This window comes from Pongo pygmaeus, chromosome 17 (assembly GCF_028885625.2).
Source record: "Pongo pygmaeus isolate AG05252 chromosome 17, NHGRI_mPonPyg2-v2.0_pri, whole genome shotgun sequence".
Lineage (NCBI taxonomy): Eukaryota > Metazoa > Chordata > Mammalia > Primates > Hominidae > Pongo > Pongo pygmaeus.
Window position 1 is genome coordinate 22,780,050 of NC_072390.2, and position 288,358 is coordinate 23,068,407.

A 288,358-nucleotide genomic window follows, 5' to 3' on the forward strand; every position below is an offset into this window, starting at 1 on the left:
TGCTGCGACAGCACCTGAGAGTGCAGACAGGAGGGGCCCACCCCCAACCCCCAACCCCCACCTGAGAGTACAGACAGGAGGGGCCCAGTCACCACCCGCACCTGAGAGTACAGACAGGAGGGGCCCTCACCACCCCCACCTGAGAGTACAGACAGGAGGGGCCCAGTCCCCACCCCCACCTGAGAGTGCAGACAGGAGGGGCCCAACCTCACCCCAACCTGAGAGTGTAGACAGGAGGGGCCCACCCCCAACCCCTGCCTGAGAGTGCAGACAGGAGGGGCCCAGTCCCCACCCCCACCTGACACCCAGTGTCAAGTGCCCTGGGGAGAGCTGCGCCCACAGACATCCTGCAGCACCAAAACCCAGTCTCTTCTTGCATTTTACTCTAAGCAGTCAGGAGAAACCAAGCCGATTCTCAAGAGACGATAACCAATAGAACCCAAGTGTTTGAGATTTGGTGTGGAAGAGGCAGAAAAAAGCAGGTCCCGAGGGAAAGATAATGTTTGAGAAGCAAAGCAAGAAAAGATGATGACAAACAGAACACTCAAAGGCCCTAGACATCATCACTTTTTTTACTGTCATGAACATTTAAACATAACACATTTTCTTTTTTTTTTCTAATTTCATCTCCCTCTTCCTTCCCTGGTCTCCGAAGCTGCAGGCCTGAGTGGACTGCTCCCGGGAAGCCACTTTCATGGCGTCCCCTCTCCAGGGTGCCCATCTACCTGGAGCGTCATCATCATCACTGCTGGAATCATGTCTCCTGTTGCCAATCCAAGCTCTGGAGACACAAGTACCACAAGAAAGGTGTTACCCAGAGGCACTCGCCCATCCTCCCTGCTGCAGGGGAGGCCACACCAGCTGCCACAGCAACTCCCTGCTCCGTCCTCTGCTTTCTCAGAACTTACCTGGGCTCTCTGGAATCAGAGGCCTTCAACAAGTCACTGCTCACATTTGCAAATGTTCACATCAAGAGAGGACCCCCTTTCCACCTGCCACTCCCCTCTCTTCCGGATCATTGCAGCTCTCCCCACCAGCCTTATCAATGTGGGGCTCCAACCCTACAGGTCAGTGATTCACAAACAGGCACTGTTCCAGGTTGGAGCCACTGCCACGAGCCTGTTCTGCACAGACCGGAATGTTCCCTCTGCCTTGTGAGCGCAGGGCTACCGGGTACTGGAAATACGCCTGGTGCAATGAGGGACTGGAGATTACATTTTAAAATTAATTTAAAATACAGATGCACCTGGTTAATGACTGTGGCACCAGGGAGCCCAGAACTGGGATTCAGAGATGAGGGAGACGTCACCTCCCCGTCCCTGGGTTTTCCTTCCAGCGTAGCCATCAATGGCCTAGTGTTATCTTTCATCCAGTACGTACTTCCTGGGCACAGGCATAAGTACCAGGTGCTCTGTGAGGCCCTAGGGGTGCTAAACACTGAGTCACATCCAGGTCCTAGAGGGGTTCACAGCTGGGGGTGGTGTGTAAACACAGTGAAGGGCATGGCCAGCAAATCCTGTGCTGGAAAATCTGGGCAGCTGGAGTGAGGGGAGGGGACACCCCACTGTCCCCAGGAGCCCACACACCCAGCTGAGTTTGGCTTTTAATTCACCTTTCTTGTGGTGTCTTTTGCTGAATTTGCTGTCATGATTGTCCCGATTAAAAGAGAGCAGTGTGTGTTCCCTCTATATCTGGAAGTGTGCATGCAAGATTGGAGTTACTTCTATTTAAAATATGTGATGGACTCAGAGGGGACAGTAAGGATGGAAGTTTGCATATGGAAAAATAGTTTGTATTACTTTGTTTTTATTTGATGGTTGCTTTACTTGTGGTACAGTGCACAGTATATTACATGTACAGATTGTTGCCTTCTGACAAATACTGTGTTACCACCACCCAGATATAAACACCCTGGCAGCCCCTCTTTGGCTAATTCCCAGGCAGTAACTTCCAAGAGACTCACTATTCTGGTCACGATCAACATATTTTAAATTTATTTTTAAACATTGTATAAATGGAAACCTACAGTATGTACTCTTTTGTGTCTGAATGAAAATTATACGTGAATATCATGTGAATTTAACCTACGTTCCATTGTGATGAAACATTCAGCATTTTGTACTGCTCAGTCCTGTCCATATATAACATCTACATTGTAGGAAGTTGGCACAATGAGTTTACACCCTCTATGTTTTACATTCACTCTGTTTATCATGATGGTTATAAGGGAGGAGACCACCCCTCATATTGTCTTATGCCCAATTTCTGCCTCCAAAGAAAGAAGTAAAAACTAAAAGGCAGAAATGAAATCCACAAGCAGACAGCCCAGCACCACACCCTGGGCCTGGTAGTTAAAGGTCGACCCCTGACCTAATCGGTTATGTTATCTATAGATTACAGAGATTGTATAGAAAAGCACTGTGAAAATCCCTGTCCTGTTCTGTTCCATTCCAATTACCGGTGCATGCAGCCCCCAGTCACGTACCCCCTGCTTGCTCAATTGATCATGACCCTCTTACGCAGACCCTCTTAGAGTTGTGAGCCCTTAAAAGGGACAGGAATTGCTCACTCGAGGAGCTCAGTTGTTGGAGACGTGAGTCTTGCTGAAGCTCCTGGCTGAATAAAGCCCTTCCTTCTTTAACTCGGTGTCTGAGGGGTTTTGTCTGTGGCTTGTCCTGCTACAGTTACATGAAGCGATGCTGCTATAAAGCCCCCCATGGGGACACCAATATCCTTGCCTCATACATGTATTTTGGACATAGGTAGCAGGAGTGGGACTGTAGGGTCACAGGTACCGATTACTCTAGTACACCCTAGAAAGTCATTTATCAAAGTGGTTGAAATTAAGTATGTTCCCAGAGTCACATGTGATAGCTCCAGTTCCTCCACAACCTCACCAACCCTCTGCATTTTTCTCTCTGATAACGTGTCTATTTTGGTGGGTGTAGAAGTGAGAAACTCTAGTTTGAATATGCATTCTTCTGATCATGCGTGATTGAATGCACTTTCATAGGCTTTACTATGCCAAACTTGCTGAGGTTTCTATGAATTTGACAGACGAAAGTGAGTACATGGTGTGTTATTCTGTCTGAGAAACCACATAACCTTATGAGTTCCTGCACGACTATTTAAGGTGTTTTGTTCAAAGAAGGATTTAATAGGTAAAATTGCACAGGGTATCAAACAATGGAAAGATATTTGCAAGGACTATCGAGAATTCTGAAAAAAAATAGAAAAGACAAATAAAATGGAAACCTAATTAAAAGTGGACAAATATTACAACAAAGCAATTACAGAAGGCAAATGTGGATGAATAAAAGTCATATGAACATAGGTTCAGATCCACCTGAGGCAAAAGGAGTAGCTGTGGAGAAGCCCAGCATGTCTCTGTGGGAGGCTCCCTCCACAAAGGGCAAAGGGAAAGCAAAGGGGCTTGGGGCGGAGCGCGATGGGAGTGACAGGAGCAGCCAGAGCTCCTTGGGCTGGAAGCAGGGAGAGGGATGGAGGTCCGCCAGCCAGCACGGCCTGGGCAAGCAAAACCCGTGGGTTCTCGTGGACACTCCAGAACTGCACACTTATTTCTCAGTCAGGCATGAAACCAATGAGTGCTGAGCAGACAACTAATGTTGCAATTAAAAAAAAAATCAAAATAAATTGCTAGTTAGGTTATGGAGAGTCAAACTCACTCACAACTGGGAGTATTTAGGAGGTCAAGCATCCTGAGGGATTTCCTCAGCACACAGGAACATGAAGAGTGCACCCTCCATGCACCAAGCCCTCTCTCGTTCAGAGGCAGGAAAGCTGCAGGAGGAGTCCTCACTGTAGGAGGTAGCTGGTATCAGCAGCAACCTGGCTGCTCGGCACAAGAGGGTTTCTAAGCAAAGTGTAGTTGACGCAGTGCTGACCACTTGGAAGTCACGGAAGAGCCTCACAGGCACACATGGATAAAATTAAATGTATGAGTTTAAATCTCAGAAAAAATAAAAAACCAGATGAGGCCTAAACGGGGAAAATAATTTAATGCAAAAATGCAAACACACTCTATGAATTCTTTAAGTATCTGTAGAGATTATTTGGAAGAGTGGTCCACATGATTTATACTTGGGTTGGTGACTCAGGGATGGATGGAAACATGATCTGAGTAAACTCTGTGCCTAACGCAAAGGTTTTAATATACTTAATATATAACAGGTCTCTAAAAATAGGGAAGAAAAGACTACCAACAAGCCCATGTAAGCATGTCAGAGACATAAACAGTTCAAAGAAAAACAAAAGAACAAATGGCTTTTAATCTCATTCAAAATGTGAAAAAGTTCACATTAAAACTATACTGAGAAACCACTTCAAGACAAAATTTTAGAAGTTTCGCATGTAACTATGTTAGTGTGGCTGTGCACACGTTGTTGTGAAGAAAGCCTGACTCAGCACCTGTGGAGAGGAGTTTGGCAACATTTAGCAAAGCTACATAAGCACTAACACTTTGACCCATCGTCCAACATCTCAAAATCTATCCCAAAGTAGACTTGCAAAATATGAAGACTCATGCACAAGAGCATTGGCTGCAATATGAGAAAATGTACGGCATAGTTCTAAACTCAACTCTGTAAGAATCACAATGAAATTAGATACTTACTAATAAATAATAAAAATTGCGCAAATTGAAAATTGGGAGATGCAGCAAAGAGCATTATGTGGGAGCAATCTATGAGATTAGTTATTGAGATTAGGAACTTGACACTTTTGGAGGCCAAGGTGGGAGGATCACTTGAGGTCAGGAGTTTGAGACCAGCCTGGCCCACATAGTGAAACCCTGTCCTATGTCTTTACTAAAAGTACAAAAATTAGCCAGATGTGGCAGTGCAGGCCTGTAGTCCCAGCTACTGGGGAGGCTGAAGCAGAAGAATCGCAGACTTCCCAGGAAACACCGACAGAGAGGAAATAGCACACATGCCCTGCTGCTACAGCTGGAAAGCAGGTGGCTGCGGCTCCTTTCAGGGAGAGGGACCTCCCCTCCACTGACAGCACCCTTGTTTACAGTTCCCAGATACCCTGGCCCCTCTCTGACACCATGAACAGCTTTAGAAAACTGCGGGCCTCACACTGAGATGCCCAGGTGTGTCAGGGAGGCAGAAAGGCTTTGGGGTCTGAGGGCAGTGGAGACAGTGGGGACACTCTTGAGATGTCCCCTCTCAGCTGGGAAACCCCTCAGGGCCTCCAGGGGAGTTCAGCCATCAGGGTGCCCACTGGATAGGTTTGGGTTGCAACGCGGACAGCAAGGACCCCCCTTCACCTACTGGGTCAGCTGTGAGAACCCAGGAGAGGGAGGCCCAGGGACAGACAGGTAACAGCTCTTATTTGCATGCAGTGGCTGTGCCCCCATGAAGGTTTTAGGATCTGTAAGGCAGCTTTGAAGGAGCCCAGGCTCCAAAGCAGTGTCAGGAAGTGGGAGTTGTGTCTGCACCACTCCCTGGGCTCCTGTCCTCACCCTGCTCACCCCCTAAATAGGGGAGGGGGAACCTCACCCCACTGTGCCTCACACACCTCTCTCCTCAGGGTGCTGTGATTCTGACCTACAGTCGTTCCTCTCTGTTTAGTCGTTCCTCTCTGTTTAGGGTAGCTGTGGCCCAGGCAGGGCCGGCGCGCGCGCGCGCACGCACACACACACACACCACACACACACACACACACACACACACCACACACACACACACACACACACACACTGAATAGGCAACTCACTGAAATAGAACTGGTCGATTAATTAAAGCACCTATGGGATTTTTCACAAACCAAATTAGTATTTTTATTAAAAAACTTTTAGTGCTATTGAGCCTACTTACGTAATTGGTAAGAGTGTGATCTGATTAACTCTGTGAAAAATAATGTCAGTATTTTTTAAAGTATAATTAAATTTGTCATAGCTCAATTATACCATTTTGAGAATCATATACTACATAAAAACAAAAAACAATAAAACAAAACAAAAACATTGGGGAGATCTATGTATATTGATGATTACTGGAAAGTCATTAGTGGTGGGAATTTTAAAAAATAAGCTTAATATCCATCTAACAGAGAAAAAATAAATCAGAACGTATCTATGAATTACTACACAACTGAAAAGAATACATTTAATCTACATTAGTTGGAACTAGTAATGTCTACCACGTGTTACAAAGGGAACAAGTAAATCACTATATAATGTAGGATTTGAGTATGGTCTTTAAAACAAAACAAATCAATAAAGCCCTAAAAGGATCAACTATTGAAAGCCTGTCACAAATCCAGAAATCATAAGGAAAATATTGAAAATCTGACTGTGTAAAAAGAAAAGCTTCTTCAAAACAAAAACAATATAAACAAAGTAAAAGTTATGACACAGACCTTAAGAAAAAAAAACTCAGTAATTATATGGAAATAATAAATGTGCAGAACATATAAAGAATATCACTAAATGAATTAGAAAACTAGGAAAACATATCACTATGAAAATCACAGGGAGAAATACAAATGGCCAACACACATACACAAATATGCACAATCTCCCTAAGTGGAGAAATCCAAATTAAAAGTAAAAATATTTTTAAATCATAAAATTGGCAAACATTGATAATTTCCTGTGCAATTAAGGGTGTGGGGAAATAGGAATTCTTATACACTGATGGTAGAAGTATAAACCATTGATTTCTTTTTGGAACACAGATTTTTAATTTTATGAAAATATTAAACATTAACATTTGCTGCAGTATTTTATTTTTAGAAATCAATCATAAAAGGAAAAAAACCACTTAACTAATGGGACAAAAAGGTGGATATACAGGGATGCCCAGTACAGCATTGGTAACAATAACAAATAACTGAAATTGACATAAAAATTCCTCAGTGAAAAAGTGACCAAATTATGGTAAAATACCCTATGGAATAATGATGTAATTATAAATAATAATGAGAGAGACCTATAGGTACTGATAAGCAATAATCACCAAATTAAATCTTATGTGGAAAAGCCAATCAGTGAACAATATGCAAAGCAAGATCGTGTCACGGAAACATATGTGCATGTTTAACTGTGTGTAGGTGAATGCAGATGAGGGGGTGGGCTGGGAGGTGGTGGGGATACATTTATTCTATAGACCTAAGCACTATGTGAATTTTTATAACAATAACACATATGTTTCTTATGTGAGTAATTAAAAACAATTTACTTTCTTTTTTTTTTTTTTTTCTTGAGATGGAGTTTTGTTCTTGTTGCCCAGGCTGGAGTGCAATGGTACGATCCCGGCTCACCACAACATCCGCCTCCTGGGTTCTAGTGATCCTCCTGCCTCAGCCTCCCGAGTAGCTGGGATTACAGGCATGTGCCACCAGGCCTGGCTAATTTTTTGTATTTTTAGTACAGACAGGGTTTCTCCATGTTGGTCAGGCTGGTCTTGAACTCCCAACCTCAGGTGATCCGCCCGCCTCGGCCTCCCAAAGTGCTGGGATTACAGGGATGAGCCACCACGCCTGGCCAATTTAATTTATTGAATTGTAAAAAGATATGTTTTAACCCTATATAAACGTATGACTATATGGAGATAATTATTATTCATCTGAATAAAAAACAGCAATATAAAGACACAAATAGGTAACAGTACAATATTAAATACTATAATATCTAATCCAATATTAAAATTATATATATACATGTAGATACAGGTAGGGCTGCCAACAAATGGTCTTCATGTCTAAAATTGTGGTAATTGTTGCAGAGACCTCTGTGACTATATTGGAAACCTTGGAACTGTACACTGTGTGGGGGTGAAATTTATGGCATTTTAATTATATCTCAAAGTTCTGTTAAAAAGTGAGTGGCTTAATATTCTATTAAATAAGGAATGGTTTTATTTAAAACATAAATTAATAATTTCCAGTGGATTCCCTTAAAAAGATCACAGCGGGGATTTCCAGATCACACCCACTCCCACCTCTAGAGTTTTTGGCTATTTTCTAAAGTCTTGAATTCAATGAGGTGAAGGAGGAAGAAAGTGTTTAGAAAGTCAGTGGGCTCCAGAAGAGCTGGTGCTGGGTGGGGCAGAGTGGGGAGAGACGCTCCTTTCAAATGGAAGGCTCTGGAACCCGCCAAAAGGGAGTGCAAGCTCGGGCAATCTTCCTGGAGAGCCACCAGAGAAAGGCTTCAGACCCCATGCTCCCGCTGACATCCACAGACAGGGGCATCTCACTGGCTTTTAAAATCATCAACTCTTTTTATATCGACACAAAGAAATAATGAAAAGAGGAATTCTGGTTTACAGTCATTTCATTAAATTATCCACAAACAACTTTTCAAACAAAAGTTATAAAAGTGAAACTCAAAATTATTCTCTGCTTAATAAATACTCTCAGTGGCTCAGATATAGTTCAGGCAAACTAGCCATGGATGCAGCCAAAGCCAGGGGGTGGAGGGGGTCCCGGCATGCTCCAGGAGGCCTCTCCGGTGGGTCCGGCCGCTGTTCCCTCGGCGCTGTAGCCCTATCTTTGCTCAGCTGGGGGCCTTTATTTTGCAAACCTCAGAATAAGTCATAAGCCCCGTGAAGACATCCAAGATATTCCTTAGGGTTATCTGAAACAAAGCAAGATCAATTCTTCTAAAACACGAGACAGAGAATTCCGATTTCAGCTGACACTGGCTGTTCCCTGTCAAAGCAGCACACGTTACTGAAGAAAGTGAACATCCCCTTGAAAGTGGTAGAAGAAACCCTGAGAATATCATTAAATTATAATTAAATTTTATTATATGAAAATAGAAAAATTTTGTATGACCTAAAGTTCAATAAAGTGCAAAAGATACATGGCAAACAGGAAAAACAAAACAAAACAGGCCTGGCATAACACAAAGGTGTTAATACCCTTAATATATAACAAGTCTCTAAAAATAGGGAAGAAAAGACTACCAACAAGCCCATGTAAGCATGTCAGAGACATGAACAAACAGTTCAAAGAAAAACAAAAGAACAAATGGCTTTTAATCTCATTCAAAATGTGAAAAAGTTCACATTAAAACTATACTGAGAAACCACTTCAGGACAAAATTTTCGAAGTTTCGCATGTAACTATGTTAGTGTGGCTGTGCACACATTGTTGTGAAGAAAGCCTGATTCAGCACCTGTGGAGAGGAGTTTGGCAACATCTAGCAAAGCTACATAAGCACTAACACTTTGACCCATCGTCCAACATCTCGAAATCTATCCCAAAGCAGACTTGCAAAATATGAAGACTCATGCACAAGAGCATTGGCTGCAATATGAGAAAATGTACAGCATAGTTCTAAACTCAAATCTCTGTAAGAATCACAATGAAATTAGATAATACTTACTAATAAATAATAAAAATTGCGCAAATTGAAAATTGGGAGATGCAGCAAAGAGCATTATGTGGGAGCAATCTATGAGATTAGTTATTGAGATTAGGAACTTGACACTTTTGGAGGCCAAGGTGGGAGGATCACTTGAGGTCAGGAGTTTGAGACCAGCCTGGCCCACACAGTGAAACCTCATCTCTATGTCTTTACTAAAAGTACAAAAATTAGCCAGATGTGGCAGTGCACACCTGTAGTCCCAGCTACTGGGGAGGCTGAGGCAGGAGAATAGCTTGAACCCAGGAGGCAAAGGGTGCCGTGACTCGAGATCCTGCCACTGCACTCCAGCCTTGGCAACAGAGCCTGACTCTGTCTCAAAAATAAATAGGAAAGAAAGGTAAAAATTAAGTATACAACTTAAGTTAGAAAAAAATAACATCAGAAGAACTCCAAATAATGTAATGGAAGGATAACAGATGAGAAGAGAAATTAATGAAAGAGAAAATAAGGACAATAGTGGGAAGGGGTAACAGAGCCAACAGTTGTTTTTGAGAAAAGTGTATTATCAAGAAAAAAAGAGAAATCACAAAAATTCATATCAGAACTTAATAAAAAGACATTAACTATAGAGGTAGCAGAGATTACAAAACAGACAATCAGTGGATATTATGAGGAAATTTATGCTGAGACATTTAAAATGTGTACAAAATAGATAAAATCCTAGAAGGTATAATTTTCTAAAATGAATTCATGAAGAAATAAAAATCCTAAATACTTCAATAGCCATTATATAAATTTAATTAGTAGTTAAGAAGTATCTTTCCTCATCTCCGTCTTTCTCTCCCTTTCTTTACCCCACCTCCACCTCCCACCTCCTCTCTCTCTCTCTCTCTCTCTCACACACACACACATCCCTAATAGTATTATTGGCTAAATAACAAAATTACAATGGAGTTGGCATTCAAATCTGATTGAAATATTTCCATGAAATTGATGAAAGGGGCTACTTACAATTAATTTGATGAAAACACTGTAATTTTAATACTAAACCAAAAAAAAAAGTATAAAAAGAAAAACGTGCACCAATCTTATTCAGGAGCACTGATATCAACTCTCCAAAGGAGTAGGAGGCAATGACCATGCCTCAAATGTGAAGAATCAATACAAACAATACAGTTAGTGTACAGCTCAAAACAGTATATCCTGAAACGCTCAACCTTATACCTAATATTTGAAAATATTTGGAACACACAGAACCATGGGAATGGCTTTTGGAGAAATGTTCATGAAGGAAGATTACAGCTAAGTTTAAAAATACTGTTACAGTTTTGTTTGTTTGCTTGTTTTGTCTTGAAGAGGAGGTAAAAGTTGGAGTAAAAACAGGGAGTTTGGGCCGGGCGCGGTGGCTCATGCCTGTAATCCCAGCACTTTGGAAGGCCGAGGTGGGCAGATCACGAGGTCAGAAGATTGAGACCATCCTGGCCAAGGTGGTGAAACCCTGTCTCTACTAAAAATACAAAACAAAATTAGCTGGCCGTGGTGGCGGGCACCTGTAGTCCCAGCTACTCGGGAGGCTGAGGCAGGAGAATGGCGTGAACCTGGGAGGTGGAGCTTGCAGTGAGTCGAGATCGCACCACTGTACTCCAGCCTGGGCGACACAGCGAGACTGTCTCAACAACAACAACAACAACAACAAACAAAAAACAGGGAGTTTGGTGTAAAGTGGGAAAAGCAAAGAAACCTGCATGGATGGGCTGAAGGGTGTGCTGGGAGAAGAGTGAGAAATACGTCTGGGGAAGAAATTGGAGATGGAAGTTTAATCCCAAGTGATCCAAAGGGATGTATTGAAGAATTAATGTGTGACTAGGAACAGGGAGGTTATGCAACTGATTGTCAACCCAACAGTGGGCACTCAGTTCCACTAATGAATGAGGACTGTGAGGACAGACAGACTGAGGGGCAGGCAGATGAAGGCGTGGGTTGTACATAAAACAGGTCCACTCGATTGTTGACAAGAAACTGTTTTCAAGTTCCGTTTTGCCATGCATGGAATAGCTTTTCATTAGCTGAATTTAGTGACATATAAAATCATTAAACTAAGGCAGACACCCAGAGTTCCCACATGAAAACCAAGTGTAAACCGCCTGTGACCCACTTCAACACCATCATTGGAAATCAGAAGCTGAGCCCTTTTCTGATGTTTAAAAACTGCATAATATTCAGTGTATTATTATTTGTGTATCTATTTCCTTTGTGATGGAAATTTGGTTTGTCCCAATTTTCTATTTTATTAAAACATTGCTACATAGAAAGTCCCCTTGCATATATTTCTCCTAATGGTAGAAATATTTTACATAAAAAACTCTAGAAATGGGATGAGATCCATGGGTTAGGAGAATTTTAAAACAGATAGGTCCTCCCAAATTGCCCTCTTACAAATCATACAAATTCATATGCTTCTAGCAGTTACAGAGAGTGGGTGTTACCTCCCATCCTCACCAACACTGAATGTTACACATGAGAGCTGAGTATCCCTTATCTAAAATGATTGGGACCAGAAGTCATTCCGATTTGGGTTTTTGCAGATTTCAGAATATTTACATTATATATACTTACTGATTGAGAATTCCAAATCCAAAAATTTGAAATCTGAAATGCTCCAGCGAGCACTTCCTTTGGGCATCATTTAGAAGCTGAAAATGTTTGGGGTTTTGGAGCATTTTGGATTTCAGATTTTTGGATTTGGGATGCTAACCTGTATTAAACATCTGTGACAACCTGAAAGACAAAAGCACACCTCAGTGTTTTATTTTGCTTCTTTCTGCTCACAGTTTCCATGAACTTTTTTTTTCTCTGTGCTGGTGCATGCTGCGTGTGAAATGCTACTCACCCACAAACAGGTCCAGCCCAGACAACAGCTCCGCTGTGAAGTCTTTCCCATTCTCATGGGGAACACTATTTACTTCCTGATATCCAAAAAGAATGCTGCAAATATTCCTCTCAATTGCATTGTGAGGTTTTCCTTTAAAAAAATTTTATGTGGAGCCCATTTTCTAATCCTTTATTCCTTATTTCACTGGATCCTTGCACAGATTAGGTGCAAATATTATTTGATTGGATGACTGAATGATACCACAAGTTCCTTCTAGCTCTGGGAATCTGTGTTGCCATGATTCCACTGGCCCGGGACCTGTACATGAGTAGCAGTTTTAAAAAGCAAAGCTCCTATCTTTAAATAAAACCATAAATTCCTTACTCATTACTCACACCTGTATCAGGAACAGGTTTGGATACAGGGGAAATTCCAAGGATGATGGGTATGGATCCGAAAAGACGGTGATGTCCAAGTACAGGCGGTGCACTCCACGGTCATCTTGGACAGTCACTGGAAGCCAGGCAAAGTCTGTGGTCTCATGGCCACAAGCCCAATGATTTGACCTCAGAGGGTATCCTGCATTAGAAGCAAGAACGAATCAGAGATTTGAGGAAATAGGAGAGGTCATAATTGTCACCATGCCTGCTTTCTCAACCTAAGGACTGACAAGCATCTAGCCTTGAGCCAAAAAGGCTGCAAATACATGTGTGTTTAGTAGTGGGCTGTTGCACTCCAGAGCTGGAACACAGCTTTGTACTTTCATTCTCCAGCCTCCAGGAGACTCATAAATCCTGCACTCCATGATCCAAAATGGTGAGTTTCCTTGAAAAATGTAATTAATATAATTAATTATACATAGATTTAAAAATATTCACTTTGTAGAATAAACAGAACTGACTTATACAATTTAGAAAGTTGATACTAGGTGGTTTTGACAGTTTCCTTAAAATTTTTGATAATTAAGAGCTTTTATTTACTTTCAAAATTTGGTGGTAATCCCCAGTCTTCCTGTGCAAGGAATTACATTTAAGAAAAACAGTATTGCATAAAGGCAAGCAGATGATTTTGAGAGATGAAGATAAAGACAAAGAGATATTAATGTTTCTGAACCTGACCAACACCTGAAAATAATAATAATAATGATAAGAGTACATCTAGTGCTCCAGGGCTTCATTAAAAAAAAATCTTAATCGTCTCAGGAACCTCAAAAATAAGGTACAATTATAATACTTTTACATAGATTCAAGGGATTTGCTCAAGATCACAATTCTATTCAGTATCAGAGTAAGGACTGGATCCAAGCATCCTGACTCCCACATCTGTGCTGCTGAGCACTGTGCTCTGTATAAATGTCACAGATCATAAGGAATAGAAATACCTGACTACAGGAACGCCCTCTGTATTTACACACTTTGGTGAGCATTAGGAAATGGGGCTACTGCAATGAAATTGAGATGAGCTTGGAAGGTCAAAAGGAAGCATTCTGCTACTCCAGTGAAATGAACATTGTGGTTTGCTCATTCTAACATGGAAAAAAATTTCTAATGTATCTACCCTTTAATTAACTCTTCCAAAAGAAGAAGCTGGAAGACAGATGCAATTAAAGGCTCAAATGGAATTATTTCTACCTAATGGAAGAGTGGCCCATTTTGTGAAACTGTGCTAGAAGGACCCAAACAATGCTGATGACAATTATTAGGATGATAAGTAACCTGGAAAAACAACGGAGTGATGTGAATCATAGACAAGTCATGATAGGCGCCTCCATCGTGCTTCAGTGCTTGCATTCATTCTTGTGCTATTTTATTATTTTTACCAAATAAAACATAGCTCCTTGACATCACATGAACCTATGCCTAATGAGAATCAGTTAGTAAAATGCCTGTGACTAGTAATCTTCACCTATGCAATTAAACATTCATTCATAAAATAGTTCAAATGTAAGCGATGAATGTGTTGAATGAAAAGTACATTAATACCTTAATTAGAAAAAACATTCTATTAAAAAGACATTATTTGTATGAGAAAAGAGATCACCATTTTTGTACTTTTTCACAAACTTACAGAAAACTAAGTCAGCTTACACAGGTGAATCTTAAAAACCTCTAACCCAGAATGTAAAGTACATTGGCCAAAAATGCTAACCTAACGCATTTCAATACTACAGGATTCATGTAGGTAGAACTAACCGAATAAAATACTGGTAGTCAGTATAATCCTATCTGTGGTTCCTGAGGTCCAGGGAGAATGAGTTTGTTACCTTCCCACCTCACATTAGCCAGTGTTTTTTCCGTGAATAATAAAAACAGCAGGATTTACTTGCCTGCCCAGAAAAGGTCATCACTTCTGTGTGCTCTCCTGAAACAGGCGGTGGCTGGGTGAAAAGGCGGACAGCATTAGGGCTGGAGATGGGGGCTCCAGCATCTTGGGTGAGCTTCTGAAACCTCTGCAACTTCCAGCCACTAAATGGAATGAGCCATGGAAAGCTTTAGCCCAATGCCCAGAACAAGGTCAGGGTTTAGTGCATGGCACTGCTCTCCTTGTAGTTCTGTCATCAGCCACCACACGTCCAACAGGAACACACATCCTGAGTTATTCTATTTATAATAAGCACAAACTAAAAGAGAGCAAACTCTAGCACACAAAGTTGTAGTGGCTAGCTTTGGAAAGGAGGAGATGCAAGGACAGTTTTGGGGTGCAGGTAACTTCTAGTTTTTGACCTGACTTGCAGTTACATGGGTGTTCATTTTGTGATAAATTACAGAGCTGTATATTTAGGTTTCATGCGTTTTCGGTATGTCCTGTGCCTCCCACCCACTGGACTCTGCTGTTCCCATGGCACGTGGAGCAGCCCCCAGAGGCTGGCCTCCAGCTGCCCTCGTGACTTGGCTTCCTCTCACTCTGCCACGGGCTCCTCACCAACCAGCCACGCTCCTGGGTGTCCTCAGACACACCATGTACTCAACTGTAGAAGGCATGCAGCCTCACTGCTCCTTCCCCAGGGTGCCACGGGGCTCACCGCCTCCAAAGGACCCCCATACACCTGGAGGAAGGGCCCTCCCTGCCCTCACCCTCCTCTATATTTTCGTAGTACCTTTCCTTCTGCTCAGTGCAGCATATGCTGATGAATCATCCATCTTCCCCACAAAGACAGGAATAACAAGAGCAGCAGAGAGTAGATACTCCATGATAGAAAAAATAGTCATTGGTTTATCATTTAAATTTATCAAATTTATCAACAATGAAAGAAAATGTATGCCAAAGGTCACATACTTCCTATGAGACCACTGCATCTTTGGCCTCCTGAATTTCAGTCCAGCATCTTCCACAGCAGCACGTCATCCTTCTTAGCACCATCCCTCTCTTATTGCCTTTGTGCAGAGCCAGGATCAGGGCCAGGTGAGGCCTTGGGACTGTCCCTCCCCAATTACCTGTGAAACAATCACGTCACCGACAAAGCACAGCCTTACCAATCGGTGGTCAGTCCCTCCCAACACCTCTGTCCCTGTAAAGGGGGCAGTGCCCCTCCAAGGTTGGTCTTCCCAGGCACTGCACCTCTAGGTGATGGAGCGTGTCCTTACCTTGAGGCCTGGGTGCCCAGTGTGTCCCCTCCAATGAGCGAGCTGTGGATAGCGGGGGACTCCAGGTTAAGGGGAGACTAGTGGGGCTCTTACTTCCATCCTGCCCCGTTGGGAAGGCTGTTAAAGAAACAGCAAGTGTGAAGCTGGGATGATAGAACATGTTTTCATTGTTTAAACCAATATACTCCACAGATTGGAACAACAAAAAGAAAAAATGGTACATCTGAACCATATAATTTTTATCACACTTAGCTAAAATGCCACTTTATCAATATGACCATTTTTAAAAGAGCCAAAATCCAATTGTTTTTCTGTTAGAATATTTTCCAACATCCTTTTCCACCCAATTTATTCAATCTTTAAAGAACTCAAAGTGAAAGATATATACTCTCCTAGCAATATATGTGACAGCAATGCATGTCCATGTGCACCAGGTAAATAGAGATGCTCAAGCCAAATGCCCATCAACAGCAGAGTGGATAAACCTAACACAGGATGACAGTGGAATGCTGTGTAGCAAGACAATGAATGAGCTACAGCTACACACAGCCACAGGGCTGAATGTTTCAAACTTATTATGAGCAAAAGCCTCTGGAAATCAAGGAACACACATCCTGAGTTATTCTATTTATAATAAGCGCAAACTAAAAGAGAGCGAACTCTAGCACACAAAGTTGTAGTGGGTAGCTTTGGAAAGGAGGAGATACAAGGGCAGTTTTGGGGTGCAGGTAACTTCTAGTTTTTGACCTGACTTGTAGTTACATGGGTGCTCATTTTGTGATAAATTACAGAGCTGTATATTTAGGTTTCATGTGTTTTCTGTATGTATGTTGTACTTTAGATTTTTAAATGTTTCACAAAATACTATGACAGTATATGCTCTATTGAAAATGTGGAAGGAGAAAAAGAAGACTCTGTGGTCCATTCTGTCATTTGCCAGCCCCTGGCTTCAGGCCCAGATGGCTCTAGGTGTCCTGGGTTGACTGAACTCTTGCAGCAGCCTCTTGGAATGAGCACCTTCCCCCACTCTGTCCCTTGGTAACATGGGCCCATCCTTAATGGCTGCATTTGATAAACTCATCTGTGTTAGTGTGTGGATGACTCATCTGTTACCTCCTTCATGTGATGTATATAGGGACATCTGGATGGTGCTTCACCTGTCAGAGCAGGTGAGAATTGCATCCCTCATGAAAAACATGAATAAAGTTTTGTGAATATGTGGTTGAACGTCGGGAGTGTCAGCAAAAGTCAGGTACAATTAGAGACACTTAAAAGGAAGAAAAGCAATTTCATTTAAAAATACGGCCTTAGTTTTTGCATGTGGAAAGAGATAAAATTAACCTAAATGTCTTCTCCTGTCTGTAGCACTCTAGCACTCTGTGATTAGTTTCACTGGAACCAACCACTGGAGCCTCTAATCCGCTTCTCCATCTGCACTTCTCCAAGAGCATTCTAGGCAGAGTCCAGGGGGCCCTCGGCAACTCCCTGTGAGGAGGAGCTCGGTCTCTCTCTCTTTCTCTGACACCTGCTTCTGGACCTTGGTGTGGAAGTCCATGGAGAAGGGGTGCTGCCACTACTGAGGCTGGAGGTCAGAGGCTCATCAGAGAGGCTACCCTGACCTCCTAGTCCTGGGGCCAGGAGAGGGTGCAAGCGCTGGCTAGTGGCTGGGTGCTATGACCCATGAGGCATACATAGAAACCAAGTCAGCATTTTGTTGATCTCCCAAGAAAGCTTCAATTTTCTTCACTATTCATAATAACGGCAGAAAACTCATTTTAGGAATATTTTCAATAATTATTGTCACCTGACGAGTAAATTAAACTACTACAAACAATCTGATTACAGAGCAGTGAAAGTCAATTCAGTTCTCCAGCTGTCTCAGGGGGACCAAGAAGTGGCAGTGCATATTCGAATACCTACTCAGGCAGAAATGTCACCAAATGCAGCCAGTGCATCTTATCCAATTCCCATTTACCTCATTCTACCTCAGCCTCCAGTACCCTCTTCCATACTGTATGGACTTCCTCCAGTCCAAGCCACTCACCAAAATGGACACCCAGACCCAAATGACTCCAAAAATCCAGCAGGGAGGTTGAAGAGTGAGGTGAGCAGAGCAGCAAACACACCAAATATCCCTGCCTCTGACCGCTGCACAAGCTGAATGTCCTGTGTACATGTCCCTCTGGTCTTCTGTTTTTACCTCCAGACATAATGGATTTCTAGTTTTTCATGTTTCTCTACACCTTAGAAACATTCCTCAGAATTCATACCCTGAAAGGGAAGTCCTCAGTTCACGGCTTGCCTGTGTACAGATCTTCCCTGGCCTCCCTGTGAGAAACATGGGCAGCAGCTTCAGGAACTCCTCCAGGATGCAGGCGGCCTTCATGTGAGACTCCTTCATGCCTCATAGGCAGTGCTGTACAATACCCTGCCAGGAACATACAACATACTCATGAAACCACCAACCACAGGAGATTTTAAAGGTGAGTGTCTCTACCAAGTGTTTACCAATACAGTAAGAAATGATGTCATGGCTGCTGGAAAACAATGGGCTTTGGCATAAAACATGGACTTAACTCCCTGGTCTTCTTAGGTGAGTGTTTCACCTCTAGAGTGTCAGATTTCTCATCTCTAAAGCAGGGTTGTCTCTTGCAATCCTAGAGGACAACCAGAGGCTAATCTTCCTCAGGAGCACAGATGCAATAAACAGAGTAGAAAGTACTGATCCTTAAGTCAATTTGAAGAACAAAAACCAAACCAAAGAAAACAAGGCAATCAGTGTATTGTGCAAGGTGACATGGCATATTGTGAAAACTTTTCAGTGGTTTTAAAATCTTAGGGGAAAAACTAGCTCTGGGAGTGGCTACTGGAGAAATTTTCATGAAAGATGTCATGCTAAAACAAAATATTACAGAATAGACAACTTTTTTTCCCTCTTGTACAGGTGGTGGAAATATTCTAGTAAGCTTGCTATGAAGTGCAGGAGCCTGCCTGCCTGATTGAGCTGGAGGGGGTGTTGGGGGATAGCAATCCACAGTGTTGGAGAAAGTGGGCTTGATGCTTATCACAATCAAGGTCAACTTATGAACACTTTAATATGTGACTAGAAAGAACAGGAGAGTCTGTAATGCATTATCACCTCAGGAGTTGGCACTGAGTTCCATGGTTGGATGATGGGTGGATGGACAGACAGATGGACAGGTGGATAAACAGGTAGACTTGACACGAGTCAAGTGTTCTTGGCTTCTGGGAAGAAAATTTTTTAAAGTTTCCATTTTCTACAAACCTAAACAGCTTCCTCTGAAGCTGAATTTAGTAGCATTTAAAAATCATTAAACCAAGACAGAGTTCCTACATATAAATCAAATGCAGGCCAGATATTACCTATATTGCACTACAGCAGAAGCAGGATTGGATCCTGGCCGTCTGACACAAACACCTGTGTTCTTCTGCACTGTGCCATGGGAGACAAAAACATTTCATAAGAAATATAGACTAGAATATGTATGTGCTACGTATTTATACACATTGATGACAATCAGGAATTAAGGCTAACCACGACTGGGCTTTGAGTCATATAAATACGTTGGGAAAGATGCATTTTACTACCCTATTGAAAGAAACCATTTATTTCTCACTCCAGCAGGGAAAATGTTTTTCAGTATTCACTTATCTGCTCATTGGCTCTTTTACTATAGACCAGGAGACGGATAGCAGGAAAATAGCCCCACTTGGAGGCCCAAGGTAATGAGCAATTGACTCAATGTAATGGAAGAGTGGAGCATTCGGAGATACCTGTACTAATGGGACCCACATGATGTGGGTGAGAACTATTAGGATGAGAAATAACCTGGGAATGCAATTAAATATTCAAATATTAAACAGAACACAATTGAAATCTCCACTGCGCTTTAGTTTTTGAAGTGATTCTTGCAGTCATCATTGCCTTTCCCAAACAAAGCAAGCTACTTGATATCACATGAACCTGTGCCATGAGGAACGATGATCAGTTTGTAAAATGCCAAAAAAGCAATTGTTTGCCTATATTAGTCACAATATTTTATCTATGCATTTCAATTTTTATCCAGGTATTTCAATTCAACATGTGTAAATACAGTTCAAATGTCAGAAATTATTATCTAGTACATATTTGTAATATATCAATGAACAATAACCACCACACTACTTCTCTTAAGAATTATTTGATGAAAAAAGCAGACTCCCATTCTTGGATTTTTCTCAGTTTGCATACATTACTTACTATGACAGCCGCATGTCCACCAGACATGTGCCCAGGAGAAGAACAAGAACTGTAAGCTTTTCTTATTAACTTAGATTTCTAAATGCATTACATATTTATGGTTAGAAATTATTCTAAATATCTGAAAGAGTTTGAAAGGAAGTTTCCCTTCCACTCTGAACTCCCAAACACCAAGTCAGCATTTTTGTTTGCATATCATCCCTGCACTGTATCTGCAAATACAAACAAGCACCAGGAACACATGCTTCTGCATGATTATATTTATACAGTCTTCTGTAGCTCTGCATATATCACCGGTCAATGCACCTTAGCTACCATTCTGCATTTCAAATGTAAATCCACTTCATTATTTAAGAGCTATAAAGTAATCTTGCTATTGAAACCATGCTGCAGTGAACAGCTTTTTCTGCATCGCTCCTGGCGCTCGTGCATGATTGTATCTGAAGCATTCCTGGAAGTAGGATGGCTAGAAAGTTACACTATCTTTCACCTTGGCAGAACCAAACTGCCTCCTGAAGAGGTCATGTGAGTCAACAACCCCCTGGCCATAATTTTGGCTTTGTGTTTCACTCTGAGTTTAATCCATGTGACATGAGTCCTAAAGGCACTGACAAATGAGTATTGCAGGATAAGGGGCACAGCTGAAATCATAATTTTACTACTTCACAAAATTTCAATAGTTTAGTTTCCTCTGTTTGTAAATGTTAAAAGGAAGCATTACAGAAAGATTACAATTCAAAATGATTGATATATTAATTTTTTTTTAAGAGACAGAATCTTGCTCTGTCACCCAGACTGGAGTGCAGTGGCATGATCTCGGCTCACTGCAACCTCCGCCTCCTGGGTTCAAGAATTCTCATGCCTCAGCCCCCTGGTAGCTGGAACCACAGGCATGTGCCCCCACATCCAGCAAATTTTTATATTTTTCTTTTTTTTTTCAGAAAATTATTTTAATAGTTACAAAACTTTTTTTTTTTTTTTTTTTTTTACAGAATCAGTATAAAATAGTTGATTTCTCCATAATTATCAGAATTTATACTTGAGGTCTTGGCTAAGTGGGGCTGAAATCAACAAAAGGTCTTGGACTGTTGGCTGAGAAGTCATCCTAGAAAGCCCGCCCTGTTGATATCTGTCATGCTTAGCTCTTACGAGATGACCCAGTCCTTAAAAAAAAAAAAAAAAAAAAAAGAATCTCTCTTTATTCATTCTTTGGAGGCTTGAAGTGAATTCAGCAGCGTTCATTAAACACCCTCCAGCTCCTGTCATTTACCACTTCTTCAACGTTCAGTTCTGACTGCATCCATTTCAACTTTGTCTGCTCTTTTCTAAGTTGCTTTAATAACGTTAAATCGTCCAAATTCTTTTCTCTCTCTTCTCGGAGGTTTTTTACTACTGCCGAAGTCTGGGCTATACAATTTTTTTTGACTCTGTCTCTACTGGCATGAGCTCCCATCAAAGACTCATAAAGTTGTTTACAGGTTTGGCTGGCATCAATTTTCCCTCCAAAGGAAGCTGCTGGAACTGTAGTGTTTAATTCATGTACTATTCTGTCATCGATAGGCCTCATCACCTTGAGTAATTCCTGGAAGTGTGCAAACTCCTTACAGTTCACACTGCCACTGGGTGCCGCCATATTGGACCTAATTTTTATATTTTTCATACAGATGGGGTTTTGCCATGTTGACCAGGCTGGTCTCAAACTCCTGGCCTCAAGTGATCTGCCTGCATCAGCCTCCCAAAGTGCTGGGATTACAGGCATCAGCCACTGTGCCCGGTCATATTAATGTTTGTAAATGGAAAACGTGTGCATTGCTCAGGAAAAAATAAGCTACCACAATTTATCTGTTCAAGATAGCCTGATGGTGTGCTTAACATAATTAGAATAAGATGAAGTTTCTTTTGTTACATTTTAAAAATAAAAGGCTATTCAAATGAAAGACTAACCAGAGTAATTCAACTCTTAATGAGAGATAAAACTAAAACTTGACAAGGATTTGGAGAAACGGCTACTTTCGTAGGCTGTTAAAGGAGCATAATTTAATGTAACCATTTAGGAAAAAGTTTGGCGTTATTAACGAAAATAAAAGACATGCACCCTTCTCACAATCTTCTCAACAGAAATGGGTGCCTGCATTATTCAAAAACACTGAAAAAATGCTCAAAGCAGCATTATTTGTGATAGCCAAAATTATTAAAAAATTCTCATGTCCATCAATAGTAGTGGATAAATTACAACATGTGACCGCAGTGGAATACTATACTGTGAGGAAACGAAAAGGGCTATGGTTATGCTTAACTACATGACTGAATCTCTAAAACAACGTGAGCAAAGAAGCCAGACACCAAGCAATACATACTGACTTCTTCTATGCATAATTATCCAAACCTGGAGAAGTCTAAACAGGGCATTAGAAGTCACAGCAGTCACCTTCAGAAGGGACCCAAAGGTGGCTAGTGGGTCTGGAATACTGACCTGACTAGGGATGCATGGGTGCTCATTTTGTGAGGAATCACTGAGCTGTACATTCGTGTTTTCCCTGCTTTCTATACGTGTGTTAAAATTTAATTTTCAGATGTTTTACAAATTCCTGTGACAACATAGGTCTATTTGAAAATTGTGAACGGAAAATGAGAAAATGTCAAACATCATTTTGGCTGCTGCCTTTCACCCCACTGCCCTCAGGGACCCTTGGCCTGACCTGACAAAGTACCCTCTTGAAATAAGTCCCTTATGAGTCTGTCCTTGTCCATCATGTCCAAACTCTTACTGAATGCCATTGGTAAACACTGTAGTAATGTGTTAATGGTTGGATACTGCTTTCATAGAATATGCATGAACTGTGTAGAAGCAACGCATTAACCCACAGAGAAGGTGCAAATTCCATTCTCTATGAAGACACTGATGGATGGTCCTGAGGACCCCATTTAAGGCAGAGAGCATAAGGACAGGAAGAAATAAGAGACAGTAAGGGGCCGGGTGCAGTGGCTCACACCTGTAATCCCAGCACTTTGGGTGGCTGAGGTGGGCTGATCTCGAGGTCAGGAGATCAACACCATCCTGGCCAACATGTTGAAACCCCATCTCTACTAAAATATAAAAAATTAGCCGGGCATGGTGGTATGTGCCTGTAGTCCCACCTACTTGGGAGGCTGAAGCAGGGAAATCGCTTGAACCTGGGAGGTGGAGGTTGCAGTGAGCCGAGACGAGATCACACCACTGCACTCCAGCCTGGGTGACAGAGCGAGACTCCGTCAAAAACAAAAAACAAAAAACAAAAAAACAGGGACATTTGTAATGATGAAGAAACTACTGTTTTTTAATTGGGGTTAAAGGTATAACCCCAGTTTTTGTATCTGGGAAGAGAAAAGGTTGAATTAAATGTTCTCTGCTATCCTTCCCCACTCTAAAACTCTGTGGATAATTCCAATGGAACCCCATTGAGGGGTTCCAATTCACTTTTGTCTGCACTTTTTGCAGAGAAATCGCAGGGAGAAAGCAGGGCTGTCTTACCCTCCACCTCTAAGGAGCTCTCTTCTGCTCTTTTACTCCAGTGTTGGCTCCAGGACCTTGGGTAGAGGGTGCTGGTGATATGAGGTAGTCCAGGAGCTCATGAGGAAAAGCAAATGATAAGCAGCATCAGAACTCAGAGTTCTGGGTCCAGTGGAGCCCTTGGGCTGCCTCAAGGGAGGCCACTTAGTTTTCTATTTCCCTATGTAAAATAAGACTCCTCCAAAAATAAAACTGTCACCTGTAGTACTAAGTTACGTGCTAGCACACACGAGATCACGTGGAACTTCCTGCGTATTTCTTGGTGATACGAGAAGTCTAGATTTTAAGTTCTAAATTCAACTTAGAGGACAACTACTGAAGCCGAATTTTGGAGGAGAGGAAAGAGTGCAGGACCATCTTTCTTTAGGGAGAAACTCTGGGCTTCCTGAGAAGTTAGAGAACTGGGGAAAATGAAACCACAGCCCAGAGCCTGCAATAGGGGTGGGGAGTGGAGGCTGGAGCTGTGCTCAAGGTCAGGCTTCTCCTCTCCCCTCCCAGGGCACTGGAGCTCCAGCAGTGAGCCCAGAGTGAATATTCCCTCTGTCATCCACCCTGGGAGATCCCTTTAAACCAGGAGTCAACAGCAAGGACAGAAACATGAACGTGCTTTTAAAAGTTCGGAGGATGATCGTCAAGGTTTCCTACAGCCCTGGGCAAACCCTAGGAGTACTTTGTCTCCAGGTTCAAGTATGTGCCTGTGAGAGGCTGTGGCCCTCACATTCCCTCCACCACAGGTTGAGGGAACCCTAAACCTCTTTTGCACAATATCAAGGAGTGCTGACTAATCCAACGCAGAGGCTGTGATGTCTGGCAGATGCAGAGGCAGAAAAGGTGTTTTGGGAAAGATCATCTTTAAATAACACAGCACCCTCACAGCCCATAGAGACAGTTCTCACCACTATGCCAATAAACTTGGAAAAGACCAAACCAAACTTTACACGTATTTCCTTTTTCTTTTTGATTCTATGCCCCCTCCCTCAGCCTCCCAAGCAGCAGGAATACCCTGAAGACCCCTGGGAACCCTCGCCCACTGAGTCCCACCTGGAAAGCAGTTCCCTACCTGGAGAGTCCTCCTCATCAGTTATGCTCTCCAGTGCCCACACTGGAGAAACACAAACATCAGGAGAAGTTATTTGAGACAGGCTACCCACTCCTACTCCCGCTGAAGCCCCACTGCCTCACACAGGATTCCCTGGTCTTTTCTCTGGGTTCACAGATATTCCTGCAGCCTCTCTGGCCATAGCTTTCTACTTGAAAGTCATTTGCTCTCACCAGGCCCATAATGCTCCTTCCCAAAGGAACCCAGAATCAGGTTTCTGTACACTAGATCCAGCAAGTTTGTTCCTCAGGAAGTGAGCTATTTCAAGGTAAATACTCCCCTCTGAGGTTGACGGCATCTGCAATTATAGAACACATTAGGAGGATTAGATGATGTCACGCATGTCACACATATCTGTTATTCTCTTGGCAACTTTAGAAAATTGGAAGTCTAGTGGTAGAGTCAAAGGTCAAAGTCCCCCAAAACTACACCTATAGAAAAGACACCTATAGAAAAGACAAGAACTTTTCCAACAGAATTTACCTTTAAGGTTTATTTAGACGGGCAGTTTCACAACTCTTTTTTTTTTTTCTTTTTTTTTTTTTAGACAGAGTCTCGCTGTCCAGGCTGGAGTGCAGTGGCTTGATCTCAGCTCACTGAAACCTCCACCTCCCGGGTTTAAGCGATTCTCCTTCTTCAGCCTCCCAAGTATCTGGATTACAGGCGCATGCCACCAAGCCCAGCTAACTTTTGTATTTTTAGTAGAGACAGGGTTTCATCATGTTTGCCAGGCTAGTTTTGAACTCCTGACCTCAGGTGATCCGCCTGTCTTGGCCTCCCAAAGTGCTGGGAATACAGGTGTGAGCCACTGGACCCAGCCAGTTTCATAACTCTTAATCCATGGGGAAAACTGCTGCTGAGGGAAAGGCCTCTGCATTGCAGTGGATAGGGAATGCTGCCATTTACAAGGCCCCAGTATGCCAGGTGTGGGTTGGTGAGAGGCTGCCAACCAGTACCACCCAGCAAGGGAACTGTGGACATCATAGATAATGCACACTGTCAGATTCCCATGTGTATATCTGACTGGAAAGGAAAGCAGCCAGGAAAGTAACATTTCTGTTTAAGACCAAGAAAAGTGTCTTACACTGCCAGCATCTTCTTTTTTGCAGATGTCTCCTACAGCACCCTCAGGAGGAGCTAGGAGAATACAGAGTAAAGGTCAGTGCCCTGGTGGTGGCAACTGTGTCACCCAGAGAGCTTTGCTTGGTGTGGTGCATGGAAGTGGCTGATCACAGCATGCGCCAACCTGATGCTGGGCCATGCTCCAGGCGGAAGGAGGAGGGCAAAAGAGAGCAGGAGGGAACTGAGACAAGGAGGCCTAGGCCTTGTCCTTGTCCTAAGGCATCATGAAGCAGCACAAAGGAGTAAACCCAAAATGGACCTAAAATGCACACCAAGGTTCAACAGAAGGGTCCCTTTATCACTCACATGATTTGAAACTCTTCTACACAAACAACGCTTTCTTAACATATTCAAGATTATTTCAGTGTACTAGAATCAAATTATGTTGGTACTGCATCTATTATCTATTTTACAGGATTTATCACTTGATTAAAAGCCAATTTTATTGGTGAAATAGATTCAATTTTAGGCAAATTATTCTATTTATCACAAATTCTTTTTCATACAGATAACCGAAACATTAAAAATACTGAAATACTACGGATTAGAAATAGTCATACTTTCCCCTTTTTAAGTCTTCTTCTTGAGCCATGGTGCACACACAGCACTCTTGGGCTGCTGTGATCAGGAGATCCAGGATCCTTTGTGCCACCCTCCCTGGAGACATTACCTAGAGGTCTCGCTTCAGGCAAAGAGGCCAAGCTCAGAGCCTGCTGGACCTGCTCTGGTGAAGCTAAGGGACATGACTCAGAACACGCTCTACAGTGGGAAGCGGTTTCCAGGTTCAGATATGCATCATCTACTGAAATGAGGAAGTAGAAAAAATAGAAATTGACAAGTTCATGAGAAACTGCCCATGAGTGCAGGTGTAATTATTTTTGTTAACTACCTTACATTCAGTATGTATTCAGACATATAAAAGGTATTTTTATAAAAGTTGCAATTTTTATTTTTTGTCAGTTATGTTAAATCTAACATCAGCTGTCAATATAAAGACTCTACCTCATTTTCTTTGTGGTTTCCAGAAAATCTAGCACATGGTAAGTAGAACACCAAAATATTTATTACATGAAAACACAGAGCAGGTGTTGGGGACAGGCAGGCACGCAGGCAGGCAGAGTTATATTTGATTACCTGGATGATAGTAAACTACACAAAACCTTAGTTAGATTAATACTAAAATTGCCTTCTGCTTGGGCTGTTTGCCCTTTTGGAAGAAGGACAACAATGAAGATGAACAGGAAAGAAATGAGAAATAGAGACCTTTGCTTACTAGCTAAAGGTAACATGAAATTGTCTACAAATGGTCTTCAACTCTGCATACTGTAATTCAGTGACAGAGTTCCCTAATTCCTCCTGTCTGGCTTCAAGTCCAGCTACATCGCCGCTGTCTTCTTCACAACTTGCAAGATGATGCTGCTACTGCACTTATCTGCTGTATGAGATTTACACTTGTTTTAAAGCAAAACTTTATTTCACGTAGGCTAATGGCCAGGCAGGCTACACTAGTCAGTCAACAGTGAGACAGTTCCTCATGGAGGAAAGGCTAGGTTGAGGCTGAGGGTCCTTAATCCAGATGTATAACAGAGTTGCCACGAGGCAACGGAAACCACACAGAGTGCTGCAGTGTTCTTATCTGTCTCTCTTCACCATTTTTAGCTGGCAGGATTTGAGCATTTTAGGGCTTGTGAACATTACTAAATCTACTGAAATATATCACTGATCCTTATAAGCTTTGGCCAGCTGTTGAGCAAAATAACTTCAGAACTGTTCTATATGGTCCCCCATGTCTTAGAACCTGTGAGCTGACCCAAAACATCCGGGGATCTTTGTGCTTTTGACACTGATGACTATGCTGGTCTGTAGGAAGATGTGCCTATAACTGCTCTGGGTTATGTGACCATGGAGGTCACTTTATGGTGATGGGCAGAGTCTGGGATCTCTCAGGCTCAGTGCTTTAGGGCTTGTACATGAATGCTGGACTCCCTGCATGGTGATGAACACCCTTGTGACTGAGGCATAAGTGCATGTCAGCATTGGGCCACACACCTGAGCTCATGTTTTGACTTTTTCATTCAGGAGCTCAAAAGCTGGGGCCACTCCCATTGGCCCTTCAGATTATCCACCTGAGCAGTGAGGGTAATAAAAGGTGGCTCTGGCATGGGTGAATGAGTCATGTATAGAGAGAGTAGAAGAGGGGTGGATTTTACTTTTTAGAAGTAGAGACTGGCAATTGTGCTGTGTAAATGGAAAATCTCTCCTGAGAAAACACACAGCCTCCCCTATACTAAAACACACACAATCATATCACACGATGCAGACTCATAAGACACCAGGCAAGCACACAGCCCAGTGCCCCCATAGGAGTGCAGCTGCTTCATCAGATGGAGACATTTGGTCATAATGTTTGCCTGGAGAACTTAAAAAAAAAAGTCCACTACCCTTATTCCTATCAGAATCCCAGAATCAGGGTGGCTCTTCACATTGAAGCCAGCAAGGATGTCACACCTTTCTTGGAATCCAGACTTTTCTTTCTCAGCAAGTAATTCCAGAGTACTTATTGGAGTCACACCTCAGAGGGGCCGCCTGCACGACCTGCAATACAGGAACAAAGCTGTATGAGGGGCATATTGAGCTGTGGATTGTTTGCACATGGCTCTGTTTCTCTCAAAGCGCATTAAAAACTGGATCAGAAACTGTAGTCAACTCCAAGGCCCCCAAAACAAGGGTACAATGCACACTGGAAAAGACATGAGCTTTTCCCAGAAGGTGTATCTCTTAGGTCTGTTTAGGTTGGCAAGTGCAAAATGCTTAATCCAAGAAGACATTGCTTCCAAGAACAAGGACCCCAGGGATACAGTCTATAACCTGAGGTCATCATATGTAAATGTCATTTTGGATTACATATCAGTTGCTAAGAATCTCTTCTTCCACCACCCCAGAAAACAGTATTTAATATCTATAATGCACATTGTTATTTTTTTCACATGTAAAGTTAATTGAAAAAGCAACCAAGAAAGGAACATGTCTATTTTAGGGAAAGCAAGGCAACCTCACCCTCACATCGATCGGCCTCTCTTCATCTCCTCTGCCCTCGTGAGCTGAAAACTCCTGAGAGGCTAGAAGGACACAGAGCAACTGTCGGTCATAGATGCTTCTGTTCGTGATTTATTCAGGGCGCTCCACTGAATGTAGACAATAGGACAGTGTGTGTGGATGTGTTCGGTTTAAAGCACAGCTTGGACTGCGCTAGAAAATTTTTCCTCATGAAAAGACAGGCAAGAAAGAGGAGTATGAAAGGAGTAAGAAACTGAGTCCCTGGCATTTTGCTAATGGCTACTTAAGGCAACAAGAATAAGTCAGTCTACAAACAGTACTGAAGTACATGCTGTAATTTGATGAGAATCCCATTACTCACACTGCTGGTTTTGAAACCCAGCTAAATGGTTTTCTAAACCCCGTAAAACGATACTAGCTTGTAAGATTTACGTCCCAAGACCAATTTTATGTCTACGGATCCACATTGGCTGTCACTGCAGTTATTATGTGTTTTAGGATTTTGCACTTGAATAAAAGCAAAGTTTAATAGACAGATTGGATTAAATTCCAGGCAAAACAGTCTTTTGTATTTATTCACTAATCCTTTTGTTATAACCAATGACAGAATTAGAAACACTGAAATTATATCCTTTAAAATAACCATTATTAATAACACTATTTTTTCATCCAGACCTCCTTTTGTCATGTATGCATATTAATTGAGTATGAAGAATATCTGTGCTTGTTCTGGCCAGCTAATGTTGGACAGTTTATTTCAGGAGAGGAGATGTGGGTTGAATACTGGTATGTTTTAACTCTGCAGTACAAACAGTTGCAACAAGTTTGGTGAACTAATCACCAAATGGCCCTTTGCTGCCTTGTCATTGTGCCTTCCTAGCTTGCAGGATTTGATCACTCCTAGGTCTTTTGGTGATAATACACTCTACTGTTTCAAAAATATTTCTTCAATCTTACCCGTTTGGGGCCAACTGCTGAGGAGTGTCCTCAGCACTGAAAGAAGTTCATGAAAGTCTCTCAGTGCTGCTTCCCAGTGGCCAGAACTTGTGACCTGGCCATGGCATGAGAAGTATCTGGGCCCTCTCTGTACTGCCCACACCAATGGCTATGCCCAGTGATACAGTTACATTCACTGATGTTTGCCCTAAGCTATGTGATTACTGTGGCCATCCTGTAATCACAGCCAGTGCCTGGGATGTCTGCAGACTCACAGAAATCTAGGACACACATGAGTGAAGGAGCCACCTATGGTTACAACTCATGGCAGGGTTGAGAGCCACTCTTCTCGGAGTGATAACTGCAGTTCAACGACTCACTGCATCAGCCTTGGGGCCACATGTCTAGGTTCACATCTTGTCTCCTTCACTTAGGAGCCTGCAAGTTTGGGCACATTCATTTAGCACCTCAGTTTCTCCATCTAAGGAGTCCGGACAGTAAACTACCACAGCTTAGGTGAAGTTTGTAGTGAGGGTTGAATGGGATACTAAAAGTAAAGTGTGTGTTGTGTATGGTCAGCAAGGTCAATTAGAGGTGAACTGACTTGCCTGAGGTCTCACAACTTAGCAAGATTCAGAGCTGCTTTCAAACCCAGGAGATAAGCTTCCAAGTCAGGGCTGATTCCATAACACAGATCTGTTTTGTCTAAAAATAACCACTACAGCTTAGCCCAAACTTGGTTTTGAAGGAATCAGATAGCTCTAGGTGTCAAAAATGCTTTTGGTCACATCCTGATTCCATGCAGTGGCTACTTCCAAAAAAAAATTTTTTTAAAGTGCGTGCTGTCTACAAAATGAACCAGTAACCTGACAAAAAATCCAGATACCTGGTCCAATGGGATGAACACCAGTTTACCTGGAGATGAGAATGATCTTCTATGTCATCTTGGTGTTCTAAACTCATGATATACTATTATCTCATATGACTTATTCCTCCCAAATGTAAGTGGCTCTGCCTGAGCCCACTGCCCGGCTACGGAGATGAGCACAGCCCAGCCTTGGAGCAGTGCTTGGGATGAAGTGACAGGAGAACCATTTTGGGCATCTCTTACCTCTGAGGAGGGCAATGGGTTGGGTGAAAGTATATTATTGATATGTCTGTAAGTAGAGAATTCTGGGTAATACACAAAAATACGTTTAGGAATCATGTTGTGGTAGATAAATGGACCCGGACACAGACATTGTCATTAGATATTTGGGAAAACTCATGATATGAGGAGAAGCTAAAGCGACAGGCTCTCACATGTCATGAGCTCAGTACACATTTCCATCTCGGGAAAAGAAGGAAGCCAAGTTAAAAGGAAGGTCAGGCTTCCTTCATTTGTGAAATGCTTCCCTGCACATTTCCTCCACTCCAGATTCACAGCAAATTTCTGATATTAGTAATTAAAAAGGTCATTAATGATGTTAAAGCAAAAACAAAATAGACATTGCCATATTCTTCCAGTTACTAGCTAACAGGGAGCCTTGGTGTGCAGAACAGAATGAGAAATACTACATATTACTAAAAGGAAAAAAACAAAGACATCATCATGAAGAAAGAACTAAAACTACAAATTGTGGAATAAGAAGACAAATTATTTTTTGAACAATCTAGGCCATTTGGAAGGACATCATTCAGTAGGGAGTATGAATTTAACTGTACAGTAGCAATATACATTTCATATCTTGAGAAAATAGATATGAAGCCAGTAACTTCTCTACCTTTTTATATATAGAAAATATGAAATAATCTATAAGAATGTATTAGTGTTAACAAGTTCAAAGTTGCATAGTATAAGGTTGACACTCAAATGGCAGCTATGTTAATACACACCAACAATGAGCAGTCCAATAAGAAAATTGCGTATGTAATTCCATTTATAATCACATGTAAAATGATTATGTACTTAGTAAGATAGCTAACCAAGGAAGCAAAGTACTTATACCTCAATAAGAACAGAACATTGCTGAAATAAAGTAAAGAGGATATAAATAAGTAGAAAGGCACCCTGTATTCATGGACAGGAAGACTAAACATTATTCAAGTGCAATACTATACAAAGTGATGTACATATGCACCACAATCCCTGTCAAACTGCTGACAACCATGTTTGCAAAAATGGATAAGAAAACCCTCAATTTTGAATGAATTTTCCAGGGGTCTCAAATATTCAATAATAACATTGTAAAAGAATAGTGTTGGAAGACACACATTTATGAGACTGAAATGTACAATACAGTTACATATACTCAAAAAGTATGGTCCTAGAATTAGGGCACCCATAAGGACCATTGGGATTGATAGAGAGCCCAGAATTAAACACATACATATACAGCCAAGTGATCTTCAACAAAGTGCCATAAATATACAATGGAAAATGGAAAGCCTCTTCAGCAAATGATGTTGGTAAAACTGCACATTCTCATTCAGATAAAAAAACTGAATGCTTACTTTACACCATATAAAAAATTAACTCAAAATGTGTCAGAGACCTAAATATAAGAGCTAAAATTATAAAACTCTCAGAAGAAAATATTGGGATAAGGTTTCATAGCAGTGAATTTAGCAACTTTTTAATGAATATGACACTAAAAATAAGGCAATGCTTAAAAAAATCAATTTTTATCCCAGAACTTAAAGTATAATAAATAAATAGAAAAAAATCAATTTTATACAAATTAAGGAAGTTTGTACATGTAAAGTTCTAAACAAAGGGAGAAATATTTGCAAATTATACATCTTGTAAGAAATTAAAAATTAGAATATATTCTAAAACTCCTAAAAATCTACAACAACAACAAACAAAAAAGACAAAAGACAGCTCTAAAAATGGGCAAAGTACCTGAATATATAAGTCTCTAAAGCAGGTATACCCAGCAGAGGAAAAGCTGCTCGGCATCATTAGTCATTAGGGAAATGCAAGTGAAAAGCACAAACAGGTGCCAATATACAAGTACTAGGATAATTTTCTTTTTTTTTTAGACGAAGTCTTGCTGTGTTGCCCAGGCTGGAGTGCAGTGGCTTGATCTTGGCTCACTGCAACCTCTGGCACCCAGGTTTAAGCGATTCTCCTGCCTCAGCCTCCGAAGTAGCTGGGATTACAGGTGCGTGCCACCATGCCCAGCTAATTTTTGTACATTTAGTAGAGACGGGGTTTCAGCATCTTGGCCAGGCTGGTCTTGAACTCCTGACCTTGTGATCCACCCACCTCAGCCTCCCAAACTGTTGGGATTACAGGTGTGAGCCACTGTGCCTAGCCTTAGGATAATTTTTTTTTGTTTTGTTTTGAGATGGAATCTTGCTTTATCGCCCAGGCTGGAGTGCAGTGGCACGATCTTGGCTTACTGCAAGCTCCGCCTCCTGGGTTCACGCCATTCTCCTTCCTCAGCCTCCCAAGTAGCTGGGACTACAGGCGCCCGCCACCATGCCTGGCTAATTTTTTTTCTATTTTTTAGTAGAGATGGGGTTTCACTGCGTTAGCCAGGACGGTCTCAATCTCCTGACCTTGTGTTCCACCTGCCTCGGCCTCCCAAAGTGCTGGGATTACAGGTGTGAGCCACCACGCCTGGCCGGGTAATTTTTTTTTTTAAAGGAAAATAGTTTAAAATAAGTGTTTAAAGGAAAACAAGAAAATGTAACTGTGATACATTGCTGGTAGAAATGTATAAAGTTGCAATCACTGTGAAAAACAGTTTGCAGTTGCTCCAAAGGTTAAACATAGAACTACCATTGGGCCCAGGAATTCTAATAGTAGGTATATACCAAAAAGAATGGCAAACAGAACTCAAACAGATATTTGTACACTAATGTTGATAGCATCACTATTCACAAGGGCCAAAAGATGGAAATAATCCAACTATCAGTGAACAAATGCATGTATAAAAACAAAGTGGTATATACATGCAATGGTACATCATCCATCTGTAAAAAACAATTTTGATATATGATACAATGCGGATGGATACTGAAAACATTGTGCCTAATGAAATAAGCCAGACACAAAAGGAATACTGTAGGATTCTACTAAAATCAAGTGCCTAGAATAATCAAGTGCATACACACAGAAGATAGGATAGAAATTACCATGGGCTGGTGCCAACCAGTCTTGTAAGGTGCAGTTGGAAACCAGGGACATGGCAGCACCCGGCGCAGTGCTCTGCCTTTTGGATGTTGATGGGACCCTGACCACCCCACAGCAGAAAATTACCAAAGAAATGGATGACTTCCTACAAAAATTGAGGCAGAAGATCAAAATCGGAGTGGTGGGCACGTTGGACTTTGAGGAAGCACAGGAGCAACTGGGAAATGATGTGGTTGAAAAATATGATTATGTGTTTCCAGAAAATGGCTTGGTAGCATACCAAGATGGGAAATGCTCGTGTAAATGGAATATTCAAAGTCACCTGGGTGAGGTCCTAATCCAAGATTTAATCAACTATTGTCTGAGCTGCAATGCAAAAATTAAACTCCTGAAGAAGAGGGGTACTTTCATTGAATTCTGAAATGGGATGTTAAACATGTCCCCTATTTGGAAGAAGCTGCAGCCAAGAAGAATGCATTGAGTTCTACGAATTCAATAAAAAAGAAAATATAAGAGAAAAAGTTGTAGCAGATCAAGGAAAGAGTTTGCAGGAAAAGGCCTCACGTTTTTCATAGGAGGCCAGATCAGCTTTGATGTCTTTCCTGATGGATGGGGCAAGAGGTATTGCCTGTGACATGTGAAAAACGACAGTTATAAGGCCATTTATTTCTTTGGAGACAAAATCATACCAGGTGGCAACGACCATGAGACCTTCACAGACTCCAGAACCGTGGGCTACTCCATGACGGTGCCTGAGGACACACGCAGGATCTGTGAAGAGCTTGCCTAATGTGTGAGTGGGAGAGGCAGGGGTGGTCCCGGCTGACTAGCCAGCAAGGGGCATTCGGTGGCCAAAGCCAAGGGTCCTCCCGCATATGCTCACCCACCCACAGCCCAGCCAATGCCCACCCACCCACAGCCCAGCCAATGCTCACCCACCCACAGCCCAGCCAATGCTCACCCACCCACAGCCCAGCCAAGCTCTGTGTACTGTGCCAAGTACATGTGGTCTTGACCTGCACCCCTGACATGCCATGCCTCCACCTCCCGTGCCAGAAGCTTCCAGAAGGGAGGAGAAAAGAGTTGTCAAGAATTGCTTAGAGGAATACCTCACATGAAAGATTTTCCCCACCCATCCGCGGCCCCCTAGTCTAATATACCCACCCCAATACGTGCAATCACAGTACACATGGTTTTTGGGGAAATTTCCCCATCACTCCAGGGTGATACAGAAAGAAAAAATGTGCCTGGACCCTCCCTCTTTGTGGGTCCTGTGAAAACGTCAGCGATTTTAACATCTGGATGCATCAGCACCAAAAACGGGGATTTGGTGATGAGAAAGCAAGGACAGGCCATCTGCAGTGGCCCACCCCAGGACCGAAGTTTACAGACACCTCCTGGAACCAAGCTCCCGCCTGCAGGTTGCCTCGATGCAGGTGGTGGCTGTGAGCGGGGGCAGTGTGACGCCCAGTGAGTAGATGCACTCCTTCTGTTTTCCTGTTTGTGAAGCTGAGGCCTGCTGGACAGATGGCTGGCGGAGTGACAGCAAACCCCATGGAGTCTGCACCTCAGCTGGCCCTGCCTCAGCCAGCTCTGTATTTACTACACTAGGAATAGCCTGGCTGCTTTTCTGTATCCATGATGGGAGGCAGTGGGAACCAACAGCCCAGCTGGAGAGTTGGCACTGGCAAAACAGTCCTTCCCTTGGGGGCCGGTTCTCACCCAGGTCCAGAGAAACTAATGTAGGATGTCAGACTTCACCAAAAGGCCCTTCTGGTTGGCCCTGGCTGGGCTTCCCGGAGGCGTTCCTCTCTAGTTCCTCAGGGACGTGTGAGAATCTGGCTAGGGAAGAGGAACAGGGGCTGCCCTCCTGTCAGCACCTACCCAGCCCCTCCCCCGGACTTTATGACTGAGGGGCCTGAGTGCAGCTGCAGCTGGGCCTGCGTCCCGCACTCTTTCCACCTTCTGCACATTCTTTGTGAAACTGGAAGGAGCTCACGGACCTCATCCAGAACACGGTGGAAGAGAACTTGCCTAGGAAACAGTTCATGTCTCACTTTTCAGGATGTGGAAATGCTGGGACCCACAGACCCTACATTGGTTGGTGCCGGGGCCATGTGGCCTCCGCTGGGCACTTGCTGATCTGAGTAAGGGGCCAGGGGAGCCCAGGCTGCCCTGCACTCCCACCTCCCAGCCCACAGCAAGGTGCTTTCATCACAGCTAAACCTGGTTCCCTCCAAACCTCCCAGCCACTCGGGCCTGTAGCTGTCTGAGCCCCAGATCAGGTTGGGTGAAAGCAAGCAGCACCTCATCTCAGTGACTCCCAGAACACGGCCATCCACAGGCATCTTTTCTTGTTGAGTTTTGCAAATGATACTGTAATGACTTCAAAATGAAAAGCAGCACATTAAAGTGATTTTATTGTTTCCTAAAAAAAAAGAAAAGAAAAGAAAAAGAAATTACCATGGGCTGGAAATAGGGGGAAAGGAAGTATATTGCTTACTGTCTTCAAGATTTTGTTAGAAATAATCAAAATCTCAGGTGTAGATAGTAGTGTTGGTTATGCAACACTGTGAATATATTGAATGCCACCGAGTGCACACATTGGTTAAAAGGTTAAAATAAATATTGTGTTATGTATATTTTCCCAGAATAGAAAACATGCACAGCCAAGCCCAGATGCCAATCTTGCTAGGTGCTTTCCTTTACCTTCAAGAGCTGGCCAAGGCTCATCCAATCCCTCAAGGCAGCTGGGAAGTCTAAGACTGAAGTCTGCACTGGAAGAGAAATTAATGGAGGGAGGAGAAAACTTAAGAGTCCATACTACTTGCTCCCCAGGGCCAAGAACTCTCTCTCCTGCACTTTATTGATCCAGCTCAGTATCTCCTGTGACCACCTCCTTTTTTCAACTGAAGACTTTGCACCTGAAGAGACTCCCAGGTCTTTTGCCTTGGCCCTTGTCAGGGCTGATCCTCTCAGCTACTGTCCATTTAACCTCCATTCATGTCCATGCCACATCAGGCTGTGTTGTCCAGGTGGAATGAATCCACTGTGAGACAGGAGCCATTGGTGCTACCCCAAATGTCCCTTTCTGGAGGAAGCCACCATTATGCTGTACCTCCAACATGTCCACACACACCAAGGCATCTCATTCACGCAAGGTGTGTGTCCTTCGACGAAGTTTTACACTCTAAACCCAGATAACTTTTGCAACTCAAGTTTTGTTGAGTCCCCTTACTTAAGTTGTTCATTTGTCTACAAAACACTGCCCCAATTAAACTGCCAAAAATGTCTTGCAGAATTTGTATGTTAATTCTGACATTGTTATTACAAGTGTTTTTCTCCCTGAAAATGTTATGTCTTTGTTACTGATAAAAGTATATAACTACTAATGCTGTTTTCAGCTATGTTGCCAAGCACATTTATATAAAAATATATTCTTAATTATTTTGAGAATCTGACAAAGACAACAACAATAATAATCTCATTTGCTTTATACTAATCTTCATATGTGTTACTTTATTCGTTTCTTACATGCTGGGGCTTACCATACAGTGTACTATGAAATTGGTACTATGCAGCACGGTAGGAATGTACACTGGCACAGCTCATTTAGAAGACAGCTTTCTTGTTTCTTAAAAAAAATTAAATTTGAACTTACCATTTGGTCCAGCAAATCCACACCCAGGAATGCTCCAAGTGAACTGAAAGCATATTGTCCAAAGTCATTTGTACAGACATGTGTCTCTTAATGACAGTGATGTGCTCTGAGAAATGCATCATTAAGTGATGTAGTAATTATGCAGACATCATAGAGTGCACTTACATAAACCTGGATGGCATAGCCCCCTATACACCTAGGCTGTATGATACAGCCAACTGCTCTGGGCTTCAAACTGTACAACATGTAACTGTACTGAATACTGCAGGCAAAGGTAACAAAACGGTAAGCATTTATATATCTAAAATCTAAATACAGAAAAGCTACAATAAAATATGGTATAAAATATAAAAATTAGTACATCTGTATAGGGCACTTTACCATGAACAGAGCTTATAGGACTGGATGTTGCTCTGGGTAATTCAGTGAGTGAATGGTGAGTGAATGTGAAGGCCTAGGACCTTACTGTACACTACTATAGACTTTATGAACATCATATCTTTAGACTACCCTAAATTTATAGAAATATATTTTTATTTATTCAACAATTAACCTTAGCCTACCGTAACATTTAAAATGTATAAACTTTAACAATTTTAAAAACAACTATTTTGTAATACCACTTACCTTAAAACATAAACATATTGTACAGCTGTGCAAATTTTTAAAATATTATTCTATATTTTTTCTATTTTAAAATTTAAGTTTTAAATTTTAAACTTTTTTTGTTAACAGCTGAGGCTCAGACACACACATCAGCCTAGACCTACACAGGATTAGGATCATCAATGTCACTGCCTTCCGACTCCACATCTTGTCCCACTGGAAGGGGCAGAAACACACATGGTGCTGTCATCTCTTATGATAACAACACCTTCTAGCATACATCCTCAAAGGCCTACTTGAGGCTGTTTTACAGGTAAGTGGTTTGTTTTAATATGCAGATAGAATATATTCTCAAATAATTATAGAAAGTATAGCACAGTAAATACATAAACCAGGAACACAGTCATTTATTTTCACTACCAAGTATTATATACTGCACATAGTTGTATGTTCTATACAGTACTTTAACATAACTGGAAAACCAGTAGATTCCTTTCCATCGGCATCATCACTGATGCCTGTGTAATGTGTTACACTACACACTTGTGACAGCTACAAGACACTAGGTGATAGGAATTTTTAAACTCTATCATAATTTTATGGGACTGCCATCATACATGCTATCCATCATTGACCAAAATGTTATTATACATTACATGATTGTATTATGAATGCTCAAAGCAGCATTATTCATAATACAAAAAACAGAAATAATTAAATGTCCATCAACTGATGAATGAATAAACACTGTTTATATATCCACACAATGGACTATGAAGCAATGAAAAGGAAAACACATGACCGGCACATGCTAAAGCATCAATTAACTTCAAAAATAGTATCTAAATGATTAAAGTCAGACCCCAATATAATATACTGTATGATTCCATTTCTATTACACAGATGGGAAATTTATACAGACAGAATATCAGAGCAGTATTGCTTAGGGCTGGAGATGGGAGTAGGGATTGACATGGGCAAGAGAGAACTTCAGTGAGAGAAACATTTTTAAGTTAGATCATGGTGATGGCTACACACAGTGTCAATTTAATAAATCATCAATTGTATACCTTTATAGTTGGGTGAACTTTATGATAGGTTCACACCCAATATGGTGTTATAAATAAATTTATGTTATGGAAATTCTTATCTGGTTTTTAACCAGCCAAGATACATGCTGTTTAAGCAACATTAATTCAGATGGTTGCGATAAGTCATTTAAAGTTTATAAGGTAGTTGTCCTGTAAATATATGGTGAATGTTATTCCATGAGTTTCTTGTATCTATTGCAATAATCATATTTTTTCTCTATTAACCTCTTATGGTGGCTAATTTTATTTATTGCATTTTCAATGTTAATCTACCACATCATATTTTGAAATCATATTTGTCAGAATTTATGGTATTTTTATTCATCACATACTTCAATTTACCTTATCTGATTTTAGTTTCAAAGCTATGCTGCCATTTTATTTAATTGCACAGTATAGAATTTTCTAATTTATAGAAAATTATTATGTCCTCCTTGAATTTTTTTTTAGAACTTAATTCTAGGAATTTATATGAGGTACAGTCCATAAAGAATTGTTTTACACCGCATGTTCTCACTCATAGGTGGGAATTGAACAATAAGAACACAAGGACACAGGAAGGGGAACATCACACACTGGGGCCTGTTGTGAGATGGGGGGAGGGGGGAGGGATAGCATTAGGAGATATACCTAATGTTAAATGACGAGTTAATGGGTGCAGCATACCAACATGGCACATGTATATGTATATGTATATGTATATGTATATGTATATGTATATGTAACAAACCTGCACGTTGTGCACATGTACACTAAAACTTAAAGTATAAAAAAAAAAGAACTGTTTTAATTTCTCATACATGTCTTCAGTGGGTATAGAATTGGTCATATTTTTCTGCTCAGATTTCAACAAGAAACTTACCTCTTACCCCCTTGGCAGGTAGGCAGACGTGACTTTTCCCATTTTCTAAATGGAGACTATGTGGGCAAATGCACGTAAGTTCTTGGGGTATGTGAAGGGACCTCTCTTGCTCTCAAAAAACAACCTAAGAAGAAGGGCAGGAGAACTGCTATCGATGCCACCTCAGCTAGATTCCATAACAGACATACACCTGTAGACAACTGAGGTGTAGGAAAACAGTGGAGCACCCAGCAGAGAAAGCAATGCCTGGGGACAGGGAGGCACTGATTGTAGCAAGGGGAAAAAACAGCTGCCAGAATGCTGTTCACACAAGGGTCTCAGGCTGCACAGACACCCACACCTGCTGAGGGGTTCTGGTTTTCATAAAGGATGTGGCTCAGCCAGGCCACCAACAAGCAATTAATAAACAGTAACATGACACTCTCCAAAGATCTTACATGAGTAACGTGGTGATCCTCACAAATTTCCTAACAGGATGGTAGTACAATTCCTCCTGAACAGGGTGAGGAAACTGACCACAAGGTCATGGAGCCTGCTTGTGGCCACGTGGGGTGGGTGCAAAGCTGGACGTTGAACCTTCCGCCGGGACTGAGTGCTGTCCTCTGAGCTCTGTCTACTGAGTGCCTCTGTCCTGTCTGCTGACCACAGGTCAGAGGTGCAGACTGCAACGGGGAGTAAAAATGTCACCTTCTCAATGTTGGGAAAACTCCCTGCCAGAACTGCCAATGGCCCTTTCTAAGCAGTGGGCAAGCTCAGACCAAAGGAGGAGGCAGACCATGTCAGGCTGGCAGACTGCCAAAGATTCATTCAAGGAGAACCCACATCCTGGGCCATCCTGGGTTGGTGGCAAGATAAGCTAGATCACTGCTTTTGCAACACATCCCTGTCCAGCCTTTTCTACCATGAAAAGAAAAGGGAACAGGGAAAAAAAGACACAAAAGTCACCGCTGGGTTCGCTAACTCATCTGGCTACTTTCTTAATCTATTTGCTTTCTGCTTGAAAAGGTTGTTTGGGTATCCTACAATCTGCTCGACATTTCTAAGGTAAGGACAGTGTTCCAGGCAGCAGCAGTTAGCTTGGTCCTCAGGTCACTGTTTTAGGCGAAGATTTGCAGGTGTATCTGCCACTGTAGTGAAGGACTGCTTTGGGTAGTGTCTGTGGAGAAATGTTTTAAAGGACATAGTTAAAACATTGTGCTACAAACCAACACTTGAACACCAATTGTTTTGTCCTACCCCTCTGTCACAGGAGACGGGGCTGTGCTCTTGGCAAAGGTCATCTCTCTGTCATGATTCTGGAGCTCCTTCTGTTCTCCTGATTATCTGTCACTCAGTTATCCCCACTCTCTCCCACAATTTTAACCTCGGCTTCTGTATCCTAGGAGACGCTTCTCTCAGGCTCAAGGCTCTCCCGCCCTCCACTGTTCCTCCCTCCACCCCATACACCCTTCCAGCATGTGTCCCAGCTGATCTATCCTTTAGCCAAACTTCCTCAGAAAGAGGCCTCACCCTGCTGTCCCTGCCCATCTCCTCTCTGATTCACTCCTCAACTCCATGTCTGATTGCCAGTTTCTTTTCCTTGCCTGTTGTGACTTCCTGTGGACGTGGCCAAAAACCACATAGTCCTCCTGTTGTGCAGCGTCCCCTCAATCTTGAGATGTCCTCTCCCGCGGTTCCTATGTCACCACACATGCCTGGCTTGACTCCGCCCTCTAGTTTTTCCTTCCCTGTCTCCTGTGGACTCCTTGTTGTCTGCTCTCGCCACTTCAGTGTTCTTACAGGGGCTTCCTTCCCTTCTCAGCTGACACCATCACCTGGGGGATCACACTCACCTGGCAGCCTGGGGCCTCTCTATCTCTATGCTGGTCATGCCCACGTCTGAGCTGCAGACCCAAAGCCATTTCCACTTGTGCATCCCATGCCCAGCACACACTTCTCCAGTCTCAAACACAGCTGTTTAGCCCCACCTCACCCCTTAGACAAGATCCCCCCTGTGGATCTTCTTTCTCATTGATTAGTACTGAGTTGTCCAAATCAGCAACCTGGAAGTGATCTAGACTCCTCACACATCCAGTCCATCACTCACCAAGTCTATTGATTCTGTCTGCTAAATATACCTCGATTATATTTACTTACATATATGCATATGTCTCCTTCTTCACTGCATTTCATATTGTGGGCCACATTTGCCCTTCAGGTAACAACAACACTGGCCATTCTTGCCCTTTCAGTCAGAAGTGCCAAAACAACTGTTCTAAGATGCAAATCTGATCACATTACTCCTCTGGTGAAACCTTGCAATGGCTTCCTGTTGATCTTAGAATACTGTCTGGCCTCTCGTGTTCAGAGGTCCCCATCACCAGCCCTCTGCAGACTTTTCACTCACACTCCATGCTCTGGTGGTGGGGATCACTTCAGTTCCTGGAGTTCCTCTTCTCTTTCCCACTGCTCCCCTCAATATGCTATCTGCCTTTCTTGGAACACCTGTCCCTCTTCCTTCCTCACCTCCCCAGGTAATTGGGTTTGTCTTTCAGGTCTTGCCTTACATGTCACTTTCTCCAGGAAGCTCTCCTGGCCTCTCAAATTTGGGTCAAAAATGTCCCCTGGATGGACTTTCACGCCCGTTCTAATGCTTCTTATGCTCTTCTTATGCTTCTTCTCATGCTTCTTATGTGGATCTTTCTATTGGCACATCTCTGTCTCACGATGCAGTGAAATTTCTGTGGCAGCAAGATCAGGCTTTCTTGTCTCTCATGAAAGCACATTCCTGCCTATATCCCCAGCACATACCAGTGTCTGGCTCCCAGGATGATCTCAATACATTTTGGTGGACAGAAGAAATGAAGGGATAGGGGGAAGAGAACAACCCACCAAAGTCTAAGAGCCTATGGCTGGGCTACAGCAAAGTCTTGGCGTGTCCTATAATGTATGTCGCCACATTTGTGGAAACACACAACTGCCTCTTCTGTTCAAAGATGACCCTACTTATGGGAAACAGATGGAATTTTCTCCCCATGTGCAGGTACAGACACAAACACTGATGTCATAGCTGCCACCCTCTCCTCTCACTGTTGCCCATGCCCAGCTGGTGCTGAAGGGACATCTTAAGCTGTTGTGACTCCATGGCCCCCAAAGCCGCGGAGCTCAGAGCTGCTCCTTGAGGAATGTCCTCCCCATTTCCTTCTCTCTGGCTCCTCTCCTTGCTGCTGTCCACTGGTGTCTCCTCCTGTGGCTTCTCGAACATCATCCTCTGTTCCTCACTGTTTCAAACTTTACTCTCCCCATAGAAGGTTCTTTTCCACATCTCTGTCACTGGATGCTCATGAGAAGGCTGATAGGGTCATTTTTTGTCAGGACAAATAAACTGTATAAAACCTACCTGAAGCACACTAGCACTTCTGAAATGAAGCTAAAATATTTTGTAGCCCTGTGGAGTCAGATTCATGGTAGGAATATGTACACGCATGTCCCATTTTTTGAGCTTTTTTCAGAAATTTAATGTCCCATATAAGCCAATGTTCTAGGTACCTGAGTTAAGCTCATAACGGCTGGACTCATTTTAACTATTTTGGTTAACATCCTTCAAAAATCTTTACATTGTTTTCCTACCTTCTTAGACCATATGAAAACCTAATTATATTTTTTCATGACAATGAAGAGTCATCATAATAGCTATTATTAGATCATGATATAAAGATGTCATGCTTTCAAAGTTTACAAAGGCAGGATAGACTCAATTATACAAGATCATTGTGCTTTTACAACCACAGGAAGATCATTCCTCACAGCACTATTTCTGCCCACTCTTCTCTAGATGGTCAAGTTTGTTTAAAATGTTGGTAAACACAAGAGTTATTGATTCACATGAATAAGTTGCAGTAGGCAAGGCCTTTTGCTCTCCTGACTCTGAAGTCAGAGGCTGTGTTAGCCACACCCTTCTGGGGGCTACTTCTCAACTACGCTCTTTGCAAGCTCTGGCTCAGAAAGTTGAACTTTACTGAACTTTCAAAAATGTAGCAACTATTTTTGCTATATTTTAAAGCTATAATTACAACTGAGTGTGCTCTGTTTTGTTTTTCAAAATTTCTGTGGGATAAAGTTGCATAGAGATTTTCAGGGTTCTATGTTTAATTTTAATTTTCAAACACAGATTTTAACTACTTTTTTGCAATTATGATTAGAATGCACTCTCAAACATGTTACAGAAAGTTTAGTCCATTGAGAGATCTCTTGGAGGTTTACTCAATTTGGGTGCATGCTCTGAAGGACACCTTGTCCTGCCATTTAGGTTTAATTTAAAATCCTGTTTAATTTTTTTTTCGTTTTTGAGAAGGAGTCTCGCTCTGTCACCCAGGCTAGAGTGCAGTAGCACAGTCTCAGCTCACTGCAACCTCTGCCTCCCATGTTCAAGTGATTCTTCTGCCTCAGTCTTCCAAGTAGCTGGGATTACAGGCATGCACCACCATGCCCGGCCAATTTTTCTATTTTTAGTAGAGACAGGGTTTCACCATGTTGGCCTGGCTGGTCTTGAACTCCTGACACCTCAAGTGATTCATCCACCTCGGCCTCCCAAAGTGCAGGGATTACAGGTGTGAGCCACCGTGCCTGGCCTAAAATCCTGTTTAATTTTTAATTAAACAGCACCCTGAGATTGAAAAGTGAACTATTGGGGGAGAATACAATTTGCAACTCCCTCACTATGTGTGCATAAGTTTCCTCCACGCAAGGCAAAAACAAATTCTATTTATATGCTAATGAACTTCACTTGCTGCCCATTCCACTAATTTTAAGTCATCATTTCAGGAAAATAAATTATTCTCACCATGTGACTTTACAATCTGAAAGTCCTGGGGCCCCAGCCTGGTCATGCCTGCTTGCAGGGCAGCCTTGGGTCATAGCTTCTGTGCTGGTGGACCCTGCCTGACTGGAAGAGGGCTCCAGCACAGGGAGGCATCCACGGCAAAGCACCAGCCCACATACTCCCTCCCCAAACTGTAGTTTCCCTTGGGCCCACAGCAACTCCCCACGTCGCTTGGCTGGAGCATGTCTGTGGGGATGGGTTTTGCTTTCCTTGTCCGACCCACATGCATGTGTGCATACACCCCACCCTGTCACTGCTGCAGCAAGAGTGCAGTCAGCCGCCCTCCCCCTGTGACCACCATTTAGAAAAAGCCTTGGTGGGCACACAGCCAGCGAGCTCCACTCTCACCACCAGTGCCCTGCCCTGCCCTTGCGCCAACACTGCCGTGGGAGTGAAACTAGGTACAGAGAACAGCAGATCCTCTCCTGCCCTGAGTGACCACTCCTGCTCATGCAATACAGAGAAGGCACAGACCTGAGCCCGCCAGTGCCCCCAAGGCAACACCATCACCAATGCAACCACATACACAGTCGCCAACAGCAGCCCCCTACCCTTCCATGAGCTGTGTTGCCTCTGCCACTGTGGTGAATGTCCACAGGGGGGCAGGCACGCCGGCACCCACTAGCACCCTGCTGCAGTTGATGAGTGTGCATCCCACTATGCTGCTGCCACTGCTGCTGCTGGCACATGCAAATGAGAATCCTGCTGTCACTGCACTATAAAACTCTTTGGCTGACACCACCCATTGGAGTGTAGTGACCAACATTCTGCGAGCACCTTACACCCCCCAGAGCAGTGAATTCTTAACCTCAAGGAGCCAGAGAACAGTCTAGGCCCAATACAAATTCCCCAGAGTTAGCACAGGTAGTTCAGGAGTTGGGAGCCGAACATTGGCCCCATAAAATCTTCCAGAAATGAAGCCAGTGGGCTGAAGCCACCTTATACCACACTCAAACCCTTAAGGTCATCAACTAGGATAAAAGAAGAAAATTCAAAGGTCAGCGGCCTCAAAGATTGAAGGAAAATAAGCCCACAAAGATGAGAAAGCACCAGTGAAAGAACCATGGCAACTCAAAAAGTCAGAGTGCCTTCTTTCCTCCAAATGACCTCATTACCTCTCCAACAAGAGTTCTGAACTAGGTTGAAATAGCTGAAATGACAGAAACAGAATTCAGACTATTGACAGAAATGAAAACCATTGAGCTACAGGAGTATGTTGAAACGTAATCCAAGGACTCTAGGGATCACAATAAAACAATGCACGAGCTGACAGACAAAATAGTCAGTATAGAAAAGAATGTAACTGACCTGATAGAGCTGAAAGGCACATTAAAAGAATTTCATAATGCAATCCCAAGTATTAATAGCAGAACAGAGCAAGTGGAGGAAAGTATCTCATAGCTTGAAGACTGGCTTTCTGAAATAAGACAGTCAGACAAGAACAGAAAAAAAAAAAAACAAGAATAAAAAGGAATGAACAAAACCTCTGAGAAATATGGGATTATGTAAAGAGACAAAATCTATGCCTCACTGGTGTCCCTGAAAGAGATGAAGAGAATGGAAGCAACTTGGAATACATATTTCAGGATATTATCCATGAGAACTTCCCCAACCTAGCTAGAGAGGCCAATATTCAAATACAGGAAATGTACAGAATGCCAGTAAGATACCCCATAGAGGAACACCCCGAAGACACATAATTATTAGATACTCTCCGAGGTCGAAATGAAAGCAAAAATGTTAAAGGCAGCTAGAGAGAAAGGTCAGCTCACCTACAAAGAGAAATCCATCAGACAGGCCTTTCAGCCAGAACCCCTACAAGCCAAAGAGATGTGAAGGCCAATATTCAACATTTTTAAAGAAAAGAATTTCCAACCCAGAATTTCATATCCAGCCAAACTAAGCTTCATAAATAAAGGAGAAATAAGTTCCTTTTCAGATAAGCAAATGCTGCGAGAATTTGTCACCACCAGACCTGCCTTGCAAGAGCTCCTGATAAGAGCACTCAATATGAAAAGATTGTTACCAGCCACTACAAAAACACACTGACATACACAGGCCAGTGGCATTATAAAGCAACCACATAAACAAGTCTGCAAAATAACCAGCTAACATCATGACGACAGGATTAAATTCACACATATTAATACTAACCTTGAATATAAATGGGCTAAATGCCCTAGTTAAAAGGCACAGAGTGGCAAGCTGGATAAAAACGCAAGACCCATTGGCATGCTGCCTTCAAGAGACAGATTTCACATGCAATGACACACATAGGCTCAAAATAAAGGGATGGAGAAAAATCGACCAAGCAAATGGAAAACAGAAAAAAGCAGGGGTTGCAATCTGAGTTTCAGACAAAACAGACTTTAAACCAACATAGCTCAAAAAGGACAAAAAGACATTGTTGGTGGGAGGTTCCAAGATGACCGAATAGGAACAGCTCCAGTCTACAGCTCCCAGCGTGAGCAACACAGAAGACAGGTGATTTTTGCATTTCCAACTGAGGTACCGGGTTCATCTCACTGGGGCTTGTCGGACAGTGGGTGCAGCCCACGGAGCATGAACCAAAGCAGGGTGGGGCATTGCGTCACCCAGGAAGCACAAGCAGTCAGAGAATTCTCTTTCCTAGCCAAGGGAAGCCGTGACAGATGGTAGTTGGAAAATTGGGACACTCCCACCCTAATACTGCGCTTTTCCAATGGTCTTAGCAAATGGCACACCAGGATATGATATCCCATGCCTGGCTCAGAGGGTCCCACGCCCATGGAGCCTCGCTCACTGCTAGCACAGCAGTCTGAGATCGAACTGCAAGGTGGCAGTGAGGCTGGGGGAGGGGCGTCTGCCATTGCTGAGGCTTGAGTGGGTAAACAAAGCCGCTGGGAAGCTTGACCTGGGTGGAGCCCACCGCAGCTCAAGGAGGCCTGCCTGCCTCTGTAGACTCCACCTCTGGGGACAGCGCATAGCTGAACAAAAGGCAGCAGGAACTTAAACATCGCTGTCTAACAGCTTTGAAGAGATCAGTGGTTCTCCCAGCACGGATCTGAGAACGGACAGACTGCCTCCTCAAGTGGGTCCCTGACCCCCGAGTAGCCTAACTGAGAGGCACCTCCCAGTAGGGGCCAACTGACACCTCATACGGCAGGGTGGCCCTCTGAGATGAAGCTTCCACAGGAAGGATCAGGAAGCAACATTGCTGTTCTGCAAGCCTCCACTGGTGATATCCAGGCAAACAAGGTCTGGAGTGGACCTCCAGCAAACTCCAAAAGACCTGCAGCTGAGGGACCTGACTGTTACAAGGAAAACTAACAAAAAGAAAGGACATCCACACCAAAACCCCATCTGTACTTCACCATCATCAAACACCAAAGGTAGATAAAACCACAAAGATGGGGAGAAACCAGAGCAGAAAAGCTGAAAATTCTAAAAATCAGAGTGCTTCTTCTCCTCCAAAGGAACACAGCTCCTCGCCAGCAAGGGAACAAACCTGGACGGAGAATGATTTTGATGAGTTGAGAGAAGAAGGCTTCAGATGATCAGTAATAACAAACTTTTCCGAGCTAAAGGAGGAGGTTCGAATCCATCGCAGAGAAGCTAAAAACCTTGAAAAAAGATTAGACGAATGGCTAACTAGAATAAACATCACAGAGAAGACCGTAAATGATCTGATGGAGCTGAAAACCATGGCATGAGAACCACGTGACACATACACAAGCTTCAGTGGCCAATTCGATCAAGGGGAAGAAAGGGTATCAGTGATTGAAGATCAAATTAATGAAATGAAGTGAGAAGTTTAGAGAAAAAAAGGGTAAAAAGAAACGAACAAAGCCCCTAAGAAATATGGGACTATGTGAAAAGACCAAATCTACATCTGAGTGGTGTACCTGAAAGTGACAGGAAGACTGGAACCAAGTTGGAAAACACTCTGCAGGATATTACCCAGGAGAACTTCCCCAACCTAGCAAGGTAGGCCAACATTCAAATTCAGGAAATACAGAAAACATCACAAAGATACTCCTCAAGAAGAGCAACCCCAAGACACATAATTGTCAGATTCACCAAGGTTGAAATGAAGGAAAAAAGGCTGAGAGCAGCCAGAGAGAAAGGTTGGGTTGACCCACAAAGGGAAGCCCATCATACTAACAGCAGATCTCTCAGCAGAAACCCTACAAGCCAGAAGAGAGTGGTGGCCAATATTCAACCTTCTTAAAGAAAAGAATTTTCAACCCAGAATTTCATATCCAGCCAAACTACGTTTCATAAGTGAAGGAGAAATAAAATCCTTTACAGACAAGCAAATGCTGAGAGATTTTGTCACCACCAGGCCTGCCTTACAAGAGCTCCTGAAGGAAGCACTAAACATGGAAAGGAACAACTGGTACCAGCCACTGCAAAAACACGCCAAAGTAAAAAGATCATCGATGCTAGGAAGAAACTGCATCAACCAATGGGCAAAATAAACAGCTAACATCATAATGGCAGGATCAAATTCACACATAACAATATTAACCTTAAATGTAAATGGGCTAAATGCTCCAATTAAAAGACACAGACTGGCAAATTGCATAAAGAGTGAAGACCCATCAGTGTGCTGTATTCAGAAGACCCATCTCACGTGCAGAGACACACATAGGCTCAAAATAAAGGGATGGAGGAAGATCTACCAAGGAAATAGAAAGCAAAAAAAAAAAAAAAAAGTAGGGGTTGCAATCCTACTCTCTGATAAAACAGACTTTAAACCCACAAAGATCAAAAGAGACAAAGAAGGCCATTACATAATGGTAAAGAGATCAATTCAACAAGAAGAGCTACCTATTCTAAATATATATGCACCCAATACAAGAGCACCCAGATTCGTAAGGCAAGTCCTTAGAGACCTATAAAGAGACTTAGACTCTCACACAATAATAATGGGAGACTTTAACACCCCACTGTCAACATTAGACAGATCAACGAGACAGAAGGTTAACAAGGATATCCAGGACTTGAACTCAGCTCTGCAACAAGGAGACCTAATAGACATCTACAGAACTCTCCACCCCAAATCAACAGAATATACATTCTTCTCAGCACCATATTGCACTTACTCCAAAATTGACCACATAGTTGGAAGTAAAACACTCCTCAGCAAATGTAAAAGCACAGAAATTACAACAAACTGTCTCTCAGACCACAGTGCAATAAAATTAGAACTCAGGATTAAGAAACTCACTCAAAACCACACAACTACATGGAAACTGAACAACCTGCTCCTGAATGACTACTGGGTACATAATGAAATGAAGGCAGAAATAAAGACGTTCTTTGAAACCAATGAGAACAAAGACACAACATACCAGAACCTCTGGGACACATTCAAAGCAGTGTGTAGAGGGAAATTTATAGCACTAAATGCCCACAAGAGAAAGCAGGAAACATCTAAAATTGACACCCTAACATCACAATTAAAAGAACTAGAGAAGCAAGAGCAAACACATTCAAAAGCTAGCAGAAGGCAAGAAATAACTAAGATCAGAGCAGAACTGAAGGACAGAGACACAAAAAACCCTTAAAAAATCAATGAATCCAGGAGCTGGTTTTTTGAAAAGATCAACAAAATTGATAGACCGCTAGCAAGACTAATAAAGAAGAAAAGAGAGAAGAATCAAATAGATGCAATAAAAAATGATAAAGGGGATATCACCACTGATCCCACAGAAATACAAACTACCATCAGAGAATACTATAAACACCTCTATGCAAATAAACTAGAAAATCTAGAAGAAATGGATAAATTCCTGGAAACATACACCCTCCCAAGACTAAACCAGGAAGAAGCTGAATTGCTGAATAGACCAATAACAGGCTCTGAAACCGAGGCAATAATAGCCTACCAACCAAAGAAAGTCCAGAACCAGACAGATTCACAGCCGAATTCTACCAGGGGTACAAAAAGGATCTGGTACCATTCCTTCTGAAACTACTCCTATCAATAGAAAAAGAGGGAATCCTCCCTAACTCATTTTATGAGACCAACATCATCCTGATACCAAAGCCTGGCAGAGACACAACAAAAAAAGAGAATTTTAGACCAATATCTCTGTTGAACATCTATGCAAAAATCCTCAATAAAATACTGGCAAACAGAAACCAGCAGCACATCAAAAAGCTTATCCACCAAGATCAAGTTGGCTTCATCCCTGGGATGCAAGGCTGGTTCAACATATGCAAATCAATAAATGTAATCCATCACATAAACAGAACCAAATACAAAAACCACATGATTATCTCAATAGATGCAGAAAAGGCCTTCAACAAAATTCAACAACCCTTCATGTTAAAAACTCTCAATAAACTAGGTATTGATGAAACGTATCTCAAAATAATAAGAGCTATCTATGACAAACCCACAGCCAATATCATACTGAAAGGGCAAAAACTGGAAACATTCCCTTTAAAAATGCACAAGACAGGGATGCCCTCTCTCACCATTCCTATTCAACATAGTGTTGGAAGTCCTGGCCAGGGAAATCAGGCAAGAGAAAGAAATAAAGGGTATTCAATTAGGAAAAGAGGAAGTCAAATTGTCCCTGTTTGCAGATGACATGATTGTATACTTAGAAAACCTCGTCGTCTCAGCCCAAAATCTCCTTAAGCTGATAAGCAACTTCAGCAAAGTCTCAGGATACAAAATCAATGTGCAAAAATCACAGGCATTCTTATACACCAATAACAGACAAACAGAGCCAAATCACGAGTGTACTTCCATTCACAGTTGCTTCAAAGAGAATAAAATACCTAGGAATCCAATTTACAAGGGATGTGAAGGACCTCTTCAAGGAGAACTACAAACAACTGCTCAACGAAATAAAAGAGGACACAAACAAATGGAAGAACTTCCCATGCTCATGGATAGGAAGAATCAATATCGTGAAAATGGCTATACTGCCCAAGGTAATTCATAGATTCAATGCCATCCCCATCAAGCTACCAATGACTTTCTTCACAGAATTGGAAAAAAACTACTTTAAAGTCCACATGGAATGAAAGAAGAGCCTACATTGCCAAGACAATCCTAAGCCAAAAGAACAAAGCTGAAGGCATCATGCTACCTGACTTCAAACTATACTACAAGGCTACAGTAATCAGAACAGTATGGTAATGGTACCAAAACAGAGATATAGACCAATGGAACAGAACAGCGGTCTCAGAAACAACACCACACATCTACAACCATCTGATCTTTGACAAACCTGACAAGAATAAGAAACGGGGAAAGGATTCTCTATCTAATAAATGGTGCTGAGAAAACTGGCTAGCCATATGTAGAAGGCTGAAACTGGATCCCTTCCTTACACCTTATACAAAAATTAATTCAAGATGGATTAAAGACTTAAATATTAGACCTAAAACCATAAAAACCCTAGAAGAAAACCTAGGCAATACCATTCAGGACATAGGCATGGACAAGGACTTCATGACTAAAACACCAAAAGCAATGGCAACAAAAGCCAAAATTGACAAATGGGATCTAATTAAACTAAAGAGCTTCTGCACAGCAAAAGAAACTACCATTAGAGTGAGCAGGCAACCTACAGAATGGGAGAAAATTTTTGCAATCTACCCATTGGACAAAGGGCTAACATCCAGAACCTACAAAGAACTCAAACAAATTTACAAGAAAAAAAATCAAACAACCCCATCAAAAAGTGGGCAAAGCATATGAATAGATAGTTCTCAAAAGAAGACATTTATGCAGCCAATAGACACATGAAAAAATGCTCATCATGACTGGCCATCAGAGAAATGCAAATCAAAACTACAATGAGATACCATCTCACACCAGTTAGAATGGCGATCCTTAAACAGATGCTGGAGAGGATATGGAGAAATAGGAATGCTTTTACACTTTTGGGAGTGTAAACTAGTTCAACCATTGTGGAAGACGGTGTGGCGATTCCTCAAGGACCTAGAACTAGAAATACCATTTGACCCAGTGATCCTATTACTGGGTATATACACAAAGGATTATAAATCATGCTCCTATAAAGACACATGCACACATATGTTTATTGCGGCACTATTCACAATAGCAAAGACTTGGAACCAACCCAAATGTCCATCAATGATAGACTGGATTAAGAAAATGTGGCACATATACACCATGGAATACTATGCAGCCATAAAAAAATGATGAGTTCATGTCCTTTGTAGTGACATGGATGAAGCCGGAAACCATCATTCTGAGCAAACTATCACAAGGACAGAAAACCAAACACCACATGTTCTCACTCATAGGTGGGAACTGAACAATGAGAACACTTGGACACAGGGCGGGGAACACACCAGGGCCTGTCATGGGGTGGGGGAATGGGGGAGGGATAGCATTAGGAGAAATACTTAATGTAAATGACGAGCTAATGGGTGCAGCAAACCAATACGGCACATGTATACATATGTAACAAACTTGCATATTGTGCACATGTACCCTAGAACTTAAAGTATAATAAAGAAAAAATAAAATAAAATAAAACTTAGTATAACCTAAGAAAATAATGTGGCACATGTACACCATGGAATGCTATGCAGCCATACAAAAGGATGAGTTCATGTCCTTTGTGGTGGCATGGATGAAGCTGGAAACCATCATTCTGAGCAAACTATCGCAAGGACAGAAAACCAAACACCACCTGTTCTCACTCATAGGTGGGAATTGAACAATGAGAACACTTGAACACAGGGCGGGGAACATCACACACTGGGGCCTGTCATGGGGTGGGAGTTGGGGGAGGGATAGCATTAAGAGAAATACCTAATGTAAATGATGAGTTAATGGATGCAGCAAACCAACACAGCACAGGTATACATATGTAACAAAACTGCACGTTGGGCACATGTACCCTAGAACTTAAAGTATAACAAATAAATAAATACTTAACTCTTCAATGCCCAAACAATGATAAACAGCTACAAGTATCAAGACCTTTTAGGAAAAAAATGACCTCACCAAGTGAACTAAATAAGGCACCAAGGACCAATCCTGGAAAAACAGAGATATGTGACTTTTCAGACTGAGAATTTAAAGTGGGTGTTTCGAGGAAACTAAAAAAAAATTCAAGGTAACACAGAGAAGCAATTCAGAATTTTATTAGATAAATTTAACAATGATATTAAAATTATTAAAAAGAAGGAGAAATTCTGGAGCTGAAAAATTGACATACTGAAGAACGTATAAGAGTCTCTTAATAACAGAACTGATAAAGCAGAAGAAAGAATCAGTGGGCTTCATGATAGGATGTTTGAAAATACAATCAGTTAAGTCAAAAAATTAAAAAGAATAAAGCACACATACAAGATACAGAAAATAGCCTCAAAAGGGCAAATCTAAGAGTTACTGGTCTTCAGTAGGAGGTAGAGAAACAGATAGGGTAGAAAGTTTATTCAAAAGAATAATATCAGAGAACTTCCCAAACCTGGGAAAAGATATCAACATCCAAGTACAGAAAGGTTATAGAACACCAAGCAGATTTAACCCAAAACAGACTACCTCCAGGCATTTAATAACCAAACTCTTGAAGGTCAAGAATAAAGAAAGGATCTTAAAAGCAACAAGAGAAAAGAAGCAAATAACATACAATGGAGCTACAATACATCTCACAGCAGACGGAAAGCTTTCAGTGGAAACCTTACAGGCCACGAGAGAATGGTATGACATATTTAGAGTACTGAAGAAAAACAACTTTTACTCTAGAATAGTATATCTGGCAAAAATATCCTTCAAGCATGAAGGAGAAACAAAAACTGAGGAATTTCATTAGCACCAGACCTGCCCTACAAAAAAAAGCTAAAGGGAGTTCTTCCATCTGAAAGGAAAGGACATCAATCAACAATAAGAAATCATCAGAAGGACCAAAACTCACTGCTAATAGTAAACACACAAAACCCCCCAGAATAGTGTAACACTGTAATTGTGGTGTGAAACTACTCTTATCTTAAGTAGAAAGACTAAATGACCAAACAAAATCAATAACCACAACTTTTCAAGACATACACAGTAAAATAAGACATAAAGAGAGGCAACAAAAAGTTAAGAACTTGGGAGATAATGTTACAGTGTAGAGTTTCTATTAGTTTTTTGTGTGTTTGTTTATGCAATTAGTGTTGTCATCAGTTTAAAATAATGGGTTTTAAGATAGTATCTGCAAACCTCATAATAACCTTGTATTGAAAAACACAATGGATACACAAAAAATAAAAGCAAGAAATTATACCACCAGAGAAAATCACTTTTACTAAAAGGAAGATAGGGAGGAAGAAAAGAAGACTTGAAAACAACTAGAAAACAAATAACAAAATGGTAGGTGTGTTTACCTATCAATAATAACATTGAATGGAAATGGACTAAATTCTCTAATAAAAAGACACAGAGTTGCCTAATGGATGAACAAGCAAGACCCAATGATCTGTTGCCTACAAGAAGCACACTTTATCTATAAAGATACACATAGGCCAAAAATAAATGAATGGAAAAAAATATTCCACGGCAAAGGAAACCAAAAAAGAGCAGGAATAGCCATACTTATATCAGACAAAATAGATTTCAAAACAAAAATTGTAAGAGAAAAAAGTCATTATATAATGATAAAGGGGTCAATTCAGCAAGAGGATACAATGGTTGTAAGTACATATGCACCCTCCACTGGAGCACCCAGATATATAAAGCAAATATTATTACAGTTAAAAAGATAGACCTAAATACAATAATAGCTGGGAACTTCAACATCCCACTTTCAGCATCGAACATACATCCCAGACAGAAAATTCACAAAGAAAAATCAGACCTAGTCTGGACTACAAAATAAATGGACCTAATAGATATTTACAAATGGAAATTAAACAATATGTTCCTGAAGAACCAGTGGGTCAATGAAGAAATTAAGAAGGAAACTGAAAAACTTCTAGAAACTTGTGATAATAAAAACATAACATATTACAACCTATGGGATACAGCAAAAGCAGTACTAGAGAGAAGTTTATAGCTATAAGTGCCTACATCAAGAAAGAAGAAAAACTTCAAATAAACAACACAACAATGCATCTTAAAGAACTGGAAAATCCAGAGCAAACCAAATTTGAAATTAGTGGAAGATATAAAAATGATCAGAACACACATTAATGAATTTGAAATAAGAATACAAAAGATTAAACAAAAAGTTCTTTTTCTGAAAGGATAAACAAAATTGACAACCTTTAGCTAGACTAACAAAGAGAAAAAGGGAGAAGACCCAGGGAAATAAAATCAGAGATGAACAAAAAGATATTACAACTAATACTACAGAAACTTAAAGATTGCTAGTGGCTACCATAAGCAACTATACGCTGCTAACTTGGAAAATGTAGGGGAGGTGGATAAATTCCTAAGCACATACAATCTACAAAGATTGAATCATGAAAAAATATCTACAACCTACCAATAACAAGTAATGGGATCAAAGCCATAATAAAAAGTCTCCCAGTAAAGAAAAGCCCAGGCCCAATGGCTTCACTGCTGAATTCTACTAAACATTCAAAGAATTAATACCAATCCTACTCAAACCATTTCAAATAATAGAGGAGGGAATACTTCCAAACTCATTCTAGAAGGCCAGTATTAAACTGATACAAAAAGCAAAGAGGTGTCAAAGAAAGAAAACTATAGGACAATACCTGTGATATACATTGATATAAAAAATTTAACAAACTATTAGAAACCAGAATTCGACAATATATTAAAAAAATCATTAATCATGACCAAGTGAAATTTATCCCAGGGATGCAAGGATGGTTCAACATATGCAAATCAATCAGTGTGATACATCATATCAACAGGATGAAGGACAAAAACCATATGTTCATTTCAATTGATGCTGAGAAAGCATCTGGTAAAGTTCCCTTCAGCATCCCTTCATGATAAAAACCCTCAAAAAACTGGGTATAAAAGGAACCCACATCAACATAATAAAAACCATGTATAGCAGACCCACAGCTAGTATCATACTAAATGAAGAAAAACTGAAAACCTTTCCTCTAAGATGTGGAACATGGCAGAGATGCCCACTTTCACAACAGTTATTCAAGATACTACTGGAAGTTCTGGCTAGAACAATCAGACGAAAGAAATAAAGTGCATGCAAATTGGAAAGGAAGAAGTCAAATTATCCTTATTTGTAGATGATATGATCTTGTCTTTGGAAAAACCTAAAGACTTCACACACAAACAAAAACCTATTAGAACTGACAAACAAATTGATTTAAGTTGCAGGGTGTAAAATCAATATACAAAACTCTGTAGCATTTCTATATGCTGACAGCAAACAATCTGAAAAAGAAACCAAAAAGGTAATCTCATTTTCAATAGCCACAAATAAAATTACATACCTAGGAGTTAACCACAGAAGTGAAAGATCTCTATAATGAAAACTATAAAACACTGATAAGAAGAGGACACAAAAAATGGAAACATATTTAATGTTCTCGAATTGGAAGAGTCAATGTTGTTAAAATGTCCGCACTACCCAAAGCAATCTACAGATTCAATGCAATCCCTCTCAAAATACCAATGACATTCTTCACCGTAAAAGAAAAAACAATTCTAAAATTTACATGGAGCCACAAAAGACCCAGAATAGCCAAAGCTATCCTAAGTAAACAGAACAAAACTGGAAGAATCACATTTCCTGACCTCAAACTATGCTACAGAGCTATAATAACCAAGAGAGAATGGTACTGGCATAAAAACAGACACATAGACCAATGCAACAGAGTAAAGACCCAGAAACAAATCTACGCACCTACAGTAAACTTATTTTCAACAAAGGTGCTAAGAACATACACCAAGGAAAAAGACAGTCTCTTCAATGAATGGTTTTGGGAAAACTAGATGTTGATATGCAGAAGCATGAAACTAGACCCCTGTCCCTTGCCATATACAAAAATCAAATCAAAATGGATCAGACATAAATCTAAGACCTCAAACTATGAAACTACTACAAGAACACAGGGAAACTCTCTAGGACATTGGATTGGGCAAAGATTTTTTTGAGCAATGCCCCAAAAGCACAGGGAACCAAAGCAACATGAACAAATGGGCTGGCATCAAGTCAAAAAGCTTCTGCACAACAAAGGAAACAACAAAGTGAACAGATAACTGACAGAATGGGAGAAAATATCTGCAAGCTACCCATCTGACAAGACATTAATAACCAGAGTATATACGGAGCTCAAAAAACACCATAGGAAAAAAATCTAATAATCCAACTTAAAAATAGGCAGAAGATTTGAACAGACATTTCCTCAAAAGAAGACATACAAATGCCAAACAGGCATACAAAGAAGTTCAACATCACTGATCATCAGAGAAATGCAATTCAAAACAACAGTGAGATATCATCTCACCCCAGTTAAAATGGCTTTCATCCAAAGGACAGGCAATAACAAATGCTGTTGAGTATATGGAGAAAAGGGAACCCTCTACACTGTTGGTGGAAACATAAATTAATAAAACTACCATGGAGCACAGTTTGGAGGTTCCTCAAAAAACTAGATCTACCATATGATCCAGCAATCCCATTGCTAGGTATATACCCCAAAGAAAAGACATTAGAATATCAGAGATGTCTGCATTCCCATGTTTGTTGCATCACTGTTCACAATAGCCAAGATGTGGAAGCAACCTAAGTGTCCATCAACAGATGAATGGATAAAAACATGTGGTACATATACACAACGGAGTTGTGTATATTCAGCCACAGAAGAGAGTGAGATCCTGTCATTTGCAAACAACACGGATGGAACTGGAGGTCATTATGTTAATTGGAATAGGCCAGGCAAAGAAAAACATTGATGTTCTCACTTATTTGTGGGATCTAAAAGTCAAAACGACTAAACTTGTGGAGATAGAGAGTAGAAGGATGGTTGCCAGAGGTTGGGAAGGGTAGTGGCAAGGAGGTGGAGATGGGAGTTGGTTAACGGGTACAAAAAATAGAAAGCATGAATAAGACCTAGTGTTTGGTAGCACAACAGGGTGACTATAGTCCATAATAACTGTACATTTTAAAAGGACTGTAAGACTATAATTGGATGGTTTGTAACACAAAAGATGAATGCTTGAGAAGATGGATACCCCATTCTCCATGCTGACTATTATGCATTGCATGCCTGTACCAAAATATGTCATGTACTCAATAAATATATATACCTACTATGTACTCACAAAATAAAAATTTATAAAAAGAACCGTTAAGGAAAATGGCGTATTATATGAGAGAATGAGATAAGCTGGAATTTTTTCCCTTGAATAAAAAAGGATGTTTAAAAATTTAAATAAAAATTTCCAAGAAATTTTGTAAGGTATTAACAATTTGCAAAAGTAATCCTATTTGCATTATCTTTTCAGGTGTGTAAAACTGTATAAATAAAAAAATACATCAAATGTTTTAAGACTCAGATGGTAACATGAGTGCATCAACAATTTTACACATTTTCACTGATTTCAGTTTGAGGACTGCCTGAGGAATCACTGTTTAATAGGTAGACACATTTTAAGATAGTACCTTTTTTACATGTTAGGGTAAATCTGGGTATTTTCTACCAAATAGAATCACTTAAGTAAAAACTTGTTAGTGTGTCATGAGCACTTTTCAGCATCAGCCACAGACATATCATAATTATAATTATCATGAGCCTGACATTCTTCCAGGATCTTCGGGTCTAACACGCTTCTTGAGCACATCTTCCTATGGCACTGAGGCATTGTCTATTCATGAATTTCCTTCCACCGCCATTTTTTGTTCTTAATTTTACCACTAATTTTCTTCCCTGTAGCACCTCCACAACTTACATATAATGCCTCTCTCTGGTTGCAAAACATCAATTTCATGATTAAAGAAATAAAGAAGGTGAATTACAGCAAGTAAATGGGGAATACCCTTCAGAAAGGAGCCTTATAAGAGCTGCTGATAGATAACATAAAAACAAAAAATGGATTATGATAATGTAGCCCTCTCATACATGAAATACAAGCCCCAGCTGAAAGGAGTTACAGAACCTCTAAAGGGCAGTCAGTAACCTGTCTAAAAACTTACCAAATTCTCTCTCTGGCTCGAAGGGTCAAACTACTTGCCCCCTGTTGATTTACTTCCTCAGCAGGACTCCATTGAAACTTCTCTCATATAAAAGGAGGCATTATCAAAGGCATTACATGGTAAACCTGACCTACCACACTATGAAATGCTTATCAGCTATTGGAACATGTCACCTAGATTTTGAATTATGGTATAAAAGGTGAGAAAGTAACACCCACCTACACATGTACATGCACACACACACATTGTTTAAGAAAAATATGAATATGAGCTTATGGTAAAGGCCTTACACTGTTGATGACACTGATCAAGGGAATATACAAACAAGGAAATGTGTGACATTGAGCAGCCCTATGATTTGTACCCCAGAACACCAAATGGCACTATTAATTACAGCCAAGAGGAACACAGGCAGATTTGGGACTCAAGTATCTAAGACATGATTATAGCCTGAAAAATATCAAAACTAAGTTTATAAGAAAACAGAATATTTGAAACACAAGAAAGATCACGTTCCATTCCTTTGTTAAAGGTACTAATAAATATTGTACCGATTAAAAATAATTAAAACCTAAAGAGTGGGTGAAAGCACAAAATAATTCCATTTCTTAAAAAATACCTACACAAAACTAAAAATGCAGTGTTTTATTCAGCTATATATTTTCCATAAAAACGTTATAGTCTCACAGATACACTTATGGTAAAAAATAATAAGCTAAATAAACTCTGAGAAACTAGTAACTAGTAATAATAATTATGAGAAACACCACCACCACTGGCATAATGATCTATGCTTAGCTCACGTGCTATCTAATGTGCTCAGGGCAGACAGTACTCATCACATTTCTCTGCAGAGTCCAGAAAAGATCCAACATTCTTCTCAACACAGATATCCAGGCAACTGCTACCAAACATCCTGAACCACAGGACAAATCTCTTTGTAACCTATACACTCTACTTATTGGACAATTCGCAGATTAGTTATTTCCTAACTTTCTGTACATAAAAGCAGTGTCAACTGCCAATCTAACTATTGGCCTCCACTATGGAATTAGAAAGCTATCCTTGGGGAGAGGGAGAAACTGTCTAATGCATGTCAATTTGTTAAGTACCAATTTTGTACATTAAATTCATTTAAATATGATTTTTCAGGATAGACAGAATGAGGGCAGGGGAGAAAATTACCCCCAAAGCAGCATCTTTTACACCAGTATGTGTTAAAGAAAATGAACTAAGTATCATGAACAATGTCACCTACTGTATCCCTGACTATTCTCCTCACCTCTTCCAAGCAATTCAAATCACTTTTCTTCCCTCGATACCCCAAAGCAGGGTCTAACTACAACATATATGCACTCTTTTTTAAATACACGTTTTCCTGGTCATTTATTATATAATTAAACTAAAACTCAATAGGTTGTTATACTTCTGCTGTGTTCAGTGTCTTGCATGAGGAGAAAGATGTCCAGCTTTAAACTTTTTCCATCACAGGTTAATAGCATAGGAAGAATTTTGTGGAAGGTCTCTGAACTAGGCCCCATATTTTTAAAAAAATACACTTATAACCTTTAAAATCATATATATTCACTTCCAACTCAAATGGCAAACGAAGCACTTCCCACTCAAAGCCCAACTGAAATATTTTTAAATGGGTGTTAAATAAAAATTTCTGGCCGGGCGCGGTGGCTCACGCCTGTAATCCCAGCACTTTGGGAGGCCGAGGCCGGCGGATCACGAGGACAGGAGATCGAGACCATGCTGGCTAACACGGTGAAACCCCATCTCTACTAAAAATACAAAAAAAAAAAAAAATTAGCCGGGCATGATGGCAGGTGCCTGTGATCCCAGCTACGGGAGGCTGAGGCAGGAGAACGGCGTGAACCTGGGAGGCGGAGCTTGTGGTGAGCCGAGATGGCACCACTGCACTCCAGCCAGGGTGACAGAGCGAGACTCTGTCTCAAAAAAAATAAAAAATAAAAAATTTCTAAAGCAATTTTGTAGGGTATTAACAATTTGCAAAAGTAATCCTATTTGCAATATCTTTTCAGATATTCACATACAGAGGAAGAGAGATTGTTTAAAATAATAAAAGCATTGATGGTAGAGACAAAAGAAGGAAGATACCTTAGCTGATAGTTAACAGACAGAAACACAATGATGAAAGAACACAACAGCCAAAAATACCAGACAGAAGGGGACTCTGGAAATGTCACCAAAGCCACAATGACCAGGCTATTCAAAGAGGTGTGATCAGCATCAGCTGGCTACTCAGGTCCCTTGCCTTCTCATTTACTACCTCTAAACAAAGCACGTTCCTCTGGCAGGAGAGGTATTTATACCCCAGCATGGACCTAGGCCTGTCTCTGAATAGAGTGAGCCACCTGCTTATGTGGGGACACACCTTGTCTTGTGGCCTGAGATGAGGAAGGCAGGCCTGGAGGTGACTTGTGGATCTCCAAACCTGACGCTGGAAGGGGGAGCCAACACTACCCAAGGGTAAGATGTTCTAAAGCTCATGACCCCCAGATACAGCCTCCCTGCTTTTGTTTGTTCCAAGAACATAAGGGGTTCACCCTAGCCACTCCCACCTACGCACCACAGGGAAGCTGGTCTGTTGACATCCCTGGCCACTGGCAGCACTTGTAGAAGCCCATAGTTGCCCATCCCAGCCAAGACCTTGAAGACCTGCTCAGGAATCAGACCTTTCCAGCTGCAGTGGAAACCCATTTGGCCACCTATACTATTCAGCCTCCTCCTTGTTCATAAAAATGAACAGACAGCCATTGACCACCCAGTCATTTAAGGAAATCCAACAGCAAGAAAGGAAAGGACAAAGATGTAAATAGAAAGCGAGGCAGAATCTGAGCCCAAGCGAACACACTAGCCCTGGGAGAAACAGATAATTCATGGATGAGAAACCTTCAAACAGATAATTCATCAACAAAAAACATTCAAAGGATATTACATCATATTATGTTAAATATTACAACACAGTCTAGTTCACCAAAGAACAAAAGTGGCAAGGCAAACAATGGAAATCAAAAATAATCAAAGACCTACTGAAGAAGTAAAAATAAAACCTGTTGAAATTAGTAATTTACATGGGCCAGGGGTGAGGATGGGGGCAGGTTCATCACAAAGGGGTCACTCTGAGTGATGAAATGTTCTACATTTTGATCATGGTCATGTTTACTTGACTACAGGGGTTTGTCAAAACTCATAGAACCATATTCTAGAAAGAATAAATTTTACTCTATAAAAAGTCTGAAAAGTGATTTTTAAAAATGCTTGTTGAAACAAATGCCCAGCAGAACAAGCAAAATATCTTTATCAGACATACCCTAGAGAGATTTCAGCATCCAAAAGTAGAACTTCAGAAAGCTTCTGGAGAGGGAGAAAAAAGTTTGCCTATAAAGTTATCTTGGGCTGGGCACAGTGGCTCTTGCCTTTAATCTCAGCACTTTGGGGGGCCGAGGCGAGCAGATTGCTTGCCTGGGTAACATAGTGAGATGCCGTCTCTTAAAAAAATGAGAGACAGCGAGCGAGAGAGGGCGAGAGAGTGAGAGAGGAAGTTATCATATATCTTATCAGCAAAACTATGCCTTTAAAATTTAGAGGAAAAATACTTTTCTACCCTATGAAGACAAAAATGTCACATTTTCAGTCAAGCAATGACTCAAAGTTACAACCCATGTACACCATATTTTTAAAAATTAATATAGGATATTTTCTATGAAAACAAAAATATTCAAGAGAGAACTAAATGGAATAGCAAATTCAGTGACAGCTAAAAATGCCCTAAAATGGTGTTTTTAAAACTCTGATTACAGCCAACAGTAAGAGATGCATCTCCTCACAGCTTAGGACACACACAGATGTGTATAAAATGCAAGCTTCAGAGTAATATCTAGACTTATATTATGTGATGCTCTATAAGTTTTCCCATTCTATTCTAGTATATTCCTTTTTAAAAAAAACTGTTCTTTACCCACTAAATCAACGTCCTGACTCAGTAGTGGATCCAATCCATAGATTAAAGAACAGATTTCACAGAAGCAAGCAAGCAGAAACAAAACCATGAAGAATATGAGGATCTACTAGTCCATGACATGTGGGATACTCCTTCTGACTGGGAGAGGTTTAATGGATTATGGAGTTGGAGAATATTTTTGAAATACCTATTGTGTTAGTTCTTCTCATGTTGCTACAGAAAAATGCCTGAGATTGGGTAATTTATAAAGAAAATAAATGGGGCCGGGCGCGGTGGCTTATGCCTGTAATCCCAGCACTTTGGGAGGCCGAGATGGGCGGATCACAAGGTCAGGAGATCGAGACCATCCTGGCTAACACGTGAAACCCCGTCTCTACTAAAAATACAGAAAATTAGCCGAGTGCGGTGGCGGGCGCCTGTAGTCCCAGCTACTCGGCAGGCTGAGGCAGGAGAATGGCGTGAACCCGGGAGGCGGAGCTTGCAGTGAGCCGAGATGGTGCCACTGCACTCCAGCCTGGGCGATAGAGCGAGAGACTCCGTCTCAAAAAAAAAAAAAAAAAAGAAAAGAAATGTATTTGGTTTATGGTTCTGCAAACTGCACCGGAGGCGTGGCACCAACATCTGCTTCTAGTCAGGCCTCAGGAAGCTTCCAATTATGTGGAAGGCAAAGGGGGAGCAGGCAGGTGTGTCACATGGTGAGAGAGGAGGGAAGGAGAGAAAGGGAGGGAGAGGGAGGGGGGAAGGAGAGAGAGAGAGAGAGAGAGAAAGAGAGAGAGAAGGTAGTGTCAGCTCCTTTAAACAATCAGCTCTGGCCTGAACTAACAGAGTGAGAACTCACTCATTACCACAGAAGGGCAAATCTCCAACACTGGTGATCACATTTCAACATGAAATTTAAAGGGGGCAAATATCTAAGCCATATCACCAATTGACTTTTTCTTCCTCCCACTATTTCCCCCTTTCTATCTCCCCAATGTCTCACTGAAGGAAGTACTCTTTCCAGGGTTCAGTCTTAGGAGGGATGACAGTGTAGAAAATGGAAGTGGCCAGCTAGGTTCTGCTTTGGTATTTCCTAACACCTAAAGACATTAGGTAGAATATACTAGGAGCTCCTTGTGGGGAAATCATTATAAAGAAAATGGCTCTAAGAGATTATCATTGAGATTAAGAGAGGAAGGGAATAAAGAGAATAAAGAAAGGGGAACTTTGTACACCTAGGCCTGGCTCAGATCCCCCAAGCCCAGGCAAATAGGTCATTGACAGCCTCAAGAACAGTGGCCCATGGGGACCGGGAAGCACATGTCCACAGGAACTTCATGTGTGCTCCATGGCAGGAGTCTAGAAACACAGGAGTCAGAAAACGAAAAAGGCAATGGAAACAGGAAGAAGGAATCTTTCACAATAAACTATGTAGGCTTGGGATTGAGAACCAGGCAATAAAGCCAAGATGTGGCCTCCTGCAAGGTCCTGGCACCATGCAAGTCCCCAGTGATTTAGCCACTATTTAAAGGAAAAGGATGTGGAGACTCACATTTACTCATATTAAATTTTCATAAAACAAACTTATGTTAAGTTTTCAAGCCAGAATAAGCACTAGAATAAAAATTGTTATGGGAAAATAAAATTACATTTCTGATACATCTTAGTCCAGGACTGAGAGTTACACTTCAGACAATTACATTTTCTTTTGTTGTTGTTAACATCTATTTTAGGTTCCAGGGTACATGTGAAAGTTTGTTACACAGGTAAACTTGTGTCACGGGGGTTTCTTGTACATATTTCATTACCCAGGTATTAAGCCTAGTACCTGATAGTTATCTTTTCTACTCCTCTCCCTCCTCCCACCTTCCACTCTCAAGCAGATCTTAGTGTCTGCTGTTCCCTTCTCTGCGTTCATGAGTTCTCATCATTAGGCTCTCACTTATAAGTGAGTACATGTGGTATTCAGTTTTCTGTTCCTGCATTAGTTTGTTAAGGATAATGGCCTCCAGCTTCATCCATATTCCCACAAAAGACATGACCTTATTCTTTTTTATGGTTGCATAGTATTCTGTGGTGTATATGTACCACATTTTCTTTGGTCAATCGGTCACTGCTGGGCATTTAGGTTGATTCCCTGTCTTTGCTATTGCTAATAGTGATGCAATGAACGTTCACATGCATGTGTCTTTATGGTAAAATGCTTTGTATTTCTCTGGGTATGTACACAGTAATGGGATTGCTTGGTGGAATGCTAGTTCTGCTTTTAGGGTGGAATGGTAGTTCTCTGCTTTTAGCTTTCTGGGGACTCACCATACAGCTTTCCACAATGGTGGAACTAATTAACACTCCCACCAACAGTGTATGTGTTCCCTTTTCTCCACAATCTTGCCAGCATCTGTTGTTTCCTGACTTTCTTATAACAGCCATTCTGACTGGTGGGAGATGGTATCTCACTGTGGATTTGATTTGCATTTCTCTGATCATCAGTGATACTGGGTTTTTCTTATATGCCTGTTGGCTGCATGTAGGTCTTCTTTTGGAAAGTGTCTGTTCATGTCCTTTGCCAACTTTTTAATGGGGTTGTTTTCTCTTGTAAATTTGTTTAAGCTCCTTATAGATGCTGGATATTAGAGCTTTGTCAGATTCATAGTTTGCAAATATTTTCTCCCATTTTGTAGGCAGTTTGTTCTGTTGATAGTTTCTCTTGCCATGCAGAAGCTCTTAATTTTAATTAGACCCCATTTGTCAATGTTTGATTTGACTGTCATTGCTTTTTGTCTTTCTCATAAAATCTTTGGCCATTCCAATGTCTGGGATGGTATTGCCTAGGTTATCTTCTGGGATTTTTATAGTTTTTGGTTTTACTTTTAAGAGTTTAATCCATCTTGAGTTGACTTTTATGTATGGTGTAAAAAAGGGTCCAGCTTCAATCTTTTGCATATGGCTAGCCAGTTAGTCAAGAGACATTTACTGAATAGGGAATCTTTCCCCCAGTGCTTGTTTCTGTTAGCTTTGTCAAAGAACAAATAGTTGAAGGTGTGTGAGCTTATTTTTGGGTTCTCTCTTCAGTTCCCTTAGTATATATGTCTGTTTTGGTTACTGTAGCCCTATAGTATAGTTTGAAGTAGGGTAACCTAATGCCTCCAGCTTTGTTCTTTTTGCTTAGGATTGCCTTGGTTATTCCAGCTTTTCTGATTCCATATGAACTTTAAAATCGTTTTTTCCTTTCTTTTTTTTTTTTTTTTTTCCAGACAGAGTCTCGCTCTGTTACCCAGGCTGGAGTGCAGTGATGTGATCTTGGCTCACTGAAACCTCAGCCTCACAGGTTCAAGCGATTCTCTTGCTTCAGCCTCCTGAGTAGCTGGGGTTACAGGTGTGCACCACCACATCCAGCTAATTTTTATATTTTTAGTAGAGATGGGATTTCACTGTGTTGGCCAGGCTGGTCTTGAACTCCTGACCTTAAGTGATTCACCCCGCTTGGCCTCCCAAAGTGCTGGGATTACAGGCATGAGCCACCATGCCTGGCCCGTTTTTTCTAGTTCTGCAAAGAATATCATTAGTAGTTAAACATAAATAGCATTGAGTGTACAAATTGCTTTGGGCAGTATGGCCATTTTAATGATACTGCTTCTTCCTATCCATGAGCATGAAAGTTTTTTAGCTTTTACATTTGTTTTGTCATCTCTGATTTCTTTAAGCAGCGGTTTGTAGTTCTCCTTATAGAGCTCTTTCGCCTCCCTTGTTAGCTATATTCCTAAATATTTATTTGTGTGGGCATGGTGAATGGGATTGAATTTCTGATTTGGTTCTCATCTTGACTGTTGTTGGTGTATGAGTGCTAGTTATTTTTGTACACTGATTTTGTGTACTCGGACTGCTATAGTTGTTTATCAGCTTAAGGAGATTTTTGGCTGAGACTATGGGGTTTTCTTTTCTTTGGAAATGGAGTCTTGCTCTGTCACCCAGCTTGGCGGGCAATGGCACGATCTCGGCTTCAACTATGGGGTTTTCTAAATATAGAATAATGCTGTCTGCAAACAGGGATAGTTTGGCTTCCTCTCTTCCTGTTTGGATGCCCTTTATTTATTTCTGTTTGATTGCTCTGGTGAGGGCTTCCAATACTGTGTTGAATAGGAGTGGTGAGAGAGGGCATCCTTGTCTTGTGCTGGTTTTTGAGGGGAATGCCCCCAGCTTTTGCCCATTCAGTATGATCTTGGCTGCAGATTTGTCATGAATGGCTCTTATTATTTCAAGACATGTTCCTTCAACATCAGTTCATTGAGAGTTTTTAACATGAAGGGTGTGGAATTTTGTGGAAAGCCTTTTCTGCAAATATTGAGATACTTGTGGTTTTTGTCTTTGGTTCTGTTTATGTGATTAATCACATTTATTGATTTGCATAGGTTAAACCAACTTTGCATCCCAGGGATGAAGCCTACTTGATTGTGGTGGATTAGCTTTTTGATGTGCTAATGGATTCAGTTTTCAAGGATTTTGTTGAGGATTTATGCATTGAAGTTAATCAAGGATAACAGCCTGAAGCTTTATTTTCTGGTTGTGTTTCTGCAGGTTTTGGTATCAGGAGAATGCTGGCCTCATAGAATGTGTTTGGGAGGAGTCCCTCCTCCTCAGTTTTTTTTTGGAAGCATTTCAGCAGAAATGGTATCAGCTCTTTTTTGTGCATCTGGTCAAATCTGGCTGTGAATCCATCACGTCCTGGGCATTTTTTTTTTTTTTTTTGGTAGCTTATTTACTCCTATTCAACTTTGGAGCTCATCATTGGTCTGTTAAAACATTCAATTAGTTCTTGATTCAGTCTTGGGAGGGTGTACATGTAGAAAAATTTATCTATCTCTTCTAAGAAGGTTTTCTAGTTTGTGTGCACAGAAGCATTTAGTAGTTACTCATGTTACTTGTATTTCTGTGGGATCAGTGGTCACATTGCCTTCATCATTTCTAATGGTGTTTATTTGGATTGTCTCTCTTCTCTATTAGTCTAGCTAGTGGTCTATCTATCTTATTAAATTTTTCAAAAAATCAACCCCTGGATTTGTTGAACTTTTGGATAATTTTCTGAGTCTCAATTTCCTTCTTCAGTTAAGCTCTGACGTTGGTTATTTCTTGTCTTCTGCGAGCTGTGAGGTTGATTTATTCTTGCTTCTCTAATTCTTTCAATTGTGATGTTAGGTCGTTAATTTGATATCTAACACTAATTTTTATTGCGTTGTGGTTCAACAGTATGTTTGGTATGATTTCAGTTCTTTTCATTAGCTAAGGATTGTTTTATATCCAATTATGGGGTTGATTTCAGAGCATGTGGCATGTGGTGATGAGAGAATGCATATTCTGTTGTTTTCAGGGACAGAATTATGTAGAGGTCTATCAGACCCACTTGGTCCAGTGTTGACTTCAGGTCCCATATATCTTTGTTAATTTTCTTCCTCAGTGATCTAACGTCAATGGAGTGTTAAAGTCTCCCACTATTATTTTGTGGGAGTCTATGTCTCTTTGTAGATCTCTAAGAACTCACTTTATGAACCTAGGTGCTCATGTGCTGGATGCATACATATTCAGAATAGTTAGGTCTTCTTGTTGAATTCAACACTTTACCATTCTTTAATGCCCTTCTTTGTCTTTTTTGATCTTTGTTGGTGTGAAATCTGTTTTGTCTGAAATTAGGATCGCAAGCCCTGCTTTTTTCTGTTTTCCATTTGCTTGGTAGATTTTCCTCCATCCCTTTATTTTGAGCCTATGGCTGTCATTATGTGTTAGACATGTCTCTTGAAGACAGCATATGATTGGTTCTTGTTTTATATCCACCTTGCCACACTGTGCCTTTTTAGTGAAGGGTATTTCACTCATTTACATATAAAGTTAGTGTTGATATTTGTGGATTTGATTCTGATGTTGTGTTGTTAGCCAACTGTTATGCTGGCTTGCTTTATAGTGTCAGTGGTCTGTGTATTTAAGTGCATTTTTGTACTAGCTGGTGGTGGTCTTTCTATATTTAGTGCTCCTTTCAAGATCTCTTGTAAGGCAGGTCTGGTGATAACAAACTCCCTCAACTTTTGCTTGTCTGAAAAGGATCTTATTTCTCCTTCAGTTAGGAAGTTTACTTTGGCTGGATATGAAATTCTTGGTTAAAGGATTTTTTTCTTTAAGAATGTCAAATATAGGCCCCCAATCTCTTCTGGCTTGCAGGGTTTCAGCTAAGAGGTCTACTGTTAGCCTGATGGGGTTCCCTTTGTAGGTGACCTGCCCTTTCTCTCTTGCTGCCTTTAACATTCTTTCTTTCATTTGGACCTTTGAAAATCTGATGATTTTATGTCTTGGGGGATGGTATTCTTGTGTAAAATCTTGCAGGAGTTCTCTGTATTTCCTGAATTTGTTTGATTCTCTAGCAAGTTTGGGGAAGTTTTCATGGACAATATGCTGAAATACGTTTTCCAAGTTGTTGGCTTTCTCTCCGTCCCTTTCAGGAATGCCAATGATAAATAGACTTGGCCTCTTTATATAGTCCCATACTTTTCAGAGGTTTCGTTCATATCTTTTGGTTGTTTTTATAATTTTTTGTCTGACTGCCTCATTTCAGAGAGCCAGTCTTCAAAAGCTCTGAAATTCCTTTCTCAGCTAGATTTATTCTCCTGTTAATACTTGCAATTGCATTGTGAAATTCTTGTATTGTGTTACTCAACTCCGTCAGGCCTCTTAGTGGTGGTGTTTTTTTTTTTGTATGGTGGCCATTTCATCCTTCAGCTCCTGTATTATTCTATTGTGATTCTCGGTTTCCTTGCATTAGGTTTTGCCAGCTTCCTGAATCTCAACGGTCCTCATTCCTGCCCACAGTCTGAATTCTATTTCTATCATGTCAGCCAGCTCAGCCTGGGTAAGAACTCTTCTTGGAGAACTGTTGTGGTCATTTGGAGGGCGTATGACACTCTGGCCACTTGAGTTACCAGAGTTCTTGCATTGGTTCTTTCTCATCTCTGCATGTGGGTGTTCCTTTAACTTCAGTGTAGACTGAGTACAGTCAATAGACTTCTTTTCTGGATGTTTTCACAGAACTGACACTTTATTCGGGTCTTGATTTGAAGCTGACTTCTGATCTTTGGTTTCAGAGGGGAGTATGTTAGCAAGGTACTTTTGGTGTTGAGGTTCTAGGGTGTGATCCAGTAGGTGGCGCTTAGGAATATTGGTCAGTTGGTAAACTCTTGCTCGCTTGTGTGGCCCCTCTATGTTGAACCACACTTGCAGCCCTGTTCCTTCCCAGTACTCTGAAAGCATGTGTTCCTCTCCCCCTTGAGTGCTGGCTGTAGATTGTGGCTTGGCACTCCTGGGCTGCCCACCGCAGCTCTGGGGCGATCTCAGTGTTTATGTTCCTTCCCCAACTTGGAGGCACAGAGAAAGGGACCTTAGCAGTGGTTGTGGCCAAGGGTCTTTCGCATTGTCTCCCGGGGGCTCCACCCAGAGAGAGGCAGGTCAGCATTCACTCAGCGCAATCAGCCCAGGTTGGAGGGTCTGTGCTGTGGGACCAAGCCGGGGGTTCCCTGTCTGGTAGTGAGCAGAGGGGAGCGTGTGGGGCCCATGGGAGATGGACTGGCCTCCTCTCCTTGGGTCAACTGCAGCTTATTGGAGGTGTGGATCAAGGACATAGGGTCTTTGCTCCTTCACTAGTCCAAGGGTAGCAAAGGCAGTTCCACTGCAGAGGCAGTGGCAGAGAGGCTTTCAGTTGCCCCTGGAGGCTGCGTCAAGGGAGTTGCCGAGCTGCCACTGGCTCCATAGGTCTGGCGAGGGGTGGCTAGAGGTCCAGGCCTGAAGGACCTGCCAGGTGAGGAGTTTCGGGAATGGACATCCATGTAACAGTGTGGCCACTTTCTGTAGGGCTGCTGCAGTATGCTGGGGGCCTGCTCCAGTCCCTAGTCACCTTGGATTTTTCAGCACCTGGAGGTATGAAGTTTACAAAACCAAAGATGGTGGCCTGCCCCTCCCACTGGGAGCTCTGTCCCAGGGAGGTATGAAGCTGTTGACGGCCTGAATGCATCTGTAGGAGGTAGCTGGAGAGACCTCGGTTGACAGGTCCCGCTGAGTGAGGAGAAGCAGTATTGGGGCCACTTTTCTTTTTTCCTTTTTTTTGAGACAGAGTCTCACTCTGCCACCCAGGCTGGAGTGCAGTGGCACAATCTGGGCTCACTGCAACCTCTGCCTCCTGGGTTCAAGCTGTTCTCCTGCCTCAGCCTCCCGAGTAGCTGGGACTACAGGTGCACGCCACCACGCCTGGCTAACTTTTTGTACTTTTAGTCAAGAGGCCGTTTCACCATGCTGGCCAGGCTGATCTCCACCTGCTGACCTCATGATCTGCCCACCTCAGCCTCCCAAAGTGCTGGGATTACAGGCGTAAGCAATTGTGCCTGTTTTTAGAAAACAGCACTACGTTTTTTTCAAAAACCAGTCTGTGCATCGTTCTGTTGAGAAGCTGCGCTGTGCGCTGCACTGCGCTGTGCTGTGCTGTGCTGTGCTGTGCTGGGGGTCTGCTTCCATCCCCGATCTCCTTGTTCACTCCTGAGCCCGAAGGCTGGAAGGGCTAAGTTGCCCAAATAGAAGAGATGGTGGCCTGCCGCACTCCCTGGGAGCTCCATCTCAAGGAGGTTTGGGACTTCTGTCAGCCAGAGAACACTGGCAAGGGTGGCTGGACACCCCAGTTGAAAGCTCCCACCCAGTGAAGAGGAACGGGATCAGGGACCCACTTGAAAAAGCAGTCTGGCCACATTTTCGTAGAGCAGCCCCCAGCTGACCCTTTTAAGCGGGTCCCTGATCCCGGTGTTTTCCACCTGACAGAGATCTGAAACCTCCCCAGGATGAACCTCCAAGAAGGAGAGGCGGGCCACCATCTTTGCTGTTGGGGCAACTTAGCCATTGCATCCTGCAGGCTTTAGAGGGTTCAAGCCGATCGGGGGTGGCAGCGCCAGCCTAGCCCAGCCACACGCCATCCTCACTGAGCGGGACCTCCCAACTGGAGTCTCCAGGCACTCTTGCCAGTGCTCTCCAGCTGACAGAGGTTTGAGGCCTCCCTGCGACAGAGCTCCTAGTGGGAGGGGCAACCTGCCATCTTTGCAGTTTTGGTGGCTTGGCGGATCCAGCTTTCTGGCTTGGAAGTGAACCCCGTGACCAGGAATGGGAGCGTACCCCCAGCACAGCACAGCTGCTCGATGAAAATATGGCCAGACTGCCTATTTTTTTTTTAAGCATTGAGAGATGGACTGGCCTCCTCTTTTTGGGTCAACTGCAGCCCGCTGGAGGTGTGGATAAGGCAGGTAGGGTCTTTGCTGCTTCATTAGTCCAAAGGTAGCAAGGGTAGTTCCACTGTAGAGGCAGTGGCAGAGAGGCTTTCAGTTGCTCCTGGAGGCTCTGTTCAGGGCGTTGCAGGGCTGCTACTGGCTTGGTATCTCTGGTGGGAGATTGCTGGAAGCCCAGGCCCAGAGGACCAGCCCCCTGAAAAGATACGGTAACGGGCATCCACGTAACACTCTGGAGACTTTCCTGTAGGGCTGCTGCGGTATGCTGGGGGCCCGATCCTGTCCCTAGCCAGCTCGGATCTTCCAGTACCTAGAGGTAACACGAGTGAAGGCTGTGAAACAGCAAAGATGGCGGCCTGCCCCTCCCTCCAAGAGGTCTGTCCCTGGGAGGTATGGACCTGTTGGTGGCCCAAACACACCTGTAGGAGGTGGCTGGAGACCCCAGTTGGGAGGCCCTGCCCCGTGAGGAGGAACAAGATCGGGGCCCCCTTTAAAAGGCAGTCTGGCCTCGTTTTTGTAGACCAGCTGCGCTGTGCTAAGGGTCCACGCTTCAGCCCCCAGTCACCTAGAACACTCCAAATCCCACAAGCTGGAATGGCTAAGCCACCCAAATGGCAAAGGTAGCGGCCTGCCTCTGCCTCTGGGAGCTTCCTCCCAGGGAGGTTGGAAACCTCTGTTGGCCGGCAGACACTGGCAGGGGTAGTTGAAGACCCCTGCCAGGAGGTCTCACACATTAAGGAGGAACAGGATCGGCAGCCCACTTTAAAAAAGCAGTCTGGGCTGGGCACGGTGGCTCACCCCTGTAATCCCACCACTTTGGGAGGCCGAGGCGGGCGGATCGCTTGAGATCAGGAGTTCGAGGCCAGCTGGGCAACATGGTGAGAACCCGTCTCTACTAAAACTCCAAAAATTAGCTGGGCATGCTGGCCTATGCCTGTAGTCCCAGCTGCTCGGAAGGCTGAGGCTGGAGAATTGCTTGAACCCAGGAGGCGGAGGTTGCGGTGAGCCAAGATTGTGCCACTGCACTCCAGCCTGGGAAGCAGAAGGAGATTCTATCTCAAAACACACACACACACACCCCAAAAAAAGTCTGGCCCCATTTTCATAAAGCAAGTGTGCTGTGCTGGGGGTCTGCTCCAGTCTCCAGATGCCTCTGACTCTCCAAAGACTGAAGGCGGAAATGGCTAAGTTATCCCAACAGCAAAGATGGTGGCCTGATCCTCCTCCTGGAAAGTCCCACAGAGTGAGGTTTAAGATGTCTGCCGGCCAAGGAATACCAGTGGAAGTGGCTGGAGACCCCGGTTGGGAGGTCCCAGAAAGTCAGGAGAAACAGGATCCAGGACACTCTTAAGAAAGAAGCCTGGCCATGTTTTCATGGAAGAGCTGTGCCATGCTGTGCTGTGCTGTGCTGGGGGACCACTTCTGCCCCAGATTGGCCTGCACTCTCTGAAGGCCGAAGGCTGGAATGGCTAAGTTGCCCAAATGGCAAAGATGTGGCCTGCCCCTCCTTCTGGGAGGTCCCACAGAGCAAGGTTTAAGATGTCTGTCGGCCAAGGAACACTGGTGCGGGTGGCTGGAGACCCCATTTGGGAGGTCCTACAAAGGGAAGAGAAACGGGATCCAAGACACGCTTAAGAAAGCAGCCTGGCCCTGTGATGAGAAACGGGATCCAGGACACATTTAAGAAAGCAGCCTGGCCAAGTTTTCGTAGAACAGCTCTGCTGTGCTGTGCTGTGCTAGAGGAACACTTCTGCCGCAGGTTGGTCTGCACACTCTGAAGGCCAAAGGCTGGAATGGCTAAGCCACCCAAATGGCAAAGATGGCCTGCCTCTCTCTCCGGGAGCCCCATCCTAGGGAGGAGTCAAATCTGTGTTAGCTGGAGACCACTGGCAAGAGTAGCTGAAGACCCCAGTTGAGAGCTCCCTCCCAGTGAAGAGAAACAGAAACAGGGACCTGCTTACAAAAGCAGTCTGGCCTCGTTTCACAGGGCAGCTGTGATGTGCTGGGGGACCCCATCCACACCCACCTCTCTATAGGCTTAAAAAAAGCAGCCTGGCCATGTATTTGCAAAACAGCCCCTTGTTGACTTTTTTTAGTGGGTCCCCAGTCACGGTATTCTCTGGCCAACAGAGATCTGAAACCTTTCTGAACATACCAGAAGGAGAAATGGGCTGACATCTTTGTTGTTTGGGCAGCTTAGCCATTGCATTTTTTCGAGCTTTGGAGAGTCCAAGCCCATGTGGTGGGGGGTGGTGGCAGAGCAGTGGGACCTCCCAAAAGGAGAGGTAGGCCAACATCTTTGCCATTTGGGCGACTTAGCCATTCCAGCCTTTGGTCTTCAGAGAGTGCAGGCCAACCTGGGGCAGAAGTGGTCCCCCAGCACAGCACAGCACAGCACAGCACAGCACAGCACGACACAGCTGTTCTAAAAAAACATGGTGCAATCTCGGCTCACCGCAACCTCCGCCTCCTGGGTTCAAGCAATTCTCCAGCCTCAGCCTTCCGAGCAGCTGGGACTACAGGCATAGGCCAGCATGCCCAGCTAATTTTTGGAGTTTTAGTAGAGACGGGTTCTCACCATGTTGCCCAGCTGGCCTCGAACTCCTGATCTCAAGCGATCCGCCCGCCTCGGCCTCCCAAAGTGGTGGGATTACAGGGGTGAGCCACCGTGCCCAGCCCAGACTGCTTTTTTAAAGTGGGCTGCCGATCCTGTTCCTCCTTAATGTGTGAGACCTCCTGGCAGGGGTCTTCAACTACCCCTGCCAGTGTCTGCCGGCCAACAGAGGTTTCCAACCTCCCTGGGAGGAAGCTCCCAGAGGCAGAGGCAGGCCGCTACCTTTGCCATTTGGGTGGCTTAGCCATTCCAGCTTGTGGGATTTGGAGTGTTCTAGGTGACTGGGGGCTGAAGCGTGGACCCTTAGCACAGCGCAGCTGGTCTACAAAAACGAGGCCAGACTGCCTTTTAAAGGGGGCCCCGATCTTGTTCCTCCTCACGGGGCAGGGCCTCCCAACTGGGGTCTCCAGCCACCTCCTACAGGTGTGTTTGGGCCACCAACAGGTCCATACCTCCCAGGGACAGACCTCTTGGAGGGAGGGGCAGGCCGCCATCTTTGCTGTTTCACAGCCTTCACTCGTGTTACCTCTAGGTACTGGAAGATCCGAGCTGGCTAGGGACAGGATCGGGCCCCCAGCATACCGCAGCAGCCCTACAGGAAAGTCTCCAGAGTGTTACGTGGATGCCCGTTACCGTATCTTTTCAGGGGGCTGGTCCTCTGGGCCTGGGCTTCCAGCAATCTCCCACCAGAGATACCAAGCCAGTAGCAGCCCTGCAACGCCCTGAACAGAGCCTCCAGGAGCAACTGAAAGCCTCTCTGCCACTGCCTCTACAGTGGAACTACCCTTGCTACCTTTGGACTAATGAAGCAGCAAAGACCCTACCTGCCTTATCCACACCTCCAGCGGGCTGCAGTTGACCCAAAAAGAGGAGGCCAGTCCATCTCTCAATGCTTAAAAAAAATAGGCAGTCTGGCCATATTTTCATCGAGCAGCTGTGCTGTGCTGGGGGTACGCTCCCATTCCTGGTCACGGGGTTCACTTCCAAGCCAGAAAGCTGGATCCGCCAAGCCACCAAAACTGCAAAGATGGCAGGTTGCCCCTCCCACTAGGAGCTCTGTCGCAGGGAGGCCTCAAACCTCTGTCAGCTGGAGAGCACTGGCAAGAGTGCCTGGAGACTCCAGTTGGGAGGTCCCGCTCAGTGAGGATGGCGTGTGGCTGGGCTAGGCTGGTGCTGCCACCCCCGATCAGCTTGAACCCTCTAAAGCCTGCAGGATGCAATGGCTAAGTTGCCCCAACAGCAAAGATGGTGGCCCGCCTCTCCTTCTTGGAGGTTCATCCTGGGGAGGTTTCAGATCTCTGTCAGGTGGAAAACACCGGGATCAGGGACCCGCTTAAAAGGGTCAGCTGGGGGCTGCTCTACGAAAATGTGGCCAGACTGCTTTTTCAAGTGGGTCCCTGATCCCGTTCCTCTTCACTGGGTGGGAGCTTTCAACTGGGGTGTCCAGCCACCCTTGCCAGTGTTCTCTGGCTGACAGAAGTCCCAAACCTCCTTGAGATGGAGCTCCCAGGGAGTGCGGCAGGCCACCATCTCTTCTATTTGGGCAACTTAGCCCTTCCAGCCTTCGGGCTCAGGAGTGAACAAGGAGATCGGGGATGGAAGCAGACCCCCAGCACAGCACAGCACAGCACAGCACAGCGCAGTGCAGCGCACAGCGCAGCTTCTCAACAGAACGATGCACAGACTGGTTTTTGAAAAAAACGTAGTGCTGTTTTCTAAAAACAGGCACAATTGCTTACGCCTGTAATCCCAGCACTTTGGGAGGCTGAGGTGGGCAGATCATGAGGTCAGCAGGTGGAGATCAGCCTGGCCAGCATGGTGAAACGGCCTCTTGACTAAAAGTACAAAAAGTTAGCCAGGCGTGGTGGCGTGCACCTGTAGTCCCAGCTACTCGGGAGGCTGAGGCAGGAGAACAGCTTGAACCCAGGAGGCAGAGGTTGCAGTGAGCCCAGATTGTGCCACTGCACTCCAGCCTGGGTGGCAGAGTGAGACTCTGTCTCAAAAAAAAGGAAAAAAGAAAAGTGGCCCCAATACTGCTTCTCCTCACTCAGCGGGACCTGTCAACCGAGGTCTCTCCAGCTACCTCCTACAGATGCATTCAGGCCGTCAACAGCTTCATACCTCCCTGGGACAGAGCTCCCAGTGGGAGGGGCAGGCCACCATCTTTGGTTTTGTAAACTTCATACCTCCAGGTGCTGAAAAATCCAAGGTGACTAGGGACTGGAGCAGGCCCCCAGCATACTGCAGCAGCCCTACAGAAAGTGGCCACACTGTTACATGGATGTCCATTCCCGAAACTCCTCACCTGGCAGGTCCTTCAGGCCTGGACCTCTAGCCACCCCTCGCCAGACCTATGGAGCCAGTGGCAGCTCGGCAACTCCCTTGACGCAGCCTCCAGGGGCAACTGAAAGCCTCTCTGCCACTGCCTCTGCAGTGGAACTGCCTTTGCTACCCTTGGACTAGTGAAGGAGCAAAGACCCTATGTCCTTGATCCACACCTCCAATAAGCTGCAGTTGACCCAAGGAGAGGAGGCCAGTCCATCTCCCATGGGCCCCACACGCTCCCCTCTGCTCACTACCAGACAGGGAACCCCCGGCTTGGTCCCACAGCACAGACCCTCCAACCTGGGCTGATTGCGCTGAGTGAATGCTGACCTGCCTCTCTCTGGGTGGAGCCCCCGGGAGACAATGCGAAAGACCCTTGGCCACAACCACTGCTAAGGTCCCTTTCTCTGTGCCTCCAAGTTGGGGAAGGAACATAAACACTGAGATCGCCCCAGAGCTGCGGTGGGCAGCCCAGGAGTGCCAAGCCACAATCTACAGCCAGCACTCAAGGGGGAGAGGAACACATGCTTTCAGAGTACTGGGAAGGAACAGGGCTGCAAGTGTGGTTCAACATAGAGGGGCCACACAAGCGAGCAAGAGTTTACCAACTGACCAATATTCCTAAGCGCCACCTACTGGATCACACCCTAGAACCTCAACACCAAAAGTACCTTGCTAACATACTCCCCTCTGAAACCAAAGATCAGAAGTCAGCTTCAAATCAAGACCCGAATAAAGTGTCAGTTCTGTGAAAACATCCAGAAAAGAAGTCTATTGACTGTACTCAGTCTACACTGAAGTTAAAGGAACACCCACATGCAGAGATGAGAAAGAACCAATGCAAGAACTCTGGTAACTCAAGTGGCCAGAGTGTCATACGCCCTCCAAATGACCACAACAGTTCTCCAAGAAGAGTTCTTACCCAGGCTGAGCTGGCTGACATGATAGAAATAGAATTCAGACTGTGGGCAGGAATGAGGACCGTTGAGATTCAGGAAGCTGGCAAAACCTAATGCAAGGAAACCGAGAATCACAATAGAATAATACAGGAGCTGAAGGATGAAATGGCCACCATACAAAAAAAAAACACCACCACTAACAGGCCTGACAGAGTTGAGTAACACAATACAAGAATTTCACAAAGTCTATAGCTCCCAGTGTGAGTGACACAGAAGACAGGTGATTTCTGCATTTCCAGCTGAGGTACTGGGTGCATCTCATGGGGTAGTGCTGGACAGTGGGTGCAGGATAGTGGGTGCAGTGCACCATGCGTGAGCCAAAGCAGGGCGAGGCATCGCCTCACCCGGGAAGTGCAAGGGGTCAGGGAATTCCCTTTCCTAGTCAAAGAAAGGGGTGACAGACAGCACCTTGAAAATCGGGTCACTCCCACCCTAATACTGCGCTTGTCCAACGGGCTTAACAAACGGCATACCAGGAGATTATATCCCGCACCTGGCTCGGAGGGTCCTACACCCATGGAGCCTTGCTCATTGCTAGCACAGCAGTCTGAGATCAAGCTGCAAGGCGGCAGCGAGGCTGGGGGAGGGGCGCCCGCCATTGCTCAGTCTTGAGTAGGTAAACAAAGCAGCCGGGAAGCTCGAACTGGGTGGACCCCACCACAACTCAAGGAGGCCTGCCTGCCTCTGTAGGCTCCACCTCTGGGGGCAGGGCACAGACAAACAAAAGAGAGCAATAACCTCTGCAGTCTTAAATGTCCCTGTCTGACAGCTTTGAAGAGAGAAGTGGTTTTCCCAGCACGCAGCTTGAGATTTGAGATCTGAGAACGGGTAGACTGCCTCCTCAAGTGGGTCCCTGACCCCCTAGTAGCCTAACTGGGAGGAACCTTGCAGTAGGGGCAGACTGACACCTCACATGGCCGGGTACTCCTGAGACAAAACCTCCAGAGGAACGATCAGGCAGCAGCATTTGCGGTTCACCAATATCTGCCGTTGTGCAGCCACCGCTGCTGATACCCAGGCAAACAGGGTCTGGAGTGGACCTCCAGTAAACTCCAACAGACCTGCAGCTGAGGGTCCTGACTGTTAGAAGGAAAACTAACAAACAGAAAGGACATCCACACCAAAAACCCATCTGTACGTCACCATCATCAAAGACCAAAGGTAGATAAAACCACAAAGATGGGGAAAAAACAGAGCAGAAAAAACAGAAACTCTAAAAATCAGAGCGCCTCTCCTCCTCCAAAGGAACACAGCTCCTCACCAGCAACGGAACAAAGCTGGACACAAAATGACTTTGATGAATTGAGAGAGGAAGGCTTCAGAAGATCAAACTACTCTGAGCTAAAGGAGGAAGTTCGAACCAATGGTAAAGAAGTTAAAAACTTTGAAAAAAAAATTACACGAATGGATAACTAGAATAACCAATGCAGAGAAGTCTTTAAAGGACCTGATGGAGCTGAAAACCAAGGCATAAGAACTACATGACGAATGCACAAGCCTCAGTAACCGATGTGACCAACTGGAAGAAAGGGTATCAGCAATGGAAGACGAAATGAATGAAATGAAGCGTGAAGACAAGTATAGAGAAAAAAAAATAAAAAGAAACGAACAAAACCTCCAAGAAATATGGGACTATGTGAAAAGACCAAATCTACGTCTAATCGGTGTACCTGAAAGTGACGGGCAGAATGGAACCAAGTTGGAAAACACTCTGCAGGATATCATCCCGGAGAACTTCCCCAATCTAGCAAGGCAGGCCAACATTCAAATTTGGGAAATACAGAGAACACCACAAAGATACTCCTCAAGAAGAGCAACTCCAAGACACATAATTGTCAGAGTCACCAAAGTTGAAATGAAGGAAAAAATGTTAAGGGCAGCCAGAGAGAAAGGTCGGGTTACCCACAAAGGGAAGCCCATCAGACTAACAGCTGATCTCTTGGCAGAAACTCTCCAAGCCAGAAGAGAGTGGGGACCAATATTCAACATTCTTTTTTTTTTTTGAGATGGAGTCTTGCTCTGTCGCCCAGGCTGAAGTGCAGTGGCGCGGTCTCCGCTCACTGCAAGCTCCGCCTACCGGGTTCACACCATTCTCCTAGCTCAGCCTCCCAAGTAGCTGGGACTACAGGTGACTGCCACCACGTCCAGCTCATTTTTTTTGTATTTTTACTAGAGACGGGGTTTCACCGTGTTAGTCAGGATGGTCTCGATCTCCTGACCTCGTGATCCACCCTCCTCAGCCTCCCAAAGTGCTGGGATTACAGGCGTGAGCCACCGTGCCCAGCTTTGGCATTCTTAAAGAAAAGAATTTTCAACCCAGAATTTCATATCCAGCCAAACTACGTTTCATAAGTGAAGGAGAAATAAAATCCTTTACAGACAAGCAAATGCTGAGAGATTTTATCACCACGAGGCCTGCCCTACAAGAGCTCCTGAAGGAAGCACTAAACATGGAAAGGAACAACTGGTACCAGCCACTGCAAAAACATGCCAAATTGTAAAGACCGTCAAGGCTAGGAAGAAACTGCATCAACTAACGAGCAAAATAACCAGCTAACATCATAATGACAGGATCAAATTCACACATAACAATACTAACCTTAAATGTAAATGGACTAAATGCTCCAATTAAAAGGCACAGACTGGCAAATTGGATAAAGAGTCAAGACCCATCAGTGTGCTGAATTCAGGAAACCCATCTCATGTGCAGAGACACACATAGGCTCAAAATAAAGGGATGGAGGAAGATCTACAAAGCAAATGGAAAACAAAAAAAGGCAGGGGTTGCAATCCTAGTCTCTGATAAAACAGACTTTAAACAAACAAAGATCAAAAGAGACAAAGAAGGCCGTTACATAATGGTAAAGGGATCAATTCAACAAGAAGAACTAACTATCCTAAATATTTATGCACCCAATACAGGAGCACCCAGATTCATAAAGCAAGTCCTTAGTGACCTACAAAGAGACTTAGACTCCCACACAATAATAATGGGAGACTTTAACACCCCACAGTCAACATTAGACAGATCAACGAGACAGAAAGTTAACAAGGATACCCAGGAATTGAACTCAGCTCTGCACCAAGTGGACCTAATAGACATCTACAGAACTCTCCACCCCAAATCAACAGAATATACATTCTTTTCAGCACCACACCACACCACACCTATTCCAAAATTGACGACATAGTTGGAAGTAAAACACTCCTCAGCAAATGTAAAAGAACAGAAATTATAACAAACTGTCTCTCTGACCACAGTGCAATCAAACTAGAACTCAGGATTAAGAAACTCACTCAAAACCGCTCAACTACATGGAAACTGAACAATCTGCTCCTGAATGACTACTGGGTACATAACAAAATGAAGACAGAAATAAAGATGTTCTTTGAATCCAATGAGAACAAAGACACAACATACCAGAATCTCTGGGACACATTTAAAGCAGTGTGTAGAGGGAAATTTACAGCACTAAATGCCCACAAGAGAAAGCAGGAAACATCTAAAATTGACACCCTAACATCACAATTAAAAGAACTAGAGAAGCAAGAGCAAACATATTCAAAAGCTAGCAGAAGGCAGGAAATAACTAAGATCAGAGCAGAAATGAAGGACATAGAGACACAAAAAACCCTTCAAAAAATCAATGAATCCAGGAGCTGGTTTTCTGAAAAGATCAACAAAATTGATAGACCGCTAGCAAGACTAATAAAGAAGAAAAGAGAGAAGAATCAAATAGACGCAATAAAAAAATGATAAAGGGGATATCATCGCCGATCCCACAGATATACAAACTACCATCAGAGAATACTATAAACACCTCGCCGCAAATAAACTAGAAAATCTAGAAGAAATGGATAAATTCCTCAACACATACACTCTCCCAAGACTAAACCAGGAAGAAGTTGAATCTCTGAATAGACCAATAACAGGCTCTGAAATTGAGGCAATAATTAATAGCTTACCAACCAAAAAAAGTCCAGGACCAGATGGATTCACAGCCGAATTCTATCAGAGGTACAAGGAGGAGCTGGTACCATTCTTTCTGAAACTATTCCAATGAGGCCAGCATCATCCTGATACCAAAGCCTGGTAGAGACACAACAAAAAAAGAGAATTTTAGACCAATATCCTTGATGAAGATTGATGCAAAAATCCTCAGTAAAATACTGGCAAACCTAATCCAGCAACATATCAAAAAGCTTATCCACCATGATCAAGTGGGCTTCATCCCTGGGATGCAAGGCTGGTTCAATATACGAATATCAATAAACATAATCCAGCATATAAACAGAACCAAAGACAAAAACCACATGATTATCTCAATAGATGCAGAAAAGGCCTTTGACAAAATTCAACACCCCTTCATGCTAAAAACTTTCAAGAAATTAGGTATTGAAGGGACATATCTCAAAATAATAAGAGCTATCTATGACAAACCCACAGCCAATATCATACTGAATGGGCAAAAACTGGAAGCATTCCCTTTGAAAACTGGCACAAGAGAGGGATGCCCTCTCTCACCATTCCTATTCAACATAGTGTTGGAAGTTCTGGCCAGGGAAATCAGGCAGGAGAAGGAAATAAAGAGCATTAAATTAGGAAAGAGGAAGTCAAATTGTCCCTGTTTGCAGATGACATGATTGTATATCTAGAAAACCCCATTGTCTCAGCCCAAAATCTCCTTAAGCTGATAAGCAACTTCAGCAAAGTCTCAGGATACAAAATCAATGTGCAAAAATCACAAGCATTCTTATACACCAATAACAGACAAACAGAGAGCCAAATCATGAGTGAACTCCCATTCACAATTGCTTCAAAGAGAATAAAATACCTAGGAATACAACTTACAAGGGATGTGAAGGACCTCTTCAAGGAGAACTACAAACCACTGCTCAACGAAATAAAAGAGGATACAAACAAATGGAAGAACATTCCATGCTCACGGGTAGGAAGAATCAATATCATGAAAATGGCCATACTGCCCAAGGTAATTTATAGATTCAATGCCATCCCCATCAAGCTACCAATGACTTTCTTCACAGAATTGGAAAAAACTACCTTAAAGTTCATATGGAACCAAAAAAGAGCCCGCATTGCCAAGTCAATCCTAAGCCAAAGGAACAAAGCTGGAGGCATCACACCACCTGACTTCAAACTATACTACAAGGATACAGTAATCAAAACAGCATGGTACTGGTACCAAAACAGAGATATAGACCAATGGAACAGAACAGAGCCCTCAGAAATAATGCCGCATATCTACAACTATTTGATCTTTGACAAACCTGAGAAAAACAAGAAATGGGGAAAGGATTCCCTATTTAATAAATGGTGCTGGGAAAACTGGCTAGCCATATGTAGAAAGCTGAAACTGGATCCCTTGCTTACACCTTATACAAAAATTAATTCAAGATGGATTAAAGACTTAAATGTTAGACCTAAAAACCATAAAAACCCTAGAAGAAAACCTAGGCAATACCATTCAGGACATAGGCATGGACAAGGACTTCATGACTAAAACACCAAAAGCAAGGCAACAAAAGCCAAAATTGACAAATGGGATCTTAATTAAACTAAAGAGCTTCTGCACAGCAAAAGAAATCACCATCAGAATGAACAGACAACCTACAGAATGGGAGAAAATTTTTGCAATCTACTCATCTGACAAAGGGCTAATATCCAGAATCTACAAAGAACTCAAACAAATTTACAAGAAAAAAACAAACAACCCCATCAAAAAGTGGGCGAAGGATATGAACAGACACTTCTTAAAAGAAGACATTTATGCAGCCAAAAAACACATGAAAAAATGCTCATCATCACTCGCCATCAGAGAAATGCATATCAAAACCACAGTGAGATACCATCTCATGCCACTTAGAATGGCGATCATTAAAAAGTCAGGAAACAACAGGTGCTGGAGAGGATGTGGAGAAATAGGAACACTTTTATACTGTTGGTGGGACTGTGAACTAGTTCAACCATTGTGGAAGTCAGTGTGGCAATTCCTCAGGGATCTAGAACTAGAAATACCATTTGACCCAGCCATCCCATTACTGGGTATATACCCAAAGGATTATAAATCATGCTGCTATAAAGACACATGCACACGTATGTTTATTGTGGCACTATTCACAATAGCAAAGACTTGGAACAAACCCAAATGTCCAACAATGCTAGACTGGATTAAGAAAATGTGGCACATATACACCAGAGAATACTATGCAGCCATAAAAAAGGATGAGTTCATGTCCTTTGTAGGGACATGGATGAAGTTGGAAACCATCATTCTCAGCAAACTATCGCGAGGACAAAAAACCAAACACCGCATGTTCTCACTCATAGGTGGGAATTGAACAATGAGAACACTTGGACACAGGAAGGGGAACATCACACACTGGGGCCTGTTGTGGGGTGGGGGTAGGGGGTAGGGATAGCATTAGGAGATATACCTACTGTAAATGACGAGTTAATGGGTGCAGCACACCAACATGGCGCATGTATACATATGTAACAAACCTGCACATTGTGCACATGTATCCTAAAACTTAAAGTATAATAATAAAAAAAAAGGAAAAACAGATGAGAAAGGCAGGGACTATAGTTATGTCAACAGGGACAAACACTGCAGTTTTAGTCAAATACGTGCCATCTTGGTAGTAGATTTTGACAGGTAAATTCTAAATTATTTTCTTCTTGATAAGTAAATGTGATGCTTAATGACATGGCAGCTGTTAGTATCTTACGCCATTTATTAAAGGTCTACTAAATCCTTTCAAGGCATGTGAACCAGTGCTCCTGAGGAAAGCAGTGACATACATGCTTTCTCCTGATGTCTCCAAGTATGTAAAATTAATTAAAGCTATTCCTGAACAATATAAAGGAAGTTCCCTCAGCAAGATAAATCTTCCCAATCTTTTGCCCAGGAGAGAATGTGGATTACAGAAAAATAGTGGGTGGGAGTAAAGTGGGAAATTATTTGGGTAATGAGAATATATTTTTTTCTTTGGGGCAAGAAAGCAAATCATGAAAACAAGACTGGAATACAGAAATATGGTACTAATATATATGGTAAATTCTTGAGAAAAGAGGCTGATAAAACAAAATTTTAAAACACAGAACAATAAAGAATACAAGATTTAGAACAAAGTTTATGAAAAAAGTGTAAAAAAAAAAACCATTCTTGTTCAGAATATATAAAGAACTCTTACAAATCAACAACAAAAAGGCAATCAATTAAAACATGGTCAAAGGATAACGACCAGGTTTTTCATCTAAGAACATAGACAATGGTCAGTAACCATATGAAAGGATGGTCAAAATCAAAGGGAAAGGCAAATCAAAACAACAATGAGGTACCACTTCACACCACTAGAATGCCTATAATAAAAAAGATGAAAAATAAATACTGGAAAAGATGTGGACAAATTGGAACCCTCATACACTGCTGGTGGAAATGTAAAATTGTACAGCTGTGTTGAATAACAGCCTGACAGTTCCTTGAGATTAAACACAGTTACCATTTGACCTCGATTCCCACTTGAGTATTTACCCAAGAGGAACATATGTCCACATATGTGTCCACAGTACATTATTCGTAACAGTTAAAACCTGGAAACAATCCAAATATCCATCAACTGTTAAATAAAATGTGGTATTTCTCTGCAATAGAAAATTAATTGCAAATAAGAGGAAATAAACTACTGATACATGCTGTACGATATAGATGAGCCTTGAAAACATTATGCTAAGTGAAATAACCCAGACACAAAAAGCCGATGTTTTATGATTTCACTTATATAACATACCCAGCATAGGTAAATTCATAGAGACAGAAAGTAGAATACAGGTTACTAGGGATGAAGGAAGGATTATGGGAAGATATTTAATGGGTACAGAGTTTCTATTAGGGATGATGAAAAAATTCTAGAAATGGATAATACTGATTGTTGTATGACATTGTGAATGTATTTAATGCCACTGAACTATGGAGTTAAAAATTGTTAAAATGCTAAATTTTATGTTATGTATATTTCACCAGAACTTTCAAAAAGAATTGACAAAGTTTAGAGCATTTTAAACAGAATACAAGATTTGAACTAAAAAATTCAAGAAAAAACTACATTTAAAAATTATTTTAAATTAAATATCAACTTAACCTTCTCCCCCAAATCAATTAATCTTATAATTATATTAACAACATAAAAACCATATGATTATGTATTAGATGCAGAAAAAGCATTTGAGAAAACTGAACATTTTTCATTAAAGAAAAAATCTCAGCAAACTGGAGATAAAAGAGAATTTCCTCGACATGTCAAAGGGCATCTTTAAAAAACCTAATGCTAACATTCTATGTAATGATGAAAGACTGAATACTTTCCCCTAAGATCGAGAAGGCATGTCAGCTCTTACCACTTCTATTCAACACTGTACTGCAAATTCGAGCCACTGTAATCACTTTTTAAAAGGGAGTTGGGAGAGGGAAGAAAGGAAGGAAGGAAGGAAGGAAGAAAAAAAGGAAGAAAGAAGGGAGGAAGGAAGAAATGGAGGAAAACAAAAGGCATCTAGACTGAAAAGAAATAGGTAAAACTATCTTTATTCACAGACATAATCATCTATGTGGAAAACCAAGTGAAACCAATTATGTTACTGGCACCAATGATCAATATATAAAACATAACAATTATGTTACTGGCACCAATGATCAATATCCTGATTGCAGGATACATGATCAATATATAAAAATCAATTGTAATTCTATATGTTAGAAATAAACTGCTAGGAATTGAAATTTTTAAAATAATACTATTTATAACAGCATTAAAATATAAAATTCTTGGGAATATATCTGACACTATGCAAAATATCTGTACGATGATAACTAAAAAGTATCATTTGAGAAAAATCAAAGAAGATCTAAGAAAATACCTTATTCACGAGTTGAGAGACTCATCATTGTTAAGATGTTCATTCTTTCTCATGACATAACGCAATCACAGTCCAAATCCAAGCAGGTATTTTGTAGAAATTGACAATTGACTTTAAGACTTTCATGGCATGTAGATGACACAGAAATGCTCAGTAACTCTGAAAAAAACAAAAGAATAAATTTAGAGGAAAAATACAACCCAGTTTGAAGAATTATTACAAAGCTACAAAAATCGTAACAGTGTGATTTTGGCATAAAGATAAAGAGATCAATAGAACAGAAAAGAGTCCAGAAACCAAGTATACATAAAACACATATACACACACACACACGTGCGCGCGCACACACACACACACACACTCTCTGTCTCTCTTAAAATGACTGGTCAAGTGACTGCTTATGAACTGTAACTGCTTGATACATGAGTCTAGCATCTCTTGGCCTTAAATCACTACCATAACCTTGAGAAGTTGATGATACCTTTGTTTTCTGAGAACAGTTTCAGTGGGCAAGCTGACAGTTCCATAGAGAGGAAACAAGTGTAGAGCCAGAAAAAAAGGGGATACATACAGACTTCTTAAGACTTTTTTTAAAGCTATGGAAGATGATAAACTAATGAGGCATAAATACACTTTTCGTTATGTTTACGTTTTCACATCTTTCAGTAATGTGTATAAGAAAACGTATTTAATGTGGTATTTGTTAACCAAGCAACCCATTCACTATTTATATTTATTTCAGAAATCCATGATTTAAATTTAATTCATAATTTTTGGCAACATACCTTCATCTACTTCTGCAGTTATGTTTCCTTGTATACCTGCTGCATCTGAAACAGTCAAATATTATTAATAATGTTTAAGTTAAACAAGAGACATTATCATGTAGCCCTATAGTATGTCAAGGAGGGTTGATCAACACTAACTTGAAAATCTGAAATGCAAAATGCTGTACAATTTGAAACTTTTTGAGCACACGCATGATACCACAACGGGAAAGGTCCACACCTGACCTCATGTGACAGGCTGTGGTGGAAACAGTTAAAACTTTGTTACATGCAAAACATTTTTGTAAAACACTGTACAGGCCAGATGTGACGACTCACGCCTGTAACCCCAGCACTTTGGGAGGCTGAGGCAAGTGGATCGCCTGAAGTCAGGAGTTCAAGACCAGCCTGGCCAACATGGTGAAACCATCTCTACTAAAAATACAAAAATTAGCCTGGTGTGGCTGCACGCACCCATAGTCCCAGCTACTTTGGAGGCTGGGGCAGGAGGATTGCTTGAACCTGGGAGGCAGAGGTTGCAGTGAGCTGAGATCACACCACTTCACTCCAGTCTGGGCGACAGATCAAGACTCTGTGCCCCACTGCACCCCCCAACCTCGGGCAAAAAAAAAAAAAAAGTAAAACATTGTGTAGAATTATCTTCAGGCTATATGCATAAGGTATATATGAAACACAAATGTATTTCATGTTTACTCTTGGGTACCATCCCTAAGGTATTTCATTAGGTGTATACAAATATTCCAAAATCTGAAAAAATCCACTTTTGGTCCTCCCAAACATTTTGGACAAGGGATATTCTAGAAAAATAAAATTCCTTTTCAGTGTGACAGGAAATAAGAGATTGACTTATTGAACTTGAACTTACCAAAATTTTCTGAAGCTGCTCAATTTTGTCCACTCGGTTTTTCATTCTAATTTTTAACATGGCATTTCCTATTTTAAGCCTAAAATATATATTTTAAAATAATTATTCTCAGACATAATTTTTTTTTAAATCATATAAATTCTGAACAAACACCTGAAGGAATAATTATATAAATTCTGAGACATTTGAAAAGTAGAAAATTGAGAAACTGTTGTTATTTTTCTACCTTTGTTTTGTGGATGATGTGTAAAATTAAAAATAATGTGGAAAATTTATGCATTTCAAAATAGCCTAAAGCTGAAATTTTTCCTTGGCTTCACACAGACATCCTTATTATCTTAACGGATGCAATTCTCCTACTACACTACTCATTTGCTTTATAAATACTCAAGATATTTTGTATGTTGCTTTAAATTGTACTTTTGCATGTGGTCTGGCATCTCCTCAGCACATCTTAGAGTCTCTGTGTGTTGATCCCGCATTTCTTGCAACTAAAACAAAGAATTAAAAACAACCTTTAGGTGTGGAAATAACCCAAATGCCCATCAATAGGTGAATGAATGAACAAAATATGGTTATATATAAAATACTGTTTTTAGACTATCACAATCTATTTTATTAAAAAATGATAATCTAGGACAAATCGACCTATTACCTTTTTTTTTTTTGAGACAGAGTCTCGCTCTGTCACCCAGGCTGGAGTGCAGTGGCACCATCTCGGCTCACTGCAAGCTCCGCCTCCCGGGTTCACACCATTCTGCCTCAGCCTCCCGAGTAGCTGGGACTACAGGCGCCTGCCACCACGCCTGGCTAATTTTTTGTGTTTTTAGTAGAGACGGGGTTTCACCGTGTTAGCCAGGATGATCTCGATCTCCTGACCTCGTGATCCGCCCATCTCGGCCTCCCAAAGTGTTGGGATTACAGGCGTGAGCCACCGCGCCCGGCCCCTATTACCTGTTTTTTAACTAAATTTTACTGGAATGCAGCCACACCCCTTCAGTCTGCATACTGTTTACGGCTACTTTTGTGCTGTAACTGTAGTGTTGAGTTGTTGCAACAGGGATCTTATGGCTCACAAAGTCTCAAATAATACTACTTGGCCCTTTACAGAAAAGTTTACTGCCTATGCTCTAGGATTAAAACACAATATTTTTCTTTTTTAATTTATATTTTATCAGATACTCAAATTTACAAAATTGGTAAAATGGGGAAACATAGGAAATTATAGTAAGCATTTATATTTTTCAATTCCAAACACCACTATATCAACTATAATTTCATTTCTTTTTTGTCTGTATGCATTTAATTTTTGTTGTAGCAAGAAAACTTGCACTTTTTTTTTTTCTTTTTTTTTTGAGACGGAGTCTTGCTCTATGGCCCAGGCTGGAGTGCAATGGCACGATCTCGGCTCACTGCAACCTCCGCCTCCCGGGTTCAAGGGATTCTCCTGTCTCAGCCTCCTGAGTAGCTTGGGATTACAGGCGCCCGCCAACACACCCGGCTAATTTTTGTATTTTTAGTAGAGATGGGGTTTCACCATGTTGGTCAGGCTGGTCTCGAACTCCTGACCTCGTGATCCACCCGCCTCGGCCTCCCAAAGTGCTGGGATTACAGGCGTGAGCCATCGCGCCCGGCCGCACTTTTTTTTTTAAGACGGAGTCTTGCTCAGCCACCCAGGCTGGAGTGCAGTGGCACCATCTTGGCTCACTGCAACCTCCACCCCCGAGGTTCAAGCGATTCTCCTGCCTCAGCCTCCTGAGTAGCTGGGACTACAGGCGTGCACCACCACCATGCCCAGCTAATTTTTGTAACTTTTTTAGTAGAGATGGGGTTTCACCATGTTGGCCAGGATGGTCTCAAACTCCTGACCTCAGGTGATCCACCCACTTCAGCCTCCCAAAGTGCTTGGATTACAGGCGTGAGCCACCGCGCCCGACCCATTTTTAACATTTAAAACTAAGCATCATCTTTCCTTTCCAGGGAAACCACAAGAAAATTTTAAAATAAACAGAAAAATAATTAAAATAGATAGATTATCCTATTGAGTGGCAGGGCTCGTGTCATCATTAGGAGAGAATTTATTTAAAAGTGTCATCTTAAAATGCAGAGATGTCCATTGACATGCCAAAGGAGAAGCCATGTTGTCAAAATGCCCACTTGACCCACCCAAACATCTCAAACCTACCCTTTGCTGACCTTCTATAACCCCATTTGTAAAGTTTTTTGTTTTTGTTTTAAACAAGAGAAAGTAGACACATACATGTTGGCAAATGCTAACTGTCCATAGTCACATGACTATGACTATAGCCCGATATAAAGTCAGAGTAAGGATTTTCATCAAAATACTAATTTATTCTGCAGAATGGCCTTTCTGTACCAGTTAACCAGAAACCCATGAAATAAGTCAGCACAAGTCTTTATTCACACAGAAAAGTAGAGATTAAAAAAAGAAAATTTTCTGAAACATTCCATTAGACATTATCCTCTGAATTAATCTGGCTTGTCTCCACGTGGCAATGAAAGAAATCATTAAAAATATACTGTAAAAAGAAAAAAGAATTCTCTAATCTTCTGTGAGAAATGATGTGTAATTCTCAACTTTCATAAGAGGAAATAATGTAAGAAAAATATTTATAATTATAAAACATGGCAGAGATTGAGAAATGGGTGTATTATAAAGATAATCAAATTTTAATAAAATTAATTATAATGAAAATACAAAAGAAAGCTCTCCACTGAAACTAGTGTCCTGAAACACTTGATATTATTTAACCAGCTACAGAGTAACTGTTGACATGCTAAGTTTCATACATACTTGACTTCTGATCTGGCCTAATTTCCTCTTTGAACTTCGCATCTCATCTTCTAAATTAACACGACTTTGTGATGAAATCTCTAGCATAGCTTCTGACAGCAATTGTTTGTTCAGGGCATCATCCACTTCTCGTTGAAGCTGTCTCACGACTACCTGGTAAGATGTTATTTTTGTTACTGATTTTACATATCACCTTATTATTAAATTTTGTTAATAATATTTAACTCTAATATATACACTTTGAAAAATACCACCACACACTGATTCTTCTTCTCCTCCTCATGTGAACACCCTCCTGTTTATTACTGAATCCAGTTAAGGATAAAGAAGGTGTTATCTTTGTCCCAAACTGGTGCTGTGTTACTCATACAACACATTCAGCGCACTGATGAATGTGCAATGCTTAAAAACCTTCTGAGGTCTCAAAAAATACAGGCATGTGGGTGGGACTGGTGGCAGTGAATTTTACACTGCAATGTTTTCCCTCTTTTTTATAAGCAGCAGCTCAAAGCAACCTCAGAGTTCCTCACATATTCAGTCACCAGCTCAAATCCTTCCAATAGATTTCCATCTCAGAAGAAAACTAACATTCCAATGGCCTTAGAGGCTCTAGTTAACCTGGCTTCCACTTCCCTCACTGACCCCAGCTGCTATGTCTCTCTTCCCTACCCCCACCGTTCCTACCACCCCTCATTAGTCTAAAATGAGGATCCAATGTGAAACTAACAAATCACAGACAGCTAAGCTGATCTTTGTACTGGACAACCTTATATCCAAATGAGAGTCATTGAGCCTTGAAATAAAAATTATGACCATATTTTTGACTGAAAAATTGAAAGTAAGTTATAAATGCCAGAGGGAAGATTAAATCAAATATGGTTGGGCTAACATTTACCACATTTTCCCCATATTATAATGTAAGAAAGATGTCTTTAAAGAATGGAACGGTTGTATCAATATATAATTTGAGACTGAATTATTTTCAGATTTAAGTCAAATTGACGTGAATAAAAATACAATTATACCAACGAAGATACTTTAAAAGCTATTGAGGAAGAATAATTATAAAATAGGAAATACACTTTAGTTCATCTGGGAAATCGGGAATTAACTGTCAAAGAATTCTAATTAATTGAATCTATTTCAAAATAACACTTTAGGTATGAATATTTCTTTGTATCTGCTTTATCATAATCCTAAAATGTGGCAACATACAGACATTAAAATTATTTCAGCAGTGTAAGACTACATTATAAATGTTAGTCTATATTAACATTTTGTAACTGAAACGTTTAAAATTTCCTAAGTGTCACATTGTCTTTACTCAAAGGAAAGCATCTCCTAGCTCTAACTTTTATTTGCTGGAAACAAATTCCGTTCTAAGGTGATATAGCAGAACTGTTTATCATGTATATATTTTGATATTCAACTAGATTCAGTGTTTAGCCATAACCAAATATACTTTAAATTTTACTTCAGGAAGTTTGAAAAATACTTATTTTTCTTGATACTTACTTCTCTTTCTTCTTTCTCTTTTTCATATTGGCATTGTCTTTCTTTTAAAAGAGTGCATTCCTTCATCAACACCTTATTGTTCTCTTCTAGCTTTCTACACTCAGCTTGAAGTTTTTCTATAGTATCTTCACATTTGACTTGGATATTAATTATTGTTTTTTCCTGATTGTCAGCTTTCTTGTGAGCATCATTACATTGCTGTTGATACAACAGATTTTGGCTTTGTAGTTGAAATAGACCATCCTCTACAGATTGCTGCTTTCTCACGTATTTTTCCAAAATAGGTTGGTCATTTTGGTACATGTGTTCAATGTCCTTCAATCGACACTGTGTTCGGCTTAGGACTCCTTGCATGTGTTCTATATCCAACGTCTTTTCTTTGAGAGCCTCTCTTTCATAACGGAGCTCAGTTTCTAGGCCACTGGATGTACTCTCAGCTTCGGAAAGTTGCTGAGAAAGAATCTGAATGTGAGAATTAGTATTTTCTTGTAAATGACACCATTCATTCACTGTGCTCTGGAAACCAAGCTGTAGGTCTCTTTTTGATGACTGGCATTGATCATGATCACATAGGGCTGCAGCCAGTCTACAACGGTATGATTCCATTTCTGTTTCCAGTCTTGGCGTGCTTTGTTTTTCCTTCTCTAGCTCAAAATTGAGCATTGTATTCTCATCCATCAGAACATTAAGCTCTTTACTATACCGGGTTATCGTTTTTGTTAATGTTTCCTCATTCAACTTTAGAGTCTTTTCAAGGTCTTCATTGTTTTCCTTTATAATTTCAATATCTTTGAAATATTTATTTTCAGTTTCCTGGTTCTGATGTTTTATTGTGTCTATTTCCAGCCTGAGTCTGGCAATTTCATCCCGCATCAAGTGATTTTCCTGCCATGGGTCTCTTTCTTTTTCATGAGTATGAGAATTCTAAATAAAACAAAGAAAACTTTCAACTAGCAACCAATAAAATGACATATTATGATTTCTTCTGAAACTAAATAAGTAATAACCTGTACATTTATACAATGAAAGAGTTGCTATCTGGATATCCAACTGGAAAAAAAAAGTTGAATCAAAACCTCAAACCTTTTAGAGCATAAATTCTCAAAAGTTCAAAAACGTATTTGAAGACAATGAATCTATGAAAGCAAAAAAAAAAAGAAACCACTAGAAATTCTTTAAGAATCTGATTTTTTTTAAAAAAAGGCTTTTACTGAATTTCAACAAACCCAAAAACATAAATGATTAATAACTATGATTACATTTAGAAACTGGGTTTACACACTAACATCTAACCTTTACTTTCCCTATAGTAAGAGCCTTAGCTCTGCAGATATCTGGACAGATAAAATTTTCCAAATTCCTTAAGTTTCTTTTTCCTGTGAATATTTTAGATAATTCTACTTTTCTTACATTTTTAGAGTCAGTTTTAACAATGACATGTATTGATAAATGACAGATCTAGGCATTGTACTAAGCACTTTTGTATGCATACATCAATAAATTCATTTAGTTATCACAATTCTGCAGGGAAAGGTTAAAAATAGAAGCAAGCTGCTGGATTTTTCCTAGGTCCTCTAACTCTGCTTCTAGTGCTCCTCCACCAGATCACAGTTACTTCCATGGGGGTAGATATACAAATACAATAGAAACCTTTTCTTTCAAAACACCAAAGAGGATAAAATTTATAAAGCTCTTCTTAGGAAATCTTGAGATTATATACTATTATGATAACTTTTATTTCCTTTTCACAATGTTTGAAACCATAATTAATGCAAAATAGGGAAAACTACACTGAACTATGTCACTAGGAACAAATTACTTACCAACAAAATATCACTAAGTATATATATTATGGGATATCATTGTTTTCCAAAGGTCTTTGAGCTGAAATAAAATATAACTTTGAGGCCAAGATTTATAATAAATAATTGTAGCTATAAGTATCATTTATTTTTAGACGAAATAAAATTTGTGGTTTGTTTTAGAACTAAGTCAAAGGGATATTCTAAGTAATATTAATTAAATAAAATTAGAAATGTAAAATTTTACCAAACATTAATTTACCTGATTTGAGTTACTTCTTACAGTCTTCAATGCCACTTCCAATGATTTGAGAGTCAGTTTAAGTTGTTTTTTCACTTCAGTTTGTGTCCTATACTGCTCTTCCATTATTTTTAACTCTTCTGTATCCTTTTCATACAACTCTTCAGCCTTTATTCTTTCTTCTTCTTGTTGTTGTAAGATGAATCTGTAGTTAAATATACTTATCTTAAAATCCTTTAAAAACAAAACACTCATATGCTGGTTTATTATCCTAATAAAGTGCCCATGTTCTTGAATATTTTTTCTTTCTAGTTTTCATGTTAATTTCTCACTTCGATGTCTTCCAAAGAAGACATATAAATTGAAAGGTAGTAAGGAATGAACATCCTGCTAATTGATTAGCTTCTGTTACTAGTAATTCTAGTAAATATTATGGAAAAGGATGTTGAAAATTATTAGGTAAAGTTACAAGTTAAAAATTACCTTTTCTTCACACAGTAATAATTACTCCTCAGTCAGGATGAATCATTTAGAGTTAGCTAATTTTAAAAAAAGTTATTTTTTATAAACAAGTTGATACCTTCACCAGAAATAAATTTTCATCTTCATAAAATACTGCAGGTATCCCTAAAGATGATTTACATTGTAAGATAGCACCTTCAGATGCCTTCTTGCAATGTGTATCTCCAGATGACAATAATCCAAGACTAAGCTAAGGAATCTAAGATGTTACCCCATACCTTTTATGTTTCTTTTTCTGCTAACACTTTTGACTTATTCTGTTGATTACTATGTATTTTACAAACAATTTTAAAATCCATTCTCAAACAAGACAAGATCTAATATCTAAACAATAAAGAATAATATCTGCCTTCTGCATAGAAGTTTGAATTAATTTAAACTCTGTAGCAGAGACAGATGTTCACTAAGCTAATCAGTAATCACTTTCCATTTTACTTTTCATTCGCTGCATATTAAGAGTAAAACTGGGCCAGGCACGGTTGCTCACACTGTAATCCCAGAACTTTGGGAGGCCAAAGCCAGCAGATAACTTGTGGTCAGGAGTTTGAGACCAGTCTGGCCAAAATGGCAAAGCCTCATCTCTACTTAAAAAAAAAAGAAATTAGAAAGGCATGGTGACGTGTGCCTGTAATCCCAGCTACTTGGGAGGCTGAGGCACAAGAATCGCTTGAAGCCGGAAGCAGAGGCTGCAGTGAGCCGAGATTTCGCTGCTGCACTCCAACCTGGGTGACAGCGCAAGACTGTCTCGAAAGGACAAAAAAAAAACTGGTTAATTTTAAAAATAATTATTCTGGGTGGAGAAAAGTATACATTTCATACTCAAATTATAAATTATAAACTTTCTTAAGAACAACTTAGTAATAGTAATCAAAGATCTCTTTTAAAAAGCTCCTATACTCTAACCAGATAGCTCTATTTTGAAAAATTTATCCGAAGTAAAGAAATAGAAATGTAGAAAACTATGGATATGTAAGATGTTTCTTACAGCATTAATACAAAAAATTTAAAACCCCAATTTCAATTTATTAAATAATGAAATTTCCATAGGGTGGAATTCTATATAGCCATTAAAATAATGATTTAAAGGAATATGTAATTAATTATTAGAGAAGTATTCACAATTAACTTGTGATTTTTTATCCAAAAATTTCACATTCCACAATTTTAAGAGGTTTTCTTCTCTATTAAACCCTAGAAGGTAAGTCAGCTATTACAAAAATTATCCTACATATCCTTAGTATAAATAGTTCAAATATTTCTTTAAAACTAGAATGTGATACCTCAAATTACAGAGCTTTTTTTTCCTTTCAAGATTCTGATGCTCTAACTGTGATTTGGTTTTGTTTGTTTCAGATAGTACCTTTTGTAGTATGCTAATATTATTTTTCATTTTTTGAAATTTTACTTTAAGTTGTTCACAGTAACCTTTTTTATCCTCTATTGATCCTTCACATGCAGCTGTTGCATTCTTGATTTTCAATAGGCTAACAAAATCTGTAAGCGGGAGAAGACAAAACAGAGATAAAATACATGAGTAGGTTTTTAAATATAAAGGACTATGCATTTCAACATGGCACTCATTCATACACTGAATGAATATGTACATATTAAGTGCTTGCAATGTGGAAAATATTTCAGAAAGCTCTTCAGATAAAACAGAAAACACATCTGATCTTGTTTAGCTTCAAGTGTAGTAAAGAACACAGACAAAAATGTGACAATTACAAATTCGGAGAGATGCTATAAGAATACATAGTTGTTTTAGTCACGTAAGAGAATCTGACCTATACTTGGCTCAGGGGAGATTTCCCTGAGGAAGAGAAGGATACACTGAGAAATAAAAAATGAGAAGGAAGCGGTTGAGCAAAGGAGGAAGCAAAGCACTCTGGCTAGTCTGCTGCACGTGCTGGAGCTCTGCGGCAATCTGCTTACAGCCAAGAGGGAGCAACGGGTGCTGATTTTCCTCCTTACCTGAAACAACCAAAAACAACACAGACAAAATATATTCAACAATGATTTTCAACACAGTGGACTTCAGATAATGAAGATGGTTATCACTAAAAGACAGGAAACAAATGTAGGCCTTTTTGTTGACAGAGCTTCTTTTGTTGACAGAGCTCCCAGGCCATGACAAAGCGAGAAAATCTGACATAGATTCCCTGAGCTGGGGCGGTGACCCTAAGAATCCGGTAAAACAAAAGCAGAGAGAAATCACAGGACAGAACACTGGAGAGGAGAAAGCAGCAGAGGAAACAAACCCTGGAGATCTGCAGAGGTCCCCTCTGAAGTATTTAGTGGAATAATGAAAAAAATGGATGTGTGCTAGGAAACTTCCTAAGACCAAGGGGTGGCGAGCGGTGGGGGGACACGCTAGAGAAAGATGAGGAGAAACCAAGCCTGTTGTTCACAAAGTGCCCAGAAGAGGGTCCAATCCCAAGAGCCAGGCCCAAAACACTCATACTTCACAGGACAATAAATAATCCGAAAACTCTTGCCTCAGGAGTGGCAAATTACTCAAAATCTAAAAGCAAGAACAAAAAGAATTCTGTTTATAAGTAAATCACTGTACCCCAAACAAAGCTCAAGACAATAAGTGGAGGCATGAAAGGTATTTCTTTAAAAATCAAACCACACTTGCAGAAATGTAAATTACAATGTCAGAGGTAAAAACTACAGTGGAGGAAAAGAAACACAGATCACAATTGTAAATCTGTCATGATGAACTATGAGAAACCTTCAAGCAACTAATATATAAATCCCCAAATAGAAAGGAACAAAGACAGAAAAGAAAATTGAAAAATAATTGGCCAAAAACATTCTAAACTTGGCAAAATCCATATTCCCACAGATTCAGGAAGGAACTGTCTGGGACAAAATAATTAAATAAAAGTGTACCATTCTCATTTTCTTATACCATCTATGATGTGGTATGACATTACTTGAAGGTAGACTATGATAGGTTAAAATTACATACTATAAATCCTAAATAAACCATTGAGATAGCAAAGAGTTATATATAAAAAACCAAAAAAGAAATATGAAATTAAATCATAGAAAATAGCTGATTAATCTAAAGGAAAGCAGAAAAAGAAGGGGAACAAATAATAGCGAGACTAACAGCAATCAAACAGCACAATGACAGACAAACTTAACTATATTGAATATCACATTATAAATGAAACTGGTCTACAAGCCTCAATTAAAAAGCAGACTGACAGATTCGATAAGAAAGCAATACCCAATTACATGCTGTCTATAAGAAATGTACATTAAATGTAAAGACATAAATCGGCTGCAAGAATAGAAAAAGATATGTGCTAATACTTGACAGAAGACTACTGAGAAGAAATGGTTCAATTAATATCAACGTAGATTTCATAGCAAAACAATTTCCAGCAATAAATAAGGTCATGTCACAATGATACAAGTTTCAGTTAATCAAGAAGATATAATAGTCCTAAATGTTTATGCCCCTAATAACATAAGAAATTCAAAATACATGAGGCCAGAGTAGACAGAACTATAAAAAGAAATAGACAATTTCTAGGTAATCTGAGGTTTCAATACCCTTTACTCAGGAAGTGATAGAACAAGGAGGCAGAAAATTAGCAAGAATAGAGCAGACTTAAACAACACCATGCCTTTCTTTTTTTTATTTTTTATTTTATTTTATTTATTATTATTATTATTATACTTTAAGTTTTAGGGTACATGTGCACAATGTGCAGGTTAGTTACATATGTATACATGTTCCATGCTGGTGTGCTGCACCCATTAACTCGTCATTTAGCATTAGGTATATCTCCTAATGTTATCCCTCCCCCTTTCCCCCACCCCACAACAGTCCCCAGAGTGTGATGTTCCCCTTCCTGTGTCCATGTGTTCTTATTGTTCAATTCCCACCTATGAGTGAGAACATGCGGTGTTTGGTTTTTTGTCCTTGTGATAGTTTACTGAGAATGATGATTTCCAATTTCATCCATGTTCCTACAAAGGACATGAACTCATCATTTTTTATGGCCGCATAGTATTCCATGGTGTATATGTGCCACATTTTCTTAATCCAGTCTATCATTGTTGGACATTTGGGTTTGTTCCAAGTCTTTGCTATTGTGAATAGTGCCGCAATAAACATACGTGTGCATGTGTCTTTATAGCAGCATGATTTATAGTCCTTTGGGTATACACCCAGTAATGGGATGGCTGGGTCAAATGGTATTTCTAGTTCTAGATCCCTGAGGAATCGCCACACAAAGTACCTATGGAACACTTACCAAAATAGACAATGTTTTAGGCCATACAATAAATCTCATTAAAAAGATTAAGTAAAAAGAATGTAAGCCATAAAAAGTACATATCCTAACCACAAATCAATGATATTAGAAACCAATAACAAAAATAATGCTAAGAAATACTCAAATACATGAAAACCAAGAAACACACATCTAAATAACCCTGGTTCAAAGAGATGATGAAAAAAGAAAATATTTTGAACTGAATAAAAATGAAAAAATAACATATCAGGGTTGGTAGAATGCAGCAACAACTGCACTTAAATACAAATTTTTAGCACTAAATGTCAATATTAGAAGAGTCTCAAATCAATAACCCTGACTTCTACCTTAAGAAAATGAAAATAAATAAATAAATAAATAATAGAATAAAATCAGAGAATTAAACCCAAAGCAAGCAGAAGGATAAAAAACAAAACCACCTGCTGTGGTCTGAATGTTTGTGTTCTCAAAAGTTTATATGCTGAAACCTAATCAAAAGGGCAGATTTTTAGAGGTAGTCATATCATGAGAGCCAAGCCCTCATGAATGGGATTAGTGTTCTTACACAACACACCCCAGAGAGCTCCTCCGCCCCTTCTGCCATGTGAGGACACAGAGAAAAAGAACACATCTATGATCCGGGAAGGTTCCTTACCACACAGCAAATTTGACAGCACCTTGACCTTGGACTCTGCAGACTCCAGAACTGTAAGAAATCATTTTCTCCTGTTTAGAAGCTACCCAGTCTATGGTATTTTGTTATACTATTGGTTTCAGAACAACAACAAAAAAAGGAAGATCAGCAACACCAAACACTTTGGGAGACTGATAAATGTGAGAAATCTCTATTTACCCTGGCTGATCAGGAAGAAGAGAAGATACAAATTACTCATTTCAGAAATGAGTAAATGTCACATGATTACAGACCGTACAGATACAAACAAAAAAACAAGGTGACATTATAATTTTTATGTGTAAACATAACAAAATAGATAAAATTAACAAATTCCTTAAAAGGGGAAATTACTAAACCTTAACCAAGAAGCAATAAATAACCTGAATTGCCCTAAATATAAAAAATAAACTTCAGTCATAGCTGAGGACCGTCCTAGCAAAAGAAATTCAAACTCAGCTAGCTATGGCAGTGAACTCCACTAAACATTTTCAGAAGAAATAATACAACTCAACACTAACTCTCCAAAAAGAAACAAAAAAGAGTACACCCCAATTCACTCTTTAATGTTAGCATTACCCTGAACCAAAACCAGACAATGATATTACCAATAAAAACTCCCTCATGAGCATGCATGTAAAAATTGAACCAATCTGTGAAACAACCAAGACATCCTCTGATACGTGAATGAATAAACTGTGGTTAAACAGCCAAACAATGGCATATTACTCCATGCTAAAGAGATATGACAAATCAAACCATGAAAATACATGAAGGAACCATACATGCATATTACCAAGTCAAACAAGCCAACCTAAAAAGGTTACTTTCTTTTTTTTTTTTTTTTTTTTAAGACAGAGCCTTACTCTGTCTCCCAGACTGGAGTGCGATGACGCAAGCTTGGCTCACTGCAACCTCTGCCTCCCAGCTTCAAGCGACTCTCCTGCTTCAGCCTCCTGAGTAACTGGGATTAGAGGCGCCCGCCACCACACCCGGCTACTTTTTGTATTTTTAGTAGAGACAGGGTTTCGCCATGTTGGCCAGGCTGGTCTTGAACTCCTGACCTCAGGTGATCCACCCATCTTGACCTCCCAAAAGTGCTGGGATTACAGGCGTGAGCCACCGTGCCCGGCCTAAAAAGGCTACTTTCTGTATGATTCCAACTATATGACTTTCTGGAAAATGTAAAACTATGGATATGGTAAAAACATCAGTGGCTGCCAGAGGATGAGGGACACCAGGAAAGGATACACAGGCAGAGTACTGAGGATTTTTAGGGAGGTGAAAACAATGTATATGACACACATACATGTCAGTGTACCTTAAGACCAAACCCATACGATGTACAGCACCAGTGTACAATGCACACTACGGGCTGCAGGTGATTCTGATGTGCCAGTGTAGGCTCATCCATTATAGCAACTGCACCACTATGGGGAGAGCTACTGATAAGGACGGAGGCTACATATGTGTGCAGGTAGAAGGTATTTGAAAAATCTCTGTACCTTCCTCACAATTTTGCTGTGAACATAAGACTGGTCTGATAAATAAAGTCTTTATAATAAACCAATAAAGACTTTATCATAACTTCTTTAGCAAATTGAATCCAACAGTATAATAAAAGGACAGTACATCACAAACAAATGGGGTTTTTTCCCAGGACTGCAGGGTTGGCTTAACATTCAAACATCGTTGTTATTTGCCAGATTAACAACGGAAAACAGTAGATCCACAGAATCATCTCGACAGATACAGGCATTTGATACAATTCAACACTCATTTCTGATTTTGTAAAAATGAAAAAGTCTTAGCAAAATAAGAATCCAGGGACCTTCTTCAGCATGATAAAGAACATCTATGATGAACCTACAGCTAACATGTATGATGGTGAAAAACTGAATATGTTCTCCAGAAGATGAAGAACAACACAGGAATGTCTGCTTTCACTGCTTTTATGCAGCATTGTTCTGAAGATTCTAGCTAGTGCAGTCAAGCAAGAAAAAGAAATAAAAGTCATCCCAGTTGAAAAAATAAATGAAACTGTCTTTGTACACAACCATGACCACACAACAGGTTTGGGTAAACTCTAACCTGTGGGCCAGCTTCTTGTCTTCGTCAATGAGCACAGCTGTGTTCATTAATTATACAGGTTGTCTATGGCTGCTCTCATATTACAATGGCAGTCTATCAGCTACAACAGAGACCCCTTTTGCCACAAGTCTTTAATAAGAGGGTACTTTGAAAAAGAAAAGGTTTGAAAATCTTTGGTCTATGTAGAAAATCTGATCAAATCTACCAAGAATTAATAAGTGAGTATTATTAGTACCAGGACTAATAAGTGAGTTCAGTAAGATTGAAGTATGCAAAACCAACATACAAAAATCAACTGTATTTCCATACACTCGTGATAAACAATCAGACTAAATTTTTAAGCATATGATTTACAACTACATCAAAAACTGAAACAGATAAATCTGATAAACTACAGAAAGACATACACTAAAAACTACAAAATATTACTGAGAAAATTAAATATGACTTATATAAATGCAGACATCCATTTTTTTTAAAGAGTACAAGGATTCATTATTGTTAAGAAGTCCATTCTCCATAAATTAATCTATAAATGCAACACAATTCTAACCTAATGTCCAACAAGCCAGCACTTGCTGGACATTTTTAAACGACGAGGTGATTCTAAATTTTTTTAAATTGACAAGCTGATTCTAAAGTTCATGTGGAAATGCAAAATCTAGCATAAGCAAAACACAACGAAGAACAGAAAAATCAACTTCAACAATTATTATACATCAACAGTAACCAAAACATTTGGCCAATGGTACAGGATGAATATCCCTTATTAAAAATGCTTGGGACCAGAAGTGTTTCAGGTTTTGGATTTTGGAATACTTGCATCTACATAATGAGATATCTTGGCAATAGGACCCAAGTCTAAACACAAAATACTATTTCACAAAGACAGATGGTAATTAAAAAAATTCTTTTAATAATTTTGTACATGAAACAAAGTTTGGGTATATGAGGTGAACATGTTTAGTCATTAGGATCATGCATATTAACCACACCCATAAGAATGGCTACAAATAAATACCGCAATACTTAGTGTGACAACACAGTAACCGCAACTGTCCTGTTGTGCTGATCAGATGGAAATGGTACACTTTTTTTGAAAACAATTTGGCAGCTTTTTCTAAAAAGGGAACATAAAGCAGCATAGGACACTTTTGTGGATTATGGATAACTATCTTGATTATGGTGACACTTTCACACGTGTATGTATCTGTCAAAACTTATCAAACTATACACTTTACATATGTGAACTTTAACATGTATCAGTTATACCTCACTGAAGCTACTGACTGTAGGAGCAAACACCTGGGGCACTGGCTGTGACACACAGAGAAACAAGGGTATGAAATGAAGCAGTATAAAGCTAGAGCATTGTCATCTTTACCTTATAGCAATGACAAGTGGCAGTTGGGTGTTAAGCAAGCAGGTAACATGATCAGATGTGAATTTTAAAAATGTATATAATTATGATTGCAGAATAGACCATGGCTTTGGAAGGTGGGGCAGTAGGGAAAAGAGTTGTAAGGTTATCACAGTATTCCAGGTACGAGATAATGACAACCTGACCCTGGGTAAAGGCATAGAAGAGAAGCAGAGTCAACAAATAGATTGGGAGTGTCATTCACACTGAGAAAGGTACAGTGGAATGATCACAGCTCTTTGGCTAAGAGTATACAAGATAGAGTAGGTCTCATTCTATGTTCACAAGAAGCATATTTCCGAGATGAACATCCCTATTAACACATCAGTGTTCTATGGTACAGTGCTAAGCAATATGTGCATAAATTACTATAGGATAGGGAAAGAGTCTTATATTTATGCATTGGTCCTACCTTTACACTCCTTTTCACTTTGTTCAATGAGTAACATAAAATTCTTATCATCAGAGTAAGGCAACTCATCATCCTCTGAGGTTTTTTCAGATGACCCAGTTATGTCATTAAGATCATCCCTGAAATATATTTGGCTTTTAACCTATAAAATAAATAACACTGCTTCAAAACGCCCTCAACATATTTATAGCATATACTAAATATACACCAGCGGGAATTATTCATCTTTTTACATGAGCAAAAACACAGGTACTTCTTAAAATAACTGACTTTGGTTAAAAGGGTGCTTTTATGAATGGTTACCACTGCTTTATCAAAGTCAATGTCTTTACAGCAAAAGATTTTCTGTTTTTTACCGTGATCTTTTTTAAGGTATGTTCAACAGCATTCTTGACAATTTACTTTTATAATACCTTGCTCTTTTCATTAGAGGTTTTCCTTGCAAGCCTAAAAAAAAAAAAACAAAAAATTCCAATCAGGCAAATAGTAAATATGTAAAATACAAAGAATACCTAAAACTTTTTTATATAAAACCTCTGTGTTTGTAGTTTCTCTCTCTTATTTATAATGTTTACAGGTAATGCTTTTACAGGTGATGCAAAATACAATTTTTTTTTTACAAGGGGAAAAACTATAAATGGAAAGGGTAGCACTACAGGACAAATGAAATATACTAATATCAAAAAATTAAGTTTAAATCAAGCTTTCTGATCATCAAAGACAGAAAAAAACATGTTATTTGCAGTATTTGATGGAAAAATATGTATCCTGGGGTTTTCTCTCATCGCCCTTTTCAATACAAACAAAGTTTTACTGGTACTAAGACCTATTTGATAAATATTACTTACGTAACCAAATCCCTTTTTTAATGATAACATTAGCTAGGCTTTTCGGGACATACTGTCCAAGTACTGTGCACTATTCTAAACACTGTACACGTATTTAAGTCATTTAAATCCTCCCAGCAATTCTGTAAAGTAGGTAACATACTAGATATTTTATAAAGAAAGAAACTAGGCACAGAAAGGCCACATAACTTGCCCAAACACATAAAACTGTTCAATAGCAGACTAAGCATTCAAACCCAAGAACTCTGGCTCCAAAACATGTGTTTCACAATATGCTATGAAAGTAATATTTACTTTCAAGTAATATGATAGCAGATGAATTCATATTATCTTTCCATTTCTGAATATAAGTAATAATTTCTGAATCTTGCAATATTTTAAAAATAAGATTTTAACCTTGGCATTTTTTTTAAGTTCAGTGGTACAACTGCAGGTTTGTTATGTATGTAAACGTGTGTCACGGGGGTTTGTTGCAGATTATTTCATCACACACGTATAAAGCCTAGTACTCATTATTCTTCCTGATGCTTTCCCTCCACTCATCCTCCACTCTCCACCTTCCAAAAGGTGCCAGTGTGTTTTGCTCCTATCAATGTGTCTATGTGTTCTCACCATTTGGCTCCCATTTTTGAGAGAGAACATGTGGTATTTGGTTTTCTTTTACTGTGTTAAATTGCTAAGGATAATGGCCACCAGCTCCATCCATGTTCCAGCAAATGACATGATCTCATTTTTTATGGCTACCTAATATTTCCTGGTATATATGTACCACATTTTCTATATCCAGTCTATGAGCGATAGGCATTTACTTTGATTCCAGGTCTTTGCTATTGTGAATAGTACTGCAACGAACATATGCATGTGTCTTTATAACAGAATAATTTATATTCCTTTGGGTATATACCCAGTAATAAGATCGCTAGGTTGAATGGTACTTCTGTCTTTGAGGAAATGCCACACTGTTTTCCACAATGGCTGAACTAATAATATACAGTCCCACCAACAGCGTATACGCATTCCTTTTTCTGTACAACCTCACCAGCATCTGTTATTTTTGTACTTTTTTTTTTGAGATGGAGTCTCAGTCTGTCACCCAGGCTGGAGTGCAGTAGCATGATCTTGGCTCACTGCAACCTCCGCCTCCCAGGTGCAGGCAATTCTCCTGCCTTAGCCTCCTCTGTAGCAGGGATTATAGGTGAGTGCCACCACGTCAGGTTAATTTTTGTATTTTTAGTAGAGACGATGTTTCACCATATTGGTCAGGCTGGTCTCAAACTCCTGACCTCGTGATTCATCTGCCTCGGCCTCCCAAAGTGGTGGGATTACAGGCGTGAGCCACCATGCCCAGCCTGGACTTTTTAATAATAGCCATTCTTACTGGTGTTACATGGCATGTTAATAGGGGTTATGATTTGCATTTCTCTAACGATTAGTGAAGTTGAGCTTTTTTTCCATGTTTGTTGATCTTGTGTATGTCTTCTTTTGAAAAGTATCTGTTCTTGGCCTGGAGCAGCGGCTGACATCTGTAATCCCAGCACTTTGGGAGGCCAAGGTGGGCAGATTACCTGAGGTCAGGAGTTCGAGACCAGCCTGACCAACATGGCAAAAACCCATCTCTGCTAAAAATACAAAAATTAGCAGGGTGTGGTAGGGCATGCCTGTAGTCCCAGTTACTCGGCAGGCTGAGGCATGAGAATCACTTAGCCTGGGATGGGGAGGTTGCAGTGAGCGGAGATCACGGCACAGCACTCCAGCCTGGGAGACAAAGCCAGACAAAAGAAAAAGAAAAAAAGAAAAGTATCTGTTCATGTCGTTTGCCCACTTTTTATGGGGTTTTCTCTTGTATTTAAGTTTCTTACAGATGTTAGATATCAAACCTTTGCCAGATGCATAGTTTGCAAAAACGTCTTCCCTTGTGGAGGTCGTCTGTTCAGTTTGATGACAGTTTCTTTTGCTGTGCAGAAGCTCCTTAGTTTAATTAGATTCCATTTGTCAATTTTTGCTTTTGTTGCAATTGCTTTGGCATCTTCATAATGAAATCTTTGCCGGTGCCTATGTCCAGAATGGTATTGCCTAGATTGTCTTCCTGGGTTTTTATAGTTTTTGGTTTTACAGTTAAATCTTTAATCCATCTTGAGGTAATTTTTGTTTATGGTGTAAGGAAAGGGTGAAGTTTCAATCCTCTGCATATGGCTAGCCAGTTATCCCAGCACCATTTATTAAATACGGTCCTGTCTTTGTTGCTTTTTGTCAGGTTTGTTGAAGATCAGAGAGTTGCAGGCATGTGTTCATATTTCTATTCTGTTCAACTGGTCCATGTGTCTGTTTTTGAACCAGTGCCATGTTGTTTGGTTTCTGTAACTCTGTAGTATAGTTTGAAGTCAGGTAGTGTGATTCCTCCAGCTTTGTTCTTTTTGCTGAGGACTGCCTTGGCTATTCACACCCTTTTCTGGTTCCCTATGAATTTTAAAATAGTTTCTTGTAGTTCTGTAAAGAATGTCAATGCTAGTTTAATAGGAAGAGCATTGAGTCTACGAAATGCTTTGGGCAGTATGACTTTTTTTTTTTTTTTTTTTTTTTTTGAGATGGAGTCTTGCTGTTGTCGGTCTGGGCTGAAGTGCAATGGCATGATCTCTGCTCACTGCAACCTCCGCCCCTGGGTTCCAGCAACTCTCTTGCCTCAGCCTCCCGAGTAACTGAGATTACAGGTGACTGCCACCACGCCCGGCAGATTTTTGTATTTTTAGTAGAGGTGGGGTTTCACCATGTTGGCCAGGCTGGTCTCAAACTCTATGTCTGAGCAGTGTTTTGTAGTTCTCCTTGTAGAGATCTTTCCCCTCTCTACTTAGCTGTATTCCTAGGTTTTTATGTTGTTGTTTTGATGGCAATTGTGAGTAAGAGTTCGTTCTTGGTTTGGCTCTTCACTATTGTTGGTCTATGGGAATGGTACTAATTTTTGCACATTGATTTTGTATCCTGAGACTTTCCTCAAGTTCTGTCAGCTTAAGTAGATTTTGGGCTCACACTATGTGGTTTTCTAGGTATAGGATCACGTCATCTTCAAACTAAGATAGTTTGACTTCCTCTCTTCCTATTTGGATGCCTATTATTTCTTTCTCTCGATGGATTACCCTGGCCAGAACTTACAATACTATGTTGAAAAGAAGCGATGAGAGAGGGTATCCTTGTCTAGTGCCACTTTTCAAGGGGACCGCTTCCAGCTTTTGCTCATTCAGTATGACATTTGCTATGGGTTTGTCATATATGGCTCTTATTATTTTGAGGTATGTTCCTTCAATAACTAGTTGAGAGTTTTTAACATAAATGTTGAATTTCATCAAAAGACATTTCTGAATCTATTGAGATGTGATTATCTCAATAATAAACAGAATAATTCTGTTTATTTGATTAATTACATTAATTGATTTTTTTTTTTTTTTTTTGAGACGGAGTCTCGCTCTATCACCAAGGCTGGAGTGCAGTGGTGCAATCTTGGCTCATTGAAACCTCTGCCTCCCGGGTTCAAGCGATTCTCCTGCCTCAGCCTCCTGAGTAGCTGAGACTTCAGGTGTGCGCCACCACGTACAGCTAATTTTTTGTATTTTTAGTAGAGACAGGGTTTCATCATGTTAGTCAGGATGGTCTCAATCTCCTGACCTCATGATCCGTCCACCTCAGCCTCCCAAAGCGCTGGGATTACAGGCATGAGCCACTGTGCCTGGCCTATTGATTTGCACATGTTGAAACAACCTTGCATCACGGGGATGAAGCTAAATGCTCACATCAAAAAGAAAGATCTTAAGTTAACAACCTAATGTCACAACTAAAACAACTAGAAAGGCAGGAGGAAAATCTAGGTGAGTGACTGACATTCTGAAAGCCAAGTGAACAAAGTGATATGGTGGAGAAAGTTCTCCATGGGGTCAAATATTGCTGATAGGTTAAATAAAATGAGATTACAGTGAAAAAATGACAAGCTTGAGAATAACAATTTTGGAGGAGCGGTGAGAGTGAAAATTACGGCAGTGAGTTCAAGAGTGAATGGAAGGGAAGTTGAGTCAATGAGTACAGATGGTTCAATTTCAAGGATATCATACCTAAGTGGCATTATCGTGGATGACCTAATTTTCTTCTTGTTCAGCTGTATTTCCCAATCCTTTTATAATGATTAATTAGCTAGTATGTTTTAACACCTTAAGCATTTTAAAAATTATACACATATGGCATTTTTATAAGCCAGACCACGGTATAAATGAATAAAGCCATAAAATTATAGAACTAGAAGTCCCCTTGAGCATTTCTAGATTATATAAAAGTGATTATCATTTTGCTCATGCTTATAAAGACCACAGAAAGACTAATGATTTCAAGGACAGTATTTCTTACTTGAGAAAACTCACCCAACTCTGAGACATTTTATACTCATCAAATACACAAAGCAATTAGTCATACTAAAATACTCAATTCTGTAACAGGAATAAAAAGCGACAATGCAAAAATATCTTATTTTGTAAACTTAATTTTTGTAATTTGTACAATATGAAGTCACTATTGAAAAATATTGTGTGGTGCATACTTTTCAAAGGAAGAGTAATGACATGCATTGAGAGTGCCTCTAAACAGGAAATACACTGCATTGGCAGCACCTTGGTTTTAAGCACACAGGTCAGCAAATTAATAGTGTGTGCCAAATTCAGCCTACTACCTGTTTGTGTTTTTCTTTTTTTTGTAACAGTGAAACCTATTCTTTTACTGAACGACAACAAAACCTATTCATTTATTGAATGACAGTAATTCATTTATCGAGTGACAGAGTGACACCTATTCATTTATTGTCTATGGAAGATGTTGGACTACAACAACACAGACCCTCTGGTCCATAAAGCCTAAAATTGTTACTATCTGGTTCTTTACATAAAAAGTTGGCCAACTCCTGGCTTGGTAGATCAAAGGTCCTTTGATATACTTCAATAACGTTTAGCAATATTGTAAATATTTATATAAAATATGGATCCCCATGTGCAATCCCTTGGCAATATTCAGATTATTATAAAGGTCCAATATTTGAGCACTTTTGCATTGAGAAAAACAATTTTATAACTAACGATTATGTTGGTAACAAAGTGAAGTGCCAAAGTAGCATGTAGCTTCCTTTTCTAACTCAGTAAACACTATAAGCATTAAGATCATACAGTATTGTATTCCGACAAAATTTGCTTAAGAGAACTGGTACTTGCAGAGTGGGGTACTGCTATAAAGATAACCTGAAAATGTGGAAGAGACTGCAACTGGGTAACGTACAGAGGTTAGAACAGTTTTGAGGGCTCAGAAGATGACAGGAAGATGGAAAAGTTGGGAATTTCCTAGCGACTTGCTGAATGGTTTTGACCAAAATGCTGATAGTGATACGGACAATGAGGTCCAGGCTGACATGGTCTCGGATGAAGATGAGGAAGTTATTGATAACTAAAGTAAAGGTCACTCATACTATACTCTAGCAAAGAGACTGGTGGCATTTTGCCCCTGCCCTAGAGATCTGTAGAACTTTAAACTTGAGAGAGATGATTTAAGTATCTGGCAAAAGAGATTTCTAAGCAGAAAAGCATTCAAGATGTAACCTAGCTTATTCTGAAAAGCATTCATGTGGTCACAAAGATGGTTTGGAATTGGAACTTATGTTTAAAGGGAAAGCAACCACAAATGTTTGGAAACTTTGACGCCTGACTATGTGGTAGAAGAGAAAAACCTGTTTTCTGGGGGAGAAATTCAAGCCTCCTGCAGAAACTTTCATAAGTAACAAGGAGCTGAGTATAGCCAAGACAATGGGGAAAATGTCTCCAGGGCACGTCAAAAATCTTCCCAGAAGTCCCTCCCATCACAGGCGCAGAGGCCTTAGAGGAAAAAATGGTTTCTTGAGTTGGGAACAGGGCCCTGCTGCTCTGTGCAGACCTGGGACATGGCACCCTGCATCCCAGCTGGTCCAGCTCCAGCCATGATAAAAAGGGCCAAGGCAGAGCTCAGGCTGTTGCTTCAGAGAGTGAATACTCCATACCTTGGCAGCATCCACGTGGTGTTGGGCCTACAGGTGCACAGAACACAAGAGGTGAGGTTTGGGAACCTTTGCCTAGATTTCAGAGGATGTATGGAAATGCCTACATGTCCAAGCAAAAGTCTGCTGCAGGGGCAGAGCCCTCATGAAGAACCTCTGCTAGGGCAGTGCAAAAGGGAAATGTGGAGTTGGAGCCCCCACAAAGAGTTGCCAATGGGGCACTGCTTTGAAGAGCTGTGAGAAGACAGCGACCATCTTCCAGACCCCAAAAAGCTAGATCCACTGATAGCTCATACTGTGCACCTGGAAAAGCTGCAGGCACTCAACATCAGACCATGAAAGCAGCCACAAGGGCTGAACCCTGCAGAGCCACAGAGGCAGAGCTGCCCAAGGCCATGGGAGCCCACATTTCGCATCAGTGTGCCCTGGATGTGAGGCATGGAGTAAAAGGAGATGATTTAGGAGCTTTAAGATTTAATGACTGCCAAGTAGAGTTTCAGACTTGCATGGGGCCCATGGCACCTTTGTTTTGACTAATTTCTCCCATTTGGAATGGGAACATTTACCCAATGCATGTACCCCCACTGTATCTTAGAACTAACTAATTTTTGATTTCACAGGCTCACATCCTTGTCTCGGATGAGACATTGAACTTGGACTTTTGGGTGAATGCTTGACTGAGTTAAGACGTTGGGGGCACTGTTGGGAAGGCAGTATTGGTTTTGAAATGTGAAAAGGACATGAGATTTGAAAGGGGCCAGGGGTGGAATAATATGGTTTGGTGCTGTGTCCCCACCAAAATCTCATCTCAAATCGTAATCCCTCCCTGTCAGAAGAGAGACCTGGTGGGAGGTGACTTGATCATGGAGGCTGTTTCCCCCATGCTGTTCTTGTGATAGTGAGTGAGTTCTCACAAGAGCTAATGTTTTTAAAGTGTGGTACTTCCTTGCTCTCACTCTCTCCTACCGCCTTGTGAAGAAGGTGCTTGCTTCTCCTTTGCCTTCTGCCATGATTGTATATTTCCTGAGGCTTCCCCAGCCAGGAGGAACTGTGAGTCAATTAAACTTTTATTTATAAATTACCCAGTGTCAGGTAGTGTCTTTATAGCAGTATGAAAATAGATTAATACAAGATGTGTTATCAAACCAAATGCTTTAAAGATACTTTACTGGTGAAATAATCACTACACTATAAATGCAACTTCATTTTTATAAGAGGGTTGCATAGTACATTATTTAATGGGTATGACTATTTCCTTTAATATACTTTTACACAATCTCAAACATTTTGATATGACAATGCTATAATGAAAGTTCTTACCATATATATGTATGCATGCAACAATTTCATATAAAGAAATAACTATATACACACACACATATATATGTTGGCCTATTGCACGTTATATATACGATATACAAGGTATCTTGTATATCATATATATAATAAATATATAATTAATGACCTTAAACTGCTTGTGTGTATGTGTAAACTCATGTTTTCCTGTAGAATCTAGTCCCAGAAGTAAAGCTGTCAGGTTAACGAAATGACATATTTAAAATTTTGATGCATGCTACTGACTACCCTTCAATAAAGATTTACCAATTTCATTTAGCAACAGTGTATGAGAGCATGTCTTTCTTCACATTTGTCTAGTTATTTTTTAAATAAAACATCAATATGATTGGAAAGACTGTATCTCCTTGCTTGTTAATTTGCATTTTATGATTATCAGGCAAGGCAGAATATTCCTCATGAAAGTATAAAATTTGTTAATCGTACATATTAACCTAAATTAGAATTCATTTTATAGTACAATTAACAATGATCTGCTGTTAAATCGCTACAGGATTACCTATCAAACTTGTCATTCTCCTTCCTGGGAAATTGATGACTATCAGGTTTTCTGTTCTTTATTTTGTGAATTAATTCATCAACATCATCATTATAACTGTCACTGTCATCAGCATGTACGTTTCTTGACACTTCCATTTTCTTATTTCTGCATTTCTTCATTTTTTCTTCAACCTTCAATGAAAGTTTCATACTTAGAATAATTGTCATTATTTTATCCAATAGAAAGCACTTTTCTGTGTTCATTCATCACTTGACTCAGTCTGTCATATTAGTCATGACATGATAAAATACCTTGTGCTTACTTTTTCATTATATATAATTATATGTTGTATTATAATTTTTATTGAAATTCATATAAAGTCTGATTTATTTCTGTTTGAGCGAATAAAATTTTCAAAACTTTCAAAATGGGCCCATTCCAAATTTGTGCTTTTATTCCCATTGCTGTCTAATATACATTTTCACCCCCTGGTGCCCTTGTGACGAGCAGAAATAGAGAAATAAAAAGACAAAGCCATCAAATCTGTCCTCTTCTATCTTTACCTCCTGGAGTTTACACTAAAAGGCCAGATTTAGACGATGTGACATTGTGGGGCTTCAAGAATAGAAAGGAAGCTTTCCCGTTTCTGCGGTAAGCTGTCTTTTCCCACTGTCTTTTATTTTACTTTTTCCCGTTGGATCCTAGGATATCGAAAATGTGAAGGTGCTTGCTGAAGTACAAGAACCAAAATTTGACACCACAAAAGAAGCGGAGTGAAACTGCTGAGATGCTACTTTAGAGTTCCGGAAAATGAGATGCTTCCCAAATTTCACATTCAGTAACCATGACATTTTATAGCTGGAGGATATACAGTGTAAGCAATTATCTACTTTGGCCCCATTATCAAAAAAGATTAAATGATTCATCTAAAGTGCCTGGCATTTTCTAGCATTTTATTGCACAAAACCTGATAATACTGTTTCATAATGCTGAATCAGATAAATTACCGATAAATTCATCAAATTAATCAAAAGAATTAAAAGTGTAACTCTGGGAAAGTAACGTAATGCCTCAGAAGGGGCTGAGAGGCCTCATCTACTTTTACTTTTTAAGGTGAACGTCACCAGATTTTTATCTATCTTTAAAACTCGACGTACCGAAATCAGGTTTCTACTTTGGAGTCAAATACTAAATTTTTGGCTGACAATCCATGGTACTGACATAATAAAGTTATACATGCTAAAACTTATGCTCTATTAAACAAAATCACATTAAGATCTGCTTTGACAGAAACATGTGTAAGTTGTGATTAAAAAATAGATGGAGATATCTATATACATTTGTTTTCAAACATACTTAAGGTTGTCATGATGAAATTATAAGCCTTAACATTGAGTTAAATGGATCAACTTGCACACCTGAAAGCATAACATACAGCTTCCTTTGCCCATGAATATTTGTTTCAACTCTCAAGGACAGATACATTTTTATAGCACTTCTCAGTCATTGCTTCTTTCCCATTGATTTCCCACTTTAAGTAAGTGCAATTCATCTTTAAGTCAATAGGGAAAAATTAAACCCTAGAGCTTATTAAATTTTTAAGCAATTTCCTATAGGCTAACCCTAGTTTACAAGTGTCTATATCCATGATAAAGGAATAGATTAGTTTTTTCCCAGTCCCTATTGCCACTTGTAAAATGGACAGACAGACTTGGGTTGATTAAGTAATGAAGATTATAGAATGTTTTCCTGAACTCCTATCATTTAAATTGAGAAATAATCTATTTCTACACACAATTATGTATATAGATGACCCGATTTTATATAAGTGCTTTTCATAAGTAAAAAAATTAGAATGCACCAAATACTTGGTCAAGAGAAAAAAAGCAAGTAGCAGCAAGTGACCCTATAAATCTTTCTGAACTTTTCTTTTTTCTTTCTAAGAAGAGCTGTGAGAAGAGAGCAACCATCTTCCAGACCCCAAAAAGGTAGATCCACCGACAGCTCATACTGTGCACCTGGAAAAGCTGCAGGCACTCAACATCAGACCATGAAAGCAGCCACAAGGGCTGGAACTCTAGTTGTAATATGCGTGCCTCATTCTTAAGTCTTTGTATATTGTGCTGTAACTATTCTTCTAGATGTACTTGTGATGCTCTGTCACTGTGTGGTGGAGAAGAATGAACATTTTCTAATCCAAGTTCTATTCTTTTATAGTTATTTGTACTGTAATTACGATATAATGGTTTCTGGAACAAGTCCTGTATTGGTTTTGTATTCTTATTAAGTGTCTGTAACAACAGAAACACTATGGTTTTTTTTTCTCACATACTTAATTTCTCTGGAGCAGGTAAGCCACAAATCTAAAAGGTTTGTTGGATCACTAAACTGAGGCACACTTCTGATGTCCAATTTGCAATTAATGTTATGTTGGTGATTTTTTCATCATGTACCTATAACACTCTTGGTCTTCTTTTATTTCAACGGTAACTACTTCTGAGTTCCTTGCTTTTGTACTTTTTGTGTCATTATAAAATTCTCCTGGTCTATGTTAAAAGCATGTTCTGTGTCTGGTTTGTTACTATTTTCACAGTATACTTTATTTTCATTTAAATAAAAATCAGAAGATGACTGGCAAGCAAATTCTGGAAACCAAGAGTATAAATGAGATCAAAAGACATTTATGAGGCTGCACTATTTTTAAACAGGAAATATTAGGAATACATATTAGATGACCACTCCAGATACAACTTTTCCTGACAATCAGGTGCATTATTTGTCAAATTTGAGGGCATTTTCTTTGAGTTTGCTATTCCTGTAGAGTTATCATGGAGTGGCTCTTCCTAAAAACAAGGCAGCAGTTTTGTATTCTTCACAAATTTCACCCTAATTCTGCTTTAATTCAATTTTGATGAGTTTTAAAGTTTTTTTCCACCTGATTTGTCTTGTTTGATCCACATTTTCCTCATACTTTTGCACATAAGGGAATCTTGTATATACAGATATATGCTATTACAATACTTGTTCATTTCTGTTTGTTGAGACATTTTTTGCAGATGTGAAAGTGGTAGATTATGAGTTTTGTTTGTCAGATGTCTTTTCTGTCAGGGTATATGTTTTAAGGATAACTTTGTCTTTAAATAATGAAGTATGAAAAAATGAAAATTTAACTGTTATATTTCTTAATCTATGTTTACCTAATCCCAAATTACTGTCTTGTAACCAAAAAGTGAAAAATAGTTTGCATAAGCCTAAAATATAAGAAAAACAGAAACTATCAAACTTTACTTTGACAGTGTTTGGAGTAACATTAATTCATTGTGTGATAGATTTACCGAAAATGAAAATAAGAGATTTTTAGTAGTACAAAGCCATCTTCACTTAACAAGATTTTACCTCACTGCACTGGAAATAATGATACCCAATAGTGCACATTTGAGTGTTTTTTCCAAAGATTACTAACTGGTGAGTAGGCAAACTTTAAATTATTAGGAGTCAAAATCAACACCAATCAAAAGAAAAGCAAATTCTTACATTTTAATTCAAATTATATACCGTAATATGATAGTGTTATATAGCTATATAAACTAGAGGCTTAAATCAAGTTCTAATAAATTTTCAGGTCCACAAATGACAGTTGATTTTAAAAATTTAACAATATTTGCAGATTTCCTATGATGAAATAAATTGGGAACATTTTTGCTCGAACCCAAACACCAAAAGTGCCATTTTGCAAGGTCTGATTCTCTTGATAGGTAGAGTTGGGTTGATTTTATGACCCCATTCTGCCCTGAACATAGATATTGAAATTAGTAAGAGATCACAATGGAGAATACGTTTTTAATATTGGTATTAGTCACCAGTAATATAAAACTGCAAATTTTGGACCACTGGCAATGATTACTTCTTTAACAAGAATCCAACTCAGCATAATTTTTATTGCTTAAAATTATAATTCAATATTTGATATTACCTTCTTTATTATATTAGGTTATAAAAATGGAACAGCAAACAATACTCAGGAACTTTTTGCCTCAGTTCCGAGGTTAATATTAGCTGTAAATCACTGTAGATTCTTAGAACGCTTTAAGTTTTATAAACAGTTAAAATGTTATTAAAATTAACTATTAAATTATATTCAATTGATTCTAAAAGGCTAGTCCAAAAGTAATTTCATTTGGATTATGCTACATTACCAAAGAAAACCAGAAATTTGAAATTAAATTTTTACATACCTGGGGCTGGCTACTTTCACATCCTTCAAGCCTTTCTTGCTCTCCCTCTGATGTCATTTCTAAGTCTTGTTCTGCTCACAAATCCATATATTTAGTTAAAATGAACTACTTAGAATAATTAGATAAAAACTTTAGTCTTTATAAAAATAGAAAATAACATACATTTTTCTTCTATAAATTGAGAATTTTAATGAAGCTTAATCTTTAGCAATATATCTACTTCTTAAGAATTACTTCTAGTTCTCCAAAACTTCAACAAACTACTTGGCAAGACACAAAATGTCACCAGATTCAAGCCATAGACCAACATCTCAAAGATTCACTCACAAATGAATCCACCCAATATAAATGAACAAAACCATCAGAAAAACAAAATTTGAAAATCCAGTATTAACAGATAAACTAACACTATATATTGTTCTTTGCTTCCTAATATTACCTTTATAATAACACACTAAATCTGCTTCTCATTATGAGTAACTTCCAATATGACTGTTACTGCTTATACCTTCATCCATATACACCCTGTTCATTATATCTGAAATGTTTTCCTCTACTATTCTGACAAATTTCATTTTTCAACAGCTGTGTAAACTCTTCTTTGATTCTGGCTCTTTCAGCCCAGATAAACAGTTTTATACAATACAGGTTTCATAAAACATGCAGTTAAGGTTTCAAAAGTGAGTTTATGTTTTGACTGACTATAACTAATATAGAAAGTGGGGGTTGGTGGATGTCCTTGAGTTTTCAGGAATGAGATGGCGGTTCTCTGGAGACTGAGTACCCTTTGCGGTGCCCAAGGAGGCCAAACTCTGTTGCTGCGAACCCCAGTGGTCAGACCTGCTCATATCTCAGCATTACTTCAGAACCGACCTACCCCAGAATGGTGTGGAGTGCAGTACATTGGCTTGTCACCGAGCCACCATTCTGGTTCCCAGGTTGCGTCTCTCCACTGGACTAGTGAGAGGGTTGTCAGTGTTTTGCTCCTGGGCCTGCTTCCAGCTGCTTATTTGAATCCTTGGCTCTGTGATGGACTCTACTCCTGGCTGCAACCCTCACTCTTCATAGTTACTGGGGCCTTGAACAAGTTGTTACTATGTTCATGCGGATGACTTGCAGAAAGCTCCCAAGGCAGAGCTTCTGGCACTTTCAGCTTTAACCTTTGCTGGGCTTTGCTATTTCAACTATCACGATGTGGGCATCTGCAAAGCTGTTGCCATGCTGTGGAAGCTCTGACCTTTCTGACTTAATACTTTGAAGAACTGATGTATGCCTCTTTGCCTCTGCTTTGTCATGCCATTCAACTCACAATAAGGAAGAAATAACAGGGTAAATCCATTGGTGGACAGCCTTCTTCTCTTAATCACAAGATTGTTTTCCAAATTTAATATTTGAGGAAAAGGTGTGAGAGGAATTATGACTAAGAAATCTTGACACTGAGTTTTGCATTGCGGTGAGTTAATGGGGTTGCCTCGCAGCTTCTCATTAAGAGTCACAGTATAACTAAACATGATACGAGCTTTTGCCTTTTATCAATCTCTTAAAGAGAATTCAGCTTTATTACTATTAATATATGATCAAACTTCTGTTTTTGCCCTGGGAATAATGGACAAAGGGAAATACTGTTAATTCATGAATAAAAACGTTGCAGAGTGTTCAGTTTTTGAAACCTTCCCTCTCTATTCAGTAGATACCACCAACTGATGGTTACATATACTAGGGAAATTTTAAAATTAGGAAATGCTGATATCTCACACTATGAATTTCTAAATCTTAGGAAGAAAAGCTTGGAGTGCTTCTGAATACATAGAAGTTCCATTTAACGGCAAGGTTCCCCTGTAGACATATCATCAACATATTACAAATTCTAAACTGAGACTCAATTCTCAAAAGTGTTTTACTTGTTCTGAAACAATCTGTCCATGAATATGAAACTGTAAGTAATACATTGTTATTTTCCCACTATGGGAATCTCTAATGTGAAAATGTATTCTATGAATTGTTTTTAAATAAAATGTTGTATAATTTTTAAAAAAAAGAAAAGTACACATATTCCAAAATGAACCTAACGGCTTGCAAAAAAAAAGTGTTTTTCAGTAAGAATAGCAAATCATGATCCTGAGGGGATAAATGTCAAAGCTTATGGGAGAGTGCTGTGGCATATCTTTAATGCAACACATCATACTTAAATATACCATTATCCTACATGTATTTTTAAGTTGTGGGGCTATGTGGCAGAGCATGTGTCCTACCTCGAAGAGGCAGCCCCTGGTCTGTTCTGGTAATGGTTGCTGTACTTTTACTACAATGTGCTGAGCCTAGAGTTGGGCTATTCGATTATTTTTATAATAATCTTTTAGCTAATGGTAACAGAGTGTCTTCTAACAAAATTGATGTTATCATGACAATTAACTAGCAGATAGAACAAATCTCACCCTAACGAAGTAAATATATCTCATTTTATTTCCACTTGGGGGGAATTAAGTCAATACTAGTGAGACATTCTTGGTATGAGAATATGTAACATGGCCTGTGCTTCTCAATAAGGAATTTGTTTTCTGACTTCTCTACACAGTAGGTATCTTTAAAAAATAACATCCTGTTAGTATTGGTACAGTTCTTATTGATGTTTATTCATGGTACCAGAAAGGTCTCATTGAAATTCTTATTTTAAAGACAGTTACTTTTTGAGTGACACAAATCACTATGTCAGAGTTGATCTCTCAACAACACAGGTTTGAACTGCAAGGGTCCATTATCTGCAGACTTTCTTCTGCCTTTGCCACCTGAGATGGCAAGATCAATCTCCCTCTACCTCCTCCTCAGCCTAGTCAACTTGAAGACTCTGAGGATGAAGAGCTTTATGATGATCCACTTTCCACTGAATAAAAATATATTTTCTTCATTGAGTTTCTTTGTAAGTTTCTTTTCCTCTAGCTTACTTTATTGTAGTAACAATACAGTATATAATACATATAATATGTCTTAATTAACTGTATAATCAATAAGGTTTCTAGTCAACAGTAAGCCATGAGTAGTTAAGTTTTAGGGGGGAGTCCAAAGTTATACACAGATTTCAAACTGAATGGGGGACTGGTACCCCTAAATCCCACACTGCTCAAGGCTCAGCTGTAATATGTATTTACTAAATGCAAAGCATTTACTTTATAAATTAAAATATCCAATTTTATAACAAGTCCAATTCATCATATGGTGACTATAAAGAAAACATACCACATACTAACTTAATGTTTTTTCTTATTTACACAAAAATATCATCTAGAATTTCAGAAACTACGATAATGAATTTTTTTCAGATAATACTGCTTGAGATTATAAATTGCCTACAAGTAACTTTTTAAATAATTCTGAAATCTAGATTACTAAGAAAGTAATTAAAAAATATACATTCAATTTACAGTGGCTTTTTTAAACTGCTGTTTTGTGATCAAAACTTCCTTCCTCTTACTTTTTTATCTATGACAGGACCATCGAGAGGAATTCACTATCAGAAGTCATACCTGGATCACTATTTTGAAGACTTTTACGTCTCTTGTTTGCTTTATATTCAGAAATTAGTCCACGAATGCTATGTATCAAAATGCAGTAAATACAATTACTATTTTAATACTGATAAGAAAAACTTTACCAAATACATTAAATTCTTAAGAGTGTATCAAACAATATCAGAACTTTAATTACACACTTTTAGTTTGTAAGCTCTACAAAACTCTTATTAAGCTTCTAATTAAAGAAAAAAAGTATTTATGAAGTGAGGACAGTATAACTCAGTAAATTAACTCATGTAAAGTTGACATAATGGAAAATGATCTGACTCATAATAGGACCAACGGGTATTTGTTCTTGATCAAGTCGCTTCTCTTAGGCTCAATGTCTTCTTCTAAAGAATGAAGGTTTTACTACCTTATTCACTAGGTTATTATAAACGTTTAATGAAACCACATTTTAATGTGCTAAGAGAAGATAGTAGAGCAATGGAATAATTTGTTCTTGAACTTTTTTGCTGAAATTATTTTGGAATCCCAAATGAAACCCAATGTGTATTTTCCCATATGTTCTAATATTAAAATGTTATGATCTTTTGAAAATGTTAAGTCCTAATTTTGCTTGTTACTTGTTCTATTATTTGTAGCTTATGATTCAGGACATCTCAACTATTTCACAGTTTGTAACTAAATTGATAAATAGATTGTCTCATTAAAATAGATAACATGATTATCCATTGTTACTTATGTCATCAATCACACCAAAGGAAGAAAGCTAACAGACGTCAAGACCTGGCTTGGACTACTACTATTTTTCCTCTATAGACTCTAACTCGGAACCAGTAGATCTTTGTTAGAATGATGCTTCCCCTCCACAGTCATCTCCTACTGACATGGAAGACAAAAACCCTCATATTTTTGAAGTGTCATGAAGGAGACGTAAGTGGTTATTTTCTCATTTCTGAGATATATACTAACAATATATTTGCACACAACACACCACGAGTTACTCAGCTCCATTCTCATTTCATAGATTACCTTACCCCAACGTTTTTGTAATGAAAATGTGTAATTTCATTATTGGCTAGCACCTGTTTTGCTTTGACTCACACTGTTTTCTGGGAACTTGTCAGCAAACTAGTCAAATGGCCTTCTTCTAACTGTGTAAAATATGGACTGCTTCACAGATTAGTGTGTCAAGCTTATGCAGGGGCCATGCTAATTTTCTCTGTATTGGTCCAACTTTAGCATATGTGCCGTGAAGCAAGCACAAAGCCCTACTTTTATAAATGATGCTGATCAGTCATGGATGAAGCTTGGCTCTGTTCACTCCAACTCACCTACTTAAGACTGAGATAATTCTGACTAACGTCTTCCTATGAGGTAATATTTGAAGATATTTAAAAAACTTCAGGTAGAGAAGCAAGTGGGCTGGGAGATTTTTATTATTATAGAAAACAGATCACTCGAGGGGCCAACCACAAGTTGGTGCCCACTGCGGATAACATGGGACCTTCCTCTATCTAATAAAAGCTGCTACATAAGATACAAATGGGCCTGGGGTAAAAATCTGGTAACAAAGAAGAAAAAACTTTGGTATCTTCCTGCAACACTATCTGAACGTCTCTAACAGCTTAGAACTATCCCAACTAGTATTTGCTAGAGAGAAGACAAACAAGGGACTCACAGAATAACTTACCACGAAGGTCTAGGATTCCAGGCTAAGATGTGGGCTCCACATGAGGTTTTGAGTATAGGGGGAAGGGTCAATTTGCTCACTATGTGTGTGGGTAAAGCTAGGATGTCCAGCAGCCAGAGCAGGGTACTAGTGCTCTGGAAACAACGGCTGGGCATATAAGCATATTTAGGTGAACTGTAAGTTGTGACTTGGAAGCCCATGTATAGATTACTATAAAGACTGAGGATCTGAATCAGAAGGGGCATCCTGGTGGCAAAGGTCAATCTTTACCAGACTGCAGGAGCAGTTTCAATGGCAAAAAGCAGTAACAGATTCCATAGACAGAACAGAATAATTAGAATGCCCTTTCCTCCCGCCACCGCCCCCCACTGACTTGTAAAACATGATTGTCTTCTTCAGACTTAGGGAACCTCTTAGGTTCTTGAAAAATTCAAGGTGGAGGGTATAGGAGATAGCTCCCAGGAGATAGTCCAACATTTTCTGATACACTGGACATTTCAAGACTCATAAGTAATTATAAAAATCATTTTATCCCATGCGTACGGGTTATACTTGGAATGAAATGGAAAACATTAGGATCCCTAAGCATAAAAGTCTGAAGAGTCTTGAGTTAAAGAGTCCTAGACTCATTGCTACTTCTAACTTGTCTAGTCTTATGCTTGATTTCTGGCTGATGAAGTGGACTAACTCACTGCCACTCCAAAACTACCTGAACCAAACTATGAAATCTCACGCGATGTATAAGATGCAATGGTTACAATTACTTTAAATCTCAATGTAGTGTTCACTAGCCTTTTAAACACTTACGCTTGAAACTTAGAAGCAGCAGCGTAGTCTTCTGCAGTCCATCCAGATATATCTTGGCAAAAGACGTCAATATTGTGCTGAAGAAGCTGGTAGACTACACTTGTTGATCCGTTACGAGCAGCAAGTATGAGGGCTGTTCTAAAATAAGAGAGATAATTTCATGCTTAAGAACTTTAGCAAAGTTATGTTAAAAGCTAAATTTATAAACTTTACCAATTTAATATGCCTGTCCATGTAGAATTAACCAATTATATGTACTAATAAACACAAACATCTTGGGTGCTCAAGGGTTCATCTTTGTAAATTGCCACCAAAGCCAAACAGAAGGAACAACAAGGAAGCCTCTTGTCCCACTGGGAAATGACACAGCAGAAGTTGCTAAAATAAAGTCCTTTGATGGGCAGAATACTATGCTCAGGTCACTTATCTAAAGTAGCTAAAAATTTAAGTGAAAAATTATCCATTTCTTCCCTAGTCTGATATAATATATTGTAATTCAAAATGAGCATGGGGTCAATAACAGCTATCTGCAGATTTAAAACAATAATAATAATGCTAATAATAACCACAGTAGTTTCAGTTAATAATGCTGATAATCATATGCGAGGCACTGGATTAAATGCCATATATACATATATTACTTACACACAACCAGCCTTGAAGGATATATTATTATCCTCTTTTTTCATAAAAGAAAACATAGCTGGTGATAAGTAATGTTCTCAAGGTCACACATCTAGCAAGCAGAAAAGCTAAGAATTAAACCCAGTCTTGTGTGAATCTACAGCCTATCTCTTTTTTCTCATTGTCACCCATGGCTTGTAGTCATTAAAAGAAAAGTTTACCCAGTTGAAGCTATCCTTTTTCCCTCTGCCCATACTAATTAAAAATAACATCAAAATACACTAGAAGTAAAAAGAAGAAAAAACCCAATGAACCCACAGTATCTGGCAATAGCAATTAATAGTCACTTAGGAATAACCTAACATTAATATTCTTGAAAGAAAGCAACCTGAAGCAGAGTCATCCGAAAGACAAAATGATTTTCAACTCTAATTTATCTTTAACATAGTATTTTTAAAGGAAAAGCATGTAAGAAGCAGAGATTGAAACTACTATAAAAGAGTTAAGCAATTTCAATATTGAGTCACAAAGTAAACTAAAAGTTGAAGTCTACACTTTTAAAACAAGTAAAACCAATATGAAATCCCTTTAGTTAATGTAAGACCATATGACTCAAAGTATCACCTCATCCATCAACAAACATCAGTCAATATAATAAGAGAAGACAAATCCTGCAATACACTATTTTTTATGTTGCCCAGTCCAAATAATTGTTTTTCTACCTGATGACTTGTGTTGGTATTTCTCTCTATCCCAATAATAATAAGTTAATCTTATCAATTTACTATTTCTGACAAGTGACTGTTACCACTCTAGAACACGACTCAGGTTTAAAAATGAACAAAAAAAGAACTATTGTACCTTCCAAAATTATCTATTGCAGTTAAATCTGGTTTTTTCTTCAACAAAAATGCCACCATTTCCTCTTTTTTCCTATTTACAGCGAGTAAAAGTGATGTATGTCCACCCTGCAAAACAGCAAAAACAATTTATAATTCACAAAATTACACACTTCCCAACTGAACTGAAAACCTTATCTTAAGATCCTATAAACTTAAACATGAAGCAGAAAGTAAATAAAAAGCAATCCCTTCCTTCTGACTCCACTGTGCTTGCCCACATGCTGCTCCTTCCCTTTCAGATAACCCTCGTGGGGTGTCTGGAACGCACAGTAGCAGACTGGAGCACATATGCCTCACGTAAAGGGATAACCGCTGCACAGCATACTCAACAGTGATATGAGCTCAAGGGAATCCAGATGTGATCCTTTAAGAGAAGCCTGAAATCTAGACATGTGTATGAGTTTCCTAAATTTTACATGTTGGCACAACTTATGGAGGTAAACTAAACTAAATCTATGGGACACATTTAGACTACAGACCTGGTGTTTTCATATTTGTTATGAATGTGTTTTTAAATAGTTGTATGTAAAGCAAATATTTGCATGTAATATATTTCCTTCTAGTTTCAGATGTTTTACTAAAAAAAATCATATGTCAACGGTAAAACAAATATACTTGAAATACTTTGAAAAGAACATTGGTTGATCATACCTGGCTTCTTGCTTCAATATCTGCACCATATGCAAGCAGTTTTCCTGCCATTGATATATTCTCATTATCAATGGCATAGTGCAGAGCCGTGTTGCCATACATATCTCTAACATTTGGGTCGGCGCCATGTTCCAGCAGGATGGATGCACAAACTGCTTCTTGACATTGTACAGCCTGTCAGTATTAGACCAAGAAATAGACTGTAAATTCTAGGAAATCTTCCACAGGATTCACCAACTAGTTATATTTCAGTGAGGTGAATTAATTTTATTCTGTGAATTTAAATTAAATCCATCCCATGCTGAAAGAGTTGGCTACCATATACCTTGATCAGAGCTGTCCTGTTTTCACTGTCAGTGAGGTTAAGCCGGCATTTTCTGGCCACCAAGTCAGCTACCACTCCCGGACGGCCATGGGCACACGCCAAATGTAGAGCAGTCCTATGAGAATGAGAGGTCGTTTTCGGCAATTGTAGTGCACAGTCCCAAAACATACAACGACACATGTAATTGTAAACATCAAATAGTATGTTATCCCTCTGCCTTCAGAACAAATAGTTACTTTTCTTGTGAAAAAAGGCAAGGTTTCCACATCCCAGGTGCTGCTGAGCCTGCCAGGGTAGAAAGCCCAGTGCCCTTGGTGACAACACTCACCCCACCCCCACCCCCACCCTTGCATCGTACCCACATCCTACCCAACTCTATCCCCCACCAGTTCCCTCACTCCATCCAACCCCCACCCCATCCAACCCTCACTCCACTCGACTCCCCACCACAGTCCCTCACCCAACTCTACCCCCCACGACAGTCCCCCATCCCACCCACCCCCACACCAGTCCTGCACTCCATCCAATCCCCACCCAACTCCACTTCCCACCAGTCCCCCAACCAACTCTACCCCCACCACAGTCCCCCCAACATCCAATGCCCCCAGCCATTCCCAACCACAGTCCCCCACCCCATCCCACCCCCCACCAGTCCTCCACCCCATCCAACCCCCACCCAACTCCACTTCCTAACAGTCCCCCACTGAACTCTACCCCCACCACAGTCCCCCACCCCATCCCACCCCCCACCAGTCCTCCACCCCATCCAACCCTCACTCCACTCCCCACCACAGTCCCCCACCCCATCCCACCCCCCACCAGTCCTCCACCCCATCCAACCCCCACCCAACTCCACTTCCTAACACAGTCCCCCACCCCATCCCACTCCCACCAGTCCTCCACCCAACTCTACCCCCACCACAGTCCCCCCAACATCCAACGCCCCCAGCCACTCCCCACCACAGTCCCCCACCCCACCCACCCCCACACCAGTCCTGCACTCCATCCAACCCCCACCCAACTCCACTTCCCACCAGTCCCCCACTCAACTCTACCCCCACCACAGTCCCCCACCCCATCCCACTCCTTACCAGTCCTCCACCCCATCCAACCCTCACTCCACTCCCCACCACAGTCCCTCACCCAACTCTACCCCCAACCACAGTCCCCCACCCCACCCCCACACCAGTCCTCCACCCCATCCAACCCCCACCCAACTCCACTTCCCACCAACACCCCCACCCAACTGTACCCCCACCACAGTCCCCCATCACATCCAACAACCCCTGCCCCAGCTAGTCCCCACCAGTCCCCCACCCCACCCATGCCTTCACCCCGCACTGTATCTCCCCCACCCCGAAACCAGGAACAGGGGCTTCTCCCATATCCCCAGGCCTCCTTCCGCAGCCCCCAGCCCCGGCTTCCTGTTCCCCTTACCTGTTCTTCTTGTCCCTGTCATTCACGTCATTCAGCCCGAGCAAGATGCTCTCCAGCAGCTTGTTCACATCACCGGCGATGGCAGCTTTGTGGATCATGCCCAGATCCTTCTGCCGGACTCGGTACCCGGAATTTGAGAAGCCATCCTTGTCACGATTCTTCCTCCAGGTAGCCATGCGTCTCCTGCAGGCCGCCAGGAACGACCCCCTGACCCCCATCCTGAAGCCACAGATCTTCTCCCAGGCTGAGGAACCGGCTTCAAGACACCTCAGCTCCCACTCGCTTTCTGCCGCTCTGGAGCACAGCACCAGCACGTAACCAGGTCCAGCCGCAACCTCCGTCAGAGACACTCCAGTCTCCAGCCGCCCGGAGGAGCACCTAGCCCAGCAGAGCCTTTAGGCAACAGCGCGCATGCGCACCTCAGCCGGCCCACGAGGCCATCCGCGGAGAAGAGCGCCACCTGCTGGCGGAACCCCCAACCCGAACCGTTAGGAACCAGGGCGCATGCACACCTCAGCCGGCCCACGAGGCCATCCGCGGAGACTCCCGCGGGCTCCACCTGCTGGCGGCACCCCCGACCCGAACCGTTAGGCACCAGGGCACATGCGCACTTCAGCCGGTCCATTTTATGTATAAAATGCTGATATGCGACAAGTATTTCTTACTTCCTATGTTTTCAGTAAAACTTTAACATTAGTAACAACTTAAAATTTTAACATATAATTCTGTATATAAAATGTGCCAAATATGTAATTTTTAATATATTTTGTTTATATAAATATATATGATGTGTTTTAATGAGACAAAATAAAGAAAGCACACAAATGTGTCCTTGTGTCCTTTATCAAGAGAAAACCTTTCTCTAACCAGAAGTTTTTTTTTTTTCTGGTAATAGAGTACCTTTGTAGTTATCTTTGCCGCAAGGATGAACTCTCAAGCAAAACAGTTATTTATGACAAGTATACCGTTCACTGCAAACCCACAATAATGATAATTTCAAAGAATTTTTAGTATTTAGAGAATATTTAGTATTTAGAGAAATTTGGAATTTTTAGTATTCCAAAAGCATTTGCATAAACGCTTGAAATTTTTCAAAATGGAAAAAGTTTTTTCTCTCTAGTACTACAGGATTGTTGTAAAATATGTTATAAAGATATAGAAAATGTAAATGTTCCTCCATAATTCCACCCTCCTGGATCTAATACCGTTAACATCTTGGTATGTATCCTTTTAGATTTTACAAATGTCCATATAAACATGTAGAAGAATCTTTTACATAAATAAGGCCATATTATATACATAGTTATATAACTGCTTCTTTTTCCCTTACTTAGAAATGTATTTGAAGCTCTTTCTCTGACAATGTATAAGCAGTCATCATTCTATCAGATCCTTATAAATGTCTGCCTGGCACACTATCTTATGAATATTTATAATTTAATCAATTCCCAATTGATGGACTTTTCGGTTATTTTCCATTTTTTATTATTATAAACAATAATTAAGACCATAATTTTCTTAAGCCAGAGGGCACTGACTCAAATATTTAAGCATAGACATAGCAGTTCATTTATAATGTAATTAAGACAAACCCACTAAGATTCAGAGATATATGTTTTAAAATAGCTTTTTAATAGCCTGAGCGCTAGTATTTTATGAAAGTATACCTTGTAGGCTTCCCTTAGGTTAAATTTCTGTTGAATGGAAAAAAAAAACTCACAAAATATAAAATTGTACTTATGCACATAGGCAAGGTCTGGAAAGTAACATGGAACACTTATACAAGCAGGTTTGTTAAGTGTGAGATTACAGGTACATTTTCTTATGTTATTACTATATGTGTTTTACACAATAAACTTAAATTCTTTCTCATTTATACTGACTTTCAATATATTTCAAAATCCAAATTTTTCATAATGTAGCCATCAACCATTTTCCTGCTTAAAAGTGAGCCTCACAACACTGCTGCACCTCTAATACTTTAACAATATGCATTTGTTGAAATGTTCTCTAAGCTAAGGACTTGTAAAAGTAGTGACATTTCAAAGCCTCCTCAAAACAATCTCAATTTATTTCAGTATTTTAGTTCAGAGAAACAATGAAAAACCTGAGTTTTCCACACGTTGGAAACTACACATAAATTCCTGTAAATTTAATAGACAGGAGACTAGTCATCATGATACTCTATTAAAGAAAACTTTACTCAACTTACTTCCAGGTTATTAGGCACACTGGGGTAACTACCCATAAATGGGACATGTTGGCCAGGACTGTGAATGGGGCTCTACTGTGGCACCCTTCCTCTAAAGAGCTGTCATAACCATGAAAACCTTATAAGCCAAAACAAAACAAAACGAAACAAAAAACCTCACCGTTCCCACAGACCCTTACCAGACCTGAAGTCCAGCCTTCCTAGCTCAGCCCATTTACAAGTTCATTACATAACTTCTCTGTGCCGGGACCCTGTGCTAGGTGCTGAGGATATAACAGTACTAGGAAAAGTGCCTGCCTTCATTGAACTTATTTGCAGGAATGGATTAGAGATTTTTTTCCCCCAAAACAGAGATCACCATGTGTTATGCCAGCATCACCTATCATCATTCATCTGCCTACTCCATTTTTACAATTAGAAAAATTCTCTAACATACGTTAGATACCAAGGTTTGTTAGAAAAATAAAATAAGGCCTGTAATCCCAGTACTTTAGGCAGCTGAGACAGGAGAATTGCTTGAGGCTAGGAGTTCAAGACCAGCCTGGGCAACATAGTGAGACCCTGGGTGTGGTGAGAAGCACTTGTAGTCCCAGCTACTTGGGAGGCTGAGGCAGGAGGATTACTGGAATCCAAGAGTTGGAGGCTGCAGTGAACTATGATGGCACCACTGCACTCTAGCCTGGGCGACAGAGAAAAACCCTTTCTAAGAAAATAAAAAATAAAACAAAATAAGACAATATATACTATAATTATTTAGCCTTTTAGTATGATCTTCACCTGAATTTTCATAAATTTTAAAATAAAAGGAATAAAGTTCTCTTTACATATATTTACATACACATATACTCCTAAATCTTACCCCTTATTATTCCTGGTTATTAAACCAATGTGTTAAATACAAAACTGAACTTCAAAGACCATTTTAAATTACAAGTGTAACTTCAAAAACAAACACAAATTAAATGGCCTTTCTTGTGCTAGAAGAAGCATTTTAAAAAGGGAATCTTGGCATTTCATAACTACATCAACTTTACAATATTGATCTGACAAAGTGACACTGGACAAAGGTTCTCTTTCAGCTTCAAAAGATGAAAAGCTCGTCCTGTCAGTTGATAATAGTTGCTGAGAATAAAACAATCCACTATAGGTTGGTGCAAAAGTAATTGCAGTTTTTGCAATTAAAAGTAATGTCAAAAACCGCAACTGCTTTTGCACCAAACTAATAGCTACTACCTAGCCCCTCGTCCTGTTATCACCAAAAAAACTAGATGGTCCCTAATGGACAGGAAGAGACTCTTGGCTACAGTAAATCAAAAAGGTACTACTCCCTGTTATTGAAATAAACACTCTTAAGATGAACAGTGATATGACCGAATGTAACAGCAAGTAGATTTTTTTTAATCCTTCATAAAATGTTGCAATTTCAAGGACAGCTGCTATCATATTCATGTATCAGTTATCACCATCAAAAAGTTTTCAGTTGCCCTGTTTCTCTACAGAAAATTTTTATCTCCCTCCTATTACAACAAGTTTAGGAGGAGATAATGAGAAGTTAAAAGGAAGGGGTAATGACGTGCAAAGAGGTGAATATGAGGCTAGTTGTCAATGTTGAAAGAATATATCATAACACTTCTGAATATCTAAGCTGGAAGGAAATGAGGACTGGAGTGGGATTCAATTAATAGCCCACAGGGGATATTATAATCTACTTGTTTAATTATATGAACTGTGCCCTATGCGTGGCCTATTGCCAAACACAATCTCTCTCTTCCTTGGAACTAATTAAATGAGAAAGGATATAGGAAAGTCATGGAAACAAAAGAATAGAACTGCCAAACTGTACTAGCTTCATAAAGTATGGTGCCTGCAGTCTCAGATATACTTATGTTTAAATATAGATATATTTAAAAGGCTACAGCAATATCTACCCTCTCCCTACAGCCTAGTCCAGTGAGGGGTTTTCCCTCCTCTCAAAGTCCAGCTCCAGGCTTCTTGTTCTACTTCAGGTACCTGATTATCTAGGTTCAGTTTTGAAGTAGTTGACTATGTTTGAAGTGGTAGATGATTTTTCTAGTAATTATTCTTAGCTGCCTGATTATTTTAAAGTTAATAATGTGTAAGACCTCAAGAGGGCTTTAAAAACAAACCAAAACTACCTGGTTGAAACGACTGCTCAAACAATAAACTTTCAGTTAAATGTTCCTTTATTCTTTTTTCCTCTTCTTCCTTTTGTTGTTCTTTTGCAGATGGGAGAAGAGTAGCAACAACCTCTTTTCTTCCCAAAGCCTTCCTTTGGCTTTGCTTGGCAATTTAGAGATGGAATTTGTCTATTACACCATAGTGACAGGATTGAAAATCTCTACAATGAATCACACTTTGAACTTTAAGGCAAACTCATAGGGATTATACAGTGTCAACACCTGCTTATGTGTTGACTGATCATCTGCATAAAATACAAACTCCGAGGGTAACACGAAAATAGGAAGATTTCCTTCCACTAACTCTGCTTGTCTTTTTTGTTGATGCATTGGCACTGAATCCCCCCCCCCCCTTGCTGCAGTTTCTGTTTTTATAGTCTCAAATCTATTTTGCACTTTTCTTAGATTCAGTTAAAAACTCCAAAGCATTTTGGCAATCTTGGCAACACCGGCTTCCTTGGAAAGCAGCTGAGACTGCTCCTCAGCTCCTTTGTCAGCATCTCTAGGCTGCACTGCCTGCTGGGATACTGGAGGACTCAAAATGCCTCTAATCAGAAGATTATTTAAAGGTTGTTTCAAAATACGAATTTAGAAAAAGACTAGAAACAAGATAGGAAAGAATGTGTGGCAGTATCTCCTAAAGCTTAACAAATGTAAACACATGACCCATCAATTTGATTACTAAATGTAACACCCCGAGGAAAATCCTTCTTACATCATCAAAACACATTCTATATTTTACACGTTTTTACCCATCATCACTATTCCTAATATTTCCAGAAGGAAAACCACTCAGGTGGACTTTTGCCATGGAATATTTGAATTGTTTGATAGTTTGATAGTCACATGATGGAATTCTATCACCAATGCTAATCAATGATCCAAAAAATTATGCAGAAATACAGATGTTTCAAACAACATACACAGTTTAACATATATATACAAACATTCATGCTTTCTTATTTCATGTAAATAAGGTACAAAACAGCTGAAAGTACAGGTGATCTATGCTGTTAAAAGTCAGTTTAGAGGTTACTCATGGAGGTAGTACCTGGGAGGGGCACAGGAATCATCTGCCCTTCTTTCTCTTGCCTAATTGCTTTGGCTAAAACTATGTTGAATAAAAGTGTTATGTGCTATGTAGAATGAAAGTTGAGACTGGCATCCTTGCCTTGTTTCTAATCTTAGAGGAAAAATTTTACTTTATACCACTGACTATATGATATGCAAACTTTTCATATATGGTCCTCAATATGTTGAGGTAATTTTCTTCTTTTTTTTCTTTTTCTTTTGAGACTGAGTCTCGCTCTGTTGCCTAGGCTGGAGTGCAGTGGTGCGATCTCTGCTCACTGCAAGCTCCGCCTTCTGGGTTCCCGCCATTCTCCTGCCTCAGCCTCCCGAGTAGCTGGGACTACAGGCATGTGCCACCACGCCTGGCTAATTTTTTTGTATTTTTAGTAGAGATGGGGTTTCACCGTGTTAGCCAGGATGCTCTCAATCTCCTGCCCTCGTGATCTGCCCGCCTCGGCCTCCCAAAGTGCTGGGATTACAGGTGTGAGCCACTGCGCCCGGCTGAGGTAATTTTCTTCTAGTCCTAGTTTTTCAGAGTTTTTGTCTTGAAAGGATGTTGAATTTTACCAAATGATTTTCTGCATCTGTTGAGATGATCATGTCCTTTCTATTCTCTATTCCTTTAATGTTATGTATAACATGTATTCATTTCTACATGTTGAATCATTCTTGCATCTCAGCATTCCCACTTGGTTACGATGTAATATTTTTAATATGTTTGTTACATTTGGTTTTGTAGCATTTTGTTGAGGACTTTTGCCTCTATGTTCTTCAGGGATATTGACCTGTAGTGTCCTTTTCTTGTGGTGTCTTTGGCTTCAGTATCAGGGTAATGCTGACCTCAAAATTAGTTTTGAATTGCTTCCTGCTATTCAATTTCTTCGAAGTCAGTGAATGAGTGGTGGCTGAATGTGAAAGCTAGGACGTTACTGTGCACTACTGTAGTCTTTATTAAACACTGTACACTTAGGCTGCACTAAGTATATTTTTATTTTTCTTTCTTCAATAATAAATTCACCTTAGCTTACTGTTCCTTTTTGACTTTATAAACTTAATGTTTCTTTCCTTTTTTTTTTTGAAAGAGAGTCTCACTCTGTCGCCCAGGCTGGAGTGCAGTGGCACGGTCTCGACTCACTGCAACCTCCACCTCCTGGGTTCAAGTGATTCTCCTGCCTCAAACTCCCGAGTAGTTGGGACTACAGGCGCTCGCCACCATGCCCAGCTAATTTTTTTATTTTTAGTAGAGACAGGGTTTCACCATGTTGGTCAGGCTGGTCTCGAACTCCTGACCTCATGATCCACCTGCCTCAGCCTCCCGAAGTGCTGGGATTACAGGCATGAGCCACCATGCCCAGCTGACATATTGAAAGTTCTGAAGGAAAAAACCTTTAACCCTAGAATAATGTATCTGGCGAAAACATCCTTCAAACATGAAGGAGAAATAAAGATGCTCCTAGACAAACAAAAGCTGAGGGATGTCATCAACACCAGACCTGCCCTACAAGAAATGCAAAAGGGAGTACATCAATTAGAAAGAAAAGGACACTAGGGAGCAATAAGTCATCACTTGAAGGGATAAAAGTCACTGGTAATAATAAGCACACAGAAAAACAGAATATTATAACACTATAACTGTGGTGTCTATAATATTCTTAAATAGGAAGACTAAAGCATGAAGCTTTCAAAAATAGTAACTACAACTTTTCAAGACATAGACAGTACAATAAGTTATAAATAAAAGCAACAGGCCAGGCATGGTGGCTCACGCCTGTAATCCCAGCACTTTGGGAGGCTGAGGCAGGCAGATCACCTGAGGTCAGGAGCTCAAGACCAGCCTGGCCAACATGGCAAAACCCCTTCTCTAATAAAAATACAAAAATTAGCCAGGTGTGGTGAGGCACACCTGTAATCCCAGCTACTTGGGAGGCTGAGGCAGAAGAATCACTTGAACCCAGGAGGCAGTGGTTGCAGTGAGCTGAGATTGTGCCACCGCACTCCAGCCTGGGTGACAGAGTGAGACTCCAACTGAAGAAAAAAAAAAAAAAAAGGGTAAAAAGCAGGAGGACAAAGTGTAAGTGGACAGTCTTCATTAGTCTTTTTGCTTGTTGGTTTATGCAAGCAGTGTTAAGTTGTTATCAGCTTAAAATAAGGTTATAAAATAGTATCTGCAAGCCTCATGGTAACCTCAAATCAAAAAACATGCAAAGGATAAACAAAAAGTGAAAAGCAAAAAAATTAAGTCATATTAGAGAAAATTACTTTCACTAAAAGGAAGAGGAAGGAAAAAAAGGAAGAGAAGGCCACAAAGCAACTGAAAAACAAACAAGATAGTAAGAGTAAGCCCTTACTTATCAGTAACAATGAATGTAAATGGACTGAACTCACCAATCAAAAGACATATGTGGCAGAATGGATAAAAAAAAAAGAAGACTCATTTATCTGTTGCCTACAAGAAACGCACTTCACCTCCAAAGACACACACAGTCTGAAAATAAGGTGATGGAAAAGATTACCTGCCAATGGAAACCAAAAAAAAAAAAAAAAAGAGCAGAAATAACTATACTTATGTCAGACAAAATAAACTTTAAAAAAACTATTAGAAGAGACAAAGAATGCCACTATATAATGACAAAGGGGTCAATTTAGCAAGAAGACATAACGATTGTAAATACATATGCACTCAACACTGAAGCACCCAGATATATAAAGAAAATATTATTAGAGTTAGAGAACTAGAACTCCACATAAATAATACCTGGACATGTCAATGACCCACTTTCAGCACTGAACAGATCTTCCACACAGGAAATTAAGAAACAATGAACTTAATCTGAATTATAGACCAAAAGGATCTAATACATATTTACAGAGTATTTCACCCTGTAAGAGCTGCAGAATACACATTATTTTCCTCAGCACATGGGCCATTCTCAAGTACAGACCATATGTTAGGTCACGTCTTAAAACATTAAGAAAATGAAATTTGAAAACGTACAAGACTATCAACAAAAAACAAGCAGATACATATACAAATAGTCACCCCCTAAATTTTGTGAGTGAGATAATACTGCCACTCCCGCCTGGCTCAGGTGCCAGCAGGAGGAAGGCGCCCTCCAGATTCTGCAGAAGGGGGAGGACTCTTCCTCGCCCTGGCTGTGCCTCCACCACTGCCACAGAGGTCTGAGATAAAGCACCCGCAGCTTCCTACCCACCCAAGGCCAGGCTGGGCTGGCCCTGCAGAGCTCCTACTCCCCCCTCCCAGCCCCCAGACTTGCTACTGCTGCCATCACTAATGCAATGCCAATATAACCACAGCTGCTGTCGCCCTCAATGCATTGGTCCTCCCCACAAGGCTCCTACCACCTGGTCACCACCGGAGCCTGGCCACTGCTGCAGCCCTGCTCCCGCCCTGGCCGCAGCCAGCCACCCTCCTACCGCAGCCGCCCTCCTACCGCTACAGATTGTTGCAGTCTCTGTCGCTGCCACCAACCAGCAGCAAGGTGAGCCGCGGTGTCGCAGGATCCGGCCTCCAGCGTGCCACAGGGGGCTCCTCCTCCTCCTGGCATGGAATAGCTGGGCAGGCAAAGCCAGAGAAGCCTATAAGAGGATGCACAGGGTGGTGGTGTTAGAGCCTCACCTTGTTATGCCAGCCACTGGGTGGCAGGGGCTGGTTTCAGTGAAGGCACTCACAGCCACCCTCCAAAGTCTAGCCTCTCCTTTTGCTCCAAGCTGGCCAGGAACTGGGGCCTGAGGTAGGTGCTGGAGACACCACAGTGCCAGGCTCCCCACTCCACAGGAACTGCTGGGCCCACCCGGGCTGCACTCCTCAGGGAGCAGGAGCAGCAGACCCAGCCAGCCCTCCACACCCAACTGCCAGTTCCCGTTCCTGACGCCTCCACTCACAGGACACTGTCCCCCGTGATGTCCACTACTCCATACCTGGGGGTCACAGTCTCTGCGCCACAGACCCAGAGTGCAGGCGCCCAGGAAATGCGGCGGATGTGGGGGCCCTACCGTGCTCAGGATTCCTGTGAAACAGCTGTGCGCCCACTGTGCTCCAGCAAAGGTGGGGTAAGGGCAGGGCCAAACTCAGGGCAGGGCAGGGTAGAGCAGGCCCAGGGTAACACAGGGTGAAGGCAGGACAGGGTCAACCAGGGCAGGTTTATGGCAAAGGGCAAGGCCAGAGCTGGGAGCAGGGTAGGTGTAGGGCCAGGGCAGGGCCAAGACAGTGGCAGCTCCAGGGCAGGGCTAGGGTTAGGACCATAGTTATGTCCAAGGCCAGTGCCATGGAAAGGGCAAGGGCCGGGGGAGGGCCAGGGTCATCTAAGGACCAGGGACAAAACTAGGCCCAGAGCAGGGCCAGGATGGGTACCCGGCAGGGCCAGGATCTCAGACAGGGCCATGGCAGGGCCAGGGCCATATTCAGGTCTGTGCTATGGCTGGTCCAAGACAGGGCCAAGCCAAAGCTAGGGTGAGGGTTAAGGTAAAGCCAGAGCAGGGTCAAAGCTAAGGTAGGGCCAAAGCAGGGCCAGGACAGGCAGGGCAAGGCAGGGCAGGGGCAGGGAACAGCCAGGGCAGGACCAGGGCCATGGCCATGGCAGCGGCAGGAACAGGTTCAGGGCAGGGGCAGAACAACAGCAAAGACAGTGCAGATTAATGGCACAGCCAGGTCCACGACAGGGTCAGGGCAGGCTCTGGACCGTGGCAAAACCAGAGACAGGGCTGGGGTAGGACAGTGGCAGGGCCAGAGTCAGGGCAACAGACAGGGCAGTGCAAGGCCAGGGCAGGGCCAGGCATTTCAAAGTCGGGACAGGGTAAGGGCCAGGGCAGAACCAGGGTAAGGTCTCAAGCAGGGTAGGGCTAGGGCCAGGATAAGGTCTCAAGCACAGAAGGGCTAGGGCCAGGACAGGTCCAGAGCAGGGCCATGGAAGGGCCAAAACAGGGGAAGGGCCAGGGCCGGGGCCAGGGAAGGGCCTGAGAAGGGTAGGGTCAGGGCCAGGGTCAGGGTAGGGACAGGGCCAGGGATATGGCAGGACCAGGGCAAAGCCAAACCCAGGGCTGAGCCATGGTATGGTATGGCCAGTGCAGGACAGGACCACAGCCAGTCCATAGAGAGGGCAGGGCTGATGTCAAGGCAGGGCCAGGCTAATGCCAGGGCTAAGGCAGTGTCAGGGCACGTCCAAGGTGGGGCCAGGGCCAGAGCTGAGCCAGGGAACGGCCAAGGCAATGGCACGGCCGGGTCAGTGCCAGGAGAAGACAGAACAAGGCAAGGCGATGGTAGGGGGAGGGGAGGGAAAGCACAAGGCAGGGCCAGGACACCTTCAAGCCCAGTTAAGGGTCAGGGCCAGAACTATGGGAGGACAAAGACCAGGGCCAGGTCCAGAGCAGGGCCTAGCCAAGGCTAGGATGAGGGCCAAGGTAGGGCCAGGGCAGGGCCAAGCCAGAGTAGGGCAACGGCAGGCCCAGGGCAGGGTGACACAGCCAGAGCACGGCAGGGCAGGGTGGTGCCAAGACCAGGGCAGACCGGTGCCAGCTCAGGGCCGGGGAAAGACCAGGGATAGGGCAGAGCCAGAAAAGCATTTGGATCAGGGCCGGGACCAAGGCAGAGCAGGGCCAGGGCCATGGCAAAGTCAGGGCAGGTCCTTGGCAGGGCCAGGGCAGTGGCAGGGATGGGGCCTGGATAAGGGCAGGGCCTGGGCCCGGGCTGGGCCAAGACTAGGCCAGAGCCAGGCCCTAGTGAGGGCAGGGCAAAAGCCAAGGCAGGGTCAGGGAAGGTCCAGGGAGGGGCAAGCGCCAGGCAGGGCCAAAGCACAACCAGGGCAGGGTAAGGCAGGGCAATGGCACCATTGGTCCATGACAGGGTGAGGTCAGTGCCAGGAGAGGGCAAAACAGGCAAGGCCATGGTGGGGCCAGGGCAGGAATGGGCCAAGGCAGGGCCAGGACATGACCAAGGCCAGGTCAGGGCCAGAACAGGACCAGGACAATGACTATTGGCAGGACCAGGATCAGGACAAGGGGCAAGGCCAGAGCCAAGGCAGGGTCAGCGCAGGTTCAGGAAGGTCCAGGGCAGAGGCAGGGCCAGGGCCTGGGCCACAGAACGGCCAGTGCAAGGGCAGGACCATGGCAGGGCAGGGACAGGCCAGGTAATGGTAGAGCAGCTCCAGGGCAGGGGCAGGGCAGGGCCAGGCTGAAGGCCTAGGCCATGCCCAGAGCAGGGCCAAGGAAGAGGCAGGGCCATGGCATAGCAAGGCCAGGGAAGCACAGGGACAGGAAAGGTCAGGGCAGGTAGGAGCCAGAAAAGAACCAGGGCCAAGGAAGTGCCGGGTCCAGGACAGGGCCAGACCCAGGTCAGGACCAAGGCCAAGTCAGGGTCAGGGCTATGGCAGGACCAGTGGCAGGGTAAGGGCCATGGCAGGAGCAGTGGCAGGCCATGGGCATGGCCAAATCAGGGCCAGGGCCAAGGCAGAGCCCTTACATGGGCAGCCTTGGGCAGGGCAGGGCCAGGGTAGTGCAGTGCCCAGTCAGGGCTGGGCCAGGGCAGGACCAGAACCGGGGCAGGGTCAGGGTGAGGACAGAACCAGGGCAGGGCAGAGTCATGGCCAGGGAAAAACCAGGGGCAGGGTCACAGCCAGGGACATGACAAGACCAAGGCCAGGGCCAGGACAGTGCCAGAAGCATGGCAGAACCAGGGCCAGGGCAGGGATATGGCACGGCAAGGGCTTGGGACAAGGCAGGGTCAGGGCCAGGGCCGTGGCAGGACCAGGGCCAGTGGAGGGCCAGGGTAAGGCTAGGATAGCACAGGGCCAAGACATGGCAGAGACACTGCAGAGCAAGGACCGGGTCAGGGGATGGCAGGTAAGGACAGGGAAGTCCAGGGCCAGAGTCAGGTCCGGAACATGGATAGGGCAGAAACAGAAATATGGCAGGATCAGAAAGGTGCCAGGGCAAGGGCAAGGCCAGAGACGGACCAGGGAAAAAGAATGGCCAGGGAGGGCCCAGAACAAGGCCATGCCAAAGACAGGGCCAGGGCAGGGCAAGGCCAGGGTAGGGCAGGGCCACGGTAGGGTGAGGGTAGGGCCAGGGCAAGGCCGGGGCCAGGGCAGGACTAGGATAGCACAGGGCCAAGGCAGGGCCAGAGTACGGCAGGTCCAAGGAGGGGCCAGAACAACGTCAGGGCCAGGGCAGAACCAGGACCAGGACAAGGCAAAGCCAAGGCCAGGGCCGGGCAAGGGCAGGGCAAGGTCAGGGCCAGGGCAAGGCAGGACTAGGGTAGCATAGGACATGGCCAAAAACAGGGCAGGGCCGTAACAGGGGCAGGACAAGAACCAGGCCCCAGGTAAGCCTAGGATGAGGGCCAAGGTAGGGCCAGGGCTAGGTCAAAGCTAGGGTAGGGCCAAAGCAGGGCCGGGGCAGTCAGGGCAGGGCCAGGGAAGCATAAGGCCATGGCAGGACAGAGCAAGGACATTGCCAAGACCAGGGCAGGGCCAGAAAACGGCCAGGGCAGGGACAGGGCCACGGCCATGACAGAGGCAGGACCAGGTTCGGGGCAGGAGCGAAACACGGGAAAGGACAGTGCAGGTTCATGGCACAACCAGGGTCCAGAACAGGGTCAGGGCAGGGCCAAGGAAGGGTCTGGGCCATGGCAAGACCAGTGATAGGGCTGGGGCTAGAACAGTGACAGGGCCAGAATCAGGGGAAGGGCCGAGCAGTGCAAGGCAAGGGTAGGGCCAGGCATTTCAGGGTCAGGGCCAGGGCAGAACCAGGGCAAGGTTTCAAGCAGGGAAGGGCCAGGGCCAGGACAGGGCCAGGGGCTGGGTTAAGACCAGGGCACCGCCAGAACAGGGGAAGGGCAAGAGCAGGGTAAGGGTCAAGGCCAAGGCCAAGGCCAAGGTAGGGACAGGGCCAGAAATGTGGCAGGATCACGGGCAAGGCCAAAGCCAGGGCTGAGCCAGGGCAGGGCATGGTATGGCCAGTACAGGACAGGACCAGAGCTGGTCCATAGACAGGGCAGAGCCAACGCCAAGGCAGGGCTAGACTAGTGACAGGGCTGAGGCAGTGTCAGGGTATGTCCAGGGCAGAGCCAGGGCCAGAACCGAGCCAGGGCACGGCCAAGGCAGGGTAGGGGAGGTCAATGGCATGGCTGGGTAAGTGCTGGGACAGGGCAGAACAGGGGAAGGTGATGGTAGGGGCAGGACAGGGGCAGGCACAGGCCAAGGGAGGGCCAGGACACCTCCAAGTCAAGTTCAGGGCAAGGGCTATGGCAGCAGAAAGGCCAGGGCCAGGGCCAGGACCAGGTCTGGGCTAGGGCCAGATCCAGAGCAGGGCCTAGCCAGGGCTAGGGTGAAGGCCAAGTTGGGGCCAGGGCAGGGTCAAAGCCAGAATAGGGCAAGGGTAGGGCCAGGGCAGGGTGGTGTGACAAGACCAGGGGCAGAGCAGTGCCAGCTTAGGGCCGAGGAAAGGCCAGGGCCAGGGAAGAGCCAGGAAAGGGTCTGGGTCAGGGCCAGGACCACAGCAGAGCAGGGACAGAGCTGTGGGAGAGTCAGGGCAGGTCCTTGGCAGGGCCAGGTTCCAGGCCAGGGCCAGGGCAGCCGCAGGGGCATGGCCTGGATAAGGGCAGGGCCAGGGATATGGCAGGACTAAGCGCAGGGTCAGGGCTCGGACTGGGCCACGACAGGGTCAGAGCCAGGCCACAGTGAGGGCAGGGCAAAAGCCAAGGCAGGGTCAAGGCAGGTCCAGGGAGGGGACAGCGCCAGGCAGGGCCAGGGCACAACCAGGGTAAGGCAGGGAAGCAGCACCACTGGGCCATGACAGGGCAAGGTCAGCGTCAGGAGAGGGCAGAACAGGCAGGGCCATGGTGGGGCCAGGGCAGGAACAGGAAAAGGCAGGGCCAGGACAAATCAGGACCAGGACATGACCAAGGCCATGTCAGGGCCATAACAAGACCAGGACCATGACCACTGGCAGGACCAGGGCCATGGCAGGACCAGGGTCAGGACAAGGGGCAGGGCCAGAGCCAAGGCAGGGTCAGCGCAGGTTCAGGGAAGGTCCAGGGCAGCGGCAGGGCCAGGGCAGGGCAAGGCCATTGCAGGGCAGGGCCAGGGTAGGGTAAGGGTACGGCCAGGGCAAGGTCAGGGCCAGGGTGAGGTCAGGGCCAGGGCGAGCTCAAGGCCAGGGCCAGGGCAGAACTAGGATAGCACAGGGCCAAGGCAGGGCCAGGGCAGGGCAGGGCCAAGGAGGGGCCAGGGCCAAGGCATGGCCAGTGTGGGGTCTGGGCATTGTCAGGGACAGGGCAAGGCCAGCGTAGGAAAAGGTCAGGGTAGGACAAACCCACGGTAGAGCCAAGCAAGGGCAAGGCCAGGGCAGGAAAAGACCAGGGTAGGACAAGGCCAGGGGTAGGGCAAGGCCAGGGTAGGGCCAGGGCCAGATCAGGGTCAGGGCAGGGTAGAGCTAGGGTAACATAGGGCATGGCCAAAAGCAGGGCAACAAGGGCAGGACTAGAAACAGGGCACAGGCAAGCCTAGGGTGAGGGCCAAAGTAGGGCAAGGGCTGGGTCAAAGCTAGGGTAGGGCCAGGACAGGGCCAAGACCAGGGCAGGGCCAGGGAACAGCCAGGGCCAGGGCCAGGGAACAGCCAGGGCCAGGGCCAGGGAACAGCCAGGGCAGGGTCAGGGCCAGGACAAGGGTGTGGCCAGGGCGAGGAATATGGTAGGACCAGGGCTGGGCCCAGGCTGGGACACACAGGGCAGATCATGGCCTGTGCAAGGCAGGGCCAGAGCCAGGCCATGGAGAGGGAAAGGCCAACATCAAGGCAGGGTCAGGGTAGGTCCAGGGTCAAGGCAGGGCCATGGCAGTACCAGGGCAGAGTAGGGCATGGGAATGGCAGGACTGGGCCATGGCAGCACCTGGTCAACTCCGGGAAGGGCCAGGGCAGGGGCAGGGCCTGGATAACAGTAGGGCCAGGGCCCGAGATATGGCACGACCAGGACAGAGTCAGGCCATAATGAGGGCAGGGCAAAAGCCAAGGCAGGGTCAGGGCAGGTTCAGGGAAGGGCCAGCACCAGGCAGGGCCAGGGCACAGCCAGGGAAGGGTAAGGCAGGGCAATGGTACCACTGGGCCATGGCAGGGTGACGTCATTGCTGGGAGAGGGCAGAACAGGCAGGGCCATGGCAGGGCCAGGGCAGGGACGGGCCAAGGCATGGCTGGGACAAATCAGGGTCAGGACACGTCCAAGTCCAGGTCAGGGACAGAACAGGACCAGGACCATGACCACTGGCAGCACCAGGGCCATGGCAGGACCAGGGTCAGGAGAAGGGGCAGGGCCAGTGCCAAGGCCAGGCCAGCACACGTTCAGGGAAGCCCCAGGGCAGAGGCAGGGCCAGGGCCTGAACCAGGTAAGGGCCAGTGCAAGGGCAGGGACAGGGCAGGGACATGGTAGCACAGGGCCAAGACAGGACCAGGGTGGGGCCAGGGAAGGGCAGGGCCGGGACAGGCCAGATAACTGTAGGGCAAGGCCAGGGCAGTGCAGGGCAGGGCAAGGTCCACGGCAGGGGCAGGGCAGGACCAGGCCGAATGACAATGCACCAGCCCTCCCTACAAGGCTCCTACCACCCGGTCACCGCTGCAGGCCTGCCCCTACCCCGGCCGCAGCCGCTGCCTGCCCTCCTTCCACTCTGGCGTGCTGCAGTGTCTGTCACTGCCACGAACTCACAGCGAGGCGAGCCACGGTGTCCCAGGCTCCATCCTCCAGCATATGGCAGGTGTCTCCTCCTCTCCCTGGCATGGAGCAGGTGGGCAGGCAAAGCCAGAAAAGCCTACAGGAAGATGCAAGGCGTGGTAGCGTCAGAGCTTCACCTTGTCATGCCGGCCACTGGGTGGCAGGGATCGGTTTCAGTGAAGGGACTCACACCCACCCTCCAAAGTCCAGCCTCTCCTTTTGGCCCAAGCTGTCCAGGAACTGGGGCCTAGGGTGGGTGCTGGAGACACCACAGCACCCGGCTCCCCACTCCACAGGAACTGCTGAGCCCACACGGGCTGCACTCCTGGGGGAGCAGGAATAGCAGAAACTCAGACCCAGCCAACCCTCCGCACCCAGGTGCCAATTCCCATTCCAGATGCCTCCACACACAGGACACTGTCCCCCATGGTGGCTGCTACTCCATATCTGGGGGTGCCATGCAGTCTCTGCGGCATAGACCCAGAGTGCAAGGGCCCAGGAACCACGGCAGGTGTGGGGGCTCTTCCATGCTCAGGATTCCCATGGAAACACTGTATACCTGCCATGCTCTAGTATGAGCAAGAGGCGATCGTCCTCTGGAGTGTGGAGTCCACGGAGAGAAGAACTGCTCCTTCTTTGGATGCCACCACTGTCGCTGCCACCTCTGCCGACTGCCACCAGCAGTGCAGCCCCCGATAGCACCCAACTTGCCCTCCTCTAAGGCTAGTCCTGCCCTCAATAGCGCCCCCAACCTGCACCCCCCCAATGCTGCCAGCAGTGTAGTACCTGATAGTGCCCCTAACCTGTCCTCCATAGGCATTGCAGCCCCAGAGAGTGCTGATAATGCACTCCCTGCCATGGGCAACGCAGCCCCATATAGTGCTACCAACCAGTACCCCCAACGCAGGCAGTGACACCCTGGATAGCCCCCCCAAACCACCCCCCCCAGTGAAAACTACAGCCAAGGATAGCACCTGTCCTACCACTCTGGTCGGGCTGCAGTCTCTGTCGCCACCAACACCAACTGCAGTGAGGCGAGCCGCTGCGCTGCAGGCTCTAGCCTCCAGCAGCCGGGTATGCAGCAGCTCTCACTGATAGCCACCTCCTACCACTTCAAACACGCTGCTGTCTCCGTGGCCATCTTCTTTGACTACATCAAGAAGAAGAGGAATTTTGGAAACCATACAATCATATTGAAGTTAAATAATACGCTCCTGAATCACTAGTGAATCAACGAAGAGACTAAGATGGAAATTGAAAAAAATTTCTTCGAACAAAAGGTAATGGAAACACAGTATATCAAAACTTATGATGCACAGAAAGCAGTACAAAGGCAGAAATTTATAGCTGTAAGTGCCTACCATCCAAACAGAAGAAAAACTTCAAATGAACAATACATCTTAAAGAACAAGTAAAGAACAAACTAAACCCAAAATAAAACAAGAAATAATAAAGATCATAGAAGAAATAAAGTTGAAACGAAAAAAATACACAAGATTAAACAAATGTTGGTTTTCTGGAAAGTTAAACAAAATTGACAAACTTTTAGTCAGACTAAGAAAAAAGAGAAGATTCAAATAAAATCAAGAGACTAAAAAAGGAGATATTACAACTGACACTTCAGAAATTCAAAGGATCATAACTGGCTATTATGTCAATAAATTGGAAAGCCTAGTAGAAATGGACAAATTCCTAGACACATACAACCTACCTAGGTTGAACCGTGAAAACATCCAAGACCAGAACAGATCAGTAACAAGTAATGACATTGAAGCCATCAGAAAAAGTCTCCCAGTAAAGAAAAGCCCAGGAACTGATGTCTTCACTGCTGATGGCTTCACACCACACATTTACAGACCTAGTACCAATTCTACTCACACTATTTTAAAAACAGGACAGAATACTTCCAAAACTTATTCTATGAGACCATTATTACCCTGATATCAAATTGAGACAAAGACATCAAACAAGGAGACTACAGGTCAGTATCTCTAATATTGGTGCAGAAATCCTCAACAAAATGCCAGCAAATCAAATTCAACAATATATTAAAAAGATAATTCATCATGATCAAGTGGGATGTATCCCTGGGATGCAAGGGCCATTCAACACAATCAGTGTGATACACCATATCAACCGAATAAAGGACAAAAACCGTATGATCGTGTCAATTGAAACTGAAAAAACATCTGATGAAGCATCCCTTCATGCTATATATCCTCAAAAAACCAGCTACAGAAGAAACATACCTCACCATAATAAAAACCACATGAGAGAGACCCACAGCTAGTATCACATGGAATGGGGATATATGGAAGGCCCTTCCTCTAAGATCTGGAATATGATAAGGATGCCCACTGTCACCACTGTTATTTAACATAGTACTGGAAATCCTAGTTAAAGCAAAATCCTAGCTAAAGCACACACAAACGACTCCCCCCCCGCACCGTGAGCACTGCAGCACCCCATAGCGCCCTCAACCCGAAACCCCCCACCCGCCCTCGTGGGCAGTGCAGCCCCAGATAGCACCCTTAACCCACCTCATGGCTGCCGGCAATACAGTCCGGGATAGCGCCCCCCCAACCTGCTCCCCACCAAAGGCAGTGCAGCCCCGGATAGGGCCCCCAACCCACCCCCCCGGTACAGGCAGCACAGCCCCAGGTAGCGCACCCAACCAGCCACCCAAGGCGGCCAGTGACACCCAAGATAGGGCCCCCAACCCGCCTCAGGCCGCAGGCAGTACAGCCCTGGATAGCGCACCTACCCTGTCACCTTTCTATGCTCTGGCCACCTGCAGCGTCCGTCCCTGCCACCAACTGCAGCAAGGCGAGCCAGCGAAGCCAGCCACGTCCCACATGCGGCAGGGGGAACCTCCTACCCTAAGTTAGGAACAGAGCAGCTGCAAATGCAGATGCAAACACGGCTGGAATGGCGCGATCCTGCCCCTTAGCATGGTTTAGACACTGAGTTTATGAATTACATGTCTTGATTGGATGAGAGGAAAACCGCTAGGCCTACTCTGATTGGACTTTATCTTCACGATTGGATTGGTTAACCTAAGACTTGCTCTCATCCAATCAGAACATGAAAATAAAGTCCAATCAGAGTAGGCCTAGCGGTTTTTTTTCTCATCCAATCAGAATATGAAGTCCAGAAACCTCGTTTGCATAACCTCAGTAATATAACCTATGCTAAGGGGGGAGTCGTGCTATTGTGGGCTCTTCTGCATCAACCTGTCTGGCAGCTCAGTTTGTAGCTTAGGGAAGATGGAAGCGGAGTCCCCTGCTACACGCTTGAGGCTGGAAGCTGGAGGCTGGAGCCTGTGGCACCAGGGCTGGCCTCTGCATGGTGTGTGACAGTGATGGAGCCTGCAGAGCAGATGGAGTATAGGAGGTGGCTGGAAGTGAGAGCTGCTTCTGTGCCTGGCTGCAGGAAGGAAGGAGAAGGCACCTACCACAGGCTGGAGGCTAGAGCCTACGGGACTGCGGCTGGCCTCGCTGGCTCACCGCACTGGCTCGCCTCGCTGAAGTTGGACACTGCAGCCGGCCAGAGTGTAGAAAGGCGTTGGGGTAGGTGCACAATCTGGGGCTACACTGCCCACGGCTGGGATCTGGTTGGGGTGTTATTCTTGGTGGCACCACTTTAGGTGTGCTAGGGTGTTACTCTGGGCGTCATTACTTTAGGTGTGCTATCCCGGGCTGCACTGTTCACCGCGGGTGGGGGGCCGCTATCTGGGGCTGCAATGCCTGAGGCAGGGGAGAGGTTACAGGCAGTATTGGGTGCTACACTGCCGGTTGCGGGGGAGTGGGGCGTGCAGGGAGGTGCTTGGAGGCGGGAGGTTCGGGCGCTATCGAGGGCCAGACTTCCAATGATAGAGGGTGGGTTGGGTGCACTATTGGGAGCTACACTGCCCGCAACAGGGGGCAGGTTGGGGCCGCTATTGTGGTTATACTGCTGGTGCTGTGGGGGTGAGAGGACTGACTGGTCGGGGCGCTGACTGGAGCGGCTTCATTGCCCACAGTGGGTTGGGGGTGTTATCCGGGGCTGCACTGCCCATGGCGGGGGGCTTGTTGGGCGCGCTATCTGGGGCTACAATGCCTGCGGCGGGGGATAGGTTAGGGGCAGTATCGGGTGCTACACTGCCGGTGGGAGGGGGGGCGGAGGAGCGGGGAGTCCAGGGAGGTGTTTGGAGCGGGGGATTCGGGTGCTATCAGGGGCCAGACTGCCGATGATAGAGGGCGGGTTCGGTGCACTATTAGGGGCTACACTGTCCGCGGCAAGGGGCTGGTTTGGGGGCGATACCCTGCGGGGGCCAGGCAGGGTGGTGGAGTGGGTTGTGGGCACCTTCGGGGGCTGCACTGCGGTCAGTAGGGGCGAGTTAAGGGCGCTATCAGCTGCTGCACTGCCTGTGGCGGGGCTCAGGTTTGGTGCATTATCAGGGACTACACTGCTGGCAGCGGCATATGGGTTAGGGGCACTGTCAGGGGCCCTGCCTGCGGCCGCACTGCCTGTGGCGGAGTGCGGGTTGGGTGTGCTATCCAGGGCGTCATTCCCCGCAGCGGGGGATGGTTGGGGGTGTTATCCGTTATCTGGGGCTGTACTGCCCGTCGTGGGGAGCAGGTTGGGGGCCTTAAGAATCCGTGGCTGAACTATTCACGGTCGGGAGCAGGTTGCCCCGCTCTCCGGGGCGTCACTGCCCGCGGTCTGGGGGTTGGTTGGGGGTCCAATCCGTGGCTGCATGGCTTACGGCAGGGGGCAGGTTGGGGGAGTTACCTGGTGCTGCAACGTCCGAGGCCGGGACGGGTTAGGAGCGTTATTGGCTGTTACACTGCAGTGGCGAAGCGGGGGTGTTAAGGGCGCTATCCCTGGGCCAATAGTGGGGCCGTGGGTTAAGGGTGCTGTCAGGGGCTGCCCTGCCCATGGCGGCAGAGGTTGCAGCAACAGCAGTGGCCTCCAAAGTAGGAGCCTTCCTCCTTTCCCCGGACTCCAGACTCCAGAGGGCGACCTCCTCCTGCTCCTGCTAGAGCGCAACGAGCACACGGCATTTCCGCGTGAATCCTGAAGACGGCAAGGCCCTCTGGTTCCGGGGCCCGCGTCCTCTCGCTCTGTGTTGCGGAGACCGCCTGGGACCCCCAGGCACGCTGGACACGGAGTAGCGGACACCATATGGGGACAGGGCCCTGTGGGTGGAGGCATCAGTATCGGGAACCCGCACTTGGGTGGGAGTGCTGGCTGGGTCTGAGTTCCTGCTGGCTCTGCTGCCCGAGGAGCGCAGCCCTGGTGGGCCTAGCGGTTCCTGTGGATTGGGGAGCCAGGCAATGTGGTGTTTCCAGGCCCCAGTTCCTGGCCAGCTTGGGCCGAAAGGAGAGGCTGGACTCTGGAGGGTGGATATGAGTGCCTACTGGCCCCTGCCACCCAGTGGCCAGCATGACAAGGTGAGGCTCTAACGCTACCACTCCCTGCATTTTTCCCTGGGTTTTTCTGGCTTTGCCTGCCAGCTGCTCCATGCCAGGTGGAGGAGGAGTTGCATGCTGGAGGCTGGAGCCTGCAGATGGCCTGGGGCTGCTGCTCGCCTCGCTGTGGTTGGTGGCGGCTACGGAGACCAGCGCGCCAGAGCAGTAGGAGGACGGCCGGCTGCAGCCATGGCAGGGGCACGGCTGCGGCGGTGGCCAGATGGTAGGAGCTTTGTAGGGTGGGCTAGTGCATTGAGGGCAACAGCAGCGATGGTTGTATTGACATCGGCGCTAGTGGTGGCAGCAGCAGCAAGTCCGGGGGCCAGGAAGGGGGGAGTAGGGGTGCTGCGGGGCCTGCCCAGCCAGGCCTTGGGTGTGTAGGAAGCTTCTGTCGTACTGGCTTAGGATAGACAAATACATTAATAAAACAAAATATTGTATATAAATTGATCCATATATGCAGTCAATCGATTTTTAAAAACATGACAAGAATATTGAATGAGGAAAGGACAGTCTTTTCAACAAATGGCACTAGAATGCTTGAAAATCAACATGTGAAGAAAAATGAGCCAGCTGACTTCTACCTCACATCACACATACACAAGTGTTTGAAATGAAACATAAACAAAACATACAAGCTAAAACTACAAAACCCAAGAAGAAAACTTTAAGGTAAAGTTTTCATGATATTGGAATATTCAAGGATTTATTAGCACACAGAAGGCACTACCCATATAATAATAAATTAATAAATTCATTTTTTACCTGACTCAAAAACTTTTGTTTTTCAAAATGACCAAGAAAAATAAGAAGTGAGCCACAGGCATTTGAAATACATTTATCTGACAAGAGACTTGACAAAAAATTCAACGTAACTCAATGAACATTTTGGAAAAAAAAATTCATGAATGATCAATAAACAAACTTTTAACATCTCAGTATCACTCCTCACCAGAGAAACCAAAATGAAATACTACTGCATACTCACTCGAGTGATTTAAATGACAGACAAAATTTCCCAACATCAGTTATTGCTGAGGTTGTGGAGCTCCTGAAACATTCATACCAATGTCGGCAGGGGTGTAAAATTGCACAACCACTTTCAATGATGTTATGCTACTTTTTAAAGAAGCTTAAACCATGTGCCTACCCTGTGACTCCTAGTAATTCCAACAAAAGTGATGAAAATATAAAGTTGTGTAAACAAATGTCACTTGCAGTTTTATTCATAATAGCCCAAACCTGAAAACAATCCAGATGCCCAACAGGTGAACATTCATTCACAAACAAGTGTGCAATGTCCATAAAATGAATACTAGTTCAGCAATAAAAAGGGATAAACTGTTTACACATGCATGAACATGGGAACAACGGACTTCATGTTGAGCAAGGAGGCAGACACAATAGTGCATGCTGTATAACCCCACTGATAGGAAATCTGACAACAGGCAATAGAAACCACGTCCATGGTTGTCTGGAGAAGGGTGGGAGCAGGACTGGCTGAGAAGGAGCACAAAGGAAGCTTCTGTGTTGTTGGAAGTGTTCTACGTCTTGACTGGGATGGTGGCTATGCAGGATATATTATACATTTTTCAACACTCATCATAATGCGTGCATAAAATCTGTACATCTTATCATTTGCAAATTACATCTCAATATAGTTACTTTATTTGAAACATTTCTATATTCAGCTGCTGTCACATGTGGTTGCTCTGTCTCCTACTGTCTTCTACTGATGGCGATGTTGCAGCACTCAAGACATAGCCAGGCACCCTAGGACTGTCAGTACCAGGCCTCTGAATATTCCAATATGTGTGCGATATTTTGTGTGTTTGTGTACACACACACACAGCGAGAGAGAGCTAGCAAGTGAGAGAGAGTGAGAGAGAGAGAGAGACTTACCTTAAAAAGAGGAATTGATTGAGGCATGTCGTGGGGGCTGACACGTCTGAAATATGCAGGGCAGCCTGGCAGGTTGGAGGCCCAGGGAGGAGTTGGTGCTGCAGTCTTGAGTCCAGGTCAGTCTGCAGGCAGAATTCCTTCTTCCTTGGGGCACCTGTTTTTTCTCGTAAGGCCTTCAGCTGATTAAATGAGACCCATCCTCATTACAGAGTGCTCTACTTTTATCGAAGCCTGCTGATTTGAATGTTAGTCATATCTAAAAACATACCTTCACAGCAACATCTAGACACTTAGAAGGTATAATGTTCACTATGCCTGTAGTCACCGTGTCTGTTCTGTTTCCTTATGACAGCTTTATGTATTCCTGCAAATTTAAAAGCAGAATGACCAGAAGACCTCCATGGTGACTATTTTTGGGGATGGTGGGCCATTACAGCATTCTCATCTGTGACCCTTCATTGGCTCTTAGCATTTATTTGGATGTGATTTTGGGGTCTTCATGCGTTTTATGGTTATACATTTACGCATTGCAGTTGCTGAAGTGACATCGTGTAATACATTTTCTTTTGGTTCAGTTCCAGGTTAGGTGTGGTTTGATGAACTCCAAACATTAAATGAGACATCTCAAGGAACGATCTAGTTTGAGGTTGGTTTCAAGGTGTTCAGAATAGGTTTATGTCAAGCTCTAGAGCCATTCCTTCAGGATTGGCCTCACTGGGCAATGGGGTGATTAACATTGGGCCAGGGGCCAGTTCCCTGGGTCCAGATTGGTTGCTTTTATTAGATCAGTTACAGTAGAGTTTAGAGCTCTAAATGTATGAGGGAAGAACTTTCTATTTAAGAGGTATCTTGGACCAGACTTGGGCAGGCCTGCATCTTGGCTTAGGTGAAGATGTCATTCTTTGTGTTCTGCTGTGTCGTGTCCTCTGAGGAATCAGAGCACAAGGAGACTCACAATTTGATGTGTTCAGAGATATTCCGGGTACTTCTCCACATGTGGTCCCTGGACCAGCAGCATCAGCATCACCTGGTGGTTTGTTAGAAATGCAGATTCCTGGGCCCCAGTCCAGATCTTCTGAATCAGATACTCTAGGGATGGGGCCCAGCAATCTGTTTTAACAATCCAGGTGATTCTGATGCCCACTCATGTTTGAGAACCATTGTCCTAGGGAAGTGGCTAGATGCATCTTACCTGCTAATCATGTTACAGTTAATCAATATTTTTCTTAATTTTTTTTGTTTAACATTTGAGACCACCTTCCCCCATCCACACATATTTTATATGAATTGTCAGTATCATTTCTCTTTAAGCTGCTGAGCTTGTTATCCCCTATCTTAGTACTTGGTTATCTTACTCTGCAATCCGAGTATTTAACCTTTTGCCTCTTCTGCATTACCACAAAACCCAATTTCCTCTTAAAGACCAACTCAGTTTCTAACTTAATCCTGATGTGTTTACCGTTATTTCTGTCCTACATTGGGACTTCCCTTTATTGGACTCCAGAAGTGCTTAACACTTAGATATGCTTTTAGTGCAGGGCTTGCATAGCTAGATTTTCAAAAACATCTGTTAAATGATGTTCCTGGTGCTTAATGATGTCTCCATGCAAATGAATTTTTTCAATCATTAGTAACAAAATAATATTTTAAAGGGCCATATTCTTAGTTTACCTTTTGAGATAATGGGACATATTATTTTAAAGCATGTTCACATATAATTGAAAAGATGCACATTTAGGCCACGTTGCACTGTCAGTTTGGGGCTCATTGCCAGTAACAGTGTTCATTTTCATTAGTCAAATTTAACAGTTTAATACAGTAGGTTGTATTCACACCTGGGGCTGCATTCACTGTGGAAAAAAGGGTTGAGTCATGCTTGAATTTTATTACAGTCCTTGAAATATTGGTAATATCCTTTATTTTGTGTGTTACCCTTGAAATATTGGTAATATCCTTCATTTTGTGTGTTACCCTTCTGGTTTACAAGTGACATTTCTAGTCAACTAAATAACATCCCATTGGCAGATCATGCACATAAAACATCAAGCAAATGCACAGTTGGGTGTTTCTGAACATTTTCTTCTGAGATAGTAATTTCATACCTTGGATATCTAATAATTTAGATGATGATATTAATATATATCAGTGAATGTCTTTCTAGACTAATATTTTGTATGTATTTCTAGATAGAATTTAAAAAATATTTTCTTATGCTTTTCAGAACATAGGCATATGGCTAAAAAATAAAACAGTACAGACAGGCAGTAAAGTAAGAATTAAATTATCCACCGTATCCCCTCACACATACACTAAACCCCTAAACATTTTCCTAACCGTGTGACCACTGTGTACAGTTTCTCGTATGTCTACATAGGACAAAAAGACAGCTAAAAATTCCAAACCTTTTATGCACATATACACATACATACACACATCCCAAATGGGCTCACATTCTGCTCATTGTTCTGCTTCTTGCTTTTTTTTGCACTTAATTATGAATGTCTTGGAGATACAGGTCTTATTCTTTTCACTGCTGCATAGTATTTCATTTTATGAATGTACCATAATGTATTTTAACAGTGCCCTACTGTGAACATTTAGATTATTTTAATTTTTGTGGTTATACACCATGGTATATCCAATGTTCTTATTCATATATCCTTTTTATATGTGAATACTTTTGCAGTTCATTCATAGGTACTATCATAGCAGTGAAATTATTGTAGAAAAGGGTATGCTTGTTTAAATTTTGATAAACCACTCAATATCATCCTCCAAAGAGATCACCCTAGTTTATCCTCTCCCTAACAGCATCTGAGAGAGCGTCTCTTTTCCTTGGGATTTATTATATGTTTTACATCTTTGTTTCTACCGTATGGGTAAACCGCTGTTTATGATCTGATCCCTGTAGTGCTGCTGCAGACTTGAAGAGGGTTTTTCTCTGTCCCTTTATACTCCTTGATGTATTTTGTCTTTTCACAACTTCTAACACAAAGATAAGTGTCATTTTTGGTGCCCTTTGCTAGCTTTTTCTGCTCACCAGCTTGCTTTAGAATTGACTAGCAAAGTGTAGGCACATGGTGATTGGGGGAAAGTATTTTTTTTCAGGGTGATTTCATTGATGTCTAGTGTGTATGTGAGTGTTCTGGGCACAAAACCCCAAAATAATATACAGGCTGTGAAATTGCAAATTTCCTACATAAAAATGCAAGTTTCACAAAAAAAAGGAAATTTTGTTTGAATATACAAGAATGAAATATATAATCTCTGTGTATATAAAATATTTGATACTCAAAAAATGTTAATTCCCATTCTCCCTCTCCCTGTGAACCTCTTAACATCAATGGATCTTTATCTAAATAGTGAGTTATGAACTTTGAGAGATAGAAATGTGAGACATTTTTCATTCTCAGAAGGATCTTAGAGTATTGCCGAATAAAGGAAAACTAACTTATGTAGATTAATGGAGAACAACTAAGTACATATGTAGCACATTCATGCTCTAAGCTATGGTCACCCTTCAGAGAAAGGTAGAGTCATCGGGAGCTTGAGTCTGACCTTGAAGGATGAAGAGTATCTAAGATATTTATCTTGAATGCATTGTTATTCTGTTATAACAAACAGCTTTTAAATCCAACCTGGTAAATCTAATCTGAGAGAATATAACTGTTTTTTTTTTTTTTTGAGATGGAGTCTTGCTCTGTCACCAGGCTGGAGTGCAGTGGCACAATCTCAGCTCACTGCAACCTCCGTCTCCCAGGTTCAAGCGATTCTCCTGCCTCAGCCTCCCGAGTAGCTGGAACTACAGGTGTGCACCACCACGTCCAGCTAATTTTTTTTGTATTTTTAGTAGAGATGGGGTTTCACCATGTTGGCCAGCATGGTCTCGATCTCTTGACCTCATGATCCGCCTGCCTCGGCCTCCCAAACTGCTGGGATCACAGGTGTGAGCTACCCTGCCTGGCCATATAACCTTTTAATATATTAACATCTAGATGCTCTTTAACCTTGAGAGGTAAGAAAGTTGAGAGGTCAGAGCGGGAATTATCTGGGCCCCTTAAGGAGGCAGCATGAGCAAAGGTATGGGGTTGGAAGAGAAGGTGACGTGTGTGATATATGGCAGGACCTTAATGACTTATCTGATTGGAGCAGATGTTGCAATTGGCAGTGTATAGGTGAGCACTGGATGGGGTTGGGGCATGGGTCAGGAGATTCAGGTTTTATTCTTTGGCTGTGCTGCTCATTAGCTGTGTGGCCAAAGACAAGTCACTTCACGGGGCTGGGCTCAGCTTCTTTGTCTGTAGAACAACAGTCTTAGATTGCAAGATCTTTATGGGTCTTTCCATTTCAGTAAGTATAAGGTTTGCTGTGCAATTAGACTGCAGGGTGACTGGGGTAGATCTGGCTGGTCACACTTGGTGAGGCTTGATAGCCAAGCTGAGAAAGTTGTACTTGAGGTGGTGGCCACTGGCCTTTAAAGAATGACATCGGGGCCATAGTTGACCTCAACTTTTGTAGAGAGTAATGCAATCTTTCTGCAACATCCTTAAATAGATACTGAGAAAATGTTTGGGGTGAGTTTATTTTGGTTTCTATTTTTAAGTAATAGTTAATTCTTTACATTTTGTTGCCTCATAGAAGACTGATGCCAGTTTACGACAGCCAGTAAAATTCACTTACAGATGGTAAAAACCATAAGAAGGTGGTGTTTATAAGGCTATGTTATATTTTTTACTTTTTGTTTTTTGTAAGTGTCTTAGCAAACACTTTAGAGAGATTTCATTTGGAGACTATAGCTATATTATCAAGTATTTGAACAAAATGGAAGCATTTCATTCTCCCTGAGTGTGTCTGAATTCCAGTAGAGTGATGGAGAAAAGTCCCACAAATTTCTTTACTTTTATCCAGTAGGTGAATTCTATTTATCTTCAATTTATATCCCACATTGGATCAGAGCAAAAAAGAAGTTGAAAAGTGGACTTGAACCAGCAGGTGAAATTCAAATAGCAGTTTGTCACTGGAGTTATTAAATAGGATTTCACTGTTTTCTGCAGTTCATGAAACCAATGTGTATCACCCTCTGAGGCACAGATAGCAGGTTCTTATGGAACAAGAACAGCAGCGTTCTCAAAAATCCTTGAGTGTCAGGAGTCTTCGGTCTAACAGCAAAGGAGAGCAAAGGGGTATTATCTGGCAGTTCCAAGGTGATGAATCAAAATTGCCAAACACAAATCAGTAGTTGAAAATCCTTCGTTTTGTTCGCTTGATTGGAATTCATAGACAGAGAAATGCAGACACTAATTAATTAGAAAACGTCACTGTGCCTTGTAGTAAAAGCATGTGATGCGTCCAGTGCCAGCAGGAGGGAACAGAGCATTAAGCCTTTTTGGTTATTTTCCCACTTCATAATCCTGTCCTCCAAAATGACGGATTTTAAACTGGTGAATGGAAATGTACCATAGCGAAGACTTATTTTATGTTCCTTAAACCATTATCTCCCTGTTTTTCAGAACACTATTTTTTTCTGGAACTTTATTTTCAGTTTTCAGAATTAAAGTTTGAAACCTGAGAAATTGCAGTAATGGATTTATTTTTCACAATTTGTATTGATTTCCTTTAGTGGTCTGTCTGCAAGGATAAGATAAAGCGCTAATTTTTTCTTTTGTTTTTTAGAATTCATTCTCTGTTCATTAATAGCAGTGTAGATTTATTACCTTTATGAAATAATTAATTAGCTAGACAGAAGCAAAGAATGTTAAAGCTAGCAGGAACTTTGGAGAATATTTAGTCCAATTTCTTTATTTTAACAGATGAGAAAAATCAGGTCTAGAGAACGTAGGTCATTTGTTCAAAGTTAAATAGCTTTTAGTGGTGGGTTGAGATTTGACCTTAGGTCACCTAGCCCTAAATTCAGCATTTTCCCTGCTCTACCATATGATACTAAATACTTTTCCATTTGCAAAATTGTTTAAACATAGGTCAGTATGTTATAGATATATATGTTTATTCTGATATACACAATATAATCTTTCGTGTGGTTATGTGTATGTTTACCTGTCTATAACCTTGATACACCTAAAGAACATACAGATGTTGGAAGCTTAGGCAATTTAAATCCAAAGTGAGAGGTAATGTTGTTTTTGTGTGGAATTTTTTTCTTTCTAGGCAGAATTTCAGTAGCAAATAAAGAAGTGTGAATCAAACACTCACTGAGCAACAGATAGCATATTATATATTTCTTTTTATTTTTGAATGACACCGTGATTATAAAAATGCTTCAGTAGCTATAGTGTGAACATAATCAACTCTCGAATGCTGTTTCTTTTTACTGTTTTAGGTTTTGCAGTAGAAGAGAGTCTCTTTGTTTTGAATTACATATGTAAATTTCCTGTGTATTGAGTGAATGAACAGGGGTGGAATTGGGGTAAAGTGCTACCATGGGAAATTAGACCCAAGGCAGGAGTTCATCATCTCACTTGCAGTAGAACAGGGTAGATATGATTGCATGACTGTTTCCACTCCCACTGCATGCCCTGCTAAAAGGTGGTAGCCTTGCCACTCACAGTGAGGGCCGTATACTTTTGGCAGTAGCATCTGCTGGGAGCTTGTTGGAATCTGTAGTCTAAGGCTCTACCCTAGAGCCACTGAATCAAGGTCTGCATTTTAGTAAGATTCCCAGATGATTCAAATGCCTGTTAAGAAGCACTGGCTTATAGTACATTTTAGCAGAATGCTACTTTGTTAATTGCACGAAGATACCCATGATAACTTTGGATGTGAAATCTACCAGGCAGAAAAGCACTCTTCTTGAACCTTTCATTCTTGCCTTCATGCATCAAATATTTGTCGACCTAGACTAGGTACCAGACTATGTTTTGGGGGGATGAAAGACAATTAAGACACTGATACAATTTGTGACTATACAAATTGTCTTTTATACCTTAAAACCATAGACTTGAAAAAGGAACTAAAGAAAGGTAGAAAAATGAAATTAATAGTATTTATTTCATCAGTTAAAAACTAGTTTGCTTTCATTAAAATATTAGTATACATGATTCATTTTTGGAAATCTGGTTTAGAGCTTTGGGATACCATTATGTGCAGTCTTTTTTTTTTTTTTTTTTTTTTTTGAGACGGAGTTTAGCTCTTGTTGCCCACGCTGGAGTGCAATGGCGTGATCTCAGCTCACTGCAACCTCCGCCTTCCGGGTTCAAGCGGTTCTCCTGTCTCAGCCTCCTGAGTAGCTGGGATTACAGGTGCCCGCCACTACGCCCGGCTAACTCTTGGTATTTTTAGTAGAGACAGGGTTTCAGTATGTTGGCCAGGCTGGTCTCGAACTCCTGACCTCAGGTGATCCTCCCACCTCAGCCTTCCAAATGTGCAGTCTATTTTTTAGATTTGGTTTTTATGGTTATCAAAGCTAGGGTGACCAAGCCTCCTCATTTGCGTAGGACTCAGGAGTTTCCCCAGATGTGGGGCTTTTCAAAGTGCTATGAACAGGTCTGCCCCATGCAGACTGGGACTGACAGCCACACTAGCCATAACTTAAAAAGATCTATCCCAACACTATATAAGAATAAATTGAAGAAATTTTTTTGGTCAAACTTACTAATTCATAACACTCATTTTTCAGCAACAGTTTTTGTATAAATCAGCTGCTAAATTTTCACATTCTCTGATGATAATTAGTTGTTCTTGGAAATAATGAAAACTATTACATATTGGCCGGGCGCAGTGGTGCAAGCCTGTAATCCCAGCGCTTTGGGAGGCTGAGGTGGGCAGATCACTTGAGGTCAGGAGTTTGAGACCAGCCTGGCCAACATGGCAAAACCCCATCACTACTAAAAATACAAAAATTAGCTGAGTGTGGTGGTGCACACCTGTAATCCTAGCTGGAGGTTGAGGCAGGAGAATCACTTGAACCTGCGAGGCGGAGGTTGCAGTGAGCCGAGATTGTGCCACTGAACTACAGCCTGGGTGACAGAGCGAGACTTCATCTGAAAAACCAACAAAAAAACCCAAAAAACTATTGTATATTTATGTTTCCAAAAATAAGTTCAAAGCCTGCTTGAAACCCTTCACTTAAAAGACTTTAAAATTGGGAAATTCTGTTCCCAATTTTTAAGTACATAATTATTACAATTTTTTTTTTTTTTTTGAGACAGAATCTCACTCTGCCACCCAGGCTGGAGTGCAGAGGCATGATCTTGGCTCACTGCAACCTCTGCCTCCCAGATTCAAGCAGTTCTTCAGCCTCAGCCTCCCGAGTAGCTGGGGTTACAGGCACATGCCACCACGTCCAGCTTATTTTTTCTTTTTTGTATTTATAGTAGAGATGGATTTTCACCATGTTGGCCAGGTTGGTTTCGAACTCCTTACCTCGTGATCCACCTACCTTGGCCTCCCAAAGTGCTGGGATTACAGGTGTGAGCCACCTTGGCTGGCCACGAATTTTTAATAGGTGGAATACATTTTGATGGCCACAAAATGACGTAAATAAGACACATATCTGGATACCCACTTTTAAAATGCTCTTTGTTATTGTATCTTTCAAAAGAGAAAGTCACTTTCCTAGTCTTTGTTGAATGGTAAATGTTCCTTCAAGAGTTGCAGAAAGAGCATGCCTTGCTTGCCCCATGGGGTGGGGCTGCACCATCTTGCTTGCTGAGTGTGCTTGTATTGTTCATCATACACAATTTATGGTTTCTTTTCAGGAATTTTTGAAGTCACTTGTGATTCTATGAAGGTCAGTTTGGTTAAAATCAAAGCATTTAAACTGAATACTTACAAACTGTACTAGACCCAGATAGGCTGAAAGCAAAAGTAGGATGGAGGGCTTGGCTTCGGTGAGGACCAAGCCTCTTCTCTCAGCCACTCCTGTGCGACTGTCAGGCCCAGGGATCCACTCAGGGAAGGTACCTGTGTCAACCTCAATATTAACTGTTATCAAAGCTTCCTGTCTCTTTTATTTTATCCAGAAGCAATACTTTTAATGGATTCCTTCCACGTCCAAATGGATCATGTGTGCCCCTCCTGGGCACCCACCGGAAGGCTCCGGGTACTGTGTGCATTGTCCCCCTCAGTGACAAAGGATCTTCATAACTTTCATTCCTGCAAAAACGAACATTAGTTTTCAGTGTTTCCAACAATTATCCAGAAATACCATCTAAACCCCATTTTCTGTATTCTAGGAGCCAGCTGAAGAAGAAAAGAAGCCCAAGGATAGCACAACCCCTTTGAGTCACAGTAATTATCACCAATATTTACAGTGTTTGTTCACAGTGAACAACTTTTAAGTGAATTTTTATTAGATTGCTTAGTTGTTTTAGGTTTATTAATTTAAATATGTAATAATAGTATCTACCATTTACAGGGTATTGCATACTCTTCTGCAGGTTTTATCAGTGTCATCTAAGGTTTTCAAATATATGCTTCAAAAACGTATGAAGCTCTTGTTATCTCATTTATTTGCCTTTTAAAAAGGCTTTAAATAAAACAACTTATTTGTAAATTTTCTCTGTGAACAAGAAAATAAAGAGATGCTATTTAGTTTTTTAATAATCCTTTGTATGAGCTTTTCCCAGACTGATCTGATCTTCTAATGATTGCATTGTATTAAAGTCATGTTTTAGAGGAGATTGTGCATTTGCTCTAAAATGAATACTCCTCATTATGGTTATTAGTACATCAATAGGTTTTAGATAATAGCATTTTCGTATTCAACTAATTCTCTGATGCTTTAAATTTAAACCAACAGATGAAGATGCAATTTTCTGGGAATATACATTCCACATATTTTATGATTATGGCTATACTAGCAGACAGCTGTTACTAAATTTTCTATCAAATGTAGTAGAATGTCCAACAACATTTGTGTTATTATCTATGGAAAGGAAGCATATAAATATGATAATGCTCCTCTAATTAACTTTTAAAGTACCTTAACATTTTGTTGAGTAAGCTTTCATGTTTGTTTTTAAATAACGGAAACACCTAAAAATACCTTGAAAAAAAATGACAAATAAGAATTGAGATTTTTAAAGACCGTTTTATATGGCTTAGTCTTGGGATGAGATATTGAGAATTTGTGATTTTTCTCACTAAATGATTTTAAAAATAAAAGCTGTGTTTTTTTATTTTAGACAAATGGGTGGTGCTTTTAAACTTCTTTTCTTCTCTTGCCGCCTCCCCAGGCCTGTCATGTTCTTTGCTGAAAAATCAAAACAGAATGCAGTAGTTTGATAATTATATAAGTTGATGTTCAGCTCCATCAAAATATACTTCAGTTATGTAACACTGGGATTTTAGAAATGAATTTGGACTGTACCTGGCCCTAACAGCAGGGGTTTTTTAAAACAATTTTTTTCTTCTCAGAGAGAGGTTGTGATTTATGATGTTGTATCTCCCCTGCAGCTATATTTTCACACTAATGTAAATTGTTTTAGGTTCTCTTATTCTGTGGTCGAAACATTTACTCTAGAAAAAGAGAAGTAGACTGAGGCCAACAATGTAAAAATATTCAGTCCCTCCAACTAACATTTTTTACTGATTTAGTATTTACAGTTTCATTACATCCAGGTATATATTTATCTCAAATAGCTTTTCAGTTTTATTTATTTGTTCCTGTTTTTAACAAGTCTGGGAGGGTCCAGTTGGAAGCTTTTCAGTTTTAACAGAAAGTAACTTTTTGCTGTGTTTTTTCATTGTTGGACTTGTTTTATAGTTAATGGTCCATTGTCAAAAGTTCGCACTGTGGCTGACTCCTCTTTAAATTTGATATTGTATTGTTCCTGTTTTCCCCAGCTGTAGAACATAATAAATGTTTAGGAAAAGGTTGAGATTTGGTTTGTGCATGTAGATACTATGAACTGCTAGTTGTAGTGCAAACTGGATTATTTGAGGGCTTTTTGAGGTAATTTATATTTTTACCATTTTTAGTAGGACAAAGGAGCTAATTTCCAAATTGCTTATTGTGCTAGCATTATAATGGGGATTTTTCTCCATGAAAATAGTTTAATCTTTTATTGAGGTTGCTTATAAAACAAAATAGATTTAGTCTCTTACCTCATGTCTTAAAAATAGTAACAAAAGAAAATACTAAACAAAAACCCCACAGAACTGTGTATGTACACATAGTGTATTTATATGTGAATAGAAAATTGTATTGAAAAATAGGTCAGGCGTGGTGGCTCATGCCCGTAATACTAGCACTTTGGGAGACCAAGGAGGGTGGATCTCTTGAGCTTGGGAGTTCAAGACCAGCACTGGCAACATGGTGAAACCCCATCTCTACCACAAATACAAAAAAAATAGCCGGGTCTGGTGGTGTGCACCTGTAGTCCCAGCTACTTGTGGGGCTGAGGCTGAGGCAAGAGGATAGCTTGAACTCAGAAGGTCGAGGCTGTAGTGAGCCAAGATCTTGTCACTGCACTCCAGCCTGGGGGGCAAAGTGAGACCCTGCATATAAAAATATATATATATATTGCAAAATAAACCTTAATTCTTAGTAGTGATTTTATAACAAGCATGTGTTTCTTTGGAAATCATTTTTAAAACATTTTATTGAGTGCCCAGTCTGTGTGACTGATACTGAAGCCCGTGTTACAGCTGATGAAGCTTTAAGAGGCCATTTGAATTATTTGAGGTAAACTTAACTAGTTAGTGGTGGATCCAGAATTTGAACCCACGTCTAGCAAGTTCTAAAGCCTGTCTTCATTTTACTTTACCTTTATGTTCTTTCTACATTATCATTCTTTCTTTGTAGCTATTAACACAAAGGCAGAGAAAACTAGAATCTTGATTAGAAATGGAATGGGAAAAAATAACTGCTAATAATTAAAGTATTAATGGTGTCTACTACACCCCTCTGTGTTCTTGGGGACTGGCTGAACTAGATTTTCCCTGACATAGTCATGCTGAGATTAAGTTTTTGATTCTTTTGGAAACTCTCTGAGATAAACTCTTCATAGTAATTCTAAAAACTTAACTGTGATAGCTCTAAGAGAAGTCTTGTTTCAGTAAGTATTACTTGTTAATGATTGTGTGTGATTAAATTTTAGAATTAGTATTGCCAATCACCGTGTAATCTCAGACCTATATGCCTTTACATTTGAATATCTAAAATAAAAACAACTGATTTATTCAGTTGAACAAGTGAACTGGCTTCTCTCCTTCTAAATGTGTAAGTGCTCTTTTTAGCTAACAGTATTAGTATTTGTTTGGTTGAGTGTTGGGGCGTTGAGGGTTTTTTTTGTTTTGTTTTGTTTTTGAGACGGAGTTTCCCTCTTGTTGCTGAGGCTGGAGTGCAATGGCGCGATCTTGGCTCACTGCAACCTCCACCTCCCGGGTTCAAGTGATTGTCCTGCCTCAGCCTCCCAAGTAAGTGGGATTACAGGTGCCTGCCACCACGCCCGGCTAATTTTTTGTATTTGTAGTAGAGACGGGGTTTCACCATATCGGCCAGGCTGGTCTCAAACTTCTGACCTCAGGTGATCCACCTGCCTGGGCCTCCCAAAGTGCTGGGATTACAGGCATGAGCCACTGCACCTGGCCCTGGCAGTGAGGATTTTATAAACATAAAAGGAGTATAAGGAATTGTAAAAGAAAATTAGGTGTATGCATATCTAAATTAAACTCTGTACATTAAAGAACATCATAATAAAGAAGATTAAAAGGGAAACAACAAACTAGCAAATATCCACAACTATAGCTAATAAAAGGTCAGTAATAGATAAAGGAATTAGAAAAAAATAATGAGATACACAAGATCTCAGTCCAAAAACAGGCAAAGGGCATAAACAGGTAATTCAGATAAGAAGAAATCAAAGTGGCTAAAAATGAATATATTAAAAATATTTAGTCTCATTAAAATGCAAAGAAATATAAATTTATAAGTAGTGATGATATTTTTTAACTTACCAAATTAACGACAATTTAAAAAAACTGCTCATACTCCTTGCTGGTAGGATGGCGGAGACTGAGTCTTGGCATACTGCTACTAGGAGTAGAATTTGGTTCTGTTGTTTGGAGGACATACCGACAGTATTTATCAAAAGTGCTGAGTAAACATTTCCTTCAAGTCCACTTTTTGACATTTCTCCTAATGATATCAGCATGTGCATTCCATTTATGCATATGATAGTCATTGTGGTACTATTCGTAAATAATGAACAGTTGGAAATATTAATAATCCAAATGTCCAACAACTTAGGAATAGGTACAACATTGTGTGTAGACAAGTATGTAGTCACTTAAATGCTTTGAAGAAATTTAAATTACACGAGAGGAAAAGCTTATGATAAAATATTAAGGGGAAGAGACCCGCAGGGGATTGGTCTAAATGATGGCTAAAATGAATTCACTTATCTGTAGAGTAAGAAAAGATGTTAACAATTATTATCTCTAAGTTGTTAGATAAAAAGTATATTGTCTATATTTTCCAATTACTATATTGCAATTAGTATTTAATCATGTTATAATCAGACAAATATTATTTAAAAATAAATTCAGAAACTCCTGAACTAAAAACTTTAATTTTTAAAATAGGGAGTGTTGTTGGAATATCTGTTCTTAGATATTTCTGAGTAAACTTTTATTTTTGGAAAAATTTTAGGATTACAGAAAAGTTGCAAATATAGTGTAGAAATAGTCCTGCATACCCTTCACCCAGTTTCTCCTAACATTAACATCTTAGGTGACCATGGAACATTGTCAGAACTAAGTAACATTGACATCACTATTCACTAAACTATAGACTTCATTCAGATATCACCAGTTTTTCTACTAGTGTCTTTTTTCTGTTTCAAGACAGTCCAGAATATCACTTGGCATTTAGCATTGCATGTAGGTTTCTTCTACTGTTTATTCTTGTTTTGTTCTCTCATGTCCAGAAGTCGCCAGTAGCATCTAAGTTTCTTAAAAGCAACAGTATTTCCTCATCTGCCATCAACTCACCATGTCCCCACCATCTGTGTCTACAATCATCATTGCACTGAAACTGTTCTTGTGTAGCTCACCAGCGCCTCATGGATAGTCACTAATATTGTGTTAATTGATGGAACCAAGGACCTCCCAAATAAATGGAAGCTTTCATGCTCTTATTTTTCTTCCACTTGAAGATTGACTTAGACATTAAACCGAACTCACTTTTGTTCCCCAGTGTTCAGTCTGCTTCTCCTATAATCCCTCATCCTGTAGCACCATCATCAACCTGCAGTCAAACTAGAGTCCTGGAGACATCCTTACTCCTCCCTCCCATTTACCTCTGACTCCAACCCAGTGCCTTTTCTCAACTCGTCCTTCTTGACATCTCTCAAATAATGTCTCCCCACCTTTGATTAGTTCCTGGTCACTTTTCAGTCTTTCTATACCCTCTCTTCCCCAACTAAGATTTATCTGAAATTCTGTTACTGGAGTGCCTTATAACCCCCCTTCCAGAATGTTGCTGGAGACCCCTCACCACCTGGCACTTATTTGTCACCTGCCACCAGGACCCCTGTCTGCTTTGCTGCAGCTGTACAGAGCATGCAGTCTAGAACTTACTGTCTGAAGAAGTGCTTTCTCTGCCTGGAGGGGCTTGCTTCTGGCTGACTCCTTCAAAACTTCGTTGTCTTCTTAACTTTTCTTATTTTGTATTTTTCTCCCTATTTTATTTTTTCTCAGCATATCCTAGGGCAATTTGGTTTTTTAAAAAATATTCAGTTACGTAATATGCCAAATCTCCTACCTAAGTTAGATGTCTTTTTAAAAAGGCATAGAATCAGTCCAATTAGATCAATAAAATCTATCATTTCCTATACTGAAGTCATAATTTACTAAAGCTCTAGAGTATTAGTTAGCTAAAAGGCCTGAAGAAGCACAGATTCTAAAAGTGCTTAACTTATTATCAGGGAGTAGTTTTGGTGCTGGGGGATATGGCTTATTAAATGATTCTATAAGCTTCAAAGATGACTCCTTGAATATTATCCTGGGTCTTTTGTTGGAGGAGCTAGTTTACTTCCTGGGTGTAATGACAGAAGCACTTTCTTGCAAAGTAATTATATGTCAGTGGATCTAATGTTGGTATTTTCTAAACTTTGTGAGGAACCTGTTCATTCCCACTGAGGTAATTCCTTACCTGAGAATGAGTATTCACAATAAAAAGGGGAAAACCAAATCAGTTTTACTTTATTGAATTCCTATTAATACAGATGCCATTTACTATCATTAAGTAAACAGTTAAATATTTAGGCTGAACCGTTCATGAGAACTCTGCCCCCATAATCTAGTCACCTCCCACCAAGCCCCACCTCCAGCACTGGAGATTACAGTTGTACATGAGATTTAGTGGGGACACAGAGTCAAACCATATCAGCTACTTTGAACCTAAAGAATTGTATTTCCACTGAGCCATGACACTCAGTGGAGGATTAACAGGGGACTTCTTTCTAAGTAAAGAACTTCTTGCAGGGGCACTTCAATAATTGAAGCCTCCACATGCATTTCAATGAAAACACTACTTTCTAACAAGTAGTTTTCAGTATGTATTTTCAAATAATTTCTTTACTCTTGATACTGGTTTATAAGAGCTAAGCTTTCAATTTTTCTGATTCAAGGGCCCCCATCCGTAGGATTCTGTCCTTTTTGGGTGAATTCATGCTAGGAATAAAGATGCTTATAAAGAGAAGGAATATGTTTGTTTTCTTCCTGGAGTCAATCAGTAATGGCATCAATGAATCAAATTGTGTAAAGCACAAAGATAGACCAAGTGCTTGTATTCATAAAGGCTGTATATATATATTTTTGTTGTTGTCATTGTTGTTGTTTTGTTTTTGAGACAGTTTCACTCTTGTTGCCCAGGCTAGAGTGCAGTGGCACGATCTCGGCTCACTGCAACTTCTGCCTCCCAGGTTCAAGCAATTCTCCTGCCTCAGCCTCCCAAGTAGCTAGGATTACAGGTGCCCGCCACCATGTCCAGATAATTTTTGTATTTTTAGTAGAAATGGGGTTTCACTGTGTTGTCCAGGCTGGTCTCAAACTCTTGACCTCGTGATCTGTCCACAATGGCTTCCCAAAATGCTGGGATTACAAGCGTGAACCACCGTGCCCAGCCTCATAAAGGCTGTTTTATGAAAACAGTTTTTATGTGCCAGGAGGAATTCTTTAATATATGAAAGCAAACACCGTATTAAAAACTTTGCCTTATTAAAGAACTTCCTGTGACACCTTCAGATTATTAACATCTTCATGCCATCCTACAGAGGAACCCCCTCTGAAGACAATACTAAGTCTCTCCTACATCTGTGATTAAAGATCCCTGGTGGATAGTAAGAGTGCTGAACTCTGGAAAAGGGACTGAGTACACTGTTTTTTTTTGGTTTTGTTTTGTTTTTTGTTTTTTGTTTTTTGTTTTTGATTGAGCAAAAGGCAATGTCACAGAGCAGCACTTAGTTCTAGTGGAGACATTTGTGAAGCCTTCAAGCCCTGTAGGCAGTGCACTTACGTAGGGAGGGCCTGGTGGTGGCCAGACACCATCTCCTGCTGAGTAAACATCCCCATCTTCCTTCCTGTGGGTTTTGCTCATTCTCTTCCTAAAGCCAGAGGTTTCTGTTTCATTTTGAGTTTGAATCAAAGGATTCTTTTCATTAACATGCTTGACTTTTTAAAGCATATTTGATTTTTGCTCAGCATAATTACCTTTTGCCGCTGAAATTGAAGCTGCCACTTTGGTGCATTTTAATGCTTGCTCAGACATAAACTTTTCATGTGAAATATTTGGACCATGAACTTATTTGCTGACATGCCTATTTTAAATGACTGCATAATCTCTCTGTGTGCTCTCTCAGCGCCACAGAGTGATCTTGTTCTTTTTTAATTGATATTTTGTAATGATTGGAAACTTTTTATATCAAACTTATAAAAAAGGTTGCAAGTACAGGACAAATATTTTTTTTCCTGAACTAGAGAGTAAGTTGTCAATCTGATACTTCATCACCCCCAATACATTATTATGTATTTCCTACATATAAGAACATGCCCTGCCCAACCACAGTACAACCAACCCTTTCAAGCAGGAAATTAGCATTGATACATTACTGCCATCCAAGCTTCAAGCCTCATTTCAAGTTTCACCAGTTACTCCAGTAACATCCTTTATAGAAAACGGATCAGCTCAGAATCATATGTCACATTAAATTGTTGTGTATCTCCTGTCTCCTCAATCTGGAACAGTTCCTCTGCCTTTCCTGAACATTTATGACCTGGACACTCTTGAAGATTACAGGCCAATTATTTTGCAAAATGTCTCTCAGTTTGGATTGTCTGATACTGCCTCATGATTAAATTCAGGTTATGTATCTTGGGGGATATATCACAGGAGTGATGCTTCCCTCGCCACTGCATCATAGTAGATGACACATGATTTTGGGATGTTCCATTTATGAGGATAACTTTGATTTCTTGATTAAGGTAGTGTCTTCCAGGTTTTTTCACTATAAAGTCACAATTTTTTCCTTTGGAATTAGTAAGTGTTTTATAGGGTGGTAATTCAAAACTAAAAATACCATTTTTTTTACAAATTTCTTTTTATTTATTTATTTATGGACTCATGGCTTCTTATTTTATTCAGTGGATTTTAATCCTTTTTTTTTTCATTATTTTGGTGCTAAAGTTGTCCCCAGTTTGGCCAGTGAGTCCCCTTCAAGCTGGTTTTGGTGTCCTTTTGATTGTTTCTATTATTCTTTGAGGACTTCCGCACTTTCTGACAAGATGTTTTAGGCTTATCTTGAATTCTCCTTGCCCAAGACGTTGAATCAGTCATTTCTTTAAAGAGCTGTGGCTCTTTTTATGTGGCCAGGGCTAGGTGTGTTCATTGCTATTAGGATGCCATTGCTCCTAGGCCCTCTCAGTGGACAGAGCTAAGAAAAGTCTGTATATTTATGAACACAGATGTCTATATGTTGAAGTTGAGTAAACTGTAGAGATGAATTTCTATATTTAAAATGTTTTATTTGGGAAGCAAGAATTATAGTTGGGGTATACACTATAGTTGGGGTATGCACACAGACTGGGTGGTCTTTGTTATGTCTGAAGAACAAAGAGAAGGTTGGAGGTTTCATAAGAAGGAGAAATGTTAGGTATTGTTTTAAAAGAAAGTTTTTTGGCTCTAGTAAAATTTTGGGGAACTGGCAAGCCCTGATTGGTGAGTGATGGCAGAGGGTAAAACTAGTCTTAGAGTTGGAGAAGGTGGTTTCAGTAGCCATTAAATAAAACTGGTTTCAGGTTATGGCAGGTGACTTCAGCAGTCAGGCTTCCAGAGATTAATATGCTTGGAGCAATGGTGTGTGCCCTGAGTACTTTGTCCTCCTGGCTTCTTGACTCTGTCTTAGTTGGTTATGACAAGAATGACCCAGTTTATGTGATCAACTTTCACATTTCCCCCTTTTGATCAAAATCTTTTTCTGAAAGTAATGGTGACAAACTATTTTGAAGTTAGGTTAATTGTCCCTTGATATACTAGGACCTGTGCTAGTTGTCTCTGTCCTACAGTGAGGGGAGGGTATGGGGTTCTATATCAGGGATCCGGGCCATATCTGAGTAACAAAGAGGCCAGAAGGAAAAATTTTCTCAGGTTTGTTTGGAATCCAGCATCAAATTCCTGCTTGTCAGTTTCATAGACATCGGCAGTCATCTCCAGGTATTGAGCTAGCATTATTCTATTAGGAGAGTTGACTTTACAAACATTAGACAGGAAATGAGAACAATGTGTAGAACTCATAATGCAAAAAATAATTAGCCACAATATAATAAATCTCATTTGAATAATAATTCAAAACCTCAAACCTAATTTTGAAGGCAATCAACTAAAGAAACCAAAAGACCATGGGAGAAACTTGGTGAAACCTATCGTAGCCATTGAGTAGCATTTTATGACTGTGTTGAATTTATTTTTTTATTTTTAACTGATGCATGTACATAGTTTGTAGTACATGTGGTAATTGATATAATTTGTAAAGATCAAAATTAGTATACTGGAGATATCCATCACTTTAAATATGTCTTCATGCTTAGAAATATTTGAATTATTCTCTTCTAGCTATGTTAGTGGTGTTGGTATTGAATTGCTTGAGCTCCTTACGTATTTGTCAGATGGATAGTTTGCAAATGTTTTCTCCTATTGTGTGGGTTGTCTCTTCACTTTGTTGATGGTTTCTTTTGCTGTACAGAAAGTTTTTAGCTTGGTATAATCCCATTTGTCTATTTTTGATTTGGTTGTCTGTGCTCTTTAGGTCTTACAAAGAAAATATTTGCCCAGACTAATGTTCTGGAGCATTTCTCCAATGTTTTCTTCTAGTAGCTTCATAGTTTCAGGTCTTAGATTTTCATCTTTAATCCGTTTTGATTTGATTTCTGTGTATGGTGAGAGATAAGGATCCAGTTTCATTCCTCTGCATAAGGATATCCAGTTTCCCCAGCACCATTTATTGAAGCGAATGTCCTTTCCCCATTGTATGTTCTTGGTGCCTTTTGTTGAAGGTAAGTTGGCTGTAAGTGCATGGATTTATATCTGAGTTCTCTGTTGTGTTCTGTCAGTCTGTGTGTCTGTTTCTATGCCAGTACCATGCTGATTTGGTTAGTATAGTTTTATAGTAAATTTTGAAGTCAGGTAGTATGATGCCTCCAGCTTTGCTCTTTTTGTTCGGGATTGCTTTGGCTGTTTGGGGTCTTTTGTGGTTGACTGGGTTGAATTAAAGCAAACAATGACAACTCTACTAAAGGGATCAGCAGTATGATTTGAATACACAGTTGTGTCAGGGATATTGTCAAGACTGCGAACTAGATGAACTAAAAGGATTTCTTAGGCTGGAGTTTGTCAAGTTACCTATAGCATTTACTAATTGGGAAATTTTAATTGTGGCATTATTTTGTCAACTCAGAAATGTAGAAAAAGGGGCAAGAGTCCATGTGGTAGGGAGCCTTGTTCCCATATCTTGAGAAAAGCTGTCTACAACGTGAAAAATGTCAGTTTCTCATCCTGGTTTGCAATTTGAATGTCTCTAGTTACGGCTTTGGGCAGTTTGGTGAACTTTCTGTGTGGCCTATACATCAGGCACGAGACTTGTTCCTTAAAATTATCTAGTTTAAGTTTATGTAGGGCTTCAGAATACAGCAATACCTGTTTTAGTAATTTTATGTGAGAAAGTTGGATGGGATGAACCTAGAAGAATTTAGGATCTAGTCTAGACCACAGGTAGATAATAAGAACTTGCAGCTGGCTGGGCGTGGTGGCTCACTCCTGTAATCCTAGTAGTTTGGGAGGCTGAGGCGGGTGGATCACCTGAGGTCAGGAGTTTGAGACAAGCCTGGCCAACATGATGAAACCCTGTCTCTACTAAAAATACAAAAATTAGTTGGGCACGGTGGTGTATGCCTGTAGTCCCAGCTAATTGGGAGGCTGAGGCAGGAGAATTGCTTGAACCTGGGAGGTGGAGGTTGCAATGAGCTGAGATGGCACCACTGCTCTCCAGCCTGGGTGATAGAGCGAGACTCTGTCTCAAAAAATAAAAATAAATAAATAAAAATAAAAGAATTCCAGTCAGTTCACTTGTAAAATTAAAGTCATTCATGTAGCCAAAGTGATAATCAAAAAGCTGTAAAAAGCAATACAGAGAATTAAATGGGAAACATCCTTAATTCTTTTAAAGCTTAGTTTTTGTTTTGTTTTGTTTTTAAGTAATCAAAAACCTAATAAAGGCAACACAGGAAATTATATTGATAAACTATAAACTCTGTTTCTTAGGCAAGCTAACAAAAAGGTAAAGAAAAACCTTCTGTGGTCTGATTATTCCTTTTTATAGGAAGCTCATTTAGATAACCTGGAAGTAGGCTGGGCACGGCACCTCATGCCTGTAACCCAAGCACTTTGGGAGATCCAGGTGGTAGGATCGTTTGAGCCCGGGAGATCAGCCTGGGCAACCAAGTGAGACCATGTCTCTACAAGAAATAAACAAAATTAGCCGTGTGTAGTGACACGTGTCTGTGGTCCTAGCCACTCAGGAGGCTGAGGCCAGAGGATCACTTGAGCTCAAGAGGTTGAAGCTGTGAGTTACGATCACACCATTGCACTCAAGCCTAGGCAACAGAGCAAGTCGTTGTCTCAAACAAACAAAAACAACAAACAAACAAACAAAAAGATAACCTGGAAGTGAAACCTGATGAAAGGTTACTTGATCAGGCACAGGAAAAATGTGTCCAAGGTTATGGATGTAGCAACTCATGAGGACAGAATCAAGCAACTCATGAGGACAGAATCTTTAAGATTTCTCTTTTATTTTGTTGAGACAGAGTCTCGTTTTGTCACCCAGGCTGGAGTGCAGTGATGCAACTACAGCTCACTGTAGCCTTGCATGAAAACATTGCTTTTCCAGGCCTTCAAGATAAACATTTCACTGTCAGGCCATAACAGCTGAGTTAGAATTGTACTGAAAAGTTACAGGATCTGAAAAAAAAAAAAGTTGAAGTAGAGTTATCATCCCAGTCCTTCTCCAAGGGGAGAAAAAGCTGAAGGCAGTGACGTATGACCTATAAATCACATGCAGGGAGATACAGCAAATATTAACCTCTGAGACAGGAATCTGAGAAATTTTAAAAGGAAAACTTTACCTAAAGAAATCAAATTACCATTTTAAATGAAGAGGACAACATTTTAAACTTGAAACTAGGGAAACTAAATGGATCTCATGAAGAAATGTGTTAGGAATAGGAACTGTACAGTTTAGAAGATGGCCGTTAAAACAGATTTTATAAATAAAAATCAAAACCTCTTGTAATTTTTTAAAGAGCAGATCAATATTTCAAAACAACCTTGTTGTTTTAAATATAGAGGACTAGACTCTGGTCCTGTATCAGTGCACCCCTCACACTAATGTTTAATTTTTAGAAATTTTAGAAAAACAAGCAAATTTTTCCAAATCTCTTTAAACCCAGTCACACGTAAAATGTCCTTCCTAAGACCCATTCTTTATAAATCTTTTTTGACTTGTTTAGACCTTTATCATTTTTCCCAACCCTCAGTCTCAGTCCTACAGGTTTTCTTTTTTTAAAAATCTTTGGGACAACCAATCATTTTATCTTAGGACAACTTACTGCATAAGATTCTTTCTCATACAAATTTTCTTCTTTAAATTTATATTTTGATTATTAGACCTAAGTATATTTGGTCTTTTTATAAAATTTAAGGAGGCAAGAGAAGGGACTTATATTTATTCAGCAATTTGTTTCATTTTTTATCTTATTTGGATACGACCCAGAAACTTAATGATTTATTGTTTAACAATAATATAAATTTAATATTTTAAATTATAAGAAAATTTCATTTTTAAACTTTATTCCATTTACCATTACCTAACATTTATTTTTAAAATTACTATACCTGGATTACTTATGAAAAGTGAGATATTAGAGCTAGTTATTATTTCAAGTTTTTTTTATTAACCAATTTTATATCCTGTTAATACCAGGTATTTACCTAAGTAAAACCTTAAAGTTAAATACATGGGTATCGTAATGATAACTCAGAAGACAACTGTTCTTATAAAATCAACAACATTAAATTGATCTTATTTATCAAAGAATTGCATAAACAAGATCATTTTGTTTTAGGCTAGGTTCATAAGTTTGTGACCTTAAAACATTTAGCAGATGTTTACCGTCTGACCAGTTAACTCAGGCAAAAATATATGTTGACAATTTTGAAGATATTTCTAATTTACCAAAAGTTTAAAAACCAATTAATTTATCAAAGATTTACTTAAGTCATGTGAACTAAAAAATAAACATTTGGGTTAATTAGCATATATTTTATATGAGCACTCATTTATTTAAATCAATTGGAATAAAATTTCTTAAGGGATTTCTTGATGACTATGCCAGATTTTATTATGTTGACACAACATACAACATAATACATGTATATATGCATAAACACATTCTAAACACATATACGTACACATAGAGATTGTATAGCTTTTACTTTAGAATTTTAGTTATGAGATTATAAAACATATACACTCACCAGTTTATAATATAAAGACAGTTGGATCCAGATTATTTTTCTGACAGAATGGGATAGGGTCAAACTTTAAGATTTCTCTTTGATTTTGTTGAGACAGAGTCTCATTTTGTCAACCAGGCTGGAGTGCAGTGATGCAACTACAGCTCACTGTAGCCTTGACTTCCTGGGCTCAAGTGATCCTCCTCCCTCAGCATCCTGAGTAGCTGGGACCTCAGGCATGTAGCCACCATACCTGGCTAATTTCTAAATTTTTGTGGAGACAGGGTCTCGTTATGTTGCTCAGGGTAAGATTTATTTAAATAGGTAATCTTATAAAGGCTGTGAACCAAATTTTGGATAAAGCAGTTTGAATCTGATACTAATATCCTGTATTGCAAAAAGGATGGTCAACTGTGAAATGTGACTGAATGATATGAGGAGGCCCACAAGCTAAGAGTTAGCTTACCAAGGTCTGCATAGTATTTTCTTGGTCTCGATTCTTTGTCCTTAAAGATAAGAATGTTGCTATTCCTTTTAATGTAGAGGGTGTTATTTACATGGGAGTTTCACCTTTTGCTTTTACGAAACAGCACAGCGATCAAAATGATTTTCTTCTCTATCTGCTGGCTTTTAAGTGTCTTGCTTGTATAGTATGCCAGAATAGCTGGGGAGTTTTGGAAAAAGGGAGTTTAGTTTAGAGAAGGAGAAAGAGGAGAAGTTTTAGGATTTTAGGAAGGGAAGGGAAAGCATCAGAGAAGAAAGAGTCAGCCTTAAGACAGTCTTTTGTAGTGAGGCAGTCTTTGAGTCTTTTGTTTCTTTTTCCTGGAGCCTCGTGTATCAATTGAGATGTGAGTCTTATTTGGAGTGTATAATTTTATAGCTGTGGTCTTTTGGTTTAAAGAAAAACAGCCTGTTTAAATGATCCCTATAATGTTTGAACATGCTATCAGCTGGAATTCTAGAAAATACCTTGGCATGCCTTTGAACTTTGAAAGCCCATTTGTAACTAAATTTATCTAGGTGATTCAGTTTAATGCCGAATACACAAAAGCCAATTAAAATGCAAGCACTGAATACACAAAAGTCAAATTAATATGCAGGCGCCTATGGAAAAAAAAAATACAGACTTACCAAGAAGGACCATAAGCTGCCTTATGCAATTGAAGGGGAAAAGTTCCTTCACTGAAGCCTCAATCTGAGGGCTGAAAAATTCCTTCATTCAGCTCTCTGATGAAAAGAACCCTTGTGAATAGAGCTCCCAACCAGAGGCAGAAATACCCCTCTCAAATAGGAGGGGGAAGACCCCTTCACAACCTACTCCCAGATGAAACAGAACAACAATCAGGAGTTGAGCCTAAGAGAGACTCAATGTGGGTGGGGAGAGAGAGGTGACCTGGAGAGAAACAGTTGTGGGTGGATCCCTTACTTCGTGATTCCAAAGCTGGTGATTCTTGCTAGTGTGAGTCAGCTTTGGAACCTTGCTTCTGACATCAGGTATGGTGAAATGAAATAAAATATGGAGATTTAAAATGTTTCCTTTTAAAATGTTTTATTTGGGAAGTGAGAATTGCAGTTTGGGGCATACACACAGACCAGGTGGTGTTTGGTATGTCTGAAGAACAAAGAGAAGGTTAGAGATTTTATTTTTTTATTGTATTATTATTATTATTACTATTATTATTTTTGAGATGGAGTCTCACTCTGTCACCCAGGCGAGTGCAGTGGCGTGATCTCGGCTCACTGCAACCTCTGCCTCCTGGGTTCAAGCGATTCTTCCGCCTCAGCCTCCCAAGTAGCTGGGATTACAGGTGCGTTCCACCATGCCCAGCTAATTCTTGTATTTTTAGTAGAGATGGGGTTTCACCATATTGGCAATGCTGATCTCAAACTGCAGACCTCAAGTCATCTGCCCGTCTTGGCCTCCTAAAGTGTTGGGATTACAGGCGTGAGCCACTGCACCTGGCTGGAGGTTTTATAAGAAGGGGAAACGTTAGGTATTGTTTTGAAAGAAAGTTCAGGCTGGGCGTGGTGGCTCACGCCTGTAATTCCAGCACTTTGGGAGGCCAAGGCAGGCAGATCAGGAGGTCAAGAAATCGAGACCAGCATGGCCAACATGGTGAAACCCCGTCTCTACTACAAATACAAAAATTAGCTGGGCATGGTGGCACACACCTCTAATCCCAGCTACTGGGGAGTCTGAGGCAGAAGAATCGCTTGAACCTGGGAGGCAGAGGTTGCAGTGAGCCGAGATCACGCCACTGCACTCCAGCCTGGTGACAGAGCGAGATTCCATCTCAGGGAAAAAAAAAAAACTGATAATAATTTTTTTAAAAAAAAGTTCATTGGTACTAGTAAAGTTTTGGGGAGCTGGCAAGCTCTGATTGGCGAACAACAGGGTGGGTAAAACTAGCCTTAGAGTTACAGCAGCTTGCTTCAGTATCCATCAGGTAAAACTGGTCTCAGGTTACAGCAGGCGGCTTCAGCAGCAGGGCTTGCAGAGAATTACATCTTTGGAGCAATGGTATGTGCCCTGAGTGCTTTTTTCCTGACTTCTTGTCTCTGTTTTAGTTGGGAATGACAAGAATGACCCAATTTATATGATTACTTTCGCATATACTTACAAATTGCTATACACACACACACACACACACTTTATAGCACTATTTTAATATAGGTGCATCCCTATATATTGAAATCTCATATTGAAATCGGAATTAACAGTGATACCTGCAATTCCAGTCCCATCCCACAGGATTCATTCTAGTGACAGTTCTCCCTCTTTGTATATTTGAATCTCAGTCTTTGACAGTGAGAAACGTGGCTCTGTTCCCCTTAGTTGTATAGTTGCTTATTTGTTCAGTGCCCCCACCATCCTTCAGTGCTGCCACCAACCCCTCCCTGGCATCCATGGCCACCTCATCCCACTCGGGCTCCACCATCCGGCTGCCTCCCTGTGGATGCCATCCTCAAGCTCCTTTGCTCCAAGAGCTGGCAGAGGCCACCCCTCTGCGGATACCTCCTCACCCTGAATGGGCGTTAATACCGCACCAGGCTGCCCCGCAGAAGCCGCCCTCTCGATGCTCTCCGGACACTGGACTTCCCTGGCTGGGTCAGCCTCCAGGTGGGTGCCCTCAATGCCTTGTTTAGGGTTCATTCCTGCCCCCGCCCATGCCAGGCTGTCCTGCCAGGCTCTGATGCCTGTGCCTACTCCCCAACTTGTGGATGTTTTCCCTCCCCCTTCCGGGCTCCGACTGCCCACACTGGGCAGCCCCTGTGCAGATGCCCTCCTACCAGTTTGGGCTCCTCCAGCGGGCTCAGGGCCAAGGTCGCTCTACCTGCCTCCACCCCTGTCCTCCCACCTTGCTCTGTTGCACAGAATGGCTTCAGCATGGGATCATAGAATTGCTCAGGAGGGAAAGAGAAGGGAAAGGAGAAGGCCGAGAGGATGAAGCAGAATAGGATACTGCCCTGAAGAAGAGCACAGATGACACAGAGGAGAGCCTGATGTGGAAGAAAAGCGACCAGGGGCTTGGGAGGAGCCTGTGTGCGCAGCCGACCTGTGCGTCCCCTCCAGGTGGCGGGGCTGCGGCGGTCTGGGAGCCAGCGAGGAAGCTGAGTGCCTGCCTCCCGCCTCACCAGGCTGAGCTGCGGGCCCTTTGCTCCTCCTGGCGCTTTTGCTTGGCCTCGTCTTTGGCTTCGACTTTCCCAGGAGGGACAGTCACGTGATGGTCGTGTTTTGAGTCTGGACGCCAGGGTGGGTCTGACATGTGGGCTCCCTGAGAGCCTCTGTGGATTTCCCTCTGCAGCGGGAAGGAGATAGGAATTGGTGATGTGGCTTTGCTGTTTTGCCAAATTGCTGTTATTTCAGCATGTAAGCACGGAGCTGTATTTGTATGGTAGCTCACTTTGTAGAATAGACTAATTCCTTAAAAATTCACTTGGAAATGAATGTTCACTCCTGGAATCTTATTTTTCTCCTGACTTTTTATGTGTAATTGAATGATATTCAACAACAACAACAAAGATTTTCCCCTAAGACAGCATCTAACTCACAATTAAAGCATTATAGTGCAATACACAGAAACTTCCCTAATGTGTAGGCCAATGCGTGGCTGCCGGCCACATACATAGAGAATGATTGCCCAGACTTTGGTTATTCAGCCATGGTTTTGTCTTCAGCTCCAGGTAAATGTTATCTTTTAGAAATCTGAACTTTTAGTTATTCCTTCTGAAGAGTGACTTCTTTTTATATTTGAAAGGAGGTGTAGAGTGTGTGTGCTTAGAATCAAACAGACCTTGTTTGAATTTTGGTTTTGCCACTTAACTGGCCATGTTGTGACTTCCACCAAGTGATTATACTTAGCTTTTCTAAGTCTCAATTCTCTTGCTTGTGAAATGGGAGTAACAGATAATATATCTTACCCCGTAAAATTGTCAAGATTAAATGAGAAAATGTTTGTAATGTGTTTGACTCTAGGGAGATACTAATAAATGGTATTTTTTGGAACAGCTTAAATAGGGAATTTATTAGTTTTAAAAATAACTTTGAGGCTCTTTTTGGTGTAGATGCTCATATTTTGCTTAGGAGGTTCCTATAGGACTGTTTTTAAAACTATTTAGAGAATTAACATTAGGTGAAGCATTTCCTTTAGTATTTTTATCTTGCTTAGGCAATAACTTATTTTTCTTTGAGGAGTAGTCAGAGTTGAAGTTAAACTTATTTGGTTTTTCTTTTCTTACATAACCAGAAACAGTACAATATGTTTCTCACAAGCCTTTCCTAAAGCCTCTTTGGGACATAGCTATGTGTAGAAAATAACTTTTTCAAAAAGCACTTTAAGTGAAAATAGATTTTTGCCAATAGTTTGTGACTGTCCTGGTGAAAGTGAAGAGCATGGGAAAATGACAGAGGCATGTGCTTGGCCTTTAGTAAGTTGAGCAGATTTAACAGATATATAGGATTATAAAAATATACAAACTTTCAGAAAGCATGAGAAATGTGTTAATTATTTTGGGATGAAAGGGCTCCTACATGCTGGATTTAAAGTCACTCTCATCTTAGGAAAGCCTGTACCCGTGGGTCTTGGAGAGGAGGCGTTGCTCCCAAGCTCAGTGAATGCACTGCCCATCAGCAGCGCAAGCCAGGACCTTGGGGGCTACCTGGAGGTTCAAGGGACCTTTTTCTTTTTTTACTTCCCTTGGGCAATCTGACAAGGGAGGCTGTTGCTTCTGTTTCTGGAACATTTCTCATCTGTCCACTTATTTTCATCTTCTCTGTACCGCTTGAGTCCAAGCTGTCATCCCTTGCTTGGACTTCGCAGTTGATCTCCCCAGGCCTGCTCTTGGTACTCCCTAATCCAGGTGCACAGTGCCAGCTACATTGTTCTTTTCAGAACATGAGCCTGATCCTGTCCACCTCCCTACCTTTCCTTTGCCTGAAACCTTTCCAGTGCTTTCTGTTGCCTGTAGGATAGGATGTGGGCAAAATCCTAACTAAGGCCTCCAAGCTCTGAAGCATCTGGCCCTTTCTAGTCTCCCGAGCCTCATCTCCTGCAGTGTGCCCCTTCTTTCCTCCTGCTCCCACAGTGCTGGCCTTATTTGAGGTCCTGCCATGGAACCCTTGTACCTGCCATCCTTTCTGCCTGAAATGTCCCTCCTCTCCCTCTCCAAGTCCTTCCTTTGCCTAATTATATGTACATGTGTTGCTAAAAGCTCTGGCTTCCATGCCACTTGTCAGGGAAGCTTTTCCTGATTTCTCAGACAAGTCTTGGGCTCCTATTCTGTGCTCTCAGGGCCTTGTATTCTGTGAAAGCACTTACTTAGTATGGTTTGCAGTTGTATTTCAGATTATTTGATCCCTCTCCAGTAGATTTTAAAGCTCGTGAGGGAAGTGTGATGGACAATTTTGTTTCCTTTTGTGCCCATAGAGCCTAGTACACAGTAGGTCCTCCATGAATATTGATTTAATTAGTAACTAGAGAGAACAGTTGATGAGGCTGAAAGTTGGTTTGGGCTCCTGGAGAAGCACTTTGTTTGCTGTGCTCAGCTGGTTGGACACTGTCCCATAGTTAATAAAAGGACTTTGAAGCTTTCGGCAGGAATGTGATAGCGTCTCTTGTGGAGACGTATTGTGGAGCTCTGTATTGTTAATAGGTAACCCAGAATGAATCTGTCTGGGTGATACTGGATTTTCAAGTAGAAACATATTCGTTCCCCAAATAAGCATCAAGTTATCTAAAGCCAGTTTTTAAAAGTTTATGATACTGTTATTTTAATTTTGCTATATGTTGATAACTGCATTACCATGGTTTGCTATTTTCCTAGCACTTCTATTTACCTGTAGTTGCCTTCATTGTGCTTAGGATTTTAGGAGAAAATATTTGTAATTTTTCTCAGCTAGTTGTTGTCGTAATTAATTTTTTATAATAGCAAATCTGAATTAAGTAGATCAGGATTTAATTTCACAAGGAAATTCTATTTTATTGATGCTTTTTAAAACACAGAAAGGATGCTTGAGAATTGAAACCAGTTATTCAAATCAGTGGCACATTTATGGCTTACTAGGGTAATTGGTCCATGAAATAAGACATTACTGCCACAAGTAAACCTTGGGGGAAACCATCCTTTTTGTCTTTAAAATGGTTACCTGATTTGTTAAATACATTTCAGCCCTGACAATTTATGACTGTATTTAAAACTATTTTGGAGAATTAACACCATATGCTTTATGTACAAAAACAATAGGATAGTGAAGGCTTCTTTGGTGCCGTCTATGTGTGCTATCATTAATTATTTCCCTGAACATCAGCTCAAAGAGAGGAAAATGTTAGCTATGGATGCTTTGTTTTCTATTTCATACAGTGAACCTCAGTTCAAATCAGAGAATACAGTACCTACCATGTGATAACTATTGTGTTAAACTAATTTATTCTTTATGAATTACTTTTTGTTTTTCAGACAAATTAAATATGACTGTTTTGTCAATTTTCCCAGTTATTGAGCATTTAGAAACTTTTTGGTGGTGAGTTTGAACAGTTTACTAAATATCAGCACTGATTATTCCCGATGTACGTTCTGTATTAATTTCCTCTTCCTGCCATCAGCACAGACATAGCGGCTCAAGCAGTAGAAATTTATTATCTTACAGTTCTGTAGGTTAGAAGTGTGATGTGGGTCTCTCTGGGCCAGAGTCAGGGTGTGAGGAGGGCTGCTTCCTTCTGAAGGCCCAAGGGGAGGATCTGTTTCCTTGTCTTTTCCAGCTTTTGCATGCCTTGGCTCATGGCCCCTTCCTCCATCTTCAAAACTAGTAAGGTTGCATCTCTCTTGTGTTCCTGTCGTGGTCACTTTTTCCTCTGGCCACAGCTGGGAAAGCTCTTCCACTTAGGACTCCTGTGATTACACTGGGGCCACTGGGATAATCCAAGACACTCTCTCCGTCTCAAGGACCTTAGCTTAACCACCTCTGCAAAATTATTTTGCCACGTAAGATAATGAATTCACAGTTTCTAAGGATAAGGATGTGGACATCTTTGGAAGGCCGTTATCCTACCTATCACACATTTGAAGCTACAGAACAATCACTTTAGGTTTCCTTGAAGGAAATGGGAATTATCTTGTACCTGTTGCTAAGGGAACAGTGCTATTATGGAGCTCCTTTAGCACATAGTTTAGGGCTTTCAGTCATTAGGTCTAACAGCTATTGCACTTTCTGTTTACATTGACACAACATTGTAATTCAAATCAGGGCAAAGGGACTCTTATTCCAAAAGAGTCATAAAAAGCTCAGTGGGGAAAATGCCCCTGTGAACTAATAGAACCCTTCACTGGCTGCTTCGAATGCACTGTCCAGGGATTTTATTTTATGAAACTGTTTTAGATGTTTTCACATTAAAATTTTCTTTTAAACAGTGCTAATTTAGCTTTCAACTAATAAAAATACCCTCCTTTTACCCCAAATGATCTGCTAGTGAACTGAAATTCAGTTTTCCTTTACAGATCAGATTTTAAATTTACATTCACTGAGAATGACTAGTGTTTCGAAAGGTTAGCAAGCTGTGGAGTTGAGATATGATTTTGAAAAGAACTTACTTGAAACATTTTTAGTGTCAAGGGAAAAAATAATCTTGAATAATATTTTAAGTGTGTCCATTAATTGAAGCCCACCAGGGGATGTCTTGAATAGAGGAAAATCTAAATTCTGACTCACAGAATCAAATTAATGAAAGTAGCAGTGATAACTGGAGCTATATTATATTTAATCTATTACATGAGATGACTGTAGTATATATAGAGGAAAAAGGTCTAGGGAAATATGTAGTGCATTACTTTATGAAGTGAGTACTGCCATCTCATATAGGTGGTGGTTAATTTGATGACTTACGGGGTGGTATCCATGAGGGATTATCTTAATATTACCCTCCTAATTATATGGAGTATATTTTATGGAGTCTCAGTGATGCAAATTATATTCATAGACCTTCCTTCCCCACATCTACTACATGGCAAGGGAGAAATCAGTTAACAGTGGGAAATCTGCACACAGATGTGCTCTTTACCGCAGACTTCACCATCACATGAATATCACAGTAAGAAATCTGAGATTTATTTGTTTTTGATTCGTCTCTAGTGACAGGACTCGGCCCATTCAGGAATTCTGTTCAGCATTCAGTCCTGCTGTTAAAGTGATCCTCCATCTGTTTGGCAGTTTCTTCTTGTCTTCATCCCTGTGTCCACATTCACCCATCTGACCTTCAAGTGAGGTGTTGACTATTTCCTCTCCTTCTTCTTCCCCTCTCCTTCCCCCTCCTCTTCTCCTCACTCTTCTCTTGTTCTTTCCTTGTAATCTGATATATCAGTCTGTCCTAGCTTTTATGTCTCAATGCTTTTTGTTTTATCAATTCTTCACTCTCTGCCTTCCATTTACATGTTGGGATTCCCTTGTGTTTCAACTATGTTTTCTTCTCATTTTGCACTTTTTCTCTGGGTGACTTTTGTTATCATCTTGATGCTATTCTGGTTATGCTGCCTAGCTGCAGATTTACGTCTCAACTCTATGCTGAAAGTGAATTCCACTTGGCTGTCCTTCACCGATATCAAATCACCACCCCTGCCCCCAATTTTTTCTCTACGTTCCTGGTCACTTTTAACCCTGTCACTGTTTACCCATTCTTGTAGGCCAGAAACCAGTATTATGTTCCATATGATCTTAAGTTTAATTACTAAACGAGAAGGGGAAAACCAAAGATGTGGAAGAATTTTATTTTTTTTTAAGTAAAAGAAAGAATAATACATATATCTCTATAGAAATCCATTTGAACACATGGAAGGACCAGGTGATTTCCTAGCAAACTGAAGATTATCACAGGGCACTCAAGAAAAGGTTGAACATTTGAATAGACCAGTAGAAGACACTGATAAGTGAGGGCCAGAGGGGCTCACAGCAGCACTGATCTTTATCTTTAAAAGAACAGATAATTCCAATGATAGTCAAGCTCTTCCAGGTCACAGAGAAAGGAGAAAGTTTCTTTGTAAAGCCAATAAATGAAACCTGAGGAAGACACTACAAAAAGCAAAACTAGACTATAGATGCATATCACATATAAACACAAATATGAAATTCCAGATAGATATTGGCAAATATAATCCAGCAATATATTAGAAGAATGATATGCTGGTATATTACTAAGGAGGTATAATGATGAGTAATGTAAAATTCAGTGATAAAACAGGGTTCAGTATTATAAAATCTGCCAACATAATATATACAGCCATAAATTAAAACTACATGACTAGCCATTAATGATCTCTGGATACTAAAATGGCTTTCTATAAAATTTAACTTCCATTCCTTGCAAAACAACTTATGTAAAATAGGATTGAATATAATAAAAATTATTTACCAAAATGTAACAGCAAAGATATAGCAAAACATTAAAATACTTCAACAATTCAGGAAGCAGCCGGGGATACCACTATCATCATTAATATTCATTATTGTCTTGGAATTTTTAGCAAATGAAATAAGCAAGAAAATTAAATGAGCACTACAAACTTTGGAAAGAAGAGATTAAAAATACATATATGTGTGTTTATATATACATAGATATGTATTTGTATATATGTATACATGTATGGTTCTGTTTATATGTATATATAGACACATATATATGGTTCCTCCACTTAGCTGCATATTTACAGATGATAAGACACATATTTACACATGATAAGATTTTATACCTAGAAAACCCAGGAGAATCTAATGATAAACTATTGGAATTAATACAAGAATGTTGAAGTGGTGGGATATAAGATAAATACAAAAACTTAATATTATCTTTTCTGTATTTCAACCATCAGCACTTAGAAATTAAAAAAGGAAAAATATTCCATTCATAATAGCAATACAATATAAAATATTTAGAGTAAGTTGAATAAGACATGGGAAGGGCCTTATATGAAGAAAACCGAAAAATCCTACTGAAGGATAGAAATTACTATTTGAATAAATGGAAAGCTATACCACAAAATGACAGCTCTCCCACATTAATATTTATTTCACTTGTAAAATAGAATCTCAACTGGTTTTAATTTCACTTGAATAAAATGTTTTTATGCCTAAATTCCCAACGTTCTGGTGATATAGTAATAGAAACAGGAATCTGTGGAACAGGATAGAGAAACCAGAAGGAGATATGTGAGCATGTAATATACTAGAAAGATGGTAAATCAGCTCAGGAGGACAAAGCATAGGTTTTTTATTTAATTGGTTATGCTTGCCCAAGTGGCCTTTGTCTGTATAAAAATGAATTTCAAATAGATTAAAGACCTAGAAAATGTTTTATAAGAATATGTTTAAGAGACAAAATAAACATTCTAGAGTAAGGGAGAACTCAATCAAGAGTGGAAACTTGTACTCTAGAAATGAAATTATAGACATGTAAATGCATTTTTTATTTAATCTGAAAATTTTGTTATTACTCATTTTTGAAGGATGTTTTCATTGGATATATAATTCTTACTTGACAGTTTTATGGCTTTCAGTGCTTTAAAGATGCAATTCCGTTCTTTTCTTGTCTTCCTTGTTTCTCATAAGTCACCACATCTGAAATTTACAGAGCCCCTAACTGCTAGCATTTCCTATTTCTTTTCTCTGTCTTTATTTTTCTCCTTAACACTTACTGTCGTCTGACATGCCATGTATTTTACTTATTTGTCTTGTTTATTGTCTGTCTTCACCCACTAGAATTTATGACGGATACAGGTAGGGTTTTTTTTTTTATGCTTTGTTTTGTGCTGGATTATAAGCTCTGAGCACATAATAAGCATTCAATTAATATTTGTTGAACGAAAAATCAGGACTGGATGAATACTGTCCTCATGACAATGTTGATTACTCTGTCCACTGTATTCTTAGCCCTTAGCTCATATGTTTGCAATTGGATTTTCCTTGTATGATAGTTACCTAGTTCTTCCACTAAGCTGCAAGCTCTTTAAGGGCAAGAACCATATCTTATCCTTATTTGAATCATTATCACCTAACACAGGGTCTGTCTCATAGAAGGTACTGTAAGCCAAAAGGTACTGGAGACAGGTCTCAATCAATTTAAAAAATTATTTTGCAAAGGTTAAGGATGCGCCCTCAGGAGGTCCTGATGACATGGGCCTGAGGTGGTCCGGGTACAGCTTCATTTTATACATTTTAGGGAGACATGAGACATCAGTCAATATATGTAAGATGTACATTGGCTTCATCTGGAAAGGCAGGACACCTCGAAGCAGGGAGGGAGCTCCTAGGTCATAGGTAGGTAAGAGACAAATGGTTGCATTTCTTTGAGTTTCTAATTAGCCTTTCCAAAGGAAGCAATCAGATACCCATTTATCTCAGTGAGCAGAGGGATGACTTTGAGTTCTGTCTGTCCTTTGTCCACAAGGCAAGGAATTTCCTTGTGGACAAATTGTGAGGGATGTATGTAGCTTTTTATCTTTGTAGCTATCTTATTTAGGAACAGAGTGGGAGGCAGGTTTGCCCTAAGCAGTTCCCAGCTTGACCTTTCCCTCTGGCTTAGTGATTTTGGGGTCCTGAGATTTCTTTTCCTTTCACAGTGCTTAATAAGTGTTGGCTGAACCAATGAGCACCTCGCTTGGGTTTTTTTTCCCTTTGTCTTGTCATACATGAATAAAACATTGATGATTTCCCTATTAATGCAATCTCATGATTGAGTATGGCTAAAAAACCTTGATGATTTCCCATTAATGCAGTGTCATGATTGAGTTTGCCACATGTGAAGGTACCATTTTAGTGCATGTTTCCACATGCACACCTGTGAGCCTCGTCCTCATCACAGACTGTCCTCCACCCTTCTCCTGCTTCCCTCTAGGCCTGCCTGCATCAGCACACATTCCCTGTTTTCTCAGTGGAAATGATCCTGAGGCAAACCCTGCCACTTGCCCCTGATGTCACCTTTCTCCAGCCTCACATCCCTACTTTTTCCTGCATCTTCAGTCAAGCACTGAAGGCCACTGATGTCTTTCTAGTTAACTGAATTCAGTTGTCTTTGTTCAGTCCTCATGCTGTTTTACTTTTTAAATCAAATTTGACAGTGAAGTTCTCTACTTGAAAGCATTTCCACCTGCATTCCTCCCGTTTCTCTGGCTGCCCCTTCTCACTATCCTTTATGGTTGTTTTTCCTCCACCCACATCTTAAATGCTGCAGGTCGCTAGGCTTCTCCTCTTGGCCCTACCAACCCCATGCTACACACACTCCCTGGGATTTCCTCTGCTTTAGTATAACCTGCACACTGATGGGCACTAGATCGATGGTTCTAGCCTTGAACTTTCTCCTGCAACGTCTCTAGAGGGTTCATCCTAAGTCTCCTTTAGATGCCTTTGGATTTCAAAGATTCAGCATCTCTGAAAATGTACTAAGCCCACTCCTCTAGTTTTGTCTTGCATAGTGGCAGGCATAATCATAAATTCACTCTCCTAAGCTAGAAATGTCAGAGTCCTCTTTCTCATCCCATTGTCCAGTTTTGTCACATCTCATTCAGATGGCTCTCTGCATTCTTTCCGCTCCTCTCAGTCCTCACAGCATGGGGAAAGGGAGAGCTATCTCAAATCGAGACCTCATCATATCATGCCTGCGTGTGCCATGATCTCCTTCCTGATATTTCTATGATCAGTCTTCCTTTCTTATTCTATACCATGATCCCTAAAATTGTCATCAGTAGTATCTTTTTTAAAAAAATCAAAACAGCCACAAAAACAATAGGCAGGGCAGAGGAGAAACAAATCCAAAACTTATTGTGACATTTCTTTGCTTAAGGCATCCACTGGCTTCACCGTACATATAGACTGAAGACTGAAATTCTAAGCATGGTGTTTAATCAGATTCTTTCTTTTGCAAGGAACAGAAATCACTCAAGCTTGCTCAAGTAATGGGCTGTAGTGCAAAAATACATGTTTGGGGAGGATGGAGACTCACGGAAATTCAAGAACAGGGACTGTAGTCGGAATTCTGAGGCTGTCCTGTCTGTAGGGCTACCTGCAACAGGAAACTGGCCCTCATAGGGAGCAATAGTTCTCAAAGTTAGCTGCATCAGAATCACCTGGAGGGCTTGTGGAAACAGATTGCTGGGGCCTATTCTCAGAGTTTTTGATTCAGTAGAGGCCCACATTTTCACTGATGCTCCCAAATTTTTACTTCTAGCAATTTTCTGGGTGACACTGATGCTGCTGGTTTGGGTACCACACTTTGAGAACCTTATCTTTAAGGCATGTAACATGGTTTGGGAAACCTTTGATGAGCTCCTTCAGAATTATTTGTTCCATTACTTTGCAGGTTTCTTCACATTATAGTAGAACAATGATTCTCAAACTTTAACATGCATTATAATCACCTGGAAGGATTGTTCCAGTGGATTGCTGGTCCCAATCACAGTTTCTGATTCATTAAATCTGAGGTGTGGCCCCCACATTTGCGTTTCTAACAAGTTTCCAGGGATGACCACACTTTGCACTGGATGAAGAAACTGTTGAGTCACCAGATCTTAACTCTGAAATCCCCTTCTTGATCAAACCTTCACACCTCCCAGCTCTTCTCTCTCCTTCAATTCTGTGGAATCTTATAAAAAAATCCTGTTTTGTATTTTAGCTTTTCCATTCTTTCTTGTTCTTTGTTGGTTGTCTTCTGACTTCCTTTGCCTCTCAGGCCAGTTGGGACTCTTCAAGCATTTTATCTCACATTCTCATGGCTTACAGCCTCTCAGCCACTTGGCCATCTCCTCTTCAGCCCCAGCTGTCCACAAATGTAACCATTTGCTCCCACTTCCGACTGTCAGGAGCTGTTGGAGAAAGTCCCCTGGTGCCAGTCGCCTCATCTGCAGAACCACCAGTTTAATGCAGTGGGGCTGCCAGGACTGTTCTGTATTCCTTATATTCAGTCCTAGTTGAATTTCCGTAACTCTCCCTTTCCCCATGCTCCTGAAGGCACTGCTGTGACCTTTACTCTTAGCAGATGCCATCCTACCTCATGAAGGAGGTGAGGGTATTTGGTAGGGTGCCCTCCCATCTTCTTCCCTAGCAGCCTAAAACTCCTCTCCTTTTAACCTCATTCACCACCTGCCTTTTTATCTCAGGGTCCTCTCCCTACCTGTGTTCCTAATGCTACCTCTCTGTTCTGTCTCTCTCTCCCGTCGATTATCCCTCTTTTCTGAGAGCCTTCTTTTTCTCTCTCTCTCTCTGGGGTGCATTTCCCTCAACGGAACTGAGACGTCCTGTCTCCTGATATGCTTAACAACAACAATCAACGAAGACTTCCTTTCTCTTTTTCCCCATCAAGCGCTTATGTCACCTGCCTCCCAGTTCATTTGCAAACTTCTCCAGTTTCCTTTCATGCTTTGACCTCTGCAGTGACTTTTGATCTCATCCCTCTGCTGAAATCTCTGCCTCTGCGGTCCCAGTGGCACCATGGCTGTCAGATCCAGCAGTTTCTCCCATCTGCATCTTACTTGGGCGAGCAGAGCCTTTAATGCTGCTGATTTCCCTGCCCCTGGAAAACCCTTTCCCCGGAGCCCCCAGGTCTCAGTCGCCTCCTTCCAACGCTGCCTCCCTCATGCGCCTTCCCGACCTCACTCACGTCCGAGGAAGCGCCTTCCCTGACCTCGGCTCTTCTACCTCGGTGTCATCCCCGTGGCTGCCTCTGTTTGAAAAGCTTTGCACTGCCTTTGGTTGAATGTGTTTTTTTACAGATTATTATATACACTTATCGTAGATTATTCCGGATACCAAAAGTTTAACATCTTGGAAAATAACTCCCAGTTTTCTCCGCGTTCTGCGCTGGTCCCTCCCCACCTGCTCGGCCCTTCCTGGTGCCCGGCAGCTTCGGGACTATTTTGGCTTCTCCCTTTGCCGCCCCACCCTGTGCCTGTTGATCGTATTTCTGCATTTTCTCTCCATTTCTTTTCTACCTTTTTTATTGTAAATTGACAACTTATAAATTGTGTTAATTTAGTGTGTACAAAGTGATACTATAATTTATAAATACAATGTGGAATAATTAAAACTAGTTAACTAGCCATCACCTCAAATACTTAACATGTTTTTGCAGAGAGAACATTTGAAATTTACTTTCTTAGCGGTTTTGAAATGTGCAGTACTCTATTAACCACATTTACGATGGTGTGCAACAGAACTGAAAACCAAACAAAAACAAAAACAAACAAAAAACAAAACCAACCCCAAACCACTGCTGCGGTCTAACAGAGATTTTGTGCCCTTCGACATTTATTTCACCGTTCCCCTCACGCCCCCCGGGCTCTGTAACCACAAACGGCACTGCATGCCCCCCTTTGTTTAGGTCACACCCACACTGTCACTTGTTTGGACTATTGTGTTGTCATTCTCAGTCTCCACTGCGTGTCTCTCCATCCATTTCATCCTTACCTAGTGCTGATTCATAGAGGAAGTTCTGCTGATATCATCTACCACTGGAAAGTCTCCAAGTGGTTCTCTAAACCACAAGAATAAAGACCAAACCTGCTAGGCCAACTTTGAGGAACCTGCATGGTCTTACGTTTGCCCCTCCAGCCCCTGGAGTGCAGCCTTCTGCTGAGCGGATCCCTGCAAACTTTGTGCTGAACCCTTCCCAGACTCTGGCATTTGCAGAAGCAGCTCTTTCTTTCCACTCTCCTAGCTTTGCCCATGCTGCTTCTCCCTGGATTGCTTGCCAAATTTCTCTTCGTCTCAGAGAATTGTCCTCCGGGAAGCTTTCTGTGTTCAGAGTAAATCCTCCTTCATTTTGATTCCAGACACATTGTTTGGGTTTCTTAACTGTGCCTATTAGCACTTGTGTCTGCTTGTTTATTCGTCAAAACACTGAGTCCCACCATATGTCAGGTTATGGGTGATGTTTATCTGTCTACACGCCTATCTCCCCGACTCGAGTAAATGCGGTGTGAGGGAGAAGTTGGATTCTCTCAGTAGCTGCTTTGCCTGGGGAGAAGAGCACTACATGAATTTAAATTCGATAGTACTGAAATGAAAAGCAGCCTGACTGCGCACGTGAAAAATGTAGGCAGAGCATGGAAAGGGTCCCCTCACAGTGACCTGGCAGAGGGACTAAAATGTGAGTCTGCAGCTGTGGCCTAAGCGGGGTATTGTTCAGTAGCGATCAGTTGTTCAGATTAGGAAGATCCTATCGTTTCCAGTTGGTACCACAAAAGAAGGCGCTATTTATAACGGTGTGGTTGGTTGCCACTGACAGTTGTTTCTCATATATTCTAAGGCATTTCCCGACGGAGTCACGTGCAGCATAACTTTTGAAATGAAATGGAAATATCACCTTGAAGGGTTGTGTTTATGGCTAATGGAATTGGGAAAGGGCCACTCTTAAGATATACCTGGTTGTATCCTTAAGAATGACAGTTGATTCATTCTTTACCCCCTGCCATTTGCATTTTGGGTTCATAAAATTACTGATAAGTACTGTGCAGTTTCCTAGAAATGGATGTTCTTGTGGCCAAATCTGTCAGCCTTTGTCTTGCTTCACGAATCTCATTGCCTTAACACATGGTCTTCGTTTTTTTCTTATGATTTTTATTTGTATATAAACATGTGCAGTTCTGAAAACAATGTTCATATAAACTGCGCTTAATTCATATTTAAAAAGTAATGTGTGATCATAGTGATAATTTGACTTCTATTGTTGGATATTTAGATATTTTTCCAACTTTCTACTGTTGTAAAGGCCGAATTTATTCCTTTTGCATTTTTTAGAATAAAATATTAAAGTTGGGATGAATAGATCAGTGAATTGTAACATCTTAATTTTTGGCTATAAATATGTATCTGTTAAAATGACTTTCAAAAGTTTTTTTTTTTTTTGAGGCAGAGTCTCGCTCTGTCACCCAGGATGGAGTGCAGTGGTGCTATCTTGGCTCACTGCACGCTCTGCCTCCTGGGGTCACACCATTTTCCTGCCTCAGCCTCCCAAGTAGCTGGGACTACAAGCACCTACCACCACTCCTGGATAATTTTTTATATTTTTAGTAGAGATGGGGTTTCACCGTGTTAGACAGGATGGTCTCGATCTTCTGACCTCGTGATCTGCCCGCCTCGGCCTCCCAAGGTGCTGGGATTACAGGTGTGAGCCACCGCGCCCGGCAGCTTTCAAAAGTTTTAATCAAATTTACAAAGCCACCATCCATGAGTGACCTTATTCATTTTCCTGCAAACTTAATTTTATGGTGCTTTTAAACTTAAAAGTTACTAATTAAATAGGAATTTCTGTTCCATTTTGACTGTGTGTGCTAGAGTGAGTCAGCAGGGTATAGCGGGGGTGCCCGAGCTAGGGATTTTGTTTACATACAGACTTTTCCAAATGTGTGAACTGTGTGATCTCCATGAGCTTCAGCTTTTCAGAACAATAAAATAGGCCTATTAATCTAATATTCAATGTTGTAAATAAGTATGTATACATTCACACATATGTGCTCACACACACACGTATACACATACACATACCCCAATCAGTACCTGGTATACAATATGTATATATTAAGTGACAGGTAATATTTAATCAAATGTATTTTGTTTATTATATAATGTTTGGCAGAAGGGTAATAATTGAAACATTTTGCTATAGCCAATGAATATAGTGAGAAGAAATGGAATTTAGGGTTTATGAAGTTGTACAAATATCTAATATTCCATAAAATGAGCGCTATATCTGTACTATGTCTGAGAAAACAGCAGAAAAAATAAATTTAGTGACTGAAGCAGTGTTGTCTCATAATTGGTTCCTTCTCTTCAGAAAACTGAGAAATGAATTGGTCAAAATAGATACATTTGAATTCATATTTAAGGCCCAGAGTGCTATTCTGCCTTTCTTCCTTCCCTTTAATTCAGTAAACAATTTTTGTTTTTTTTTTTGAGACAGAGTTTTGCTCTTATTGCCTAGGCTGGAGTGCAGTGGCACAATCTCGGCTCACTGCAATCTCCGCCTCCCGGGTTCAAGCGATTCTCCTGTCTGAGCCTCCTGATTAGCTGGGATTACAGGCTGCCGTCACTATGCCTGGCTAATTTTTGGTATTTTTAGTAGAGACGGGATTTGACCGTGTGGGCCAGGCTGGTCTCGAACTCCTTACCTCAGGTGATTCAACCGCCTTGGCCTCCCAAAGTGCTGGGATTACAGGTGTGAGCCACCGCTCCTGGGCCATTAAACCAATATTTATGGTGAGGCATGATTGTAACTCCAGAGAAACAATGATGAACAATACCAAGACAGTTTCCCCTTCTTTTTAGAAGCTTATATTCTACTTCCAACTAGAATATGGTTAATTTCAGCTAAAGTACTTTCTGTAAAAAATGAAACAACATGGTGAGAAACAGAGGTGAGAGAATCCCTTTATAATTCAGTGACCAGGGAGGACCTGTCTACAGGCTCTGAGGTGCAAGCAAACTTGGTATTCCCTCATCTCACTTGCAGGCACGATGTTACTGAGTAATCTTCTTGCTTCACCAAAAGATGCAATTCAGTGAAAGTTTTTATTGTTTGATATTATGTATTCTTATTTTTGATCAATTTTAAAAGGTTCTTTGGTAGGTATGTGATGATAAAAGGAGGACTTAGATAGAGTTTACTTTTGGTGAAATGTGTGACAATTGGAAATATGATTAAATTGAGAAATTACATGCAATCTTTTAAAGAACACAGCTGTTGTAGAAAATGAGATATCTGTATTTGCTTTATTGCCAACACTTCCGTAATGTTTTTTGTAAAGCACATAATTGTAATGCAGCAAAATGCTTGTGTGGAAATTGGGATGTTGAAGTCTTCCTGGAGCATCTTCAGGGTTTGTCAGATGGCTTTCTCTCTCTGGTAAAATAAAACATCTCATGTGGCAGAAACGGTGCAAACCTTTAGGCATTCTATTGGGCCAGTGGACTGTGAGCTCCTTGATGGAAATCACACCATGACGTCTCAATATTTCCAAACAATACAAGAAAATCCATCAATGACAATTCTGGAGTCTTATTTGATGATTAAAATGCTTTAAAAAATTCTCATACATTAGTAAGTGTATTTAGCAATAACAAGTTAGTGTTGTGACAGATAGCGAATATTAATGTCCATGCTTTTTTGAGTCTAATTTTTAGCTATAAATTGATACGATGTTTTTCTTTATTAGCTATGTTTAAATTACTTCCCTTTGTTGTCAATGACATGTATGGGTAGCAAAAGAAATAAAGTATATATGATTTATTTTTCATCTACTAGACAGCAGATTTACTCACTTTAGTGGAAATGGATAAAATTTCCACATAACATTTTCACACACACTTGTCACATTAACAGGGGCTCAGAAATTATTATTATTATTATTTTATTTTTTTCCGAGACAGACTTTCGCTCTGTCGCCCAGGCTGGAGTGCAATGGTGCAATCTTTGCTCACTGCAACCTCTGCCTCCCAGGCTGGAGTGCAATGGTGCAATCTTTGCTCACTGCAACCTCTGCCTCCCAGGTCCAAGCAATTCTCCTGCCTCAGCTTCCCAAGTAGCTGGGATTATAGGCATGCACCATTGCACCTGGCTAATTTTGTATTTTTAGTAGAGATGGGGTTTCACCATGTTGACCTGGCTGGTCTCAAACTCCTGACCTCAGGTGATCCACCCGCCTCGGCTTCCCAAAGTACTGGGAAATTTTTTAATGACGAAAAGTTTACATGAATTATTCCTGCCCAATTGATGGATTTTGTGTTTGTTATTCAGTCAGATTGTTGTATTGTCTCGAGAGGTTTCAAATGTTCGAGTGAGAGGTGCATCTTTACCCCCTGTCATCCGTGGTGCTGATGCAGCGCTGACCTTTTACCATCTGCATCTTCTTCCGGAACATTCACAGCAAGATAGATGCTAAAATTAGGGCTCAGATAGCATTTTCTGATGAGCATCCTCCAAGGATGTGTGTGTGTATGGCTAAGTAATAATGCTTGTAGATAATTTTTTAAATATAGATTGTGTTAAATAAAGAAAGAATATTTACATCAATCTTGCTATCCATGTGTAGCCACTGTTAGTATTCTGCTGTTTATTTCCAATTGCTTTTCTATGCAAATGTGTTTGGTTGTGCGGACACACATATGCCTATTGCTTAAGACATAAAAGGTGCTGTATAAATATGTGAATAAATGAATGTCTTAATATATGGAATAATTTGTATAATATATGTATGTATGTGGTTATTTTATTTTTAATTGACAAATAATAATTGTATATATTTATGGGGTACAATGTGATTTTTGATATATGCTTGTGGAATGATTACATCAAGTGAATTAACATATCCGTCACCTCATATACTTACGTTTTTTATCATGAGAATATTTAAAATCTATTCTTTTTAGCAGTTTTGAAGTATATAATATTATTCACTGTAGTCAGCATGCTGTGGAACATCTCTCTAAAGCTTATACCTGCTGTCTAACTGGAACATGGTATCCTTTGGGCAACATCTCCCCATTCCTGATTCCTTTCTTATCCAGCCTCTGGTAACCACCTTTCTAAGCACTGCTTCAATGAGTTTGACTTTTTTTATTGCATGTCTATAAGATCATGCAGTATTTATCTTTCTGTGCCTAACTTATTTCACTTAGCATAAGTAAGGACACAAAACAGCAGATATGATCTAAGTAGACACTGTTTTGTGTCTTAGTTTTTTTACTTAACCCAGGTAATTCTCAAAGTATATTAAATACATAAAACATAAAAATATAGTTTTTGATAACCTCAGAATCATATATGTATATATGTACAATAGTTTCTTTAACCTCCTTCCCATATTAATACTACTTTGCATTTTGCTGTTATTTTGTGATGTACATTTTTACCGTGAACTTTTATCAGTGCTTAACTACTTTGTTAGTATGTAATCCTAGAGAAGAAGTTACTGGGGAGTAGAATGTAAACCTAAGATAACTATTAATCCTTTTTGCCAGCTTCTGTTATTCAAAAATGATAATTTTGTTGAATTACAAAAATTAGCTATTCATCTAGAAAATTTGGAAAGCAGAAAAAGCACAAAGAAAATTGGGAAGAAATTATTTATAATTCTGGCACTTAAGATGATTTCATTTAAATGTTTTTGATTTATGTAAGTTTAGTCTTATTTAATCTATTACACATTTACCAAAAATGATGAATTTGTTTCCTTAACTGCTTCTTTTTCCTACTTAGTCCTTACATAGTCCTTCTCTGCCTTTAGACAGTTGTCTACAAAGCAATTTACTGGCTGGTTTTGAAAGGGCATGTCCATGTAATGCATTTAATTACCTCCTCCTTTGTGGACCTTTACTTTGTTTCCAGTGTTTAATTTGATGTGGGATTCTAGGAAAAAAACTCTTGTGTTTTGCCCCTTGGGCGCATCTACTGTGATTGCATTAAGACAAATTCCTAGGAGAATTGCTGGTTCAACTTTTAGGAACGATTTTTTTTCCCCCCAAGATGAGGTTTCACTCTTGTGGCCCAGGCTGGACTGCAGTAGTGCGATCTTGGCTCACTGCAACCTCCACCTCCTGGGTTCAAGCAATTCCCCTGCCTCAGCCTCCCGAGTAGCTAGGATTACAGGCACCTGCCACGATGCCTGGCTAATTTTTGTATTTTTAGTAGAGACAGAGTTTCACCAAGTTGGCCAGGCTGGTCTCAAACTCTTGACCTCAGGTGATCCACCTGCCTCAGCCTCCCAAAGTGCTGGGATTACAGGCATGAGTCACCACACCAGGCCAGGAACGATTTTTAAGCTTTGACAAATGCTGCCACATTACCTTTCCACAGGTTGTGCCAATTGACATTCACAGCAAAAAGAAGTATGAAAGTGGAAGGAGATTATAAAAAACTTCAGACTATTCACTGTAAAATTAACTAGATCACTTTCCAGAAAGCCTGTGCCTGTTCACGCTCTTTGAGAGAAACAAGATGGTACCTAATTTGAGAGTTCACTAGGCATTTTCTTGAGGGTGGGACATATTCATTAGCCTGGTCCGAAACAGGAAGAGCTGAATATGGAACGGTTAGGTGATTTTACTAAACGTTCATATGAATTGAGAGAGAAGGCTCTTCTTAGTTGCTGGGTCTTTCAACTACCAATTTAACTAATTAGCCTGCTTCTTGAGTTTATTGTCAAGTAAGTTTTATCATTTTCCTGTCACTAATAGTTTTGAGAAAAGTCATTGTGTTTTCTCTTCCAGTCCCTTCAGCGGCTGCACAGGGAGCATGGTCTTGGGAGTGGTACTTGAAAGAACAGAAGGCTGTCGCAGCACCTGTTGAGCTGTTTTCCAAGGTCAGCCACTGAAGGACTTATATTTTTGCAAGGAAGCAACACTTAAGAGGTTTAGTTAAAATGAAATGACTTTCCTAGATAGCCCATCAACTTATTTGAATTATTTGTAGGCTCTGCTGGAAAATGACCCCACAAACCTAATCAGAGCTTTAGTGTTCCAGAGTGGGCTGGAGCCCGGCGCCGCCACCTGCCAGCTCTGTGACCTTGGGCAAGTCATTCAATTCAGTTTCCTCATCCATGAGGTAGGAAAAGTTCCCTACCTTTCTCCTTGGGTGGTTGGAGGACTAAATCAGTTGTACCCATAAAGGATATAGGATGCAATGTGCATACTATGAATGCTCAGTAAGCGTTAGGTTTTACTTTTATTAGCCAGTATTAGCTGCAGTTAGAGGGATCTGTTTGGATGTGTTTCTAAGAGTGGTGAGTCAAGCAAGATGTTAGAGAAGACGTTGAAACCCCTGAATCCTGGCATACATGACTAGAAAGGTGAACAGAGCAGCCAGTGTAGACTTCCTTGATCGTCTGCTAGCACCAAGGTCTTACAGGGGATCATCTTTACCCAAGACACCAAATCTTCTGATAGTCTTTTTGTTCTTCTTGGTCTGAGTTTTAGATGTTTTGGGGAAATTTATATGCATCAGATTTGCCTCATGACTTTATTTTATTTTATTTTATTTTTTTTGAGACGGAGTCTGGCTCTATCGCCAGGCTAGAGTGCAGTGGCGTGATCTTGGCTCATGGCAACCTCTGATTCCCTGGTTCAAGCGATTCTCCTGCCTCACCCTCCTGAGAAACTGGGTTTACAGGCGTGTGCCACCACGGCCAGCTAATTTTTGTATTTTTAGTAGAGACAGGGTTTCACCGTGTTGGCCAGGATGGTTTCCATCTCCTGACCTCATGATCCGCCTGCCTCAGCCTCCCAAAGTGCTGGGGATTACAGGCATAAGCCGCCATGCCCAGCCCATTTCTTTACAGCAGGAAGCTACAACTTTTTATTTGGTTTAGTTTTCATGACATCTGTTGAGTTACATCTAGTATTTGTTAGCGTGTGAAAGGGCCAGCATTTGTAATCCTGCATATGGCAGTGGGACAGGGAAGAAGAGGTATAGCAAAGAGGAAAAGAAAGGGAAACCAAATGCAGACCCCTCGTGTTCAAAAAATGATGCATGTCCTTTTGTTGTCTAGGTGGTATGCTTCACTAACAAACAGTATGAAGGTCATACCATGGAAAATGAGAACATCTAGAGCAGCGTTCTTAACCCAGCCTTTGCACCATCTACATTTGTGAGCTTTGGAGAGCACAGCGTGGGTCTTCCTGAGACCTACTAAATCAGACCCTCAGGGGCTGGGCCTGGAAATGTGTAGCTTGAGAATCTCCTGCATTCTTTGTGCAGGTTTGAGGCCGACTACCATAGAAGGTTTAAGAACTGTGCAGTTTCTGTCTCGGAGTCAGGTCCATGTTTCCCCACGTTGCTTTCACCTGATAAGACTTAGGAGGTTTCTTCCATCAAAAGGTGCAAGCTCAATAAGGTAAGGGATTTTCCTTCATGTATCCCGGCAGTGCCTGCTGTGTTGAGTGTGCTCAGATGATCAGTCGCTGTTGAGTGACTTTTAGGGAAACTCTTCTTGCTTCTGAGGGTAAAGATCTTTGAAGGTGCTTGACTGGGACCAGGGCAGTTCAGTGTAGCTCACAGTCACCTTGCCCTTTCCCCCCTGTCCCTCCCTGCCCTTGCCACGGGGCCACTGCAGGTTGGGAGGGTAGAACAGAGTGGGCCAAAACAGGAGCTGCCTGAGAACTATCAGGCACTGTGACACCCAAGGGCAGAGGTAGCGGGGTCAAGGTCCAGGATTTGAGGTTGAGCCAAAGAACATAGGTGAGGTTTGTGCCCGGATGGCTGCTGTGCTTAGGAGTCACACCTGTGCTGTGTCCTCAGATCAGGGTCCTAGGGCAAGGGTCCTCTCTCACTTACACACACACACACACACACACACACACACATACCCCCACTGCCAGAATTAAATCAGATGTTTGGGTGTTAAGGGTGAAGTGTGGTCTAATTTTCAGAGCAAGGAAAGTTTTGGCTGATGGCAGCCAAGTGCTAGATTCTCTGTCCAGCTCCTGTGTTGCCCCACATCTCAGCCTGTCAGTGTATTAACGTTATTCTAGAGCTTCTCCTCTAAGATCCTTTAAGCCCCATCAACCAGAGCAAGAACACCTGCAGGACTGAGACTTTCTCCCTCAGATTTTCCCTTATGACCTGGTGTTAACTAAAAAAAGACCAAAAGGGCAAATGTGGGATTTCTGTTCCTGAAATAAATCCTCATCATGGTATTGGGAACGGTGTAATCATAGGCTCCAGGTCATGTAGCTTTCCCCCTTGACTTTATAGAGAGATGACAAAAGAGGTGCTGGAAGGCAGTAAGTGGGAGGGGCACAACATTGTGGGACATACAGACAGGAGGGGGCCCCCTTGGGAGGGTGGAGAGAGTCAGAGAGACTCTGTTGAGGGAGGCCGGTGGTGAGCAGGTGATGCACCCTTTGATAATTCTTTGACTAAGGACTTTCTCAAGCTTTTGAACTCTAATATTTGTCATGTCTGAAAGTAACAGCAAAGCATTAGTGTGTGAGAAAACAGACATGTTTGACATGTTGGACTGCCTTTCTCTCCAGTCATAATCTAACACTCAAGCTGCCCATGTGTGTAAGACTGTGTGTGTGCAAAGTGCCATGTAAGACTGGCCAAAACACTAAAGAACATATGACATGGTGTCTTAGGATCTTGCCGGCTAGTTGGGATATGATATGTCCATAATAACATAGCAACAATATGAGGTAGAATGTTAATTGCCCATGGGATGCACAAATAATGAATTTATTAGGCATTCCATGTGTGAGATGAGACCTCATTCAACCCTGAATGAGGAAGAGAATTAAAGTCACCAATTATTACGTCTAATTTGCCCTAATAACTAAAGAAGATGCTTGTGATCAAGATCACAGTGTTACTCTAACTTGAATTTATATTTTCAGATGAAATAAGCATTGTCTATAATTGAAAACAGGTTTTAATATAATCAAAAAGGCAGTTGATTCATGTCAGCTTTCCAAGAAGGAGCATCAGACTGAACTCAATTTTATATTGACATTGTGTTTTTGACTATTAATGTTCATTTTCATTGTGTAAATATTAGAATAATGTTGTTCAGGTCAGCCAGCTGAGATGGAACCCTTCAGCTTTTGACACCGAAATGTTGAAAATAAAACTTAATTCTATGCTTGGAAAACCCTAAAGACTGCCAAAAGGCTCCTGGGACTGATAAATGACTTCAGTAAAGTTTCAGGATACAAAATCAATGTGTACAAATCAGGATACAAATCAGTATACAAAAGTCAGTAGCATTTCTATACACCAATAATGTTCAAGCTGAGAGAAAATCAAGAACACAATCCCAATTACAATAGGCACACACAGAGAAAAATATCTAGGAATACATTTAACCAAGAAGGCGGAAGATTTTTTCAAGGAGAACTACAAAACACGGCTAAAATAAATCACAGATGACATAAACAAATGGGAAAACATTCCATGCTCATGGGTGGGAAGAATCAGTATCATTAAAGTGGCCATACTGCCCAAAGCAATCTACAGATTCAACATTATTCCTATCAAATTACCAATGTCATTTTTCACAGAACCTAAAAAACTTATTCTAAAATTCACAAGGAACTAAAAAAGAGCCCAAATAGTGAAAGCAATCCTAAGCAAAAATAACAAAGCCAGAGGCATCACATTACCTGACTTCAAACTATACTGCAAGGCTATAGAAACCAAAACAGCATGGTACTGGTACAAAAACAGACACACAGAACAATGGAACAGAATAAAGAGCCCAGAAATAAAGCTGCAAACCTACAGCCATCTTATCTTTGACAAAGTTGACAGAAAAAAAGCAATGGGAAAAGGACTTCCTATTCAATAAATGGTGCTGGTATAGCTGGCTAGCCATATACAGAAGATTAAAACTAGATCCCCTACCTTTCACCATGTACAAAAACTAAATTAAGATGAATTAATAATTTAAATGTAAGACCTCAAACTATAAGAGTTCTAAAAGAAAACCTAGGAGACACCATTCTCAATATTGGCCTTGAGAAAGAATTTATGACTAAATCCTCAGAAGCAATTACAGCAAAAACAAATTTTGACAACTGAGACCTAAACTAAATGGCTTCTGCACAGCAGAAGAAACCATCAACAAAGTAAAGAGACAACCTACAGAATGGGAGAAAATAGTCACAAACTATGCAGATGACAAAGATCTAATATATCCAGAATCTATGAGGAACTAGATTCAATAAGCAAAAACCAATTAACCCATTAAAAATGCGCAAAAGAAGAATGAAGGAGATGGAGAAGGAGAAAGGAAAAGAAAAAAAGAAGAAAAAATAAAAAATGGGCAAAAGACATGAACAGACACTTCTCAAAAGAAGACATACAAGTGGCCAACTAACATAAAAAATGCTCAACATCACTAATCATCAGAGAAATGCAAATTAAAACCACAACGAAATACCATCTCACACCAGTCAGAATGCTTATTATTATAAAGTCAGAAAGCAACAGATACTTGCAAGGCTGCAGAGAAAGAAAGGCACATGGAGTTGCATGTTCATTGCAGCACTATTCACCATAGCGAAGACAATGAATTGACCTAGGTGCCCACCAGTGGTGTCATCCTCTTTCCATTGCTGTTCCTGTTCTGTTCCTGACCCTGATCTGAGTGACGTCTCATGGGTTGTCTCTCTCTCAAATTATTCTTCTGTGGCCTTTGCAGTCCTGCCTGTGGTAAAACAAAGTATGCAATTTTCCCAAGAGCTCAACACGTTGTTCCCTCCTCCCTGTGGCCAGGTGCACGCCTGCTTCCCCGGGGCACTCTGCCTCTTGGGTGCCTCCTATCCCGTGTGCCACATCCACTTTTCCCTCAGGGTGCAGGCAGGCCTAGCCTACTTCAGCTCCAACCACTCCTTTCTTAACCTGTTTCCACTTGCATGCCCAACCCTCCCTTCTTGGCGATTTATGCAGTCACATCACTGCTATTTCCACTGTTGCTGCCTCAATAGGGTGTGTGTGCATGTGTGTCTGCTCACACTGTTCACCTCCTTCTGCTCCCTCCCCTCCTCCACCCTCTCCCACCCAGTCCTGTTCTCACCCTGGGACATTGCTTTGCCCACATGACAGTCCATCCACCTCCTAGGACCTTGGGTGCCTCCACGCCAGGAACCGGTGCCCCCTTTTCAGTTGAACCCATCTGCCTTCGTGAACACATGGCATAAGTCACAGTTGAACCTCCTCTGCAGTGGTAAACTTTAATCTCACCATCTGATTTTGTCCACTGTCTTTCTAGACTTTTCTGTCGCTTATTCTTACAGCACCGCTTTTTCTTTTAAGACTTGTAGTTCCTTTGTTGTCTCCATCCTGGCTTCACATCTTTCCTGGCAGCTCAGCCCAGTTCCTTCATGTCAGCCATGCTCTTGCCAGGATCTTCAGTCCCTTGCCTCCCTGCTGTTCTCTCCCCATCCGTGCCCACCGCAGTCCCAGCTCCTGACTAATGCATATTCACTGCCTAACTTCTCTACCCCAGGTGCCAAGCACTGCTGAGTAGGAACCATAAGGCCTTGCAGATAGCTGTGGCCCTGCAGATGCACAGCCTCAGCGTGTAGGCATTGTCTGGCCGTCCTTCTGTGGTGTTAGTCTGGGCTCTCCCTGCTCCCTAGCAAAGCAGGTCTATGCTGGCAGGCATCTTTCCTCCCACCTGAAGCCTTCAGTCCCTTACTGCATGTGGTGAGACCTTCCACTGCCCCCTGCAGACCATCACTCAGCACACCTCTTCCTGCCTCTTTCCCCTGTGGTCCTGGAAGAAGTGTCCCTTCTCTTCAGCCTCCTGCACCTGTGCTCTGCATCCTTTCCATTCCTGCCTTTCTAGAGATCTTACTCCATCAGTTATCTCATGGCCTGCCTGTAAGTTGACGTTTATTCTCTTTTGAACATTTCCTTTTAGAGCCGGGCGAGGTGGGTCATGCCTGTAATCCCAGCACTTTGGGAGGCCTAGGAGGGCGGATCACCTGAGGTCGGGAGTTAAGAGACCAGCCTGACCAACATGGAGAAACCCCGTCTCTACTAAAAATACAAAATTAGCTGGGCGTGGTGGTGCATGCCTGTAATCCCAGCTGCTCGAGAGGCTGAGACAGGAGAATCGCTTGAACCCGGGAGGCGGAGGTTGCGGTGAGCTGAGATCACGCCGTTGCACTCCAGCCTAGGCAACAAGAGCGAAACTCCATCTCAAAAAAAAAAAAAAAAAAAAAAAGAAGAAGAAAGAAAAGAAAACATTTCCTTTTAGAATGCAAATATGCTTAAGTCTCTTCCATCTTTATGAAAAAACAGTGTCCCTTGGTTCTTAATTTTCCTCCCTAACTCATCTCCTTAGTCCAGACTGGCTTCTTGAAATTTTAGACTGCATTTTCTCTTTCTGGGTTTTTCTAACCTTCTTTCCCACCTCCAGCCTCCACAACCTGACCTTTGGGTCAGTTCATCCAGCTCCTTAACTGCCATCCCACTGAGTCGCACCACAGCTCCTGCGCCCCCTCCCGGGTCTTTCTCCTGGTCTTCGCGCCTCCTCACCTGGAGGGCAGGCAGACCTCAGTACATCCAGACTTTTCAGCCCCGCTCGGTGGAGCCAGCTCCTGGGGCTCCCTGTCCCTGTGAAGGACCCTGTGCTCTGTTCCCCTGCAGCCAGCTTGTTCCGCCCTCTCGTCTTCGCTCTGTGTGCGTTTGGCAATCTAATCTGCTCCAGCTTTGCCTCATAATTGTTCTATTGCTACTCTCACTCCGTAGCACTACTGTCTTCATTTATGGTGCACCCTGGGTTTTTTTCCACAGGCATTTTTACACAGTTCCTTAAGTGATTTTTCTCTGTCCAGGCTGGCCCCACCTTTCACCTTGCCTGCACGCCTTGCCGGAGGGATCTTTGTGAATTGTGGTTCCTCTGTTTGTCAGTTGTGTACTTAACAACTCTGGCTGCTTTTTGTGCCATTCTGTGTGGTTATGTGTGGGTGTATTTTGTCTCTCGGTGAAATTGTGATCTCTTGGAAGCCTGACTTGGGTTTCTTTCTTCTTGTTTTAGTTCCTCTCTGCCCTCTGGTTCCCGGGAGAGGTTCGTATTGTTTGCTGGTGCTTTTACCTGCGCTGCCTCAGTAAGCCCTCCACTGCTTCCGATCACTGTGTGGCGGCACCTCCCTGACTCTTAGTTGATTTAACTGAAAACAGCAGATAACATCACCTACTTCTCAGGGATTTTCCTGAAGAATTCCACATCGTGTATATCAAGTGTCCAGCACACTACAGTGCCTGGCATATAGATGACTTTCTTAAATACAAGCGGTTCTTAAAATCACTCTTTCTCTCATCCCTTGCTTTTCCCACTGCCTTTTCTCAGCCCTTCTTGGTAGCCCTGTGTGCTCCAACCGCCGACCTCCCGTTTATTCAGAACACTAGCCCAGCCTGGCCTCCGCAGACCTTGTCCTTGCCAGAACTTGCCTAGGTTCGGCCACAGTCCTCTATCCTTCCAGCCTGGCCTGCCCACGGCGGGTGTTCCTGTCTCAGTCTCCCGATCTGCACTTAAGAGCGGGTGCCCAGTGGGAAACCCGCTGTCCTTGGAGCAGAATCCTTAGTGGGTCACGTTGTTCCCAGCCTCCTCTCTCCTGCCTGATGACTCACCAACTTTATTCATGATGAAAACAGAAACGCTTCCTCATTTCATCCCCTTTCTCTCTAAACAAAGCACAGTCGTGGCGTTCCCACCTCCCCCCACTTTCTTGTCCTGCTCTACCTCCTTCCCTTCTTCATAGCTATTATTATAATCTAATACGATTTCAGAAAGAAATACTTTATGTCCTGAAAAGGAAATTCCAGCCTTCTGCAGGATGATAGGGTTGCATTTATTTTGCTCTTGGATTATGATTGTATTCTGTAAAGGCACGGTGCAAGCATTCTTGCCCCATGGCAGGGCAGATGTCTTGCCTCAGTACTATCCCTGAACTCCCCTTTGTCATCCCTCAACAGAGCCCAGAGCCTGGCATCACAGGAAGTAAGATGAACTATAATCTTATTGGCACCAATAGTTATGAGCAATAGGTATCAGGAAAACATATTAAAACCCAGTTCTCCTTTCTAGAATGAAACTTAAGCCTAGTTAACTCAAAATGTATTAAATTAAAGCTAGAAGAGTTCAGGCATAATAGAGGCTGTTTCTGAAGAAGTTAACATCATGTCTGCGCTTATAATTTGTTTGCCATAAGCATGTAAAATAGATTTGAGGACTCTGACAGTAAAACAAACATATCCAATAAGCCTATTAAAGTGGAAATTAAAAATTTAAAAACCATATAGCAAAATAAAACAATGTAATAGTCACTTAGGCTAATAAAATTATTGTGACTGAGCACTAAATTTAGCCCCAGTGTTCCTAAGTGTTATAATAACTGCCTCGTCTTCCAATTGCTCAAAAGAACAATGAGAAGATGTGATTACTGTCTTGCATCTTATCCAGACAATGGGCTTTGAGCCTTTAAAATCTGTGAGACACAGGGCTAAGTGCCATGGGAGCAGCGAATATGACTGAGGCATTGGGGTACATTTAAGGGGCTCAGGGAAAGTCCTGCTGTGGGCATTGGGAAGTAAAGATAAGGAAAAGCACAGACTGTGTTGGTGCAGATGGTTGGAAATCTGGGATTTATGCCAAGGAGTTTTTCCTTGTTTTTTTTTTTTAATATGCTGATCTAATTTTTAAATTTCCAAGTTATTTCTTACCACTCTTTAATAGCTAATGTGTAATGTTAATACCATTAGGAAACATTTCCTGTCTGTTTAAGGGTAAGAACTTGAGACAGTGGTTGATTCAGTGATCTGACCTTTGTTTTCTAGTTTATCAAAGCTTGAGCAAGAAGGGTCTACATGTTTATTTTATGCAAACCCAGATATGTGAAAAATAACTAACAGAGGGGTAGCTTAGAGCCCACCGAGTACTAGGGTACTGGAGGTTGCTGAACTGCATGGATCTGTGGTCCAGGCCAAGTATCCCCTTTTCTCTGCCTCTTTTCCCAATTAACTAATGTTCTTCTCATATCTGTGTAGGCTTAAGGCAAGAGTAGGATTAGCTGGCAGATCAGTCATGGAGCTTCAGTTGGGTAGTTGGTCATGTGCCTATGCTGGAGGTGGATGATTGAAACTCCATTTAGCTTACCTTCCAGGAACAGGAAAACAGAGCTCCTACCCTTGATTATTTGAGCTCATTCTTTTAGGAATCTGTGCTTTCCTAGGCTGAAGATTTAAAGTTTGGAGACTGCCATGGAGCCCTGCAGAAGAAGGATCTGGAAGTGGGAGCCCATGGGAAGGAAGATATTTAGATACAGTACTTAGGGAAATAGAGGTACAACTACTGGGACTCAGTTACGTCAGCTAAACCCATTTATGCCTAGTATTCCGTTATTGGAATGCTAAGCATGTGGGAATTATTTATAGCCTACCGCTCAAGGTCATCGCCAAGGTCTGATTATTCGAGGCATGAACAGGCAACACTGGTGTTCTTTTTTGGAATGATGCCTCCTGCTCTGGAATTACCAATAGGAAGAAGTTCATGTAAGTCCATATAATGGAGCAAAGAAGAAATAAATGTCCCAAGCTTCAACCAGTTTCAATGCCCTTCCCCTTTTAAGTCTGGGGTGCAATTTTTTTATGTTTCAAAAGCAAGGAAGTCGTGTCAAAGCACAAACAGGACAGGCAGGCCAAACACCCCAGCAAGGTCCTGCTTCGAGGAGTTAGGTCTTTTCTATTTTAACTATTGTGGTGGACCTGGGAATCCGATTCCAGAATTAGGTCTCAACTGAAGAAGTGAAAAAAAAAATCTTTTTCAATTTTTTTTGACAGCAGGTACAATATTTTTACGTACCCTATTCAACATTTTCCTCTTATGTTCATTAATAAATATTAAATTATCATTTCCGGGGTTGTGTATAACTGCTTACAATGAAACCATGGAAATTAAAAATAGCCTCCCAATCCAATGATGTGATTCTCGCCTCCCCAACAAGGGCTGTCTAAACTCCGAATTTGTAATCAAAATCTGTGCCTATGTAGAATACATCTTTATGAAAGATATTTTCATATCTTTGGATCATATCTTTGGATCTGTGGAATAAAAATCCAATTTAAAAAATTCTAACCAGATGGTCAAGTTAATAGAGAAGACTGGCATTTTAAGTCTATTTACCAAGAGTCCTTTTGTAAAGCAAAGCCTCGTTTTGAAAACCAAATCATCTCCAGCATTATATTTAATACATTTATTATTTTTCAAATTCCAAAAATTGCAACCTCAGGCATAAATGGGTTAATTGAGCTTTCAATTCAGCCTGAAGGACAAATTATTGTGGGTTTCTGCCAGTATATTGGCTGACACTATTTGCTATGGAAGTAAGACTGAGTAGGCACTGGATATCTCATAGGTTTGGAGAGCTGAAGACAGAAATAGGTAACAAATATTTTTTAAAACAAAGGTCATATTTTAATTATATCAAGATATATTATTTGATATACTGATAGCTGACTTTTTCCTAGATTTTGTTTTTTTGTTTTTCAGAGGGGACATACAGATTTAGACTGGGAGTTATTTTTGTCTGTGTTTGTTTTGTAAGTAATGAACCGGCTCTTTTTTTTTTTTTTTTTTTTTTTTTGTATATTTTTGCTCTAAAGGTTTTCCTGCAGACTGGATACTTTTTTACGGCATACGCAACAGGGGTGGTGACTTCAATTTTAAATCCAATGTAAAGTGGTCTTGTGAAATTAATATTCTCACTCTGAATCTAGTTTTGTATAGTATTTACTCTTAAAATTTAGCTGTGGTCTACCTTTGTTTTATCTGTGTAATAGAAATTTAGTTAGAGAACACCATTTTATAGAACTATGACGAGGTGCATTTACTTTTTTAGTTTGGTAAATAACAGATAACATAAATACTTTGAGGGAATGGGAACTGAAAAAGAGAATGGGCTGGAAAATACATTATGGCCATGGTATATAGTTGCTTTTTTTCTTCTTGAACATTTATTATTTTGGTATTATATAGTTTTTAGCAGAGAGGTTTAAAAACATTTTATCCTTGGTTCTGTAATTAGACTAAAATGATATTGGAAATTGTGAGAATTTATTTATGCATGATGTCATGTGCCTGCAATCCCAGCTATTCAAGAGGCTGAGACAGGAGAATTGCTTGAGCCCAGGAGTTTGAGACCTGGGCAACATATTAAGACTCCATGTCTAATTTTTAAAAAATTGTGGAGGACTAGAAATTAAAATTCTTCTCAAAATCTATATTACAAAGGGATTCCACTGTATTTTCTAAGTCACTAAGAGTCTATTTTAAAGCCTTAATCTAACTGAAGAATACATGTTTTGTTCAAAATAACAACTTACAAAAGTAAGCAGAGACTTGTAGTATTCATATGATAAGACTTTAATTTCAGAAGGTTTTTGTGAGTGTAATTTTCAGAAATACCTACTCAGAGTTCTTGTATCTCGTTCTAAAATTTTAAATCCCAGGCTTTTCTATTTAGTTATTTAAGTACTAATTTTAAAGCTACTATATTACTGTGAGCTACTGGAGTGGAGGTTAGGAAACATATTTTTGCGTATTTGGAGGACTTAGAATTGTGACTTGAGTTTAAGAAGTATTTTTTTTTTTGAGACGGAGTCTCGCTCTTTCGTCCAGGCCAGACTGCAGTGGCGCTATCTCGGCTCACTGCAAGCTCCACCTCCTGGGTTCACGCCATTCTCCTGCCTCAGCCTCCTGAGTAGCTGGGACTACAGGCGCCCGCCACCACGCCCGGCTAATTTTTTGTATTTTTAGTAGGGACGGGGTTTCACCATGTTAGCCAAGATGGTCTCGATCTCCTGACCTCATGATCCGCCCGCCTCGGCCTCCCAAAGTGCTGGGATTACAGGCATGAGCCACCGTGCCCAGCCAAGTGTAAGTAGTATTTTAATAGTTTTCAGTATGAATAAATGAACACACAAATGAGTTTCTATATAATGGAATATTATAAGTATATAATACACATGACATAGTCTAATAAGTAAATCTCATTTCTAAAATATGGCTTAAATTTATATTCCCTTTTAATTTTTTTTTTTTTTTTTGAGGCAATCTTGCTCTGTCACCCATGCTGGTGTGATCTCTGCTCACTGCAACCTTGGCCTCCTGGTTTGAAGCGATTCTTGTGTCTCAGACTCCTTAGTAGCTGGGATTACAGGCACCCGTCACCACACCTGGCTAATTTTTTGTGGTTTTTTTTTTTTCAGTGGAGACGGGAGTTTTGCCATGTTGGCCAGGCTGATCTTGAACTCCTGACCTCAAGTGATCTACCTGCCTTGGCCTCCCAAAGTGCTGGGATTACTGGTGTTAGCTTCCTTGCCTGGCCCATTTTAATGCTTAGGATATATAAGTTCAGATGAATTGTGTTGAGAAAATATGTGAAAGTAAGAAGGAAATACATTAGAAATATGTCATAAATAGGAAAGATGGATTCAGTATATTTTCTAATATTCTTCAACTGGAAGCTTAGGTTAAGGTTTTAGGTTAAAATTTCTTAAACTTTTTAAAGGCCCAACTCATGTTGTATTAAATACGTGTTTTCAAGCCACACATTACTCTTTAGAATTCTGCTTGCTTATTCTTTCTCCAGGTGGAAATTTGATGGAATATTTCTTTTGTGTGTGTGTGTGTGTTTTTCTTTCTTTCTTTCTTTCTTTCTTTCTTTATTATTATTATACTTTAGGTTTTAGGGTACATGTGTGCAATGTGCAGGTTAGTTACATATGTGTACATGTGCCATGCTGGTGCGCTGCACCCACTAACTCATCATCTAGCATTAGGTATATCTCCCAATGCTATCCCTCCCTCCTGCCCCCACCCCACAACAGCCCCCACAGTGTGATGTTCCGCTTCCTGTGTCCATGTGTTCTCATTGTTCAATTCCCACCTATGAGTGAGAATATGCGGTGTTTGGTTTTTTGTTCTTGCGATAGTTTACTGAGAATGATGATTTCCAATTTCATCCATGACCCTACAAAGGACATGAACTCATCATTTTTTATGGCTGCATAGTATTCCATGGTGTATATGTGCCACATTTTCTTAATCCAGTCTATCATTGTTGGACATTTGGGTTGGTTCCAAGTCTTTGCTATTGTGAATAATGCCGCAATAAACATATATGTGCATGTGTCTTTATAGCAGCATGATTTATAGTCCTTTGGGTACATACCCAGTAATGGGATGGCTGGGTCAAATGGTATTTCTAGTTCTAGATCCCTGAGGAATCGCCACACTGACTTCCACAATGGTTGAACTAGTTTACAGTCCCACCAACAGTGTAAAAGTGTTGCTATTTCTCCACATCCTCTCCAGCACCTGTTGTTTCCTGACTTTTTAATGACTGCCATTCTAACTGGTGTGAGATGGTATCTCATTGTGGTTTTGATTTGCATTTCTCTGGCCAGTGATGGTGAGCGTTTTTTCATGTGTTTTTTGGCTGCATAAATGTCTTCTTTTGAGAAGTGTCTGTTCATGTCCTTTGCCCACTTTTTGATGGGGTTGTTTTTTTCTTGTAAATTTGTTTGAGTTCATTGTAGATTCTGGATGTTAGCCCTTTGTCAGATGAGTAGGTTGTGAAAATTTTCTCCCATTTTGTAGGTTGCCTGTTCACTCTGATGGTAGTTTCTTTTGCTGTGCAGAAGCTCTTTGGTTTAATTAGATCCCATTTGTCAATTTTGGCTTTTGTTGCCATTGCTTTTGGTGTTTTAGACATGAAGTCCTTGCCCATGCCCATGTCCTGAATGGTAATGCCTAGGTTTTCTTCTAGGGTTTTTATGGTTTTAGGTCTAACATTTAAGTCTTTAATCCATCTTGAATAGATTTTTGTATAAGGTGTAAGGAAGGGATCCAGTTTCAGCTTTCTACATATGGCTAGCCAGTTTTCCCAGCACCATTTATTAAATAGGGAATCCTTTCCCCATTGCTTGTTTTTCTCAGGTTTGTCAAAGATCAGATAGTTGTAGATATCTGGCACTATTTCTGAGGGCTCTGTTCTGTTCCAGTGATCTACATCTCTGATTTGGTACCAGTACCACACAGTTTTGGTTACTGTAGCCTTGTAGTATAGTTTGAAGTCAGGTAGCGTGATGCCTCCAGCTTTGTTCTTTTGGCTTAGGATTGACTTGGCAATGCGGGCTCTTTTTTGGTTCCATATGAACTTTAAAGTAGTTTTTTCCAATTCTGTGAAGAAAGTCATTGGTAGCTTGATGGGGATGGCATTGAATCTATAAATTACCTTGGGCAGTATGGCCATTTTCACGATATTGATTCTTCCTACCCATGAGCATGGAATATTCTTCCATTTGTTTGTATCCTCTTTTATTTCATTGAGCAGCGGTTTATAGTTCTCCTTGAAGAGCTCCTTCATGTCCCTTATAAGTTGGATTCCTAGGTATTTTATTCTCTTTGAAGCAGTTGTGAATGGGAGTTCACTCATGATTTGGCTGTTTGTCTGTTATTGGTGTACAAGAATGCTTGTGGTTTTTGTACATTGATTTTGTATCCTGAGACTTTCCTGAAGTTGCTTATCAGCTTAAGGAGATTTTGGGCTGAGACAATGGGGTTTTCTAGATATACAATCATGTCATCTGCAAACAGGGACAATTTGACTTCCTCTTTTCCTAATTGAATACCCATTATTTCCTTCTCCTGCCTGATTGCCCTGGCCAGAACTTCCAACACTATGTTGAATAGGAGTGGTGAGAGAGGGCATCCCTGTCTTGTACCAGTTTTCAGAGGGAATGCTTCCAGTTTTTGCCCATTCAGTATGATATTGGCTGTGGGCTTGTCATAGATAGCTCTTATTATTTTGAGATACGTCCCATCAATACCTAATTTATTGAGAGTTTTTAGCATGAAGGTTGTTGAATTTTGTCAAAGGCCTTTTCTGCATCTATTGAGATAATCATGTGGTTTTTGTCTTTGGTTCTGTTTATATGCTGGATTACATTTATTGATTGGCATATACTGAACCAGCCTTGCATCCCAGGGATGAAGCCCACTTGATCATGGTGGATAAGCTTTTTGATGTGCTGCTGGATTCGGTTTGCCAGTATTTTATTGAGGATTTTTGCATCAATGTTCATCAAGGATATTGGTCTAAAATTCTCTTTTTTGGTTGTGTCTCTGCCTGGCTTTGGTATCAGGATGATGCTGGCCTCATAAAATGAGTTAGAGAGGATTCCCTCTTTTTCTATTGATTGGAATAGTTTCAGAAGGAATGGTACCAGTTCCTCCTTGTACCTCTGGTAGAATTCAGCTGTGAATCCATCTGGTCCTGGACTCTTTTTGGTTGGTAAGCTATTGATTATTGCCACAATTTCAGATCCTGTTATTGGTCTATTCAGAGATTCAACTTCTTCCTGGTTTAGTCTTGGGAGGGTGTATGTGTCGAGGAATTTATCCATTTCTTCTAGATTTTCTAGTTTATTTGCGTAGAGGTGTTTGTAGTATTCTCTGAGGGTAGTTTGTATTTCTGTGGGATCGGTGGTGATATCCCCTTTATCATTTTTTATTGCATCTATTTGATTCTTCTCTCTTTTTTTCTTTATTAGTCTTGCTAGCGGTCTATCTATTTTGTTGATCCTTTCAAAAAACCAGCTCCTGGATTCATTAATTTTTTGAAGGGTTTTTTGTGTCTCTATTTCCTTCAGTTCTGCTCTGATTTTCGTTATTTCTTGCCTTTTGCTAGCTTTTGAATGTGTTTGCTCTTGCTTTTCTAATTCTTTTAATTGTGATGTTAGGGTGTCAATTTTGAATCTTTCCTGCTTTCTCTTGTGGGCATTTAGTGCTATAAATTTCCCTCTCCACACTGCTTTGAATGCATCCCAGAGATTCTGTTATGTTGTGTCTTGGTTCTCGTTGGTTTCAAAGAACATCTTTATTTCTGCCTTCATTTTGTTATGTACCCAGTAGTCATTCAGGAGCAGGTTGTTCAGTTTCCATGTAGTTGAGCGGTTTTGAGTGAGTTTCTTAATCCTGAGTTCTAGCTTGATTGCACTGTGATCTGAGAGATAGTTTGTTATAATTTCTGTTATTTTACATTTGCTGAGGAGAGCTTTACTTCCAAGTATGTGGTCAATTTTGGAATAGGTGTGGTGTGGTGCTGAAAAAAATGTATATTCTGTTGATTTGGGGTGGAGAGTTCTGTAGATGTCTATTAGGTCTGCTTGGTGCAGAGCTGAGTTCAATTCCTGGGTATCCTTGTTGACTTTCTGTCTCGTTGATCTGTCTAATGTTGACAGTGGGGTGTTAAAGTCTCCCATTATTACTGTGTGGGAGTCTAAGTCTCTTTGTATGTCACTCAGGACTTGCTTTATGAATCTGGGTGCTCCTGTATTGGGTGCATATATATTTAGGATAGTTAGCTCTTCTTGTTGAATTGATCCCTTTACCATTATGTAATGGCCTTCTTTGTCTCTTTTGATCTTTGTTGGTTTAAAGTCTGTTTTATCAGAGACTAGGATTGCAACCCCTGCCTTTTTTTGCTTTCCATTTGCTTGGCAGATGTTCCTCCATCCTTTTATTTTGAGCCTATGTGTGTCTCTGCATGTGAGATGGGTTTCCTGAATACAGCACACTGATGGGTCTTGACTCTTTATCCAATTTTCTAGTCTGTGTCTTTTAATTGGAGCATTTAGTCCATTTACATTTAAAGTTAATATTGTTATGTGTGAATTTGATCCTGTCATTATGATGTTAGCTGGTTATTTTGCTCGTTAGTTGATGCAGTCTCTTCCTAGTCTCGATGGTCTTTACATTTTGGCATGATTTTGCAGTGGCTGATACCGGTTGTGCCTTTCCATGTTTAGCGCTTCCTTCAGGAGCTCTCTTAGGGCAGGCCTGGTGGTGACAAAATCTCTCAGCATTTGCTTGTCTGTAAAGGATTTTATTTCTCCTTCACTTATGAAGCTTAGTTTGGCTGGATATGAAATTCTGGGTTGAAAATTCTTTTCTTTAAGAATGTTGAATATTGGCCCCCACTCTCTTCTGGCTTGTAGAGTTTCTGCTGAGAGATCCACTGTTAGTCTGATGGGCTTCCCTTTGAGGGTAACCCGACCTTTCTCTCTGGCTACCCTTAACATTTTTTCCTTCATTTCAACTTTGGTGAATCTGACAATTATGTGTCTTGGAGTTGCTCTTCTCGAGGAGTATCTTTGTGGCGTTCTCTGCATTTCCTGAATCTGAATGTTGGCCTGCCTTGCTAGATTGGGGAAGTTCTCCTGGATAATATCCTGCAGAGCATTTTCCAACTTGGTTCCATTCTCCCTGTCACTTTCAGGTACACCAATCAGACGTAGATTTGGTCTTTTCACATAGTCCCATATTTCTTGGAGGCTTTGCTCGTTTCTTTTTATTCTTTTTTCTCTAAACTTCCCTTCTCGCTTCATTTCATTCATTTCATCTTCCATCGTTGATACCCTTTCTTCCAGTTGATCGCATCGGCTCCTGAGGCTTCTGCATTCTTCACGTAGTTCTTGAGCCTTGATTTTCAGCTCCATCAGCTCCTTTAAGCACTTCTCTGTATTGGTTATTCTAGTTATACGTTCTTCTAAATTTTTTTCAAAGTTTTCAACTTCTTTGCCTTTGGTTTGAATATCCTCCCGTAGCTCTGAGTAATTTGATCGTCTGAAGCCTTCTTCTCTCAGCTCGTCAAAGTCATTCTCCGTCCAACTTTGTTCCGTTGCTGGTGAGGAACTGCATTCCTTTGGAGGAGGAGAGGCGCTCTGCTTTTTAGTGTTCCCAGTTTTTCTGCTCTGTTTTTTCCCCATCTTTGTGGTTTTATCTACTTTTGGTCTTTGATGATGGTGTTGTACAGATGGGTTTTTGGTGTGGATGTCCTTCCTGTTAGTTTTCCTTCTAACAGACAGGACCCTCAGCTGCAGGTCTGTTGGAGTACCTGGCCATGTGAGGTGTCAGTCTGCCCCTGCTGGGGGGTGCCTCCCAGTTAGGCTGCTCGGGGGTCAGGAGTCAGGGACCCACTTGAGGAGGCAGTCTGCCCGTTCTCAGATCTCCAGCTGCATGCTGGGAGAACCACTGGTCTCTTCAAAGCTGTCAGACAGGGACATTTAAGTCTGCAGAGGTTACTGCTTTTTGTTTGTCTGTGCCCTGCCCCCAGAGGTGGAGCCTACAGGGGCAGGCAGGCCTCCTTTAGCTGTGGTGGGCTCCACTCGGTTCGAGCTTCCTGGCTGCTTTGTTTACCTAAGCAAGCCTGGGCAATGGCGGGCGCCCTTCCCCCAGCATTGCTGCCGCCTTGCAGTTTGATCTCAGACTGCTGTGCTAGCAATCAGCAAGACTCCGGGGGCCTAGGACCCTCTGAGCCAGGTGCGGGATATAATCACCTGGTGCGCCGTTTTTTAAGCCCGTCGGAAAAGCGCAGTATTCGGGTGGGAGTGACCCGATTTTCCAGGTGCCGTCTGTCACCCCTTTCTTTGACTAGGAAAGGGAACTCCCTGACCCCTTGCGCTTCCCGAGTGAGGCAATGCCTCACCCTTATTCGGCTCGTGCACGGTGCACGCACCCACTGACCTGCGCCCACTGTCTGGCACTCCCTAGTGAGATGAACCCGGTACCTCAGATGGAAATGCAGAAATCACCCGTCTTCTGCTTCGCTCACGCTGGGAGCTGTAGACCAGAGCTGTTCCTGTTCGGCCATTGATGGAATATTTCTTTTTCCATTTTTCTCTCTTTGGGGTAACAGTGTTTGAGCTTTCAGGTAGTGATAGATGTATTTTAGAGTAATAAAATTAATCCTTGTATTATACAAGTTTTTACAAAAAGCTTATTGTAGAGCAAATTCTAATCAGTGTTACTACAGGGATCCATTATGAACACAAGTTTCTGTTATATATCTGTATTTCTCCACATACATTATTGTGCTTAAATTTTTTTTCTTTCTTTCCTTGGCTTAAGCTCGTGCTTGATTGACTGGCTATGTCTCTTTTCTGTTTTGTTTCTCTGTCCCGCCTCTCCTTTTAAAAATGATTTACCTCAGCCTTTTTCCTTGCAGAACACATCTTTAGTGTCTGTTCTTTTATTGCACTTCTGTCTCTATTGTCAGCATATTTAGTTACAGCTTCCTCTTTAGTAGCTGTATGTGGATTCCACTCATCAATCATTGCCCCACAAGCTTTATTCTTGATTTTTTTCTCTCTGTCTGGGAAGGAGCTGAATTAATATGATAATTTATTTCAGCTTTTTTGTAGACAGCATAGAAGTTACTTGTAGTGCTTGCAGTGCCTACCCATTTAAATCAGATACCACTAAAAACTAAGTTCTCACATTTTCCCCATAAGACATAATTTAGACAAATACACAACATATCACATGCTTAATTTATATTTCTTAATATATTAGTTTTTTTCAGTAATACTCAAAACTCCCTATGGGTAAGTTTTGTTCTAGGTTATTTTGGTTAAGAAAATACTCTAATCGATATAGTATTTGTGTAATAATGAACTAGGGGAAAAGAGTAACATTTTGAGGATATCTGTATCATCTTTCATAATCCCCACCCCATGAAAACATGTAGATTAGTAAATGGCAGATTTAAGGTTTGAATCTATTAATACATCTGAGTGACTCTAAAACATATATTCTTTGTGTTAGATCATGTAATACTGGTGAATATTATATTATCAAACTTGATACATGTTATTCTCTTAAAGCTATTGTTTTATTTGTAGAATGTTCCAAAACAACACTTAAAGTGAGGAACTATTTCTCAACAACCAACAAGGACTATTTCTCAACAAACAATCTTCTCAACAAGGAAGAACTGTAAGCTATCTGAAGACTGCCTATTCTTGTGTTATTCACTGACTGTGAATTACACATTTTTTATATACTCTTTGCTTTAACTATAGTGAAAACGACATATGGCACTGTGAGAACAGGAAATATAACTTTGCTTGAGGGCAGCAGTTCTGACAGCGAAAATGAAGGTGGGGTTAAAATCCATCTTGAAATCATCAATGGTCAGCTTTGTCGACCTACTCACCCTGGTCTGAAACCTTCCCTCCATCCTATAGTGATCTCTGGTGTTACAAAGGTAGATTGGTTTTTTTTGAAACTTTTCCCCTCCCCGTGCTTTTTTACGTACATCCCCTCAATCTTAATAATGATGACAGGGATCCTAGAAAGGAATACAAGTCCTCAAGATGATAACAGAAAACAAGTGTAACAACCAGGGAGATAGATGCACAGGATTGAGATTGATGAAAAGTGGTGGGAATAAACAGTTCTCAGGTTTGCCTTTATGGAAGGAAAGAAGTAGAAAGCAACCGGAAAGAACAGTTCAATATGGGCTGGGCACAGTGGCTCACACCAGTAATCCTAACACTTTGGGAGGCCGAGGCAGGCAGATCACCTGAGCTCAGGAGTTCGAGATCAGCCTAGGCAACATGGTAAAATCCCATCTTACCACTATACAAAAAATTAGCCAGGCTTGATGGTGCACACCTGTAGTCCCAGCTACTCAGGAGGCTGAGGCATGAGAATCGCTTGAACCCCGGAGGTGGAAGTTGCAGTGAGCCAAGACCACGCCACCACACTCCAGCCTGGGTGACAGCGTGAGACTCTTGTCTATAAAAAACCAAGAATTAAATCTTTCCATGCAATTTAAAAATGCATATTGCCATAACATTCCAGAAATGTGTCTGCATAGATTAAGGAATATTTTATGCTCTTGAAACAAATGTGGAAATGTATAATTGAAAAGTGGAATTCCATGTTTTTTCCTCGTCGTGTTTTTAATTTCAAAATTTCAGAGTTCTGTATAGGTTTGCATTATTTAATTCTAGTTTAGTATATTTTACAAATATTTGTCTTATCAACACTGTGTCCTTTTCCTGAGTAAGGCCATCTACTTCGGTTCCAAATGTATTTATCCCCATCTCTCTTCTAAGTTTCCTGGGTGCCTCAAATTTGATAGGTCCTAAACTGAACACATTGTTCGGTGTTCTTTCCTGACTCCTGGCCCTTTGTAATCTACTCTGTCATTTGACTTCCCTCTCTCAGTACGTAGCACCTGGTAAACAGCACTGAAACATTGAAAGAGAAAAAATCCTGCACTCCAGGTCTCACATCACCAATGCATTCACTTACCAAGTTCTGTATTTTATCTGCTTACCACTTTTTATATCTTATTACTATAGTTCACATTGCGACCTATAATTCTAGAATACTCTTTTATAGTATGGCCCCTGCCTCACCATGTTCATTCCCTTTTACGTTGCTGCCAGGGTGACCTTCCCGAAATATATTTGTGGTGATCTAACTCCTGCTCATTGAGTGGATCCCCATTACATGAAGGGGGAATTTTACATTCCAGCATGACACATATCTTTTGTAGTTTGGCCTGATAGTTCTGTTTTCTCTCTCCATCCGATTCCCTCTGACTGCATTCCAGTTTTACTTTAATGCCCCTCATTTGCCATGTGGTTTCATGTCCCATCCTTCTGCCCATGCTGCTTTGCCTAGAAACACCTTATACCTTCACTCTTCACTTAGTCTGTCTTTCAAAATATGGCCCTGACTTTGCAGCATTTACAGAGCTTTCCAAGTAAAACTGACTAGTCTCTCTTTACGCCCTCACCATATTTTATTCATTTTAATTGTAGACCTAGTGTTGTATGTTTTTGTTCTTGTTTCTTTTCATATATCTCTATCCCCACTTGAATATAGGGTGGAATCTGTCTTTTGTTTATATTTTTGGCTTCTCTCAGGATATGCCGTGATTTTATAGGTGCAGCGAATAAAGAAATACAATGTTTTCTAAAGTTGTTTTTTTTTAATAGGAGGAAGCGACAAAACCATCAACTGGAAAAAACGAAAATGGTATTATTTAAAGTGCTCCACGAAAGCAAACAAATTATAACAATTTTATTTTTTGTGTACAAAAATTAGAGGTGGTAAGTTAGTGAATATCTCTAAAAAAAGTATTGGCTTAAATGCTATTATTTAAAAAAAAAATCCAAGTGTCGCAGCTCATGCCTGTAATCCCAACACTTTGAGAGGTCAAGGTAGGCAGATCACTTGAGCCCAGGAGTTTCAGACTCGCCTGGGTAACATGGCAAAACCCGATCTCTGTTTTAAAAAAACTGCAAAAATTGGCTGAGTGTGGTAGCACAGTCCGGTAGTCCCAACTTACTTGGGAGGCTGAGGTGAGAGGATCACTGGAACTGAAGAGGTTGAGGCTGCAGTGACCTGTGTTTACATCACTGTCCTCCATTCTAGGTGACAGAGCAAGACCCTGTCTCAAAAAAGAAAAAAAAAAGCACCCGAACTTGTAGACCCAAATATAGTATCTTCATTTTTTTGCTATTTTTCTCATATTACAAACTCCTTTTTTTCTGAAACTATATCAAACCTGAAGTTATTTCTTTCTATTATTTTTATTTTATTTAAATATTCATGAATGGAGATAGACTTTGTGTATGTATTTGAAATTTGCAGTAACTAATAGTCTCCTGAATGTATCTGTGAATAACATTTTATAGATAAGTCATCATCAGGATCAGAAGAGGAAGATATAGCATCATCCTGCAGTTCTAAGGTACTGTCTACTCTCCTAAGTATCAAGTGATGTTAAATCACAAAATAGGATGCTTGGGCTTTACTTTCTCACCTGTGCATACGCCCATAAAGGAATTATTTTCTCACATTTCAGCGTATAATGAATACAATAATTATGTGCTAAGTAGATTACTGCAGCATAGTACAATTCTGCTAATTTGCAGAATCCGTCTAAGAAGCCAACATATTATAGTGAAAAAAAATGGAGGGAATCACTTTGGGTTCTGAAGATAAGTTTATCTAAAAACTAAAGAATTATTCCAGGTCAACCTAGGAGCAAATGTATGATTCTATGGTGTATCTGGATGTGTAAATATCCTAATGACATGTAGAGATAAAGAGTTTAAGCTGTAGGTTTTTTTTACAACTTAGAACTTAAAAAGATAGTGCCTAGGGCTTGAAAGTATTGATATGTTTGGATCATCCGTGTAGATCTGTAATGAACATTTTTATGAGAAGGAAAAGCATGGGAAATAGTCTGTGTGGAAGTATAAAAACAACAATTTGGTTTAATAGTGTTTTAATTCTTTTTAACAGTAGAGTGCATTGAGTTTCTTTGTGGCAGTCATGCTTGTAGTAACATAAGTAAAAAATAATAATGATATATTCCAAGGCGACAACTGTGGAAAGAGATGGGAACGGCCTGACCTCTTAGGTAGAAGCAGCTCGTGCATAGTGGTACCAGCACTGAGTGGAAGTCAAAAGATGTGTTAATGTCCTGGTCCTGTCACTTACTAGCTGTGGAACCTTGGGAAAAATTATTTAACTTATTTCAATGTCAGTGCCCTTTTTCATAAAGATGGTACTAATATCTAGCTCTTAGGTATGTGTAATGTTGCAAGAAATGTGAAAACATTCTATAAACTGGAACATGTGTATACAAATATGGGACAAAATGAATCACAGTGGGATTCAGTGCGTTAATACATACTGCGAGTCTTTTTTTTTTTTTAACCTGTAGTGAGTACTGTCAATTAGTCAGTACTGTCACGAGAACAATGAGAAAGTATAGCATAGATATGTGGATTTCCAGATTGGAGTAGGATAAGTTTTAGTGGTCTATTACTGGTGATATCCTATGGGAATAGGGTGATTTGGTACCCAAGACCTCCTGATAAGATTTTAAATGTTTTGACCTCGAATAAATTTCTGTCATTGTGTACCGACTGTGTGCTAGGCAGTAAGACACTGAATACACAAGATGAGGACTTATCCTAGAGTAGTAGGAACACAAAAACAAGGAAACAACAAACACATAAGTCACTACAAGTGCTTCCTATAAAGAAAACATAAAATGTTACATTACAGAAAATTGAGGAAGTTTGTAGTTAGGATTGGGATAGGAGTGGGAGTGGGATTGTGTAGTCAGAGAAGATCTTTCTGTGTGCCATTTAAGCTTCCCGCTAGAGGCTGAGGAAAAGCAAGCCCTGTGAAAGTCTAAAAGGAGGATATTCTGGACAGAGAAAAATGGATAACAATTGTTCATCATTTTGCTTTTGACATCCTCAAATGACCAGAAAGTAGGGAGTGGGGTAACCATCATCATAATAATAATTTGTAATGTGTAGAAAAGAAAATGTGCAAATGAGAATCTGGAACATTTTAGATGCTTTGTGAATAAATGTTCTTATTCCCTTTTTATTAAGGCTTGCTCTAGTTTTTGAAGTTATTTCTTAATTAGAAAAGAGTGGCAGAGTATATCTCGCTTGCATTTATTTAAACATAAACAGAAGTTTTCTTTACTATTTTGTCATTTTATTCAACCATTTTTATATCAGTAAAAATTTTATCAAGAAATATTTAAAATTTTTCAAGCCCTTGTTTACCTAAATGAAGCAGCTTCATCAGTGTTTTGTTTATACACAACATGGAGTACTCCAGGGTTTCTTATCAGGCCAATTATTTTCTTTTAATAATAAAAAACTCTATAATTGGGAATGATTTAAATGTTAAATGCTCTAATATAGCAAATTTATTTTTGTAATGCCCTCTTTTGATGGAGATTGCAAATTAGAGTTAGGTCTTCTGAAGTGAGTGTCTTGTTGAAATATGCACCTAAGTTAATACTTTGTCTTTAAATAGGTTTCTTTTTGCCTTCCATACTCAGTTTTACAGAGTCAATAGCCTAATGAAGATAAAAGATAAGCTCCATCTAAAGAGTGTATGTGAGGTTCTCTATTGAAATGTTTTGGTTTTTGGGCTGGGCACAGTGGCTCATGCCTGTAATCTCAGCACTTTGGGAGGCCAATGCGGGCATGTCCCCTGAGGTCAGGAGTTTGAGACCAGCCTAGCCAACACGATGAAACCCCATCCCTACTAAAAATAGAAAAATTAACTGGGCACGGTGACATGTGCCTGTAGTCCCAGCTCCTCAGGAGGCTGAGACAGGAGAAGCGCTTGAACCCAGGAGGCGGAGGTTTGCAGTGAGCTGAGATTGTGCCATTGCGCTCCAGCCTGGGCTCTCAAAAAAAAAGAGAGAAATGTCTTGGTTTTCAATACCTGCTTCTCTTATTTTTAAGTCTAATATAGGACTTAAATTGCTTTTAATATAGGACATTTGGATTTTTAAAGTAAGCGATTAGGAAATCTTTGTGCAACTGTTATTATTTTGTATTGAAACTCATTATTGATATTAATTTTAACAGAGTATCTCCAAGAATCTTCTCCAAAAGCATGGTGGTCATTCATCTGGGCCTGCTGATCAGCAGAGGAAAAATGCAGTAAATGGAAATGTAGATGGTAATAAACATTTTATTTTAAAATGCATTTGACATAATGTTTATTTGAAAACACCATCACTTAAGTATTATAACAAGCAAAGGAAGGTCACTTACTAAATGCACAGTAAGAAAAAAAGAAAGTGAAAAGGTGATACATTTTATATATTAACAGACATCCACAGGAGAGTAAATTGAGAGTGCCACTAAAGGGGCTCAATTAATAGCTCCATTTCAAGGTATTCTAAGATCTGAGGAAAGTCAGGAAGTAAGAAGAAAGGAGAGAAGTGGGAATGAAGAACGAGAAAGGCAGTGAGTACAGGGCATAAATGAAAGAAGAAGAAGGTACATATAATGGAACATGACAAAATAGAATAATTTTTTAGAAAAAGGAAGAAAAGGTTTTAGAAAAGTGGGAAGAAGATATAGTGGGCTTATAGCACCAAAACTTGTCGGAGAATTGGAGCAAAATGTTTAATTCTTCCTGTCTTCCTCATTGATGGAAGAACCTGACCAGGCAGAGCTATGTTTTATCTGCCATAGGTGAATATAAGCATGTATGGGCATCTATGCATGTATACAATTTAAAGTCATATACAGTGAGTGTAGAACAGGACTTCTCACACTTCAATAAGTCATCTGGAGGCCTTGTTAAAATGCGTATTCTGATTCAGCAAGCCTAGGATTCTGCATTTGTATTAAGTTCTCAGGCGATGCTGATGCTGCTGATCCTTGAGCCACGCTCTGAGTGGCAAAGTTATAGACATTTTCCTATATAGAAACTGGAAAGAAGAGCCACTGGGGAGCAGTTCAAGACATTACAGGCTCAGAGGACAGCATGATTTTGCTTTTATTTCGGATCATGTTTCTAGCTAGAGGGGAAGTAGAAAGAGATGAAGAAATAGAAATTATAGATGTAAGATACTATTGCTAAAACAAGAGCGGAGATGTGGTGGTAGTAATCCATAAAAAATGTAGAATGGGAAGAATCAAGACTGCAGATGTGGAAATTTTTCACAAGGTAGATGGATTGTGAGCAAGGACAGAGGGGAAAGATAGAAGTGAGCTACGTAATTTTGAAGTTTCTGATGAGAAAATATACATCCATCCATGCCATTGCAAATGACAGGATCTCATTCTTTTTTATGGCTGGGCTGTATTCCGTTGTGTATATATACATTTTCTTTGTCCATTTGTTGGTGTACAAATAGGTTGATTTTACATTTTGGCTATTGTGAAGAGTGCTGCAATAAACATGAGAAGGCAGATATCTCTTCAATTTACTGATTCCCTTGCTTTTTAAGTATATACCTAGCAATGGGACTGCTGGGATCATATGGTAGTTCTATTCTTAGTTTTTGGGTTTATTTTTTAATTTTAGATGCCAAAAAAAAAATGCCTCCTGGTCTCAGACGATCCTCACACATCAGCCTCCCAAGTAGCTGGGACCACGGGTGCATGCCACCGTACCTGGCTAATTGTTTCCATTTTTGGTAGAGACAGGGTTTCACCCTATTGGCCAGGCTGGTCTCAAACTCCTGAGCTCAAGCAATCCTCTTGCCTTGGCCTCCCACAGTGCTGGAATTACAGGCGTGAGCCCCACATCTGGCCTACTTTTAGTTTTTTGAGGACTCTCCACAGTGTTCTCCGTAGTGGCTGTAGTAATTTACATGCCCACAGTGTAGGAGGGTTCCCCATTCTCCACATCCTCATCAGCACTCATTATACCCTGTCATTTGGATAAAAGCCATTTTAACTGTGGTGGTGAGATGGTATCTCACTGTCGTTTTGATTTGCATTTCTCTGGTGATCAATGCTGTTGAGCACCCAACCATATACCTGTTTGCCAGTGGATTGCTGTTGGATAGCAGTTCAAGACATAACAGGGCCAAGGGAAAGTGTTGTATTGCTTTTATTTCTGAACATGTTTCCAGCCAGAGGGTAAAATTATGAAATAGAAATTACTGATGTGAGATCCTACTGCTTAATGAAGAGGAAAGAAGTGGGCATAATCCATGAGAGGTATGTGCAAGGAGAAGAAAGACCACACATTGAGAGACTTTTCCAAAGACAAGGGGACTGTGAAGGGGGAATGAGGGAGGAAAGAAATAAGCTATCTCAGTAGTTTTGGAGTTAGTGATGAGGACACCTGAGAGAACTTAATTCAGATGGCTTCAGTATGTTTGCACTCAGGACATTAGATTATCACTGCCCTTAAAGTTACTGGAAGGAGGAGGGAGTGCAATAATTGGGGTAAACCGCAGCAACTCACTGCTCTACTTTATATCACACATGAAAGATACACGTTAAATTTACGTTAGATAATCGAATGAAATTCATTTGAACTAAAGAACTTTCACTGCTTTTGTTAAGAAAGCTATTTTTTATTGGATACCTGTTCCATAAAAGTACTTTAGAAACTAGCATGGTATACCCAATCACAGTAATTTCAGAAACAAAAAAAGTACAGGATTTATTCCTTGAATAACAAAACTAATGTTTTCAATAAACATTGTACTGATTTTGAAATATAAAAGTTTATTACAATGAATGTGAAATTTTTATTTATTTTTTGCATTAAATATTTACACATCAAAAGCTGGCTTATACATTATTTTGTGATGTGTTTTATATACCATCTTGCATGAGTGGATCAAGAAACTTTAAGACAGGGCCAAACTGCAGGATACATGCAATGTACACATAGTAGTATCCCACACTGTAATTTAAAAATATGTATATTTTATATTAAGCATTATTCTACGACTGTCTGAGCTGCTGAATTCAGAACAGTTTATCTGATGAGAAATGAATATGTTCAACTGAACTGGCAGCACAACTCTGTACTTCCTCACTTACAAGACTGTGATGGATACCTGTAGGATAATGGTATAAATGAACCTGATATGTTGCAATAACGATACGCCACACCACTCTCCCATCATCTTTGACATTTATCCTTTCAGGGTTATGATTGCTATTGTTACTGAAGATCTTTTTTTTTCTTATCATTGGAATATGTGCACTTTTGTAATTCAGTTACAGTCAGTTGAAATATAATCTCACTTTTGACACCTTAACTGCATGTCTTATGAAATTTACATTATGTAAAACTTTTATCTGGGGAAAGATAGAATCAAGGAAGACATCACATAGATGTAGTCTTCTAAGATGAAAAGAAATTTGTCAGAATAGTAGAGGAAAACATTTCAGATATAAAGAACAGAGGGTACACTGACGAAGGGGTAAAGAGAAAGTCATATTGGAAATTATTAGTACTAAATGACAGGCTTAGTGTGTTGTTACAAAGGTACTATTATAAAGTAAAGGAAAATATACAGTATTACTTGATCTGTTTCTTTTGGATTTTTAATTTTTTTTGTTTCTGATGGTTTTGTTCATTGATGTTGGGTGGATGAAATTGTGAGTGAATCTGTGAGATGAATGTATGGCTTGACCCTGGTGACATCTAGTCTCTTGCCAAGTGGTTTGTTGAAGTTTTGGAGAATTAGAAATATTTCTTAAAGAAGCAAATATCTCACTAGAGATTAAGCTTTATTTAAACTCTCATTTTATAAAAGAAAAATGTTTTTTATTCATGTTTATAAAGACTATAGCTTTTATCTAACTGTTCTAAGTAGCTCATTTTAACAAAATGTACAGATTTTTGAGCGGAACAAGACTTAAAATTGACATCAGAGGGAGAGCAAGAAAGGCTTCAAGGATGTGAAAATAACCAGCCACAGGTATGTAAAAATTTAATTTCAAATTTCTGGTTTTCCTTGCTTTGGTAACATAGCACAGTTCAAATAAAATTACTTTTGGACTGTCCTTTTAGAATCAGTTGATTATAATTTAATATTTAATTTGAAAACATTTTAATTGGTTATAAAACTGAAAATATTCTCAGAATCTATAGTGATTTACAGCTAATCATTTCCCTTGGAAATGAAGCCAAAAGTTCTGAATTTTGTTTGCTGTTCATTTTTATAACATCCTAATGTAATAAAAAAGGTAACATCAAATATTGAATTATAATTTTAAGCAATCAAAATTATGAACAATTTAACAGTGATGGCTGCTGACTTGGGTTCATGTTAAAGGAGTAGTCATTGCTAATGGGTCAAAATTTGCAACTTTATATATTATGGGTCGCTAATACTATGATGAAAAATATATTCTCCATTGTGATTTTTTTTTTTTTTTTTTTTTTTTTTTTTGAGACAGAGTCTTGCCCTGTGGCCCGGGCTGGAGTACAGTGGTGGGATCTTGGCTCACTGCAACCTCCACCTCCCAGGTTCAAGCGATTCTCCTGCCTCAGCCTCCCAAGTAACTGGGATTACAGGCATGCACAAGTACTCCCAGCTAATTTTTTGTATCTTTAGTGGAGACGGGGTTTCACCATGTTGTCCAGGCTGGTCTTGAACTCGTGACCTCGTGATCCGCCCACCTCGGCCTCCCAAAATGCTGGGATTGCAAATGTGAGCCACCCGTGATTTTTAATTGACTTTAGTGTCTATGTTCAGAGAGAGAATGGGGTCATAAAGTCAACCCAACTGCCTGTCAAGAGAACCAGACTTGCAGAATGGGAGCTTTGGTGTGAGGGTACAAACAGTAACTTTCTAACTTATTTCTATATAGCAAATCTGTAACTGTTGTTAAAAATTTTTTAATCTACTGTCATTAGTGGACCTTAGAATATATTGAAACTTAAGACCATAGTCTATATAGAACAGTACATAACATTATCATTTTATAGTATATGATTTGAATTAAATTGTAAGAATTTGGCTTTGTTTTCTGATTAGTGTTGATTTTGATTTCTATTAAAGATTGCCTACTCATCAGTTACTAATCTTTGGAAAAAAGCACTGAAGTATGCACTGTTTGTTGAGTATGACTATTTCAGGTACAATGAGATAAAATCTTCCTAAGTGAAGGATGCCTTTGTAATACTGCAAATCACCTTTTAATTCATGTTTGGTAAATTAAACACATAATGAATTAATCTTAGTCCAAACAAACAAAGTTAAGATTGATGGTTGATATTTTTCCCCTATTTTAGGCAAATGCAAATTATTTTTAACTTACTAATTACAGTCCAGTGATTGGGAGTAGATAAACATAAATTAAGAAGTTTAACAGTTAAAGTTTTATTATTTTTTAGCTTTTATTTTTTCATACTTGATTATTTAATGACGAAGTTATCTTTAAAACATGCACCCTGACAGAAAAGACATCTGACAAACAAAACTAGAAAATTAATCTTCCAGTTTGCTTCTGCAAAAAATGTCTCTACAAACAGAAGTGAACAAGTACTGTAATAGAGAGCATACAACTCTATATGCAGGACTCCTTTGTGTACAAAAATAGAAATTGTGGGTCAAACAAGGCAAATGAGGTGGAAAAAGCTTTAAAACTTCATCACAATTGAGTTAAAGGAAAGTTTGAGTGAGACTTGTGAGGAACAGGATTGTTCAGAGAAAGAGCCACTACAAGAAGAAGAAATGTAAAGAACATACCCCCTAATTTGACAAATAATATACATGATTGTCAGGAAAAAATGCATCTGGAGTACTCCTATGTGTAGTAGTCCAGATATTTTCTGAACAAAAATAGTTCAGTCTCATAAATGTCTTTCCATTTCATTTCTACTCTGGGTCCCTGGAGTATGCTTGCCAGTCACCTTCTGATTTTTATTTAAAAAAATGAAAATAAAGTATCCTGTGAAAACAATAACAAACCAGACACTGTATATGTTTTTAACACAGACCAGGAGAATTTTGATAATGATGCAGAAAGTACAAAAGCAAGGAACCCAGAAGTGATTATCACTGAAATGAAAGAAGACCAAGAGTGTTATAGGCACATGATGAAAAAATAACCAAAATAACGCTAATTGCAAATTGGACATCAGAAGTATGCTGCCTCAGTTTAGGATCCAAAAAGCCTTTTAGATTTGTGGCTTACCTCCTCCAGAGAAATGAAGCATGTGAGTAAACAGAAAGGCATGGTGTTTCTGTTGTTAACAGACATTTATAAGAATACAAAACCAACACAGAACTTGTTCCAGAAACCATTATATCATAATTGCTGCGCAAATAACTAAAAGAATAGAACTTGGATTAGAAAATGTGCATTCTTCTCCACCACATAGTGACAGAGCATCAAAAGTACATCTAGAAGAACAGTTACAGCAAAATATACAAAGACTGAAGAATGAGGTAGGCATATTACAACTAGAGTTCCTGACTTTGAAGAAAGAAAAAGTTCAACTTGAAGACAGTGTGGCGATTCCTCAGGGATCTAGAGCTAGAAATACCATTTGATCCAGCCATCCCATTACTGGGTATATACCCAAAGGAATATAAATCATGCTGCTATAAAGACACATGCACACATATGTTTATTGTGGCACTACTCACAGTAGCAAAGACTTGGAACCAACCCAAATGTCCATCAATGATAGACTGGATTAAGAAAATGTGGCACATATACACCATGGAATACTATGCAGCCATAAAAAGGATGAGTTCATGTCTTTGTAGGGACATGGATGAAGCTGGAAACCATCATTCTCAGCAAACTATCGCAAGGACAAAAAACCAAACACCGCATGTTCTCACTCATAGGTGGGAATTGAACAATGAGAACACATGGACACAGGTAGGGGAACATCACACACTGGGGCCTGTTGTGGGGTGGGGGGAGGGGGGAGGGATAGCATTAGGAGATATACCTAATGTAAATGACGAGTTAATGGGTGCAGCACACCAACATGGCTCATGTATACATATGTAACAAACCTGCATGTTGTGCACATGTACCCTAGAACTTAAAAATATAATTTAAAAAACTATCCTTGAGAGTTGGAACAAATATTTATACTCAAAGGAATCAGCATACTGTATGTTGTGCTTTCAGGTGTGCAAGTTGATTCATTTAACTCAATATGTTGGGGCTTATAATTTCATCATGACCACCTTAAATATGTTTGAAAACAAATGTATATAGATATATGTATTTTTTAATTACCAATATTACATGTTTCTGTCAAATCAGATTTTAACATGATTTTGTTTAATAGAGTATAAGTTTTTGCATGTATAACTTTATCATACAAGTACCATAGATTCTTAGCCAAAAATTTAGTTTTTGACTCCAAAGTAGAAACCTGCTTTCTGTACATCGAGTTTTAAAGATAGACAAAAATCTGGTGATACTCACCTTTAAAAGTAAAAGTAGATGAGCCTCTCAGCCCCTGCTGAGGCATTAAGTTACTGTCTCAGAGTGATACTTTTTAATTCTTCTGATTAATTTGATGAATTTATCAGGTAATTTATCTGACTCAGCATTATGAAATAGCATTATGAGTTTTTGTGCCATAAAATGCTAGGAAATGCCACTTTAGGAGCATTGGATGAGTCATTTAATCTTTTTTGATAAAGCACCTAAATAATGCTTTCACTGTCTATTCCCCAGCTATAAAATGTCATGGTTATTGAATGTGAAATTTGGAAAGCATCCCATTTTCCAGAACTCTGTACTAGCATCTCAACAGTTTCACTCTCCTTCTTCTCTGGTTTCAAATTTTGGTTCCTGTATTTCAGCAAGCACCGTCACAGTTTTGATATCCTAGGATCCAAATGAAAAAAGAAAGATAAAAGACAGTGGGGAAAGCTTCCTTTCTGTTCCTGAAGCTCCACAATGTCACATTCTCTAAATCTGGCCATTCAGTGTAAATTCTGGGAGGTAAAGATAGAAGAGGACAGATTTCATGGTTTGTCCTTTTATTTCTCTATTTCTGCTCATCACAAGAGGGTGAAAATTTACATTAGACAGCAAAGAGTGGATGGGAATAAAAGCACAAATTTGGAATGGGCCCTTTTTGAAAGTCTGGAAAATTGTGTTGTATTCACTCAAACAGAAATAAATCAGAGTTTATATGAATTTCAATGAAAAAATCATAATATAACTTTAGTAATTATATAATGATAAAATGAAAGTAAGCACAAAGTATTTTAATGACTGTTATCATGACAGACTGAAGTTATAAAATGAATGAAGACAAAAAAGTTCTTTCTGTTGGATAAAATAATGACAATTCTCAGTGTCAAACTTTCATTGCAGGTTGCAGAAAAAATGAAAAAGTGCAGAAATAAGCAAATGGAAGCGTCAAGAAATCTACATGCTGATGACAGTGACAATGATGATGATGATGATGAAGAATTAATTCAAGAAAGAAGGAGCAGAAAACCTGATAATCATCAGTTTCCCAGGCAGAAGAGTGAAGAGTATAATAGGTAAGCCTATGGCAATATTTGATAGTACATTATTGTTATTGTACTATCAAATGAATTCTAATTTCAGGTAATATGCATGGTTAATGAATTTTATACTTTCACTAGGGATATTCTGTCTTTTGTGGTAATCAGAAAAATGCAAATTAACAAGCAATTAGATACAGTTTTTCCAAGCATATTGGTATTTTATAAAAAAATAACTAGTGTGGGCAAATGTGAAAAAAAGTTCCCTTGTACACTTATTTGGTAAATCTTTATTGAAGGGTAGTTTAGTACCATGTATCAAAATTTCAAATATGTCATTCCTTTAATGTGTCAGCTTTACTTCTGAGACTAGATCCTGCAGGAAATATGACTTTACACATAGACACAAGTTATGGGCATTTATTACATATTATATATAACATACAGTAGGCCAACATATATATTCTGATATATGTATCTGTGTGTGGGTGTGTATGTGTATACGTTGGCCTATTGTATGTTATATATATATGTTGGCTACATGCATATAGACATACATACACACATGCTATATGTCATGTATTTCTATGTGTATGTTTGTAACATGTTTATAAAACATCTCAATTATAACAAAAATGTGTTAAGGATATTATATGTTACATGCTTATATATGTTGAGAATTTTCGTTATAGCATTGTCATATCAAAAAGCTGGAGATAGTCTAAAATCCCATTAATAAGGAAACAGGTAAATTGTCATACCCATTAAATAATGTAGTTTGCAACTCTTCTTTAAAAATGAGGTTGGAGCTATAGTATACTGATTATTTCATCAGTAAAATATGTTTAAAACATTTAGTTTGATAACACATCTTAAGTAAATTTTGTTAGAATATAATCTTGTAATTTCTTTTTTTTGAGACGCAGTCTTGCTCTGTCGCCCAGGTTGGAGTGCAGTGACGTGATCTCGGCTCACTGCAAGCTCTGCCTCACGACTTCACGCCATTCTCCCACCTCAGCCTCCCAAGTAGCTGGGACTACAGGTGCCTGCCACTACGCCCAGCTAATTTTTTGTATTTTTAATAGAGACAGGGTTTCACCGTGTTAGCCAGGATGGTCTCAATCTCCTGACCTCGTAATCCGCCCACCTCAGCCTCCCAAAGTGCTGGGATTACAGGCATGAGCCACCACACCCAGACTGTAATTTCTTAATACTTGTAATATCTAGTGAGTTGCAAAAGGAAACTACATGCTACCTTGGCACTTTACGTTACCAAGAAAATTGCTAGTTATGACATTTGTTTTTTGTCCTCAATGCATAAGTGCTCAAATATTGAATTCTCAGAACAACCTGAATATTGCCAAGGTATGGTACATGGGGATCTGTATTCCATGTAAATATTCAGTGTATTGGTAAAACTTGTTAAACTATATCAAAGGTCCTTGATCTGCTGAGTCAGGGTTGACCAATTTTTTTCCTGTAAAGAGTCAGATAGTAACTATTTTAGGCTTCCTGGACCAGAAGGTCTCTGACATCTTTCTCAGACAATAAATGAATAGGTGGCACTGTGTTCCAAGAAAACTTTACTTACAAAAACAGGCAGTGGGCTGAATTTGGCCCACAAGTATTGATTTGCTGACTCCTGTGCCAAAACCAAGGTGCTGCTAATGCAGTGAACCTCCTGTTTTGCTCACTCTGAATGCCTGCCATTATCCTTTTAAAAGGCATTTCGGTATGCACGGCACCATATTTTACCACAGTGACTTCCTATTATATAATTTACAAAAATTCAGTTGACAAAATGAGATTATTTGAATTTTCACCTTTTTTCATCTTATAGAATTTAATATTTTAATATGAAAAACCATTTTGTATATTTGATGAGTGTAAAATATTTCAGAGTTGGGTGATTTTTCTCAGGTAGGAAATACTGCCCTTTAGTCTTTCTGTGGTCTTTATTTATAAGCATGAGCAAAATGATAACCAGCTTTATAATATAGAAATGTTCAAGGGGTTTTTTAGTTCTTCAATTTTATGATGATATTTAGTACCTTTGTCTGGCTTTTAAAATGCCATATATATATAATTTTTAAAAGCTATTAAGGTTTTAAAACATACTATGTGATTAATCCTTAATCATTATGAAAGGATTGAAAAATACAGTTTAACAAGAAGAAAATTAGATCATGCACAATAATGCCACCTAGGCATGATGTCCTTAAAATTAAACTGCTTGTACTCGTGAACTCAAGTTTCCTTTCCTTTCACTCTTGAACTCACTGCCATAATTTTCACTCTCACCACTCCTCCAAAATTGTTATTCTCCATGTTGTCACTGATTTTTCCCTGTAACATGTCTAGATATAATTTTTTAGATCTCGTTTTATGGAGCCTATCAGCAATGCTTTCACTCTTCATTGACTCTCAGAATCTCACTCACTCGCCTAGATTTTCCTCCTGACTTTCTAGTCCATCCATCTTAGCCTGTTTTGGTTACATCTCCTCATCTTCTACCTTTTACAGATTAAAGTGACCCAGGGCTCAGTTCTTGAGGTTTTTTTCTTGTGAGTTTTACTAGCTTGTATATGCTAATGATTTTCAAATTTATATCTCCAGCCCATTTCTCTCTTTAATTTCAGACCTATATATATCAGCCTGTCTACTTGACATCTCTCCTTGATTAGCTATTGGGTATGTCAAATTTATCAGGTCCAATATCTGGTTACTGATGTTCTTCCTCCTACCTGCTCCTTATGTCGTCTTGTTGTTCCATTAATAACAACTCACACATTCTCTCTCTCCCTCCTCCCACCCCTGATCCCACCTCTGACACTCCACAGCTAAGATGTTAGCAGATCTCATCAGGTCTAACTTGACAATATATCCAGAAACCAGTCACATCTTTCATGTCCAAGCCACTCCACTATCACCTGATTGGTCATCTAGAGTAGTGTAATAGACTGCTAATTGGTCTTTCTGTTTCTCCATGTTTAATGTCAATTCTTAACCTAGTGAACCTATTAAAACATGTCAGATTATGTCACTCTTTTGGTTAAAAATTTCTGATTGCCTCCCATTTCACTCAAAATATATGCCAAATTTTCTCCTTATACTCAAAAGGAACCACAGTATCTGACTTCTTATTTTCCTGACTTATGCTTCTGCCTTTCTACACTTTCCAGTCTGCTCCAGCCACAAGGAACTTCCTTCTATTTTGTGAACACACTCTGCATCCCTCTGTATTGTGCAGTTGACTCTGTATGGAGTGCTTTTCTCTTAGACATCCTCCTTGCTTGCTCCTTCCATTTCTTCAGTTCTTTCCTTAAAAGCCACTCTCTCAGCAAAGTCTTATCTAGTCATCCTAATATTTTGACCACCTTGCCCCTCCTGCACATAAACATTCCTTTTTCCTGCTTGAGTTGTTCCCCTCTAACATACTATGTATTTTGCTTCTGCTGTTTGTTTTGTGTTTACTCGGCGCTCATGAGTAGGATTTTTTAATCGCTGTGTTTTTCATTGCCTAGGAAAGGACCTAGCATATAATAAGTAGCAACTCAATAAATGTTTACCGAATGAGTGAATAGAGTTTATCCTGGTGTATGGTTTTAAACATTAATACTCACTTAAAATACAGGTTGACATGAGTTCATTCTGACAGTTTTACCTGGCAATTATATGCCCTTTTTGGATTATTTTGGCTCTTTTTAATGAGCTGTACTCTCTATATTAATGGTTTTCTAATTAGGGAGAAAACCCCAATATTGTGGGATTTCTCACTATTCTATTACTGACAATTATGATCATTTTAATCATAGTTCAAGGGATCACAGGAGTTGCAAACTTCATTGGTATTTTATTAGGAATAATAAAATATCAGGGTGGTAAATGCAATGGATGTAAAAATTATTTCCAAAGGATTATGAGCCTTTAACACCTGAAATAAATAGAGAAAAGTTGGATTTTGCCAGGCCCGGTGGCTCACACCTGTAATCCCAGCACTTTGGAGGCCAGGGCGGGTTGATCATTTGAGGTCAGAAGTTCAAGACCAGCCTGGCCAACATGGCGAAATCCTATCTCTACCAAAAATACAGAAATTAGCTGGCAGTAGTTGTGCGCCTATAATCCCAGCTACTTGGGAGGCTGAGGCAGGAGTATCCCTTGGGCCTGGAAGGCAGACGTTGCAGTGAGCCGAGATCTGGCCTCTGCACTCCAGTCTGGGCGACAGAGACACTGTCTCAAAAAAAAGAAAAAGTTGGATTTATTGCCTTCTCTAGTAAGAGATCTGTGCTGGTCAGGCACAGTCGCTTGTAATGGAGCAGCTGCTGATCCTTATATAAGGTTTGTGGAAGAGTGGAGTTGAAGGCTTGGCCAACTCTCACAGGCATAACTGGGTTGACATCATCTGGAGCAATATGGTTATCTGCACGAGACTGTTGTGGATTAGTTGGCACTTCCAGGCATGCTGATAGGAGTGAGTTTGTCTCTGGATGTCTTTCAGAGGCAAGTGACTGACATTCATTGGTTGGTGTTAGTGAGGCCAGTGGTCATTGATTGACTGACTAGATTTAAAATTGGTTCTGGGTGACTACCTGTTAGCATGGCTGCAGGTTGCCATTTTCCTTAGTTTGTGGCAATGTTAATCAGATGTTTTCTGCTTGAAAGTTATAACCTTCTATCAACTATGCTCAAAATGAACAATATTTCATATTCCAGAATTACAAACTTTGAAGTTTGGATCAAGAGAAATTGTTTAATAAATGCTGTCAGAAGGACAGTTTTTAGAAGCTTAAACAGAAGATTCATCTACATGTATTTTTGGTAAATAATTGCTGGATTTATTTTTGTTTATTGTGTTTTTAGGGGCTCAGGCTGAACTCCTAACTAACATCATAATCTCCAATGGGAAATTTTAGCCTTTTTGTAAATCTGTGTAGGTATATGATAGTGATATTCTTACGCATGTGTTTACTATAGAGAAAGTAATTACAATTTTCTATTGGTAAATCCAGCTTTTCATATTAGGAATAGATACTAAACTATAAATATACAAAAGTTTCTAATAAAATCATTCTATTTTCAAACAAAATTCTATCTAATCAGAACAGTGGTAATTTGAATTATATATAAAGACATACAGGTATTTTAAAAGTAAGTGTTTTTCCCTTTAAGGTAATTTCACAGTTTCTTTCAGTTTATTTGTGCCTCATGGTATTTTGGAAACTTAATTCAAATGAAACACATGAAAACAAAAACTATGGCACAAATCCAACTATGACCCCATGTCTAAGAGTCATTGCTTGCAGGCAGTGAGCTCCAGCCTTTTAGCATAGCATTCAAGTTTATTGCAGCATTCTTCTCTCAGTGTTTGCTTTCATGCGTTTTACACTTTACCTTTCAAGTTCCCAGGAAACAACTGGATGCCATGTGCCTAATCCCTGTACTCACATTCTATTCTCTATGTAGAATAGTTTTCTCCTACTGTTTCTGGTTTTGTTTTTTTTTTCTTTTGTTTTGTTTTGGCCTTGGTGAGCTCCTCTTGTCTTTTGCCTCTTCCATAAAGTCTTCCTCAGGCTCAGATATAATTTTTTCTGGATCAGCTCTTACATGTTGCATTGTGTCATAATGATCTGATTACCTGTTTTGCTTTTTTTTCCTGAGACCAAAAGCTGGAGTGCAGTGGCACGACCTTGGCTCACTGCAACCTCCGCCTCCCAAGTTCAAATTATTCTCATGCCTCAGCTTCCCAAGGATTACAAGCATGCACCACCACGCTGGCTAATTTTTGTATTTTTAATACAATCAGGGTTTTGCCATGTTGGCCAGGCTGGCCTCAAGTGATTTACTTGCCTCAGCCTCCCAAAGTACTGGGATTACAGGTGTGAGCCGTCACGCCCAGCCTGGTTACCTGTTTTTGTTTTGTTTTGTTTTTGAGATAGAGTGTCACTCTGTAACCCAGTCTGGAGTGCAATGGCGTGGTCTTGGCTCCCTACAACATCTGCCTCCTGGGTTCAAGCAATTCTCTCCCTCAGCTTCCCAAGTAGCTGGGATTACAGGTGCCCGCCACGACGCCTGGCTAATTTTTGTATTTTTACAAATTACAAAAGAGGGTTTCACTGTCATGGCCAGGCTGGTCTTGAACCCCTGACCTCTTGATCCACTTGCCTTGGCCTCCCAGAGTGCTGGGATTACAGGCATGAGCCACCGTGCCCAGTCGATTACCTTTTTTTTTTAAGCTGAGAATGTACATTTCCTTGTATGTGTTGGAACTTCAAAATGGGTTTTAAATTAGTAAATAAAGATGGAGAAGCGTATGAATTTCAGAATAATTTTTTTATTCTTTGTAAGTAGAATTATTGGAAAACATTGACTTTTTAATGGATTTTTTAAAGTAGTGATCATCCCTTGCATGCGAAGTAAGTAAAGAAAAATGTAAATTTTAAAAATACACCTCAAAAAACCTATGATTACAACAGTGTTTGAGAAGGCCAATGTACTTACTGGTCTTGTACCCAGTCTAGAAGACTGGCAATCTTCTGAAAAAATGATAGTAGTTTTAGTGAAATGGTTAAGGATGAAGGAGGATAAAATCTCTAATTTTCTTATCTCCCTGTGAAGGAATAGTAGCAGTGATTACTTTCTCTGGAAATAAACTAGTATAGACAGCCTAATCTAGAGAATAGTCAACTGTATCAATGCTGCTGGAAGATTGATTAAGATGATGATTAGTGCCCTTGTCAAGAAGGAGTTTCAACTGGTTGCCATGGAACCCTGACTGTAGTGCTAAACACAGACAACTCCTGAGATAACTTTGACTGCAAAAGGGAGTAGAGAAATGGGTGACAAGTAAAGAAGAAGAATGTGAGATTCAAGGGACTTTTGTTTCATTTTCAATTTTAAAATAGAAGCTGTTAGAGTATTCTTGTTTGCTGCTTGGAATGATCCAGTAGAGAAGAAATGTTTTTGGAATTTAGTTTTGTTTGCGTGTCTGAGCATTGGAAAGTCTGATCCATTCTTTTTTAAATACAGTAAGTCAATACTTACAATTTCTATTCATGTGTCATTTTATTGGAAGAGGTTTTTCTTTCAGAATTGGTTCAGGAATGGAATATTTTAATGTAATGGTACATGAAAATGATGACCTAAAACTTAAACTCTCATGCATATATTTTTAAAAATTCTGTAACAGTAAACACACACATTTGGGTCATACTGAATAGAATTTAAACATTCCTTGATGATTTATGTATCACAGTACCTTTGAAAGTAGCATCACGAATAGCTGTGCTTTAGCAAGGTACTCTAAAATAACAGGTGTGTCACCTTTATGGTTTTTCAGATTCTGGGGAGGGGGAGATTTTCTAATGAATAATAGAAAAGCAAACTACTGAAAAAATTCATTGCAGACTGTTACTTTTGGATTGTATAGTTCAAAGGTTAAAAAAAATGTTTCCCTGGACCAACCAACAGGGTCTTTGATATGTATTGTACACTCAGTAAGTGTTGGTTGAATGCGTGAATAAATAGTTGAATGTATGGATGAATGTTTTTTGGTGCATGTCTTCAGAGTAGCCAATTTTTCTGTTTATTAAAAGCAGGTTTCCAAAACTGCATAAGTATAAAATCTTATTTTAAAAAATTGCAAGATTCAGAGATTATTTGTAATCATAGAAAGACATGGAAAGATAATATGAATTCATTTGCTATTATATTACTTGTAAATACTTGAATATAAATATTACTTTTATAGCATACTATAAAGTATCCCGAAAGACATATTTTGGATCCAGAGTTCTTGGGTTTGAATGCTTAGTCTCCTACTGACCAGTTTTATGGGCTTGGGCAAGTTATATGGCCTTTCCATGCCTACTTTCTTCCTTTATAAAACACTTAGTTATGTTACCTACTTCACAGAATTGTTGGGAGAATTCAAGAGACTTGAACACTTGCACAGTGTTTAGAATAGTACACAGTACCTGCACAGTATGTCCTGAAAAGCTCACTAACGTCATCGTTTTAAAAAGGGTTTCTGTTACATAAGTAATATTTATCAAATAAGCCTTAGTACCAATTAAACTTGTTTGTATAGAAAAGGGAAACAAGACCAGGTGCAGTGGCTCACGCCTGTAATCCTAGCACTTCAGGAGGCCAAAGCGGGTGGATCACCTTAGGTCAGGAGTTTAAGACCATCCTGGCCAACATGGTGCAACCCCATCTCTACCAAAAATACAAAAAAAAAAAAAAAATGGCGTGGTGGTGGGCACCTGTAATCCCAGCTACTCAGGAGGCTGAAGTAGGAGAATCACTAGAACCCTGGGCATGGAGGTTGCAGTGAGCTGAGATCACGCCATTGCACTCCAGCCTGGGTGGCAGAGTGAGACTCTGTCTCAAAAAAAAAACAGAAAAAAAACACACACACAAAAAAAACAGAAAAAAAAACGCGAGTGGGAGGCAAGAAGAGAAAAAGCTAGTGTATTATATATTTTTTTCTATGAAGTAATGCAAATAACTTGTTTTTTCTTTTTCTTTGGCTATCAGAAAACTTGATCTAAGCCTAATTTTTTTATATTAGTAGTAATATGTTTTATTTGTCCTATAATGCTACCCTTTCCATTTATAGTTTTATCCCCTTGTAGAAAATAATTGTATTTTATATCACCTGTGAAAAATTACCATAAACTTTATGAATAGGAGAAATTACAAATACAGAGGCTTTATATAAAAAATAGTTACAGATATTCTTTGTATTTTACATATTTACTTTTATTTTATTTTATTTTATTTTGAGATGGAGTCTCACTCTGTCACCCAGGCTGGAGTGCAGTGGCACGATCTTGGCTCACTGCAAGCTCCACCTCTCGGGTTCACGCCATTCTCCTGCCTCAAACTCCTGACTAGCTGGGACTACACCACCACACCCGGCTAACTTTTTTTTTTTTTTGTATTTTTCGTAGAGATGAGGTTTCACCATGTTAGCCAAGATGGTCTCCATCTCGTGAGCTCGTGATCCGATCACCTCGGCCTCCCAAAATGCTGGGATTATAGGTGTGAGCCACCGCGCCCAGCCTGTATTTTGCATATTTACTATTTGCCTGATTGGAATTACTTTTTTTGGCCTTGCAAACAAAACATATAATGAAAAGAACAAGGTTAGACTGACTGGACTTTTTCTTCACGTTCTGATTGGTTATCCTAAGAGTTGCTCTCATCCAATCAGAATATGAATATAAAGTGCAATCAGAGGTTTGAGGTTGGAATATAAAATATCAAGTTGGAATATAAAATATAAAGTTGGAATGTAAAAAAATATGTTGGAATATAAAGTCCAGTCAGAGGCCTAGAGGTTTTTCTCTCATCCAGTCAGAACATGTAGTCCGTAACCTCGGTATATAAAGCATGCTAATGGTGGGAGTTGTGCGATTCCAGGCTCGTCTACATCTGCCTGCGTAGCTGTTCCATTCCCAGCTGGGAGAAGGAGGCATCATCTGCTGCTGGCTGGAGGCTGAAGCCTGCAGGACTGTAGCTGGCCTCACTGGTTTGCCTCACTGGCTCACCTCACTGCAGTTGGTGGCAGCAAGGGACACTGCCGCCAGCCAGAGTGTAGACAGGCAACAGGGTAGGTGTGCTGTCCAGGGCCGCACTGCCCGTGGCTTGGGGAAGGTTGGGGGCGCTATCTCAGGTGTCACTGCATGCCTTGGGTGGCTGGTTGGGTATGCTATTCGGGGCTGTACTGCCTGCACAGGGGTGGGTTGAGGGCACTACCGGGGGCTGCACTGCCCTCAGCAGGGAGCGGGTTGGAGGCACTATCCCGGACGGTAGTGCCAGCAGCAGTGAGATGGGTTGGGGGTGCTATCGAGCGCTACACTGTGTGCGGGGATGGATGGGGGGATTTGGGTGGGGGGCACTATTGGGTGCTGCAGTGCCCATGGTGTGGAGAGGGCAGTGGTTTGGGTGTGTTGGGTGCACTATTGAGGGGCTACAGTGCTGGTGGCAGGGGGCGGGGTAAGTTGGGGGCCATATCAGGGGCTGCACTGATTGCTCTAGCTGTCATTTCCAGTATTATGTTAAATAACAGTGGTGACAGTGGGCATCCTTATCATGTTCCAGATCTTAGAGGAAAGGCTTTTCATTTTTCCCCATTCCATGTGATACTAGCTGTGGGTCCCTCTTGTGTGGTTTTTATTATGGTGAGGTATGTTTCTTCTGTACCCGGTTTTTTGAGGATATATAGCATGACGGGATGTTTAATTTCATCAAATGCTTTTTCAGTTTCAGTTGACGCGATCATATGGTTTTTGTCCTTTATTCGGTTGATATGGTGTATCACACTGATTGTATGTTGAATGGCCCTTGCATCCCAGGGATACATCCCACTTGATCATGATGAATTATCTTTTTAATGTATTGTTGAATTTGATTTGCTGGTATTTTGTTGAGGATTTTTGCACCAATATTAGAGATACTGGCCTGTAGTTTCCTTGTTTGATGTCTTTGTCTGATTTTGGTATCAGGGTAATAATGGTCTCATAGAATAAGTTTTGGAAGTATTCTGTCCTGTTTTTAAAATAGTGTGAGTAGAATTGGTACTAGGTCTGTAAATGTGTGGTGTGAAGCCATCAGCAGTGAAGACATCAGTTCCTGGGCTTTTCTTTACTGGGAGACTTTTTCTGATGGCTTCAATGTCATTACTTGTTACTGATCTGTTCTGGTCTTGGATGATTTCACGGTTCAACCTAGGTAGGTTGTATGTGTCTAGGAATTTGTCCATTTCTACTAGGCTTTCCAATTTATTGACATATAATAGCCAGTTATGATCCTGTGAATTTCTGAAGTGTCAGTTGTGATATCTCCTTTTTTGTCTCTTGATTTTATTTGAATCTTCTCTCTTTTTTCTTAGTTAGCCTGACTAAAAGTTTGTCAATTTTGTTTAACTTTCCAGAAAACCAACATTTGTTTAATCTTGTGTATTTTTTTCATGTCAACTTTATTTCTTCTATGATCTTTATTATTTCTTGTCTTATTTTGGGTTTAGTTTGTTCTTTACTTGTTCTTTAAGATGTATTGTTTATTTGAAGTTTTTCTTCTGTTTGGATGGTAGGCACTTACAGCTATAAATTTCTGCCTTTGTACTGCTTTCTGTGCATCATAAGTTTTGATATACTGTGTTTCCATTACCTTTTGTTCGAAGAAATTTTTTTCAATTTCCATCTTAGTCTCTTCGTTGATTCACTAGTGATTCAGGAGCGTATTATTTAACTTCAATATGATTGTATGGTTTCCAAAATTCCTCTTCCTGATGTAGTCAAAGAAGATGGCCACGGAGACAGCAGCGTGTTTGAAGTGGTAGGAGGCGGCCATCAGTGAGAGCTGCTCCATACCCGGCTGCTGGAGGCTAGAGCCTGCAGCGCAGCGGCTCGCCTCACTGCAGTTGGTGTTGGTGGCGACAGAGACTGCAGCCCAACCAGAGTGGTAGGACAGGGGCTATCTGGGGCTGCAGTTTTCACAGTGGGGGGTGGTTTGGGGGGGCTATCCAGGGTGTCACTGCCTGTGTTGGGGGTACTGGTTGGTAGCACTATATGGGGCTGCGTTGCCCATGGCAGGGAGTGCATTATCAGCACTCTCTGGGGCTGCAATGCCCATGGAGGAGGACAGGTTAGGGGCACTATCAGGTACTACACTGCTGGCAGCATTGGGGGGGTGCAGGTGGGGCACTATTGAGGGTAGGGCTAGCCTTGGAGGAGGGAAAGTTGGGTGCTATCGGGAGCTACACTGCTGGCAGCGGGCGGCAGTGGTGGCATCCAAGGAAAGAGCAGTTCTCCTCTTCCTGGACTCCACATTCCAGAGGGCAACCTCCTGTTGCTCATACTGGAGCGTGGCAGGTGCACAGTGTTTCTGTGGGAATCCTGACCATGGCAGAGCCCCCACACCCGCCGTGGTTCCTGGGCCCTTGCACTCCGGGTCTATGCTACAGAGGCTGCCTGGCACCCCCAGATATGGAGTAGTGGCCAACACGGGGGACAGTGCCCTGTGTGTGGAGGCACCTGGAATGGGAATTGGCACCTGGGTGCGGAGGGTTGGGTGGGTCTGAGTTTCTGCTGCTCCTGCTCCCCCAGGAGTGCAGCCCATGTGGGCCTAGTAGTTCCTGTGGAGTGGGGAGCTGGGTGCTGTGGTGTCTCCAGCACCCACCCTAGGCCCCAGTTCCTGGACAGCTTGGGCCAAAAGGAGAGGCTGGACTTTGGAGGGTGGGTGTGAGTCCCTTCACTGAAACCGGTCCCTGCCACCCAGTGGCCGGCATGACAAGGTGAAGCTCTGACGCTACCACGCCTTGCATCTTCCTGTAGGCTTTTCTGGCTTTGCCTGCCCACCTGCTCCATGCCAGGGAGAGGAGGAGACACCTGCCATATGCTGGAGGATGGAGCCTGGGACACCGTGGCTCGCCTCGCTGTGAGTTCGTGGCAGCGACAGACACTGCAGCACGCCAGAGTGGAAGGAGGGCAGGCAGCGGTTGCGGCCGGGGTAGGGGCAGGCCTGCAGCGGTGGCCAGGTGGTAGGAGCCTTGTAGGGAGGGCTGGTGCATTGTCATTCGGCCTGGTCCTGCCCTGCCCCTGCCGTGGAGCTTGCCCTGCCCTGCACTGCCCTGGCCTTGCCCTACAGTTATCTGGCCTGTCCCGGCCCTGCCCTTCCCTGGCCCCACCCTGGTCCTGTCTTGGCCCTGTGCTACCATGTCCCTGCCCTGTCCCTGCCCTTGCACTGGCCCTTACCTGGTTCAGGCCCTGGCCCTGCCTCTGCCCTGGGGCTTCCCTGAACGTGTGCTGGCCTGGCCTTGGCACTGGCCCTGCCCCTTCTCCTGACCCTGGTTCTGCCATGGCCCTGGTGCTGCCAGTGGTCATGGTCCTGGTCCTGTTCTGTCCCTGACCTAGACTTGGACGTGTCCTGACCCTGATGTGTCCCAGCCATGCCTTGGCCCGTCCCTGCCCTGGCCCTGCCTATTCTGCCCTCTCCCAGCAATGACGTCACCCTGCCATGGCCCAGTGGTACCATTGCCCTTCCTTACCCTTCCCTGGCTGTGCCCTGGCCCTGCCTGGTGCTGGCCCTTCCCTGAACCTGCCCTGACCCTGCCTTGGCTTTTGCCGTGCCCTCATTATGGCCTGACTCTGGCCCTGACTCTGTCCTGGTCGTGCCATATCTCGGGCCCTGGCCCTGTTGTTATCCAGGCCGTGCCCCTGCCCTGGCCCTTTGCGGAGTTGACCAGGTGCTGCCATGGCCCAGTCCTGCCATTCCCATGCCCTACTCTGCCCTGGTACTGCCATGGCCCTGCCTTGACCCTGGACCTACCCTGACCCTGCCTTGATGTTGGCCTTTCCCTCTCCATGGCCTGGCTCTGGCCCTGCCTTGCACAGGCCATGATCTGCCCTGTGTGTCCCAGCCTGGGCCCAGCCCTGGTCCTACCATATTCCTCGCCCTGGCCACACCCTTGTCCTGGCCCTGACCCTGCCCTGGCTCTTCCCTGGCCCTGGCCTTTCCTCGGCCCTAAGCTGGCACTGGTCTGCCCCTGGTCTTGTCACACCACCCTGCCCTGCCATGCTCTGGCTGTGTCATCACCCTGCCCTGGCCCTGCCCTTGTCTTGTTCTGGCTTTGACCCTGCCCTGGCCCTAACTTGGCCTTCACCCTAGCCTTGGCTAGGCCCTGCTCTGGATCTGGCCCTAGCCCAGACCTGGTCCTGGCCCTGGCCCTGGCCTTTCTCCTGCCATAGCCCTTGCCCTGAACTTGACTTGGAGGTGTCCTGGCCCTCCCTTGGCCTGTGCCTGCCCCTGTCCTGCCCCTACCATCACCTTCCCCTGTTCTGCCCTGTCCCGGCACTTACCCAGCCATGCCATTGACCTCCCCTACCCTGCCTTGGCCGTGCCAAGGCTCGGTTCTGGCCCTGGCTCTGCCCTGGACATACCCTGACACTGCCTCAGCCCTGTCACTAGTCTAGCCCTGCCTTGGCCTTGGTTCTGCCCTGTCTATGGACCAGCTCTGGTCCTGTTCTGTACTGGCCGTACCATGCCCTGCCCTGGCTCAGCCCTGGCTTTGGCCTTGCCCCTGATCCTGCCACATTTCTGGCCCTGTCCCTACCTTGGCCTTGGCCTTGACCCTTACCCTGCTCTTGCCCTTCCGCTGTTCTGGCGGTGCCCTGGTCCTAACCCAGCCCCTGGCCCTGTCCCGGCCCTGGCACTTACCTGCTTGAAACCTTGCCCTGGTTCTGCCCTGGCCCTGACCCTGAAATGCCTGGCCCTACCCTTGCCTTGCACTGCTCAGCCCTTCCCCCTGATTCCGGCCCTGTCACTGTTCTAGCCCCAGCCCTATCACTGGTCTTGCCATGGCCCAGACCCTTCCTTGGCCCTCCTCTGACCCTGTCTGGACCCTGGCTGTGCCATGAACCTGCGCTGTCCTTTCCCGTGTTTTGCTCCTGCCCCGAACCTGGTCCTGCCTCTGTCATGGCCGTGGCCCTCTCTCTGCCCTGGCCGTTTTCTGGCCCTGCCCTGGTCTTGGCAATGTCCTGGCCCTTTCCTGCCGTGGCCTTATGCTTCCCTGGCCCTGCCCTGACTGCCCCGGCCCTGCTTTGGCCCTACCCTAGCTTTGACCTAGCCCTGGCTCTACCTTGGCCCTCATCCTAGGCTTACCTGGGGCCTGGTTCTTGTCCTGCCCTATTATGGCCTTGCCTTGTTTTTGGCCATGTCCTATGCTACCCTAGTCCTGCCTTGCCCTGGCCCTGCCCTTGCCCTGCCCTTGCCCTGCCCTTGCCCTGCCCTGGCCTTGGCTTTGCCTTGTCCTGGTCCTGGTTCTGCCCTGGCCCTGACATTGTTCTGGCTTCTCCTTGGACCTGCCCTGCCCTGGCCCTGCCTTGGCCCTGTGCTATCCTAGTCCTGCCCTGGCCCTGGCCTTGCCCTGGCCCTACCCTCACCCTACCGTGGCCCTGCCCTACCCTGGCCTTGCCCTGCCCTGGCCCTGTCTTTGGCGTGGCCTTGTTCTGGGCCCTCCCTGGCCATTCTTTTTCCCTGGTCCGTCTCTGGCCTTGCCCTTGCCCTGGCACCTTTCTGATCCTGCCATATTTCTGTTTCTGCCCTATCCATGTTCCGGACCTGACTCTGGCCCTGGACTTCCCTGTCCTTACCTGCCATCCCCTGACCCGGTCCTTGCTCTGCAGTGGCTCTGCCATGTCTTGGCCCTATGCTATCCTAGCCTTGCCCTGGCCCTCCACTGGCCCTGGTCCTGCCACGGCCCTGGCCTTGACCCTGCCTTGTCCCAAACCCTTGCCGTGCCATATCCCTGCCCTGGCCCTGGTTCTGCCCTGCTTCTGGCACTGTCCTGGCCCTGGCCTTGGTCCTGTCATGTCCCTGGCTATGACCCTGCCCCTGGTTTTTCCCTGGCCATGACTCTGCCCTGCCCTGGTTCTGTCCTCACCCTGACCCTGCTCCGGTTCTGGTCCTGCCCTGGCCCAGCCCTGACTGGGCACTGCACTACCCTGGCCCTGCCCTGCCCAAGGCTGCCCATGTAAGGGCTCTGCCTTGGCCCTGGCCCTGATTTGGCCATGCCCATGGCCTGCCACTGCTCCTGCCATGGCCCTTACCCTGCCACTGCTCCTGCCATAGCCCTGACCCTGACTTGGCCCTGTTGCTGACCTGGCTCTGGCCCTGTCCTGGACCCGGCACTTCCTTGGCCCTGGTTCTTTTCTGGCTCCTACCTGCCCTGACCTTTCCTGTCCCTGTGCTTCCCTGGCCTTGCTGTGCCATGGCCCTGCCTCTTCCTTGGCCCTGCTCTGGGCATGGCCTAGGCCTTCAGCCTGGCCCTGCCCTGCCCCTGCCCTGGAGCTGCTCTACCATTACCTGGCCTGTCCCGGCCCTGCCCCGGCCCTGCCCTTGCACTGGCTGTTCTGTGGCCCAGGCCCTGGCCCTGCCTCTGCCCTGGACGTTCCTGAACCTGCGCTGACCCTGCCTGGGCTCTGACCTTGCCCCTTGTCCTGATCCTGGTCCTGCCAATGGTCATTGCCCTGGTCCTGTTCTGGCCCTGACCTGGCCTTGGTCATGTCCTGGCCCTGATTTGTCCTGGCCTTGCCTTGGCCCATTCCTGCCCTGGCCCCACCATGGCCTTGCCTGTTCTGCCCTCTCCTGGCACTGACCCCACCCTGTCATGGACCAATGGTGCCATTGCCCTGCCTTACCCTTCCCTGGTTGTGCTTTGGCCCTGCCTGGCGCTCGCCCCTCCCTGGACCTTCCCTGACCCTGCCTTGGCTTTTGCCCTGCCCTCACTATGGCCTGGCTCTGGCCTAGTCTTGGCCCAGCCCGGGCCCGGGCCCTGCCCTTATCCAGGCCCCATCCCTGCCACTGCCCTGGCCCTGCCAAGGACCTGCCCTGACTTTGTCATGGCCCTGGCCCTGCTCTGCCTTGGTCCCGGCCCTGATCCAAATGCTTTTCTGGCTCTGCCCTATCCCTGGTCTTTCCCCGGCCCTGAGCTGGCACCGGTCTGCTCCTGGTCTTGGCACCACCCTGCCCTGCCGTGCTCTGGCTGTGTCACCCTGCCCTGGCCCTGCCGTTGCCCTACTCTGGCTTGGCCTTGCCCTGGCCCTACCTTGGTCCTCATCCTAGCCTTGGCTTGGCCCTGCTCTGGACCTGCTCCTGGCCCTGGCCCTGGCCTTTGTCCTCCCATAGTTCTGGCCCTGACCCTTAACTGGACTTGAAGGTGTCCTGGCCCTGCCTTGCGCTTTCCCTCCCCTCCCCCTACCATCGCCTTGCCCTGTTCTGTCCTCTCCTGGCACTGACCCAGCTGTGCCATTGCCTTGGCTGTTCCCTATCTCAGCTCTGGCCCTGGCCCCACCCTGGACATGCCCTGACACTGCCTTAGCCCTGGCGTTAGCCTGGCCCTGCCTTGACATCAGCCCTGCCCTCTCTATGGACTGGCTGTGGTCCTGTCCTGCACTGGCCATACCATACCATGGCTCAGCCCTGGGTTTGGCTTTGCCCCTGGTCCTGCCATATCCCTGGCCCTGTCCCTACCCTGACCCTGGCCCTGACCCTACCCTTCTCAGGCCCTTCCCTGGCCCTGACCCTACCCTTCTCAGGCCCTTCCCTGGCCCTTCCCCTGTTTTGGCCCTTCCATGGCCCTGCTCTGGACCTGTCCTGGCCCTAGCCCTACCCTGCTTGAGACCTTACCCTGGCCCTAGCCCTACCCTGCTTGAGACCTTACCCTGGTTCTGCCCTGGCCCTTACCCTGTCCCGACTTTGAAATGCCTGGCCCTGCCCTGGCCTTGCACTGCCCTGTCTGTTGCCCTGACTCTGGCCCTGCCACTGTCCTACCCCAGCCCTGTCTCTGGTTTTGCCATGGTCCAGAGCCTGCCCTGACCCTGTCGTGGACCTGGCTGTGCCATTAATCTGCACTGTCTTTGCTGTTGTTCTGCCCCTGCCCTGAACCTGTTCCTGCCGCTGCCATGGCCATGGCCCTGGTCCTGCCCTGGCTATTCCCTGGCCCTGCCCTGCCCTGCCCTGCCCTGCCCTCCCTTGTCCTAGCCCTGCCTTGGCCCTACCCTAGCTTTGACCCTGCTCTGGCTTTACCTTGACCCTCACCCTAGCCTTGGCTTGGCCCTGTCTTGGACCAGCCATAGCACAGACCTGAACATGGCCCTGGCCCTGTCCCAGATCCTGGCCCTGCCAGGTACCCGTCCTGGCCCTGCTCTTGGCCTAGCTTTGTCCCTAGTCCTTAGATGATCCTGGTCCTCCCTCTACCCTGGAGCTGCCACTGTCTTGGCCCTGCCCTGGCCCTACACCTACCCTGCTCCCAGCTCTGGCCTTGCCCCTCGCCATAAACCTGCCCTGGTTGACCCTGTCCTGCCTTCACCCTGTGTTACCCTGGGCCTGCTCTACCCTGCCCTGCCCTGAGTTTGGCCCTGCCCTGACCCCGCCTTTGCTGGAGCACAGTGGGCACACAGCTATTTCATGGGAATCCTGAGCATGGCAGGGCCCCCACATCCGACGCATTTCCTGGGCCCCTGTACTCTGGGTCTGTGGTACAGAGACTGCTTGTGACCCCCAGGTACGGAGTAGTGGACATCATGGAGGACAGTGTCCTGTGAGTGGAGGCATCAGGAACGGGAACTGGCAGTTGGGTGCGGAGGGCTGGCTGGGTCTGAGTTTCTGCTGCTCCTGCTCCCTGAGGAGTGCAGCCCGGGTGGGCCCAGCAGTTCCTGTGGAGTGGGGAGCCTGGCACTGTGGTGTCTCCAGAACCCACCCCAGGCCCCAGTTCCTGGTCAGCTTGGACCAAAAGGAGAGGCTGGACTTTGGAGGGTAGGTGTGAATGCCTTCACTGAAACCAGCCCCTGCCACCCAGTGGCCAGCATGACAAGGTGAGGCTCTAACACCACCACCCCTTGCATCCTCCTATAGGCTTTTCTGGTTTTGCCTGCCCAGCTGCTCCATGCCAGGAGGAGGAGGAGCCCCCTGTGGCACGCTGGAGGCTGGAGCCTGCGACACCACGGCTCACCTTGCTGCTGGTTTGGTTGGTGGTGGCGACAGAGACTGCAGCATGCTGGAGCAGTAGGAGGGTGGCTGCAGTAGGAGGGTGGCTGGCTGCGGCCAGGGCGGGAGCAGGGCTGCAGCGGTGGCCAGGCTCTGGTGGTGACCAGGTGGTAGGAGCCTTGTAGGGAGGACCAATGCATTGAGGGCGACAGCAGCTGTGGTTGTATTGGCATTGCACTAGTGATGGCAGCAGCAGCAAGTCTGGGGGCTGGGAAGGGGGAGTAGGAGCTCTGCAGGGCCAGCCCAGCCTGGCCTGCGGTGAGTAGGAAGCTGCGGGTGCTTTATCTCAGACCTCTGTGGTATGGTGGAGGCGCAGCCAGGGCAAGGAGGAGTCCTCCCCCTTCTGCAGAATCTGGAGGGCGCCTTCCTCCTGCTGGCACCTGAGCCAGGCGGGAGTGGCAGTATTATCTCATTTTGAAAATTTAGAGGGTAACTGTTTATGTATCTGCTTGTTTTTTGTTTGATAGTCTTGTACATTTTCAAATTTCATTTTGTTAATGTTTTAAGACTTGTGACCTAACATATGGTCTGTACTTGAGAATGGCCCATGTGCTGAGGAAAATAATGTGTATTCTGCAGCTCTTAGAGGGTGAAATACTCTGTAAATATGTGTTAGATCCTTCTGGTCTATAATTCAGATTAAGTTCATTGTTTCTTAATTTCCTGTGTGGAAGATCTGTTCAGTGCTGAAAGTGGGGCATTGATGTGTCCAGATATTATTTATGTGGAGTTCTAGCTTTCTAACTCTAATAATATTTTCTTTATATATGTAGGTGCTTCAATGTTGAGTGCGTATGTATTTACAATCGTTATGTCTTCTTGTTGAATTGACCCCTTTGTCATTATATAGTGGCATTCTTTATCTCTTCTAATAGTTTTTTTTTAAAGTTTATTTTGTCTGACATAAGTATAGTTATTTCTGCTGTTTTTTTTTTTTTTTTTTTTTTTTGGTTTCCATTGGCAGGGAATCTTTTTTCCATCACCTTGTTTTCAGACTATGTGTGTCTTTGGAGATGAAGTGTGTTTCTTGTAGGCAACAGATAAATGGGTCTTATTTTTTTTATCCATTCTGCCACGTGTGTCTTTTGATTGGTGAGTTCAGTCCATTTATATTCATTGTTACTGATAAGTAGGGGCTTACTCTTACTATCTTGTTTGTTTTTTGGTTGCTTAGTGGCCTTCTCTTGCCTTTTTTTCCTTCCTCTCTTCCTTTCAGTGAAAGTGATTTTCTCCAATATGACTTAATTTTTTTGCTTTTTACTTTTTTTTAATCTTTTGTATGTTTTTTGATTTGAGGTTACCATGAGGCTTGCAGATACTATTTTATAACCTTATTTTAAGCTGATAACAACTTAACACTGCTTGCATAAACCAACAAGCAAAAAGACTAATGAAGACTGTCCACTTACACTTTGTCCTCCTGCTTTTTACCTTTTTTTTTTTTTCAGTTGGAGTCTCGCTCTGTCACCCAGGCTGGAGTACAGTGGCTTAATCTCAGCTCACTGCAACCACTGCCTCCTGGGTTCAAGTGATTCTTCTGCCTCAGCCTCCCAAGTAGCTGGGATTACAGGTGTGCCTCACCACACCTGGCTAATTTTTGTATTTTTATTAGTGAAGGGGTTTGCCATGTTGGCCAGGCTGGTCTTGAACTCCTGACTTCAGGTGATCTGCCTGCCTCAGCCTCCCAAAGTGCTGGGATTACAGGCGTGAGCCACCATGCCTGGCCTGTTGCTTTTATTTATAACTTATTGTACTGTCTATGTCTTGAAAAGTTGTTGTAGTTACTATTTTTGATAGCTTCATGCTTTAGTCTTCCTATTTAAGAATATTATAGACACCACAGTTATAGTGTTATAATATTCTGTTTTTCTGTGTGCTTATTATTACCAGTGACTTTTATCCTTTCAAGTGATGACTTATTGCTCCCTAGTGTCCTTTTCTTTCTGATTGATGTACTCCCTTTTGCATTTTTTGTAGGGCAGGTCTGGTGTTGATGACATCCCTCAGCTTTTGTTTGTCTAGGAACATCTTTATTTCTTCTTCATGTTTGAAGGATGTTTTCACCAGATATATTATTCTAGGGTTAAAGGTTTTTTCCTTCAGAACTTTCAATATGTCAGCCAGGCACGGTGGCTTGCGCCTGTAATCCCAGCACTTTGGGAGGCTGAGGCGGGTGGATCACGAGGTCAGGAGTTCAAGACCAGCCTGACCAACATGGTGAAACCCCGTCTCTACTAAAAATAGAAAAATTAGCTGGGCGTGGTGGTGAGCACCTGTAGTCCCAACTACTCGGGAGTTTGAGGCAGGAGAATCACTTGAACCCAGGAGGTGGAGGTTGCAGTGAGCCGAGACCGTGCCACTGCACTCCAGCCTGGGCAACAGAGTGAGACTCCATCTCAAAAAAAACAAAAAAGAACTTTCAATATGTCTTGCCACTCTCTCCTGGCCTGTAAGCTTTCCACTGAAAAGTCTGCTGCAAGACATATTGGAGCTCCATTGTTTGCTATTTGTTTCTTTTCTCTTGTTGCTTTTAGGATCCTTTATCCTTGTTCTTTGGGAGTTGATTATTAAATGCCTGTAGGTAGTCTTCCCAGGACACTGACTTAGGGTTCTTTTGATTCCTCTTTCTCCGTTCTCTCAAATCCATCCATTCTGCTATGAAGCCCAGTGATGCCACTTAAGACAGGTTTTGGGGGTGTCCCTACCTAAGCCTCCACCTGGACTGTCTCAGAAGTACCTACACTGCTGCAGGGCACTGTCCCATAACACCATCCCCATGGCTGCAAGCAGGATCTTTCTGAAACACAAAACAGGTTTTGTTACTTTCATGCATAATAATCTTAGAAGGCACTTCATTGCCTTCCAGCTGAAGCATAAGCTTCTCAACAAAGCATCAATGTTTTCCCCACTAGGTCTCAGTTCCTGCCCTATCCATCCTGCTTTTTTCTACCCAGGCCCCTCCGGGTCACCTAGAGGCCCAGCTGGAGTTGGGAATAGGACTCACCCTCTGAGGAGGCTAAGAGCTGGGCTCTACAGTCAGACAGTCCCAGTGGTGTGTCCTGCCACTTGCCAGCTGGGAAAGTGGACAAGTTAATAACCTTTGTTAAACCTCCCTGTCTCCTTGCCTGTAAAATTAGGTTGACACTTGTGCCAATGCCCCTATCAATACCACTTCTAATACTGCTTACCCCCCAGGTTTGTTGTGAGGATAAACTGAGAATTAAAAGCCTTAGTGTAGTGCCAGGCCCAGGGTCAATCCTGAATGAACGCAGGCAGAGCAGGGAGGTCTGAAAGGGGTAAGCAAGAAAGAGGTTAACAGTGGCTGCCCCTGGTGGCCAGACTTTTGGGGAGTTGTTTGTTTTTCTGCCTTCATCATATTTTGTTAGAATTTGTTAGGATGTCCTACAACATGCAGGTCTTATGAAGAAACAGGTGCAAATGATTTCCACTCTAGAGCCTTTGTAACTGTCCTGAACAAAATGTGTCCCCACCTTACACCTCTGTTGGCACTTCTCACCTACTGTAACCTGGCGGTCATTCATTTGCCCCACCTGCCAGCCACACTGGACAGTGCCCAGAAACCGTGTTTTTGTAGGTCTCACTTTTTTCCAGGACTTTGCACAGCACAAGGCGTCAAGTGCATGCTTGTTAATTTGACTTGAAGCCTCTCTCACTCCTGTCTGGTTTTGCTTTCCATGGTTTCAGTTCCCATGAATCTCGGTCTGAAAATATTAACTAGAAATTTCCAGAAATAAATGATTCATAAGTTTCAAATTGCATATCATTCTGGGTAGTGCGGTGAAATCTCATGCTCTCCTGCTTCATCCATCCTGGGACACAAATCCTCCCTTTGTAGGTGCTACCTGCCTGGCAGTCACTTAGGAGCAGCCTCAATTATCAGGTCAAGTGTTGAGGTGTTGCAGTGCTGTGTTTGAGTAATCCTTATTTTACCTATTAATGCCTCCAAGCCCAAGAGTAGTGCTTTTTTCTCTCTCTAAGCCCTTTGGTCCTTTGTGTGTGTTGAGGGGAGTTCCAAGTGCAAGAAGGACTTCCCTGATGCTGACAATTCGGATACGCCAAAGAGAAGTTCCAGTGTGCTTTCTTTGAGTAAAACACTGAAAGTTCTCAATAAGGAAGGAAAAAAAATCTTGTGCTGAGATTACTAAGATCTATGCTAAGAGCAAACCTATCCATGAAATAATGAGGAGGGAGAAAGAAATTTCTGCTAATTTTTTGTTGCATATCAGACTGCAAAAGTTATAGCCACAGTGCATAAGTGCTTAGTTAGGACTAAAAAGGCATTGTATTTGTGGGTGGAAGACTTGAAGAGAAATACGTTGCAACTGATGGCAACATGTTGCAGCAGAAAGCATTGAGCCGATACCAAGACTTGAGCAAGGGATTCCATGAAACAAGTGACACCAAGCCATTTACTGCAAGTAAGAGATGATTACACAGATTCAGGAAAAGGTTTGGACTGAAAAATGTGAAAATTCCTGGAGAGACTATTTGCTGATGGAGAAGCTGCTGCTGCATTTCTGGCAAAGTTGAAGTTGATTTAAGGAGAAAGGATATCATCCAAATTAAGTCTTCAAGTGCAATGAAACTGGGCTCTTCTGGGAGAAGATATCCCATAGAACCTACATTCAAAAAAGTGCAAGGTAGGCATGAGGCCATAATACATGGAAGGATAGATTAACTCTGGTACTAGGTGGCAATGCTGCAGGGCATATGATAAAGCCAGGTGTAGTGTACAGAATACACATGCTCTCAAAAACAAAACCAAGAATTACTTGCCCATGTTCTGGCAACATGATCAGAAAGTGTGAGTGACAGCCATCTTGTTTAGGGAATGGTTCCAGCAATGCTTCATCCCAGAAGTGACAAAATACTTGAAAGAGGCAGGGTTGGAATTAAGTCTTATTAAGAATAGACCATGCACCTGGCCATCCTGAATCTGTTTGCTATGAAGAAGAAAACGTCAATGTTCTATTTTACCTCCAAATACAACTGCATTACTTCAGCCCTCTGACCAAGGCGTCATTCATGTTGTCAAGTTCACGTACACCTGCCTGGTACAGTCCTGCACCGTGTGATGACAGTGAGGTGAATGATGGACCAAATACCATGATGGTGGTTCCATAAAATTATAATGGAGCTGAAAAATTCTTATCACTTAGTGATGTCGTAGCCTTGGTAAGGTCATAATGCAACACATTACTTCACATGTTTGTGGTGCTGTTGATATAAACAAACTTACTGTTCTGCCAGTCATATAAAATCCAGCACATGCAATTATGCACAGCACATAATACTTGATGATGATAATGACTACTGGTTTATGTCTTTACTATATTTTACCTTTTATCATTATTTTAGAGTGTACCCCTTCTACTTATTAAAAAAAAAGTTAAATGTGAAACAGCCTCAGGTAGGTTGTTCAGGAGGTGTTCCAGGAGAAGGCATTGTTATTAGAGGAGAGGATGGCTACATGCATGTTATTGCCCCTGAAGACCTTCCAGCTGGAGAAGATACGGAGGTGGAAGACAGTGATGTTCATGATCCTCACCCCGTGTAGACCTAGAAGGGTTAATGCAGGTGGTGTTTGTGTGTTAGTTTTTTAACAAAAAAAGGTTAAAAATTTTTAAAAATTTGAAAAGAAGCTTATAGAAGAAAATATTTTTGCACAGCTGTACAATCTGTGTTTGAAACTGAGTGTTATTACAAGAGTCAAAAAAATTAGAATTAAGTTACAAGAGTCAAAAAAATTAAGAAAAATTAAGTTTATAAAATCAAAAAGTAATAGTAAGCTAAGGTTAATTTATTACTGAAGAAAGAAAAATAAAAATATATTTAGTGCAGCCTAAGTGTACAGTGTTTAATAAAGACTACAGTAGTGCACAGTAATGTCCTAGTCTTCACATTCAGCCACCACTCATTCACTGACTCAGCAAATTCCAGTCCTGCAAGCTCCATTCATCACAAGCCCCCTCTTGAGGTATACCATATTTTGTCTTTCATGCCCTATTTTTAACTGTTCCTTTTCTATGTTTAGATATGTTTAGGTACACAAATACCATTGTGTTGCAATTGCCTGCAGTATTCAGTACAGTAACATGTGGTACAGGTTTGTAGCCTAGGAGCAATAGGCCATACCATACAGCCTAGGTGTGTAGTAGGCTGTTCCATCTAAGTCTGTGGAAATGCACTTTCATCATTCATGCAAAGACACAATCATCTTATGACACATTTCTAAGAACGTATCTATGTTGTTCATTGATAAATGACTGTATTTGATCACATTTTATCAGCAATCGATGCAGACCCTAAACTGGACATAATGCAGTGCAACCATTCACTATTGCTAATGCAATAGCATTCTTCAAAGCTGCATTGGATGAATTAAAACCAGAAATTGTAGATGCCTGCTAGAGGAACTTATGGAGTGAAGCCATGAATGATTTTAAAAGCCTCTCTGGGATCAGTGGAGAAGTTAGGAAAATCATTCGTGCAGCAAGACAGGTTGGTGGAGAAGGGTTGCTGACATGCTTGCTGAAGCGGCAGAAGATATTGAAGGCCATCAAGAAGTGTTAACAAATGAGGAATTGGAAGAATTTGTTGAGTCGTCTGCAGAGAAAGATGAAGAAATGAAGCAGAACCAGCAATATGGACATAATCGAAATGTGCTGAAGTGTTTCAAATTGCACAGACATAAAAGAACCAAATTATGGAATATCTTAGGATGGAATGCAGTGTTAAAATTACTTGCATTCTCACTGAAGAATTATAACCTCTGCAGCAACACTTTGATGGATTGAAAAGAAAGTCACAACAACATCTGATTGCAATGTTCTTCCTGCAGGTCTTGGCAACAAAACAAAACAAAAAATTTCAATTCTCAAGGATCCCCAAACATCAGCATCGTCTGCTCCTGACACCCAGCAAAAGATACATTGTCATGGCGCGATGCTCTGGGGCCACGCGAAGCAGGTTATCCTCCCCTTGATGTATCATCAGGAGGGCAGTAGTAGCCTAACGATATGTCAGAATGTCTCCGTCATTCGCCTGACTTCATGTCATCCTGTAGGCACCGTATCATCTCACATTACCACAGGAAGGGTGAGTGCAGAACAGTAAGATATTTCGAGAGAGAGAAAGGGAGACCACAGCCACATAACTTTCATTACAGCCTATTGTCTTGTTTTATTGTATTAGTAGATACGGTTGTTAATCACATATGGTGCCAAGTATTAAACTGTATTTCCGGTATGTATGTATGTAAAGTAAATTAAAAAAATAGCGTATATAGGGTTGTGTACTATCTGCAGTATTAGGCATTCACTGGGGGACTTGGCACTATTCCCTGCAGATAAGGGGGAACTACTATACACATTTGGAGAGATACATTTTTCTCCCATAAATCCACAGAAAATCGAGATGTTAAATACCTTAAGGGCTCGCAGGACATCAGTAAAGAACATTACAGCCAGCTGCACGTTTTGGTGAGCCTATGAAGGGGGATATTCCCTACCTGTAAGCTGTCTTGCCCTTTGTCAGGGTGAGGGGGTGGATTTCCAAGGGCAACAAGGACTTCCTGGAGCTTCTAAATGCAAAACTCTGATGTGGGGCTGTCAGGTCACCTGCTGCTTCTGTGGCTCCAGCTGCTCCCCCTGCTCCCTGAGAAGAGCCCCCAGTAGCCCAACTCTTGGTACCTGGAATATAGGGCTGTCTTTATTACCTTGACTTGCTCCAGGTTTCAGGAGAAGCCTGGGTAAGGCTGTTAATGAACATATTTCATTTTCTGGCTTTGGTGTCCAGGCATCAATTTCCCTAGGTTTAATTATTAACTTAAAACATTTGCCTGTATAACTGGTGTGCTATGGAGGCCTGTCTGTGTGATTGTCAGGAAGAACTGGCCTTCTATATTACCTCTTGTATTTTTTAAATTTTTTTTTTGAGGCAAGGTCTTACTTGTTGCCCAGGCTCACTGCAATCTCCACCTCCTGGGTTCAAGTGATTCTCCCACATCAGCCTCCCGAGTAGCTGGGACTACAGGAACATGCATCATCACACCTGGCTCATTTTTGCGTTTTTCAGCAGAGACAGGATTTGACCATGTTGGCCAGGCTAGTTTTGAACTCCTGACCTCAGGTCATTCACCTGCCTCGGCCTCCCAAAGTGCTTGGATTACAGGCATGAGCCACTGCACCTGGCCACCTCTTGTATTTTCGTCAATATGTGAGTGTGCTTTAATCTAAGTATTCTGGTATTTACAGTAGTTTATTCCATATGTGTTTGGCTTCTTGATTATTTTCTTCCCCAAAAGATATATATGAATGATTTCTCCTTGGAGAATTATCTTTGTCATTTAATTTATTTTGTCCTCAGTGTTGCCTTATCTATTGTAAACATAAGCATTCATACTTTAATTTTGTTTATATTTTCTGCCATATATTTGGTATTTGTCAATTTCTTTATGTTCAGATTTATCTTTTCTTGTAAATAATGTATGGATGGTTTTGTTTTAAAATTAAATATTTCAGGCTAGACATGGTGGCTCATGCCTGTAATTCTAGGACTTTGGCAGGCCAAGGCAACAGGATCACTTGAGGCCAGGAGTTTGAGTTCAGCCTGGGCAACATGAGGAGACCCTGTCTGTACCAAAAAAAAAAAAAAAAAAAATTTTGTTTTAAAGAAAAAAATAAGTAAATAAAGTCGAGTATTTCTGTCATTGATAAGAAATTTAGCACACTCATATATCCTCTTGCAGTTTACTTCTTTGTCATTTCACAGTTCATGATGATATCAGTATAACATGATTAATATGATGTATGTTTTAATTTATATTACAGGTTTTAGCTACTTTTTCTGTTTATATTGTGCTGCTGGTCAAACTTCTTTTTTGTTAATTTGGTAGATTGTTGGTTTATAGTTCTGATTATCAACTTATTACTGATTATTACAGTTTAGCCTGTATTTCTTTATTAATATATACATCTTAATGTTTTCTCATCAGTATTTTTTTTTCTTTTTCAACTTCCATTCAGAATCGGGGGCATGTGCAGGTTTGTTACAAAGGTATATTGCATGATGCTGAAGTTAGGGGTATGACTGAACTCATCACTCATGTAGGAGTATAGTACCCAATAGGTATTTTTTCAGCCCTTGCCCCCAGCCTTGTCTCCTCTCTCTAATAGTACCCCAGTGTCTGTTGTTTCCATCTTTATGTTCATGTGTACTCAATGTTTAGTTCCCCCTTGTGAGAACATGTGGTATTTGTTTTTCTATTTGTGCATTAGTTTGCTTAGAGTAATGGCCTCCAGCTGCACCTGTGTTGCTGCAAAGGGCATGATTTTGTTTTTTTCCTGTGGCCGCATAGTATTCCATGGTGCATATGTAGTACATTTTCTTTATCCAGTCAACTACTGATGGGTATTTTTATGTTGGTTCCATGTCTTTGCTGTTGTGAATAGTGGGTCAGTGAACATAGGCATTTGCCTATGTGTCTTTACGACAGAACAATTTCTATTCCTTTAGGTATATACCTGGTAATAGGATTGCTGGGTCAAATGGTTTTGTTTTTAGCTCTTTGAGGAATAGCCACACTGCTGTCCACAATGGTTGAACTAATTTACCCTCCCTCCAGTAGTGTAAAAGTGTTCTTTTTTCTTTGCAACCTCACCAGCACCTGTGATTTTTGGACTTTCTAATACTATCCATTCTGACTGGTGTGAGATGTCATCTCATTGTGGTTTTGATTTGCATTTCTCTGGTGATTAATGATGATAAGCCTTTTTAATATGTTGCTTGGCTGCTGGCATGTCTTCTTTTCAGAAGTGTCTGTTCATGCCCTTTGCCCACTTTTTAATGGGGATGTTTGTTTTTTACTTGTTGATTTTTTTTACTTGTTGATTTTATTAAGTTCCTTCTGGATTCTGGATATTAGGCTTTTGTCGGATGCATAGTTTGTGAATATTTTCTCCCATTCTGTAGGATATCTGTTTACTTCCTTAATACTTTCTCTTGCTGTGCAGAAGCTCCTTAGCTTAAATAGGTCCCACTTGCTGATTTTTGTTTTCTTGCAATTGCTTTTGATGACTTAGCCAGAAATTCTTTGCCAGGGCCAATGTCAGGAAAGGCATTTCCTAGGTTTCCTTCTAGAATTTTCATAATTTGAGGTCTTACATTTAAATGTTTAACTCATATTGAGTTGATTTTTGTATATGGTGATATGAAGAGGTCCTGTTTCATTCTTCTTCATATAGATAGACAGTTATCCCAGCACCATTTATTGAATAGACTGTCTTTTCCCCATTGCTTAGTTTTTGTAAACTGTGTTCAAAATCAGCTGATTGTACTCGTGTGGCTTTATTTCCGTGTTCTCTACTTCTGTTTTATTTGACTATGTGTCTCTTTTTGTACCAGTACTATGCTGTTTTGGTTACTACAGTCTTGTAGTATAGTTTGAAATTAGGCAGTGTGATGGCTCCAGCTTTGTCCTTTTTGTTTAGGATTACTATGGTGATTTGGGCTCTTTTTGTTTTGCCATCTGGGGACCCAGCAAGGGGCAGGGGCAGCTCTGAACCAACTCCGATCCTCCCTGCTTCCACTTCATGATTGCCGGAAAGCTTGTCCCTCTCACTCCGCCGAGCTGCTCCAGGAGCCCCACCGCACCAAGGGTGTCTCCCAGAGCCCCAGCTGGTGTGGCGAGGCCCCAGGAGTAGGATGGGGCTCCCCCTATGAGGGCTGGTGGCAGCCAGAACTGATACAAGCCCCCTGGTCTGGGGCCAGGACACCAGCTGAGGAGGGCAGGAGTGTTTGGAGCCATGGCTGGTGCCTCAGTAAAAGTGGCAGTGAGGGTTCAGCCCTTTAACGCCCGTGAGACCAGCCAGGATGCCAAGTGTGTGGTCAGCATGCAGGGCAAGACCCCCTCCATCATCAATCCCAAACAGAGCAAGGATGCCCCCAAAAGCTTCACCTTTGACTACTCCTACTGGTCACACACTTCGATGGAGGATCCCCAGTTTGCATCTCAGCAGCAAGTGTATCGGGACACTGGACCTGCTGCTCCACTCCTTTGAAGGCTACAATGTGTGCCTCTTTGCCTACAGGCAGACATGGGCTGGGAAATCCTATACCACGATGGGGCAGCAGGAGCCAGGGCAGCAGGGGATGGTGCCCCAGCTCTCTGAGGACCTCTTCTCTCCCGTTAGTGAGAACCAGAGTGCTCAGCTGTCCTACTTTGTAGAGGTGAGCTATATGGAGATCTATTGTGAGTGGGTACGAGACTTCTTGAACCCCAAGAGTTGGGGTTCTCTGTGGGTCCGGGAGCACGCTATCCTGGGCCCCTATGTGCAGGACCCGTCCACATTGGCTGTGACCTTCTATGCAGACATTACTGACCTTATGGACTGTGGAAATAAAGCATGGACTGTGGCTGCCACTAACATGGATGAGACCAGCAGCTGTTCCCATGCTGTCTTTACCATTGTTTTCACCCAGCGCTGCCATGACCAGCTCACTGGACTCAGAGAAGGTCAGTAAGATAATTTTAGTGGACCTTGCTGGGAGTGACCGAGCTAACTCCTCAGGTGCCTGAGGCATGTGCCTGAAGGAGGGCACCAGCATCAATAAGTCCCTGACTGCTCTAGGGAAGGTGATGTCGGCCCTTGTGGATACGCAATCAAAGAAGCGGAAGTCGGATTTTATCCCCTACAGGGACTCGGTGCTGCCCTGGCTGCTCGAGTGGGAACTCACACACAGCAATGATTGCAGCCCTGAGCCATGCTGACATCAATTACGAGGAGACTCTCAGCACCCTCAGGTATGCCAACCGCACCAAGCAAATCCGCTGCAATGCCATCATCAACGAGGACCCTAATGCCCGGCTGATTAGAGAGCTGCAGGAGGAGGTGGCCTGGCTGCGGGAACTGCTGATGGCTCAGGGACTGTCAGCCTCTGTTCTGGAAGGCCTGAAGGAGGAAGAAGGGAGTGTTGGAGGCGCCCTGCCAGCTGTATTGTCTCCCCCTGGCTCCAGTTTCACCCTCATCCCCCACTGCACATAATGGGGAGCTGGAGCCATCATTCTCCCTCAATACAGAGCCCCAGATTGGGCCTGAGAAAGGCATGGAGAGGCTGCAGGAGACAGAGAAGATTATAGCTGAGCTGAACAAGATGTGAGAGAAGAAGCTGCTCGAGACAGAAGCCGTGAGGACAAAGAGAGAAACGTTGCTGGCTGAGATGGGGGTGGCCATCCCAGGGGATGGGGAAACTGTGGGCCTCTTTTCTCCAAAGAAGACTCCCACCTGGTGAACCTGAACGAAGACCCTCTGATGTCGATGAGTGTCTGCTCCACCACATGAAAGATGGCGTCACCAGGGTCGGCCAGGTAGATACGGACATCAGGTTGACCGGACAGTGTATTTGGGAGCAACACTGTCTGTTCCGAAGCATCCCTCAGCCAGATGGAGAAGTGGTGGTCACTCTGGAGCCTTGTGAAGGAGCTGAGACATACGTAAATGGGAAGCTTGTGATGGAGCTGCTGGTGCTGAAGTCAGGGAGTAGGACTGTGATGAGCAAGAACCACATTTTCCACTTCAATCACCCGGAGCAGGAGAGGCTGGAATGGGAACGAGGGGCCCCCCAGCCCGGTGGACTGCCCTGTGAGCCCATCGACTGGAACTTTGCCCACAAGGAACTGCTGGAGCAGCAAGGCATCGACATCAAGCTGGGGATGGAGAAGAGGCTGCAGGATCTGGAGAATCAGTACTGGAAAGAAAAGGAAGAAGCCGATCTTCTGCTGGAGCAGCAGTGACCGTATGCAGACTCAGAGAGTGGGGATGACTCTGACGACAAGCGCTCCTGTGAAGAGAGCTGGTGGCTCATCTCCTTGCAGGAGCAGCTGCCGCCCACCATGGTCCAGACTATTGTCAAACACTGTGGCCTGCCCAGCATTGGCAAGCGCAGGGCCCCTTGCAGAGTTTATCAGATCCCCCAGCAACGGAGGCTGCAGGGCAAAGACCCCCGCTGGGCCACCATGCCTGACCTGAAGATGCAGGAGGTGAAGGAGATCTGCTATGAGGTGGCCCTGGCTTACTTCCACCACAGGCGGGCAGAGATTCAGGCCCTGGCCACCCTCAAGGTGTGGTATTTGTGTCACACCTATGGCAAGCCAGAGGGCCCCAGAGACGCCTGGAGGGCTGTGGCCCGGGATGTCTGGGACACCATGGGCGAGGAGGAAGGAGGTGGAGCTGGTAGTGGTGGTGGCAGCGAGGAGGGAACCCGAGAGGTGGTCTGCATGGAGAGGGTCATCCCCCTCGCCCAGGATCATGAGGATGAATGAAGAAGGTAGTGAAGTCCACTGGGCCCCGCCTGAAGGATGAGAGGAGGCAGCCCCCAGTGACCGCATGCCATCAGCCCAGTCCCCCTCACCACCACTGTCAAGCTGGGAGCGGGTATCATGGCTTATGGAGGAGGATCCTGCCTTCCATCGTGGTCGTCTTTGCTGGCTTAAGCAGGAGCAGCTACAGCTGCAGGGACTGCAGGGCACGAGGGGCTGAGCAGGCCCCCAGTCCCCTTTGTGGCCCCTCACGACTGCAAGCTGCGCTTCCCTTCAAGAGCAACGCCCAACACCGGGAGTCCTGGCCAGGGATGGGGAGCAGGGAGGCTCCAGCTCCACCCCAACCCCCTGAGGAGGTCACTCCCCCTCCAGCCACCCCTGCCCACAGGCCACTGAGCCCCCAAAGGTCCCACCATCCCTGCAGGGACTCCCTGTACGGAGGGGGCTGATCCCGGGGAGTGGGTTGTGCACAGCCTGAACCCCAGCCCTTCCAGTTCAAAAAGCACAACTCTTACTCCAGCCACCCGAACCCTAGCCAGGGGCCCAGCAGCCCCCAGGCCTTGCTACCCCCCATACAACTACTCCCCCACGAATGAGACGGCAGCGCTCTGCCCCTGACCTCAAGGAGAGTGGGGCAGCTGTGTGAGTCCCACATCCTGGGCAGAGGGGCTGGTGGGGCCCCTTCCTAGGAGAAGGGAAGACGCCCGAGACTCTGCTTCCCTGGAAACACTGGGGCAGGGAGGCTCAGGAGATGAGAGAGAAGGTCTGAGCAGGTGTTAGAAGACATGGGGGAGACCTAGCCATGTCTTTCTTTCAAGTAGGGGAAAGGGGGAGAGGACTGAGAGTGAGGCAAGCTCTTGCCAACCTCTGTTGGTCGGTCTGTCTGTGGTGGTTTCTGTTTCTAAGGAGGCATGGTGGGATCATAAGTCATTCCCCTCCCCTTCCAGGCCTCCTGCTGTATTTGGGGGACCTGACTGGTTTGGCTGGAGTCCAGTGAGGATGTGGGCCCTTTAATAAAAGATAGCAAATGGGGAAAAAATTATAACTTATTCTTCCATTTTCCTCTTGACAGGCATTTTATAAATTTTAATTTTATGTCTAGTAGTTTCTTCATTTACCATTTTGTATTTTTTTTTTTGAGACGGAGTTTCGCTCTGTCGCGCAGGCTGGAGTGCAGTGGCACCATCTCGGCTCACTGCAAGCTCCGCCTCCCGGGTTCACGACATTCTCCTGCCTCAGCCTCCCCAGTAGCTGGGACTACAGGCGCCCGCTACCACGCCCGGCTAATTTTTTGTATTTTTAGTAGAGACGGGGTTTCACCGTGTTAGCCAGGATGGTCTCGATCTCCTGACCTCGTGATCCACCCGCTTCAGCCTCCCAAAATGCTGGGATTACAGGCGTGAGCCACTGCGCCCGGCACCATTTTGTATTTTTATTAGTGTTCACTGTGGTTATTACAGTATTCATTTTAAACTTTTTTTTGTCTACCTTAAACTAGGACGTAGGAAACGGGACTTTCTACATTACAGGCAGTGGAAGAATCTCAAAACAGTTTAACTTTGTTTACCTTTATCCTGCCTTTTTCGCCATTGTTCTGATATACTTGGTTTTTATGATTGTCAGATTCTAATAGACACTGTAGTTGCATTGAATTTCCTTTTCGGGTTTCTTCATTCCATCCTGCAGTTTTGTTCTTCCATCAAATATTATTTTTCTCCAACATGAAGAAATACAGTATTTCTTGTTGTGTGTTGTGTACTTTTGTCACTTTTTTTCAGCCTTTCTTTGGAAATATATTGGAAAATATATTTATTTTAGAAGAGTATCCTTGATGGATTTAGAATTTTCTGGTTGCCTTTTTAACTTTTTTAACTTTTTAACTTTTTAAAATGTCATTCCATTTTGATTTTCTCATTTACAAATTACCTGTTCAATTTGCACACTGTCTTCTGACTTTCCTAGTTTGCCTGAAATGTTTGCTGTCAGTTTTGCTGTTGAGACGGCCTACTTCTTTTCATTAGTTTATATAATTTATTTCTCTGCTAGGTAAGAGTGGGATAATTTCATACTGTGTTAAGGATAAATTTCTTTTTATGCTTGGAATAGGATTTCTTTGATATATGTATTCTGAATATCTTCTCCCACTCTGGGTTGCATTTTTATTCTATCTTTTGATAAAATGAGTTCTTAATTTTAATAGAGTATGGTTAATATAATTTGTGTCCTGTTTAAGAAGTCTTTGCCTATTCTGAAGTCATGAAGAAAAACTTCTTACGGCATTTTCTAAAATTTTTTGCTTTAATTTTCAAATTTAGATGCATACACTGTCTAAGATAGATTTTGCTTGCACTTAAGATGGCAATAAATCTCATTATAATGAACCTAGGACAATTTATTGAAATTATTTTTCTGCCAACCTTGTCATGAATCAAGTGTCCGTATCCATGTGGATCTATTTCTGAACTCTCTCTCTCTCTCTCTCCTGTTCTGTTGATGCATTTGAAAATCCTTACACCTGCGTCACACTACTTTAACTAGAAATACCGAACATGTTGTATTAAACTAGTAACCTGTTTCTAAAACTATATTTTTATTTGTATCTTTCTGTGTAAATAATTGTTTTACTTTATTACTGTAAGAACTTTAAAAAATATTGAATAAAAATGGAGATAGCAGGCATCCTTATCTCAGTCTTAGTTTTTTACTTGAACACTTTCCATATTTCACCACTAAGCATTGATGTTTGCTGTAGGTATTTGTAGACATCGTTTTTACCATTTAGAAAATTCCTTTCTATTTCTAGTTGGCTGAGAGTTTTTTTATCATGCTTTTCTGCATCTGCTGATATGATCCTATGATCATCTCTTGGTTTTTGTGTTTTTTTTTTTGTTTTTTGGTTTTTTTTTCTGAGACAGAGTCTCGCTCTGTTGCCCAGGCTGGAGTGCAGTGGCACGATCTCGTCTCACTGCAAGCTCCGCCTCCTGTGTTCATGCCATTCTCCTGCGTTCATGCCATTCTCCTGCCTCAGCCTCCCGAGTAGCTGGGAATATAGGCGCCCGCCACTATGCCCAGCTAATTTTTTGTATATTTAGTAGAGACGGGGTTTCACCGTGTTAGCCAGGATGGTCTCGATCTCCTGACTGCATGATCCACCCGCCTCGGCCTCCCAAAGTGCTGGGATTACAGGCGTGAGCCACCGCACCCGGCCCATCTCTTGGTTTTTAAAACTATTTATTGTTATCTTTATTTCCATATTTCAGAAAATTCCCTTGTGGTTTTTATGGCCTATTCTTTTTCTAAGCCTGTTAAAAACCAGTTTTTATCCTTAGATTCTATTCTTGATTATTTTCTTTCCTCAGTTCTCTCACAACCTTCTGATTCACTCTTGATGGTTTTTAACACTACTAAATTATCAGTGTCTCTCAAATCCTTATTTTCATTCTTGACCTCCATATTATGCTTCAGATGCAGTGTATTTACGACCTGTCTTGCTGGAATACTGTGTTTAATCTATTTTTCCCCGATTTTCCTGGCTTACTTTGTGACTCTAGTCACAAAATGCTCTTTTCATGTTGAGGAAATTCTATTTTGTTTTCTTCTTTATCATAAATGGAAGTTGGATTTTGTCAAATGCCTTTTCTGCAGCAATTGTGATTATCATGTGTTTTTTCCCTTTATTTTATTGATGTGATATATTACTTGACTTTCTTTTCTTTTTTTGAGACAGAATCTTGCTCTGTTGCCCAGGCTGGAGTGCAGTGGCGTCATCTCTGCTCACTGCAAGCTCCGCCTCCTGGGTTCACACCATTCTCCTGCCTCAGCCTCCCGAGTAGCTAGGACTACAGGCGCCTGCCACCATGCCTGGCTGATTTTTTTTGTATTTTTAGTAGAGACGGGGTTTCACCGTGGTAGCCAGGATGGTCGCGATCTCCTGACTTCGTGATCCACCTGCCTCGGCCTCCCAAAGTGCTGGGATTACAGGCATGAGCCACTGCTCCTGGCATTACTTGACTTTCTTATGTTGACTCACATTAGACTTTCTAAGATAATTTCCACTTGGTCATGATGTATAATCCTCTTAATATACTGCTAGATACATCTTGCTTGTATTTGTGTGTGCATGTTTGTGTCTGTATGTGTAGTTTTGTATCTATATTAGGGGATACTGGTCTGTAATTTTTTTCTTGTCATGTCTTTATTTGGGTAATATATTTGGGATAATAATACTGGCTTATTAGAATACATTAGAAAATATTCCCTCCTCTTCTATGGTTTTTGGAAGAATTTGAGAAGGATTGGTGTGAATTCTTTAAATTTTAGGTAGAGTTCACCCATGAAGGTCTCTCTTTATTGACTTTTTCTGTTGGCAGTGTTTGATGAATGATTTAATCTCTTACTTGTTAGAGGGATTTTGAGATTTTCCAGTTCTTCCTGAGTCAGTGTAGACAATTTTTATGTTTCTGGAAATGTGTTTGTTTCATCTGGGTTATCTAGTTTGTTGACATGATTGTTCATAGTATTCTCTTTTAATTCTTTTTGTTTCTTTAAGGTTTGTAAATAATATCTGCACTTTTATTTCTCTTTAGTTATTTCTGTCATCTCTCTTTTTGTCTTTGTCAGTGTGCCTAAAGATCTGTTAATTTTTCTAACCTTTCAATGAGTCAACATTTGGTTTTGTATATTCTCTCTATTGTTTTTCTATTCTCTTTTATTTTAGTCTCCATTATTTTATTTCTATCTGTATTTTATTTCTAATGTGTATTATGTCCTTTCTTCTACTAGCTTTTGGTTTAGTTACTCTTTTTCTAATTAGCCCAGGTACAAAGTTAGGTTATTGACTGGAGGCTTTTTTTTTTCTTTTCTTTTCTTTTTTTTTTTTTTCTTTTTTTTTGCTGTAGGCATTTAAAGGAAGTGTGTTGTTTAGTTTCCACCATATTTGTGAATCTTCAAGTATGGACTAGACTGAAACAGCACTTTCCCTATCTCAATCATGTCTATTAATGTACTAATTAATTTATTTAGGTAGTATTTTGATTTATGAGAATGTTAGGAGTTGTATATGTACATAATACGTATAAGTATTTGTCAAACAAATGTATTTATTGGGCAGTTACTATGCGCTTGCATGGTGCTGGAGCTATATATGAGTAAAATAAAATACTCCTGTTCTTGGAGCAAACATACTAGTTGGAGATTCATTCCCAAGTATTTATTAAGCACATTTAAGTGCCTAGAACCAAGCAAGTAATAAAGAAGCACCTCTTTACTTTTATTTGTTGAATGGTAGAGATGAGGAGGGCACTCAATCCAGGCTGGGGAGGAGGGAGGCTAGGTTAGTGGGACGTGGAGTGGGGGAAGCATCATAAAGGAAGTGATTAACTAGTGGTAAAGTTAGCTGGATGGCAAATAAAGAGGTCAGGGCAGGCCTTCAGAGACCTGACACTGAGAAAGACAGCAGAAGGTACATTTCAGAAGTGAGCATGGCACTGAGTGTGTAGCAAACACAGCACTCCTTTCACCTGGAAAGGTAGAGTGGAGGCAATACGTTTCTGGCTGTTGGGGTCTGACAGAGACAGAAAGCATGCTTCACCCACTTTTCTGAATTGCAAGCAACATGGACCTTAATTAGAATTTGAGATGCATAAACACAATGCTTTCCAAATGTTCTATAAATGCAAGTTGCTTGGATATTAATAAATCACACTGCATAAGTTAGTCCCAAGGTCACATTGTCTCAGAAAATGCAAATGTCCGTTATGTCATTGTGAAGAGGATGCAAGGTCACAGTTTTCCAGGAGATTTGGCCAGCGTTTCCTTTGAGCCTCTTGGGGAATTCATGCTTAGAGAACATCTTGGGAACTGCCGTGTCAGCACTCATGTGGCGTGAATGCTCCCTGGTTGGTCTGACAAACCTGAGTCTTCCTGAAGGTCCTCTGCTCTCCTGAGAACACCCCTTGACTTCCAAATGGTGAACAGCCCTGCCTCCTTCCTCTGTGTCCACTTCCCAGCAGGTGTGAGTGGGTTGAGCTGATCTCAGGGGAAGGAAATTTAGCCCTGGAGACCTGAGAACAGTAGCAGGGCTGTCCTCCCCCATCTCCTCTTTATGAACACCACGGTTGTTTCTTTTCCCTTGTCTAAGAGAAATTTACCTTCCAAAACATAAATCCACTGGAGCCCAAATATTGAATATTAAAAGCCCTTAATAGGAGACATGAGAATCAGTTCTAGAAAAATTAGAAGGGCACCTTTGGAAATAATCTTTAAGAGAGAAGGGGGTGAAGCAAGTTGGCAAAATATGACCGACCAGTGACCATCTTTCCATAGCAACGTCAAGTTTGCAGGGATCCATATGCAAAAGTACCTTTGCAAGGGCTAAGAAATCCAGGAATTCATCTCAGAGATGCAAAGATAGTTCCCAATATGCAAGCAAAGTGATACATCACATAAACAGAATGAAAAATGAAAACAATATAATCATCTCGATAGACCCAGAAAAAGTAATTGATAAAATTTAACATATCAAATTTCCTCAATAAATTGGTATAGAAGGAACATATTTCAACATAATAACAATAAATTAGGTTTAAAAAGAACATATTTCAACATAATAAAGAACATATATAATGAAATCACAACTAACCAACACCAAATTAGGTATAGATAGAACATATTTCAACATAATAAAGAACATATGCACATAAACAAATTCAGAGCATCCAAATTGATTTAAAAAAAGAGGTCAAAATTGTTCTTGTCTGCAGACATCATGATCTTATATATAGAAACCCCAAAGACTCCACAAAAACACTATTAGTTTTCCCATGGTACAGGAGTATTTCAATTAATTTATAATTCTCAGCAATAGAATTTGAGGGTTAATATTTTGCTAATCAGTGTGTGTGTCAGAGGGAGGATGGTCCACATCTCCCATCTCTGCCATCTTTTAGATATTACTCAGATAGTGAGCAGTTCCAGCACTAGAATAACCGCTCTTGTCCTGTTATAACCAAACCCACTCCCCTGTTGCCTACCATACTTACTCCAGACTTAATATTTTGCCACCACTAATTTATTCTCTATTTTCATAAATTTATCTTTCCAGGAAAATATGGAAAGTTCTGTAATTTCACTTTTTGCCACTCAGCATAATTCCTTGAATATTTTTCCAGGTTGTTTTTGTGTATCAAAATGTATTCCTCTTTATTGCTGAGTACTAATTCTCCTTTCAGTACTATCACTTTTTCACTTTCCTAATTTTGCAACTGTGTTGTTTGGTGCATAAATATTTTAGGTTATGTCTTCCAAATAGATTGATTATTTTATGATTATATTCATTTAAGTTTCTGGTAATTTTCTTTGCTTTGAAGTCTACATTATATGATCTTAGGTTAGCCACTTCTGCTTTCCTTTGATTAATACTTTAATAATATACCCGAGTTTTCTCATGTGAGCTGTAGAAGAAGGCTTTTCCACATTGACTCCAGGCAGGGGGATCTAATCATTGTGAGAACATTAATGTCAGCTAGGTAATGAGACATTTTCGAAGTCTTCAGTTATTTCTCTTAGAGTTATTTATAAAGAGTAAGCACTTGTGTGTGCTAGAAATTCGGTAAACTTGCAGGATGAAAAAATCAATGTACAAAAATCAAGAATATTTCTATACACCCATAGAGAATTTTCTGAGAAAACAGAACAATCCCATTTACAATAGCTCCAAAAAAAAGTAAAACACCTAGAAATAAATTTAACCAAGGAAGTAAAATATTTCTACAATCGAAACTGTAAAATACTGATAAAATAAATAGACGCACATAAATAGAAAGAAGCCTCATGTTCATGGATTAGAAAAACTAATATTGCTAAAATGTTCATACTACTCAAGGGAAACTACAGACTCAGTGTCATCCTTATGAAAATACCAATGACATTCTTCACAAATAGAAAAAAAATTCTAAAATTTATATAGAACCACAAATGACCTCAAATAGCTAAACAATCATGAAAAAAAAACTAGTAGCATCAAATGAACTGACTTCAAAACATACTGCAGATCTTTAAGGCCCAAAACAACACAGTAGACACCTAGGCCAATGGAACAGAATAGAGAGCCCACAAATAAATCCACACATCTACAGCAAACTGACTTTTGAACAAAGGTGCCAAGTACACACAATACAAAAAGGACAACCTCTTCAATAACTGCTGTTTGGAAAACTGGACAACCATGTGCAGAAAAATAAAACTACATATGCCCTTGTCTCTCACCGTATAAAACTAACTCAAAATGAATTAAAGTCTTAAATGTTGAATGTAAAACTATGAAACTACTAGAAGAAAACATAGGGGAAAAGCTCAATGGCATTTGTCTAGGCAAGGACTTTTTGATTAAAACTTGGGAAGCATAAGTAACCAAAGCAAATATAGACAAATGGTATTACATGCAACTGAGAAGCTTCTGCATATCAAGGGAAATAACAGAGCAAAAAGACAACCTACAGAGTGAGAGAGTATCTTTGCAAGTGATACTGCTGATACAAAGCTAATATCCAAAATAGATAAGGAGCTCAAACAACTTACAAACAACAACAGGCCCAAAGACCTTGATTTACAAATGAGCCAAAGACCTGGATAGACATTTCTCAAAAAAAGGCATGCAAATGGCCAACAGATACATGAGAAAATGCTCAATATCACTAATGATCAGGAAAATGCGTGTTAAGCCAATAAACATGAAAAAAGCTCAACATGGTGGTTCCAAGATGGCCGAATAGGAACAGCTCCAGTCTATAGCTCCCAGTGTGAGCGACGCAGAAGATGGGTGATTTCTGCATTTCCAACTGAGGTACTGGGTTCATCTCACTGGGGATTGTTGGACAGTGGGTGCAGCGCAGCAGGACAGTGGGAGCCAAAGCAGGGCGAGGCATCACCTCACCCGGGAAGCGCAAGGGGTCAGGAAATTCCCTTTCCTAGCCAAGGAAAGGGGTGGCAAACAGCACCTGGAAAATCGGGTCACTCTCACTCTAATACTGCGCTATTCCAACAGTCTTAGCAAACGGCACACCAGGACATCATATCTCACACCTGGCTCGGAGGGTACTATGCCCACAGAGCCTTCCTGACTCCTAGCACAACAGTCTGAGATGAAACTGCAAGGCAGCAGTGAGGCTGGGGTAGGGGCGCCCGCCGTTGCTGAGGCTTGAGCAGGTAAAGCGGCCGGGAAGCTCAAACTGAGTGGAGCCCACCGCAGCTCAGGGAGGCCTACCTGCCTGCCTCTGTAGACTCCACCTCTGGGGGCAGGGCATAGCCAAACAAAAGGCAGCAGAAACCTCTGCAGACTTAAATGTCCCTGTCTGACAGATTAGAAGACAGTAGTGGTTCTCCCAGCATGCAGCTTGAGATCTGAGAACGGACAGACTGCCTCCTCAAAGTGGGTCCCTGACCCCTGAGTAGCCTAACTGGGAGGCACCCCCCAGTAGGAGCAGACTGACACCTCACACGGCCGGGTACCCCTCTGAGACAAAACTTTCAGAGGAATAATCAGGCAGCAACATTTGCTGTTCACCAATATTCACTGTTCTGCAACCTCCACTGCTGATACCCAGGCAAACAGGGTCTGGAGTGGACTTCTGGCAAACTCCAACAGACCTGCAGCTGAGAGTCCTGTTAGAAGGAAAACTAACAAACAGAAAGGACATCCATACCAAAACCCCATCTGTATGTCACCATCATCAAAGACCAAAGGTAGATAAAACCACAGAGATGGGGAAAAAACAGAGCAGAAAAACTGAAAATTCTAAAAATCAGAGTGCCTCTCCTCCTCCAAAGGAACGCAGCTCCTCACCAGCAACGGAACAAAGCTGGACGGAGAATGACTTTGATGAGTTGAGAGAAGAAGGCTTCAGACGATCAAACTACTCCAAGCTAAAGGAGGAAGTTCAAACCCATGACAAAGAAGTTAAAAGCCTTGAAAAAAGATTAAACTAATGGCTAACTAGAATAACCAATGCAGAGAAGTCCTTAAAGAACCTGATGGAGCTGAAAACCATGGCACGAGAACTACGTGATGAATGCACAACCTTCAGTAGCTGATGCGATCAACTGGAAGAAAGGGTATCAGTGATGGGAGATGAAATGAATGAAATGAAGCGAGAAGAGAAGTTTAGAGAAGAAAGAATAAAAAGAAATGAACAAAGCCTCCAAGAAATATGGGACTATGTGAAAAGACCAAATCTACGTCTGATTGGTGTACCTGAAAGTGATGGGGAGAATGGAAGCAAGTTGGAAAACGCTCTGCAGGATATTATCCAGGAGAACTTCCCCAACCTAGCAAGGCAGGCCAACATTCAGATTGAGGAAATACAGAGAACGCCACAAAGATACTCCTCGAGAAGAGCAACTCCAAGACACATAATTGTCAGATTCACCAAAGTTGAAATGAAGGAAAAAATGTTAAGGGCAGCCAGAGAGAAAGGTCGGGTTACCCACAAAGGGAAGCCCATCAGACTAACAGCAGATCTCTCGGCAGAAACTCTACAAGCCAGAAGAGAGTGGGGACTAATATTCGACATTCTTAAAGAAAAGAATTTTCAACCCAGAATCTCATATCCAGCCGAACTAAGCTTCATAAGTGAAGGACAACAGACACGCAAATGCTGAGAGATTTTGTCACCACCAGGCCTGCCCTACTAGAGCTCTTGAAGGAAGCGCTAAACATGGAAAGGAACAACCGGTACCTGCCACTGCAAAAGCATGCCAAATTGTAAACACCATCGAGGCTAGGAAGAAACTGCATTAACTAACAAGCAAAATAACCAGCTAACATCATAATGACAGGATCAAATTCACACATAACAATATTAACTTTAAATGTAAATGGACTAAATGCTCCAATTAAAAGACACAGACTGGCAAATTGGATAAAGAGTCAAGACCCATCAGTGTGCTGTATTCAGGAAACCCATCTCATGTGCAGAGACACACATAGGCTCAAAATAAAAGGATGGAGGAAGATCTACCAAGTAAATGGAAAACCAAAAAAGGCAGGGGTTGCAATCCTAGTCTCTGATAAAACAGACTTTAAACCAACAAAGATCAAAAGAGACAAGGCCATTACATAATGGTAAAGGGATCAATTCAACAAGAAGAGCTAACTATCCTAAATATATATGCACCCAATACAGGAGCACCCAGATTCATAAAGCAGGTCCTGAATGACCTACAAAGAGACTTAGACTCCCACACAGTAATAATGGGAGACTTTAACACCCCACTGTCAACATTAGATAGATCAATGAGACAGAAAGTTGACAAGGATACCCAGGAATTGAACTCAGCTCTGCACCAAGTGGACCTAATAGACATCTACAGAACTCTCCACCCCAAATCAACAGAATATACATTCTTTTCAGCACCACACCACACCTATTCCAAAATTGACCACGTAGTTGGAAGTAAAACACTCCTCAGCAAATGTAAAAGAACAGAAAGTATAACAAACTGTCTCTCAGACCACAGTGCAATCAAACTAGAACTCAGGATTAAGAAACTCACTCAAAACCGCTCAACTACATGGAAACTGAACAACCTGCTCCTGAATGACTACTGGGTACATAACAAAATGAAGGCAGAAATAAAGATGTTCTTTGAAACCAACAAGAACAAAGACACAACATACCAGAATCTCTGGGATGCATTCAAAGCAGTGTGTAGAGGGAAATTTATAGCACTAAATGCCCACAAGAGAAAGCAGGAAAGATCTAAATTTGACACCCTAACATCACAATTAAAAGTATTAGAGAAGCAAGAGCAAACACATTCAAAAGCTAGCAGAAGGGAAGAAATAACTAAGATCAGAGCAGAACTGAAGGAGATAAAGACACAAAAAACCTTTCAAAAAATCAATGAATCCAGGAGCTGGTTTTTTGAAAAGATCAACAAAATTGATAGACTGCTAGCAAGACTAATGAAGAAAAGAGAGAAGAATCAAATAGACGCAATAAAGAATAATAAAGGGGATATCATCACTGATCCCACAGAAATACAAACTACCATCAGAGAATACTGTAAATATCTCTATGCAAATAAACTAGAAAGTGTAGAAGAAATGGATAAATTCCTGGACACATACACCCTCCCAAGACTAAACCAGGAAGAAGTTGAATCTCTGAACAGACCAATAACAGGCTCTGAAATTGAGGCAATAATTAATAGCTTACCAACCAAAAAAGTCCAGGTCCAGATAGATTCACAGTGGAATTCTACCACAGGTACAAGGAGAAGCTGCTACCATTCCTTCTGAAACTTTTCCAATCAGTAGAAAAAGAAGGAATCCTCCCTAACACATTTTATGAGGCCAGCATCATCCTGATACCAAAACCTGGCAAAGACACAACAAACAAAGAGAATTTTAATTTTAGACCAATATCCCTGATGAACATCGATGCAAAAATCCTCAATAAAATACTGGCAAACCGAATCCAGCAGCACATCAAAAAGCTTATCCACCATGATCAAGTGGGCTTCATCCCTGGGATGCAAGGCTGGTTCAGTATATGCCAATCAATAAATGTAATCCAGCATATAAACAGAACCAAAGACAAAAACCACATGATTATCTCAATAGATGCAGAAAAGGCCTTTGACAAAATTCAACAACCTTCATGCTAAAAACTCTCAATAAATTAGGTATTGATGGGACGTATCTCAAAATAATAAGAGCTATCTATGACAAGCCCACAGCCAATATCATACTGAATGGGCAAAAACTGGAAGCATTCCCTCTGAAAACTGGTACAAGACAGGGATGCCCTCTCTCACCACTCCTATTCAACATAGTGTTGGAAGTTCTGGCCAGGGCAATCAGGCAGGAGAAGGAAATAATGGGTATTCAATTAGGAAAAGAGGAAGTCAAATTGTCCCTGTTTGCAGATGACATGATTGTATATCTAGAAAACCCCATTGTCTCAGCCCAAAATCTCCTTAAGCTGATAAGCAACTTCAGCAAAGTCTCAGGATACAAAATCAATGTACAAAAATCACAAGCATTCTTATACACCAATAACAGACAAACAGCCAAATCATGAGTGAACTCCCATTCACAATTGCTTCAAAGAGAATAAAATACCTAGGAATCCAACTTATAAGGGACATGAAGGAGCTCTTCAAGGAGAACTATAAACCGCTGCTCAATGAAATAAAAGAGGATACAAACAAATGGAAGAATATTCCATGCTCATGGGTAGGAAGAATCAATATCGTGAAAATGGCCATACTGCCCAAGGTAATTTATAGATTCAATGCCATCCCCATCAAGCTACCAATGACTTTCTTCACAGAATTGGAAAAAACTACTTTAAAGTTCATAAGGAACCAAAAAAGAGCCCGCATTGCCAAGTCAATCCTAAGCCAAAAGAACAAAGCTGGAGGCATCACGCTACCTGACTTCAAACTATACTACAAGGCTACAGTAACCAAAACTGCGTGGTACTGGTACCAAAACAGAGATATAGATCACTGGAACAGAACAGAGCCCTCACAAATAGTGCCAGATATCTACAACTATCTGATCTTTGACAAACCTGAGAAAAACAAGCAATGGGGAAAGGATTCCCTATTTAATAAATGGTGCTGGGAAAACTGGCTAGCCATATGTAGAAAGCTGAAACTGAATCCCTTCCTTACACCTTATACAAAAATTAATTCAAGATGGATTAAAGACTTAAATGTTAGACCTAAAACCATAAAAACCCTAGAAGAAAACCTAGGCACTACCATTCAGGACATAGGCATAGGCAAGGACTTCATGTCTAAAACACCAAAAGCAATGGCAACAAAAGCCAAAATTGACAAATGGGATCTAATTAAACTAAAGAGCTTCTGCACAGCAAAGGAAACTACCATCAGAGTGAACAGGCAACCTACAAAATGGGAGAAAATTTTTGCAAGCTACTTATCTGACAAAGGGCTAATATCCAGAATCTACAATGAACTCAAACAAATTTACAAGACAAAAACAAAAAACCCCATCAAAAAGTGGGTGAAGGACATGAACAGACACTTCTCAAAAGAAGACATTTATGCAGCCAAAAAACACATGAAAAAATGCTCACCATCACTGGCCAGAGAAATGCAAATCAAAACCACAATGAGATACCATCTCACACCAGTTAGAATGGCAATCATTAAAAAGTCAGGAAACAACAGGTGCTGGAGAGGATGTGGAGAAATAGGAACACTTTTACACTGTTGGTGGGACTGTAAACTAGTTCAACCACTGTGGAAGTCAGTGTGGCGATTCCTCAGGGATCTAGAACTAGAAATACCATTTGACCCAGCCATCCCATTACTGGGTATATACCCAAAGGGTTATAAATCATGCTGCTATAAAGACACATGCACACGTATGTGTATTGCGGCATTATTCACAATAGCAAAGACTTGGAACCAACCCAAATGTCCAACAATGATAGACTGGATTAAGAAAGTGTGGCACATATACACCATGGAATACTATGCAGCCATAAAAAATGATGAGTTCATGTCTTTTGTAGGGACATGGATGAAATTGGAAATCATCATTCTCAGTAAACTATCGCAAGAACAAAAAACCAAACACCGCATATTCTCACTCATAGGTGGGAATTGAACGAGAACACATGGACACAGGAAGGGGAACATCACACTCTGGGGACTGTTGTGGGGTGGGGGGAGTGGGGAGGGATAGCATTAGGAGATATACCTAATGCTAAATGACGAGTTAATGAGTGCAGCACACCATCATGGCACGTGTATACATATGTAACTAACCTGCACGTTGTGCACATGTACCCTAAAACTTAAAGTATAATAATAATAAAAAAAAAATGATGAGTTCATGTCCTTTGTAGGGACATGGATGAAGCAGGAAACCATCATTCTCAGCAAACTATCGCAAGGACAAAAAACCAAACACCGCATGTTCTCACTCATAGGTGGGAATTGAACAATGAGAACACTTGGACACAGGAAGGGGAACATCACACACCGGGGCCTGTCGTGGGGTAGGGGGGAGCAGGGAGGGGTAGCAATAGGAGATATACCTAATGTAAATGACGAGTTAATGGGTGCAGCACACCCACATGGCACATGTATCCATATGTTACAAACCTGCACGTTGTGCACATGGACCCTAAAACTTAAAGTACAATAAAACAAATAAGTAAATGAATAAATAAAAAGAAAAAAAGCACAACAATACTGATCAGTAGGGAAATACGAATCAAAACCACAATGAGATGCGATCTCACACCAGTCAGAATGGTGATTATTAAAAAGTCAAACTACAGGTGCTGGAGAGGCTGTGGAGAAATAGGAACACTTTTACACTCTTGGCGGGAATGTAAATTAGTTCAACCATTGTGAAAGACAGTGTGGCAATTCTTCAAAGATCTAGTAGTTCTGAATAAAACTTCATTATTTCTTCAAGTAGTTTTTCTTCCCTCGTCTCTTTTTTTCTTTTTTTTTTTCCTTCTGGGGAATCTATGATATGTATATTGGCTGCTTGATTTTGTGCCACAGGTTTCTGTGGCTTTCTCTGTTTTTCTCCAGCCTTTTTTATTCCCCTCCCTGTTCTTTGGATTGAATAATTCTACTTGTCTATCTTGAAATTCACTCATTTTAAAATTATGTTTTCTTATTTCTGCTGTTGATCTATGATATTTATTTTAAAAAGTATTAATTTTGTAAATAAATTTTGTAAGAAAGCTTTATGACTTTGAGTTATACTTCTGTAAATATGATGACTTCTATTCATCTTATTAAAGATCCTTGAAGTAAATTTAAAATTTTATCCATAATGGTTTTACACACCATTTCTGAGATTTATTGCAGGCTTTTTCATATTAAAGGCCTTCCCTCTGTTTTGCATGATTTGAGTATAATTTTTTTTCTATTACATTTAAAAGTTGGTTATTTCTATTTGATAGGAACGCTGCTTGTTTTTATAGGTAAATCTATTATTCAATAGCCTTGCTGGATTCTCTTATTAGTTTTACTTATTTTCTGCGTAGATTATCTTGGATTTTCTAAATAGATGATCATATTAATAAAGACAGCGTTTTAAAAACATTTCTTAATATTTAAGATTTCTCTTTTTTTTTATTGTCTCAATGTCCTGGTGCTTTCTTGAGAGGATCCAGTGTAATGTTTGTTAGAATCATTGCTAATGAGTATCCTTTCTTGTTCATAACTTTGCTGGGGTCTCTAAAGTTTTACTGTTCCATTTGTTAGATGACCTTGATCCTCTCAAGGGGGCTCCTTTCTGTTCCTACTTCACTAAGATATTTTTATAAATTATAAATAAGCATTGAATTTTAGCAAATACTTCTATTCTGAATTTAATGTATGATGATTTTACTGCTTCGCTCATTTTATTTGATGTTGAGATTAATGGATGCACCTTAGTCATGATATGCTCTTTTTAAAACATATATGATACTAAATTTGATTTTCTATTTATTATTTTTATTTGTTTTACTTTTTTTCTTTTTTTTTGAGACAGAGTCTCTCTTTGTTGCCCAGGCTGGAGTGCAGTGGCATGATCTTGGCTCACTGCAGCCTCCCCCTCCTGCGTTCAAGCGATTCTCCTGTCTCAGCCTCTGGAGTCGCTGGGATTACAGGCTCACGCCACCACGCCGGGCTAATTTTTGTATTTTTAGTAGAGACAGGGTTTCCCCATGTTGGCTAGGCTGGTCTCGAGCACTCGACCTCAGGTGATGCGCCAGTCTTGGCCTCCCAAAGTGCTGAGATTACAGGCGTGAGCCACCACGCCCGGCCTCTATTTATTACTTTTACATTGTACAAGCTTTGATGTTGTTATGGATTTAAACGTTTGTGTCTCCCACAAAATCAAATGTTGAAATCCTCCCCTTACCAATGTGATGGTGTTAGGAGGTGGGGCCTCTGGGAGGTGATTAGGATTAGATGAGGTCATGAGGGCTCCCGTCTCATGGATCTGACTAGTGCCCTTAAAAGAATGCTTAGGGAGCTTGCTTCTCTCTGCTCTTTGCCGTGTGCAAATATAAGAAGTTGGTAGTATGCACCTGGAAGAGAGCCCTCAGCAGGAACTGACCATGCTGGCACCCGGATCTCTGACTTCTGGGTTCTGGAACTGAGAAATTTCTGCATCACCATTGGCAACCCTTTTGGTACTTTGTTATAGTGAAGTGGCATCATTTGTTTGGGGTAATACCTGAGGTTCATTGTCTTATGCCAGGGAAATTGAGGCTGCAGACACACAAGAAGTGAGTTTAAGAGTGGAGGTTTAATAAGCAAAAGGAAGAGAAAAGAGAATAGCTCTCTCTCCTGCAGAGAGAGAGAGGGGCGTCTGAGTGGGTCTTCCGGTTCCGTGGTGAAATGGATGGAGTTTTATAGATGAGCTTGAGGAGGCAGTGTCTGATTTACATACGGTCCAAAAGATTGGTCGGACCAGGCGTGTCATTTACATAACATGAGAGGAAGATGGCTGCCCTACCCTAATCTTTTTATTATGCAAATTGTTTCTCTACCTGGCCAGCACCGTCTTGCCTGCTTCTTTATTGCACACGTGGTTGACAAAAAGGGAAGATGGAGCCTCCACGTTGAACATGCCTGGCCCCCAGGTAGCCTTTTCCTGTTGGCATAGCTGCTGGCATTCACCCGTGCAAGCTTCCAGCTTGGTTATCCATGTCTACGGCTTGATTTTATAGGCTGCTCTTTATTAGGAAAGAAATGATTTGGGAGCAGCTTTTTGTTAAAAGGGAAGCTTTCCCAAGGACTCTCTGGCCTCACTAATTGCCTAAATAATTTCTTTTTAGCTCCTGTATCAGTTGCAACCCAACTGACTACAACAGATATGTAGCAGTTACATTTTTGATGAGCTTGACATGTTTGCAGTACTTTTTTTTTTTTTTTTTTTTTGAGATGGAGTCTCGCTCTGTCACCCAGGCTGGAGTGCAGTGGCACAATCTCGGCTCACTGCAAGCTCCGCCTCCCGGGTTCACGCCATTCTGCCTCAGCCTCCCGAGTAGCTGGGACTACAGGTGCCCGCCACTATACCCGGCTAATTTTCTTTTTTTGTATTTTTAGTAGAGACGGGGTTTCACCGTGGTCTTGATCTCCTGACCTCATGGTCCACCCGCCTCGGCCTCCCAAAGTGCTAGGATTACAGGCGTGAGCCACCGCACCCAGCCTTGCAGTACATTTTTTAAACTCATGAATTATTTAGAAGTTTATATTCTACCATAGAAGTTTATGTTCTACCATAATTTAATCATTTATTTTTGGTTAATCGTTTGTAATTTAATTTAATGTTGATTTAAGAACACATTAGTCAAGATATGCTAGATCATGCTATGGTAATAAATAATCCCCAAATCTCTGTGGCTTAAAACAATAAGATTTATATCTTACCTACACTACATGAGTATTAAAGATATGCAGGGGGACTGCTAATGGTAGCTCTTAGAGACATCGGTTGGTGGAGCAGCTACATTTCAAATGTTGACAGTTGCTATGTCAGAGGTTAAGGGAGAAAGGAACAGAGAGTTCTGGAGGATTTCCTCATGGGCAACTAAATGCTCCAGGCCAAAAGTGACACATACCCCTTTTGCTCTTCATTCATTGCCCAGAGTTCATCACACAGAGCCATATATAGGAGATGGAGTTAGGACATGTCATCCGAATGTGGCTGAAAGAGGGGAGAAATGTGTCGGGTAAACAGCACGGCAGGATATCAATTGATAACCATTTCCTGATTATTTATTCAGCTTGAGCTATGAGTTTCTGAGTGAGCGATATTATAATCTCCCACCATGGCTATGACTAATTTTGTCCATTTCTCCTTGCAGCTATGTTTATGTATGTTTGAAGGTGATATAGTTAGGTCCAATTTATTACTTTGTACATTTGCTCTGTATTCTTATCTCTATCAAAATTGATACAAATATGGATTAAGGATATATCATTTTCCTCTACCTGGCCATCTTTACTAACGGACAGGACTTGACATAGGTAGTTATTTGTAGCTGGCCATCCACGACCTCGTTTTATTCTTTAGCGCCATTGTAAGGCCACTGCAGGCTTGTTACTCATGACTTACTCTTGAGCACATGGAGACTCGGGAAGGCTGTGCAGCTGTGCCCCTGCCACAACCCCAGACCACAAAGAAAGAGCCTCAAAGTCTGGGCTGTGTCTTCTGCCCACCCTTCTCCGAGACAAGGCAGGCCAACACATGGAGGCCAGACAGCTATGAAAGACACATCTCCCTAGGGTTGTTTGGATGGATTTCTTTGGTGCAAATTCTTGTATTAGAAATGACCCATTTGGGTTCTTTCTCTCGCCACCTGAACAAATAGCAAGCCCTGGCGGGCAAGCGAGCTGCCTCTCACTCCCCTGTGATCAGGAGGAGCTGAAGGACGCCCAGCACTCAGGAGGAGCTGAAGGACTTGCGGTGAGGCGAGTGAGGAGCAACAGTTGTTTTTTGGAGAGGTTTCCTTAGTTTGTAGACCTCCCTCTTTCTATTTCCTTCTCTGAAACATGTATCCCCTTTTCTGTAGCTCATTCCCTACATCCTTTTCATGCGGATTTCCGTTAGGCATCGTTTTCATGCAGATTTCTGTTAGGCAGTCCCTGGGGGTGATGATTTATGTTTACACTTCCTCTTGATTCTTTGGCTCAATTCCCTTCTGGAGTGCCTGTGGAGCCTGATCAACTCTGGTGCTCTCTATGCCCCAGACCCTAGCTTGGGAAGGGGACTTGATTAGGCTCTCAGGACGACTGTGGTCTGCAAGGGCCACTCTGTGGCAGAGCCCTCTGTCTGCCTATTCTGCAGAGGTGCCCCGTTTTCCATGTAGGAACTCACATCAGAGGTCTTTTCTCTGTTTTCCTGGTTGTTTTTTCTTCCTTCCTTCCCTTCCTTCTCTCCCTCTCCCTCTCTTTTTCCCTTGTTCCCTCCCTCCCTCGCTCTCTCTGTCTCTCTCTTTCTTTTCTTTCATTTTATGGGCTAATTGTCCCAAGGGCAGCAAAACAGAAACTGCTGGCTATGAATCTGCTGTGGGGCTCAGGGAAACATGATGGATGGTGTGAGATGCAGTCATCGGCAAGGTTCATTAATAGTTCACTGCTTTGCATCGGCCTGGGTGCCACGACGCAGCATCACTCATAATTTAGAATTGCTGGTGTGCCTTCTGTAATGTATTATGACTGTGTTAGGAAGGCCTGGCCCCAAAAGCTCCCTGCATATGTGCTAGTGGTCTCAAAGGTCGGACTCTGGGCGGCTCCTCTGGGCTGGGAGAGTAGAATGTTACCCGAGGCCCTGGGAGTTAGGGGAGGGAACCCTGCAACTTCCCTCAGCTTATTGTGCCTCTGTTTTGCATAAAGCTTCCTCCATGAGTTGGAACAAAATTCATGGAAATAACATTTTCCCAGAAAGAAACTTGGCTGTGACTGAGATGTCATTTTGATAAAAAATGTCAAAAGATAAATGAATTACGAAAAAATAGCTAACAGAGGAAACCCAATTTTATTTAGTAAAATTTTCAGTTTCTATATTCCCACACCAGGAGGTATAGATAGTTATGATTTAGCATTGTTTTAGACTTGGTAAAAGGACTTTATATTTTCTAACTTTAGAGACTACTGCATCCTATAGACAGTCAGGCAGCTTTCCAGGCACTCTTCCTGGGTGATGTGCCTGCCTGGGGGGCTGCAGTTTTCCCCACTCTCACCTTGTCATTTACTCACTCGTTTCCCTCCCATATATCAAAACTATCTCCCAGAGGCAATCCACCCCTTACCATAACTTCAAGGCAATGTGCTACCTTTCCTGGTGCTTGCATTTAGGCATTCTCTCTAGTAGTTAAGGATAGCAAATTTATTTTTTCCTCTCAAAATCCTTTTGGGTGGAACGCAGTGGGAGGGGAATGATCTTGGGTGAGGTGTGAGACTTAGTGTTCCTGAATGTATGCCAAGTAGGTGACTCACTGCTTTTGCTAGTAAGCTTAGAGGCCAGGCCGGGGGCCACTAGTTTTGCTTCATTTAATATCATTTATTAATGAGATCAACCAGACATTTCCAATTATTGGTCACTTGGCTCTGAGCTATTGGCCATCATTTTTAAAAGGCTGCAAATATTCTTTGCATTTCTCAACAAAGTCGACCTAGTTTTCTCATTAGGCATTTGACCTACACCTGAGAAGGTGTAAATGATTAGGAAGTGAAAGGAAATGAACATGTGGCTTCCATGTCTGGAGCTTTAGTTTCTCAGTGTCTCAGCACCCCTTTTTGGAGTGGTGAGGAGAAGCAGAAGCCTTTGGGGCCTGGCACAGGGAATGGCCATCCTGGCTGGGAGAGAGGCAGAATCAGTGCTTACTGAGCATCCTCCACAAGGCAGCAAGGTATCTTAGATATGGAGAGATGTAGCGGGGATCCTGCAGAGAGTAGTGCGGGAGAGGAGTGCCCTCAGGCCTCTCTGATATCAGAACCATCTGCACAGGCTAAACAGACATCGATTCTTGGACCTTGTCCCTATATCAGAGTCTCAGGGCCTGAGCCATGAGGATTCAGCATCTCCAAGATGTTCAGCCTGAGTGAGTTCGCAAACAGGCAGGCAAGATAAAGGGGGCTTGGAGGGGGATATCATGACACTGGTATTGGGGATATTGAGTTTGAGGTGCCAGTGGGTTATCAATCTAGAGTCCCTGGAGCTGCCTGTCAGGGGCAAGAGGGAATTAAATCTGCTGGCATGGATGAAATTTATCACTGATGGTGACATGCATCACCCATGAAGTGACCTTGGTAGGAGAGACAGAGCCATCAGGGGAAAGATGAATCCTTGGGGCAGCTTTCAGTGCCAATGTTAAGTACCTCTCAAAGGGTGACTTCATATTTTGGGTGCACAGGAGTCTGGAGGAGCAGATCTGGCTGAGTTGGATGATGACTTATTTAGAACCTGGGGCTGCTCTCAGGCTACTTTCGAGGGCGAGCTCACATTAATTGACCCTCCACTGAGAGCCAGGCCCTTTACACATTCTGCGACCCTGAGACTCATCGGGGTCTGAGTTCCCCAGGCTAGCTCTGAGTTTGGTGTGGAGCCTGGTGAATACCCACTCTACACCCAAGGCAACCATGTCATTCAGAAGCCCAGAGCCTGATGACTGCGGAGAAGTGGAAGGGAACAGTTATATTTTACAAATGGAACTTGGCTGGGAAGGGGACAGAAACCCTGAGTCTAAGACAACTCCAGAGGGGTAGGGAGAGTCCCATCATCTTTTTGGGTTTCTACCTGGAGGCCAGATCATGTTGAAAGCCTCTTTTCCACCTCCTCCTCCACTCTGGGAAACTGAAGCTGGTTCGGCAGCATTTTCCCAATTCTACACCCCCGCACCCCACCACCAAAAAATTAGCAACTGAAACTGTCAGTGAATGAGGACAACACACACCAAAGCCAGGAAGAACATGAGGCAGGCCCCATGAGGAGTAAAGACATGAACAGGGCTGAGAGACTGAGGAAGGTGACAGGCATGTAGAGGACATGACCCAGGGGCTTACAGTGGTGGACACAGGGCCACTTGGTGGGCTCCAGGTGTCTGAGGCTGCACCCAGGCACTAAGTTTGCAGGTGCAGAGAATAGAACGTGGCCGCCTCTTCCAAGACTCAACCCTGGGGGGCCTCTCTCTATGGGCTGCACTACATTGCTTGATACTGGTGCAATAATGTCAGCTAATTGTTCTTCTAAAATCCAGGAGTTTGCTGACTTGAGGCTGGGTGCCAGCCCATCTCTTGGAGAGCAAGCTGCCAAGCTGTGCTACAGCGCCTTTGCATGGCCACCCCACGGGCTCTTCCAGAATTCTGCTCCAGGAGCTTAGCTCTTTTGACCTTTCCTGGGACTCAAGGCACATCCTCAGCTTCTCTTCTTGAGCCCCCCACCCAACCCCTGCTCTCTAGCAGCTTTGGGGGCTGCACCAGTCTCTCCATGGACTGACAATAGAAACACCTGGTTGGTTAACTCGAGGTTTCCTGGGTGCAGTGGCGCTTCAGAAGCCGTTTCTTTCCCGACCTCAATGTGGGCCAGAGAGTCTAGAAATCAGGGCCCAAAGCTATTGAAATACCATCTTCAATTCCCATTCCTCTTGTGTGATCACTACCTGGGACATTTAGCTTCAGTTCCTTCCTTTTGAGCAAAGGATTTTAAATTAACATTTAGTGTTAGCTGTAAATATCTTTTTCTCCCTACTTCCTACCAAGGGAGAAAATGCCCATGAGGAAGATGGACTCATCTTGAGGAAGATGCCCATGCTGCAGACGTGGAGACATGTGAGATAGACGAGGCTGGCACACTCCCCACATCCCTGAGAAAGGCGGGAACTCACCAAATCCCAACCCCTTAGCCTTCCGGATCCCGCAGTCAGGCCTGAGGTGCAGAGCTGGGCTTGAGGCAGGGGCTTCGCTAAGAGCTGCAGGAAGGCCGAGGCCCAGGATGTGTGCCCTTGCCTGCCACGCACATTATTTTGCTGGTGTTACTGCATTGCCCAGAGGAATGAGAATTAGAAATGTGAATGTGTGCAAATAAACTGGGGGGAAAAAAGACTTTGGGGAAAATCTTCTCCCAGCTCATTAAAAAATCCCCCTGAATCTCTCCATTTCTTTCTCTAAACATAATTCTTTATTATTTTACATTGTGCACACTATTCATGTTTACTGTTGAAACATTTTTTAACGTATGAATTTGTTTATTTCACCTTGTGTCTTCTATTCAGTAATAAGACACTTGTAGAAATCATGACACTGTTGTTCAGATACTCACATTTCTCAGGTAAACTAACATTTCCATCTTGACCAATAACTCCTTTGTTGCAAACATTAAATCTACAGCCAAAGACAAATGGAAAAGTAGGAATGACCAACAAGGATAGACTAGGAATGAGACACCCATTTATACTTTATCATTATCTTAATGCTGGTACTTTACTTCACACCCCAAAAAGTTACTTGGGAGCAGCCTTTGTTTTCAGCTATTTTCACTTATCTATCCATAAAAGAATGGATGTGTAACTAGCAGATGGACTTTGGGACTCGCTCACATAGCATGGTGGTTTCCTGCTACCGGGAAGCACAGGTAGTTCTGAGCACTGGCCACGCCCCACTGAGCAGCACTTACCCTGTGTGTCCATCTCTACATATGGAAGATGAGAAAAGTAATACCCGTCCCTTGGGTTTGCGGTGAGCATGGATGAGATCATCTACGTACAGCACTTAGCAAGGGTCCTGCCCCCATGAAAACTCCAATGCATGTTGTTTCTCTGGGACCAGAGGGCACACAGCAGAAAGTGCCTTAGCCTCTCTGTCAAACGTTCTTTTCTAGCGATTTCATCAAGGTTGGGAACAGAGGGACAACCTTCACTCTGGAAGGTAATTTCTCCCCTTTTCTCTATGCCTTCTGGCTGATCTAAGGAGTAGACTTCCCCACGGAAGTCTGACAGTCTCAGTGGCTTAGGAAAGTGCTCCTCCTATGCGGGGTTGACAACCAAGTGGCCAAACCAAGGAGGGTCCCTGGGCTTGGCTTATCCAGGTGAGTGGAGTGCGCGAGCTCCCCAGGACAGGGTGGAGCTGGAGGGCTGTCTTCCCTTCGACAGTAGCAGCTTTGAAGCACATGTGGGTACTGTTAGTGCAAGTGGCATGGGGCATCTGGTGAAGGGCAGGGTAAGATCTCACCAACTGTCA

The 288,358-nt window shown here is 41.8% G+C and overlaps 3 protein-coding genes, 1 non-coding gene and 3 pseudogenes across 5 annotated transcripts; 3 read left to right on the top strand and 4 right to left on the bottom strand.

The window, feature by feature from the left end:
• Nucleotides 1-7,505: 7,505 nt before the first annotated feature.
• On the bottom strand, nt 7,506-135,479 carry LOC129018688 (ankyrin repeat domain-containing protein 62). Of its 2 annotated transcripts, XR_008495414.2 has the most exons (31): nt 128,564-135,479; nt 127,127-127,241; nt 126,802-126,975; nt 126,110-126,216; nt 124,625-124,762; nt 122,134-122,201; nt 118,613-118,683; nt 114,396-114,568; nt 106,057-106,090; nt 105,644-105,785; nt 98,054-98,267; nt 96,273-96,456; nt 94,209-95,132; nt 92,694-92,846; nt 90,299-90,369; nt 89,879-89,957; nt 89,011-89,055; nt 88,226-88,384; nt 83,257-83,380; nt 36,651-41,317; nt 25,788-36,369; nt 24,877-25,001; nt 24,665-24,706; nt 23,566-23,661; nt 19,178-19,247; nt 18,933-19,039; nt 18,064-18,221; nt 15,794-15,910; nt 15,486-15,643; nt 12,594-12,788; nt 7,506-8,602 (listed from the first exon to the last, which is right to left on the bottom strand). XR_008495414.2 is itself a non-coding variant. In XM_054460393.2 (14 exons), the coding sequence occupies exons 1-14, from the start codon at nt 128,779-128,781 to the stop codon at nt 92,655-92,657; spliced, it is 2,754 nt and encodes a 917-aa protein (XP_054316368.2). In that variant the 5' UTR covers nt 128,782-132,746; the 3' UTR covers nt 92,486-92,654. The 2 variants fall into 2 exon arrangements, 1 of the variants encoding a protein (XP_054316368.2); XM_054460393.2 differs by lacking the exons at nt 7,506-8,602; nt 12,594-12,788; nt 15,486-15,643; ... (12 more) ...; nt 89,879-89,957; nt 90,299-90,369 and having other exon boundaries at nt 92,486-92,846; nt 128,564-132,746.
• LOC129018689 (protein MIX23-like) lies at nt 21,173-21,930 on the bottom strand. Its single transcript, XM_054460395.2, has one exon. The coding sequence runs from the start codon at nt 21,811-21,813 to the stop codon at nt 21,283-21,285; it is 531 nt and encodes a 176-aa protein (XP_054316370.1). The 5' UTR covers nt 21,814-21,930; the 3' UTR covers nt 21,173-21,282.
• Nucleotides 33,994-34,362, top strand: LOC129019164 (phosphomannomutase 2-like). The gene has a single exon (XM_063653378.1). The coding sequence runs from the start codon at nt 33,994-33,996 to the stop codon at nt 34,360-34,362; it is 369 nt and encodes a 122-aa protein (XP_063509448.1).
• LOC129018690 (succinate dehydrogenase [ubiquinone] cytochrome b small subunit, mitochondrial-like) lies at nt 119,371-119,993 on the top strand (annotated as a pseudogene).
• LOC129019249 (U6 spliceosomal RNA) lies at nt 123,284-123,389 on the bottom strand. The gene has a single exon (XR_008495580.1). It is a non-coding gene; the product is annotated as a U6 spliceosomal RNA (small nuclear RNA).
• Nucleotides 132,900-133,303, bottom strand: LOC129018691 (motile sperm domain-containing protein 1-like; annotated as a pseudogene).
• Nucleotides 135,480-261,109: 125,630 nt separating the features above from the next.
• Nucleotides 261,110-264,383, top strand: LOC129018844 (kinesin-like protein KIF1C; annotated as a pseudogene).
• Nucleotides 264,384-288,358: the final 23,975 nt, after the last annotated feature.

Bases quoted from the DNA above. Each gene is read 5' to 3' on its own strand.
- LOC129018689 (XM_054460395.2), bottom strand. From the start codon at position 21,813: ATGCCTGTAATCCCAGCACTTTGGGAGGCTGATGCAGGCAGATCACTT.
- LOC129019164 (XM_063653378.1), top strand. From the start codon at position 33,994: ATGGCAGCACCCGGCGCAGTGCTCTGCCTTTTGGATGTTGATGGGACC.
- LOC129018688 (XM_054460393.2), bottom strand. From the start codon at position 128,781: ATGGGGGTCAGGGGGTCGTTCCTGGCGGCCTGCAGGAGACGCATGGCT. The intron at 122,202-124,624 runs GTAAGTGTTTAA...TTTGATACATAG, and splicing joins GCTGCTTCTAAGTTTCAAGC to CATTCGTGGACTAATTTCTG. The intron at 92,847-94,208 runs GTAAGTATCAAG...ACATCTTACCAG, and splicing joins AAGAGAAAGAAGAAAGAGAA to GTAGTCGTGAGACAGCTTCA.